The sequence below is a fragment of the Mauremys mutica genome, chromosome 9 (genome assembly GCF_020497125.1).
Source record: "Mauremys mutica isolate MM-2020 ecotype Southern chromosome 9, ASM2049712v1, whole genome shotgun sequence".
NCBI lineage: Eukaryota > Metazoa > Chordata > Testudines > Geoemydidae > Mauremys > Mauremys mutica.
Window position 1 is genome coordinate 3,171,992 of NC_059080.1, and position 246,327 is coordinate 3,418,318.

Consider the following 246,327-nt stretch of genomic DNA (forward strand, 5'->3'; position numbering starts at 1 on the left):
CCGCACCCTGGCAGCCCGGGAGCAAAGTTAATTAACCCCCTGCCCTTCTGAAGGGCTTGTCACTCCCGATCACGCAGGGTGTATGACTCTCCCGGGCCAGGCCTGGCTCTCCCCTGGGTGTTTGTACAGCCCCGCACGCAGAGGAGCCCCACAGAACTAAGCACCAGCCTCTGGGCGCCCCCAGTGCTGCGCCAGGGGCCCCGGCGGCCGCTCTGTGCGGTGTGTTTGTACAGCGCCGAGCACAGCCCAGCCCGAGCGGGGTCGCTAGGCGCCGCGCCAACACCGATCAGCCGCAGGGGCACAGCTCGGAGCCAGGCGGGAGCCCAGCGAGCCCCGAGCCCCGCCCAGGCTCTGCCGGCGGCCCCGCCCCGCCCCGCGCGGGGTACGTCGCGGCGCCCATCGCCATTGGCCGACTCGCAGCGCCCCCCTCCCGCCGGCAGTGGGCGGAGCCTCCGCAGCGGCCGCCCCGCCGCTCCGCTCGCGAGACTTGTGCGGACACCCCCCCCTCCCCGCTGCCACCGCCGCCAGCCCCGCGCCGCCGCTTCGCCTGCTGCCCGCCGGGGCCGCGGCCCGCCCATGGCGTCCGACAGCGACACCGAGGAGTTCTACGACGCGCCCGAGGACGTGCACCCGGGGGGCGCCTCCCCCGCGCCGTGAGTACCGGCCCCCGCCGCGCGCCCCCCCCCGAACACCGCCCCCCCCCCGCGCCGGGAGAGCCGGCCCCGACCCCCCCCCCCCGGTACCGGCCCCTACCCCCAGCTCCCCCCCCGCCCCGTGAGTACCGGCCCCCACCGCGCCCCCCCCCGAACACTGCCCCCCCCGCGCCGGGAGAGCCGGCCCCTACCCCCCCCCCAGGTACCGGCCCCTAGCCCCAGCTCCCCCCCCCCGCGCCGTGAGTACCGGCCCCCGCCGCGCGCCCCCCCAGAAACACTGCCCCTCCCGCGCCGGGAGAGCCGGCCCCTACCCCCCCCTGGTACCGGCCCCTCCCCCCCGCTCCCCCCCCCCGCGCCGTGAGAACCGGCCCCGCCCCCCCCCGCGAGAACCGGCCCCAGCCGAGCGCCCCCCCCGAACCCCTGCCCCCCCCGCGCCGGGAGAGCCGGCCCCCCCGCCCCCAGGTCCCAGCCGGGCGCCCCCTCCCCGAACACCGCCCCCCGCGCCGGGAGTGCCGGCCCCTACCCCCCCCCCGGTACCGGCCCCTACCCCCAACTCCCCCCCCCCCGCGCCGTGAGAACCGGCCCCTACCCCCCAGCCCCCCCAGCGCCGGGAGAGCCGGCCCCTACCCCCCCCGCCCCGCCTCTACCCCCCAGTCCTCCCCCGCGCCGGGAACACCGGCCTCAGCCCCACCCAGGAGTATCGGGCACCCCCAGCCGAGTACGGCCCCATTTCCCCTGGCTTCGTCCCCCCAGCCCCGCCTGCTGCCCCGGCCCTTCAGCTCCCCGTTGCCCCCCACCCGTTGGGCCCTTCCCAAGTGGGGTGCGCCTGGGGCTCCCCCGCCCTGGTGGGGCTGGGGGGGGCGGGCGCTGTGGCGATGCATTCGGAGGGGAAGATGCTCTGTGGGGAAGCGGCGCTTCCCTTTGCAGCGCCCCAGCCTGGCCAGGGCCGGCTCCGTCTCTAGGCAGGAGGCTTCTGCTGGCCAGTGTCAGGTAGTGGGGTGAGGCGATCACCTAGCTGACCTGCGCCGACAGCTGCCGTTGGGGTTAGATGGCTACGGCCTTGGGGCTGTTTCCTCTCTCCCAAAAAAGATCCCTAAGTCTTCTTTTGTCAGTGGGTGGGACACCCCCTCTGGGTGTTGGGGGACTATGTGGTGATTACAGCTGGATGGCATTAGGGTGTTCAATAATTATCTGACCTTACAGACTTAAAAATTTTTTTTTCCTAATTGAGGTTGCTTCCAAACTCTTCTGTCAAAAGGTCCTTTGCTCCTTGAAGAATTATTCATGTTTGCTTTGGTGATTCAGATGTATGCGGTAGTAAAAACTTAAATGCAATAGAAATGGCTTCCTATGAAATAAAAAAATGTGGTGAAATTAGCTATTTAAGAAAAAAAAATTCCCTGCAGTGTTTGCAAGTCAAACTTTGCAGCATGGTGCCAATACATGAGATCATGAAAACGGCACTGATTGGTTTGTATTCACTGTCCAAACTGAGAGAGAATCTGTATGGGAAAAGCAAATTAGATATTTATACAGATCATGGAAGTGTTAATAACCATGGAAGAATTAATAACATGAGTACTAGTTTTTAAATGTATAATTTTTAACTTCATAGTATTCAATTTAAGGCCTTCTTATGAGCTGAGATGCAGAAAGTGAAACAGTTTCATGTTTATAAACACAAAGTTCATACCTTGGAAATACAGCATTCTTGAGGCAATCTACAGGTTTTGTAGACCTGCTTCAATATCATGTTTTATGTTACTTTTCTGTTATGTTGAACTTGGAGTTTAAGAATGCCTGTACAGCTAACACGTCACACAAGACTCTGCAATTTAGATGATGTCATCTTTCATTCTAGAATATTTGTGCTACGTCATCTAGTTACTTATTTCATAGGATATACTCTTGCTAATGCTAGTTCAATGCGTATTGTCTTGAATTAGAGAGGGTAGGGTACCATTATCAATGTTAAAGTTCAAACCATTATTGTTTGGTAAAGCCAGATTGTCTACAGTTGTAACCTATGCTTCTTCATATTGCGGGTTTTTGTTAATTGCTACAGCTGCATACTGTTTGAAAAACTTAGGTCTCATATGTTTTCTGTGCTTCAGAAACAATTCTCTATTACTGAAAACTAATTATAGGTTTTGGTAGAACAAAAATGCTTAAAGTTTTCATTTTTATTTTGAATATAAAAGCTCTTAATTAGCTGCACTTGATTACACAATTGCTGTTGGAGAGAAATATCACACAGATGACAAATGGGAAATCAAAACTCTAACCCTATTCTTAGTATCCATTACATATATTAACATGTATATTGAGAATCATCTTTGTAAAATCATGTTTGTGTGCCCTGGTCAAGTAATGCATTGCCTTATATAAGGACATAAATATTTTTATTACATGCAGTAGAAGTTGGTGGTAGACATTACTTTTATATATAATCTAGGAACCACAGTGAACCATAGAAGTAAGGCAAAATCAATTATGTAGAAAATTAGGCTTTTTTATGAAGTTAATTTTACCCTATGTGAACTACAGTGTGTATGGTGCTTCATACCACTGATGTAGTGCTGTTCAGGTATTATAACCCATCTTATGGGTTAAATAAGAGGTTTTTTTATTTCAATGTAAAATCATAAAATGACCATCTGGAAATTGTGTATTAGCTAAAGCCACAACTACCTCTGCTGCAGATAAGTAAGCTTTTATTATAGTTACCTGTCACAAATGTCTTTCTTTTTAATTGTGTATTTTAAATAGTTATTAGCTGGATCAATTCTGTTTTGCGCATAGTCTGAACCAAAAACCATACATCCTTTGACCTTGCAGTGGAAGACCATATGTAGCTTGTTGAAAGAGCAGTAAGATATGGGATCCATTCCATTTTTAAAACTTTGAGTTAGGGTTTTAGTTTTAACAATCTGTATATCAACAAGCAGCCAGGGTCCAGAGCAAAGCAATAGATACTGAGTCCATGCTGTCTGCACCCCACTCCCTCCCCCCGGCACTTTTGTCAAAGCTAGTGCATTTTGCACCATCAGCTTTTTACATGCACTCTGTCCTGGGCTATCTTAATGTCACAAGGATGTATATTAGGGTTACTAGACCTGGTATTTGATTTTTTTCTAATGTCACTCACCGTAGTCATTCCTAGGCTGGATGTATAATTTAGTGGCCACCTTCAGGAAGCCCCTATAGAATAACCTGGAGACCTAGAGAATTACTGGTCTTACCCCATCTTGCACCTGATCCAGCTAATTTAGTACACAGTTGCTGTATGATTTCCATGTAGAGCTGGTTGGAAAATTTTTGACAAAATGGGTTTTCATTGGAAAATGCTGATTTGTCAGAACTAAGGTTTTTTACAGGAACCTATCAGTTTTGGGAAGGTTTCTCTGGCCCAGATTGGATTCAAGAGAGACTGACCAATGTATAGTCCAGAATAGACTATAGCCTGGTAGTTAGGGCACTTGCATGGAATGTGGTAGATCCAGGTTCAAGACCTTGTCTCCAGTTTTTTGCAAAAAACTTTGAAAGATCTTGGGTTCATCCCAATGCAGAAATATAAATTCCTGGAAAATTTCATGCAATGTAAAAAGTTTCTCACCCAGCTCCAATTCCATCTCTGCCATTAGGTATAGAGCACGCATAACAGTAAAATTAAGCAGAAATATGGTTTCTCACAATTTCAATGATCTTTCATTAAAATTTGTAATTAATACTTGGGCTCAGGAGTACAAAACAGGAACTAATTTACGTGGCGTAATACTCCAAATACATGTGTCAAGGTTCCTCCCCCACTCTGAACTTTAGGGTACAGATGTGGGGACCTGCATAAACACCTCTAAGCTTAACCTACCAGCTTAGATCTGGTCTCGCTGCCACCACTCTCAAGTACTAGCTCCCTTTTCTGGATAGTCTTGAGAGACTTTTTCACCGAGTCCCTGGTGAACACTGATCCCAACGCCTTGGATCTTAACACAAGGAGAATTTAACCATCCCCCCTCCTTTGCCCCACCAGTTCCTGGTGAGTCCAGATCCAATCCCCTTGGATCTTAAAACAAGGAAAAATCAATCAGGTTCTTAAAAAGAAGGCTTTTAATTAAAGAAAAAGATAAAAATCATCTCTGTAAAATCAGGATGGAAAATAACTTTACAGGGTAATCAGATTCAGAGAGCCAGAGGAACCCCCTCTGGCCTTAGGTTCAAAGTTACAGCAAACAGGAACATTTACAAGTTGAGAAAACAAAAATAAAACTAACATGCCTTGCCTGGCTATTACTTACAAGTTTGAAATATGAGAGATTGGTTCAGAAAGATTTGGAGAGCCTGGATTGATGTCTGGTCCCTCTTAGACCCAAGAGCCAACAACTTCCAAAACAAAGAGCACAAACAAGACTTCCCCCTACCAAGATTTGAAAGTATCTTGTCCCCTTATTGGTCCTTTGGGTCAGATGTCAGCCAGGTTTCCTGAGCTTCTTAACCCTTTACAGGTAAAAGGATTTTGGCCTCTCTGGCCATGAGGGATTTTATAGTATTGTACACAGGAGGGCTGTTCCCTTCCCTTTATAGTTATGACAACATGGTTTTTCTTTAGTAGCAGGAAACAAGAGGCATAGCCTAATAAATAGAATATGGGACTGGGTTCTAATCCTCATACTGGTATGGAAACCTCTGGCCTTGGACAAGTCTCACAACCTTTCTGTTTCGCTGTCTGAAAATTAGGAATTATACTGGTTGCCCACGTTACAGGAGTATTGTGAAGACTGTTTTAAATAATTAAGCTTTAAAGTGCTAAGTATTATTACTAGCAAAACCAAGTATCATTTGTTAACTAGCTGTATTTTCAAATATTCCCACTGCATTCAGTCTAAATGCCTGCCATTATGTTTGACCCTCTCTGGGCACAAATCATTTAGAATTAATTGTAACATCTTTTGAAATTGGGCCCACTCCATCTGGCTCTTGTAGCATTTTTTGTTGCTACCTATACAATTCATATGCTTCTGAGGTTGGATAAACATTTTTTGTTTTAGGTTGTGGTCTACTGTCCATGTTGCTCTTGGAGGTTTCTGTGCATGTGGGAGGAACAGTATTTGAGTTGAGATCCACCAAAAGAAATATCCCTTGAGAGAGTAAGAACTGATTAGAGCCTCTTCCCATGCAGGGTATGTCTACGGAGCAGCTGGGTGTTGTGGTTCCCAGTGCAGGTAGATATCCATGCACTAGCTCTGCTTGAGCTAGCACCTGATCATAGAAGTTTGGCCACCGAAGAAGAGGTTAGCAGAATCACTCAATACAAACATACCACACAAAGTGTAGTTCCTCTGACGCTTTGTTGGAGTTCTCTGCTCAGCGTAATGAGTCCTATGACAGCTTCTGAAGACTGGTACTTCAGACTATTTTTCTTGCTAATTTTTGCTAAAAACTTTTTCATGACTTAGTTCATTTGATCCTTGGAAAGAACTTTAACACACTTACACAAAAAATATTCTTCAGTGCATTACAGATCTAAATGTGTATATCCTTCAGCATGGGGTGTGTGTATGTATTTAACAGCTTTAATGTGTCATACCTGAATTTTTTAAATTTGTTACTAATACAACTTTCTGTGCTTATAAAGGTCAAATACAGCATAAAGTTGGGCTTGATGTAAACAACATAAGTGGACAAGTAAACAACAAATGAAATGCTCACTGCTGAATCTGACTTAAGTTGTTAAATTCATGTTTTTGTTTAACAAAACAGAAGTTTAATGGAAGCAGACACTTCACCTGTGTCTATACAAATGGCAATGTTTTAATGCCACTGACTTGTCCACTGGGACAACTGTATTTAAATCATCTTGTGAAGCTGTGCAGAACTTTGATTTTTATTGCCTTTCCAGTGGACCGTATGTCTTGTTTTTTAGCCGCCTTACCAAATAGCACATCAACATGTCATCAATAACATGTCATATCAAGTTGACATATTGACCTTGTTGTATATGACCTAATGTACTTAGTCAGTTTATGAATGCTTTTATTTACATCTTGCTTACATGACTAGGTTTTTAAAAATTGTTTAAAAACCTATGTAAATCTCTTCTATACAACAAGAGAGAGTGGCTGTATACTTTCATGTTCTAGTTTTTAATAGCATATCAGTAGGATTCAGAATATTGGGGCAATATCCTCATGTCGGGGCAAATGACTTAACCTCCCACCCCAAAATAGTCAATTTAGACATTGCAAAACATTCATGGGCACCCATATCATTGCTGGGACAGACCTTTTCGCAGTTCCCTTGTGTTCTGTTTCTGCCAAGAGTAGGAATAGATTTGAAGGGGGCTGGAGTTGTCCTTGGAAAGCATGACTTGGTCTGATTAACTGCATGTTCGTTCATACATGTGCATTCAAAGCCCAGGCTCAAAGTTAGGATGGTATTCCAGTGCTTCTGTGGGGAGATCCATCAGTATCATCAGGATTTATTTAAAAAAAAGTTAGTGTTTTTTGGTTACAGGGATATGTTCTGATAATGAACCAGAGTCATGCTGTCTTGCTGAGACAGCATACAAGTCAAACAGTAGCTCAGATGTGTAGACTACACTACTTATATCAGTTGAATAATGACTCTGAAGTTTAATGGTTTAAATATTGTTAACAATTTCACTTCTGAACATGTCAGCAAAAGACTGACTGACTTTAGAGGTGGAAAAAATGTATTGGGCCACCTACTTCCTTCTCTGAGGCCTGAATAAGATTTTCACAATGTGTATATTCTCAGGGCTTTTTCCAGACTAATTACGGTAGAAATGGCTCAAGCAATGTGGTTTCCATCATAGCTAAGGAGACGGGTCTTTAGAAATTTCCCTAAGCATTGTTCTCTTTTTCTTAATACCATTATTTTTAGTTTGACCCCAGTGCTCAAGGTGAGAGGAATTAGAGGGGTAAAAGCTACCTATGGATGGGGTGTTATAAATTGGGCATTGGTTTTCAGTTTGACACCTGTGTGGACCATACACCACACTACACAGGTGACAGTTCTTGTTGCTGAGTTCTTGCAGAGTAATCTCTCTTCAAAAGTTTGGTTTGGTCATATTGACATAATAGCCGCAGGTTAGGTTTTTCACTGTTAAGGGTGTCCACATGTGTAAGTGTCTAGCTAAAACTTGGAGCTGATGGAAGAAATGTGTAAATCAATAAACTTAATGTTTGATTGTTTCATATAACCAGCTTCTTCCCTCAGTTTCCTGGGCCTTGGGGAGCAGTGGCTTTAGCACAGCTCCCCTACTCGAACTGCACTTTGACATTAATTTCTGTCATTACCAATGAAACTTAGTTGAGTGACAACCATTGGTGTTTGAAAACCCTTTAAGTTTTGATGGTGATGTGGAGAGAAAACACCCCAAGTCCTACTTGTGATTAAATTGTGTTGCTAAGCTAGAATTCTTTACGTCTAATAGCTTGAACTCATCTTTATTAAGTTATTTATTTTTTCACTTGTGAACTTGCTTGGTATGTTAATTTTGTTTTTCAGCTCTAAATCTTAGTATAATGGAAGGGCCCTTGTATTGCCTAGAATACCTCGTGTAGCTTCTTAAAAAATGGTCTGGACTAAGGTATAAACAGAATAGCTTTGAGGAATAGCACACAGTTGCTGTTTTGTTGAAAATATCTGATTAGTTATTTTACAGCTGTTTTTTTTTAAGCAGCTGTCAAGTTTCTTACTGCAGTACTCTGTAGGAGTAGTTTGTATTTTGGAGAATGGAAAACTTGTTTTTCCACATCTAGCAGCACTGTTGGGAAGGCTGGGTTTAAACACCCCATGCTGCTGCTCTTATTGATGGGCCAACTTTTCTGCAGATGTCTTCACATATGAGTTGGGAGGAGCGGTTAACATTCCACAAAAGGCAGTAATTGGGATGTATGACTCTGAAGCACAAAGCCAGCATTTCAGGGAAATCAAAAATACAAGAGGAGTCTAAGTATGCAAGGCTATCATTACACTGTAAAGTCTTCAAAATAGTGACTTGATTTGGTATTTTTATCTGTTGCGTGGTGATATTCATAGTAACAGCATAAATGATTTTAACAGGAATCACAGTTAGCAGTGAGGATTTTGTATGACTACACTATTGTGCTTAGTCAGTTGAATCTCACTTATGGGCTGCATACACTGGTGGCAATGGTACTTGAAAACCCTGCTTGTCCCTCAAAGAATATTGTGACTCCTGTCTTTAAAATCTTGTGGCTGTCATTCTGTTTAACACAACTTCAAGAAAAACCTTCTGATTGCAGCCAAATATTAAGCAATGCCCTTAAAGAATCGTCTACTCCAATATTACTGTGACCCTGTGTGCATAGGAATATCTTTCAAAAATTTCCCACCACTGAATGATAGTGGTTCAGTTTTCTGGTGTTAGCAGCTTTGGGGAATGCAACTGCTGCTGTTTTAAGCACTGTGTTGTCTAACACTCAACTGGGGTCACGTCAAACCTCATTTCTTGCTGTGCATGCAGCCATAAATATCTTAAACAATGTCCACTGTGATTTATGTGGCAGAGTACAGGAACCTAACAGTAGGAATAGACTGGTTTTGATAACTGCAGACTCAGGAAGCCCAACCACTCTAGCAAATAATGAGTTAGAATGGATGTAACATTTCTCATTCTCTGTGTGAGAAATCTATGGAGATGAAAGTGTCTGGTCAGTATATGAAGTGTAATAATTTGTGATTCTTTACGCTCTTCTATGACAAACATCAGTTTTGCCTCCCAACACTACTGTGAAATGTATTATCTCCATTTTACAGACAAGGAGACTGAAGAATAGAGTAAGTGACATGCCCAAAGTTGCTCCCACCTCTCCTGCTGTGTTCTGCCCACTTTTCAGGCCTCATCCCACTCTCGCCTTTGTGCTTCTTGACATGCTGCTCCTTACACTTGCAGATGCCATTCCAGACGTATCAGAATTTGTAATTTGCCCCTTATAAAATTATTCAAATTTTTTCTTTTAACCTTTGTCTCTCCTTTCTCTTGCCCCTCCCTTTGTCTGTCATCTCATGACCTAACGTCTATTGCAAGACTGAACTTTTCAAAGGAGACTTGGGTTCCCAACTCCCACTGCAAGTCAATAAGAGTTGGATGCCCAAGGCTCCTTTGACCATCACAACCTCAACTCCTTCAGGAAGCATCATGCAAAACTATGGTGCTATGTAAATGTTTAGTATGGATAAAAATCCATACAAGTAACTGCATAGAATGCAATTTATCCCGAGGATTAAGGGCTGAGCTTGCCCTTCCAGATTGGGGACTTCAGTAAGATTAAATATGCTAAACCAGATGTTTAGGGAGCCAAGGCATTCCCTCTAGCTGAGCCTATATGCTTCATTGCCAAAGTATATCTTCTTTCATTTTATTTGTAACTATGCTTCTATGACTGGACATATGGAGAGAGTCAGTCTCTCAGATAACTGGGTCCTGGACCATGTCAGCCTTAATTAGTTTTCTGTACATCACTGAGGAAAATAACTTGGGCATTGTTATGGACTGATCAATGAGCACATCTGCTCAGTGTGCAGCTAGGGTCAAAATGCATCCTAGATGACAGGCTGTATTAAATAGAGAATAAAACTGAAAATATTGTAATGACCCTATATAAACAGATGGAATGCCCTTATCTGGACTACTATTTTTAGGTTTGGTCACCCCATTTCAAAAAGGGTATAGTGATAGAAAGGGTTCCAAGAATGGCAATGAAGATTAATAGAGACATGAAGATTTTCAGGAGAGGAAAGTGATTCAGGCTCTTCAGCTCAGAGAAGAGGCAAGTGAGATGGTAGAGATAATGAATTGTATAGATAGAGTAAATAAATGCCTATGAGTGACTTTATCTCATATCACAAGAAAAAGGTGTCACCCAAATGGAAACAGTAGCAGACTTAATATTGATAAGGGGATACTTCTTGTGAACTACACACAGGAAACTTGAAACTTCTCGTTACAGGAGATTGGGGCAGAGAATTGTAGGATTAGAAAAAAGAATTAGACTTCCATGGACTATAAAATATCCTCTGTTACATTAACTAGGTAGGGTAAATATTTGAGGGTTTCAGCGCTCATGCTTTTGGGATGTAAGCCAACCACTAGTTTTTTGGGGATTACGATCTAACTATCCTAAGGCTATTATTATTGGAGTTTTAAACTTTGAAGCATCTCATACTGGCCATTATTAGAGACTAGGTAAAACGCTGATGTGACATGTATGGTAATTCCTTTGTTCCTATACTTATTTTAACCAACATCTAAAACTGCACTTGGAGTGAATCGGTAGCCAGTGCAGTGTATGGTGCATTAATTATATCCTTGAAATGGCTCGCCCCTCCTGAGATAAGCTTCTTTGTTCTCTATCAGCTGACATTTCCAAATGTTTTCCAAGGGTAGCTCAAGTAGAGTACATAGTAGTGATGTATCCTTGTGATTACAAAGGTCTAGACTACTGCAGTAAGATCTGCAGATAGGAATAATTGCAGCCTCTACCAGCCATAGGTCATAGGAAGGAGGAAAACATTACATGTCCTTGGTGTCACATGGAAATCAAAGAGCAGTAATGGATATGACGACTGGACTGGGCTGACTGAGGTCAAACATATACCACCTGTACAAGATGGTCTTGTGGCTTCAGTCCAGTCCTGTTTCCCTCTTCCTGTCAGCCTCATCTTCCTCTTACCTAGGCTGATCCTAAGCCAGTTTGCTCCCCTCTTGTTCCTTCATCCCAGGAAAGCAAGCAGATTACAGTTAAGGGATTTGACAAAAGGTTTGTGTTGTTCATAGACACATTAAAATTTAAGCTCAGAATGGACCATCATGATCATCTAGTCTGACCACTTGCATGTTGCAAGACACAGAATCTCACCCACCCACTCCTGTAATAGACCCCTAACTTCTGCCTGAGTTACTGATGTTCTCAAATCATGGTTTAAAGACTTCAAGTTACAAAGAATCCAGCATTTACACTAGTTTAAACCTGCAAGTGACCCATGCTGCAGAGGAAGGGGAAACCCCCCAGGTTCTTGGCCAATCTGACCTGGGGGAAAATTCCTTCCTGACCTCAAATATGACAATCAGTTAGAACATGAGCATGTGGGCAAGACCTACCAGCCAGACACCTGTAATAACTCAGCCTTTCCCACCTAGTGTTCCATCATCAGCTGTTGGAGAGATTTGCTACTAGCCATCGCAAATCGGCTACACGTCATTGTAGGCAGTCTCATCATATCATCACCTCCATAAACTTATCAAGCTCAGTCTTGAAACCAGTTAGGTTTTTTGCCCCCACTCCTCCCCTTGGAGCTCCAGAACTTCACTCTGACGGTTAGAAACCTTCACCTAATTTCAAGCCTAAACTTGTTGATGGCCAGTTTATATCCCTTGTACTTGTGTCCATATAGCTTTTCTCCCTCCCTGGTATTTATTCCTCTGATGTATTTATAGAGAGCAATCATATCTCCCTCATCCTTCTCTTGGTTAGGCAGAACAAGCCAAGATCTTTTGAGTCTCCTCTCATGAGAGAGGTTTTCCATTTCTCTGGGCATCCTGGTAGCCCTTCTCTGCACCTGTTCCAGTTCAGATTCATCTTTCTTAAACATGGGAGATGAGAACTGCACACAGTGTTCTAGACGAGGTCTCACCAGTGCCTTGTATAATGGTTCTAACACTTCCCAGTCTCTACTGGATGAACCTCACCTGATGTGTCCTAGGACTGCATTAGCCTTTTTCACAGCTAGATCACCTTGGCAGCTCATAGTCCTCCTGTGATCAACCAAAACACCCACGTCTTTCTCCTCCTCCTGTCAATTCCAACTGAATGCCCCCCAGCTAATAGGAAAAAATCTTCTTGTTAGTCCCTAAATGCATGACTTTGCACTATTAAATTTCATCCCATTTCTATTACTCCAGTTTACAAGGTCATCTAGATCTTTTTGTAAGATGTTCCGGTTCTCCTCCGTATTAGCAATACCTCCCAACTTCATGTCATTTGCAAATTTTATTAGTGCATCCCACTTTTTATCAATAATAAAAATGTTAAATAATATTGGTCCCAAGACCAGTCCCTGAGGAACTGCACTAGTAACCTCCCTCCATCCTGACAGTTCACCTTTCAGTATAACCCACTGTAGCCTCCCCTTTAACCAGTCCTTATCCACCTTTCAATTCTCCTTAATCCCCATCTTCTCCAATATAACTAATAATTTCCCATGTAGAATTGTATCAAATGCCTTACTGAAATCCAGGTGGATTAGATCAACTTCTTTTCTTAGACAAAGGAAATGCAGTAATCTTCTCAAAGATGATGTATCATGGACAATGCAGGCCTAAATGTCTCCTGTTTTCACTTGCACTGAATTCGGCAAGAAGCTGTTCAGTGGTGAAGACATTAATCTTCATGAAGTCTCTGCTCTTGCTTGACAGTCTACTAGCATCGAGCTGCCCAATAAGGGGAAACAGGGAGGAGGAGGCCTTTTATAGCCTGGTCAGAGTTAGGATGAATAAGTAGGTTGAATGAATATAAGAGCAAGATCTGCAGGAGGCTGCTGGTATTTTCAGTTTTAGATATTTTAATAAGCTGGTTATGTTTGTGGCTGTTCCACTGGCTATTCTTTGACTCCTGCTTTGCCCATTAAACCCCATTTGTTCAGGTGTAGTGACAATAACCTAAACAAGCTGCTCTCTAAACATTTCATCTGCATTTAACTGAAAATCAGTTTTGTTGGAAAGGATTTTTATGAAATCTGTTATGCAGGGATGATCCTCTAACTGCTAAATGTCAGATAATGGGATTATAGAGCTGATAAATTTCCTGGATGAATATCAATTACATTCAACAGTACTTTCATTACTAATAACAGTATCTAGCATCTTCATTTGCCTTAAGTTTTTGTTTAGTACGTTACATTTCATTGTTCATATAGCATAAAGAGACTTCCTAATTGATTTTTTTCATGCAGGCTCAAACTTCTATAATTGACTAATATTTGTACCAAATAAATTTCCATGTCTTCTGTACATTTATTTATGAAACTGCCACTGTTCAGATACAGTATTTGTAAAATCAGTGTCTGATGAAGTAGATCTGATCATTTTAGGGGGCTGGGAAAGAAAAGGAAACCATTACAGAACAATATTAACAAAAACTCTTATTGGTAAAAGTGCCTACTAACAAGTTGTGTGGGTTGTTTTTTTTGTTTTGTTTGTGATGTACTTGCTATGCTGAGTTATAGAGGGATAAAAATGTGAAGCACTCATGCTTTGGAGGGACAAGTAGTGACATTTATGAATAATTGAAATGAAGTACACACAAGCCTAATGAACAGGGTTTATTTTATTCTTACTGCACCACAGATTGATCTCAGAGAATTATGCCACCACAACCAAGAATAATTATGGCAGATAATCTGAATGCCTTATTCTGGGGTGGCCAGCCTGTGGCTCCGGAGCTGCATGTGGCTCTTCAGAGGTTAATATGTGGCTCCTTACTTAGGCAGTGATTCCAGGGCTGGAGCTATAGATGCCAACTTTCCAACGTGCCGGGGAGTACTCCTCAACCCCTGGCTCTGCCCCAAGCCCTGCCACCACTCCACCACTTCCCCGAAGGCCCCTGCCACTTCCTCTGAGCCTGCCATGCCCTCGCTCCTCCCCTCTCCCCACCATAGCTTCCTGTGTGTGTGAAACGTAATTGCAGTGGGGGGGGGGCGGAGGAGGTGCTGATTGGTGGGGGCTGGGGAGCAGATGGGTGACTGCTGACCTGTTACTGTGGCTCTTTGGCAACGTACATGGTAAATTCTGGCTCCTTCTCGGGCTCAGGTTGGCTTCCCCCCCCCCCCCCCGATTATGTTGAATAGATGCCACAGCAACAAAAAACATTTATCTTTAATGTGACTTTTATTCTACGGCCTTATCAAATATTTGTGTTGTGTTATACCTTGTGATACCTTTGACATTCTTATTGTATTCTCTTTGTAGGCGTTCTGTACACTTCAGTAATACATCAGAAGTGGAAAATAATTAAATGGAAATTGTGTGTGTTTTCCCAAGAAACTGCAATTAATTATTTTGAATCTAAAAAATCTATCCACGGAAGGCGGGAAGAATTAAATTGGTTTACTATACTACTTACTTCATACAATTAGTGAAGGAATGTGAGGGGGTGTTTCCCTGGTGTGTTTCTTTGCTTAGAAATAATCAATTTTAGTTACATACTTATATAACTTTGTTTAGTGTTATTACTTTGTAACAGGGTGTCTGAAATATCTTTGACCACCTTGGTCATTTAGATTAAGTTCTTCAGGGGAAGGACTGTCTGTTTTATTTGTATAGTGTTTAGCATAGTGGGCCCCCATTCTTGGTTGGTCCTTGGGCACTGCCACAATAAACGTGTTTAATAATAATACTAAGGAATAAAATACTTCTAAGATTTATGGCTATAGTGACGTGGTACTGTGTACGTCAGTTCTTCTTTTCAATTTAAAATTAAGGGATTATAGTACAAAGTCCTTCTAACTGGAAATACAAAGTGGTTATGGATAGCTGCTGGGAAGAGAGAGTGGAGGAGGTCATTTTCCCAAGCATTATGTTGAGAATAGCAGTAAAAGGCACATACTGATATTTGAGTTAAATATTGCTTTATTGACCTGAACACATTGGTCAACATTTACTTCCAGTAATTTTACATCATAATCACTGAAATAAGTTACTATCTATATTACTACAAATATTCTGTATATCTCTGGAAATCTCTGTCCAATGCATTGATGAATTTCAAAAGCATATTGTTTTTTTCCTATTAAAGAGATGCTGTCAACCTGAAATCTAGTCAATTTTTAAAAGAGCTGAAAGTAGTTTTGGATACTGCACCTTACTTTTATTAAAAAGCAAAACAAAAACCACAGAAATCTCACTCCATTCTTTGAAGGACCTTCTTGAACAAAAGCAAAAACTTGATGACTGAAGTAAACTGAGTAAATATTTTTCTCTAACATTTCAGTTTATTTTTTTAGTTGTCTCTGGTGTAACAATGGTAGTCTTTTGAAAAACCAAAACAAGATGGTAATTACTTGTTTTTCAAGTTGATATTGTCCCTTGAAACTGTCATTCTGGAAAAAAATGAAGGAAAAAGGTCTGGAAAAAAACTATTCTCTTAGGCCTTGTCTATACTAGAGAGGGTTTGCTGATATGGTTGCACCAGCAAACCCTCCTAATGGAGTTGCAGCTTTTACTGCCAAGAGTTCTTTTGCAAGTATTATGCCAGTTTCTTGAATTAAATAAGCTATTACCAGCAAAAGAACTCTTTTGCAGGCATAACTATGTTCACAATGGGGCTTTTGCTGGCACAGCTATATTGGTTTAGGGATGTGATTATTTTTTTCACACTCCTAACTGACACAACTTTTGGCAAAAAGTTTTAAGTGTGGACTAGGCCTAATCAATTAGGAAGCAAGGATTTGATTATGTATGTGGTTCATCAAAGGTGTGGTCACTGAACTCTGCAGCCAGTTAAAATACTTGAGCAGTTTGTTTAACATAGCTTCAGACTTTGATACTCTCATTGGAGGAAGCAAACTATGGGCAAACAGCCCATAATAGGCAGAGGTTATGGTGTATGTAACTTTAAGGGTCCTGAAGTCAAAAAACTGACACAGCACTATTCAATATAAGAGTATCTTCTGGAACACCAAAAATCAAGAACAGGTCCAGGAATTTGGGTACATTGCAGAAGTAAAATAAACCAGTCAACTTACCCTTGCCGTCAACCTGAGTATCGTTAAACCAGTGACCTGAAGATGAATAGCTCCCTGGTGCCCAATCCTTGGAGGCATCTAGAGCCTTTCTCTGATTAGGTTTATTAGAAGTTGCACTTCAGAGTGGATGCTAATGTAGTTCTCTGGCTCTGAATGTAAACTTCTGAAGGCCAAGTGTCCAAGCTGCTTGTCTCATTCCTGTGACTGATGTGAAGGTGTTCTTATCACAGTCCGTGCTAGTTGGAACTCTTGGTTGCAGCCTTTATGGAGAGGCTGAAGATTGACTGGACATGCCAGATATGACTTGGTCAGTGAGGGCTGAGGCACTTGACTGCTCTTGGAGTTTGCACTGTTCCTTTCAATGAGGGCTTCAGTTTTCAGTGATGCCTCTCTGGCATCTTTCATGGGCAATAACTCTGTTAAAATCTCTCTGATTAGAAATGATCAATGGCCACAGAGATGGATAGCATCGGTTTTATAGAAGGGATGGAGGGCAGGATAATCTTATTATTAGTTTCTTAGAAATTGCTTTTGACTGGAGTTTTCAAAGGAGATTTTGGGAGTTATTTTCCCAGCTCCTGTCAAATTTCAGTGACAATTGAGCATTTAACTCCCTTCAGCGTCTCTGAAAAGTCTTCACTGTAAGTGTTGAGGAACCTGTGGTACAATCACTTGTCTTCATGTAGAAGAGGCAGACATAATATTTTTAAATTGAAAACTCAAAGTAAACCACCAGTTTAGAGAAGACCTTTGTCCTTGTGGTTTTTGTATAGTGAAACTTCCATTAAATAATCAAGGGAAGGATTTATTTTTGGAGCTTTGGGGTTCTTTTGCATACTTTCATCTAAATCTTTTCTCCTTTTTTTTCTAGCAGGTCACCGACAAAAGTTGGGTCCCATGTATTAAAGGTGTGTCTCTCTTTATATAATCTTAAATGTTTGTAATTTGACAATGCTTATGTAACATGCCTGACCTTAAGTCCATAATGATTCATGATATTATATAGCTGCATGCCTAGGCAGAAAATGGCAAACTAAGGATGAAGCTTTTTCCCAAACCAGACTTTCCTTGTTATGGGTTTGTTGGTTGGTTTTTTTATGCTTCTACTTTTTTTTTTTTTAAGTTTAAACTTTGCTTGTTTCCTTTGGCTTAAAAAAAGGAAAAGAAAAATGAACCTTCATGCTTTGACTAAAGAGCTAATAAATGGTATCCTTAAATTTGCAGAGTTTTTAATTACTCAAACAGTATGTAGAGGAACTGGACCCATCTCTTTTGTTTTATATTCAGATACAGGAGTATGTGGGAGTTTTGGTCACCTTGATTATGCTGACTTATTTCAAATCGTTGACTAAAATTTCTATTCGTATTTTGGTGACAGAAGGCAGCAAAGTGTTTATACTTCAAAAGCTACCACTTCAGGTGACATGAAAGCAAAACTCTAAATTTAGCTTATCGAGGCAGCATCACCACTTCCCACGCAGGTAATTAGTATGCTGCTTCTGTGCACAATGACAGTGCAGCTGAACCTCTGGCATTTATTAAGTAGGTCAGGAATTGGTATATGTACAGATACAATTCATTATATGGGTTGGGAGAAGGGCCAAAGGTGGTGATGTGCAATAATCTTTTATGTGGAGTAAAGCAGGGTTGGCCATTTCTGTCCCAGAAGTGCTGGGTAATCAGTAGTGAAAATAGCAATATTTTGATTCATCAACAGTGGTAGAAAATAAGTCATAACACTGTCCCACAGATAACAGCATATCTTTTTGAGATTTACAAGGAGAGATTTAGAAAAGTCAGTAACGTAATGTTGTCAAATTTTATAGGTGTCTCACCTGGTATCCTGCTTTAATTTCAATGTCTCCTTGACAATGTGGTATTAAATGTCTAAACTTTTCAGTAAATGTAGTTCTATTTAATTCTGACAGAAAGTAGTATGTGGTCGTGGATTGAGTTGGATTCCATGTATCACGAGTGTGGACATTTGGCTATAAGCCACATTTTTAAGTATATGCAGTGGCTGGGCACTACTGTTTGTTGCTTATGGGGTCCTCACCATGTTACTAATTTTCATTTTTCATTAAGGAGCATTTTCCTAAATCACGTGACCTTCAAAAATCAGCCTTGTATAAAAACACGCTATCAGCTTCACTGCTTGGTACCATTATCAGTTCATTAAACTTGTGACTAACCATACAGCTGAAGGAGTTTGGGATCTTTCACAAGTCCAGAGTCTACTGTGTTAATGTCAACAAAAGTGGAAATTAATATAGCTGGCTTGTTGAGGCACAGACTATAGTGGGAGGTATTTGTGTCAAAATGTGTTTGCTTCTTGTCACCTTGTCAGTATGCCTTTGAAGAGTAGCCTAAATTAAAGTGTTGTAGGAGTTTATTATATGATGTCATGTCACTAAGAGTAATTAGAAAAAGTACATTAAAATATACAAGTATTTCTGTTATGGGGAAAGTGCCTATATACTCTACTGTTGAGTAATTTTGCTAATTAATTTGTTCTCTGATAGAATAACTGCAGGTGCTTCTCTACTAATGTACATTTCTGGGCCAACACTTAAAAATAAATGTGCCTAAACTTGGCTTTCAAAAGACAGCTGAGTTCCACTGAAGTCACCGATAACTGCTGGGTGCTCTGCCTGGTTAAAAATCAGGCTACTGATTTAGATGCCTGAATATGGATTTGGGTGCTGGAAATCAGGCTCCTACTTTTCAAGAACTTGCCCTTATTTTCTAACTTTTCAATTCTAATCGTTGAAGTGTATTATAGACATTTCTCCCTGTTCCTTCTCAGGCCATAAACATGTTGACTTCTGATTTTTAACTGAGATTAGTTAAGGGGTTTAATTGTAGACTAAACTGGATCCCATTGGACAGGTAAAATTTGGTCTGATATTACAATTTTTTGACAAACTTGATATTACAGTACAAGCTTTGTTATCCGGCATGTTGGAGGAATGGGGGGTGCTGGTTAGTCAAAAACTCCAGTTAACTGAGAGTTATACTTACCAATGGATTACCAATTTTCAAAGAATAGAATACAATAAAATGAATAAACATTAAGAACATAAGAATGGCCATACTGGGTCAGACCGAAGGTCCATCTAGCCCAGTATCTTGTCTACCAACAGTGGCCAATGCCAGGTGCCCCAGAGGGAGTGAACCCAACGGGTAATGATGAAGTGATCTCTCTGACAAACAGAGGCTAGGGACACCATTCCTTACCCATCCTGGCTAATAGTCATTAACAGACTTAACCTCCATGAATTTATCCAGTTCTCTTTTAAATGCTGTTATAGTCCTAGCCTTCACAACCTCCTCAGGCAAGGAGTTCCACAAGTTGATTGTGCACCAGGGCTTTGGCGTGGAGCCCAGAGCTGGAGTGCAAAGCAGCTCCGGAGCAGTGGAGCTGCGGGTTTTTGCCTGGAGCTGGAGCAGAGCCGGAGCACAGCTCCAAAGCCCTGCTGTGCGCTGTGTAAAGAACTTCCTTTTACTTGTTTTAAACCTGCTGCCCATTAATTTCGTTTGGTGGCCCCTAGTTCTTGTATTATGGGAACAAGTAAATAACTATTCCTTATTTACTTTCTTCACATCACTCATGATTTTATATACCTCTATCATATCCCCCCTTAGTCTCCTCTTTTCCAAGCTGAAGAGTCCTAGCCTCTTTAATCTCTTCTTATATGAAACCTGTTCCAAATCCCTAATCATTTTAGTTGCCCTTCTCTGAACCTTTTCTAATGCTAGTAAATCTTTTTTGAGATGAGGAGACCACATTCCTATTCTCGCCCTTTACAAGGCATGTAGAAATATCTATTTATTTTGTGTTTTAATATCAACACAAGTCTTATGCTTCTCTCCTTTGCTTTTCACTGGTATTTTGGATGCCATAATGGTGGTGTGGCACTGATATTTTATGATAAACACAGGACTATACACAGAGTAATGAACCGACCAGTCACAATGGCGGATACAAACAGAACAGCCTTTGGCTCTTCTTGGCTAAATTGAGCGTAGTCTGACTGCTCTCGGAAATACTCGAGTCCTGAATAGCTTTGGCATCAATTCCGGTTAGCTTCAGCATCGGTCCTGGTTACTAGATTGAATATTTGTGTTGGGAGGTATCAAAAATGCTGGTTTCTAGAACTTTCCAGTTGGTAAAGTGCCAGATAACACACCTTTTAACTGTACTAGGTTACTAAAAGATCTAGAAAAAGTAGACTAAATCTGCTAAATTTATACTAAAATGGTTGTCATTTAAAATCTCTATCAAGATACTGTAGTCTGAAAAAAAGGGCCTCTGCCTCTTTCAAGAAAAAATAAATATTGAGGTGCTGTAAAATATAAAGTGCACGTACATATTAATATATATGAAATGTCAGAAATCTTTTCACTTTGGCTATGAATTTGAGATTAAAATTGCTAATAGTTTGAAAGCTTAATGAAATAAGAAGTCTGGATGGGGGTGGGAGGGAGCACCGTTCAACTCGCATGAAAATCACTGCTTCCTGATTTGCTCTATCACCAGACCAGAGGTGTAGAATAGCGTTGGCTGCATCCAAGTTCAGAGAATCAAGTGTGTTCATTTTACATTGCTCTTGTATTGCTTTGACCTCATCACAGGTTAAAATAATGGCTTATCAGCTTACTCCTCTCAGCCAGTTATGCACCAGGATTTGTCTCTTCTGTGTAAGGCTAGCTAATACTGGCCTTTGCCTGTGGGTTTGGGCTCTAAGAGCCACTCTCTTTTCTCCACATCATCGTAGGCCATATAGTATGTGAGTTGCAGAGTATCTAAAAGCTTACGGGTCAGCCTATGATCAGTATTCTGTCCGCTGAAATGAAAACTAGCTTTTTTTGTCTCCTTAGCAGTGTTGAAGAGGAGAAAGTGAATTCCTAATAACTAAATTGCAATAGCAGATGTGTAAGGAGCACTTCCACTGATTAGTAAAATCAATTTTCCAGTGTAACTTTTTTCTATTCCTGAAAAATGCTCATTTTTGCTCCTTGGGTTAAGCTTGAACAAATGGTGGTGGTCTCCTGAAAATACTGCACAGAATGTCATACCAGTACAGCCAGTAACTATTTAGAAATGCTGTTCAAGAAGTAATGGGTATAACTATAACTCGAATAGCATATTTCAATTAAAGAAATACTTTTTCTTTTGGACAGTTTTTTGTCATTGTATGAAAAGTCCACGCTTTTAACATGCAATTGTAGGTCTTTAACCAGTCTCTAAAATGTTCAAAATTAAGTTTAGTTACTTGAGCTAAATAAATGGCTAATGCTTTAGAATTGGGTTCCAAATGTTTGCTTTAGGTCTTAGTGTATTTAATACACTTCATTGTGTCAATTGCACCGTTTTCCTGAAGCTGCTTCTATGCAAACTTGCTAAAATTTATGCTACATTTTACTTTCTTGGCTAAGCGTGACTGGGGGTGAAACAAAGTGCTCTAAGGTTTGCATTGTATGTTTAAGATTTGTTCATAAAGTTAAAATATAATCAGTGGAAATACTATTCAGATGAATGGTACAAGATGCAAACTGCCCTGGATGTGTGAGTATTTTCTAACAACATTTCTTATGTTTGTAACAAGCAAATATCCCATAAGGATCACACTTAATGACTTTCATTTTAGGGTGGAGCAGTTTTGTCTGTCTGAGGAATGGTAAACAACTGCTTAAGTATTTTCTTGTTTGTGTTCATTAAACCTCATAATGAAATGGGTTTAATATATTGTACTGCGGTTTCATTAGATTCCAAAAGCATCTGATTGAACATACCTCAGTATTTAGTTGTATTAACTAGTATTGCTATGCCAGGTGTTAAGCAGTTATAGTTAGGACAGAATACAAGGTTGTGAATTTTCAAGAGCTCAAAGACTTATTTGTGATTGCCAAATGTGACTGTCCTGCCTTAACCTGGCAACTACTAATCACATTACACTTGCTATTGTGGGTGATGGTAGTACTAGGCTTTAAAAATGTGAAAATACTGCAAGTACCTAAAGATCACTTGTACTGAACTAGTTTTGCATACTGGTAATCAAGACAAACTTTATGTAAACTACTATAAATGTAGCTGTGTTGATCCCAGAATATGAGAAACACAAGGAGGTAAGGTAGTGTCTCTTACTGAACCAATTCTACAAATGATTATGTACAAGAAACCCATGTATCACCAAACTTACCTTCACAGATCCAGCAACCACCTCAGACAAACCAAAAAAATCTCTTATCTACAGCCAGGCACTCAGCTACCCCTGAATTTGCGCCAAAGAGAGAGTCAGGGATACACATACCTAAACATACTTAAAACTGCCTTCACCAAGCGAGGACAGTCTACCAGAGAAGTAGATTGCATAATGGAAAGGGCCACCCAGATACCCTGGGAGAACCTATTTCAGTATGTGGGAGGAGGGAAGCCAATCACCGTCACCCCTAGTTGTCACCTACCACCCCACACTGGAGCCCATACAGAGTATCATCATCTAACAGTTACAGTCCATATTTTATGGGGACCATATCCCGAAATAAATCTTTCCTGAGCTCCTTCCTCTGGCTTTCAGATAACTCCCAAACATTAGTAGGCTCCCCGTGGACCAGGACACGCCAAATCAAAATGACACCAGAACCTACCAGAACAATGGCTACAAAACCCCCAGACATTCTCCACCCCATGATGAATACCCCTCACAACGCACCTTTAAAGATTTATGGATCCTATACGTGCCTGTCGCAACATGTAGGGTACCTCATCTGGGGCAACAGATGCCCCAGTAACAGCTGTGGGTGAAACTAGACCATCACTGCACTCTAAATGAACTCTCAGAAAAATAAGACAAAAATGCCATCTCATCCATCAGCAAACACTTCACAAAGCGATTGCTTCATATCTGACCTCTCGTTCCTCATTCTGACACCTGCACAACACCTTCAAAAGCAAGCTTGGGAGCTTAAATTCTTAACACTGCTAGACACTAAAAACCATGGACCTAATGGGGACACTGATTTCATGGCTCATTCCAACAATTTGTAACACACACCTGCCTGCTAACCCTTAGGCCTGGTCTATACTGAGGGGGGGATCAACCTAAGATATGCAATTCCACTACAAGAATAGTGGAGCTGAAGTCAACGTCTCTTAGGTCGACTTACTTTGCATCCTCATGGCGTGGGGTCGACTGCCGCTGCTCCCCCGTCGACTCCGCTTCCGCCTCTCGCTGCAGTGGAGTACAGGAGTCGGATCGATCACTACCCGCCGATCTGGTGGGTAGTGTAGACATACCTTTAATGGTCCACTTCAAACCCCTTTTGCATAACAATCTTATTGCCCACTCATCTCAAGGGACCTGCAGTATGTTACCCACTTATGCTTACTGTCTGTCCCACTCTGATTTCTTTTCCTAAACAACAAAAGAACAACTGTGTGTGGTTCAAAAGCTTGTACCCTCCACCAACAGAAGTTGGTCCAGTAAAAGATATTACCTTACCTACCTTCTCTCTTATAAATGTTTAAGTTTTCCTAATTTTCATTTGTTGCAGATTATTAAAAAATGTGCTTGCATTTATTTCTCATAACTCAACATTACCTTCAATTTGGTCATTTTAGCAGTGAAGTCAGAATATTGGTTTTTGTGAGATTTCAGTGGGAAAACACTGGGTTTCATAAGCACGAGATTCTAATTTCTGTGTAGGATCAAGATGGGATAAGGCAGAGACCTTATCAGGCACTCCTAAATAGCAAGAGAATAGAAAACTACTGATAGAGTTACTTTTTTATTTCTCAGTGTAGTGTATGTTGTCTATTTCTATGATTACCCCAGCGTGACATACGTTTTCCAGTTTGCTCTATGAACTACTACTTAAGCTTCTCAGAATGACAGCAATAAAACCAGTCTTCATATATAGCAGAGTGTTTGTCCCCTTGGGATATTTTTCTGCTTTGCCACTTAATTTGTATCTTTGCTAAATTACCTTAGTGAGGAATTTCTTATTCCTTTCCTTACTTATTATCGATGGTGGTTTTTACAGGAAACAGACAGCAATATACACAGAGTTGCAAATGAGGCCCTGATACAGGAAGTAAAACAAGATGACTCTAAAGAGGTTAGTTAAACATCTGTTTACCAGTACATAAAAATGTCTAAATTTAGATTGAAAATGTTCTTAGCTGAATTAAAATATTTTAATATTTGTAATATTTCTAGCAATATATTGAAATTGGAATCAATACGTTTTAAAATTACCTTAATGCACAGTTTTTAGAAATAGTTATTGTAAACAGCCCAAATGCTGTTTTTTTTGGGGGGGCGGGGGGAAGAAATCAAGCTAAATATGTTCCAAATAAAAATCAAGATTTGTGGCCACTAAATCATTTGGCTAGTTTACAGTATAATAAATAGGGGAAATGAGGGATGATAAATGTCAAAAAAAATTAATCAGATTTGATTTTTGTTTTGTTACAACCTTATCTTTTAAAAAATATAAACTACACTAAAATGCAGTCTACATTTTTCTGAAGTCACTTGCCCCCATTACCACTCAAGTGGGCGTATTTCTGTACTTAGCTTCTAGCCCCCATAACTTTGTTTAAAACATGCTGGAGGATAATATTTACTGGTTGTGTGTCCTTGTTTTCATTATAAAAGTGAGGTGACTTTTCCTTAGAAGCTGAGACTTATCCTATGCTGTGGCATGGACTGCCTGACAAGTGTGCTCTAAGAACTCTGCCTTCCTATATTTGTGTGTCTTGGCAAACATATGTTTTGGGTTTTTTTAGATTATTGACAGTATTATAGAAGAAAGCCAAAAGGTACAACAGCTAGAAGATGATCCTTTGGCTTCCCAAGGAAAAGAACTAACTGATCAAACTTCAGATACAAATACTTGGATTCCTGGAGCAGATATCCTTAGTAATATTCCTGAACTAGTAGCTACAGAATCAGCATTACAAGAAGATACTCAAGAACCTGTGACTCAGAGTACATGTAAGGAGGCAGAAGTGGAATCCAGAGGGCTTTTTTTGCCTTCTGACCATGCTGTTGAGCATCAAGAAGGTGAAACCACTAATAAACTAGCAGAAATAATAAATGCAACTGAAGAGCTTAAAATCACAGAAACTTACTCACCAAAAGAAACATCTAAAAATGAGGAAATAACAGAAGTGAAACAGACAGATATTTTAGAACAGGTGACTTCAGATTTCTTACCTACCAAAGATCTTACAACAGAAGAAATGCCTCCAGCCAAACCCCCAAGGCAACTTAGTGTAGAACCTGATATAGTTGCTAGCACTAAGAAATCTCTTCCGGCACGCCCACCGCCTCCAGCAAATGTTCCTCCTCCTAGACCACCACCACCTGCACGGCCCGCTCCACCACCACGGAAGAAAAAGAGTGAATTGGAGTTCGAGGTGCGAAAGTTATCTGGTTTAGAAGGCAAGTATATGCTTTTCCCTAAGATATTTTGTCCAGGTATTCTGTCAATAGACAGTTGCTATTTTTCTGCTTTTCAGAAATTACTGAGCCTCTTGATTTTCTTTTGACTAGCTATCCTTGAATTAAAGAGATGCAATCAACTGAACAATCACATGAGATTTTCAGATATCTAGGTGAGTTAGGAGCCTAAGGCCCTTTCAGAGTCAATGGGATTTGGGCTGTTAACTCACACTTTCTTTTGAAACTCACTCCATACTTCTGAATAAAAGTGGGTGAAAAATTGACAGAACACCTAAAACAACAGCGCAAGAGAAGGTAATGGAAACATTTTCTCTATTTTCTTTATTTTCTGTGTTTGCACCATTTTGTGATCAGTTTCACTGTTCCTTTCTTTTCCTTGCTTATGTCTCTTCTGCACAGCAACAGGAGACTAAATGTTTTTTAAAAAAATAGAAAGCCACAGATTAGATGTGAGACTCAGTTATGTTTTTGGCTAGATCTTTAGAAGTAGTCTTTCTTTGGTATTCATATCGAACTTCTTAAAAATCTCTACACATGACTTTTAGTTATTGTTGCCCATACTGTAGGTATCTTACTACCTTCTACTAATGGTGGTTGGGTGTGCATTTGTATTGGAGTGTCTGAAGCTAGCACTATGCCACTTTATACTAAGTAATTATATACTGTCCCAGAGAATTGCCCAGCAACAGTGAGGACAGCAGATTAGAAACAGTAATCCGTTCACAAAGGTCAAATTAAACCTTCAGTACTAAATTTCTGATGCAATAACTGTCAAATAATTTTTAGTCAGAACCAAAAGAAGCTTGATCTTCTGGCACTCTGTCAACTATTTCTGCATAGGAGAGAGCTGTCTTTTATGTTGAGAATAGTGTAGGACAGAAAACGGCAAGTTTCATATGCTATAAAATATACTTTGAGTAAAATAGAACTCTTGTGGTGAAAGGTAAAACACCCAGCATAGTACACGCATACATTTTAGTTTTCCAGTGATGGTTTTCCCCATATGTATTGTCTGAAGATTTGGTTTTTAAGCAGGGCACATTCCTAATGAAACTCTTTGAAACGTTCCACTAGGAGGAAAATTAACCTTTGCTCCAACAAATAGAGAGATTGTGTAGTTTCAGTTTGCCAAAAGTCAGCTTAGATAAATTTTTGGATGATTTTTAACCACTGGATGATAAAGAGAGAGTTAGTGAGGTCATATTGTTACTATATCATTTTATATCATTACAGACTATTTAAGTTTTTGTTGATTCTAAAATTATAAATGACCTGTAAAATATTCTATAATAAATATTTAGTTTCAGAGATTACTATAGGGGAAAAATAGTTAGAGAGTGGGCAGTTTTTCAAAGAGACATTATTAAAGTCACAATAAGAGCAAACTATCCCACTGTGTAGGAAAGACAGGAAGTATGGCAAGAGATCACCCTGGCTTAACCAGGAGTTCTTCAATGATCTGAAACTGAAAAAAAGAGTCTTGCAGAAAGTGGAAATAACACAAGCTTAAATTAGCTAGAGACATACAGAGTAACAAGAAAATATTCTACAAATACATTAGAAGCTAGAGGAAGTCCCAGGACAGGGTTGGCCCGTTATTCAATGAGCGGGGTAAAACAACAGAAAATGTGGAAATTGCAGAAGTGCGAGATGAGTTTTTTGTTTCGGTCTTCACCAAAAAGGTTGTTAGTGATTTGATGTTTAACTTAGTGAATGCCAGTGAAAATGAGGTAGGATCAGAGGCCAACATAGGGAAAGAACAAATTAAAAATTACTTAAGTGTCTGCAAGTCACCAGGGCCTGATGAAATGCATCCTAGTATACTCAAGAAGCTGACTGAGGAGGTATCTGAGCCATTAACGATTATCTTTGGAAAGTCATGGAAGATGGGAGAGATTCCAGAGGACTGGAAAAGGGCAAATATAGTGCCAATCTATAAAAAGGAAAATAAGGACAACCCAGGGGAAATTACAGACCAGTCAGCTTAACTTCAGTACCCAGAAAGATAATGGAGCAAATAATTAAGCAATCAATTTGCAAACACTTAGAAGATAAGGTGATAAGTAACAGCATGGATTTGTCAGACCAATCTGGTAGCTTTCTTTGATAGGATAACAAGCCTTGTGGATAGCCAGGAAACAGTAGCTATGGTATATCTTGACTTTACTAAAGTTTCATACTGTCTCGCATGACTTTCCCATAAAGAAAGTAGGGAAATACCTCATAGTGGATCCAACTAGGTTGTATCAGTTCTGGATCTGGTTCTGTTTAATATCTTCTTCAGTGGTTTAGATAATGGCATAGAGAGTACACTTATAAAGTTTGCAGATGATACGAAGCTGGGAGGGGTTGCAAGTGCTTTGGAGGATAGGATTAAAATTCAAAATGATCTGGACAAACTGGAGAAATAACCTGAAGTAAATAGGATGAATTCAATAAGGAAAAATGCAAAGTACTCCACTTCGGAAGGAACAATCAGTTGCACACATACAAAATGGGAAATGACTGCCTAGGAAGGAAAGGGATCTGGGGTGTTGTAAGCAAGACACGAGAAGTAATTCTTCTGCTCTTCTCCATGCTGATTAGGCCTCAACTGGTGTATTGTGTCCAGTTCTGAGTGCTACATTTCAGGAAAGATGTGGGCAAATTGGAGACAGTCTGGAGAAGAGCAACAAAAATGATTAAAGGTCTAGAAAACATGATCTATGAGAGAAGATTGAAAAAATTGGGTTTGTTTAGTCTGGAGACTGAGGGGGGACATAACAGTTTTCAAGTATATAAAAGGTTCCTACAAGGAAAAGGGAGAGAATTGTTCTCTTTTACCTCTAAGGATAGGACAAGAAGCAATGGGCTTACATTGTAGCAATGGCAGTTTAGGTTGGACATGAGGAAAAATTTCCTAACTCTCAAGGTGGTTAAGCACTGGATTAAATTGCCAAGGGAGATTTTGTCATGGGAGATTTTTAAGAGCAGGTTAGACAAACCTGTCAGGCATGGTCTAGATAATACTCAGTCCTGCCATGAGTGCAAGGGTCTGGATTAAATGACCTCTCAATGTCCCTTCCAGTCCTAGGATTCTGTGTTTAAAGAAGCTGCTATATTGTTTCACCAAAGTACAGTATCTGCACTGGTTGGCTGAGCTGCCTGTACTGCTCAGTAGAAATAGTTACCTAACAAAGTCTTGTACAAAGAACAGAACAATGAATAGTGTGTTCAGCAGCTTGGTATACATGGACAGCTTTCCAGAGCTGTGCAAATTGCAGCTGAAGCGTGTATAATCTATATCTTCATGCTAATAAATAGACAGAAGTAAACAAAAACAAGTGCTGCTCAGGCCCTGGGTGGGGGGAAAACCAGTAACATAAACACTTGCTGAATGGAGTAGAGGTTAGTAGCAAAACTTATTTTCAGGCTTAAATGATCCCCTTAAATTGTGTTGGATTTGTGTGCATAAGAAATCTAATCGGCAATACAGATTACTAATAGTATTTATTTCAGTTTGAAAAATGTGGTTTATTAATGTAACTTTGACTAAATATCTATTTGGTATTGCAATTAAATAAAAAAAATTCTAGGGCATATAATAATATCATGGTGTACCTTTTTCTAACCTGCAGTTGCTTTATAGTTCCTAGAGAGAATTTAACAATTGCTGGTCTCTTTGCTTTGAATACAGTGACAGACTGCATGGTCAAAGATTCTCAGCCTTCTTTGGATCTGGCAAGCGCAACCAGTGGAGATAAAATAGTTACTGCACAGGTTAGTGAACTGTTATATTATTCTGCATTGTGGCTATCTGGAATCGCATTCATGTATCCGGGCCCCATTGTGCTAGGCACTACATATGTGTACAACAGACAAAATGAAAAGATAGTCCTTGCCCCAGTGTACAAATAAAGTTAAAATCTTTGGACGACCTTAATAAAGTATTTAGAAATCGCAGCAAATGGGTTTATTTAAATAGGCAATTTCACATCATAACAAACTTGGAGAAATCAAGGGTGTACATACGTGTAGCTAATATTGCATAAAATACAATGCAGCAAAAGGAGAATGAAAATAGTGACGGCATGTTTTTAATTCTTGACAGTCCTTTAATGCAGATGGTGCTTCGCACAAGTGCCTGTCTCCTAGAGATGACTACAAGTAGCAGCTCACTTAAATGCTTTCCCTTTCTTCTCCAGGTTCTCTCTAACCCCACCTACCTGCATCCCAACTAGTCAGGGGGAGAGCCTATTACGATAGAAAATACAGTTACTTTGTCAGTATTTCTTAGTACATCTCTTGCCAGTGAAGGTGTTTTTTGTCTGAATAATATTATTCTATCTCCCAATCCACCTTTTGTTTGATTTGATACAGTAGATTTTGACAAACTTGCAGCTGAAATTGTGGCCAAATTCACCTTAGGGTTAACTCCATTATAGCCAGTGAAGTTGCCCAGGGATTTGTTTGACTCTGAACTTTCACCACAGGACATAGCAAGAGAAAATGAGATAATCGGAAAGTCACTTAAATATAAGCACAATCACCTTTGCTTGGGACAAAGGCAAGGGAAGCTATTAGATCTTGGGACCCAATCTTTCACAAGTTCTCAGCGTTCACAACTCTTTAACAGAAGTCAGTTGGAGCTGCAGGTGCTCAGCACTTGCAGATATCAGGCCTAGATGTTTAAAGTATTGTGTATTTGATAGTCCATCTGTATAGCTATTCATTCAGAGTTTAATTTCAGAATACTTTATTAATAAACAAATATACATTTTTCAGTTGGAAAATGGTTAATATCTCTATTTTTCTGGAAATCTAGTGTAATGTAATTGCCAATTTGTATTTCCGGAATTATAGTGAAACTAATGTACTTAAAGAATGTTTGAAGTAAATACATATATTAATATATTTATATATCTCTGCACACACACAACTGCAGGAAAATGGAAAAGCAGCTGATGGACAAACAATACCAAATGAATTACTTGGACCGCAAAGACCCAGATCTAACTCTGGAAGAGAACTCACAGATGAGGTATTACTAGGACTTCTGCCCAGTTCTTTCTTGTGTGTGCTTTTTCTTTGCAGTTTGAGAGGTGGGTTAGAATAGTCATGTTTCATCACCCCTGCTCGTGCACTGTTGAACCATGGTATAATGAGATGGGGAAAAGGAAGGTGCGGTAGGGAACAGTGTAGAGCAACACTATTTTTCTTCACAAGTTAGGAGTTCAAGTGAATCAAGGGCTGTGAATGCTCACAACGTGTTTAAATGCCTCTGAGCGTACTGGAATTTCAAGAGTGTTTGGCTGCATATTTTATTAGAAGAGAGAATATTTTCTGTCATACTTAAACATACCCTTAGTCATATGTCACGGAATCCATGACTTCCAGAGACCTCCGTGACATTTTCTGCTTCAGCCCCTGGGGCTGCGGGACAGGAGCTGGCAGCCAGCAGGGCCCCAACAGGGTTCCAGCAACAGGCAAAAGCCTCCTCAGGGTCTCCCTGCAGGGTTCCGGCGACAGCATCCTCCGGGGCCCTCCTCAGGGTTCCAGCAACTCAAGGGGAGCCTCCGGGGTGGGGGTGGGGAGGGGAAGAGTACCCTACAGTTCCCAGCCACCATGGTGGCAGGGGAAACCATGGAGCTGCAGCAGCAAAAGTCACGGACAGGTCATGGCTTCCATGAATTTTTGTTTATTGCCCGTCACCATGGTGGCTGGGAACTGTAGGGTATTCTTTGCCTCCCCACCCCTACCCCGGGAGGCTGTCCCCTTGAGTCGCTGGAACCTGGAGGAGGACAAAATCTTAGCCTTACTTATGACATATTCTTATGCGTATTCTTGTCCATTCTGACATTATAGGATTCCCTCCCGTCATAAATAGGCACTAGCTGTCTTGTTGTTGGAATAACACTGTTGGCTTTGTGTTTTCTTTACGCTTTTCCCTTATCTCTTGCTTCATTCCATACCTTAAATTTGTACTAGTTATTTCAGCAAAATTTTAGATTCCGTTCATAAGAGCATAAGAATGTCCATATTGGGTCAGATCAATGGTCCACCTAGCCCAGTATCCTGTCTTCTGACAGTGGCCGGTGCCAAGTGCATCTGAGGAAATGAATAGAATAGGGCAATATATTGAAAGATCCATCCTGTTGTCCAGTCCCAGCTTCTGGTAGTCAAGGTTTAGGGACACCCAGATCATGGGTTTGCATCCCTGACCATCCTGGCTAATAGCGATAGAGGACCTGTCTTTAAAATGATTCTTTCTTGGATTGCTTTACCCCACTCCATTCTCAAACTAAGTAGCATCATGAGTGGGAATTCCAGCAAGTTTAACTTGTCATGCTTCTAAAAAGGATGGAGTAAAACCTTTCTTATCAAATGAACATCTTCCTAGTGTCATTAGGAAACAGAAGGCTTATTAATAAACTAAAAAAAGAATGGAGGCATGAATAAGCCAACCCAGGACTGAATCATTGCTATCATGGGATGGCAGACCACATCTAGGACATCAGTAGGTTAAACTGCCTTTCAAAAGCTGTCCCTGTCTTTCCCTGACTTGGACTCAACTGTTCTAGCCCACAATCCCCCCTGGTGAATAGAGGTTGGCAGTAGGCAGATAATATGGTCCCCTCTCTCTTTCCATTCGGACATAAACCTAAAGTAAAGTTTTAAGAGAAGGATTTCAGAATTTTGGAATCTGCATCTTATCCAATCTGCTCCCTTATCCAGTTTCCTAATTGTAGAGTGGTACAGTTGGCTATTAGGGCAGTGTCAGTTACCAAATATCGATTCAGAAATAGAAGAAAGTTGAGTTTGCATGTTGTAAAACAGAAGACAAGTTAGGTCTGTGTTCTGCAGAGGTCATAGAGAATGTTTCTCTTCACACATCTAAAATGTATAACTCTACCCGTATAATCCAGTTAGTTGTGTCCTTTTTTTTAAAATGCATCATGGGCATTCTACATGTCTAAATCAAGACAATTTATGAAAAAATGGTTCCTATAATGCAGTATTGTAAGGCATATCGTGTACTGCAGAATTTCCCACTAAAAACAAATACTCCAGTATATAAGGTGTCCTTTTTTCTTTAGAATCCTCTAAACTCATTGTTTTAAGTCTCAGGACTTAAGGAAGCCTCATTAATGTCAGATTCTTCATATTTTCTTTACTGCAGGAAATTCTAGCGAGTGTAATGATAAAGAACCTTGATACAGGTGAAGAAATACCATTGAGCTTGGCAGAAGAAAAATTGCCAACAGGCATTAACCCCCTGACGTTACATATCATGAGGAGGACTAAGGAATATGTCAGGTATGAGTGAAAATGGCTTTTAGCTGTTCATCTCTGATAGCTTGTGATATATTGTTGTGGTCCCTTGCTCTAATATTCCTGTTTTGTTTCTGTACTCATTATTTTGTTTAAAGCCTTTTTTAATGGAAGCAAAGAAGTATGTTTCAACCCATCCATCTGTTTGTGGTGTGTATAATTTGAATGTTGTTACCCGGTTCTCTCTGACATTAGCTTATTTAATTAGGTAACAGAGGATATCTATTGAAATACTGTATTTTTAGGATAACTGACTATTGGACAATAAATCTCTGACTGGATGTGCAGGTGCTCAGCATCTCTGAAAATCAGCCCTAACTCCAAACCAAACAGCAGTAAATATGCGTAATGTTGTGTTGCTTCTGACCTGAACTGAATGCATTTTATTGTATCACTATAATGGGTATCTAAGAAGTAGTTAAAATAAATTTATGGGAGAATAAATATTAAGAGGTAATTCATGCTTTGAAAATCTACGGCCACCATTACAGTTGAGTATTTTACAGTCTCCATCCTATTTAAGCAGGTTTATAATTTCTCTTGAGTTCTTGAATAAGTTTGGAGATTGTTGTCAATTGACTTTATGGTAGACTGTTGCAGGTACTTGATGCTGTTAAGTCATATTTTAATGCAGAGATCTCTAAGCCCTTAGCATAAATGTCAGACAAGAATTTGAACATTTGTACTGTTTATAAATACGTATAGTATTGGACAAAATAATGTTCAGACAGCCACATAAATAAACTTCTGTGTGCAAAGTTTTGCTTTGCATTTTCTTCCTTCAGTATTGGCTTTCTTAGATACATATTTGCTCAATATATACAATTGGAAACAAAGTAGCAAGATGGAACAGAAGTATCCGTAACATGTTATGAAACAATAACAAGTTGTTATACATACAAATAATTTGTTAGCCAATTCATGTATTTAGTCTGCTTCAGACATTTTCTCGTCTGTTTTGAAAAATGTGGCCTTTCAAGATACTTGAATGTACAGAAGGTGATAGATAACATGTAGCTTGAGTTGGTCACTCTGGGAGAGATGTATGCAGTTTGCCTTAATCAAGGTACCTAGTGCATTGTATCTGCTGACTAAAACTATTGCTTGCTGAATGTGATGGTGAACGTTATTGGAGGATGTTGAACTTGCTAATGGACTTCTAAATCAAGAGCTATCAAGATGTGTGATATAAGTAGGAATCAGAAGATATGGTTTAATGCTTAATAGAATGATGCTAGCACTTTAATTTGTGTTAAGAGCTGATACGGTATTTTGCATAAAACATATATTTCACAGCAATGATGCCGCACAATCTGACGATGAAGACAAAATGCAGACACAGCAAACTGATTCTGATGGAGGAAGATTAAAACAAAAAACGTAAGACTTTTGTTTTAATGTTTTATGTAAACTACCAGTATCTTTAGAAGTACAAATGTTTTGTTTTTATGTAATCTGCACTCTGGTCACAACTTATCTCCCCTTTGTGTTTAAGAATGATTTCAGAACAAGGGTCTGAAATCAGTTATGCCGACTACTATATATTAAAAATAGGCAGCTATATTTTACCCTAATTAAATTACTGATGCTTACGAGCAAAAAAGCTGAACCAACAGGTTTAAAACAAACAAAAGGAACTACTACTTCACACAACACACAGACAACCTCTGTTACTCGTTGCCAGGGGATGTTGTGAAGGTCAAAAGTATAACTGGGTTCAAAAACTAATTAGGTAAGTTCATGGAGGATAGGTCCATCAGTGGCTGTCAGCCAAGATGGTCAGGGATGCAACTCCATGCTTGGGGTGTCCCTAAGTTTGTGACTGCCAGAAGCTGGGACTGGACAACGGAGGATGGGTCGCTAGATAATTGCCTTGTTCTGTTCATTCCCTTTGACGCATCGGACACCAGCCACTGTTGGAAGACAAGATACTGGGCTAGCTGGGCCATTGGTCTGACCTAGTATGGCCGTTCTTATATTAAGATGTAAAAATACAAATGGAAAGAAATAACACTTTATTTCAAACCCAAAGTGGTTTTGGGTCACAGATGGCAAATACTATGTGATTGGTTTTCTTTGCATGACATGGGTGGTGAAAAAATATTCTTGCTTTTTAAGGACTCAGCTGAAAAAGTTCTTGGGCAAATCAGTAAAGAGGGCAAAGCATCTTGCTGAAGAATACGGTGAACGTGCTGTAAATAAAGTTAAAAGTGTTCGAGATGAAGGTCAGTGAAATAGAATCCTTATCTAATAGAGCCGAGTCTTGTTGTGTATCCCTTGGGACAAAAGCCAGCTGTATAAGGGAATTTGAGATCTTCCTTTGAGGGGAGAATTAAAAATGAATTATGCTCCCACCAAATAGCTTCAGCATAATGCGGGTTCTCAAGACTGAGGTCTGTCTTGCAGTTCTCTGTATGACATGACAGATGAATACTTAGGGATGGTTTTGTTTGCTTCCCTTGAGTTGTTACTGTTTCTTACACAGTACAGACTGCAGGAAAAGCTGTGGGGAGGGTGGTGGGAGCTGAATAACCATTTTAAGTGTAGCATAAAATCTAGTCTATAGATGTACAGGAAATATAGGGGATTGTAAGACATTTAATCGATGTATATACTTAATAAAAACATGAAGAATTATGCTTGGTGGTTCTTCTCGTCCTGGTCCCCATGTGTATTCCACACCTGGGTGTGCATGCACCCGAGACTAGAGATTTGTAGCAGGGAGTGCTCTTTGATCTGCACATGCACAGTTGGTTTCCCCATGCTCCAAACCGTGGGCATAAAGGGCGGCGTAGACCGATGCCACTCCAGTTCCTTCTTACCACCGCATGGCCTGAGTTGGAATTCTGTGTCCGCTGTGATTGTCCTCTACTTTCAGTATCTATAAGTGGCCTCAAACCGTGAGCAGCATCAACCCCGAGTAGAGGCCAAATCAGTTAAGCCTAAGAAACCCTCTCACAAGAGTAAGGAATATGACCACAGGCATAAGGACAGATCCCCATCCACATCTGCCTCTGAGAGAGCATCCCTCCCCATCCTAGTCCAAGTTGGGTGAGTCTTTGTGTGCAGATCATAAGATCAGTATCCCACCCTCTGACTCCACCACCTCAACCAAGCTTCACAATCGTTGCTGTGTACATTATTAAATTGTTTAAAACTTATACTCTGTGTGTGTGTGTAGTCTTGTCTAGCGAAAAAAATTTCCTTGGAACCTAACCCCCTACTCCAGTGGTCCCCAACCTTTTCGTCTGGCAGGCGCCAGACGAAGGACCGTGGCGGCGGTCGAACATCCACCGAAATACTGCCGAATTTCTGCGGCACTTTGGCAGCGACGCCTCTCGATGACGTCGCTTGTCAGTGGCAAGCGGCGTCATCAAGAGGCGTCGCCGCAGAAATTGGGCAGCATTTCGGCGGATGCTCGACCGCTGGCCAGGACGCAGGCACATTTAGATGCCCGTCCACGGGCACCGCGTTTGGGACCCCTGCCCTGCTCTTTACATTAGTTCTTATGGGGAAATTGGATTAGTTTAACATGGTTTCGCTGAAAGTAGCATTTTTCAGGAATATAACTACAGTGTTAAGCGAGGAGTTATTGGACTCTGATCAAGGGAGTCTTCAGCAGTGTAAGCAGAGGGGGGAGGGATAGCTCAGTGGTTTGAGCTTTGGACTGCTAAACCCAGGATTGTGAGTTCAATCCTTGAGGGGGCTATTTAGGGGTTTGGGGCAGAAATCTGTCTGGGGATTGGCCCTGCTTTGAGCAGGGAGTTGGACTAGGTGACTTCCTGAGGTCCCTTCCAACCCTGATATTTTATGATTAGTGTTCTTCCTTTCAGTTCAGATTAGATTTAGACACACTAATGCAGTAACAACCTCAATCAGTTTGTAAGATCATCAGAACTCATTACTAAAAGAATCACAATTAATTCAAAACCAAAATAATCTTCTGTTCCAAGAAAAATGATTGAGAAATGCATATTGTTGGGATCAATGCTATCTAATGTACACAGTTGTGTTGTGTTCTGCTTAGTGTTCCATACTGACCAGGATGATCCCTCTTCAAGTGATGATGAAGGAATGCCATATACAAGGCCAGTTAAATTCAAAGCAGCACATGGCTTCAAGGGACCTTATGACTTTGAACAAATAAAAGTAGTTCAGGATCTCAGTGGTGAACACATGGTAAGTTTATTTTTTATGTCAAATTCCACTTTGATGTAAATTAAGAGAATACTTCTGCTTGCCGAGTGTGGTCAGTGTGAAATCCAAGCGTATCTTCAGATTATGAAACGAGAGTAGGGAGCCATTAAGACTCCTTTCTTCTGTCTTATCTGTGGGTGAGGTTCTGCAAATAAATTTGTCTGGACTCATTCCTACCTCCCCACTCCCCAGGAGCTTTTTGCAGGATGTAGCCGTGTATATGCAGCAGCTAATGCAGTGCCATTCCTTCAGTTAAAGTATTATGCTGCTTTCTCATACTCTTGATTTGAGTGTTCTTGTGGGAACTGGAAGGCAAGAATCTCCCTCCCTCCCTCCCTCCCTTTCCAGCCTTGCTGGAGAGCCTTCATGCCTAAGGTCAATGTTCTATTTGAGTGCCAGTGAATTAAGTCTTCAACCTGGCATTGCAATGCAGTGGTATTGGCCTGGTTCTTCAAGTGTGTATTACAGCATAATGATTGCCCAACTCTTCCCTTTTTAAAGACCGTTTTATTCAGTAGCTTATAACTTTGCCAAACCTTAACTGTTTGAGCTGAAATTTTCTATGCTGGGTGTCTGTATCAGGCTGACTTTTTCTTTAGAAAATTTCAGGCAAAATGGTTGGTAGTTTCCTAGAAAGCTAGGGAAATGTTTTATCCATATTAAAATTTTGGCCATTTTTAATTTTGAGAAGCTTTGGCACCTGTGTTTTGGAGCAGGGACTTTAAATTCAGCTGGGATGGGGAGGTGGCCTTTCTGTCGGGGGGTGTGCCTTTTGCCATCCCTGTGAAAATCCGCCCAAATTTGGCCAGTTACAAGCTTTTGAAAACTTGCAGTTAGCAAATCTCTACTCAACACGTGCAAGCGCTTCTCAGCCAAGTTCCCCAAAGATGTTCTCCGCATTTGGCATGCTCCAGCCAAAGGTTGAGCAGAAATTTCCCCATAATTGCAGCTCTGGGCTGTTGCAGACCAAGGTTGGACCTGGGCACTAGAACTGAGCAGGGAACTTGTCTTGCTCTGCTTTCAGTGATCTCTCACTGTAGACAGACATCCAGGCAGTGTGGAGGAGGAAGCTGCTTGGTTCAAATGCAGAGAAGAGAAAATCTTGACACTGGCAGGGAAGAATAGATTGGGAACAGGTGCAGAGAAGGCTAGTAGGATCTGAGGATTGGAGAAACCTACCTTACGAGAGGAGACTAGAGGAGCTTGGTTTGTTTAGTCTAACAAAATGAAGACTGAGGGGAGAGAGGATTGCTTTCTAAATACATCAGAGGGATAAACACCAGGCAGGCAGAAGAGTTATTTAAATTATGGGCCAGAGTTGGCACAAGGACAAATGATTATAAACTGACCATCAGTAAGTTTAGGTTTGAAATTTAAACGTTTCTATCCATCAGAGGAATGAAGTTCTCGAACAGCCTTCCAAGAGGAGTAGTGGGGACAAATAACTTGTTTTAAGACTGAGCTTGATAATTTTGTGGAGGGGATGGTATGATGACGTTGCCTACAGTGTCATATGGTCCATCCGTGACTGCTATTAGCAAATATGTCCAACAGCTGGAAATGGAACAGTAAATGGGGAGGGCTCTGAGTTACTATAGAGAATTCTTTTCCAGGTGTCTCACCCACATGCTCAGGGTCAAACTGATCACCATATTTGGGATCGGGAAGAAATTTTCCCTTAGGTCAGATTGGCAGAGACCTTGGGCATTTTTCGCCTTCCTCTGAAGCATGGGGAATGGATCACTTGCTGGTTTGAACTAGAGTAAGTGGTGGATTCTTTATAACTTGAAGTATTTAAATCAAGATCTGAGGACTTCAGTAACTGAGCCAGAGGTTATGGGAGTAGATAGGTGAGGTTCTGTGGCCGGTGATGAGCAGGAGGCCTTAAAGACTGAGTCTGAGAGTGGAGGGTGGCAGGAAGGTGAGGGAGACGGGACTGGCAGAGCAAGGAGACTGGGACTGGCAGCAGGGGAAAGTGGGACCCTAGAAATCAGTGGATATGGGGAGCCTGTAACTGGCTGTGTAAAGAGACTGGAGAGAAGGTGCTGGGGGAATGTAGGCAGAACTGGGTATGGCTGAGATGGGGAACAGGGAGTCTGGAGGGGTGAAAGTTTGGATTTACTGGGTAAGGAGCTTGGGACTGGGACAAGAAGCCTCAGGAGTGGAGGCTAGGACTCGCTAGATGAGGAGAATGGGATTGTGATGAGGAGCCTGGGGTGGGGAGGAGGTCGATCTTGAGTGTGGAATGGGCAGAAGAGTTGTCTTCCCACTACAACAGCCCCCTCTCCAGAGTTTGGCATGGAACCCACAAGTCTCACCAGGCCTCTGCTGTCAGCAAATGTCTGTGAACCCCACTGACAAAGTGTGTGTCTGAGTCCCCTGCAGCACTCATTCACCCAAAGGATGAGAACCTACTTTGTTCTCAGTTACTCCATTAGCTCAAATGGCAGAAGTCTGTGCAGTGGATCTAAAGGTTCCAGACCTGCTGATGAGCCATGTGGATGTCAAAAGGTGCCACATGATGGAATTGTTTTCTCAGTTTACTTTTTTAAACCCTAGGAAAATTACATGCAAACTATGTAACAAGAACATTAAGATTGCAAAGTCAAGCCTCAAAAGTTATAAAATGTCAGAATTAAGGTTGCCTCCCCAACCTGAATTCAGACCCCTTGTGCGCATGCATTATGATAGTCATGAATTATATGACTACGTAATATTTTTTGCTCCGCAGGACCCCTGCCTCATGTAGTGCACAGGATGGAACTGCTCTGGAGATGAATCAGGGTTGTGTAGTGAAGGAGGTTGTCATCTTCAAGACCTTTGCTTCATTTGTTAGAGGTGTAGTGCACTCTGCAGGGGTGTGCAGAAAGAGAAAGGAGGGTCTCATAAGGCAGTTAAATGGTGCCCTGGAGAACTGGATTCTATCCCTGCCTCTGCCACAGAGTTCCTGTGTGGTGCAAGTCGAGTCACTTAAACTAGACTTTTCAGAGGATCACTAATTGTGTAATCTGCATTTTCTGGGTGCCTGATTTGAGGCCTGGGTCTGATTCGCAGAAGTGCTGAGCGCTCAGCTGCCACTGAAGTCAATAGGAGCTGTGCTTTGAACATATCAAGTGCAGTGTAACACTAAATATTCTGAAAAATCAAGTGGTAGTTATCTCAAATTGGGCACCCAGAATTGGTGGATACTTTTGACCTTAATCTCTGTCCCTCTGTGAAATGTGTATTATAATAACCACTCATCTCACAAGGGTATAACAGAATTTCACTAATGTTTGTGAAGCACTCTGATAGAATGGTGCGTGCCATAGACAAGCTGATGAGAAGTTGTTAATTCCGTCTTCCTCGCAGGGTTTGAATAGTGTCCAGTAAATAAGGCATGGGGCCACATATTGAATAGCTGCACTTCAAGTGAACACTGTCCATCCTGTGCACTGAATGAAGTAGGGGTCCTTTGTACAAAGCAGTGTGTGATGATGAAATTATCATAGTATCATAATGTATGAGCTCGGGGGGAGGGACGGACAAATTCAGATTGCACAGGCAACCTTAATTCTGGCGTTTCCTAACTTTTTGGTGCTTAACTTCACAATCCTAATAAAATGTTCTTTTAACATGGTGGTGTATGTATATGCCAATTATTATGCTAGTTAATGGTTCTGGAATGGAAAAACGTACTTACTTTGTTTTATTGTGAACTCTTATTTTGACAGGGTGCTGTTTGGACAATGAAATTTTCTCACTGTGGAAGATTACTTGCATCAGCTGGACAGGACAATGTAGTGAGAATATGGGTTTTAAAGAATGCTTTTGACTATTTCAATAACATGCGACTGAAATACAATACAGAAGGTACCTCTCCATATCTCACTGGTACTTTAAGGGCATTAGAAATTCTAGAACAATCTAGAGTTTTTCTCGTATTTTTTAAAAAAAAGTTCTACTTAAATAGTTTCTAACTTTCTGGGTTTTAATCTGTGTTCTAGGTCGTGTCTCTCCTTCCCCTTCTCAAGAGAGCCTGAATTCTTCCAAGTCTGATACTGATGCAGGGGTATGTGTACCAGATAGTGTAGGAGTTTTTTAAGCAATGTATTTCCTGTTTCTGTAATGCTATAGATTTGCACTGCTTTAATCCAGAAAGTATGCCCCAGCTCCGGAGGAGTTCAAACTCTGAAATCTCAATTCTTCAATCTAATTCTACATTGTCTTCTGAGGGAGTTTCCCTCAATAAATGCAGGCTTGGTTCTTGTGTGAATATGACTCAAACATTTATTCACTTAGTCAAAAACTGAGATCTGATTGAAGATGTTTAGTCAATGCATGCATGTGATACAGGCAAAAAAATAAAGTAGAGCAAAACTAGATAACTTGTTAGTCTGCACATCTTCATTTTGATATGTTATTAATTAAAGCTAATCCCTCAGTGGGTCTTTGAGCTGAATGCTGGAAATAATTAAATACAGATAACTTTGAATTTCCTCACCTGGCAATTTCTTTTACAACTTTATTTAAAAATGAGTCTGACACTGTATCGTTAATTCCCGCTAAGATTTAGTCATGGGCATTTTTAGTAATAGTCATGGACAGGTCATAGGCAATACACAAAAACTCATGGCCCGTGACCTGTCCATGATTTGTACTATAAATACCCATGACTAAATCTTAGGTGCTTTGGGGAGGATCCCAGGGCCCCGCTTCTGCTCTGCGGGTGGGCGGCCTGAGCAGCTGACCCCGGGCCCACTCCAGTGCGGCTGGCTCCGGGGGCCGCCCCAGCTCCTCGGGTGGCCCTGGGGTCAGCTGCACCGTCCGCTGCAGAAGTCATGGAGGTACCAGAGAGTCACGGAATCTGTGACCAACTTGCACCCTTCATTCTCACGGATTGGTGTCGGGGTTTGGGGTGGGTGTGTGTGTGTGTGAGTGAGAGAAAGGAACAAAAAACACAAGGGAAGTTTTAAGAGTGGTGTATGTTTATAATAGGTATGTATGTATACATATTCTGTTTCATTTATTTATACAGTTACATAAACTGAGTACTTAGCCAATAAATCAGAGAATTGACCTGTCTTAAACATGCAGTATGTATTTAGACAATGTTATTTTAATCTGTTCAAATCAGTTAAGTACAATAATAAGCATTAAACATTCGAGATGTATGGCAGGACTTAGTGCTTTTAGAACAGTGTAGTTGTAAACTCAGTACATTGCTTTCAGCACCATGTAATTTATTTTGAATGTTCAAGTAACTGACATGAATCACTTATTTCTCTAATACTTGGTACTTAGGTTTTATATCTGTGCTCAGATATCTGTGGCACATCTGCATATCAGAAAGCAGTAACAATGTATTCTGTTACCATGGGTTTTTTTTTCTGTTGCATTGATTTTGATATATTGATAGGTTTGCAGTGGAGCTGATGAAGACCCTGATGATAAAAATGCACCATTTCGGCAGCGGCCATTTTGCAAATACAAAGGTCATACCGCAGATCTCCTTGATCTCTCATGGTCTAAAGTAAGACAGCTTTTGTGCAGACTATACAGAACTTTCCCATTTCCCCCCATGTTTTGCTGTGTTCCTTTTCTTGCACTTGCCATTGGCACTTCATATCTAACCAGTGAAACGACTGATTATTAGTCTGTGGATAGAGGCACAGCCCATCCGTGAATTGGCTGATAAATGTCTAAAACACTTTGTAGCTGGTTTCCTCTTGTCTCTCGTAGAGTATCCAGCATAAGAACATTATCTCTCATTCTAGCTCCGCTGCAGTTTTTAGGGGGCCAGATTCTGAGCTGGTGTAAATGGCATAGTGTCATTGGATTCAGTGAAGCTGTGCTGGTTTACTCTAGATGAGGATCTGATCGCAGAATACTCAGTACCTTCAGATTGGCCATCTGAGTTCAAGCCGTGCTGTCTGTGTTATATCTAAAATGTGATCTTGGCTGCTGTTCTGTGAAGAGCTTATTTTATTGCACCCTTTTAACTATTCTGTTATGGCTCAGTCTGTATTGGCAGGAAGCAGAGTCCATTTGTGGCTTTCCATCTTTCATATGATTACATAATGTTCTGCCACTACTGGCGGCAGTTTGATTATCTGAAAATGTTGCTCTTCTTCCGTCTCCCCTATTTTTAAAAGAACAACAACACTGGTTATTTCACACCTTTTTGCCCATTCACTGAAGACCTTAAGCTACACAGAGAGGAGGCAGGAATGATTGTTACTTTGTTTCAGAGGTTGATTGGCACTGGTTGAATGAGTGTGTGGTTGAATAACAGCTAATTTAAAAAAAAAAGTTTTAAATTCTTGCAGCTAATTGTGCAACCCTACTGACTTGTGTTGATGAGATCTTACTCACCATGAGGCTACTCATGTGTGTAAGGGCTCACCAGCATAAGTAATGGTGTTCCAATACAGTTGTTAATAAATATGGAAACAGGGAAAACTTTTTATTGGATTGTCTGGAAGCTACTTAGATTATAAAGGTTCAGAAATCAAGATTTTAACTTTACCATTATCAAATCAAACACCTTAATTTCTGGAGGCCATTACATTTCCTACTCAGTTAAGGGTCTGTATTAAAATCAAAGTAGTATACATTCAGTACCTGATACAGAACACACCTCAGGGATCTTCCCAAGATACGCAAACAAGGGAACCCAGGCAGACCCACCATGTCTGGCCACAGCACTCTTACTGAAGGAATATCAAGACTCATAGAAACTATCCTCAAACCACTCACCACCCAAAGGGCCAGCTTCCTCCAGGACAAAACTTGACTTCCTCCAAAAACTCTGCAAATTAACAATCTCCCTCAGAATATATTTACAAGATAATGGACAACTCTCAGATATCCACCCAAAACACATCGCCAAATTCATCCATTCATCTTCACCCATAACAATTTCATATTTAACAACAAACTTTATTCAAACCATGTGAAGAGTCATGGTTACTAGGATGACTTCCCAGTACATCAACCTCTTCGTGGCCCACCTTGAAGAATTTCTAGACAAATGCACCATGAAACCAGTAATATACGTGAGATACATCAAAGACGTTTGCATCCTCTGGACAGACGACTTGAGCTCCCTCATGAATTTCCACCACAACTTCAGCCATCACTAGCCATCCATTAAACTTTCTAGAACACACCCACACTAGCATCAGCTTCCTGGATGCTACAATCCACTTCAACAGTGAAATCCTTCAGACAACCATATACAAGGAACCCACAGATTACCACACCTACCTTCACAGATCCAGTAACCACCCCAAACAAACTAAGACATCTGTTACTTACTGCCAGGCACTCAGATCCACAGAATAGTCTTCCAGGAGAAAGTCTGGAATATACACCTTAACACATTTAAAACTGCCTTCACCAAACAAGGACACTCTACCAGAGAAGTGTAGATCATCATGGAACAGGCCACCCAAATGCCCCAAGAGAACCTACTTCAGTACAGAAATAAACCCCGCTCCAACCACACACCCCTAGTTTTCCCCACCACCCTATGCTGGAACCCATATAGGGGGTATCAAACAATGACACCCTCCACTTGATGGGTACTCCATCCAGAAAGAAATCTTTTCTGAATCCCCCTCTTCTGGCCTTTAAACAACCCCCCAGCCTCTCCAAGCTCATAATTACAAGCAGGCTCCCCACAGAGCAGGACACCAACTCAGAGGCACCAGACCCTGCCACAACAGATGCAAAACCTGTAGACATATCTCCACTGCTCTGATGATCAACACCCCTCACAGCACACCTTTCAAGATCCATGGATCCTACCCATGCCTGTCACAACATGTGATGTACTTCATCCAGTGCCCCAATAACACCTGTGTGGGTGAAATTGCTACACTCTCGAATGAGCTGACGCTGAAAAATAAGGTAAAAAACACCATGTTATCTGCGGGTGAACTCTTCATAAAGTAATCCTTCTGTATCTGACTTCTCCGTCCTCATCCTCAAATGTAACTTGCTCAACACCTAAAGGCGACACTGGGAGCTTCAATCCATAACTTTGCTAGATACTAAAAGTCATGGACTGAATAGAGACACTGGATTTATGGCTTATTACAACAATCTCTAACCCACTTAACACCCCCCCACACCTCAGCTTTTTTCCTTTTCCCCCCTTATGAATGGAGAGGTGATAACTAGCCACTTCGCCTTGAATGGTCCATTGAAATGTGTGTTAGCTACTTATGCTAAACAATCTGTTTCACCTTGTACATTTCCCATACTAGAAGAACTCTGTGTAAGCTTGAAAACTTGTCTCCCACCAACAGAAGTTGGTCCAATAAAAAAAATACTCCTTTACTGTCTGTCCTTCACAGAGTGCACAAGTAAGAACTGAAAGATTAAACAGAATTTTCAGCTGAAAAAAAGACCCTAAATAGAACTAAGTGACGTGTACGCAGTACTGAAATACCTGAATTGGAGAGGAGAGGGAAGGGGAATTTCCACTGATGTATTCTGTGGTTTCTAGTTCCTGCATTGCTATTTTTGTCATCAGTATATTCCACTGTTCTCGTGCAAATTGTAGAGTCCTTGAAGCCACTGCTGTATGTCTGCAGTTAAAATGAGAAAATTACCCTACCTTCAGTTTTGTATCACATTTTAAAACCAAATTAACTTTTCTAGAGTTCTCTATACTGAAATAAATAATAGAGCAACCTCTTAGGAATGTTGACATCTGGCCAAAGGAGACCAGACAGTAGCCTCTCTGCCCTCACCCTGGAGTTTTTCTTGTACCCTTGCTTTTTTTTAACTACTTTAAGAACTAATTGTTATAACGATTTCATTGCCACTTTCATTGATATTTTTTCCTATTTTTAAAAATAAATTCTACCTAAATCAGTGCACAATCAATAAGTATTTTGGGTGAAAATGACGTTTTTACGAAAAGATCAAATGTTAAGCATGATAGGAGGAAATGATTAAGTGGTCTGTGGGAGTTTGTAAACAACTTCACTTGGTATCATTTTAATCTTTAAGTGTGAAATTTACAAAGGATGAAACCTTATATGCATGTGCTCAGTAATCTTGTTTATTAAAAAAAAAATCTTAACCTACAGGCTGCACCTTTCAAATGCTGTGAAAATTATTCTTTTGAAGAACTGAAAATATAAAGAGAGAATATTATTTTTCTTCCGTTTTTGTGAAAAGGAAAAGTTTATTCCTGAAGAGTTAATTTGCTCTTGTTGATTATTCCTCTTCTGCAACAGCAACTTTGCAGTTAGTTTCTGTGGAGGTTATTTTGATGTCATAAATGGGAATGGTTCTTGACTTTAAGATGGGGAATAATCAGGAATAGATGAACTCTAAAATTTTCGTTTTGCAGCATGAGCTTTCGTGGGTGAATACCCACTTCTTCAGATGCAAGTGGTGGAAATTTCCTGGGGCAGGTATATATAAGCAAGCAAGAAGCAAGCTAGAGATAACGAGGTTAGATCAATCAGGGTGGATGAGGCCCTGTTCTAGCAGTTGAGGTGTGAAAACCAAGGGAGGAGAAACTGGTTCTGTAATTGGCAAGCCATTCACAGTCTTTGTTTAGTCCTGAGCTGATGGTGTCAAATTTGCAGATGAACTGGAGCTCAGCAGTTTCTCTTTGAAGTCTGGTCCTAAAGTTTTTTTGCTGTAGGATGGCCACCTTAAGATCTGCTATTGTGTGGCCAGGGAGGTTGAAGTGTTCTCCTACAGGTTTTTGTAACCTGCACTTCCACCAACGTAATATATGCCATCATATGCCAGCAATGCCCCTCTGCTATGTACATCGGCCAAACTGGACAGTCTCTAAGGAAAAGGATAAATGGACACAAATCAGACATTAGGAATGGCAATATACAAAAACCTGTAGGAGAACACTTCAACCTCCCTGGCCACACAATAGCAGATCTTAAGGTGGCCATCCTGCAGCAAAAAAACTTCAGGACCAGACTTCAAAGAGAAACTGCTGAGCTCCAGTTCATCTGCAAATTTGACACCATCAGCTCAGGACTAAACAAAGACTGTGAATGGCTTGCCAATTACAGAACCAGTTTCTCCTCCCTTGGTTTTCACACCTCAACTGCTAGAACAGGGCCTCATCCACCCTGATTGATCTAACCTCGTTATCTCTAGCTTGCTTCTTGCTTGCTTATATATACCTGCCCCAGGAAATTTCCACCACTTGCATCTGAAGAAGTGGGTATTCACCCACGAAAGCTCATGCTGCAAAATGTCTGTTAGTCTATAAGGTGCCACAGGATTCTTTGCTGCTTCTACAGAACCAGACTGACACGGCTACCCCTCTGATTCTAAAATTTTCATCCAAATTTTTCTAGTAATAAACAAGGGGAAAGAGTATGATATAGAAATGTTTAAGTGTTTTTCAGAATTCTTCAAGAAATGTTGTAAGATACTTAAGAAAATAATTGTAGTTGGTAGGTGCCTCTGCTAATTACCCCATTTAGTAAGCTAGTTGCTACAACTATTGTCTTTCCAGTCCCCCTCATCCCCCCCCCCCCCAAGGTGGTATATTAAAATAAGTGTTTGAGCCATTAGCATTTTGGGGCGGGGGGTGGGTAAGCTTTTCGTTAATACTTAGTTTCTACTGGAGTGCTGTTACCTGGAAATCCATGTTATAATCTGAGCAGGAAATATTATATACCAAATTGCATTTGTGCTGTGTACCAGTATATTTGATAAACCTTTGAATTATTTCATGCAATTTCTTCCACAGAACTACTTCTTGCTTTCTTCTTCAATGGATAAAACAGTCAGATTATGGCACATATCCCGAAGAGAATGTCTCTGCTGTTTCCAGCATATAGACTTTGTCACTGCGATAGCTTTCCATCCAAGAGTAAGTAGTTGTATACTCTTTAATATGAATAGAGGGGAATATTTTTGAAAGGGGATTTAGGCACTTCCCATTAACTGTCAAACTTAAAAATTGAGTCTCTGTAAAAGTTGGGCATGTAAGTGCTCTTTGTGCCTCTTGAAACTATTCCCTGTGTCCTTAAATTTCTGTCCTAAATACTAGTTATTGCTCAACCCTAGTCCTAGTTGACTGGCTGACATGATATAGAACATGAATTGTTCTTGTCTGCACTGACCACTAATATATGGCTAGTATTGCATTAGCTAACTTGATTGTAAAATAAATCATGTTTCAAAATGATAAAATTTCCCAATGTTGACAACGGAGCAGGAACACAGTGCAGCAATCTCTGAAAATCCACCCAGCTGCTTATGAGCTTCTTCATGGACTCCAGAAGGAGCTGTGTCCAACCAGCCAGAAAAACATCAGTCCTTAGCAGGGTATATCAGAGAGTAAAGAACTCTAACACAGGGGTTGGCAACCTTTCCACAGTGATGTGCCGAGTCTTCATTTATTCACTCTAATTTAAGGTTTCACGTCCCAGTAATACATTTTAATGTTTTTAGAAGGTCTCTTTCTATAAGTCTATAATACAACAGTAAACTATTATTGTCTGTAAAGTAAAGAAGGTTTTTAAAATGGTTGAGAAGCTTCACTTAAAATTAAATTAAAATGCAGAGCCCCTCGGACTGGTGGCCAGGACCTGGGCAGCGTGAGTGCCACTGACAATCAGCTCACGTGCCGCCTTCGGCACACGTGCCATTGGTTGCCTACCCCTGCTCTAACACGTTGCGCCTCTCAGAGGGACTTTTGAACAGTTAGGCCATCTTTGGATAGAAGACATTGATGATTTTGCTAAATTTAAAAACAAAACAAAAAAACTTAGAGGTGTGCATTGTACATTAAATGATATTTCAAATAGTGTCTGGGTCTTAAATCAGTTAGAATTATCAGTGAATTCCTGTTTGGGACAAATGGTGGGGCTGGGAATGGGGTTTCCAGTATGTGTTTCAGTGCATACACATCCTTTTACTCCACAGCTTATGGTATCTGCCCTTTTAGGATGACAGGTACTTTTTAAGTGGCTCACTGGATGGGAAACTCCGACTTTGGAACATTCCTGACAAAAAAGTGGCATTATGGAATGAAGTGGATGGGCAGACAAAATTGATCACAGCAGCAAACTTCTGTCAGAATGGCAAATATGCAGTGATTGGCACATATGATGGCAGATGTATTTTCTATGATACAGAGGTAAAATTTTCTGTTTTGTATACTGAGTTGTTAATTACAGCCACGGCATCCATTTATTGATAGGACAGTTTCATTTCTAACTTACATTATATTAGATAAACAACTTAGTTTAAAACCTTTTATTACTATTCATTTACAGAAATATAATCTTTCTAAACAGTTACTATTTTTCAAGTTCTAGCAGACTTATTTATGCTGCCTGCAGTTTTATCTAATACTTTCCAATAATTAAGAATCAGTGTAATTTCTCTCTAGCACTTGAAGTACCATACACAGATACATGTGCGTTCTACCAGAGGACGGAACAGAGTTGGAAGAAAAATTACTGGCATTGAGCCTTTGCCTGGAGAAAATAAGGTACTGTAATATAGTCCAAGCAATCTTTCACATGCTTGTTCAGCAAGGTGTTGGTCTCAGATACTCAGTATTCTTCCGAGGGCCTGTGCTAATAGTTATTTAAGAGGTCCTGAACACACACACTGCCCCCACTGACTTTTGAATAATAGTTTCTGGGCACTACTGCGATATAAACATTTGCCAAGATGTAGTTCAGTTGATATGGTACCACAAACGCCAAATTTAATATTAATATTGGGAATATTGTAGCAATCTAAAATACTGCAATTGATTGCTGATGGTTACCCCAGGAAGTGCTTACATCTTACCTTTAGTATGTCTCACTTGTTTCCTATTGGGTTTATTTTTGGAAATTTTGCTGAATTTACATGTGATTTCATACGATTTACCTAGAAAAGTTGTTAAACACAACTCAGAAGCTGCTATTTTAGGGAATAAGTTACCTTTGGTGTTTCCATAGTGGGTCCCCTTGATCATCATAAAGGACAAATTATCATGAATCAAAGAACTACACTACAGCATACTCAACTTAAAGTGAGAGAATTCTCAGCTGCCACTAACATCTGCTCTGTCAAGGCTCTGATGTTCTGCTATGTGAACTCCTGGCTCTGGCGTAACTATTTATCACCTGCTGCTCTGTTGCTTCCACGATTGTACTCTAGATGTATACCAATGCAGTAAGCAGCACTGGCCCATCTTAAGGGAGTGCAGAAACCTCAGAAGTCTTTGGATCTGGACTGGGCAATGTTATGCTCTTGTTAATCAACTGGGGTTGGTGGTGAGCTGTGCATGAGCTTCCAAAAGAGCAGGGGATGGGACCTTATCACCTAGAGGAAATAGGTGAAATCCCTCTGCCCATTATGTTAAAAGTGACCTGCTCATGGGAGGTGTTTCTAACCTTTATTTTCTTTTCTCCTTCAACTGGGAAATATCTTCCCCCTGTAGTTTGAAGGATACTGTGTGTAACACCTACTTCAATTGAACTTTATACAATTAAATGAATGCCAAAATGAGGGAACCTGATAAGCATATGATATAGCAAGAAATCATGCCAAGGACTGTCTCAATTTTTGTGCACTGCTTGAATAGTTGACCACTTCTGCTTCACAATGCACCCAAGGAGTCCAGTGGTACCTACTTTTGCAACATCCCATTGGGCTTATTGCTACACAGCAGATACTATTCTATTTCCATCATGATATGAAGGTGCTAGTGAGTGGAAATTTCTTCTGACCTCTTGCGTAGTTGCTTTCCCATGTACCTTTTCTAATGTTCCCTGTTTAAATGTGCACTTAAATCCCTGATCTTAAGAAGTGTGACAATGGAGGTGCAAAAAAAACCTCTGAGCAAAAAAACCAAAACATTAAATTATGTTGTCAATAATGGGCCAGTCTTATTTGGGGTTACGGCTGTTCTTCCAGCTGTGTGGCGTGAATGATATACCTGTGCTCTTCTGCGAGACCGCGATTACTAAACAGCTCTCCCTTTGTCCTTATCATTGTAGAATAACTAACACATTTCCAAAATCTCCCTTACCAAGTGATGCAATGTCCTTTGAGCCTCAGTGCATGTTAAAGCTGTGTGCAGGTGTACTTGCCAACTTTAATGTCCTGTAAAATAATGAGAGCATATCTACATGCACATTCATTTATTTACAGGTTAGTCCCAGTTATTCAGATATTCCAGAATTAACCTTTTGAATAATCTGAATATAAAAAAAAGTGTTTCTACATTAAGATTTGATGTGAAGGACATATCTGAATTTAAACTCCAATTAACCAAATCCGGGTTTTTATCTGTACTTCGCATGAAAGGGATGAGAAAAAATATGAATACTACTAAACAGCCAATAAATCTGACTTAATATCTCCCTCAGTAAGGTGGGAGCCCGGTTTTCTGAAATCAGGAGTCAATGCAAATAGCTCAATATACTGCTCTTGTGCAAAATAATAAAAGAAAAGGTTTTTTAAAAAATTTTCCTTAAACTCTCTAGCCCTATTTATCAATAATTTGGTGTCATTCTCTCCCACACTTTCTTGAGACAGTCAAAGCCTGAATGATTTGTTCAAGAACTCTTGTTGATAGAAGTTGGGTTTTCCAATCAGGTAGCAGAAACAATACCATGTGACTTGAGTGAACAGCATACCTCAGATATCAAAGGGTAGGGAGTAGAATATTCTACTGAGTTACCTATTGATGCCAGTCCGCAAGCAACCGGTTTAAAGATACATCTTGCGCTATCTCCTGAAGGCTCCCAGATCTGGGCATATTACTTGGATGCTTTATAAGCTTGAGAGACAGGGACTAGATGAGCACCCAGTCTCCACCTGAAGTACACGTGGCTTGTTGTGAGAGCTCATGTCATTTCTAACTGCCATGTAGCACAGTGAGAGGAAACTCAGCCTAGACACACCTGCTAAGTTGCTAATGCAGTGGTTAGTACAGAGCGCTGAATCGCCTCCCCCTCTAGGCTCTCCCACTGCCTCCTTTCTTAGTCACTATGGACAGTGGCACCATTCTGCCTGTCTCTCAGACCCGTAACCTGGCTGCCCTCTTTGACTCAGTTCTCTCTGGGTCCTCACATCAAGGCTGTCTAAATCTTGCAGATATTCTTGCATAACATCTCTAAGATACAGCCTTTCCTGTCCCTCTATGGAGCTAAAGCACTTGCTCAGCCTCTCATCTCAATAACCGCAGCATCCTTCTCTCTGGCCTTGACACATGCCATCTTGCCCTCTGTTCATATCCATTCAGAATGCTGTTTAAAGACCATTTTCCTAGCCCGTTGCTTTGGCCATATCACGTCTATCTTTAAATAGCTTCCCTGGCTCCCCTTTCCCTCGCTGATGAAACATAAGTGACTTGTCTTCACTTTCAAGGCTCTTCATGGTCAGTCCTCACCCTTCTTATCTCTCATTCACTACGGATCTGTCGACTCCCATCTCCAGTCAGCCCAGGATGCCAGCCTCCATCTCCCACTTGTTCAAATGGTCAATCAAGCACCTTTGTGCTTTCTCCCATGTTGGCCATCACACTGGGAAGAGCCATTCCTGTAAATATTCTTCTTCCTGTAAACGTCACCCGAGCTACCTCATTAACCACCTACAAATCCCTCCTTAAAACTCTCCTTTGACGTGATCCAACAAAAAATTGACAATAATTATGCCACTGGTATGCTGAGACGGCTGCCTATCATGCTGACCAATATTGTCTCATTGTTTCCTTGTATTCCCAGATCTGTGTCTCTGTTCACCTGTTCTCTTGTTTTATACTACAATTGTAAGCTCCTTGATACAGGGATTGTCTTTCTGTTCTGTGTTCGTACATCACCTAGCGCAGTGGGGTCCATGACTGGGACTCCTAGGTGATGTATTTGATTCAGTCCATAACCAACATGGGTGGGGATGTCCTGCACGTGCCGTTTGACACAAGACCAAAAATATGGAAATGTCATTGTACCAGTTCTTCTGGGATGAATGTAGGTGATGAGAAGGAAAGTGTCAGTTTAAGTACCTGGAAATTCTGCTGCTGTGGTTTGAATCAGCTGTGATGATCTTTTGTGTATGCTGTATTGCTTGTATTAAAGGTTTGTGCTTCGTATAATTTACCTTTTTCCATTAATTTTAAATTGGAAAGCGGTTTCTAAATCTTTGCAACATTTTTGTTTCACTTCTAGATATTAGTGACATCCAATGACTCCAGAATCAGACTGTATGACCTAAGAGATTTGTCCTTGTCCATGAAATACAAAGGTTATGTCAACAGCAGCAGCCAAATTAAAGCCAGCTTCAGGTAAGAAGTGGAAATATGTAGACTGTGTTATAGCAATACACTTTGTAAATCTCCTAGAAATCTGTTCAGGGTAATGTACAAAATCGTCTTGTTGGAGGATATCTGTATGTAACCTAATATGAAACGGAGCAGCTTGAATGCTGGTTTGCTAGAAATCCCAAGTGAGTTGTAGGGGAGGGGAGAACCCAAATCCTCTCTGCAGGCAGGAGTGTCAGAGGTGCTTAGGGATAGAGAACTCATGTAAATAAGCTAATCTCCTTCCCTTATCTGCACCATTACTCCCAATTCTTGAGTCATGTCCCGTAATTGCTTCCACAGCTGGCAAACCACAGGCTCCAGAAGCCTCTCACAGAAGCTAGGAAAACTCTAGGGCTGGAAAAAGTACCGTAGTTCATTGCAGTGGTGAGGAGAAAGAGAGGCTCTCTGAGGTGAAGAAAATCTCTTGGTGGCTGTTGATGTCTTGGTTCTTCCTTCCCCATCTGTCGTAGGGAAGCAAAAGGCTCTTGATCACCTTTATTGGTGACCCCATCAGCAAGGTGCCTGCATTTCTCAGGGGGGGGAAATTCTCCTTTGTCCCCACCTCACACTGCATTGGCTAGGGGAGGGGTATTTGGCCCAACAAGCATAATATTCTGTCCCTGATTAAGCTCCTTTGAGCTTCTGACTCCGCTCAGGCATGCAGGAGTCAGTTTCCTGCTAAAAAACCCGGGGAGCTCGAAGGAAGACGAAAGGGGGCCTTCTTTACACGCACCATACACGGTAGTCAGGCCAGGAAAGTTGCAGAGCCCATCCCAGCCCAAGCCTCTGACTGCCAGATGCTGGGACTAGACTACAAGGGATGGATCACTTGATGGGGTGACCTGGTCTGTTCTTTCCCCTTAAAGCATCTGGCACCAGCCACTGTTGGAAGACAGGATACTGGGCTAGATGGACCATTGGTCTGAGTCAGTCTGGCTTTTCTTATGTTCTTATCCCTGAGAAGGGGGTTGGCTTGAATAGCTGCTTAACCCAAAATCTGTGCTGGGGTTCTTATGTCAAAGGTGCAAATGTATACAAAAATAATAGGTATCGTCTTGTGGTAGTGGCAGCAGGGGGAGGAATGAAGTCCCCAAAGTTGAGATGTTCATGCTAACAAGGCCGTACGTTGTGTGATGTTTAAATACGCTTGTGTTTAAAAACCAAAATTGTACTACAAGATTAGGGGATAGCACAGTTAAGTACTCAGGTTAGGAATTGTATGTACTACCTTGACTGAGCCCGTTTTGTATGTCATAGAATCATAGCAGATTAGGGTTGGAAGAGACCTCAGGAGGTATCTAGTCCAATCCCCTGCTCAAAGCAGGACCAATCCCCAACTAAGTCATCCCAGCCAGGGCTTTGTCAAGCTAGGCTTTAAAAAAGACTGTGTTGTGAGAGTCTGTTATCGTATGAGCACATACTATTTCTCAAATGTCTGTAATTTTTGCAACCTTTCATACACAAAAAATTGTGCCTCTAGATACTGCTCTGTTTGACCATGAATATCTATATTGTATGATAGGCTGCACTGTCACTGTATATCTTGCAAGGTGCTTATTTCAGGTTGGAGCCAGAAGAAGAAAAACAGGACTGTGCTTTTGTATGAGTGATTTTTCTCCCACTGAATGTCGTAAACTAGGATAATGTAATCCCCTCCAGCAGCAGTAGCAGCAGAAGAGTAATTTCTTTGCAGCTGCCATTGTCAGCTGTTGGGGAGCGTTTTGTGCATGAGAGCTTCTCCCATTGCTGTGCTTAATCCACCTCCCCAAGGGGCAGTAGTTGCATCAAGAGGAGAAGCTCTCCCATCAACATAGCGCTGTCTACACCAGGGTTAGGGGGTATAACCATGTTGCTCAGGGTGTGGATTTTTCACACTCTTAAGCGATGTAGTTCTATCAGTTTAAGTTTGTAGGGTAGACCTGGCCTTAGACTCTGGGTTTCTTGTTTTAAGTGGCCGTGGTGCTGCCACTGAAGCAAAGGAGCTACCTTGATTGTAACTTGTTTTTCCACAGTTCCTTACATTAGTTCCTTACTGTTCTAGTGTCCAAACCTAATCACTTGTTACAATTCAGCTGCTGATATGATGTATTTCTTATGATTTGACTGCTAACTAGCTTTATATATGGTATTGGAATAATTTCTGATTTCTGTTCTGTAAGTTTTAAACAATAGGTGTATGCTTTTCTGTGATTTCATGTCCTTTTAAGGAAAGCAATGCAGTGTGCTGAGTGGAAGAGCCAAAGATGAAGGTAATAAGTCTTTCTCTTTTGTATCTTCAGCCATGATTTTACTTACATTGTAAGTGGCTCAGAAGATAAATATGTTTATATCTGGAGCACCTACCATGACTTGAGCAAGTTTACTTCAGTAAGGAGAGATCGTAATGACTTCTGGGAAGGCATTAAAGGTAAGTTACTTGATATATATATATATAATATATATATTTTGTTTTTATCTAAGCTTGTACAGTTTTAGGGATTGAATGTTTTTAATGCCTTTTGGCTTTTACTTTTGCCAGCAACAATTAAAAACTGTAAGGAAAGTCACACAGATTCATTAACCTAATATAACAAGCATTAAGTTTATAGAAGCAAAGTGTAATACATAACTTTTTAGCTTTACTCATAATGAAACTTTTCACTTGAAGAGCTGAAGAATATTTGACTAAGTATAACTGAATAAGTGGCATGATAAGAGATGGATTTAAATTTTTCAAATAATCCATAAGTGTCAATCCAACTTCAGTCAGGGTCTGGACTTAGGTTTCTAGATGCACTATAATAATTCATGCTGGTCAGCAGAGCTATTCGCTCAGTTGTAGAACGGTAGGGTCATCAACATTGAGGAATGTGTTGCTTGGTGTCTAATTTAAAATCCCAGGGGGTTTTGTTGTATGGAAAATAGCAAGTTGACTCTGAAAACAAAATGAATTGCTTAAACTTTAAGCTTTGTAACTTGCCACTCCTTAAAATAAGAAAACATGGCATCAATAGAAAGAGAGAGAGCAGCAAAACGCCCATCTGCTCTCTCCCCCCACTCCCACCCCGACACCTAGGTTGGGAGAGGAGTTAAAGTAAGAGGAGTTTCTTGTATATATTTTATTCTGTCTGGGCAGTCGTTCATATTGTGCATCTTAATTAATGGGATGGGTGCCTACAGAGACATTTTATTTCCTCAGATTTTTAAGATGGCAACAATACTCCCTGCCTAGCTCCAGAATTCCTGGAAAATGCAGGGGATGCCTTAGTTCAGCTTACATTAAGCTACTTTGGGACTCAAATTCTTGGCATTTTTTACTGTATTTACACATCCTGAATTTTAGAAAAATTGATGTTTCTTGAAATGAATTTATCTTAAAATGTGTTTTTCCCTCTTTCTTTAGCACACAATGCCGTTGTCACATCAGCAATTTTTGCCCCAAATCCCAGTTTGATGGTATCATTGGAAACCTCTGAAAAACAGGAAGCTGAAAGCAAGGGAGATGATTCTGAAGCATCAGACACTATACCTTCTGGTAGGTTGCTGATGTCCACCTGTATTTGGTACCAGCCGAAAAGATCAGAGGCAAGATTTGACCCATAGTGTATAAATTACTTGTCAGAATGTTCTTGAGGAAAATGGTAGTTCATCCATTGGTATGGGCATTTTTTTAATGAGGTGCTTTAATGGATGTAAGAATACCCAACTGTTACTCTGTAGAAATTGTTTAGAAATGTGCAAATGGAACATATCACTAACATCCAGTCCCCATTAGGAAGATGCATTTTTTTCCATTCAGACTGAGGACAATGGGGCCTCACTGTAGTAGGTGGTTATACAAACCCATAATAAAAAGACTGTCCCTCACCCAAAGATAGCTTATGATCTTGGCAGATAACAAGAGGCAACTGATGACTATAACAAATGGGAAATATGGAGAGGACAAGTTATGTTGTATCTGGTCTTCAACTGAAAACTGCATCTTTCATTGCAATTGGTAGTTTTGTTTTAATAAGCCGTTCTCTTTTAAAATCAACTCAATACTTTCTTTTCGCTTAAGGTGCTCTGAAGACAGATCACACAGAAGTGCTTTTATCGGCTGACTTTACTGGAGCTATCAAAGTCTTCATTAATAAAAAGAAAAATGTATCTTAATTATTTGGAGCTGATAGCATTAAAATGTGGTACCCTGGAAGTAAAACTCCACAGATGACATGAACAGAAGCAAAGTACCTAATGTAATAGCATCATGGGCTGATTTAGTTTTAAATCATTATTTTAAAGCTACTCAGTTATCAGACCTGTTGAGAAACAGTCTCAACCTATTAACACCTGGGCTTGTAGAATAGAAGGGAATGTGTAATAATAACCTTGCCAAACAAATAGGCTCTACGTTTTCTAAATACCATTGTTTTGCTACATAATTGTGAACATGCACAGATTTCTGCATGAAAATGTTAATATATTCACACATGTGTGTGCCTTTTTGGTTACATGCACTAAATTGAACATATATCAAGAGTTAATTTATTTAGTGGTGCTTATGGCCACTTGATGGGGGAGGGGAAAATAAACTTTAGAAAATGCTAAATGGTCTAGCTTGAAAAGAAAATGCAATCTCTTTGCACAAAGTTCCATTTTGAAGAAAGGTGATCGATTTTGAATTTGTGGTAGTTATGGTTCAGAATATCTAAGTTATGCAAGTTTCTGATGGGTCAGCAACCATGTGTTAAATGTTTTTATAAATTTTGTCAACTTTCAGGACAGGTGAAAATTTTTGTTGTCTTTTAATTGTGGATTAGATTCCTTTATATATGTGTATATATATATATTTTGCACACCGGAGCACAATATTTCTATGTAAAGAATTCTCTCATTCCTTATTCACGAGCACCATGCTATGCTCACTTAAAAAATTTAAGCTGCATTAGAAACAATTCTTATATTTTACAACAATGTAAAATAAACTGTTTACATATTTTTTTTAAGCATTGTAGTTTAAAAAAGTTTTAAGTTCTTTTTGTTCGTTTAGAGCTACTGAATTTGAAAGTCTTTGTAAATATTCATATAATGTACCAATGAAATAACGTTCTGGGCAACATAACCCATGAAATGTTATTGATGGTTAAACCTGTTTCAGAGAACAAAGATGTATCATTAAAATTGGTCACAAATACTTGGAAAATATCATTCATTGTCAGAGATTGTGTGTTTGCCAGGGCCGGTGCAAGGATGTTTCACGCCCTAGGCAAAACTTCCACCTTGTGCCCTTCCCTGTCCCCGAGCCCTGTGGCGGCGCCCCCTTTGTGGCCGCTCCCCATCCCCCCCCCTCCGCCCTGAGGCGCCCCCTCCTGCAGCAGCTCCTTCCCCTGTCCCCCGGCCCAGGGAGCTGTGCAGCAGCTCCCCACCCCAGCTCACCTCTGCTCTGCCCCCTCCCTGAGCCCTGCAGCAGCTTCCCCCCCCGCCCTGAGGCACCCACCCCCAGTGGCAGCTCCCCACCCTGCCCTGAGGCACACCCCCCCATGGTAGCTTTCCTCCCTCCAGCCTGGGGAGCTGTGCGGCAGCACCCCGCTCTAGCTCGCCTCTGCTCCGCCTCCTCTCCGAGCATTCGAGCATTCTGTCGCTGCTCCACTTCTCCCGCCTCCCAGACTTGCAGCACCAATCAGCTGTTTGGCACCGCAAGCCTGGGAGCGGAGCAGCAGAGCAGGGTGGCAAACTCAGGGGAGGAGGCGGAGCAGAAGTGAGCTGGGGCGGGGAGTTCCCCTGCGTGCTGCACCCCCCTTACTTGCTGCAGGCGGCCCTCCCCGCGCCCTCCTGCCCCAGCTCCCTCCGCCTAAATGCTGGTGGCAACCGAGGCGGCCGAAGATCCAGCTGCTGTGGTCGCTGCCGCCGAAGAAAATGCCACCCGCCAAATCCTGGCACCCTAGGTGACCGCCTAGGTCACCTAATAGGTTGCACCGGCCCTGATGTTTGCCTCTTTGCCTTAGTACAGTTTCCACCTGTTTTTTCTCAGATCAAAATCTTTTTGCATACAGTTCTTCATTTGTCCACTCCACTCTCCCTGATTTTTTTTCCCCTCATCTGATTGTAAATGGTAATTTCAATTTTCTTCTTGAAAGAAGCAGTAGGGACTGGAAATGGGTATTAGGCGGAGACTGTGTTAAGAGTTACATGATCCTATACACACACTTCCCTTCTGAGAAATTCATGGAGTCTTGACATTTGTAGTAGCATGGGGAAAGAAATGGGAAAGCCGTAAAGAAAAGGAAACAGCATACTTTAATTGCTCTGATTTCTACTTTGCCACTACTGCTGCTGTGATGAGTATGATCACAGTTTGAGTGAAGGTAATATTGGAGGCAGTATCTTAAGCCAGAAAGCTGATAGTTGAAAAGGACTGTAGTAAAGAAATCACTGCTTCTGACATCCCTGCTTAGTAAATGCTAATATGGGAGACATGCTGTGGAAAATCCGGTTTGCCTTCAAGACGCTGTCACTTGGGATAAGCATGACTTATTATTTTGAAAATAAGTACTTGGGTAATGTAGACCAGCTGAAAGCCATCTTAAGTTGGGATGTTCTTGGGGGGTACTATTTATTCTGTTCTTTTCCACGACAGTTTCTTAGTAATTTGAGGAGAAACCTGAAGAACATGGAGAAAGGCGCAGCTTGTGATTCCTAAAATGAAATGAGGTGCCACTATAATGAAGAGGGTGAATACACACTATGTTCTACTAGACAGTGTTGCTTCCTGTAGCTAGATACTGGACTTAATCTGTGACAACTTAGATTCCAGGAGATTGTTTTCATAGCTTGTATGTTTTGACAGTATATGAATATCAAAAATCCACTTGCTCACTTCTCTAGCTATAGTGCTATATGCCATCAAGCACGTTACCTAGATGTGATCACCATAGGAATGCACCACTGACAGGGTCTCCTCCTTTAGAGAGCCTGTCCTGGCTAATTTGCTACAGCCCTTTAATTCAAGCAACTTTGCTGGATGACCAGGGAAGAGTGGTTCATGTGGAGGGAGCTCCTTCATACATCTTCAGCTGTGGTGCAAGCAAAAGCCATCTAGTTAACGGCTGACCTTGGTCATTACAGGTAAGTAAAATAGGAGGATAAAGGAGCTCCTTTAGTCCCTATGTTTCAGTATTGTTCAAAGAATAGAAATGAGCAGGGAACAGATTCTTGTCCTGCATGAATTTTTGACATTTTGAAAATTGTTCCTGTCCTGAATCAGAGGGAAAAATCAATATATTGAAAACTTTCACAAGCTGATAATCCAAAAAAATTCAGCTTGGGTCAAATGAAATATCTTGTTTCAATTGTGATCTCTTTTTAAAATATAACCTTGTTAATATATGTTAATTAAAATTTCAAAACAGTCTCATCAAATCAAAAGTTTTTTAAAAAAAGTCTAAACATTCCATTTCTACAATTTTAAAATTTTGTAATGTTTTAATTGGGAGATTTGTTGAAACTGACCTTTTCCCACTGCCAGTTTCAGTTTTGACAAATCCACTTTTCTTGACAAAAAAGCATTTCATCGGAAAATTCCCATCCAGCTTTTTTGAACAGCTCATAACTGAAACACTGTTAACTTTATTTTCAACATCTACTTACAACTTCATTTGCTATAATTTGTGAATCACATGCTGCAAACTTAAGGAAGATAGTTGATTTTTCAATCTCCCATCATTCAGCAATTGGAGGTGAATAGTACCTCAGCATCTTGGCTTCTCCTTGCAAATACGTATTGGATATAATCACTGACCTTTGTACATGCAATCCCATTGAACGATATCTAGCAACGAGTGAGGAACTGATTCTTTTCAAGTTACTACTTATGCCTGAGAACCAAAGCTGATCTACACAAACCACCTCAAACCTTCTAATCCTTTGTCTCTTATCTTTCCTTAAAGATCTGGAGGAGGGATTTTAACGTGATTGGGTTGTAGTTAAAACATACCATCCACTTTGGAATTTGATGAATCAAACATTTGTTTTTCTCCTTAGCTGCTGAAGACGCCATTACTTAAGTTCGATGGTGCTCTACGACTCTCTAAAGTATTCAATATCCCTTCATAAAAATCACTGATTACGGCTATCTTTAATTATCCAGCTCCTTTTATAGTATCTGGCAGTAAGCAAAATGCTCTCTCAAACAGACTATTTCTGATTGAGACAGTTTCCTACACCAAACCTGTTTTAGTTTTGCTTTCATTGCTATATATCTACCGTAAGTGAGATTATTACTTTCAGCGCTCATGGTTTCTGAACCATGTTGAGATTCTTTGAATAGTTTAGGTACATCAATTTAAAAGCAGAAAAACCCCACTCCCCCGCCCTTGTTACCAAGCTGTGCCCACAGCCAGTCTGTTTATGGCTGCTGCCTTTGTTTTTCCCCTTGTGCTCTTGCCCCTGCTCCTTCCTACCTCGTACCTGTTGCTGCATCTTAAACAGGGCCGGGCCTCTCCTCCTCTGTACAGTGCTTGGCACGGGGGTGCCCCAATCCTGTGTGTAGGAGCTACAATCAGAGACACAGTAAATATCAAAGCGACTCAGCTTCATGCTGCCTGAAGTTGGTGGATCGCTGAGTACTTGGCTACAACGTACAACAGCAAAACAACCTACAGATTTGTCCATTCAGGCCTCTGCTCTTTGCTTCAGCACCACAGAGCTGTGGAGTGTACCAGCTGTGTTAGGTCAGGCATGATCCACTGGCACCTCAGGCAGAAGGAATCTGACCTCCCTCAGCTACATGAGGGTATCTGAGTCATCTGAGAAGCTTACAAGGAGGCACTTCCTGTCATTCCTGAGGTCTTCCTCCCATGACATACATCTCTTCCAACAGACTAACTCACTTTCTTTGATCAGTAGTGGGATCAGTTGTGCAGGCAAAATCCCACCTAAAAAAAAATGGCAACTCAGCCCCTCCCTGCCATGCCAAACAAATCACAAATGGATGGTGGAGGAGGGGAATCATCCTTGTGGGAAAGAATTCCTACTCAGGAAATCCCTGCAAAGAAAAAATGAGCTCTCCCCTCCCAAGAATCAGTAGAACAAGCCAGCTTGATCACAGATTTTGTAACAATAAATCCCCTTTCCATCTCTGCTGCAACCAGCTCCTACCTTTATACCATGACTTTTGACTACTGACTCCCAACAAGGGGACAGGCTTTATGCAGCAGCTAGAGTCTGTAGTAAAGGCGCATGTTTCTTTGACGCTTCCTCCATCACTCCCAGCAAATATAGTGTCAGAGAAAAGAATTCATGTTGTTTGAGCAGTGTTAAAAGGGCAGCCTGGAGAAGGGTTTGGGTTTTCACAACCTTTGAACTAAGAGGCACTTGTATTTCGCTATGGCTAATTTAGGACCTGCCTAGTGTAGTAGAGAAAGCATGTTATACTATTGAACATTCAGTAGCCATGGCTGCCTCCTCAGCAGCAGAAGGTACCTGTAACCAGGCAATTCCTGGAGAGGAAACTCTGCTGCCACCATCCACTCACTTCCTGGATGGTCACAGCTGGATGGGAATGTGCTGCTCTTGTGCTTTAACCAGAGAGATTTCAAGGGCATGGATGAATATTAGGCTGTTTATGTCAAAGGAAAGAATAAAGAGTTTATATTCACTGGGTGGATGGTAACGCAAAGGAATGCTATTTACACAATATTTGTGTTACATTAGCCCCAGGACCCCATTGTGCTCGGTGCTGTACAACCACAGAATAAAAAGACAGTCCCTGCCCCCAAAGAATTTACAATCTAAGACAGGTGACAACAGATGGGGAGTACAAGGAAACAATGAGACACTAACCAGGAAGCTCTTTCCCCAAAGAAACACATGTACAGAAGAAAATAACTAAATCAATGTAGACAAAGACTTGTCCTAAACTCTGTAAGTAGCTGAGAAACTAAACTCCATCCACAGTGGCACTTACATAACTTTGAGTGTGTTTCAGGTGAGCCTAGTTTGTCCAGTCACTACCCTTCTCCTGATCAAATGTAGGATGGTGCCCCAATTTGGATTGCTGTATGAGTGACAAATAGGAGGATTTCTCCTTCCACAATGCCAGGTCTTTAAAGCGCAAGCCCAGTCTGATCTCTTAAGCTCCACGCCAACGTGTCTGCGTCAGATGCTCTGACTCTGACCTTTCCCGGTCAGTTTAAAGGCTAGCACAATCATGGTGTGTTAACAGGACAGGCTTCCAATATCATCCCTGGCTATGTCCCTGCACTGAATACAATCCAAAAAAGCTACAGCCCCTTAGGACTGAACACAATGCCCTTCGCCTGTATCACAGGTATGTTGTCTGCAAGCCTGCACTGTCTGTTGTTGGCAGCCATGGGACTTCACACATTGCCATGATTTATTATTTACATCCCAATAATAGTCACAATCACTGAGCGCTGTCCCTACGCACATGACAACTAAGTTCCTGCTTACAATCTAAGCAGCAATGTATAAAAAATACAAGGAGAAACATTAAATCGGATACAATGACTAGAGGCACCGTAGACCTGAATATGCATCTTTTGATTTATTGTCTTGCAGGAGGAGGAGAGCAGACTGGCTGTGTGTTTCTAGGGCACCTATTTAAATGACATGCATAGGTGAGGTTCAGAGCCAGACAGAAGTTATTAGTGAATATTCTACTCAACTTGTGTTTGAAATGTGCATATTTTTGTGACTATTGATTAGCTCTACAAGGTGTGAGGGGGATCAATGCATAATTTATTACAGAAACTGTGGAACTTGGCAAATTTGAATAATATTTGACCATCTAGCATTACTGCTGATGGTTGAATAACTAAATTTGGCAAGTTTTCATGAAGTTTTTGTAATAAATGATGCCCTGATTAGGTTTATACAAAAACATAAAAAGAATACTTCAATAGCTGGTGTGCCTAGATAATCTGCATGGATAATCTGTAGATTTTATACGGATGGTAACCAGCGGTAGGGTCTGTGCATGACAATTACTGGAGAAACAAAGCTTGTTTCCAGTAGATGGCACTACGAGCTTAAAATCTATAATACAGATGCCAACCATTCCTCACCCTGAGGGCACAGGCAATGATTAGGTTGTTTGCTAGGGAGAGAAGGAACAAGGAGCTTTATATTTGTTATACACAACTTGGGGCTTCTGAATGCATCCCTTGACTTGCATCCCTGCTCCTCTTGACAGTTGCAGGCCATGCCCTACCTCACTGAAAAGTACTTTCCCCTTAATTTGTGCTAGGCTCTGTGATGTGAATATGATCGTGCTGATAAGGTTTTCATGATTTCCAGACAGCTGCCATACAAATCAATAGGTGCTGGTGTGTTGATTTGGTAGTTTTGTGATTTTTCAGGGATAAATTTTAACAGTGAGTTGTTTAAATTTCCACTGATTCCCCATATTTCTTAGCCAGGTTTAAACCCTTTAAGGCAGTGGTTCCCAAACTGGGGTTTATGAACCCCTGGGGGTTTGCAAAATGTTACAAGGGGTTCTTGGGGAAAAAATTCCCTAATGGCGGACAGAGCTGTCCCTAGGGACCCTGGGCAGCACGGGGCCAGCAGCCCGGAGCCCCTGGACTTCCAAGAGCTAAGCAGATCAAAGCAAGCATCTCTATCACACCGAGGAGATTTAAACTTCAAGACTTCTTATAAGCAATGGAAAGGGAGGTGGATATTTTTTGCTGTTTTTTAAACTAAATAGGTAGCTAGTATTGTTTTTAAAATTATTATGGAGAACAAGTTTAAGCTTTGTTTGTTTGCTGGACTGCTCAAGACCTGAATGCTTGTGTACGAGGAACTCTTTGAGTTGGCTTCTTAAATACCTTCCTGCTCTTTCACATCTGATACTCCTTGATGAAACCTAGGAGCCTTGTCTTATAACAGGCTTATTCACAGTGATACAAGCTATGAAAGTGAGATCTTGGAAGAGTGTTGCTGATTGCATAATGTTGTAATACTGTAATGATCAATAATAGTGTGTCATAATAAGCTTGTCATAAAAAATTACATTTCCAAGATCACTGCTTTTATAATTTATACTCGGGTAAAGGAGAAAATCCCTGGAAATATTCATTTTTAGGAGGAGGTTCATGAGACTTGACATTTTAGTGAAAGGGGTTCACAGGTTGTTAAAATTTGGGAACCACTGCTCTAAGGGGCGGAGTGTTAAGATATAGATACGCAGGCCTGCCATTAAAGGCTATATTTTAAGAATTTACGTACGTTTATCATTTAGCTAGTTATAGAGGTATAAGGGCCTTCTCTCACTGTGACAGTCTGATGCCCTGTTCTTAAGCTAAGGCCTTTGGCTAAGCAGCCGAGGCAGCCATAAGCTGGGAAGTGTGTGGTCACATCCTCACATTCCAAACTAGTCACATTGAAATAAGGTGCTATTGGGATGTTCAAAATAGTCCTGTCCTGATAACGCCGATCACCTCCAGAGAAAGGTGGTTAAAGAAAAGGCAGTTTGACAGCCTCCTGTCTGGCAAGAAATCACTTCTCAATAGCTGTGGTTGCAAAACCCTCATTTCTGTGTGTTTGATCTTTATGGCCCCCACTTTGCTATAGTTTATTTGCATGGTCTGTCTGGTTCTGTAACTGCGTCTGCTGTATAATTAATTTTGTTGGGTGTAAACCAATTAAGGTGATGGGATATAATTGGTTAAATAGCCACGTTACAATATGTTAGGATTGGTTAGTTAAATTTCAGTAAAACGATTGGTTTAGATATAGCTAAGCAGAACTCAAGCTTTACTATCTAGTCTGCAGTCAATCAGGAAGTAAGGAGAGGGGTGGGAATTGGACTCACGTTTTGCTACGGAGGGGAATGGGAATGGGGACAGGGACACAAACAAGGCTCTGTGGCATCAGAGCTGGGCAGGGGGACACTGAGGAAGGAAATTGGAATCACTGGTTGCTAAAAGTTCACCCCAATAAACATCAAATTGTCTGCACCTTCGGACTTCGGGTAGCGTTGCTCTCTGGTCACACGAGAAGGACCAGGGCAGTAAGAGGGTAAAAAAATAATCCCTCTAGCAAGAGACCTGTTTGAAATCTAGATCCATGCTCTTAGAGAAGCAAAGTGAGTAAGAGGCCCCCTGCCTAACTTGCCATGTATGGACCACACGTGCTGTCCAGCCATGGATTATCATTTGCATGGCAGCAGTGCCTGGCAGCCCCGCCCCGGCCCAGGACCCCCTCGCGCTAGGCACTACAGACACAGAACAAAGAGTCGCTCCCTGCCCCCAGGGATGAATTTACCCACAGCACCCGCGGTGAGGGAAAGAAGTACTAACGCACGCACTCACGGAGAGGTGAAGTCCCCAGGGAGCGTGTGGCCAGGCCAGGTACAGACTCAGGAGTCCTGGAGCCCAGCGCTGTGCTGGGGCCATTCATCCATTCCCTCTGGGATTTGTTAAGCAGGAGCACTAAGGGGTGGGTAAGGTGACCAGAGGTCTTGTTTTTAAAGGGACAGTCCTGGTTTTTGGGACTTTTTCTTATCTAGGTGCCTATTACCCTCCACCCCCTGTCCTGTTTTTCCACAGTTGCTATCTGGTCACCGTACTAAGGGGCGGGTAGGATGCAGGGCCTGTTTGTTTCCCAGCTGTGAGGGCCTGGGAGGCCTCTGGTGGGGGATTGTAAATGTCTACGAGAGTTTCAGGGCTGGGTTATTCTGCATGTTAATCACGGGTTAGTGCGACCCCTGCACCCCAGCAGAAATCCAGCGGGACTTGCACCTGTCTTGTACATGATGTAAAGCTCTCGTGGAGCAAATTTTTTGTTGGTGCTCATGAAAGGTGCCTCAAGGACAGTCCACGGGGGAGAGACAGCCCAAGTGGCAGCAGGGCGAGGCTCCTCTCACTGTCTAGTCACTGGGCCTCCATCTGAGGGGACCATCTCTGGGATGGGAACAGGCCTCATAAATCCGTCTCCAGGACCCATTCAGCCCTTGGCTTCTGGGCCAAGGTCGCCAGCAAAGGAGCCAAGTGGGACGGTGGTTTCTGAGAGGCGGATACCACACAGAAGTGGACTAGGATCACCGTGCCCCTTTCTGTTGGTCCCTGAGCAGCCGTCAGGTGGTGACGACGACTTATCAGATATGAAGACTTTTTAATTCCAGTGGCTGCTTTCCTGCACCCTAGCATCACACTGACCAGCGCAAGCTTTAAACACAAGCAAAGAGCTTGGGGGGGCCGTAGCTTTCAGCTAGCGAAGACCCAAACCCAGGATGCAGGGCACAGTGACAAAGTTCTAAAACAAGGGTCACACAAAGATTGTTCCTTCAGGAAACTTCCATGCAGTGGGGCTGATTCCTTCAGTGCAGTGACTCTCTCTATAGACTGAAGTCCATGATGCTTAACTCCTGATGTAAATGGTAACCACCCATAAAAGTGAGGGCACCATTCAGTGTGGAAGGTAGGAAATTTGGTGATGGCAAAGGAGGGACACTTCAGAGCCATTCTTGGGACTAAGTTTCCTCACATCAGCAGGACTGGAGTGGGAGCTGGTTTGAAAAAATGGAAACAAATTTCACAAGGTTTTTTTTTCATATTTTTCATTAAAAGTTTTCCAAACTTTTTCATGAAAATCATTCATCAAAATGTGGTGTTTTTCTTTCAACATTCTGACAACTCTGTGAGCTGGTGTGGGGGGAAAAAAGGCAAAAAATGTCATCAAATTAATTTTGAAAAAAAAATCATTAACATTTTGAAAGTTAAATTTGATCGGCTCCTCTGTATTGTGAAAGCTGTATTTTTAATCCTGCCCTAGGTCAGAATGACACCAATGTGCACAGGTCATCAGAGAAAACTGAGAGGGAAATTTTGAAAAGACTTGAAAATCTTGAGTGTGTGATTTGCCTGGTTGCCCCCAGCAGGCCCGGAGCAGTGGGGTCAATAGTTTCAGAGAGATTTGCCACTTGGGTCTGTGGCGATCTCCTTGCTTACGCTGTTGCTCTCACCAATGGTCAATCTTCCCCATTCCTTTCCCTGTCTCACGTAGGTGTTTGAAAAGTACATCCCCTTTGAGGGGCCCCTCTAGCTCCATGTTGCTCCTGCTGCTCTGCTGTCATTTGTCCACAATGATAATGTTCCCTTATGCTTGTAATTCGCCTCTATTCTGATGCGGATTCCTTCCGAAGGGATCGCTACCTTTGGAACACGTTGCATTAAGACGCCACAGGTGGGAGAATGCACCTCGTCACTTCCCTTTCACTTATTTTTATGTTCATCTCCAAAGTACGGCCCCATTGTTCCCTGTCGCTTCAATGACTATTTAATCCAATTGCATCAGGACCTGGGCTGACACTCAATAACTGGCCTCATGCCCAGCTCATAACTCCACTAGACACCTCACTTTATAGGAACTATGACTGCTGTGGTGCTGATTTCATTTCCTGTCCAGTGATGTGCCGAAGCACAAGGAGTTGTGCTCCTTCTTTTCATTTTTGCAAACAAAGTGACACTAGGTCACCATACTTCAGACCAGGGGTAGGCAACCTATGGCACGCGAGCTGATTTTCAGTGGCACTCCCACTGCCTGGGTCCTGGCCACTGCATTTTAATTTAATTTTAAATGAAGCTTCTTAAACCTTACTTACTTTACATACAACAATAGTTTAGTTATATATTATAGACTTGTAGAAAGAGACCTTCTAAGAACGTTAAAATGTATTTCTGGCACGTGAAACCTTAAATGAGTGAATAAATGAAGACTCGGCCCAGCACTTCGGAAAGGTTGCCGACCCCTGCTTCAGACACTAAAGGGATATGGTACAAAAGCAGTTCTCTGAGCTTTGACATAACAGCTCACCTCTACGTAAGAATGTCCATATACCTGGGAATAAGAGAGTGAGCCCAACTGACACTTCACTGAACACGGGGGCCAGCTTCCTCTTTTCTCCTGGGGGTGCTCAGCCACTGCTCAGCCCCAGGCCCTGCTCCCCTTCCCTCATCCCCACCCTGTCTCTTTCTGCCCAGTTCTGCCCCCTCCCCAGAGTGTGCCCTGCGTCCGCTCCTCCCCTCCCCACCCCGAGCCTCCTGCATGCCGCGGAACAGCTGATTGCAGTAGGCAGGAGGCTGCTGGTGACTGCCAAGCACCTGCTAATTTTTTTTCATGGGTGCTCCAAGGCTGGCACACCCAGGGAGTCAGTGCCTGTGCTACTGGAAACATTTTAAATGCTAAATATTTGTCTGTTATCAGTTCACCATTTTTGCCGCAATAATTTGTACATTTGAGGATGTTGAAAAGAAAAGGCCATTTCTTCTTTGAGACTTCAGGGGTTGGTGCATCCCGGCACTGTCCATCAGAGATTTTCAGTAGCAGTGTCTGTCGAGGCCACGTGTGCACAGTAGTTCTCGCGGTGCTGTTGGCGCCTTGACCAGCGTGTGCACGACTCAACCCCCTCAGTTCTTTCTCAACCATCCTTGCCTGAGACAGAGCTTGGTAGCTGTGTTGGAAGACAACCCAGGAAAAATAATTAGCTAGTTAGAATTCCTTTGTGATAGTTACAGCAAAGAATCCTGTGGCACCTTATAGACTAACAGACGTTTTGCAGCATGAGCTTTCGTGGGTGAATACCCACTTCTTCGGATGCAAGAACCAGACTAACACGGCTACCCCTCTGATACTTTGTGATAGTTAGGTTTTTGTAGGTTACTAGTTTAGATATGTCACATCTTTTTGTTCTCCTCTAAAAAAACCAACCTTTCGTTTATTCCGTTTTAAAAATGACCTCAGCGAGGGGCATTAAAAACATGCCTGGTTCACCAGGTTTCAAAGCTGTTCCTTGTGCAAGGACACTATGCCGATTTCTGATGGCCACTCAGTCTGCGTCCATTGCTTAGGTGAGTTGCACATACCACAGAAGTGCACTCCCTGCAGCAACCTCAAAGCTAAAGCCAGATGCGATAGAGATCTCTGCCTGAAACTTATCCTCATGGAGAAATCCCTTCAGTCAACTTCTGACCCCAGCCAGCAGACCCCCTCAACCGGGGAGACTCTGGGCACATCGTCTTTGGAAACAAGTACTCACTCCTCCAAGAAAACAAGGAGGAGAGACATCATCCCAGCAGAGAGAACTGTTGAAAAGAAAACAGTCTCCTGCAAGGTCGCTATCCTCGGTGCCGGCCATGCCAAGAGTGAATACCTTCGGTGCACCAGGAACCTCCGGCACCGCCCGCACCGGGGCCTCTGCTGGGAAAGTTAGGAAGTCGAGATGCAAACACAAGCCAAACTCCTCCTCTATGGCATGGACAATGCTGGTGAAGACCACAGCACCACAGCCTTCTCCGGTGCTGATGCCCCCACCACCAATGCCTCCAACAGCATCAGAAATGATGGAAAGATCCACATCAGCACCCCCGGTATCGACCAAGGCACCACATAAACAATCGGCACTGATCCCAGTTACTGCACAGGGGGAGTAACCTTCCCTTCTGAAGATGCTGAAAGGCCATCTAATAACCTCCCTCTGCCTAAACTTCATGGACAACATATCTGAGAATCAGTCACTGAGCTTGCGTTTCTTCACTCATTTTTCCTTCCAGAGACTCCAAGCACAGGAAAGCAAAAGCAATATTTCTTATGAACTGGTACTTCCTGCTCATTTAACAAGCCGCTTAAAAGCCAAACAGCAATTGAGGGCACGTTTTAAATGTTACTAATAATGTTTAAAATTATTTCAACTATAATAGCTGCACTTTTGAACCCTACAGATAATCTAAATAATTCCTTTGTACCTTGCATGGTTGGTAATATCAGTACAGTAACAGAGAATATCCTCTTCCACTGTGCTTAAATGACAGTATTGCAGGAAGCATGTGAGCTCTCCTTGAGTGCAAAACTATCCAATTCAGTTTTGATACTTCCCATATACTTAACTGTATATTAATTCTATGTTCTTAGCCCTAGGCCACAGAGCACAATAAACTAAATACAACATAAATATAGATGTTAAAACCAACACAGCTTGGTGAAATAAATACAATTTTTTAAGACACACTCCGTGAAAACACAGGCTCAACCCTTCTCCCAGGCTCTATTACACCTGTGCAGTTCCACCCATCACACAATATACAGCCATAGAGCAATGGTTAGAAATGCATTATTGGCGTGAGCTCCGAAGGAGCCTTTCCTTCACCTCCTTTGTTCTGTTTTGTGGCCTACCAGGAAAACTGGCCCCAGCCCATGTTATCAAAGCAGGAGTGTGGCAGGGCAGCGTGCGCGTTAGCACTACTCCCACGGGCCGCGTGCACCTGCAGCTCTCTAACGTGCACCTGTCCTGAGTGACCCAGGAGAGCTCCCGGCTGCAGAGCGAATAGCGGTTCTGGGGGTGAGACAGAAGCTTTCGAGCCCCGCGAGCTCTTCTTACCCGCCCTGTCTCTGATCCCCTGGCGGGCCGGGCTGCAGCGCCCCTGCCCGTGCACTGGAGCCGGGGGGCAGCTGGGAGCGGGTCGGGGCCGGTCACCGGGGAGGAGGCACCCACCGCCCGCTCCCCCGGGCTCCCCCAGGCGCGCTGCTCGGCGCCGCGTGTCCGGCTTTGCTCTGGGGGTCGGGGCGCTGTGGGGCCGGTCCCCGCTCGCTCTGCCCTGCGGCGCCAGCTGCCGCCTTCCCCCCGGGAGCCCCCCTACTCCTGCCAGCCCCGCTCCGGGGACACGGGCCCCTGCTCCGCCGCGAGCCGGGGACAAAGGACTCGCCGCCCGCAGGGGATGGACAAGGCAGCCGCTGTGCGGGGCAGGGACCAGCCCCGCCGGCCGGGGGAAGGGGGCGGCCCCGCCCGGCTGCGGTGCACCCCCCCCGTGACCCCGCCCCCGCCCGTGCCGGGGAGGGGCCGGCGGGCGGAGGCTGCGGGGCGGGCCCCTGCGAGCGGCCGCCGAGCCGAGCCGAGCCGGGCCGGGCACCATGGCCGAAGTGAGGAAATTCACCAAGCGGCTCAGCAAGCCGGGCACGGCGGCCGAGCTCCGGCAGAGCGTCTCGGAGGCGGTGCGCAGCTCGCTGCTGCTGGTGAGCGCGGGGCGCACGGGCGGGGCGCACGGGCAGGGCGCGCCCAGGGCGCACGGGCAGCGGCTGCCCCGCCTGGCCCGGCGCGGCGCGGCGCGGGAAGGGGGCGCCCTGGCGGGCCGGGGGCCCCAGGCCCTGCCCCTGCCCTGTGCCGCGGGGGCTGTGGGGGGAGCCCCTCCCCGCCCGCTGGGCAGCTCCCCCGGGTGGGGTGGGGCCGCGCCCCGCTCGGCCCCGGGGAGGCGCTGGCGCTTCCTGCTGATCCGCTAAGCGAGCCCCGGGCGGGGCTGCCTGGGTCCCCCTGGCCCCGCTACCCGGGCGTGCCCTGGGCTCGCACAGCACAAGTTAGCCTGGGCCAGCGAGCGCCCGGCTCCGCCCGTGGGCACGAGCAGGTCCCTGGTTCGCGGTGCCCCCAGCCGGTGCCCTCGGCGCTGTGCCCAGTGCCCCGGGGGGAAGGCACCACCCTGCGTGGCAATGGGGCTGCGCTGGGAGGCCTGGGCCGAGCCCAGCCCGTGCCACCCGGTCGGCCCAGCAGCCGGGCAGAGCTGGGTGACGTGCTCTCGGGACGGGGTGCTGCAGGGTGACTCTCCCCAGGGAGCCCGGGGTTCGAGCCGGGCACGGGCACGGGCATGGAAGGACCCGTGTTTCTTCGCCGCCGTCCCCGGGCTGGGCAGGTTTTCTAAAGGTTTGTGTGGCACAGGGGCCAATAGCTCTGCCACGGCCAGCGGGGGCCCACGTTCAGCTCAGCTGAGGGCCCTCCGTCCACTGCCGTGTCCCTTCCCTGAGCCCCACCGCTCGTGCAGGAGCCGCCAGGCTGGGGGAGACCAGTGGTCCGGGCCACTGAGCCCAGCATCTCAGCTGTGAGAATGGCCAGAACCTCTCGTTAGGCAGAGGTGGGACAATCTGCCCCCACATTAGGTTTATAGCGTCTAAGGCCAGAAGGGACGGCTGTGATCTTCTAGTCTTGGCCAGAGGAGTGCCCTGGAATCATTCCTATCTGATCTAGAGCAGATCTTTTAGAAAAACAGCCGGCGTCTATCCACCCACCCACCAGGCACTCACACCCGTCTCCCCCTCACCACCATCCATCCACCCACTGCTGCACCCCTGTCTCACTGCACTTCCCCTCCCTGGTGTTGGCCACGCTCCGACTGGGAGCTCTGTGGGGCAGAGCCTTGTGCAGCGGGGCCCCCACTTCCTGATGGGGGCCCTGGACACTATCTCAGTACACCCAGACATCAACGAGAGGCCACCTCCTCCTGCCCCGCCGGGCACGCATTGTCCGTGGCGCTGGGTCTGTGGGGGTGTCAGGGAGCCTGCCCTGCTCAGCGCAGGGCTGTTTGTGTCCTGCTGTCCACGGTGACTCCTGGGTGGTTGTTGCAGGGCCAGGTGTGAGTTGAGGTGGTTTCTTCCATGGGATGGAGGCTGCTGTGAGGGAGCTGGTTAGGGGTGTTGCCCATTGGAAACAGTGGACTGTGTGTGTTTGTACTTCCAGAGCCACAGGTAGAACCCAGGAATCCCAGCTCCCAACGCTTCCACCAGCCCTAACCCATTACACCCACTCCCCTCCCTGAGCTGGGGACAGAACCCAGGAGTTCTGGCTTCTAGCCTCCCACCCCAGCCCTAACCCATTACACCCGCTCCCCTCCCTGAGCTGGGGACAGAACCCAGGAGTTCTGGCTTCTAGCCTCCCACCCCAGCCCTAACCCATTACACCCGCTCCCCTCCCTGAGCTGGGGACAGAACCCAGGAGTTCTGGCTTCTAGCCTCCCACCCCAGCCCTAACCCATTACACCCGCTCCCCTCCCTGAGCTGGGGACAGAACCCAGGAGTTCTGGCTTCTAGCCTCCCACCCCAGCCCTAACCCATTACACCCGCTCCCCTCCCTGAGCTGGGGACAGAACCCAGGAGTTCTGGCTTCTAGCCTCCCACCCCAGCCCTAACCCATTACACCCGCTCCCCTCCCTGAGCTGGGGACAGACCCTGACTCCCACCCACTCTAAACCACTACACCCCATGCCCCTCCCAGAACTGGGATAGAACCCAGGCGTCCTGACTCCCAACCCCCTGCTCTAACCCACTACACCCCTGTCCTCTCCAGGAGCCCTAATAGTCAGAGAGTGACTTACATCCTCAAGCTCCCTCTCGGGCCTGGTTTGCAGCCCCCCTGCTCTGCTGGGCTCTGTGGAGCAGCCCCAGCTAACGCCCAGTGGCCTGTTAGTCTGTGTGAGGGTCACAGGAATCGGCGCCGCTGTGACCTATTCTCCTCACGGTTCTGGATTGTTATTTCTATGGTGGGAGCTCCAAGCAGTCCCGGCCTCCTTGTCCTGGGCACTGAGCAAACGTTGCACAGAGGTGGTCCCTGCCCCAGGCAGCTCACAGCCTAGGATCGACAACACACAGCAGTGGTACAGAGAGAGGGAGGGGGCTAGAAGCAGAGAAAGATGCCCTGGTATAAGCGAGGAGTCCCCAGAGGTCTCTGTAGTCACAGAAGATCAAGTGTCGAGAGGCGCTGCTTGTTCCTTTTAAGTTTTAGAAAATAACCAGAGGGATATTGTGTTCCTCTTAGACAGCCTGTACTCTAGCCCTGGGGGGCAGGGTGTCCCTGCCAGCCCCGTACTCTGGATATCTCTGTTGTATTCACTTTTTAGTGTGCGTGCAACGTGTCTCAGGTGGCATGTCACCAGGATCCATCACCTAATTTGGTCCGCTGGGTGGATCATTAGCTGCCCTGCCCTGGGCCGGCTACTGAAAGGGAGCGTGTCGTGAACTCTATACCCTACTGAGTGTGTAGGCTACGGACTGAACGTTAACAGCAGGGCTGTGGGTGCTCCAGCATTTGACATTAGGGTCAGATCCAAGCTTCTCTGGGCCGTAATTTGATTTGCTGCGCTGTTCCTCTTTGAATTATGTTAGGAGACAATTACGTGTGACCTTGAACTTGACAGAACGCTATTCGAGCCTATGTACAACAATACAAGTACAGTTTGTGCAGGCACGTCTCAGTACAGATTATTTCTACGAATCCTAACCTGACAGACAACATCTGTGGCATAAATGAAGAATTTTAGACAAATCTTTTAAAAACAAAGCGGCCAAGATTCAGATCTCTGAATTTAACAATATCTCCCCAGACTCCGAGATTTTAAGGCCGGAAGGAAGCATTATAATAATGTAGCCGAACGCGGGCCAGAGAATTTCACCCAGCAATTCCAGCGTCATGTTGAATCTGGGTTTCTCAGCAGGCTCCCGTTCGTTTTGCTCACTGTTTTTCAGGAACAAGTCAGATGTACAAAAGTTTTATTAAAGCTGATGGAACTTTTCTCATTAAAATTGTGATTATCTCCGTGGATAGTCTGCTAGGTACCTGACAGCCCAGTGAGGACACAGTCCCTGCACTCGGGGACGTACCAGCAAAACAGACAATGGATGAGAGAGGAGAAGAGAAAAAACCCAAGTCCCTGAGCCAGTAATGATGTTCAGCACCCATCTGGCATGTTCTTTGTTTGCATCCCCACCCCCTTGGCTCGCACGTACATACACGCGCTCCCTGGGCTCACCTCTCTCTCTCTGTCTTTGACACACACGTGCCCCAGAGCCCATTAATGCATCTTTGGAATTGGTTTGCGTGTTCACAGCCAAGTGTTGGGGGCGCAGAGAGTTCGATTCCACAGGGCGGGGACCTGCTGTCTCTGCAGAGAGCCCAGCTCCTGACAGCTGAGCAGCCGGGATAAACAAAGCCAAGGCTGGAAGTTGGGTCTCCGGTACGGGGGCATGTTGCTCTAACACTAGGTCAGAACCAGAGTCCCAGGCTGACCTTGGGACAGTCCCATGAACTGAAGCCACCTTCACCCTGGGACTTGGCACTCTGCTTCTGGCTGGGAGCAAGGCACTCAGTCACGCGAGGGAAGAGACTCACCTAGCTTGGGAGGGGAGATTGCCCATAGCGATAGGAGGAGGAAGAGAGGCAGAGAGCAGAACCTGGCCGGGAGCAGTGGCGAGGGGAAAGCCTGAAGGGCCTTGGGGTGAGGAGGTGCTGAGAGGGCAGGGGAATCGTCTCACGTTCGGGAGCCATAACATCTCCCGCATGCGTGCTGATGACCCGGCCTCGTGTACAAGCAAAGCACAATGTGGAGCTGCTTGGCTCACGCTGTGCCTGTTGGGAATGGTGTGAACGCACTTACCTGGCCTCCTCCAGCACTACCCGTGTGAACAACTTTCCGAGGAGATTCTCATCACGGGCTCAGAGTGGCGGGTTCTGCATTTGGACTCCGGCACCAGCGACAGTTCATTTTAGCACAGCGAGCCTGAGGGACTGGGACAGCTCGCAGGTCCTGTAAAAGGCACCAGTCCTGAGAGCTGCTATCTTGGAGTACAGAGTAGGTACAGCATGGGCCGGGGCAGTGCCTGCTTCCTTACACAGCCCTCCAACCGTGCCTAGCTCGGCAAACCCGGGGCTGATCCAGCACCTCAGTGACTATAATCCTAGGCCTGTCTGAGGCCGTCAGCCAGGGAGGTGCCAACTAGCCTGAGACCTCACTGTCACATAAACCTTTTTGGATGCTCTGAACCAGGCCAGATTCAGGCTAGTGACCGTGGAGTGTAAAGATCCATCCAGTGCCGTGCAGTTATAATGCAGGAAGTGAGGTTTAGCCAGTCAGAGCTCTCAGCTGAGTTCAATACTCCCACCCAGCACAGAACAGCCGAAGGGATGCCTCTTCCACCAGCTGCTGGGAGAATTTCTGTTTGTGAGCCCTGGAGTAATCCAGTCTCCGAATCACTGCCCTCCCTCGCTGGTCTAAGCAGCTGTGACCGTCTTCAGCTCAGTCTTAGCACTGAACCACTGTATGGGTCCATAAAGGACAGTCATACTCAGGGAGTTGGCCCATTGTCCACCGACGCTGACGGGAGTCTTTCCAGTGAGCATCGATCAGGCCCCAGAATAGAAAATACACAGTGCCTTAGAGTTAAATTTATCCTCCTGGAGGAGCTAACTGCGTGGGTACACCAGGGAGAGCCTAATTCGCCTCCATCACTTGGGGAATGTTTCTTTGTCACATAGCTTCTGCAAATAGGCTTAAAGGCAAACATCTTACTGAGGGTTACAGAGCACCTGGCGCTGGCCGCTGTCGGAAGACAGGATATTGGGAAGTGGATCTGACCCCGTAACGGCCCAGTGTGGCCGTTCTTATGTACAGAGCTTTTAGCAGCAGGAGAATGGTCTGGTTTTATTGTGGAATAGACACTGCTCAAAAGACGACATAACTCCAACTAGACAGGGACTGCTGAGAAATACCCCTGTGTAGGCTAATCTCCATGTGTGTCTCATGTTGTGTAGTGTGTTGGTTAAACAGCACCCGTAGTGTTCCTGCACTGGTGGATTTTAAGGTGGTATTGTTTCTATTTTCACTTCTAGTGAAGCCTAGCTAGTAGGGGGAGAGTTGGAATGAGTGTTGTTCCTTTTGTTGTGTGTGTGAAGCAGGGTGAAATCCTGCCTTAGCGAAGTCAATGGGCATTGTGTCATTCCCTTCAGTGGGGTTGGGCGTTCACCCCAGGCCTGTGAAAGGGAGGAGCTGAATACTGCACTAGCCACCGTCAGGTGTAATTCCAGCTTCCTCCCCCAGCTCCTGCTCCTCCAGTCCTGGGCTCTCACCAGCGCAGTGTGGGAGCAGTTCTGGACTGGGCGAGGCAGGTGGGGGATTTTGCCCTTTTGACTAGGCACTAGGATAAGGCCACCAAAGTTATTTCTACTTGTGCTGTGAAATGGGCTGTAATCCCCATCTCTAGAGGCGAAAGGGCTGCCCACAACACAGCCTGGGACATTCATAATCTTGGTGGCTAGGATAGGAGAGAACAGAACTCTCAGCCCACGTCATTTCACCTCCTCTAACCCTTAGCCAGCATATGGAAGCTGCTTCTCCCCTTCCATAACTCTGGCTTCTCTGTCTCTCTCACACCACACAGCAGAGGAAAACAGTCATCAGGGAGGGGTGAGAAAAATAGTCTGGGGGAACCCCCCCCCCAAGGCAAGCTGGATCCTTAAGAACAAAACCCAAAGAGCCCTGACTACTCTGGGCAGTGCAGACATACGGGAACCCTCGTTCTTTCTGCAGGCCTGAGGTTTTTCACACAGCTGGAGGGTGCGATTGAATCAGTTACAACCTTTAACATTCCCTGGGTTTGCCCGTCTGTAAACGAGTGGCTGGATCACTTCTGAACAAGGTCACCCTTTTCATGCTCTTGCTGTGTTTAGTTAGTGGTCGGGCTGTGGTATAAATGGCATGCGATGGCAGACCGTGCTGCCTAGGGAACAGCAGGGCTAAGATAAAGTGCTCAGTGGTTCAAACCCCTCTTAACCGAATGTTTGGTCGCGAAATAAATCTTGGGGTCCCAGACAGTAACATGTTGCCATCTGGGCTGCAGCCTCACACCCAGGGTGTAAAGTGAGAACACCGGCCGGGGAGGCATTGCGGAAGCCGAGCCAGGACACAGGGACAAGGGGAAGCCTTGGTCTCATGCAGGCAAGGATTGTTCTGGCTGAGCTTATCTGTCCTACAAGTGCTAGTATCATAGTATCTAGGGTCTCTCTTCCCCTCTGTGCTCAGGATGGGGAGTCCCCCAGCCAACAGGGAAGGAGAGACTGTTCTGGCCCAGCCCGGCTCGGTGCTGTGAAGAATTGCACACAGGAAAACCTGCAGACAGCCGTGGGAGCACAGGGTAGAATTTGGGTACTTCTGCTGTAGGAGTTATAGGGAGACGTGGATCAGGCTTGCCAAGCATGGTCTGCAGACAGGTTCTTGCTGACCGTGGCAGTGGCCTCTGTGTGCATCTGCTCCCCGCTTTGGAGCACATGAGTCTTGGCTTCACCACGGGGAATATTGCTGGCCATGGCAAAGAGCCTCCCACTTAGTTTAATAATGTGAAAGTCCCCAGTGGGAATAGGATCCAAAATGCTGCATAGGCAGCAAAGGTACAGAGCTCTGCCTGAGGAAAGCCCATCAGCTACCCCAGGTAATCTCCTTCTCTTTGTGAAAGCGAGACCATCGTGATTTCAGCACCACGCCACAAAGTTCATGCATCTCATTCCCCTTGTGAACTCTAGTGTATTCTAAAGGAGCAGGGCCTCTGCCATAACGTCAGTGCAGGGATGGGGGAGTAGATTTAATGGCTTCCAAAGGTGCTGTCCCGTGTAGGGGAGAGAAGTAAAATATATCACCAGGAAAGCAGGAATTTGGGCAAATATAGACAAACTGTTTCCCTGACAGTGTTGCCAAAAATAGTCATCTGGTGGCAATTTTAACTCTGACAGTGTTACTCCTACTTTTCTTCATATCGTTCTGTCACGGAATGAATTGAAGATCCAGTCAGTACGTCACCTTAAGGATTTATAAAATAAGTCATGGGTGTAATACAGCATCTTAGCTGAAAACCAGCAGCTGCAGCAACACATTCAGAAACATCAGCCAGCCTCATCCTCAGTCTACGGTGCAATGCATTACCTGAGCACGCCTGGGTGGTCATGCACACGCGTGTCTGCACGCACACGCATTTGTGAAAATCTCTGCTGGCAGAGGGCTGCGAGGGTTTTTGCCAGATTAAATAATGCATCTGCTCTCTCAGGTGCTATGTAGATGCCTGAGATGTGCTCCCTGGCCCCTAGCTATTAGGGAACTGGCAGAACGCCAAAGGAAGGTCATTTTCATTTGATCCAGTCTGGGCTCGGTTTGTACATGGGGCTCAGTTTCCAACAGAAACAAAGTAAGAGACAAAAACGGCCCATAATGGTGGTGGTAGAGAGGCTTTGACTAGAGGCAAAAAAGATTTTATTTTTTCTTTGTGCGTCTCTTTCAGTTTAATCTGTATGATTGGCTGCAGGATTTACACTCATTAGACAGTACACGAGAGAGCCTCTCTGCAAAGAAAACAACCTTCCAACGGCATAAACCCTTGTTGTAATAACCTAACCCCCTGTGAACGCCGACAGTGCTGGCTGTGTGCTAGGCTGGTACAGACAGATGTGCGGACGTGGGGTCTGCCCTGAAGGATTTACGGTCTGAGCAGTCACTACACTGGTATAATATTGACAGCAAACAGCTGCATTACAAAGGGTGAAATCCTGGGCCCATTGAAATCAATGGGAGTTTTGCCTGCCACATCAGCGTGGCCAGGATTTCGCCCACCCCCTACACATCAAAATAACTAGGGCCACATTTTGCCACCTTTACTCACTCTGAGTAGCACCTTGCTCCCGGGGTGGTCCCGTTGACCTCCATGGGGTGACTCGTAGGGTAAGGCCGCTCAGAGACCCGGATTCGGGAAAGCACCGAAGCACCTGCTGAAAGTTAATCACATGCTTTCCTGGTTCAGGGCCACGGTGAGCTAGGGTATTGGAGAACAGCTCAGCGTTAGTCACGTGCCGTTCTGTGCTCTCAGGCGATTCACGCAACACAGAGGGGTAGTTTTGCTCTGGCCTCCAGAGCAGCATGGGGCAGAAGGGGTGTAGGAGCACTGCTGAGGTACGAGTGAGCACTGCTAACATCACATCCCCTAGTGCCGTTCAGCGTGGGTCCCACCTAGAAACAGCAAAACACCTCCCCCCACCCCACCTCCGAAATTCGCCAATTGGCAAAACCCCTGGCTACCACCACCACCTTCCCTGGCCTCCTGCTGCCCCCTCACAGCTCTGCCCTGTGTGTGGGATCGAGGCCCCTCTCTGCTACTGCAAGAGGTTCCACCCCCAGGCCGCCGAGGCGGGCAGTAGGCTGGTGGGTGGCCGTGACGGTGCAGGACCCGGTGAATGGACCCTGGGTGGTGTTTTTGGAAGCTGGGGCTGGTTCTCCAAAGGTGCTAAATCTTCTCCCTCACTATCACCGTTTCGACTTGCCCCCGGGAGCTGAGAACCTGACTGTCCTGGCTGAGAAGAGATCTCGCCCCAGCGAGCCCAGAGGGCCTTTCTTCTCTCTGCTGGCTGCATTCACCTGCTGAGTTTTGGGAGGGCGCAAGCCCGCCCACCTCTGAAGGCCCCTCCCCCAGCCTAAGGGGAGGAGCTACCAAACCTGAGGTTCAAGCAACTATGGGGGACAACTAATGAGAAAACAGGGTCAGAAATGAGGGTACAGGTTCAAAATCAGGGATCCGGAAGGGGACACCAACCCCTGGCAGTGCCCGCTGCGGCCTTTTGGTGAACAGCTGAACATACTGCTGCTGACTGATTGCGCTACAGCGAAGAGAAATGGTCGAGACGTACAGCCTGAGTAATGTCCCCAGGTGGGCTTGAACCACCGGCCTTTCAGTTAATAGCAGAGTGTGCGGCCCAGTTGTGCCACAGAGACACCTAAAGGCACCTACCATCCCTGTTTACTAGGCAGGCATGTTAGGCAGCTTAGCCCTGGCTGCGTTCACGTGAGCAAGCAGAGCCCTGAGCCTGACCTGAGTGTCTCACCACAGCTTCTTAGAGAGAAGGATTCGGGTCGGCTGCGGTTCTCTTGCACCTAGGGACAGGAGGGAGGAGGGCATGGGCCCTTCCCACCCCTGCACGTACATGTCCCATCATGTTTTGCCAGCCAGGATGAGATTTCAGCGTTGTTTTGAATGGCTGAAGGCTCTGGAACCCCGATCCCGGCAGTGGGTGCACTCCGGTGAATTGCTACCGAGGGGGTCTGAACAGACTGTTCCTGTTAGTAAAAGGAAGAGGCTAGAGGGCTGACTCTTCTCCTTGGTTCTGGCTAGCGCTGGTGACTGTACCGTGCACTGATGAGAAATTCTGTTCCCGATTGGAAGCGCCCAATAGCCAGGGAGGCGCTTGGATCTGGGGTGTTGGTCCAGGCCATTGTAGAAAGTGGGGCCATTGGTAGAGTCCCCCCCAAGATCGAGGGTGTTCGGACCCCACGTGCTCAGTTCTAATATAAGTCGTGGTGGCTTTTTTGGTATTTCCTTTAAAGCCTAACACGCTGCTTTATTATCTCTAACAGGGTTGCAAAATGATCTCATCATTATTATTATTGGCAAATGTCTTGGCAAAATGGTGAGAATCTTTTAAAATCTCTGTGGTTGGGCAGTGCAATCCCGTCCGATAAATCATTTGGACAGCGACCAGCTTTCAGGTGCAAGTGTTTTCAGATCCCTGGTTAATCCCTCTCCTTGCTCCCATTCTCTCCAGAGCACAGGAGCAAACTCACACGCCTTCCTGTGTCCTGCTGCCTTTCCAGAAATGCTGGGAATTCTCTGTTTCCCTGCAGCTGCCTCCCTCCATGGCCAATCTGGCTTCGTTCTCTCATTACCTTAAAGATACCAATCAACGCTCTCCCTTCCTGGTCCCAGGGTCCTTGCTCACAGCTCAGTCTGCTCTGCCCAGCACTCCCCTGGCTCCTGCTGTTTCTCTAATAGTGTCTAGTCTGTTCTTGCCGGCCCTTTTCTCACCCTCATTGACTCCTCTCCTGATGCCACGTGAAATAGCTTTGTCTCTGGCCCTATTAATTTCCTGCTGATCTAGCGATGATTCAATATCAGAGCTCTGGGGGCTTCTCGGGGGAGCAACGGCAGAGGGGAAAAGATTCTCTCTCTTCCAGGGCAGCTGTTGCACAGAGCTTAGTGCCCCAGCTCTCTCATTCTCTCCTGTTCTCCCAACATACCCGGGCTCCAGCTGCTTCTGGCACCTCTCCCTCAGCCTCCATGCAGCCAGCCCCAGGCGGCGCAGGCTGAGCCAGCAGGTCCTGCCCATAAACCGTGGTGCTCTGCTCCCGAACAAAGGAAACACAAGCAAAGCCCAAGTGAGAGTAAATCCTTGATGTGCTGTGGCCACCACCTCGGGCAGGAGCAAACAGCTGCTGGGCCCCCATGTGACTTTCAGCGTGTCTGAGCCCAGTGGCTTGAGCACTCGGGGGTAGGGGGCAAAGGCCCCCGTTGGCTTTCCTGGGAACTGGAGAGGGCCCCGCCCTGGGTGAGAGGAGGAGTGCTCAGCTGGTTTGTTCAGAAGGGCTGAATTCCCTGGAGAAGGTTGTGATCAGCTGAACAATGAGGTGTCTGTGGAGGGATGGTTTAAAATGGAAGTGACTTACTAGTGACCGGTTTGGGTCCAGTCCTCCACTCCCTGCTATCTCAGTAATCGCTTACCCCAGGCAAAGCGGGCGCAAGCTGCTGCAACATGCACAGCTACTCATGTCGTTTGGGACAGAGATGGGGATTAAATAGCAGCAAAACCAGCCCAGGGGAAGGCCATTTGCTCTCCAGCTGCAGACAGGGTTTTCTTAGCTCAGCCAGAACAGCCGTGGACTCATGCCCGTCTGTGTGGAACTGACTTCATTCGTTTCCAGAAAGGCTCTCTCCCTTTGGCCTGAGCTCCGTCACTGTGTCAGGGGATTGCAAGAGGGGTTCAGAGCAAGCTGGCCCCACGCCTCCTGGGCTCCTGACAAAACCCAGCTTGATCTAATAGTAACATTAGTAACAGTAAATCTTTTAAATTATATGTCTTCAGGAACCAAAGTAGCTAACAATTTTCCAGCCCATTAAAACAAATTCCATTGGAGATTTAAGCACCTGATTTGTTGCCACTGAAGTGAATGAGAAAACTCCCTTAAAATCAGCAGCTGCCGCACTGGGCCAGAAGAAATTGGGAAAATGAGAAGTAACGAGCAATGAGAAAAGGTTTTTGTTGCTGCGCACGGAGGCGAGCTGGCTCTGCTGGACAGACATGACTAAGATATCTGGGAGAGCCGGCCATGGAAGTTAACGAGAATCTAGATTTAAAAAATGGTGATCTGTGTTTAAAAAGAGCAGGTAAAATGTAGTGACCGTAACAGAGCATTACCAGAAGCAAATACAGAATAAAACAGTGTAAACTCCCCTATATTGTAACAGGACTTTCCTTTTTCGCTGTCCCGCACAAGCATCAGTCCTCGCAGCACCCAGATGGAGGAGGGAAGTATTATTATCTCCTCTTAACAGCTGAAGAAACAGAGAGACCAAAGGTCAAACCCTGTTTGCCCATCTCTTCGATTGTCTCCGGGGAGCTGCTCTGGAGAGTAAGATGGTCATGCCTAGGGCCCGGCTCGGAGCTAAGTGCTGTGCAGACGCAGCGCAGGGGGCGGTCGGTGCCCGAGAGCTCACAGACAGATAACGCGGGAGAGGCCTTGGGAGGACGAGAGACTCGCAGAGCAAGCGGAGGCGAGCAGAAGAGCTGCAGTTGCCGGTGGTGCGTGATCCGTCGGGATCAGAGCGGGTTTGACCCAGACAGGGTCGGCGCTAGATTGCGACTGGGCTCTACCCCTACGTGGGAACTCTCTCCCCACCCCAGGGCAGGTCCCTGGCCCCAGGGGCTGCTGTGCAGGGGGAGGCAGTGAGTGGGGCCTTGGCTCCACCCCCCTATGCTCTGCTCCGTGCATCTCCATTGGCTCCACAGAGCTGGGTCCAGCTGTGATTCCACGGGGGAGAACGTGGCCGTTGCGCATTCCTGATAAGCAGAGATTGTGTAAACTGGGGAATTGTCTGGACCTGGAATAAGCCGGCAGCAGGAGCATCCCCATTAGCACTTATTGTAACACAAGCCCTGGCATCCTGCTTCCAAAACCTTTTCTTCATGCCTGCCATGAGGAGGGCATTGACGCCGGGCGGGAACACGTGCCTGGCCGATCCGCATTGCTGACAATACCCAGCGGGGCGGGACATTTGCCATTCACGCTCCAGTTCTGGGCTGCTGTTTTGTTTGGATGTTTTACTCCTGGTGAGCTCTGTGATTTGTTTTGAATGACAACGTGCACTTCCAGTTGTCTCAGCGGGGCGAGGCACAGCGGAGGGGAGGGGCAGGGTAACGGAAGAGAGAATATAGGGTTGGGCGGAGGAAGAGGCAGATGATAAAGAGCCAGGAGAGGAGAGGAGGGGGGGCTGCATTGTACAGGGGGGAGGCAGGAGCTGCAGACGGATCGGAGAGACCAGATGGAGACCAGAACAAGGCGGTGGGGTGGGGGGAACCAAACACCGAGCCAGGCTCTCGGGTCCAGAAACTGCAGTTATTTGTGCTTCTCTGTATTTCCCACGCGTCTACATTCAGGGGACGAGGACGGATTGTCCCTTACGTTAGGGGCCTGTAACAGGATTCACTCACTGCTGTGGCACCTCCTCGTAGCTGGGTCTGTGGATCACCATTCATCCAGACCAGCACCTCCTTCCGTTGCTCACTGGCTCCACATCCCTCTCGCTCCCTGGGACCCAGCCCTCCAGCCAGGTCACTGCAGATTTCCCCTTTCTGGGGGAGCCAAGTGCCACCGGCAATCTACCCCTGTGCCGTCTCAGGTAGTCTTCAGCAATTCCCGCTCTGCGCTACTGTCACCGTGGCTGGTAGGGGAACCCAGGCCTGCCCTCTGCTCTGGGTTCCAGCCCCGGGACCCTGTCAGCAGCCATCACCACTCACTTCTCTTTCCTCGGGCTTCCTCCCACTCCCATGCGTGTGCCCAGAGGCGAAGGCAGGCTCACTCCCGGCAGCCTCTTCCTGCTCTCAATTTCCAGGCTTTCTACACGCCCACCTGCTCCTGCCCCACCGGGCTTCATCTTCAGTTAGTGCTTATGGGTCAGGCCTGACTCTGCCCCATGTCCAGTCATTAAGGTTCATGACCCTTTCGGAGCCACTTTAACTCCACCAGTGCTGGTGTGGGGTGAATACCCCATCACAGGGCCCGACCCCAGCTCCTATTAACAACAATAGAGGGTAATGGAGGCCTGGGTTCCCTGCACAATCCTGCCTCGTGTACTGCCCAGGCTGTGCACCTCCTCCTGCATTGCAATGCGTTTGCTTGAAGGGTGAACGGGCACCTCACACTCGGTCGTTTTCTGACCGAGAGCTTCATTTGGCAGCTTGAATGTTTTTGGTGTCGTTTGTTTGGACGGGAACTTCGTGAACGCTTTTCGCAATCCAGCCCCGGAAGGGTTGTTCGCGTGTGCCTGCAGTAGGCACAGAACAGAAAGGAACGTTGTTGCAGCTAGTATTCAGTCTGCACCTGAATTAATTTGGCCCGCTGAGCAGGCCCAGGAGCAGCTGGCATGAGCAGCTTCCTGTGAAATATTCACTTCTGTGAAACCTTCACTTTTGTGCTGCAGTTTCATGGATGTTAAGCATGTTGTTAAGGCGACCCGTGTGTGTGTGTTTCCTGGCTTCTGCCACAGTCTTGTGTATAACCTTGGGAAGTCACTTAACCACGCGACGCTTCAGTTTGCACAGCTGCCAGGTAGATCTCTATCATTTCACCTACCTCCCAGGGGCATTCAGCTAGTTTGGAGAGCTTCCGGGCCCTTTGGCCAAGCTTCTGAACAGCCCCTTGACGGAGAAATGGGTTTTTCCTGTTAGCAAGCAGAGGGCTGATGTGTCATTGATCGTTTTATGATGTCTGGAGCCCAGGTGCTTTGGAGCTGAACGCTAAATGTAAATTCCAAACCACATCAATCCATGATGAGGCATCATCAATGTCTGTAAAGCCCTTTGGCTCCTGAGATGGAAGGAGCTTTCCTAAGTGCAAAGTAGCAGTGCTGTTGTTGCTGATGATTTCCCTGACACAGCACAGTACAAAAACAGATTGAAAAATCAGCCCTGACAGAGATCCAGGTGTCCAGTGGAAACACAAAGTCTTTTGCCAATTTTTAATCCTGGCCCCACTATTTCCAGAGGAGAAAATCAAAACAGTGTTTTGTTTACATTCCTCTTAACTCGAAATAGCTATGACTCCATTCAAGTCTGTGGAGATGCACTGAACTTCACCAGCTCAGGGGCTGACTCTCTGTCTTTGACGTACACAAGCAGGAAACCCACATTTGGTCTAGCTTAGGGTCAGATTCTACCCTGGGATGTGCACTATTGATTCCTGTGGGAGCCCGACGTGTCCCACAGCAGAAGATGCCATAGCAATTGGTGCCTAATGGTCATTATAATGTGTGATGCAGCAGTGTCCGGTGACTCTGCTTGGGACCAGGAGTGCATTGTGCTGAGTGCAGCACACACACGTAGGTAGGCGTGGGAGAACAAGTGGGTGCGATAAAGAAGAGGGTGAGGGTAACAGGAGTAAGATCATGTGGTTACGTTGCTGAGCTGTTATAGTACCTCTAGCTGTCCATCCTCTCGGATACACATTTAAAACCAAGACCTTTTCTGTGCCAGGGATTTTCCACGATTTCAGTGCTGGGTGGCAGGCACCAGTGTAGTGATGCTGATTTGAGCTTAACCTCGGCCTGGTTCTCCATTCCTCTTGTGTGGTCATTGTCACTGGTGCAAAGTGGGTGTTGAGCATGATGGCGTTTTAACTCACTTTGCCTTGCTCGCAGCGTTACCAGTTCTCACCATTTTATCTTGAGTGTCTCGTTACTTGTTGTTGTTTTTTCTTAAAGCCCCAGCTCCTGGAGTCAAGTGATTGGGTGAGACTCTCTGCATTCATTTGAAAAAAAAGTGAGGTTCCAGCCTTCCTGGTTGTGGAAGAGAGCCCCCAAACCAGAAGGAAAATGAAAAGAACCCCACACTTGTTATTTTTAAATCTCACGACTTTAAGCCAGTCTCAGGATGTTGTGATTTTTGAATTCCTGGGGTTAGCCCCACTTCTGGTGTAAACAGCCACACAAGGTGCAAGGCAACGGAGAGTCTGGCTCCTAGTGTAGATGGGCAAAGAGGTTATTTACAGGGGAGGCACTTAGCCCTGCTTGGAACTAGAGTAAATACACTGATAATGTTCCAGGCTGCACTGGGCAGTTACACAGCGGCTGTAACCAGAGCAGATCCCCAGTGTAGACAAGGCCTGACAACTGGGTCTGCTCCACAGCCTCACCCCCATTGGCTGGTTGGGTTTTTTGAAGGCATCCTGGCAGAAGTGGGTCTTGAGGAGAGTCCTAGGACTGGCCCTTCGTGCCACCCCCTTCTGCCGTTCTGATGGATTTGCTGCTTCTGTGTAGAGCTCTGTTTCTGAAATTAGCAAGAGAGAGAAGTTTGATGGTGAATGACCAAGGCTTCCTCTTGCTCCAGGGCTGTCTGTGTCTGCTCTGTGCTGCTCCTGTGCCCTGGGAAGGAGAAAGTGAGACTCTGACAGCCCTTTTGTGCCATGAGGGCAGCATACAGGGGGCTGGATCAGCCTCTCGGGCTGTCTACACTACAGTTAAAAAACCCACATCTGGCCTGTGCCAGCTGACTCAGGGGCGCAGGGCTCAGGCTAAGGGCTGTTTAATTGCAGTGCAGATGTTCTAGCCCAGCCTGAACATCTGCACTGCTATTAAACAGCCCCCTAGCCCGAGTCAGCTGGCACGGGCCAGCCGCGGTTGTGTTTACACTGCAACTAGACCCTTTCCCACTACCCTTCGAGTGTGATGCTCCCAGCAGCATCTGTGCATACAGAAAAGGGGGTGGGGAATGTTTTTAGGCCTTTAGAAGATGCCCCTGAAAAGAAATATTGTGAATGGCTGGTCTGAGATGGCCACAAGGAGAGCAAGAGTTATCTCCTGTGTTGCAGATTCAGTATTACCAACCCCGAACATGCAGAAATCATGTCAGGCCCCCAGAACATGCATGGTTTTTAAAAAAAAAAAATTCTCCATTTGGGTTCTTCTTATTTGGTTCTTGAGTCCTTAGGTCACACTCTGGTTACATCGTCTGCAAACGTGAGGGCTAGAAACTTACTTTTTTAACTGAAAACGGAGATCCCCACATTCTAGGGGGGTGGTAGTGATGCCACTCTCGTTACCGTTGGGACTAGCTTACGGTTTAACAGCTGATTTTTCTAAGTGCTCCAATATCCACATGTTTAAACAGATTTTCTTGAAAATTGCTCTGGCTCATGGGGATCCAGGACAGTGTTAGTGATCAAAGTTGAGGTCATTCAAGCGAGCGATTCCTGACATACAGCCCTCCTAAAAAACCATGTGGCTTCAACATTTAAGAGTTGTTGCAACTTTCTGTGCACAAGCCTTGGGCTCAAACTATGGCTCTGATCCTCCCCAAACTGATTTCACGTGGCTGCTTGGGATTGATCTTAGCTAGTGTCTGGCCCCCTGTGGGGAAGCAGTGTTTTTAAACATTAATCCACATGAGGAGAGATTACCAAAACTGGGACTTTTCAGCTTGGAAAAGAGACGCCTGAGGGGGGATACGATAGAGGTCTATACAATCATGACTGGTATGGGGAAAGTAAATAAGGAAGTGCTATTTACTCCTTCTCATAACACAAGAACTAGGGGTCACCAAATGAAATTAATTGGCAGCAGGTTTAAAACAAACAAAAGGAAGTATTTCTTCACACAACACACAGTCAGTCTGTGGAACTCCTTGCCAGAGGATGTTGTAAAGGCCAAGACTATAACAGGGTTCAAAAAAGAACTAGTTCTTGGAGGATAGGTCCATCAATGGCTATTAGCCAGGATGGGCAGGAATGTTGTCCCGAGCCTCTGTTTGTCAGAAGCTGGGAATGAGCGACAGGGGATGGATCACTTGGTGATTCCCTGTTCTGTTCATTCCCTCTGCGGCACCTGGCACTGGCCACTGTCAGAAGACAGGCTAGGGGGCTGGATGGACTCAGTATGGCCGTTCTTGTGGGGCAAAAGTTGGATCTAAAATGTGGCTCAACCCAAATTGACAAGCCAGGAAAAATCACTTCCCCATGTGCAGTAGCCCAGGGATTCTGTTGCAAGCCAGAGTACGTACAGGCAGCCTGTGGTCACAAGCAGCGGGTGGTTCCAGGTGACATACTGTGGCTCTTATCCCTGGGGGGCTCTGCCATCCACAGACTCCCCTGGAGCAAGGCGAATGCCCAGCAAGCTGTCCGGTTTTGACTGCTCTGTATCACTGGAGCAATGCAAAGCTTTTGGAGTCGGGGGAGATCATCAGGTCTACAATGGATGCGACCCCGAGTCCTGCTAGCTGCAGCAGGAATCTCTGACACTCTGAGCACACTCACTGCAGTAAAGAAATGCTTTTAGAAAACGACTCCCAGAAAAAACTGTGGCTTGGCCTTAGCTCCAAGGCCCCACGCCTTAGAAACTGCGGTGCCCGTTTCCTGTGGACGCCGTATCACAGTCTCTGCATGGTTCCTAAAGACAGTGACCTAAACTAACACTAACCCCACTCTGCAAGCCCTCGCTGTATAATTAGAGAAGTCAGCACTGTGTTTCAAGAGATGGAAAAGATCCAGGTTCTAGAATCCCCTTTGGGGTGTGGTTCTGAGTGGGGCTTTGTCGGCTGCTTTTCAGTCTGAGTCGGCCAGGGAGTTCCTGCACCGCTCTGCTCTGGCTCTGCCCGCCTGGGACGTATACGCGGGTGTTACCGGTGTAAAACTTCCTTTGTGAAACAAATGCAACGTATGATCACATGCTGTGGGCACATCCTGTCTGGCATGTGCCTCTCTGCGCATGCTGGAAAAGAGGCAGCCGGATGGCTCAGGCTGGGGTGAATCTGCCCCGACTCCCCACCAACCTGAACTTGTGAAAGGTGTTTTCGGAGTGGGTCCCTGGAGAGGATTTCCAGGTGGACTGTGGTATCAGAGGGCATGATCTACTCCTGTTAGTGAGCGTGTGCCGGCTCTGCTCTCAGCCCCGTGTCCCGCACAGGCTGCTTACGCTGGCAGGAATCACCTGGGCAGGGGCGGGAGGTGCCGTGCAGGTATCGTGGCAAGGCAGGACACGGGTGCCCAATTACAGCTGCTTTTGCACCAGTGATGACCTCGTTGGGGATGGTGCTGCTGCTGCAGATGCCAGAATCTAAGCCTGTATTTTCAAATGGAAACTGAGAGTCATTGTCATTGCTCAGATTCTCCGAAGCTGCCCCCCCTCGTCCCAAAGCAGGGACTTTTCCTCCTCCTGGAGGCTCCGGCTTGCATTGTCCGACAGGAACCCTTGGAGGAGAACAGGAAAGCTGTTGTGTTTACTCTGCTTCTCATTAAAGTCCAGGCCTGGGCAGAAGAACACAGCAGCCTGCAAGCATGGGGTGAGGTGGGCTGCATTAGCCAGCTGGTCTCCCGCGGCCCTGGCCACCCAGCTTAGCCCTGTGCTCCCTGTCGGCTCTGTGTGGCGAAGCAGGCAGGGGAGGGCTGCAGGGGGTGACGTGCAGGCAGCAGGGCAGTACAGTCCATCAGGACCCAGCACTGGCTATGGAAGAAGGAGGCAGCGAGTGGTGACAGTCCGGTGTGGGAGAAATGGGCTGGGGGGATGCTGCTACTTGAGCCCCAGCCTGGGGGAGTTTTTTTTGTTCAAAGCCTTGGGAGAAATCCTGCCGATGGGAAAGCGGTGCCCAGATCGGATACCACAGTGATGGGCATGGTGTAAGGTCGGGAAGAGAGGGGAATATTTGCCATGTTACTGTGCCCCGCCAAAGGGAGGACTTGATTTGTATGGTGCTTGGTAGAGAGAGTCTCCCATGGTGACAGAGGTGAGAGACACTTTCCCAAACTTTAGGCAGCAGAAAGTCCGGTCCCCAGAGCCAAGTTTTGCTGCCCTGTGGATGGGCTGCCAGAGGGATCACAGGTGGCTGCTATGAAAGCAAAATGAACATGTGCCTGAGTTCCAAGCTGTCTGCAGTCCCTTGCACACCCCTTCCCCGCCCCCCTGTAGACCACTCTGCCCAGGACACGTCATCTCTGTAAGGACCCTGGGCAGGGTCCTGGGAGTCTGTGTATAACTACGGGCCCCTAGCTCTGCTCCGCTTTGTCCCGATTTGGGGGAGCCTGTGCTCTGGCCTCTCTGCAGGTTTGGGGGGAGATGGGACAGGAGCGAAAAGCAGGGGGTGCACCCACATTTTATAGCTGGCCCCAATGGTCATTGCTTCTGAGGCCCTGCTCTGTACAGCTGTGTGGATGCTTGTCTCACGTCCTTAGGATCCTTTGGTGCCAATAAGTGCTGTTAAATGACAGTGGGACAAGGCGAGGGAGGGAATATCTGTTATTGGACCAACATCTGCTGGTGAGGGAGACAAGCTTTTGAGCCACACACAGCTCTTGCCCAGGCCTGGGAAAGGAACTCCCAGATCACAGCAAAATGCCGGGTGGAGCAGAGTGTTGAGCGTAAGGGGTTAGCACATATGGTAAGGGACCATTCAAGGTACAGTGGCCGGTTAACACCTCTGCAGTCAAGAGGACAAAAAGAGGGGGTTAGTGGGTTACAGATTGTTGTAATAAGCCATGAATGCAGCACCTCTGTTCAGTCCATGATTTTTATGTCTAGCCCAGTAACCAATCTAAGCTCGCAGGCTTGTCTTTTGAAAGTGTTGTGCATTTTCGGGATTTCCTTTCGGGATGAGGACTGAGAGGTCAGCTATAGAGTGATCACTTTGGGAAAAGTGTGCACCCACAGGTGACAAAGTGTTTATGTCTTTTATAATTTTCCTGTGCTTCAGGGAGTCCATTGAAACACCTGGAGCATACAAAGGATGGGGTTATGCCTATTTCAAGTGGATCACTACTTCTGATTCCCAGTTTCCTCTTCTAGGATGTATAATCCCTTTGTAGGAAGAATGACGCTGCCCTCCATGCATTGCATAGATGAATGGGTGTTGCCAGCTTGCATGAGGGTTGATGTTTTTCTTTAAGTCCCAGCTCCTGGAGTCAGGAATTATGTAAGAATCTCAGTTTGGTGATGGTGGGTTTGGTTTTTTGGTAATGAAAGTTTTAGCTCTAATGGCTGCAGTGAAAAGTTTGAAAATGTGACTAGAGTGACGCAAAGATGGCTCCGGAAGCAGAAGGCAAATAAAAAGAACCCAAAACTTAGTACTTTTGTAAAACAAAACAAAACAAAAAAAACAACTTCATGATTTTTAATCCAATCCCATGAAGTTTGGGGAGCCTGATTCGTGATTTCTAAGTGTTTGGTGCTGGAGATACTTTTCTTCTGTTATGGTTATTTACTGGTAAAAATTCCTCACTTTTCCATAGTGTACTTGTTTAAAGTTAGATTTCCCCAGTTCTCGATTCAATGTAAACTCTTTCACAAACAAAGTGTGTGAACAAAAGCTGAGATGTGATGTCTGTGGTTTTTATATGCTTATGTATCCAGGTTAGTTACCTCTCTCGGAAGTTGTTCCCCTTCTGAAATTAGAGGTTGCAAGTTTCAAAACCAGTGTGAGTATATTACACATGCACACGCCTCTTCTTTTTTGAGCATCACTGACTGGGCCACTGCGGTTAGCCTGTCCAAAATGTTAAATTATATGTTGTCATTTTAAATTTTATATATATATATATATATATATATATATATATAAATGCACCTTTTTCAATCAGTTCCTCAGCTTAACTTTTGCCTCATGTTTTCTATATTTTTCATCTAGTTGGTCCTTTAGGACCTATTTTAAAATATAGTTTGTACTGGGTTTTATGAGATGCATCCTAGAAATGATTTCATACATAAATCAATGCATTACGGAGTTACAATAGAGAAAATAGAAAGTGGATATACTGTAAAAAGCTGACCAAGATTTTTGTGAGCAACAGTTACATAGCCTGATGCGTATTTTTAGATTTGTATGTGATCTGTGTTATTTCCCCTCTTTTGTCCAGTGCACTTGACAGCTGTCACTCTTACTATTCAGATTATTGGTGTCCCTGTTCAGGATGCCGTCTCTCTCTCTCTCTCTCTCTCTCTCTTTTTTTTTTGGTGTGATGAATGGATGTGTTTAGTTGAGTCTCAGATATTTCTCCATCAAGTCACAGTGAGAAAACATGACATCTCTTGTTCACAGGCTCATCCACAAACAAAAGGTTTTTAGTGCAAGGTTAAATGACAGTGACGAAGCTGCAGTGAAGGTTGACTTTAGCAGGGGAAGGATCATCTACTGAAAAATAATGTCAGTGTTAACGGGTTGGCATTTGTGCATCAAGAAGTGAAAGTCTAATCTAGTCTAGTTCCTACACTGGGGCTGTGGGTTAAATAATGACCAACTTCCGTTCTGGAGCAGGAAATGTGAGCTGATGGTTACTGATGAGTCTTTCACATGCTGTCTAAACAGACTGCGTGAAGTGATTAATGGCAAAGTAAAAACAGCTTTTTGGTCTGTGTGTTACTGCTGCAAGCGGATGATGGACAATTACTCTTCTGGGTTGGTTTGTTTTAAATGCGAGCCCCCCGACATGACTAATGATATGAAATAACTTGTTATATTTGTTCCCTTAAGGTACTATTTTGAAAACCCTCAAATCTTTGTGAAACAATCTTTTCTGCAAATTATGTACAATGCGTAACTTTATTCACCATCTGGGGTGATTTGGAAGAAAAGGGATACTGAGAAAGAGGCCATTGGAGTATATTTCGATTAATAAACGTGTTTGTAAGAAATTCAGCAGGTGCAGAAAGGAGGCCATTGAAGAGAGATTGTTGTACTGGCCTGGAAAGTTTGAAATGGAACTCTCCTGTCCTGTCCTCAATCCCATGAACATCCCAATTGTCATTATAGGGCGGCTCATGAAAGTTGGGCTAGTGGCATTTAAAAAAATACTATTTCCTTTTTAGAAAAAGTGTGCCCAAGACCTCGTTCTGAAACGAAATGTAAAGAATTCCATCGATTTTGCAAATGGATACAGGACAGATCTTTGTCTGACTCCTCGTCTGCCTCCGGAGTCCCTCAGTCTGTCTCCTTGATGCATCAATCATTCACTTACCCGTTCCTTGTGTCCTCTGTGGCTGTTTCCCGTGGCTGTACGCACCCTGGTGCCCAAAAGCTGCATGTTCGGGGGCGCCTGTACGTGGCTCTCGCTGAACAGGGTTTGGGCAGCCGTACAGGTGACGGCAGGTTCCACACAGAGACAAAGCAGCTTTGCCTTGGGGTTAGTTTCTGAGCTTTCTCACTCTTTGTATCCGCACCCAACCAATGGCAGAGCCTTGTGCCTGCGTGGCTGGGCAAAAAGAGTTTGTCTCAATGGAGTAATGCAGCTGAAGGCCCTGTCAAGATGCTGGCTGGCGTGTTTGAAGCCATGTTGTTCCCTAGGAGGCTTCCTAGGCTATATTATGGTGGCCACCATCTTGGACGACACACCGAGGGCCTCCTTGGCTCGGCACAGAGAGGGACCCAGAACGCAACCAGACCACATGGCTTCAGCCGTGCTGGCCTGGATTCAGTGCGGCTCTCAGGAGTGTTAAGCTAACTTGACTGAGAAACACACCCGCTGTCTGTCCAGACACATCCCTGGAGACCATCTCCCTGCTGCCTCCCACGTGTTACCTCTCGCCCCGTGTCTGGAAGCATGATGCTCACACTCCTTCTAGCTGGCCAAAGAAGCTACCCTGGGAGGTACTAATGCAGCATGCCTCTGAGCTGACCTTCCCCTCGCGAGCTCCAGCATGTGGCCTCCGGGTGAAGGTGAGGAGAGACGTGTGAACCCAAAGCAGCCCTGTCAACCCTGCTGTAGTAAGGGGACACAGGCCCTTGTCCTTTTCAGCTGAGCTTAAAAATATCCTCTGTTGGTGCATGTTAGCCAGGAGCAATTTGCTCAGCGTTGTGCAAAAGGACAGTGACCAGAGGCTGCTTCATCATCTCCTACAGAGAAGCTCCAGATTTCTGCTGCTGCCCTAGCCTGGCACTATCCCCGTGGGCAGCCCTGATTCCTCACGTGGCAAAGACAGATCAGCACAGAATTTCTTTGCCACCCACGGGGTCACTGATGTAGAAAATTGCTGAGCTTTATGGTTTGCTTTGCTGTGCCTGGCGGAGGCTCTGGGGTGGAACCAGACCCTCACGAGCTGTACAGAACGAGTGTTGTAACCGGGTTGGGAAATGTTCCTCCATGGAGCAATGTGTGCAAGCTTGTCAGTTTAATGCAGCCCAGTGTCGACACCTGCCATGTCTTTGACTGTGACCCCCCCCCCCTCTCTTTCCGTGGGCCGGTCTTGATTCTCCCTGGAGGGAGATAGTGGTTTTGTTGCTGAGGTAGCCAAGCTCCCTTGTGCTCCAATGTCAGCTGACCCCGTAGAGTCGGCTTCTAGTTGTATAATTGCTTAATGCAATGGCTTCTCCTCTACTGTCACGATTCGGTTGGAGCCATCTGCTGATGTAATAGCAAGAGGCTGAATCATTTACACCAGTAGGTGTCTGTGGTTTGCAGTTGAACAGAACTCAGCAAAAAAACCGAAGACTTTTGACATCTTCTTTCAGGGCTTAAAAAGCTTCATCTCCCGCCCTGTTAGATCTGCAACCTTTGATACGTGCCGGAGAGCAAAGATATATTTGTGATGCCTGTCTTGCCATCCTCCCAGTCTGCAGTTATAATTTGCATCAGGCACATAAAAATACTTCTCTCTAACTGGGTGACAAGCTGTACCCGAGGAATTCAGGGTCTCCTGGCTCATAGCTGTGCTGTGGGCTAACAGGCAAGTTTGTTTACAAAGACTTGACCTGCACCTTTCGGTTTCACTTTGAAGGCGTTGCTCCAACTCATCTTCTGGCTTGTGGCAGTTGGGTTGTGTTTTGGTGATAAGTAAAACGAATGTGATGTGACTCTGCCATTAACCCAGCAGAGTTATTCAGCAATATGGGTTCCTGGGCCAATGAGGGCTGCAGCTGATTGATACAGGGAGGACTAGATGGAGAATGATTTGATGCCCTTGAAAATGGTGTGGTGCAATCCTTCACTGAAAACGTGTCAGCTGACCTCAAACCCTGTGATTTCGTGTCTGTTTCATGCATGTGGGTGGGCAGCTTCCATTCAGGCTTTAGGTGATGCTGTTCAGGGATGCTTGAGAGCAAACTAGAAAGCCCTAACCCCCTCTCTGACCTCCCTGCCTGGCTGGGCATTGCAGAGTCTGCTGGTTAAGGGGTCGCACTTCTCACATCTTTGAAAAAAGGCAACGTAAAACACCCTTGGCTCTTGATACCCAAAGGCCCAGCCTTGCAAACCCTTGTGAGTATTTTGCACTTGTGCCGGTGGCTGGACGAGATGGCTAAGAGCTCAGATCTGTAGGTCTGTGAAGTTTCCCCACATACAGCTGAAGGTCTGTTCCTGAAGGGTGCTGGGTTTCCTCAGCTCTCCCTGAGCCCTCCTGGCAGGCTGGAGCCTCGTGGGAACCCTGCCATCCGGGTGCTATACATAAGAGGGGGGGTATTACGTCAGATGCTTTGTTGAATGTCATTAAAATCAGAAGAGGCCCCTTAGAGCAGAAGAGATGAGGAAATGCTGGGCTATTTTTTGGAGCTCAATAACACCAATTGCTAGTGCTCTCGTAAGGAGGGCTTGGGTTCATGCTTAGACCTTGAAGTCTTTATAATTCAATTGACACCAGTTCCTTTAAAGACGCCTGTGCCGGGATGTGCTCTAGAATCTCTCCTTGCTAACTGGTCGTCAGCCACCTAACAAGGAGAGAAGAATTTGGCTCTTGTCAAAGGGGGGTGGGGGGTGGAAATAGTTTTGGCATCCCCAGGCTCATTTCCAGGATTTTTTCCCTTTTGACACAAAGTGAATCCCTGCAGCCCTGTTACGCTGCTTCTGCAGTATAAAAGACTCTTAAGGTAGGCAGGAATGACCGTCATCCCTGCGCCAGAGCTGGAGAAAGGGGTCTCAGTGTGAAGGAGAATGCAGGCTCAAGACTTGAGTTTGCCATCAGATTTACTGGTTTTCCTTAATTGGCACGGCAGCAAATGCTGGTGCATGTTCAGAGCAACGTGTTAAGGGCTGGTTTGTTCAGGAAGCAGCTTGGCTCAGAGAAAGTCAGACTCTATTTTTGTGCATGCAGGATATAAGAAAAGCCAAGAAAGTGACTTTTAGGATGTTTCTGCCCATCACTAGCGAGTCTTTGGCACGTTGTCACAGTGCATCTGTTAGACTGAAATCAGAGAGCTGTCCGGGGACGCTAACCAGCAGCTACATTCAGGGCCACTTCCTGCCATCAGTGCTCAGTCCCAGCTCGGGCAGTGACGTCTGAGTAGAGGCTGCGGGCTCTAGCCATAAGTACATGAAGTCAAATTTCAGCTGCCGTCCCATCACACTGCTGTGAGTGTGGAAGGCCATGAAAGCATGGGACTGCCGACGCTGGGGGGGGTGAGAATGGAGAGGTGGGAGGTGGGGTTGGCTTTCATCCCTTCAGTGTTGCTGTGGTATCAGCATTGTCAAATCCAAGCATTCAGAAATCATGAGATTGGCTTGAAAACGGTGAGACATTAACAGCAATGAATATCAGGTTCTTTTTATTTGCTTTCTTGTTTTTGAGCTTTTGGGGGTTCCATTTTCAATCTCTTCTTTGCAATCGTGAAAGCTAGTAACTTCCTTTTCTTAAAAAAAACAGTGTTAACTGAGATTCTCACATAATCAGATGACTCCAGGAGCAAGGGTCTTATGAAAAGCTATCACAAGACTTGTAATAAAATAAACACAAGAACATAACACAAGAAGTAGAGGCCATCAAATAAAATTAATAGGCAACATGTTTAAAACAAAGAAAAGGAAGTATTTCTTCATACAACGCACAGTCAACTTGTGGAACTCTTTACCAGAGGATGTTGTGAAAACCAAGACTATAACAGGGTTCAGAAAAAGCTAGATAAGTTCATGGAGGATAGGTCCATCAATGGCTATTAGCCAGGATGTTCAAGGATGGTGTCCCTAGCCTCTGTTTGTCAAGCTGGGAATGGGCAACAGGATGGATCACTTGGTGATTCCCTGTTCTGTTCATTCCCTCTGGGGCACCTGGCACTGGCCACTGTCAGAAGACAGGACACTGGGCTGGATGGACCTTAGGTCTGACCCAGTAGGGCCGTTCTTATGCTCTAAAATCAGAGGCGTTGGCAGCACTTTGACCGGCCACTGGAGCTTCACAGATCCCTGCCTAGTTAGGGGAAACTGCACAGAACTCCCTGCTACAGTCCACAGACGCTGTTGAGCGTCTGTGCTGGAGCTCCTTGTCCTGTGGTGGTTCACCAGACCATTTACGCTGACGGGGCCTCATCCTGGGAAGTCTCCCGAATTAGGTCTTCCACGTGGTTGTGATTCATGCAGTGTAACACATCCTGTGTAATTCTCAGACGCTACCCACTTGTGAGAGTGCAGAGTCTCTCTGGCAAACACCTCTTGTTTTTCCAAGTTGCTAGTTTGTCTGGTGGGCTCATCATGTCTACGTCTAAAGGGTTTTGCTGGCCTCAGCACACTGCTGGAGCTTGGCGGAGTTTGTTGAAGGTTGTGTGAGGGGTGACACACACATTTCCAGAGAGCGATTTTGGTGGCACCGTTTCAGCTGTTTGAGCTAATCCATACCGGCATTACTGCACTACGCTGCATGAAAAGAACTCGGAATGGAAAATCAGGTGGGGCAGTTAGACACCGACTTTTCACAAGGCCTCTCCATTGCCAAGCCAAAGCTCGCCGAGGCGGCGGCTCAAAGCGTGTACGTGAAAAGCTTTGTGCACTATTCACACGACATGGAATTAATTCCCTGCTTGCTGACGAGCCACATGAGGCCAGGCACCACTTACGGCAGGAAACTAGGGCCTAACCAGCCTGTAGCCCCTGTGCTAGCCTCCTGCAGGGATGCGGCTGGCAAGCCTGGCTCAGTAGGTTGCAGAACGGGGCCTGAGGTTGCCGGAGGGGTGCTTTTCCGTTGGCGCACATGCCAGGTCGAGGAAACTTGAAGTGAAAGGTGGATATTGTTTAAGTGCTGTGGAAAACTGTTAAGATCTCATTGTTTGTTACTTATCACATTAGAAATTAACCTCAAATGACTTCCCGACTGAGCCTTCCCCAGACCTTGGGACAGCCTATGCAATGGGCGTTGTTCATCCTCCCACAGCCGTCCAGCCAACTTGGCCCCACACGTCCAATTTGTGAAAACCAATCGGAGACGGGTTTAGTTTTGTTTTTAAAAGTGAGCGGCAACAGTTGTGTTTGGTCAAATGGAAAACCTCCTGGGGATATTGCAGGCCTTGCAAATGAAACGCCTTTAAACCAGTGTGAAAAGCTCTTAATTGATTTCAGTTGCCCACTGTGGGGAAAAATGCAAAAAAGTAAATAAGGAGCAATAAATGGTCAGATTCACGCTGGATATTTAAATTTCTTTCATTTTAATAATCAGACGTGTTAGGAATAGGTCAGCTCATTTATATTTACAACACGTGATATAACTTAGCAGCAGCCCATTCATAAACTTGAAAAACGGGGAAAAGAGCAATATAAACCAGTATTTTATAGCCTTGTTTGATATACATAATAAAGCAAGATTTTACAGTGTAAAATGTACCTTACCAGGTAGTGCCACTTGAGATAAATTGATACCACTGCCCTCACCTACTGAATTGATCGAGTGTTCTTTTGGACCCCCATCCTAAAAGAACAAATTGAAGGATCCGTTTAATCTTATTGGACACATGGACCTTCCAGTAATGTAAATTGGAGTTATTTGCAGGTGTTAAAAGGAAATATCATCTCCTTATATTCGAACTGATGAGATGTTATTGATAGAAGTTAGTTAAAAATGAGTAAACAAAAAACATAAATAGCAGCAATTTTATCCTTAGAATAGCATAATCAGAGGTATTTAATTTGTGAGCGCATAGAGGAATGTTAAAGAAAAGAAGTTTCTAATATTTCTCTTTTTATAAAGGGAATGGTGTGCTCATTTTCTAGTGCCACAGCTGGCAAAATAGTTTTCCACAACATATTGCATTGTTGGAGCACATGCAAATTGTATCGAATGTATTTCAGTTTTAATCATATGACACCACTTCCGTTTTCTGTGCTTAGGCAGCCCGGCCGCAGCACTCTTCTTTCACAAAATGGCATTTCTGCCTCTTTGGTTGCAGTTTTTGGGAAGTATCCTTTGCTTGCTAACTGATCAGGTGTATATACTGAAACAAAACTCTGCTCTAAGGCATAAAGCCAAATTCCTTCATACTGTCAGCAGGTGCAACTCCATGAGATGCCAGAGAAGAAAATACTCAGGGGTCGCAGGCCAAATGAAAATGGGATCTCAGAAACCATGGAGATGGGTGCAGTATGAGAACCAAAAGAGACACCCAGATAGGCAGCCTCTCCTTCCGCCGTAGAGGGAGGCCAGAAACAACTGTTGAGCTGGTCAGGAGAGGAGGAGGAGGGAATTGTGGCCCAAATTCATCAGTTCGTAACCCGACTAAATTCCCCTTGACCTCAGTAGGAGTTTTGCTTGAGTAAAGATGGCAGAAGTTGGTCTTTTGTTACTAATGTGGCTACTGCCTTATGGACATGGGGACAAAACCCTGCATAGACCCGAGGGCAGCGTTTGGCCTGATCACTCGCTCAGGGATAATGCTATGGGATACGTCAGTGCAGTCTCCTTACAGTCTTGGATGTTTGCTTTAGCTGTGTATCTTCCTGTGTCGTGGCATCACTCTCTGTCTTTTTAACACCCCCAGCCCTCAATCTTAATATGAGCATGTTTAGTTTAAAGAATAAATAATGGCATGTAACAATGATGTTCACCCACTATTACATTGCATTAGCTCTGTCTGCCAAGTGGAATCAGAATGCCGTGGTTTACAGTGATGACAGAATACGTAACGTGACTCTGTCTTGGCAATTGCTTGTAATGACTTTGTATCTAGAGCAATGCAGGGTTTGAATTTACAAGCAAATCCTTGAATTTCTGCAGATTAATTCTCCGTAAGACTTTGGAGAATGCCAAACCCTGCGCAAGTGAGAAATGCTGCACTAGGAAGCACAAGTAACGGTCCAGAATACCAGGCGCCTATCAATGTCCTCCTGCCACAGCGTGTGTGAGATTGGGAGAGTCAAACGGCAGGTGAAGGGCGAGTGTTTGGGGATGTGACGTGTTGAGGTCTCCACCATCCCAAGGGCTGAGTGCCCTCTGGCAAGGGTGCAGCTCCTGAGGGAGTGCAGCAAATGTCAGGAGGCGCTCAGGGTCTCCCGGGATCAGGCCCAAACGGGTGTGAGGAGAGAATTAAAGTTCCCGTCCTTCAGGCTGCTCTGGCTCATGCTGCACAGAATGGGGGAAAATTCACAGCCTGATAGTTAAGCCAACCTAAGGCCTGGTATAGACGCTGCTAGGCGGATGGAAGAATTATTCTGGCGACCCACGAAGGGGGTGGATTACCTGCGTCGAATGACAAAACCCTTCCGTCGCTGCAGCTAGTGGCCTCACTTTGGCACTGCAGTGGTGCAGCTGCTGCAGTGTAGCTGTGCTGCTGTCGTGCCTGTAACATAGGCAAGCCCGTGTTCTGAGAGCAAAATCAGGCCCAGAGACTTTACAATCGCTCTTGCCATAAATTGTCACCTCACAGTGCGTCTGGAGGTGTGATTTATTGCTAGGCGTTTGCGTTTCAAGTGTTGAAAGGGATTATTGTGTTGATCTTCCTTTCCATCCTGCAAGATTCCTGGTTAGAGCTCGGAACAGCTGGGTTGCTTTCATCTTGCCAAATGGCAGGCTTCCAGAGGCCGCGTAAATCTTGTCAGCCCGCATCAAGTAACAAGCCTCAAACAGAGACGGCTCAAGCGACACGGCGTGTCGGAGTGTCAGTCCAGCAGGATTGTTTTAGACTAGTGCAGATGAACTACTACTATGGTAAATACCTTTAAAACCACAGCAGCTAACCTGTCCAAGCAGCTTGTCTTCCACGCTAAAGGGAGAGAGGGTGTGTGGACTGTGGCGGCTGGTGCTTAGCAGTCAGGATGATCCCGTTGTTTCTGTAGGCTGTTGTGTGACCATGGGCATGTCGCTGAGCCTCTGCTTCACCCGTAGGACGTGCGTAGTAATGTTCACCTACACGGCAGGAGGATTGTAAGGTTGATGTAATGAGTAATTCATTGGTACTGTGCTTTGAAATCCTCAGGTGAACATTGCTGTGGAAGGGCAGAGTGCTGTGAGTCACGAATGTGATTTGTTAAGGGCTCCCAGCATAACCTGGATTCAGTAGCAGCCAACTTCAGGGCAGAAGTGGAACTGATGACTATTGTTGGGGAAGTGAATCTCAGTTCTTGGCTGGGTGCCTCAGATGCAACATTTGCAATTGTTTTTCACTATCTGTTTTGTTCTGCTTTTATTTTCCTTCAGGAAAAAACCAAAGTGGTAGAACCCCTGGACTACGAGAATGTGGTCCTGCAAAGGAAAGCCCAGATCTACAGCGATCCTCTCCGCGACCTGCTCATGTTTCCGATGGAGGATGTGTCTGTGAGTTTGTGCTGGCTCCTTCTCACGTACAAGGCCTAATCCACCCCTCCACTAACCCACGCTCACGCTGGGGAACCCCCTTCAATTTCAGTGTCCACTTCTACACTGATTTCAAAGGCGTTACAGCCAGGTCGAATGGGAGTGACCAGGCCTTGAATCAGGCCCAGAGTATTGATTATTTTCACTGACAATTTATATGGGCCCAATTAACCATGACATCTCTTTTACTGCCCCCACTCCCCGCAGATCTCGGTGATCGGTCGCCAGCAGAGGACTGTCCAGTCTACGGTGCCAGAAGACGCTCACAGGAAGGCTCAGAGTCTCTTTGTCAAAGAGGTAGTGTGCACTGGCCTTTGACATGCAGCGTTGTAGCACCTCGTCCTTCAGGGGAAATGCTCTCCAGGCGGCTCTGCAGCTAATGGCAGATAAGGCTGCAAGTTGCTTTGCTGGCCTCATCTGTGACCCAGGGGAGCTGCAACTTCAGGCCTGGAGGAACAACTCTTTTTCTCTCTGGCAGATGCAGTTTATGAGCCACCTGCTGCCCCCAGCTGTGTGGGGTGCAGTATGAACCCCCAAGGCCTTTAATGGGAACGGGGAAGGCAGAGGCTTCGCTGCTTCTGCCTGTCGTGCCTCAGAGCCGCTGGAGAGGCTCCTGTGTGTGCGTCGGCAGGAACGAGACTGGGGAAGGGAGACGCCCGAGAGCAGCTGCTCTGAGCAGCACCAAATGGAAAATGACTCCTGGGTTGCTCTTGACCCAGCAGCAACTCCTCTTGGCAGTTGCAGCTGTGCCCTTGAGTCGTTCCTGTGCAGCTGCGGGTGGGGACTGGTGGGGAGCCCAGCTCCCGTGTGGCCAAAGTGGGGGGAATGGGGGACCCCGGCAGAGGTGCCATTGGTGGATGACTGTTTTGAGACACCGTTAAAGGAGCCTGACTCTCGGAGGCAGGTGCCCGGCGCCATCAGGCTGGGCACTCAGCAGCACTAGTCAGGGCTGAAAGCCGCGGCCGAGGTGAGCGCAGATTCCAGCGCCCGTGCAGCTGGCGAGAGGCTAGGTGTGCGTTGTAACTGGGCAGCTCTCCTGCCCAGCCCAGGGGCTCCTCGTTTGGTGTAATGAGGAGGGTGGGGCTGCCCTTGGGAGTATGAAATGGGAGAGGGCCCGGAGGTGAGGGAGAGTCTCGGGATGGAGAGCTCAAAGGAGCCAAGCGGGATGGAGCGCCTCGGGGAGGGAGCGGCGAGAGGTCCCTCATCGAGCTGGGGAGCCAGAGCCAGCTGGTGACAGGAGGAGGCAGTCGCGGGTCACCCACAAACCTCCCCTGGCCAGAAAGGGCTGGAGGCTTAGAGCAGCAGAGGGAGATGCCGGCTGGCTCTCCGAGCGGGAGAGCTGAAGCCAGAGGGCCAGAGAGGGCTGAACCTGCCAATGTCTCCGGGCAAAAGCTAGGAGCAAACCCGGGAGTCGGGACAGAAACAGGGCAGAGGAACCCCCCAGCTAGAGGGGCTGGGCTGAGGCATAGCGCGGTAGCTGCCAGCACCAGTCATGCCATGGCCTGCCACAGGAGGGCAGCCCAGGAAGGGCCTGTGACATGGTGGAGAAATTGTGCAGGTGACCGGCCCCTTGGAAGAGAGAAATTGAGGCGGGGACCTCTTGCAGAGTCACCCTGAGGCCAGGAGGAGGCGCTCTGAAAGCGGCCATCCTATCACATGGGTATCTAGGTCTCAAAGGAGTTCTGTGGTGTTTCATTTATCCTGGACTGCGGAAACTAAACAACTTCACAAGCCTTTGTCCAACCTATTGTGTATGTTTGTTACCTTAATGCCAGCCTCAGCATCTCACTAACTGCGCTTCATTCTTAAGAGTTGTGGATGTTTTTGCTTAACATGCTGTGATTTCAAAGAACATGCCTCATTTTCCTTACAGTGCATTAAAACATACCACTCGGACTGGCACGTGGTGAACTATAAATATGAAGAATACTCGGGTGACTTCCGGATGTTACCGTGGTAAGAGTCTCTCTCCTCTGGGATGCTAGGAACGCTTAATAACCTTGCTAGACTGTGGTTTGATCAGGTCTAAGTTTCAGCTTAGAAAAGAGACAACTCAAGGGGAAATGATAGAGGTCTATAAAATCGTGACTGGTGTGGAGAAAGTGAATAGGGAAATGTTGTTTACCCCTTCACATATCACAAGAGCCAGGGGTCACCCACTGAAATTACTAGGCAGCAGGTTTAAAACAAACGGAAGAAAGTATTTTGTCACACAATGCACGGTTAACCTGTGGAACTCATTGCCAAGGGATGTTGTGAAGGACAAAAAGTATAACTGGGTTCAGAAAAGAACTAGATCAGTTCATGGAGGATAGGTCCATGAATGGCTATTGGCCAAGATGGTCAAGGACGCAAACCCATGCTCTGGGTGTCGCTAGTCTCTGACTGCCAGAAGCTGCAACTGGACATCATTATGGATCACTCCATAATTGCCCTGTTCTGTTCATTCCCTCTGAAGCACCTGGCATTGGCCACTGTTAGAAGACAGGATACTGGACTGAATGGACCATTGGTCTGACCCAGTCTGGCCGTTCTTATGACATATTGTTATTGATCCAACAATCCACTAATATTTCCTGTTCCCTGATGTTTGCCCCACCCCTGTATCTTCTCATGAGATTTACTTGCCCTTTATTTAGGGTTTGCAAGCCAGAGGTCTGTGTCACTCAGACTGTATCAAGGAACTGCAGGAGACGTTACAGGGGTTCGGTCACTGTCAATGTGCAAACATCCTCCTTCCATCAGCTGTTCTGACAGGAAGAGCCTAAATTCAGGAATGTGGCAGAATAAGCAGCTTCAGTGCAGTCTGCTCATCCCGAATCAGGAATCCCATTGTCTCTGAATGCCGACTGTCACAGGGCGCGATACACCATGGTCCTTGCTCAAGTCAATCCTGCTTGTGCCTAACATGGTGGGGAAATACAGTCCTGGGGAATAAGAATATCGCCATCAACACTGGCAATGCTGAAGAGAGCTTTGTGCATTCAAATGCCAGCCCTGTGCATTATTCCAGCCAAAGGCTAATCTCGTTTAGTGCCTCCATCTTCAGACAAGCACATGCATGCCTGATTGATGGGTGGTTATGTGCTGGGTGGAGCCAGTTTTGACCCCCTCCCCTCTCAAACCGCTCCTGGTATGCTGACAGCCTCTTCTTGCTAATTGACTCCTCTGAGGAGGCAGACCACAAGAGCTAGGGGACAGCTGGCTTTGCCTGCGCTGGGAGCGGTTTTGAGTTTGAAAAGTTTTGCTGTCCTGAATTGAGATGAAAAGTCAAAATCTGGAAATTTTTGTGAACCAAAAAAACTGGAAAAAATAAGTGGCTCGGGTGGATAAAAATGTTTTAGTTCTGGAATTGTGAACATTTTGTTTCAGTTTCAACCTTTTTCCTTTTAACTCCTTTCAGTCTAATTGGCTTATATTTTGAAACAGAGAGTCATTCTGAACCGGAAAACTGGAATTTTTCACTTTGAAAATGTCTAAAAGAGATGGCTTGACAATTTCAGTACCTTTCCCCAAACATGATTCTGGTCAGGAGGTTCGTCAGAAAGGGCCTTGTCTTGCAGACAGTTTTCGTTTCCACAATATGGCATTTTTCAATGAAAAAAAGTTATGTCAAAAAATTCCCGACCAGCTCGACGTGCAAGAGGCCTGCTCCATGCAGGTGGCGTGAAAGCCGTGCACAAAAGGATGCCATTGGTGCTTGAATTACATTCAGTTTGCACATGTTCTTGCTATCTGATCTTTGTTGGGTTTTGCTAAATAAATGATGGGCCAGCCCCTTGACTCGGTCCTGCTCATGTGAACCAGAAATAACTGCACTGAAGTTGGCGAAGTTATCTTTTAGGCAGCCACCCGCTCTTGACACATCATGGCGATGTGCACAAATGTATGGCCTTCCATTGTCCTCCCCCTCCCTACTCATCCGCATCAATTTTTGCAGATAATATCTGTTGTTGAGCCTACTCATCCCATTGCATGCATGTACGTTCCCAGCAGTGACAAGAGGACTGGTACCCATTCTTTACTATTGTCCTGAATTCTTCCCTTTTGTGTGGCTGTCTTACATACCGTGTTATATTTTCAGCAAATCCTTTAGACCGGAGAAGATTCCAACCCATATGTTTGAGATTGATGAAGACATTGAGAAGGATGAGGTATGTCTGTGTGGCACTGTGCGTTGAGGCTGGAACAATTCACACCAGGCAAAGCACCAGTCTGGAATGCTCTTGCTGGGTAATCATACACTGACGGCCCATTCCCTTTTCTGAGCAGTTGGGACAAGCCTGCGGACAATTATCTATCTGCAGGTGTTACACGATAATCTCTTAGAGCCAAGAAGCGTATGAATTAGTAGGCATGTGCCTCCTTTCAATTAACTGGGATGTTTTCCCTGGATGCTTTCTTTGGCTCTCCATCTGGTATCTTGCAGCAGTATGAAACGGAGAGGCCAAGAACATTACTAAGCAATTCTTTGTGTGAAGGTTTTAATTCAATCTACTCCAATCAAAAGTGAACAGGTAAGTGTCCATGTGTAAAGTAATCTTGCAAAACGGCGCTGCTGCTCGTTCAAAGGCACAGGGTCTGACTCTCTTCTGCCTTGCGATTTGTGTAGTCACTTACACCTGCTCACAGGGTGTAAAACACCGCCACTCCGAGGTCCAGATCCTGCAATCAGATCCCAAATATTCGAAAGTGTCCATTGCTTCTGGGAGCCAGCATCTGTGTGCTCACCTCATTCCAGGGGCTCTGCGTCCTCTCAGTGCTTTTCCACAGACATCACTTGGAGTTGAGACTGCTTCTCCCCTCTGAAAATCAGGCCCGAGGGGTTTCGAGATGGGCACCCAGTATTAGTGATTACTTTTGAACATGTGCACCTTAGCAACTCTGCCTTGCATTGCCCACATCTGCAACATAGCAATAACGTCTGCCTCTCTGGAGAAACACCGGGAGAGCCGCAGGTGGAAGTTGTTAATAAGTTTTAGTCTAAAATTGTTGAACATTGTAGCCTAAATGTGTTTAAATGTGATGGGGCGATGAGGCACCATGGCTGATGAATTTATTAAAGGAAAAAGGCAGCTTGTGTTTTACCAAGGCTGAAATTTGAAAGTGATGTTTCGTTTGCATTTTTAATGACTATTGTGCATGTCCTGGAGCGGCTCTTTATAGTCGGGAATTGATTGTTGGGCCCAACCTTGAATTTCCTGATTGTTTTGTTGGCTTGTGTCATAGCTTTAACATTAGCTGTGTGTAGTTCTTTCCTTTAATAGCATCCCACTCTGTCTAGCTGCAGTATTGTGCAGTAAGTTACACAATGTGCTTTCCCAAAAGAAAAGGACAAAAGTAAACCCTCAAAATATAATAGAATTGTCTTCTTTGAAGCAGTTCCCCAAATAAAATACTGAAGTAATTTGAGAGAGTGCGTCCGTACCCCTTCTTAGCTGAACTTCCTGATCGTGGCTTGTGTCTGACCGAATGTGGACTGTGCTCTTTGTAATTTTCCAGTAGAGCTTTTGCATCAGGATTAGGTTAAAGAACTTCAGTGAAAAGCAGTGTGGTAAGGGGAAAGGGTGAACTGCCAGCAAGGAGAAATCTGGGACGTTAGTCACAGACGTAACGCACTGTGAATATTTCCATTGTCACTGTAGAGTCTTGAATTGTGAGGCTTGGAAGTTGCTCTTTTAGGGGCCAGGAGGCCTAGGTTCTATCCCCCGCTATGCTACTGACTGGCTGTGAGACTTCCCTGCCTGTGAAATGGCGTAGAGCACTGAGAGATCTACGCATGGGAAAAGGCCGAGTATGACGAGCTGGGCAGATGCTAAGGCCCAGCTTTTACCGGTATAAGTGGTTTAGGTAGGGGGGTGGGTTTTTTTTGTTTTTTGGGTTTTTTTAAACTGCAGTATTATACCAGTAAAAGCTCTCGAGTGGATGCAGTTATACAGGTATAAGGGTGACTGAACCAGTATGGATATTCCCCTTTCTGTACAGGAATAGCGGTGCCATTACAAAACTGTATATCGCTAGAACTGCATCCCATGTTGGGAGGTAATACCACTCAAACGATTAATTCGGTGCTACTTCCTAGTGTGAATGAGACTTAAAGTTCCCCTCAACTTCCATGGGACTTTTTGCATGTGACACAGTGGCAGGGTCAGGACCTGGTTAGCACTGACATCACCTCTTTCTAATCTCCTGTTTTGTTCCAGGACTCCTCCTCGTTGTGCTCTCAGAAAGGTGGAATCATCAAACAAGGCTGGCTGTACAAAGCAAATGTCAATAGTACAATCACTGTTACCATGAAGGTGAGCTTAATTCCACACGCTGTTGTGCCAGAGCAGTGACGGGATGGGGGGTGTCTCGCTTACATGTAGCCAAGTGTCTCAGTTCCGATCCAAGCTTCCAAGACTGGCTGTTGGGTTCTGGTTTGGGCCCCTCTGTAACTGTCTTACAGAGCCTCCCTCTGCCCGAGTCCCTTTCTGCAGTGGGGTCTGTGCTGAACCCTACCAAGCAGTGCGCAGGACTAGTCGCTTTGAATCACAAGGGGCAGGCTAAGCAAAGAGGTGTGTTAAAGCAAACCCACGATTGCTTTCTGAGTCAGCGCCCGAGGCCCAGAAAAGGAGGACAATTGAATTAAGCAAAACAGCTGGCCTAAAAAACCCAGTGCTGGTTCTCCTGTATGCACATGGTCAAACTTGTAGAACCGAAATAACAAGTATCTGTGCTTAAAGCAGGGATGGTGTCAGTGAGCTGCTACCGTAGGACTGACCTTCAGTGCAGCAGCTAAGTCGTCAGCTCTTCTTTTTATCGGATACTGTGCAGCACTCCACAGCTCGGACTTCGCTACAGAAGCTCCAACTAATTGTATAATTGATTTTGCTCAGCCAATGATCTATTTGTTGTTTCAGCAAACAGCTGCTTTGTTACTTGCTAAAAGAGACTGATCTGGTGATAGGACTCGGATGGGTATTCAAATTACAGCGAGACTCAGGAGAAAAAACATGACGTTCTTTTGCTCCCGTTAGGATGCTAAAAACTCTCCAAAGCATTCCATGATTTTGAGTTTCTCAGTCGGATGCCTCGATTCAGCGAAGTGCAGAAGCACATGCATGACTTGAAGCCCGAGCTGTGATGGTCTAATCTGACCTCCTGCATCATACAGGCCAGAGGACTGGTAGTTTCTGCACTAAGCCCATAACTTCTGTTTGCGCTAGAGCATCTCAATGTACAGCTGCAATCCCATTGACTTAGCTGGAGTTGTGGGGGTGCAACACTTCTACAAATCAGGCTCATGTTATCTATAGGGTGACTCAAAAATCAAGGGACCCCAAATTAGTGCCCATTGGTGCAAACGGTTCTGAGCACTGCTCTTCCGTGCAGAAGACTTCTCTAATGCCGGTTGCTAGAGTTCTGAGACAGCAGTAGCACCTTGAAGGTCTGAAGCCATCCATACTGGCACATTGCAGCATCATTAGAGCGCTGCAGAAGGAGATTTGCCAGGATCTCAGTTCCGAGTTCTTTCATTACAGTGATGTGCTAGGCAACGAATGGTGCTGGCAGTTGCTAAGCATGTACAGAATGTTTTTCGTGGTGAGCCAGCTTATGAGCAAAACTTAATTAGGCTTACAGTTGACTGCGTTTGCTTCAGAGTAACCTTTTTTCTTGCAGACATGTTCTCTAGCTTGACTCTGGTTAGCTTGGATTCGGTTGCACACCAGTCCAGTTTAACCCATGGCAATCACTATATCAGGACCTTTTCTTTTTCTGGATCTCCTCAATTCTCTGGCTAACCCCACGCAATTGTCTAGCAGCATTTTTGTTGTTGTTCTTTTTGCTTCATCTGAAGCTTTCACAACTCTCCGCTGCCAAAGGTGGGATACTGAGCTGGCTGTACCGGTGGTCTGATCTGATATGGCATTCACTCTCTTCCTAGGTTCCTGCGATTCATTCCAAAAGCGGTACAGCTTCCTCACAATTCTTTGTAACAGCAGGCCTGCAAAGGAAAAATCCATATAAATAATGCAGCGTATTTGTGTGTGCTGCTTGCTTCTGCACTTTCCATTGGAAGGATGTTAAATGTTTCAAATGTTTTGCATGAAATCAAACATCCCATGAGAGACTTATTCACCTGTCTTCTGAACATTAGTTTAATACACCTCTATTTAATCTAAGATTTTCCGTAGCACGCAGCACTGAAGTATCTAAGGCCCCAGTTCAGCAAAGTGCTGAAGCAGTGCTTAACTTTGAGCTCCTGCTTAAGTCCACACATGCTGAATCAGGGCCAACGTGCTTACACTATCCTCTAAACTTAAAATTCATCAGCATCACATCCTCGGAGCTCACTTACGGGACCCGTCTAAACACTGACTCCGTGTTACATTTGAATGGATTAGATTTAATTCACTTTTCCGATTCTGTGCAGTAAGTGAATGGCCTGATCAAATATGTGATGGATTCACTATTCATGGAGGCATGAAATTACTGGTAGAACCTGATCTGTGTTGTTCAAATGCTGCATTGATCCATATTTGTTCCAGGCACTCATTACAATGAGAATATTTTCAGAGTCTCAAAATGGGAGTACAAATGCTGTTTCTCGTCTCCCTGTCCTGACCTCCCGTGCCCACCTTTTAATCGTGATCTCTAACAGGAAGGAAATACATTTCTGATTCATAGCAAACCTGAGAATAGCTGAGGCGACTTTTCCAACGGCTGAAATTGCAAAATGTTCCCCGGCATTATGTGCCTGTATTGACTGCTAAGCAGTCTCCAGGAAAGGTGGGGTTTGTGACTACTGCCTAGGGCAAGAGCACATTTGTCTCATCTTTGTTGTGTCTCTGTAGCTCCCAGCGTAGAGTAGTTGGATCACAAACATCCTGGCCTTAATTTGGCCTCCAGTGCGGTAGGAGCAAGAAGTTGCAGATGCAGCTAAGTGTGCGCGTGGTCGTATGCGCCCATTGACTTGCAGCACAAGATTACATGTGGCGCACTGGAGGGCACAGTCCACTTTGTATGTCTGTGTTCGTAACTCAGCGATGGAGACACTGAAGTCAAACTTAGTACATCTAGGGGTGAGTGAATGGGTCAGGAAACTAAGCCAAGACTGGTCCATAAAAGTTACTCTGTGTTCTCCAAAAAGAAACACAACCAGTTGCGTGGAGCCCGTTCAGATTGTGTCACTGGACTGTTTGCCAAGCTGTCGTTACAACATCTGCCTGACAATTGGATTGCAACTATTGCTGAGGCCTTTATCAGGAAGGGTTCTGCAAGTGCCTTGTGTGTGGTGGAACGAATCCCTGGGTGCTTGCTCAGCTGAATGGCCCAGACCCTCATGGAACCACTTGGCTTTTCTCTTTCGCGCTGACGGGGACAGGAGCCAGCGGAGGGGAGGGTGTGCAGGCAGCATGAAGCCTCTGCACTGGGGGGACGGGGGACCCAGCCTGTAATCATGCACATCCTCCCCTCCCCCCCAAAGATATTAACTCAGGGCTTGCTCCTGCGACGTGCTGAGCACTTTGATCCTGATCCAGCAAAACACTTCAGCAGATGAGTGATCCCATTGATTTCAGCGGGGCTGTGGACAGACGCGAGTGCTTTGCCTGATCGGCGCTGCTCAGCTCCTGGCAGAAGTGAGCCATGCCAGGAGGGGGTGCGGAGGGACAGAACTAGGTGCCAGCTCAGATTCAGACTCAGGCTTTAAGCTCAGACGGGACCATCACAACAATCTAATCTGACCTCCTGCCCATCGCAGGCCTCAGAACCTCACTCTTGTAATAGACCCCTAACCTCTGGCTGGGTTACTGACGCCTCAGATCATGGTTTAAAGACTTCAAGTTGTAGGAAATCCATCATTTACACTGGTTTAAACCTGCAAGTGACCCCTGCCCCAGGCTGCAGAGGAAGACGAACTCCCCCCCACCCCGCAGGGTCTCTGCCCATCTAACCTGGGGGGGAAATTCCTCAGCTTGCCAGCGTGAGAGGGACTTCTTTAGTTGTGGAATCCAACCCTGCTAAGGAGTTTTCAATTACTCCATTGAGTGAACAGTCTCAAACTGCAGGAGGTGAATGGAGGGTCTAGGAAACTAGGTGTGTGAGATGCAGGAGCTCTGGGGGGTTGTATTTCAGCCCTGGCTTTGAGTGTGCTGACCTGTGCAACATGCTTCCTGTCCTTTCCTCCTTCCAAAGCCTGAGCGTGAGAACATCTTTAGGTTTAATAATAAAACCTGGTAGATGTGTAGCACTGAGAGACCATCTGTTTTCCCTAGCGAGGTATCGTACAGTGACCGAGAAGCCAAATGCTGAAAACGTGTGCCTCGCTGGCTACGGATGGCACAGAGTGACCCTTGTATGAGAATGGCGTTTTGCTCTTGCAGGTATTCAAGAGACGGTATTTTTACCTCACACAACTGCCGGATGGTTCCTATATTCTGAATTCCTATAAAGATGAGAAAATTTCAAAAGAATCCAAAGGCTGCATCTTCTTGGACGCTTGCATTGACGTTGTTCAGGTAGGTTGACAAGGGGTGAGTCCTACCTGCTTTCGTCCCTGTACGTGTGCTTCATCAATCTCATTCATGCGCTCTGCCTGTTCCATCTGCCTACCCACCAGCCTGACCAGCAATGCCATCGCTGCCGCTAGCAGTGGCGGGCAGAGGCTACTGCTGACAGTGTAAAACCTGGGCTTCACTGCCACTGCGCCTTCCGCCTGCTCCCCAGCCGGCTGTGTCGTCCCTGCCGAGATTGGATGAGCTCTTTTTCTTTATGGCTGTACAGTGTCCACCACCAAGGGGACCTCTTGGCACCTCCATTGACTTCAGTAGGACTACAGGTGCTTGAAGTACATGAAAGATTGAGGCCAGTAACTACTCTGTGCAGTCAGCTGTTCATCCCAGTGTTACCTTCATCTGCCTTTCTCTCTCTCTGTCTGCACCCACTGGTTGTCTCTTGGCTTAAATCAGGTCTGGATCCTGTACATGCAGAATTCAGTGGGAGTACTCACACATGTAAAGTAACTCACACGTGCAAGGGGTTACGGAAACAGGGCCTTAAATTGTAAGAGTCTCTTACTATGTATTTGAATACTGTGGTTTGCTGGAGAACTACTATAATACAAATAATAAGAGAATGCAAATGAGCTGTGTTTGCTTCCTGTAGCTCTTGTTAAAGAGGAGGAGGAGGAGGAGGAGTGGTGAATGGTAAAGAGTGGTAGTGGGAAATGACCCCATGATGTTGCAATTTGGGGACCTCTGCAGAAAGCTGTTGATCACGTGAAAACCCTTGCTTTGGAAAGGCCCGTCAGGCCTGAGTCGTATGCACTAGCAGTAGTGTATGGAAAAACACAGCTTCTGAAGCCTGAGAGAGTTTTTATTCCTGACCTTGTGCTGTCTCTTGCATAGCTCTCCCAGGGCGCACTGTTTTCATGGGGGTTTGGGCGAACTCTCGGGTGAGTAGAGCAGGCTCCACGCAGGTTCCAAAGTGAGTTTCCGTAGATTTCTTTGTAGCCATCGTGACTCTGGGCGGCGTAGACTGTACTTTACATGTTGCATCAAGGGACTTGCCTGGACTTCTCACTGGAATATGCTGCTGTTAGACCAGCAGCGGTTGGAAAAGTGAGCTACCATGAAACTATGTTAGTTTAGTTTTTGATTAATGCTTCTTACTATAGCGCCGGGCAGAAGTTCTACTTGGTGGGTTGGACGAGTCTTTAAAATCCAGCTCCTGGGTGGCCTGTAAAGGCTCCATGGCACTTTTTTAATAAGGGAAGGAATTTGCTCTTGTGACTTTGGCTCACGTTTCCCTTCGCACTAGTGTACAACCGGCAGCACCTTGGCTGCTTGCTACTTTCCACCCCAGAGCTAGCCACATGTCAGTGGGGCTGAGCAGTGCAGGAATGCCCCAGAATGAAAGGTGCATCTGTAACATTGTTATTTGTGCACAGTGGGTTTCGCCAGGGAGAAGCTTGGTACCAGGCCTGCGCTGAGCTGAGCTCTAAAGTGAAGACGATATCAACGAGGTGTAACGCGAAGCCCGCTCTCTGTTTGTGTGTGCAGTGCCCCAAGATGCGCCGCTATGCGTTTGAACTCAAGATGCTAGATAAGTACAGCCACTATCTGGCAGCCGAAAGTGAACAGGAAATGGAGGAGTGGCTGGTGACTCTGAGAAAGATTATTCAGATCAATACGGAGAGTTTGGTGCAAGAGAGGAAAGACACCGTGGAGTCTGCACAAGGTCAGTCTTTAAATCCCTGGATCTTTCATTCCCACCGTTGCGGCGCTGACGTCGTCGTTAGCAGCATGGAGGCGAGGACGCCCGTACCAGAGTTTACATTCTTTCCTGCATTAAAAATCGGCATCGTAGCAAGTAAATGCTGATGCTGAGATTTGGCTGGTAGCACATAAACTATAGTCTGTAGAAAAAAAGTGGATTTGAAACTTGACTCTCCTGCTGGATGGAAACCCATGGCAGCGTCTCAAGAGCCCTGATAAATTGTCCCTGTGCTATTGTAAGTGAGCGGCTCAGGAGCGGAGCCCGGGGGCCCAGTGGGATTAGAAGGTGCTGTTGCTGTCATTTGGAACATCTGCTTTTCATGACTTGACAGATGATGACTCGAGCAGCCAAGGGAAATCGGAAAACATCCTGGAGAGCTTGGAGAGAAGCATGCATCCTGAGCTGATGAAGGTATTGTGTCCACAGTGGTCATTTCCTCAGCTCCCACAGCTAACTTGCAGCTGCCACTGGAAAGGGACTTCCTGCTGGACACTATTCAGTGACAGAGGTTAAGGTCCCTACAGCAGAGGTCCCTAAGCTGTGCTCTGGGGAGAGCTGGGCAGCCACGGGATGCTGCTGGCGCCAGCTTCGCCTCCTGGTGTACAGATCCCATCAGCACAGAGCTGGAGCTGCTCCCAGGTCTGCTGCTGAGGCTACCGCATAAAGAGCTGCCTGTATTCTCATCCAAACTCAGGCACACCACCGGCAGGAGCCGGACCCAGCACTGCCACTGCTGCTGCCCAGAGCCAGCTGCTGGGACGGAATAGGAGAAAGAACCGTGGGTGGGGGAGCTGAAGCCAGGAGAGGGCAGGGAGAGTCGCACTAGGGGGAGTGTCCGTGTCTCTGGGAGTGGCAGGGGAGAAGGAGGCTGGAGCAGGAACCTGGAAGGAGCTGCAGACAGGAGGAAGACAGGGCCACAGTCTGAGGATGTGTGTTGAGCTGGTGCTCTTGTTCCTTTCGCGGAGCTATTCGTGGGAGGGAGCTGCAGGAGACTCTGCCAGCGCTGGTTCCTACCGACCCACGTGTGTGCCCGGCCCCGTGGCACAGCGCTGGAAAGGGCTGGAGGCCTCCGAAAGGTGGGAGGGAGGGAGTGGGAGTGCACTAGGAGATGAGGGGTACGTGCATCCCAGAGCAGCGCTGGGCGAGAGCCTTCACAGTCAGGGTGAGGAGTCTGAAACCCGGTGGGGACTTGGCAGGCCGTGGGGAGCAGGGTGAGAGCAGCCGCCAGGAAAGGCCGCTTTGGCTGCAGCCCGTGGAATATATTGGAGTGGATGAGATGAGAGGCCGGGGAGGCTGCAGAAGGTCTGGGGAGAGGTAGCGAGGGCTTGCAGAGAAGAGTTCTGTGGTTGGGGATGGGGCGGATCTCGGAGGGAGAGGCCGTGGAGGGAGCCGAGGCTGGATTTGGTAAGAGAGGGGGACAGGGAGGGGAAGAGTCACACAGCCACAGGGTTGTAGACAGGAGTGACTCAGAGGGTGAGAATGTTGCCCACGGCGATGGAGAAAGGCAGGGAGGGAAGTGATTTGGGGAGCAAGGTTTGGACGCGTCGAACATCCCAGAAGAGGTGAGAGAATGGAAGGGGGGGTACTGACCTGAGTCATCGACGTAAAAGGTGCCACCCAAGCCACAAAAGAGGATAACTCAGCTGGGGGAGAGGGCGTCAAGCAAGGGACAGTGGATGCATCTGGGGATGGGGCGGGAGAAGAGGTCGCCAAATCTACCGCAGGGACATGCAGTGCAGACGGGGGCAGGAGAGCTTGGCCTCCAAAATGGTGCAATATTGACAGCTTCACTCCTGTTTGGCAGGGCGGGGATGGCTGTCACAGCTCTCCGGGCCTGCGCTGGGTCGGCCAGGTGCAGGTGTCTGGTAGCCAGCTGGCTGTGTCACTCAGAGTGACCCTGTCACAGGGCCAGGCCACAGGACCCCGAGTCCTCCTGTTTCCCGGTGCGGCGTTCGTTGGGGCGGCTGGGCGGTATTGTGTAATCTCTCCGGTCATCAGTCAGCGCTGAACAATATTGACTGCTTTATTTTTATTACATTTTGTGTCCATTCCTCCCGAAGACAAACACTTGCTTCTCTTGTGGCTTGGTCTCCTCAGTAATGTCAGTGTTTTCCTTGTCCTAGTATGGAAGAGAAACTGAACAGCTGAATAAACTAAGCAGAAATGATGGACGACAAAACCTCTTTTCCTTTGACGCGGAGGTCCAGGTAATTCCACCCCCCCACACCCTTTAGAGTCTTCCAGGGTTCACCCATTCTGAAAAGTCCATTTGGTGTCTCCTGCTTCCTTCCTTCCTTGGGTGGCCATAGTCACCTACACCAGCAATGGGACTCGTAGGAAGACGGTGAAATGACTGGTAGTCAAGTTACCTCTTCAGCTAAGGCCGATGAGATAAGCAGCAAGCTCGTGTCTGTGCGGAGTCCTTGCGAGATATGCCAGCCATGCAGGTTCTGGGTTTTGGAGATGCCAGAGCTCAGAACAGCTTTCACGTAAAGGAAGTCTTCATGGCTGCTGGCACGTGGAAGCTCTCAAACCACAGAGGCTGTTCCTTGTTCAGACTCCTGTCTGACAGCTGCAGAATGCCGAATTTGGTCTTTCCCCACTGCTCCTTTCCAGGGACTTAGTCTAATTCCATGATAGCCCTTAATTTGACCATGTAGACAGCTGACCCTTCTTTAAGTAGGCTGTTTTTATAGGTAACACATCTGTTTGTCTCTATATTTATTCTTTACGAACTTTCAAGCTTTGGCCTTGGAAAAGTGGCAAAAATTAATTTCTATTCACACAGATAGGAAAGAGTTAATAGAAATGTTGATACAAGCACAATGATAATGTGGCTTGAGCTCAGTACCTTTGGAATATGAAGGCCTGACTTTATTCACTGCACAGTCATGGGAATAGAGAGAGAGAGAGACTGCCCCGGCTCCAGCAGAGCTGCCATGTGGGATGATGAGGGCCCGAGGTTCTCCCCAGGATGGCAAAGGAAGGTTCGGCATGCACGCTAGCATTTCTTCTCCGTTCCTGAGAGCAGCGGTACGGATCTGAAGGCACCTGTGACATTTAAAGGGAAAAAGCTGCTGCTGTTAACACGACTTTAGAAAACTGCTCCATTTATTTCCTAGTTTCTGATTTTCTCTAGCTTCAAATCAATATGAGCGGTTAGAGCCCGGGAGGGTGACAATTCTGATTTAACGGGAAAAATGCAGAGTCTCCCAAGGGTCTTTCTTGTACCAAACCAAACTTTCCTCTTGGGCCTTCTTTAGGATGATTGCACCAGGGTCTCTACATCCCTGTGGCAGCCACGAGGTTTGTTTTTAAAAAGGGACTGTTGGCAACTCCCCAAAATACTAGTCATGTGATTCAGAAGGGGAACATCCTTGAAAGTACAAAACATCTTTATTGGCTGGGCTGTCACTGAACTCACAGTGCCCTGTCCCTGGGCACAAAGAAGCCTGTTGATTCTGGTTCAGAGCAGACCCCGTGTGTTCTGCGGCTTGGTACGTCTGCGATCGTGGACACAAGTTCAGTTTTGTGGCATGTTTGCACGCTTGTCAGGCTGATGTTGAAGCAATTGTGTGATCGTAGCCATGGGCCTGAGAGCGGGCAGGGTTTTCTGTCTGCTTGAAAGTGACTCGGAAATAGTTTTCTAAAATGGGTTAATATTTGCTTAGATTACTCAGAGGGGGGAAATAGCCCCCAGAGAGTAATAACACGGGTCTCCTCAGTAACTGGGGGAGAATGATAGTGGGCACATCCGCCCTTCAACACACTGTGATTTTGATGTTCTGGATGCAGTCCTGCATCCTTGGCACGCAGCAAGGTGGGTCTGGTGAAGGGAGGGAGTTATCTGGCTAAGGGTCGTGCCTAAAGGTCGTCTCGTCTCTTTCTTCCTGTTCGGCACTCTCTGTGAAAGGTCGCTGTGGGCACAAACCAGCCACAGGACCAGTTGGGCCTTAAGGGCCATGGAGGAGGTGACTGGATTCAAGGTGGTTTGAGTTTTATTACAGCCAATCTAAATCAATTGCCCATCTGGACTGTTTATAACCAGACTGGTCATTGCTGCCTGTCAAAAATGTCTTCCCGTTTGTGAGCTGTTGCTGGTTCTGGCAGCGCTGTCTATTAACTATGTGAACGATCTCTTCAACCAACAGAATCCTGCAAAGTGGTAGAAACTCTTTAAGCATTCCTGCTGCACATACGCTGTTTTCACCTCCAAGCTCCCTGTGATCGGACATTTGGGGTGGATCCTCAAGGTTACAACTAAAAGGCAGAGGGCAGAACTGAAATCTTATGGTGATTTAGTTCTCTGTACTGTACAAACAGCTCAAAGCAGACTGCTAAAACCCAGTACAAAGTTATGAATTCCTGTCCTTAGTGCATGTGCCTAACAGGCACCAAATGGGCTCTCAGTTTGTGAATGTGCTGCACTTTTTAGACCATGTTTTTAAGCATGGTAAAATACCATTAGCTATAATGTAATCCCTTAACTTTTTTGTGAGGTTCCTGTTTTAAAGGCTGTGTCTCATTTGTTTTCTAGAGGCTGGACTTCTCTGGAATTGAGCCTGACATAAAGCCCTTTGAGGAAAAGTGCAGCAGGCGCTTTTTGGTGAACTGTCATGATTTAACTTTCAACCTCCAGACTCACGTCGGTGACCGAGCCGAGGGCTCCCCCACAAACGTATGCATTTTCATTGGAAAGTTCTGTTTCTTCTCTTGGAGCTGTGCTTAGACATAGACAGTTACCATCCCGTTTCTTCTGATCGGCAACAGAAACCGACTGGGGGTGGAGCTGGGAAAAGAAATTAGGCCCCAATTCTGCTCCTAGTGGCCTATGGGCTGACACAGGGGGTCGACTGGCACAGAGCTCATTGCAGGCCTGGGGCCTGAATTTGCATCCATCCCTGTTCCAATATTTCACCAATATGTCGGAGAGGGATGGAGGCACTGCTAACAGAGACCTCAGTCCTGATGCACCCAGGGCCAGTGGGGACTTTAGATTTTAGCCTGCAGAATCAGGCCTGGAGATAGCACATACGTACATCACTGCTCTGGTCAGGCACGCTGCGGTCTGACCTTCACATGGTAGCTTTGTCCTCTACAATCTTTCTGAACCAAAAACATCTGGAATTGTTGCTACTTGTCAAGGCCTGGAGCTACAAAGCCCAGCCTGAGATCTGATGTAGTCACCCCATTGTGGAACTCACTTCAGACAGTTCACGTGCAAGGTGAAAACAGCTAGGAAAAGGTGGTTAGTTTATGCTGGAAGCTTTCTCTGTGTGACCCTGCCTGATGTGACCAAGAAATATGTAGAACTCTCTTGCTAGAACACAACTGAAGTCAGGCAACTGAGAACTGAGTTATTTGGGACTTTGTGAGATATGCTAAAAATACACATTCCTAGGCTCTGTGTACACTGCAGACCTTACCGCAGCACAGCTGCAGAGCTGTCAGGACTCCCGTGAGACGGCGCTGTGCTGAGGGGAGAGAGCTCTCCCGCCGGCATCATTAACCCTCCCATGAGAAGTGGTAGCTATGTCGGCGCGAGAGCGTCTCCCACCAGCATAGCACTGTCCACACCAGTGCTTCTGTCGGTGAAACTTGTGTTCTTTTCACACCTCTGACCGACAAATGTTATACTGACAAAAGGGCTAGGATAGACATAGCCTTATCCTGAATGTACAGCCTTTAAACAGCTCTTACAGACTGATCAGCGTTTTCATCTCTTCCTGACATTCGTGTTCCATCATTTGTGTAAATTACCCGCTCCTCTTTCTGTATGTCAGTGATTTTAAAATGGCCCTCATCTTTATGCTCATCTTCACTAGATACAAATGCAAGAAGACCCAGCAAAGCTGTGGTCTTAGAGTGCTTTTCCGGATAGTCAGAAGCAAATAAACTATTGGTTACTTATATAATTCTTTTACAGTGAAATTCACCCCGCATAGATGGCCCCCACAGATTGTAAGTGGTGCACAGTCCTTGTGGAAGGGCGAATTTCATCGTAAGAGTTGAACTGAGACTCAAAGAAACAGAGATCACACTTGTGTATCTGGCAGTGAATTTCAAGTACACCTCGAGGTTAGAACTCGTACCATGCTTTTTAACAAGAACATTCATTCAAATTCCCAGGTTGAGCCTTTTTTCATCAGCCTGGCATTATTTGACGTAAAAAACAATTGCAAGATTTCAGCTGACTTCCACGTGGACTTGAATCCTCCCTCAGTACGTGAAATGCTGCTGGGAAGCTCCACCCAAGCAGCTGGTGACAGTCACCCCAAGGGGACTCCGACCAATGAGCACCTCGTTCATGGAATTGCTGAATCTCACCTGCGCTACATAAAGCAGGTGAGGAACTGACTTCCTGTTTTCTTTCCTTGTTGTCACTGTACGTGCAAGGAAAAAGCTTTGATGTGGTTGCAGCTCTTCAGAAAATGTCCAGCATGCGATTGATTATGTGGAGTGCTGTAGCATCTAAGAGCCTTCGTCAGGGACCAGGACCTCACTGTGGTAGGTGCTGTACAGAGACAGCACAAAAAGATGGTCCGTACTCCCAAGAGCACAACCCTGATTATCCAGCCCTCATTCGCTCATAACGCTCTGTACCTGAATGATCACTCATAAAACATGCAAACAAAATTAGTTGACATTTTTCCTGATTTTATCAACATTTTGAAATTCAAAAAAAATCACCAATTCTGCCTGAAACGTATCCACCTGGGATTCGCGAAGGAGCCAGTGAAAGTGCCTGAAAGCTGGTCATCTCCCTCCCCAAGGCACCTTTGACACTCCCAGCCCGTAGTTCAAGCATACACGCTGCAGCTTTTCTTTGAGTGGGAGGGAGGTTTCGTTATCAAATCCCCTCCACCCAGCTCCTCATTCTACTGGGAACCCAAACGGTTCTGACTTTTACCATGTTTGGGGCTCATAGAAAGAGCTGATGAGCCATTTAACCCTCCAAGTCCCACAGCTAGCGCCAATTCTGAGAAGTACTGAGTGCCTGCACCGTCCCAGTAGCCCCTCTCAGGCTTTGGCCTCCCTCAGACCATGAAAACCTGCTGGAACCTGGCACGTGCCATGAATCTGCATAGCGCCAAAGTGGGGAGTCTACCAGGCTCCATTCTGATTGGAGCCGGAGGAGAGCGTGGCCGTGGGAGGAGTAATTGCCTCTGACTCTCTGCTGTTTGTTCACTTTCAGGGAGTTTTCTCTGTGGCAACCCCCCATGTGGAGATCTTTCTTGTCGCCCGTGTGGAGAAAGTGTTGCAAGGCAGCATCACACACTGTGTGGACCCGTACATCAAGAACTCCGACCCGGGGAAGGTACTGGATAAGGTTATGTATGGCAGGGTCTCCGAAAGGGCACTGCAGGCCACTCCTGTGATAATCTGGAGCTGGCTAGTCTCCGTTGGCTTGTGATACTCTGAGAAGCATGAAAATACGCATGGTTTGTTATTTCTTGTCCTTTCTGGCAAACCTTGGGCTTTCCCTATGCAGTTAAGATGGCCGCGGCTCTTGGCATTTCTGGCCTTGCTCTGGGTACTGGCCTCACGGCAGATGTCAGCTCGTCTCTCAGAACAGAGCTTGGCTGTTCAGAAACGTGATTGATTTTTAAGATGAGATAATTATTTCCCCAGCACATTAGAACGGTGCGGGGCCTGATGCCGCATCGGCCTAAGCTGGGTGTGGAACTGCTATGCACACGAGAGATTCAGCCCTGCTCACAACCAGCTGCCTCAGGTTGCCTCTGCGTTTGCTCCTGCAGGTGGGAAGAGCTATTTTTTTAATGAAAATGGTTCCTGCACCACAGTTGGCGGGGCTCAGAACCAGGCAGAATATGGCCCTCCCTGTAGCCACGCCCACTCTGCACACAGCTCCGCCTCCTTCTCCTCTGCTTGGGTGCACAGGGCTGATGGCCAGCGTGTGCAAATGGGAGCAGGATCTGGGGGCCCTCTAGTGGTAGCTGCCATGAATTGTGTGTACCCCAGCTGGGACCTCAACCCTCCACTGAATTCAATGAAAAGATTCCCCTTGACTTCAGGGTGAGTGGGGTGAGGCCCAGGGTGGGTAAAGGCTCTGTACTCCCCTTGCAAACAGCATAGGTTAGTTGGTAACACAGCTGGACCCTAAAAGGCATGCTGGTCACATACAGCAGTGAAATAGACATGGTGTGAAGTCACAATGATTGTCGGCTTGGTCCTTGGTGTCAGCTTAGATGCTCTAACTTGCTACCTGGCTGTATGTTGCTAGAAGGCTGAGAGCTTTCCTTTCCCACAGCTGTCACATTTTAATTCTTGTCCTATGAAGGTGTGACCCCACTGTCACCTTGTTGATCCTTTCTCTTGTTTTTCCAGACTGCCCAGAAGGTTCATAAGTTGGCTAAGCAGGTGTGTAGTCGGCTTGGGCAGTACAGGATGCCCTTTGCTTGGGCCGCCAGGTCAGTTGTCTTGAAATCCTCACGTGTCCTCCTGAAGTTGTTGTTGTCTATGTTGTTTGTAAATCCGGCCAAATTCCTCAAGTCAGGGAGGCTGCACAAGTGTAACTGAGGGCAGAATTTGGCCCTGCAAATTTGGATTGGCTGGAGTCCTAGATCTGGAGAGAGATTATAAAATAAACAAGAGTTCTGGGGAGGGCTATAAATAGAGCTGGTTGAAACGTGGAACTTCCATTTTGTGGGAAATGTCAACATTTTGAAAAAAAATTGTTCCATATGGGAACAAAAACATTTGAAATTTCCCAGGAAAAAGAAATTTTATGGGAATTCCAGTTTTGGAAAATTTTCATTTTGGAATTCTGAAATTCCATTTTGAATTTTATTATAATATAAAACTGAAAAAAATTCAAAATGGAATTTCAGAATTCCAAAATGAAAATTTTCCAAAACAGAAATTTTATGGGAATTCCATTTTCTTTCATACCATGATAATAATAGTAGGGTCAGACTGTTCACTGGAACACAAACAGGAGATGCTTTGATCAGGAAAAGAAAATGTTTCATTCACTGCAATGTAGTGTCTTCCTTAATGATTTTTAAAATAAAATAGAGTATTTCAGCTCTTAGATTAGATCAGATTGTGCACCGCTACTGCTGACATGTTAAGAAATAATGTGAAAATATTTTAAACATGAAAAACATAACGTGAAATAAAATCTGAAACGAAACTTCCCCCAAAATGAAAATTTCAAAACAAAAAAAATGCATTTTCCCTCCCACAGGAATTTTCATCACAAGCAACACATTTGTTGAGCTGTCTAGATTTCAACAGCAATGGCATTTTTCACCAAAACCATGTGGGTGAAAAATTTCCAACCAGTTGTAGCTATAAACCCTCCTGCTTCAGGGTGTGAGCTGAGCTCTGCCTATTGGGGTCAGGAGGGAACTTCCTTGGGGACAGGTTATCCCATAACTGCTGGTGCCAAGGTCCTGCAGCTGCCTGTGAAGCAGCTAGTGCATTACACTGTCTGCCTCAGGGCAGGATGGTCCACTGGTCTGATCCCGTCTGATAGCCTCTGTGGTTCTTTTTCAAAGAAAGGACTGAAGGGACTGCATGCACGTCCTCTCAGCTTCAGTGACACTGCCCAGGAGACAAGGGCTGCAGGACTGGACCTTTAGTTAGTGGGTTTTTGGGATGGAGGTTAACTAGTTCAGTATGGAACTCTGGAGAGTCCCAAGAGATGCCACCTAGCCGCAGCTCCTCCCTTTGTCTCTTGGATGACTGAAGACCATGATCTGATTCCCCTAATATTCTTTTGTTGAGGGTGAATGTATACCGAGCCAAACTGACCCGAATGCAGCGCCCTTGAAGACACTGATGTAAATTCATCCCACTGTCTCCTATTCCTACCACTAGGTTGCTATTTGGTCCTAAACCAAGATGGTGATGACTCTTGAATGTCAGCTTGGACTGTGGCTTGGTACATACATGTAGGTTCCTGAGCAGTGTTTTCATATTGCAAGGACATGCCAAAGAGCTTCCATAGGATGCCGTTCATTCCTGTGCAGAGAGCCAGCACAAAGCCTATGCACCACCTGTGTGCGGGTTTGAGTATTTGTGTTGCATAGACCTTGTGTGTGTTGCCTGCACAGGAGTGAATCACCCTTTGAGCTTCTCCCAGACTGGCATGGGTAGCCACACATGGGTAGCCCTGTTACTAATGCTTGGGAAATGTGTCCACTTTTGTTTTTTGCAGGCCAGTTTTCAAAGACTCTCAAGGTACTCTGGATGTCGACGGGAAATTCTCTCCTCTCTATAAACAAGATAGTGGCAAACTCTCTAGTGAGGATCTGCTGAAGCTGCTAGCAGAGTTTAGGAAGTGAGTGCAAGGAACTGGTGTAGCGGCTGAGTGGGCATTTGAATATTCTTTAAAATAGTATGTGTGGATGCAAGAGTGTTTCTAAACTACCTGGAGAGATCAAATATTTGGAGCTAATTTGTTCATGCTTGAATTTTCAAGATTGATGAGTTTGTTCTTGCTTTCTAATACAGGCCAGAGAAGACAAAACTCCAGGTTATCCCAGGCCACTTAAATATCACCATCGAGTGCATCCCTCTGGAATTATCAAGTAAGAAACACAAATCAGAAAGTAATATTAACTCTGCTAACCATCCTGGTAACATCTATAGCATGCTTCTCTATAATATGAATGAGAAATATCTAGAATTTACAATGATAGATAATGAGCAACTAACTTAGTGAAACTGATATTTTAAAATCTTTTTTTATGAATGGCTGGCGCTTAGCAGCAAAGGTTTCTCTTAAGGAACACGTCTTGCACTTTTGTTTTCAAGCTTTAGGAAATCTGCAGCTCTGGCTGCATTAGTCAATGATCCATTGAAGGAGTTGCTGTCCTGTGATTGACAGGAGAAGTTGGCCCAGTAGCATGGAATAGAGAGGAGCCAAATTCTACCCTGGGGCACATACCCCTGGCTCTCTGGCTGCAGTGAGTGCGTGGATGTGATGGCAAAGGCAGAATGTCAAATGTAAAGTGGCACGTTGCATTTGCTTTCTTTCCCGTGTCTGACAGACACCTGCTTATCTCAGCTTATCCTTCCTCTTTAGATTGTGTTACTGCCTCTTACATCCCTATAACGCCTTTTGAAAAGGGCCATGAGAACATCACCATTGAGGTGGAGGAGTTTGTCCCAGAAGTGGTGAAATACCGTTATCCCTTCACCATTTACAAAAATCATCTCTATGTGTATCCCTTGCATTTAAAATACGACAGCCAGAAAACATTTGCAAAGGTGAGTCACACGGAACACGGGCCGGACAGATGCTCACAACAACCCCGATCTAAAACTGGGAGCTTACTCTCCCATTCTTCTTCATTCCAGGCAAGGAATATCGTGGTCTGCATGGAATTCAAGGACTCAGATGAAGCTGATGCCCAAGCTTTGAAGGTTGGTTCATAATCCATTTTTGAAACCGTAAACAAATGTATATAGAATTGGGCACTTCATTAGGTTAATATGGCGTAGTACTGAGTGTCTCCAAAAGAACACAAGAACGGCCAAATTAGGTCAGACCAAAGGTCCATCTAGCCCAGTATCCTGCCTTCCGACAGTGGCCAATGCCAGGTGCCCCAGAGGGAATGAACAGAACAGGGAATCACCAAGTGATCCATCCCCTGTCGCCCATTCCCAGCTTCTGGCAAACAGAGGCTAGGGACACCATCCCTGCCCTTCCTGGCTAATAGCCATTGATGGACCGATCCTCCAGTCAAATGGTCTCTCCAAGCTGGAGAAAAGAATCTAGAAAAATGTCAGTATTTTCTTTTTCCAATGTATTTCATTATTCTGGTTGGCAAATTTGAGTGACAGATGCCTTTGATCCAACATGTCACTTGCCTTCATTGCAGTGTATCTATGGCAAACCTGGAGGACCCCTCCTGACAGCAAATGCCTGTGCCATCGTGTTGCATCATAACCAGAGTCCAGAGTTCTATGATGAGGTAAACACTCAACTCTAGAACAGCTGCGGGAAGTAATAGTCCTTCATGGGTACACCAAAACCGTAGAGAGCTCCAGCACCTCTTTCTGTACAGCTGGAGATGGAATAAGCCTCAGCCCATCTGCTCAGTGATTTTCAGTGTTTAATGTCAGTTTGTTTTCTGGTTCTTGCTTTCCTAGCATGTGGTGTCACTACTGGGAGGTTATGGTCACAATGTATAAATAATACACAGTTATGATGAAACTGTTACACAGTCGAGTTCAAAGATGAGCAGAAATATCTGCAACACAATGTGTGATTCTGAAAACTTCAGTAAATAAGAGAGCTTACAACATAACTTGCCAATTACAAATCCAGTATTATCTGTCATGGTATCATTTTAGATTAAAATTGAGCTTCCAATTCATCTCCATCAAAAGCATCATTTGCTTTTCACCTTCTATCATGTCAGCTGTGAAATTAACACCAAGGCATCAGTGAAAAAACAGGACTCCATTGAAACTCCAGGTATGTTTGCTGCTTAAATTACAGCCCTTAAAATCTAATACTCAGCGATGGGAATAAATGTAAATAGCTGAATAAAAAGAAAACACTATTTGTGATTTAAGGTACTATTCTGTTTTAATCTTCTTATGAACAAATGAATCATGTATGCCCTGCTACAGGAAGCAACACAACCGGTTAGTGTCTCCTTAAATATAAACTACTGCCTCCATCCTGCAAACTCTTCTGCATAGTCTTACCTTTACTTGCTTAAGAAGTCCCATTGACTGCAACAGGACCACCCATGGGAGTAAAGTGGCAGGTTGGTGCAGGATCAGGGTGTATGTGTAACTTTCCACATTGAAGTCCTATTGACCTGGGCATCTGTGCCTGCAGTCCTCCCTCAGGCAATGCTCGCTGGGGGAAGTTCACCCCTGTGCATTAAGCCAGCACAAAGGCTATTTGCCACGCAGCCCCACTGAGGGTCGCAGTTGGTGCCCTGTGAATTTCAGCCGTTGACTCTGCAGAAGGGAATTTGTCAGAGTAAGGCGGGTGGAGGCCAGTTCCCAGTTGCTGGGTTAGCTTCCCTGGGGGGGTGAGTCGTGGCCGCGGCTCCAAGTCTCCTGAGAACTGTGCTGAACGCACACTCCTGAAGGTGCGTTAATCTCTCCTCATTGGCTGTTTCCGCAGTGGGATTTGCCTGGCTCCCTTTGCTGAAGGATGGTCGAATTATCACCTTTGAGCAGCATTTACCCGTTTCAGCCAATCTTCCGCCTGGCTACCTGAGCCCTGGGGACGCGGAGTCACGCAGGGTAGGAAGAGCATTTAAAATACACTTAACTGTAGAGAGAAGAAAGCTACGACTGTTACCGTGTCAAGCCTTGGGTTGCCCCCCAGATCTTCTTAGCCACGCCTGTCCGTCCAGAAAGTCCTGCCCCCACTTCACCCACCATCAGCAACACTGGAGGCTGTAAAAGACTCCGGTCCCAGTGTGTCTGGACAGTTGTGTGTGGTACGGGGGCCTGGCTAGTGAGCACGTGTATTATGTGGATTCAGTGGCTGATGAAGTGCAGCAGGCCACGTTCCCTGCTGCAGGGTGCACTGAGGGTTGAAGGAGGGTGCCATTCTCTTGTGCCACGCAAAGCCCTTTTCTTCAGACTTTGTGCAGGCATTGAGCATTTACGTACAGGACTGAATAAAGATCCAGCTGCATAAAGCCTTGTTCTCATCTGCAAATGTCTGCAACCAGGTAGCTGAATATTTTCTGTTCACAGCAGCAGAGCGTTGATATTAAATGGGTCGATGGAGCAAAGCCACTGTTGAAGATCAAAATCCACTTGGAGTCAACCATTTACACCCAGGTAAGCTGACTGTCTCCTTCCTAGCCGTTAGCATAAAAGTAGCAAAACCTTGTCACGATGGACTTGGAGGGAGTGTTGTAATAAAATGATTTGAACTACTCTGTTGCTGCTGGGTTTAGGGTATTAAGAAAGGGATTAGCGCTCTGCAGAATAAAGCAGAGAGAGTCTATGTAATAGCAGGTTACGGCTTGTTCACTCTCCCTTCTGATTGGGAGCATAACGAGCAGTCGGAGCTGCGAGAGAGCCCCGAGACGTGCTGGCATTCATTCCCTTTGCTGCTCACACTCCGACCTGCAGGCGCTGTGGAAGCCTGAGTTGCTGAGCTGGTTGGAAAATGGGGTTTTCCTGTAGATCATTTTGACTTTTCATCCCCAAAAGAAAAGGGTTTGGGTTTTGACAAAGAGTCACACTTCGCCCCAGACAGCACCTTCCACAGCAACCTTCATTGAGTCCCAAGGCAAATGTTCACCTGAGTAGGTCAGACTCGTGATGACAGATTTCATCTCCCCAGCGCCATCGATCTGACTGTGTGAGTGTCACGGGAGCCGCAGTGTGTGTGCAGCAATGCTGAGGTGTCGTGGGCCGTGTTCAAGGCCATGTCGACACTAGGGGGACTATAGCACCAGAGCTATGCCAGCATAACCCTATAGTGTAGCTGCAGAGCGCAGCCTTGGAAGGGGTTTTCCACCTCCCCCCTTAGTGACAGCAGCATTCTTCCATCGACCAAGCTGTGTCTACACCGGACGTTAGGACAGCAGAGCTTGGCGCTTAGGGGTGGGGATTTTTCACACCCCTGAGTGCCGGAGCTAGGCCAGTGTGGGATTTGTAAATGTAGACCAGGCCTCGGTGTGCAGCTGCCTCATTTTACCTTGCGCTTTTTATCCTTTTTTTCCTCTTAACTGTGTAGTACTGTCAGTAGCAACAGCACAAGCCCACGTACACTGCACCCTTTGTGCAAACTGTGCCCCCAAATCTTTCCAGAGGCAAATACCCCACTAATAAACTGTAAGCTGCAAGGGAGAGAGAAATGAAGGGACGTAGGCAGGGGAGAAAGGAGGGGATTTCAGAGGGGATCAGTGAAGCAGATGGACACAGCGAGGCTGTTTCAAATATCAGGAGCTAGAGGAGAAAGCTTTTGCCCCACCAGTGGTGGGACTGGAAGAAGGGGCAGGAGGAGGCTGGCACTGAGCAGACTGTGTGGGGAGGGCTAGCCGGAAAGACACAATGTGATGCAGATTGGTACAAGCCTACTGAGGCCGCTGTTTTGTGTTAATGCTGAAAAGAACAGGGAGCCAGAGGAGCCGTTTGAAGAGGGTGGTTATGTGGCCATGCGTCTGGGTGCATCTGAAAAGGCCGGGAGCAGTGTGCCGCCCAGGCTGTGGTCTAGGGAACTGGGATTTGGGGCAGGCAGTTGAGGAGTTCCTGGCAGGGCTGAGATCAGGCTATGCCACATGCCGGGCACTGTTGCAGAGGCAGATAGATTTGGTAGGTTTGCAGACCTGGGAAATGTGGGGTAGGAAAGACTGACCAGGGTTGAGGTTGATTCATTGAATTTTGTTTGTTTTCATCTTTCTTTCAGGACTTGCACCTGCACAAATTCTTCCAGTACTGCCAGCTGGTCCAGGCAGGAGCTAAAGAAGTTCCAGGAGAGCTTGTTAAATATCTAAAGGTGAACAGTGTCTTTCCCTGACCCTTTTTACAGTCCATCGGTGAACACCCAGCTGGCTTTTCGAGTCACTCAGTCGCCACTAAGTATTCCATGTGGAGTATGCAAATAGGGCTTTAAAGGCGAGTGTGGGACAGTAACAGAGTTATCGATCTCAATAATGCTTTCTAGTATGTGCATCGGTACCTCTGGACACCTACGAGTCAGCAGCCCCGTAGCCTAGAAAGTAAATGGCTTATCCCTGGAGTTAACAGTGAGATCTATACAAGCCCTAGTTACTATCACACATGATGCAGTGATTCTGCGCTATACGCTCCATACGGTGCGGGCAGCGTGTGTCGCTTCGGTAGCCCTGTGTGGCGGGTGTCCTGCAAACCCCTTGTCTTACCCTTCGCTTCCCTGCAGGGACCTGCCACTTCATGTTGTTCTTAAACTAAGTATCAAGACGCTAGAGAGAGACCAGTCACCAAACGCAACGGTGCGCGGTGTTAGGAGCCACTCCAGCCCTTCCCCGATGTCATGGAAGCCCCGCCCCTTTTCTGATGTCATTTCTTGCTCTGCCCTATCTCGTCATACTGCAGACGCCTTGAGGCGGGGACGCCGAGCGGTAAAGTGCCACGTGTCTTGCGCTGCAGCACAGAGAATTGGTTGCTCAGTTGTCTGGCGCACACTGCAGCAGGGTCCGTTTTTAGGCTTTTGTGGGAACGGCGGAGCCCCTGTGAGAAAGGACCCTCCTCTCTCTACCCATTCGGGTCTGACCCAGCTCCCACTGATGTTGCCAAGAGTTTTCCATTGACGGCATTGGAAATTGGGTCAGACCCGCAGAAACTAGAACGAGGCCAGGGTCACTGTCCTTGTGTGATCCTGAACAGCGCATGTTGAGATCTAAGGCCCTTCTTCCCCCGAGTTAACGTTCCCGGTGTTCTGCTCGTTCAGAAGTGTGCTCTCCTCTGCTTACGTGAATCGCTCAGGAATTCTCGCTGCTGTTTTCACTTTCGTTCTGATTTTTATGAGGGTGTGAGCGTAGTGGCATTTGTGCAGCTTCCAAGCACCCTCTAGTGGCAAAGGACCAAATCGTGCCTATTCATACCAGCAGTTTCCTGTAAACAAGGGAGTAATTCTCTTGACTGGCAGATGTCACAGGCACATAAGTCACAGAATGTTTCCTGATATCACAGATGGATTTGCTACATTGAACCTAGCTGGCATCAATGATTTCCCAAAGCTGTAATGATATTTTATATTGCACCTATACTTCCATGCTGCTGTAGTTACTGAAGATGCCCTCGGATTAGCATAATCTCTTATTTGCAGCAATTTCTAATCAGTGTGGAGCATTTTTTGTTTTTTGGATTTTTTTGCCAGCTTGAAATTTGGCCCATGTGGCTGATAGCTCAGAATTGAATTTTAGTTTTAAAGGGACTCCAATCCTGACGCAGGTGAGTCATCCCACTGAAATTTGAAGGTGGGTTGTAGGATCAGGCCCAAGTTTTTATAAACAGTAACTTCTGAACAGGACAAAAACTTTCTGTTCACCGTTTCTGATAACTTTATGCTAAGAACTTGTCTTCAAGTGTGATTCTATAGCAAAGAGGTAGATCACTTCGTGTTAAAAATCATTGGCTATATTTCATAGATCTAAATTTTGTTTTAAGGAATAAAAATAATCACACCTTTAATAATAATGGTGAGCACTTAAATAATAGTTTCCATGTTCAAAACACTTTACAAAGATAATCTAATGAAGCCTCAGCCCCTGAGATAGGCAAGTAGCAATTGTTAGTCCTCTTTCACAGATGGGGAAACTGAGGCAGAGATGTTGTCACATTGCCACGGTCGTAGAGGGAGTCCATGTCAGAGTCAGGGCTTAGCTCCTCTGAAAACGAGGCCACTTTTCTTTAGGTCCCTAAATAAGGACGTGGGCCTGGGGAATGGCCGAGTGACAGTGAGTTTAAATATTAACTCACAGGGTCAAACTTTCAAAAGCTCCTAAATCCCATGTTCAAAAGTGGACCCAGGCACTTGGGAGCCTGAGTATCATTGCACATCAGTGGGAGTTAGGCACCAAAGTGCCAGAGTTGCTTTTGAAAGTTTTCCCCCAATCACAAAAAGAGAGTTGGGATCAAAACTTTAGCTTGAATCTTTGGGATATATGAGGCCCTCCGGAGCGAGCATGTGACTTCTCATAAAGGCAACTGAGTCATTCCAAGACAGCGCTGGCTGTTGGGGCACATGTGAGGGCAGTATTTATGAGCCCTGGGAATTATCTGCTTTTACTGGTGTGAGGAGCTGGCCGGGTAATTCTAACCTCTCCTCCTTTCTTTCCAACTGGGAAGCCCTCGCCTTTATTTATGCCTGCACTGGTGCAAAAATTTCTGTGCAAAGTAAACACAGGGCAACATCTGTAACATATCAGGCTAAAAGCCATGTGTTTTGAACCTTTGTTCTAGTGTTTGCACGCCATGGAGAGCCAAGTGATGATACAGTTTCTACCGGTAATTCTTATGCAACTGTTCAGAGTCCTCACAAATGTGAGCCAGGAGGATGAAGTAGCTGTCAACTGCACCATGTAAGAGTCTGCTAACTAGTGCGGCTTTCTTCCACTATAAATATAAAGCTGTAATTCAGATTTTTTTCGAAGGAATTCTGACATTCCATCACCAAAAAAAGAAAAAAACATAGCATTCCTGCAACTGATATTTCTATTAAAGGTCTTGCTAACCTCCACAAACAGAGTTGGAAGTCAGCTTGCTTTAGCAAAAGATCTTGCCTTTTTTATTTAAAAGTATTTGGAGATGAAATCAGAGATCAGGGAATTGGATTTTCCCTCTCTTTTTGTTATTTTACTTCTTGGCTTCAAAACTTTATTTTTTGGGGGCCAGGTTCTTCCTGAGCTGTGCTGGGTAGAATTTGCTCTTATGAGTGGTCCTGTTGGGGGCAGGAGTAAATGTTACTCAACATGAGTAAAGGTTGCAGAATCTGACCTTAATTGTCTTGAGGATCCTGACGTTGTTTGAGTGAGACTGGAGTCACTGGTCTACTCTGAACTGTCACTTCCCACCAGATCCTAGAGCCTGAATTAGAATTGGTTCATTGTCTAGTATTATTATTAAAAATCACTTATCTAGCACTGCCTGTTACAGGCTGGGACATGGGCGGTCAGGCCTAGAGGTCCGAGTAGGAGTCAGGAGCTGGAGCTGAGGGTGAGAACCAGAATCAAATGCTGGATGCCAAAGCCCAGAATCCGAGCTGAGGGTCCGAGCTGGAGCTGGAGCCAGAAGAACGGGGACAGGAACCGGGAGCTGGTCAGGGAAGCAGGAACGAGGCAGGGAAGCAGGCAAGACTGGAAGGCAGCTCCAATGTAGCAGCCAACCAGGAGCTCACCAATTGCACAGCCAACTTCCTGTGCCTCTTTCTGGCTTAAATAGTGCAGCTGGGCCAACTGGTGGGGTCAGGCGCTCCTGTGGGCGGGGCCTCTGGCGGGGCTGGGATTCCATTACCTGCTTAGCCCACCCCCTGCTAACAAGCTGCTGGATGGTTGCTGGGATATGATGGTTGCCTGGTGACCCAGGAGCCCCAGGTTCAAGACCTCGTGCTGAATATGCACCGCCATGTATGAAGTCTCATTCCCCTTAGTGCACAGCTCTGGGAGGGGGTTGGGGTGCAGGGGATGGGCTCTGGGAGGGAGTTTGGGTGCGGGCTGGGGCAGGGGGTTGGGGTGCAGTAGAGGGTGCAGGGGGTGGGCTCTGGGCTGGGGCAGGGGGTTGGGGTGCAGGTGGTGGGCTCTGGGAGGGAGTTTGGGTGTGGGGTCTGGGCTGAGGCAGGGGGTTGGGGTGCAGGGGATGGGCTCTGGGAGGGGGTTTGGGTGCGGGCTGGGGCAGGGGGTTGGGGTGCAGTAGAGGGTGCAGGGGGTGGGCTCTGGGCTGGGGCAGGGGGTTGGGGTGCAGTAGAGGGTGCAGGGGGTGGGCTCTGGGCTGGAGCAGGGGGTTGGGGTGCAGGCGGTGGGCTCTGGGAGGGGGTTTGGGTGCGGGCTCTGGGCTGGGGCAGGGGGTTGGGGTGCAGTAGAGGGTGCAGGGGGTGGGCTCTGGGCTGTGGGCAGGGGGTTGGGGTGCAGGCGGCGGGCTCTGGGAGGGGGTTTGGGTGTGGGCTCTGGGCTGAGGCAGGCGGTTGGGGTGTGGGGATGCAGTGTTTACCTCGGGCAGCTCCCGAAAGTGACCCGCACCCGCCACTGGCAGCAGCTTCTAGGCAGGGGGCCGGAGGGGTCTCCATGCGCTGCTGCCCACAGGCACTGCCCCTGCAGCTCCAATTGGCCGCAGCTCGGGGTGGGGGCAGCGCTCAGAGACATGCGCCCCTCCCCCCACCCAGGACCCACTGGGACGTGAAGTGCAGCAGGCAGGAAGTCACCTTAGCACCGTTGTGCTGGTGGGAGGGGCCCTTTTAAATTGCCCGGGGCAGCAGGCGGGGCCGGGGGAGAGACCCGGCTCCAAACGTGAGTGGAGCCAGGCCCCCACGCTCTCATATCGGTGGAGCCCGGGCACCACGGGCCCATACGACTCCCCGCCCCTTGCAGAAGCGTCGTTCAGGAGGAAAGGGTCTGGGGGGGTTGCTGGGAGCAGAGACGTGGAGCATTCCTGGCGGAAGGATTTGGATGAGAAGACGCAGTGCAAGGAGGAATGCGGGTGGGTGTGATCAGCTGGCCCTTTCCAAGGACTCTGCTGGGTTGATTTAGATTTTGAAGAAATAGGCTTGAGAAACCCCAGCATCGGTGGGAAGGTTTCCACATTTCTTGGATCTCCAGTGAAAACTGGCTTGTGTTGGAATTAGAAAATTCCCCTGCAGTGTTTGGAAGCCGAGTGCTGTAGCTCTGGGCCAGGGGGTGCAAGCCAGAGGGCAGCTGGCTGGGCTGCAGGTCTCCCTGGCCCCAGCTGAGAGAGCTGTAGAGAGGAAACCCCAGGCGTAGCAGTGAGTAGTCAAGTTGCTTTTTAAAACACCTTTTGCTCCTGGCAATCTAAGAGACAGTCAAAATGCAGGTAAACAAAGTGATGAGTGAAACATCTCTGGGGCCTGGTTCACTTGTCACAGGGTTACACACTGGTGCAGCTCCACTGCAGAGCCTCATGACTTCCACCAGTCGGAGAGGAGAATCGGGCCCCTAGATTTAACCAAACACTGCAGGCTTGCGCACACTGGGAGTAGAGGGGCAGGGGGCTTCTGTCCTGCCCTAGCCCCCTCTCTCTCACCCCCACAGAGTTTGAGGGCATTCAGTCGGGCTAGAATGTCTCTGGGGTGAACCTCCTCCACGGCCCAAGGGCTCACACTTGGGAAGTGTGTCTGATCACACCAGCCGCAGGGACTCTGGCTGTTACGCTACTGTTGCAGTAGGACGAAGCCCGAATGCTCTGTTCGCGAGCTGGATGAGCTCACCCTTGCATGTCACGGAGTGCTCTGTAGTGAGCAGAAACCCCATGGTTTGTTTTTGTAGGGTTCTTCTCCACATCGTGTCCAAGTGCCATGAGGAAGGATTAGATCATTACTTACGGTCCTTCATAAAGGTCAGTCAGGACAATGCTCTGGTCTGGAAAATTCCTCACCACGAGCAAGCACCTCACTGGCCTGACGATGTCCCTGTTTCTTTGTAGTACGGTTTCCGTGCAGAGAAACCCAGCACCTCGCAGGCAAAGACGACCCATGAAATCCTGGCCGCCGCAATGGCCACAGTGCTGAAGCAGTCAGCAGATTTCCTAGCCATCAATAAGCTGCTGAAGGTAAAGGGGTAGCTGGCCATTTACTGTAAACTGCCAGAGAAGAAAGGGGGAAAGGTCCGGGGCTCCGTGTTACAAAGCCACTTCTGTCCGCTCAAACCCATCCCTAGGATCAGAGCCTCATTGTGCCCGGGCGAGCCTTTGTAATCTGTTCCCAGGTCCCGCTCCCAGCAGACACCGATCCCTGCTCTCCCTGCAGGAGATACAGCTGTGACTGATTCCTACTCTGATGCACCTCCTGGATTTCTCTGTGTGCAATCGTATTCATTCATTTGACATACAATCTCGCTCCTTTCCAGACTGCACTCAGGGGGAGTGTTCCTTACAGTGCTGATTTTGCATTTCTGCCTCCTGTAGCCTAGGAACGTGTCCCTTTCTGTGCCCTCCCTCTGCCCAGGCATAATGTTCTTTGGGCCCCGTAATGCGCTGCCTTACCCCCCATTCCAGCCCCAGTGACGTCAGCTGGCCCTTCCTATGTGCCTTTGCATGACGACATAGCCCCTGATCCTGCAAGTGGATCTTCTCCAGGCAGACTCTTGCACCTGAGGGAGACCCATTGATTTCAGTGAGACTCTGTCCAAGTGTCAGGGTTGACCTGCTCGGCTCCGAGTGCAATGGGGGGTGATAGTTGCAAGCATTTTGAAGTTGTAATCTACTTACGAGGAGCACCTTGCATCTGTGTCTCAGATTCAGTTTAAAAGGCTTATTTAAGACATGCATGAAGGGATGCGCGTGGTTTAAACTGTCATCCGTATTACTCCTCCAGTCATTACAAGACTGCATTTTTTGATTCAGACCAATGAGCTCAATCTTGCTGGGAGAGCGAACTGATCTCCATTTGTTTGTTCTAGTACTCCTGGTTTTTCTTTGAAGCACTGGCAAAGTCGATGGCAATGCACCTGTTAGAGGAAAACAAAATCAAGGTAAGCTTGACTGCCCATGACCCATACCAAAGAGAGATGTCACAACGCAATATTCATTCAGACAGCTATTCTGCAAACTTGATCCTCAAACAAAATGTGTAAACCTTTCAAAACAAACCAAAAAAAAAACCCCAGCCAGATAGTTTTTTCTTCCCTCTCCCCACTTCCCCTCCATTGTAATTTTATGTCACTATAAACATTTGTGATCTTTTTCTTATGGTCAGTGCAGCACAGACCTCCTGTACTTGAGCTAAAGGAGTAGCTCCGTTAGTTGGTAGCAGTAGTAGGCTGTTCTCCTCTAGTGTCCCAGTCACTTGACGGGCACATGATGCACCATTTTCTGGTGTCTGTCTAAACATTTCTTTACGTGAATGCTTAAAGGGAGCTTTCACATGGACTCCCATCTCTCAGACCTGATTGTACGCTGTGGTGTTTGATTTCAGCTTCCCAGAGCCCAGCGGTTTCCTGACTCCTACCATCATGTTTTACATTCACTACTTCTTGCCATAATTCCCCATGTGACTATTCGCTACAGTGAAATCCCCGAGGAGTCAAGGAATGTCAACTTTAGCTTGGCCAACTTCCTGAAGGTCAGTCATTTCCTGCTCTCTCCCAGGCTTAATAAATAAAAAGCAGCTAGCACTGAACAGGCTGTGAATTCACAAGCCGGGCAGACGTGGCTTTGCTGCGTCATCTCTGCACGTCCCGTGACTCAGACTCTTTCTGTCATGGTTAGCTTTTGTAGCAGGTAAGGAGCAATGGGGACTCTCCACTTTTAATGTAGGGCCTGCCATCATGCCTAGCAGCTGTGCCACGGCTGTGATTAAATGTGTGCACTCTCATTTGAATGTTTCTCATGTCTCTTGGAGACTGAAGTGAGATCATCCAGTACATTTCAGAGAAAAAAGTCTTATAGATCACATGGGACTTGAGTAGCCCTGCAGAAGGACACGGCTTGACTCTTGGCAGGACTCTTGGTGAATTGACTCTTGGGGTGTAGAGAAGATTTAGGATGGTGACGTTCTTTTCTAATGATTGCTGACATGCTTCACTGTGCTTTCTGCAGCGCTGCTTGACATTTATGGACAGAGGGTTTATTTTTAACTTGATAAATGACTACGTTTCTGGATTCAGCCGCAAAGACCCTAAGGTGAGCGTCGGATTTATTGAAATAGCATAGTGTGTGCGGGGGGGGGAGGTTATTTGTCAGCATCAAACAGAGCTTTGCAGTAATTATTTTGCACTGTAATTGGCTGCCAGATGGACACAATTGCTGCAATATCAGTGAAGTGTAGCAGCATCTCCGTGTGCTCCAAAAGTGCCAATACCATTCTAAATTTTAAAACAACCTGAGAGAATTGGAGCAACCAAACTCAAGAGATGCTAGGGAGTATCAGGCCCAGAGTATCAAGAGCGGGATACCGGAGGAGACAAAGAGCGGGGTAGCGGAGGACAGGAGGTCACGGTGGCTTATAATGACTGGAGAGAAGAGGCAGGAAGCAGGACATAAACCAGCCCTAATCAGTCACTGATACTATTGAGACCAAGCTGGTATCGTGCAAATCCCGTTCCTGTGCTAACTCCACAAGTGGAGACCAAGAAGTACATTGAGTGCCAACTGGCAAGGAGCTACTCAAACTAAAATCTTACGTCTTTTATCCAGATACTGGTTGAATTCAAGTTTGAATTTCTGCAAACAATTTGCAATCATGAGCATTACATTCCTTTAAATTTACCGATGACCTTTGCCAAACCGAAACTTCAGAGAGTTCAAGGTACGTCCTTTTCCTGTTGAACTGGTGCGAGAGCCCTACTTTATCAGCTGTGGTGGGTTCCCTCGGTGGCCTTGATGGGTTCCCTCGGTGGTTAAGTTTATGTAACGCCCCTCGGTGAGCCCCATTTTAATTTGAATGGTTCTGTGTTCCTGGGCCCATGTAACTATAGACAATACTTGGTCAGCACTTTCCTATGTTTAAATAAACCCGTTGAGTTTTCTGGACAGGGTTCAGTGACTACGTTGTATGTAGTGTATCTAACTGCCCTTTCCCACAACCTCCGAGCTCCGTCCCCAAAGAGGATGGCTGTTCCCAGGGGCAGGGCACTAGCCTGTGACACAGGAGACCTGGTTTAATTCCCCGCTGTACTGCTGGTTCAATGGGTGACCGGGTCTCTGTGCCTCGGGGTATGTCTACACTGGAGAAAAACAAAACAAAAACAAACCCGTGGTGGTAAGTCTCAGAGCTCAGATCTACAGACTCGGGCTCACGGGGCTGGCGCTACGGCACTAAAAATAGCTGTGTAAACGTGCCTGCCCAGGCTCCGAGCCCTACCCCCATTGCTGGGTTTCAGAGCAGAGCGGGAATGGCTGCATGGCTATTGTTAGTGCTGTCATTTGAGCTCTGCAAGCCCAAGTCTGCAGGCTCTGAGACTCGCCATCATGGGATTTTCTGCAGCGTAGATGTCTCCTCAGTCCCCCATCTGTCCCATGGGGATAACAGCACTGCCCTGCCTCCAAGGGAGCGCCAAGGCGAACTGTGTTCAGTTGGAGCGCCTGCGGACAGATCAGCATCTTCCTGTCTGTTTTCTCACATTACTTACTTCTCTGAGCTGCCTGGCCCAGACTAATCTCCATCACACTCACGTAAAGCTGGCCTTTTGTCCGTCTGGCCCAGTGTAACAGCATGCACTGCTGGAAGTGGCTGGGAAAGAGAGGAGACATTACACACTGGGCTGGGATGTCTGCTGACTGCTTACGGTTAACGCAATAGGACAGGGATGCTCTGACTTGGTTAACATACGTCTGTGTACTTGCAGCATTCAGACTGAAAAACTAAAAGCCACTGAGCTCCTGCCCTGTAGTTCACTGCTGCCAGTGTCTGCCATTTAAGTCGTTTTCCTTCCTTTAAAAAAAAAGTGCATATGTTAATGAGCGTGAATCGGTTCACCACGGTCACTAGGATCTGGCTGACGTGAGAAAGTGGCACAGCCCCCTCCTCAAATGTGCACACGATAGAAGTGGCATTGACATGTCCATTCTGCCTGCCTTTGCAGAGGAGCATACTGGGGCGTGTCCGTGGTGAAGTGGGCAGGTCTGTAGGTGTAGTTCATGGCGTATGGAGTTATCTGAACCAAGGGAAGAACCTTTCACGCCACCCCTTTAGTACTGTGTTCACGCTAGAAAAGGACTAGTATGCATAGGGCTGGGAACAGGGGATGTGGCGTGAACAGACAGATTGCATGCAGACCATGCCCGCCTCAGTCACACTCCATTATCTCTGAGGCATCTCAGAGCAGTTTGTCTGTGGCTTTCCAGGGCAGGGATAATGAGAAGTCAGTTTTCACATCCCCTCCCTCCCCCTGTAGGTTTCCTGAAAGACATCTGTGTTTCATCAGCAGCTAGAATTTGGCACTGCTTTTGTAAACAGAACTAACACTGGCCAGGTTTTGCAGGTCGCTGTCAGCCAGCGAAACAACAGATTAGTAAAAACGCAAGTTACAATGTGTGAAGAAGTGGGTTCTTTACCCACGAAAGCTTATGCCCAAAGTTGGTTCTTTACCCACGAAAGCTTATGCCCAAAGTGGGTTTTTTACCCACAAAAGCTTATGCCGAAATAAATCTGTTAGTCTTTAAGGTGCCACCGGACTCTTCGTTGTTAATGTGCTAACAGTGTGTAATAACACCATCAAGACTGTCCCCTGCCCAAGGCTGAGGGCAGGATTACTTAATACTGTTCAGTTTTGCTGTATTTTTATTTGTTCCTTTTCTTTTTACATATTAATTAGATTTTTTTTCATTTGCTGTGGAACGGTTCACTTCAGTAGGTAGGTTCGACTGGGATCGTTGAATCAGCTAATGTCAAATTAAATACACAGCTTCAAATCAACTAGCTTGCTTGCACCCAACTAACTGAAATAACCATATTGTGTAATAGATGTAGACTTTTACTAAAACAGTTAACAATCAATGCTAGATAGCTTCTCCAGCTTGCTTTCTGTTTTCTCCTAATCAAGAATTCACAGTTCAATTAACGTTGTATTGGATGATATGGATCAGCAGAATTTAAAATATCTATTGTTTCTGTAAGCAGCATGACACAACTGTTGGAAAACTTAGTGTGGGATTTTCAAAGCTGTCTAGACACCCCAGGTCTAACCAGGTGTATCAGGGGAGCCTTCCACACTTGTGGGAGTTTCCAAAAGGCATCTGAGCCAAGAACAAGGTGGCTGTCCGTTCTGGGGAAAGGCCACGCAACTTGTGTCATGTCCACGAGACTGGGAGCTTGCGGGCTGTGCAGACTCTGTGTGGGTGTGCATTAGGGGAGAGCACAACAGGAGCTGGCCGTGGTGAAGTTAAACCACCCTCAGCAGTGAAATGCTGGGCTGCATTGCTCCTTGGTGTCCGTGCTGCAGAGGCTGTGTCGGGAATAGCAAAAGGTGTCTGCTGGCAGAGGTGAAGCCATCACAGCTCCTGGCAAGCAGGGCATTAAACCCCCTCCCGGTTAGCTCCCCGGGCCCTCGGGGGCGTGTTATAACGCAGCAGCAGGGACAGGGCTGGGCAGTGAGGTGTGGCCTTATGTGCCTCCCGTATGTTTTAGCTCTTCCTGCAGCTTGATCTTGTACGGTAATTGCAAGAAGCTGTCGCCTGCGTATTGGGACTCTGGAGTATTATAACCCTTTCCTTTGCGGTCTGACCTGGGCTGAAGGAGGCAGTGCTGCCACTGTGGATGCAAAATAAACCAGCGTCCTGACTCGGTGTGCAGATCCCTTCCCAAGCCGCTGCGCCAAGTGGCCTATTGAAACTAGGCATCACTGCCATGATGTGTCTCGTTCCACCACCCATTCACCATCCCCCGCCGAGTGTCGCACTCACTCCAGGGCGTGAGCTTCTCGCTTGCTTGTTAGTTCGCAGTTGCATAAACAGCCCCAGAAAGATGCTGTGTCGTTATTATAACCCCGCGAGTGGGCTAGTCCCCAGGTGCTAAATATTGTTGGGTCTTGGCAAATCTCTTCCGTCTCTGTTCTCTGTGATTCTAGGACTTCAGTAAAACTCCGCTGAGCTGGGCCCTAGAGAGGTAAATTTAACAAGGATCTCTGAGGACCTTTAGCTCCAGCGCTGCCAAAACATTGTCATGAAAGAGAGAAGCAAATATCAGTGTTGAACCTAAACCGGAGGAGCTAGTGGGTGTCTGTGTCCTTTAATGTGATTGAAGTCGGTGGGCAAAACCCCTGGTCAGTTCAGTCTTAATCAAAACGTTGCTGCCTTGAATAATGGTTACAAAAGCTACAGGGCTGTTCATAGTCACTGAATCACACCAACATGAGAGTGCTTTACAGAGGAGGCGGTATCTGTATTACAAATATGTCATGATTGTGTTTTCTTTCCCTAAAACAAAATATGGCGAGCACAGTTCAGTGTGTTTCTGTTTTGTTGCAGATGTAAATCTTGAATACAATTTAACCGATGAGTATTGCAGGCATCACTTCTTGGTGGGGATGCTACTGAGGGAAACAGCTCTTGCTCTGCAGGACAATTATGATATCAGATTTACAGCCATCACTGTGTTAAAGAATCTGTTAATAAAGCATGCGTTTGACAATAGATACCAGCACAAGGTAAGGCATGACTTTACTGACGAGTCAGCGCGTCTTTGGGTTCGATGCAAAGACGCACAACAAACTTTTGGTTTTGAACAGTTCATTCGTATTTTATCACTGTTTAAAGACCGGTTCTGAATAACTGACACTGTGTTATGGGGAAAGTTCAAGATGGAAATAGCTTAATCTTCAGTTAGTTATTCCCATTGGTTTTAGCCATATTGAGCACTAAGGTGATAAGGCCCTGATCCAACCAGGTACTTAAGCATGTGATTAGCCATGGGCTACCTGAAGTTAAGCATGTGCTTTGCTGGACTAGGACTTAATTTAGCATCCTTGTATTAAATATGCAGCAATCTGGAGAGAGAACTAATCTCTGTTACTCTAAGGCAGCTTGATGTTTTTCTGACTAGTCGAGCTCACACTATGGTAAAAGGATTTGGGTGAGGTTTGGTTTGAAACCAAAAGAAGGCTGAGGGGGGATATGATTGCTCTTTATAAATATATCAGAGGGATAAATATGAGGGAGGGAGAGGAATTATTTAAGCCTAGTACCAATGTGGACACAAGAACAAATGGATATAAACTGGACACTAGGAAGTTTAGACTTGAAATTAGACGAAGGTTTCTAACCATTAGAGGAGTGAAGTTCTGGAACAGCCTTCCAAGGGGAGCATTGGAGGCAAGAGACATATCTGGCTTCAAGACTGAGCTTGATAAGTTTATGGAGGGGATGGTATCATGGGATAGCCTAATTTTGGCAATTAATTGATCTTTGATTATCAGCAGGTAAATATGCCCAATGGCCAGTGATGGGATGTTAGATGGGTTGGGATCTGAGTTACTACAGAGAATTCTTTCCTGGGTGCTGGCTGGTGAGTCTTGCCCACATGCTCAGGGTTTAGCTGATCGCCATATTGGTGTCGGGAAGGAATTTTCCTCCAGGGCAGATTGGCAGAGACCCTGGAGGTTTTTCGCCTTCCTCTGCAGCATGGTGCACGGGTCACTTGCTGGAGGATTCTCTGCACCTTGAGGTCTTTAAACCACGATTTGAGGACTTCAGTAACTCAGACATAGGTTAGGGGTTTGTTACAGAAGTGGGTGGATGAGATTCTGTGGCCTGCGTTGTGCAGGTGGTCAGACTAGATGACCGTAATGGTCCCTTCTGACCTTAAGTCTATGAATCTATGAAATGCCCACATTGTGTTTAGGATGCCTCTCTTACTCCAGCAGTTTTATGGTAAATCATTTTTAAATGTTGGAACTGTTCTGCTTCCCCATGACTTTCCCGCCAGTGACTTCTGAGATGCGGGATTTCTGCCAGCGTAACTCCTCTCTTTTGGGGGAATTAGGCAGTCAGCATTTGGTATCAGTTTGTTTTGCTTCTTGCTGATCTCTGTTGACTTCTGTAGCTTAGAAACTCTTCGCCGCAATGCTCAGCGGTTGGCAAGTCATGTTGTAAGAATCAGTGAGATCAAGGAAAAGCTCCCTGTCCCTTCTCAGTGCAAGATAAGGGAACAAAAGCCACAACTCGTTAATTCAGTGGCACTTACTGGGTACTCCGTGTTCTTGCAAATCAGGCCTCTCTTGTTTAGAAGAAGGATGGTCTAGTGCTTAAGGTGCAGCCGGAGACTCAGGTTCAATTGCTTGTTCTGACCCATACTTCCTGTGTGATGTTGGGCATGTCACTTATCCCTGCTGTTCCTCATCTGTAAAAGAGGGATATTAATATTTCCTGTCTCCCAGAGGTGTTGTGTGAATAAACGTATTAAAGATAGTGATGGAGCAGGAGCTAACTCTTTCTAGGCTATAGCAATCAGCAGGGATCATCATGGAGAAGCTGAGGAGCTTAACTGTGTCACCCACATTTGAAGAGATTGGTGGTTATCTTAACAGTTTGTGCCATTGATTGTCTTTCAGAACCAGCAGGCGAAAATAGCCCAGCTGTATCTGCCACTGGTTGCGCTGCTCTTAGAGAATATCCAGCGAGTGGCTGGCCGGGACACCCTATACTCCTGCACGGCCATGTCTAATTCTGTGAGTAACGCTACGTGCACTGAGGATTGGCAGTTCTCTTCCTCAGGATTTCTAGCTTAACTAGAGCGGCCGCCATCCAAGTGCCCATTTTCCCTTCTTCACTGGGCACCAAAGATCCACCTCGCTCTCCCCTTGTCTCGGGGCCCATCGAGGCGCCCCCATTCTCCACCATACATGACAGAGCAGGGCTTCTCCCTAGCTTAAGCTCTCGCTGCCAGACCCAGCCTCCTTGAAGTAGGTTTATTTGTTTGAACATAAGCACACTCCACACACAGACAGTTCCTCGGCTCGCCCTTCGTCCTAGTGTTTCACAGCCTTCCCTCCCAGGGGTCTGTGGTAATCCTGCTCTTTCAGCCTCACGGCCAGTTCTCTGTTCTCAGCCACCTGTGGTTCCCTTCTGGAACACTGGCCCCAGAGCTACCTTCTTGGGCACCTGGTCTCTTGTTCCAGGAACCCACCATCAGAGTTAGCTCCACTCCTCTCCCCCAGCACAACCTGCCCCAGCCACTCTTCCTCCTCTTGGCCTCCGGCAGGCCTTTCTAGTCCCAGGGGTAGCCCTGCCCCCTTGAATTGGCTCCATTAGACCTGATCTTCCCGCGGGGACCAACCCCCCATTCCGTTAGCTCTATCACCCTACCTGAAGTTTTTAGTATGTACTGCCAGTAGCCTGCTCAGTTTTGCTTTATAAACAAATAACTGTGTTCTCTTTTCCATAGCCCAGTTTGATCTCGCTTGTTTCATTCATTTCACATTCCTTTTCTCCTCTGACATAAATCTCTCTGCACTGCTAGGTGAGATTGCTTTGCCCTTTCATTTGCAGTTTATAACACATTCTTTTGAGATCTACCCTATGTAAGTGTCATTATTTGAGGAAAGTGGGTTGTCGTAATGTGTTAATGTAAAACCAAGTCCCGCTCTCGCACAGACGTGGATTTACAATGGGAGTTGCATATTCATATCTGAGCTTGGCCGCGGAGTGAGCTCAGCCTTGCAAATTGTCCCTGCCCATTTATTCAGGGCAAGTAAATTTTTTAGACTGGCAAGTAAAATATCAAATTTTTAGAGCTGGTCAACATTTCAACAGAAATCTTGGGGAGAAAAAAATGTAACAAAACATTTGTAAAAATGCTTTACTATTCCTTGAACAACTCTGCTAGTGTATTCATCCTCATCCTGGCAGAAGTGAGTGAGGAGATATTTTTTTTTCTTTGTAGTCACACTAAATATTTTTCATCCCAAATTTGCAACGCTGATCTAGTTGGTAGTTGCTGTTATACTTTGACACCGCTTTTCCGTCACACACATCTCCTGTTGTTTTGCAGGCATCAAGAGATGAGTTTTTATGTAATTTTACATCCCCTTCAAACAGATCAAGTCTGATTGTGGAGAAAGATACAGGTAAATGAGTTATTTAAAATGTAATTAAAGTATCACTAGTGCAAACTAAAAGCAGCTGGTAGAACCAAACAGCACTTCCCTTGTATTATTCCAAATGCACAGCAAGAGAAGGAAGGAGACAGGAGAACAATACACCCAATGTGGGCTTGTCTTAGTCTTCAATGGGCCAGAGTTTTAAGTGATTAAAAATGGCAGAAGTCTGCTCCCTTCCTTGCCCAGCACAATAGTATGCCCACCCTTTGTGAGGGACTTTGTGTCCTTAAGGTTACAAGGCTAGATTCGGCCATGCTTCGACTGAGTAGCTCTGTTGAAATCAGTAGCCAGGGTAGTCGGAGGTGTGAGTGCAGCTCCTGGACGCATACCCACCCTAAATTCAGTCTAGTTAGCACAGCTAAAAGCAGCAGTGAAGAGGCGGTGACACAGGCAGACAACGTGTGTGTTTCTGCGCTTAGGGTCCCAGCGGGTTTGTACAGCCCTCCCTGAAGGCCTGAAGTATTGCCAAGGCTTCACATGCCCTTTTCAGCTGTTCTAGCGAGATTAGCGCGAGTGCAGGTCTGCCTCTCGGGGCTGGGATCGCCTCTCGAGTTGCAGTGTAGACCTACCCGCAGTGGCCTAAGCATCAATATCGGACCCAATGAGATTACTCATTCCAAGGGGTGATTATTGCTAGATGGAAACTCTCCTTAAATGTTTATAAAGGACTTTGCTCTTGGGGGAAGCCACGAGACGTATTAGGAGACTAGATTTCCCTCCTTATGCTCAGGAGATAGGTGGCCTGCCAAACTCTGCCGTCCTCCTTCCCCAGCTCAGTTCAGTGGGAGCTGAGAAAGGGCTGGCGGAACTGATCCATTGTTAATATTCAACAGTTATCAAATCAATTGTCAAAAGGAGTAAGTGGAACAGAATCTGGGCCAGAACATAGAATCATAGAATATTAGGCTTGGAAGAGACCTCATTATTACACTACTAGTCTGTTAAACAACCTCTTAAAGGTTTGTACGTCTTTGTCGAAACTCTGCATGACCCTGTCAGTTCTTTCTGGATTGGTCGTGGCTCCAGCAGTACTTGTACACTTGCCATTTGTTCTCTGCAAGTCATGTACCATCTCTGCAGGCATCTTTCATGAAGCCCCTTCCCAGTGGTAGGTAGTCGCTAACTGTGCCTTCCTGGGTTTGTTCTTTTCCCTTAGGCTACAGTACAGCACTTCCGAATGGCCACAGTATGAAAAGAGACGACTCGAAAGGATCTCTGAGTTCAGAAGGGGCAACGGGTTCTCCTGATCAGTACAACACCGGGGAAAACGTAATGCATGTGGGATGACAGAAAGCAATAGCACATTTGGGCTGTTCAAAAAAAAAAATCACCATGTTGATCGTTCTCTTGCAAACCAGTTTTAAAGCAAACAGAAAATGATAGTTGTGTTTTATAGACGTCCGACTAGATGATCTAATTGTGCCTTAATCTATTGATCTAAAACACTGTGAATGATTTATAGAAGGTCAAAGTCAGAATTCATAGGGAATGTTTCTACTCCGGTATGCACATGTGCTGTGACTGACACGCACGCGCACAGATCCCCAGTGGTTTCCATGGGTCACTGCACGTTTGACCAAGGCCTGGTGAGTTCTCTAGGTGGACTGAAAGCAGAGCACCATGGTGTTTGTCTGCCAGTGCTCATCACTTTCAGGGGAGAAGATGCGGAGAGGACACAGCTGTAGGAAAAGCAGCTCTGTTTAAAAAGCAGCCACCACCTCGCTTCGCAGGAAATAACGTTGGTCAAATGACCCAGGGAAGAATTTGGCCCCAAATTTTAAGAATGCAAGTTCCCTGCCTGAGCCCAAGTTGCGTGCACAGAGACTGGGGATTTGCCCCGGCTTTCCTGTGACCAGCAGGCATTTGCACATGTAACTGGGGCGGACGCGGAATTGCTACATGCTCTTTTAAAAAAGTTGGCCTCTGTGACTAAAAAGGCAACAGGAGCGAGCTCTCGGAGCTGCCACTGGTTCTGCCAGTGCATCCTCAGAAGGGAGTCTGCAGAGCTTCTCCGTGGGAGAGGCGGGGCCTGGTGAAGGTCCAGTATCCCCACCAAGAGCCCTGAAGTCCCAGTTCTGCCAAGTGCTTGAGCACTGAACCATTCCTATTCAGCCAAGTGTTACGCATGTTACACATGTGCATAAGAGAACATCCAGCTCTGCTTTGCAGCAAGTAGTGTTGTTTTGGCACAATTCTTGTCCAGGGACCCTGGTTAGCCAGGAGTCCTCCTCCAAGTAGTAGAAGGTTTGTTTTTCAGAGTACCCAAAAAATAGTTCTGTTAATAGACGTGATGTGCCAGGGTTCAGTTTTACAGCAACAGAGGTGCAGGTCTTTAGAGCTGCATGGTGTAGTATGTGCACTGTTCTCCGATGCCGTCTGTGCACCTCCTGTTTTCCAGCATTGAGAGGCGTGTGGATTTAATAGGTAGAATTTGGCACATACAAACAGCGTGATGCTCATTCTGTGTGTGCAGTGACTCATGCCCCTAGCCTGTTCCAGAATAAATCAGAAACTGAAAATGTCTGTCTATTCTGCATGGTCCTGGGGCCCAGCTAAAAAAAACAAACCAAAAAAAACCCCGCGTGGGGCTTCAGCCAGAACTGACCAGCCCAGGGAGCAAAGAGGGTGCGTGCGGTTTCATTCTGCTCGCTCCATGGCGGAGATCGTTCATTCCGCATTCCCCTTCTGTCAGCCGAGACCCCGGCAAGGGCCAGCTCCTGCCCGATCTCACGGTGGCTTGGGTGACATGGGAACATCCCGCCCCAACACGCAGATTGCAGCCACCAGCATATTTCACCTAAGCCACCAGTTAGCCATCAGGTGGAAGCAGCCTAGGCTCCATTCAAAGCAGGGACCCGGCTCTCTGTGCTTCGGGATGGTTTTCTAACACGTATCTTTGTGGTGGTTAGAGCCGGAGAAGTTCCACGAGGAGTAACGTGTCCCATCACAGTAGGCTGGACCAGTATGAGATCAGGAGTCTCCTAATGTGCTACCTCTACGTCATTAAAATGGTCTCTGAAGGTTAGTGACGCTCACCGTACTGTGTGCTTAGGGAGATGGTCTGGTCCCCACCACAGCCCCTGTGTGCCGTGGCGTGTAGCAGCTGTAAAGGAGAGGGGATCTACCCCCGGACAGGAATAATGCGGGGCCACCAGAAGCAGCCATACACTTCCTCACCTGACAGGCCCAGTGCGAGGGGCAGGAGGGGGCATCCCCAGTGCTACAAGGACCCTGGAGAGGCTGCTGGGAGTTAGACACCCTCTTCGTCCCCCACCCCAGGCTGTGCCAGTCAGACACCAGCATGGGCCCAGGGTCTGGTAAAGCACCATTGCTCAGGTGGTCTCTGTACCGTATATTGCAGCAGGGTGTGTTGGGGCATCACAGAAGTGGGGGTGCCGGTTGTGCGCCCTCGGTTTTCATCGTGTTACCAGAAATGTACAGTAAGTGAACTCATTTCTGGCGGGAGGGCTGCACCTCCCCTCGCTAAGCCCAGCTGTCTCCCACAGCCAGCTGGGGCTGCCAAGGCCTAAGACTGGAATCAACGGCTGCGAACCCCGGCCCTTCCCATGCTGCTGAGTTGAGGGGGGAGCGAAGGGATCCCAGCTGGAGCCTGGTTAGGTAGAGGAGCTCCCATCACAGGAAAGAGGGCGAGCCCACGGGTACCACATCCATCACTGGGGGGACAGGCAGATCCCGGACTTGCTCAGCTCTGTCTTGTTTCATCATTTTCAAACATGCGTTAGTGGGGAAGGGGAGCGTCTGACCCTGACTGCTGGAGGAGGGCAGCTTTGGGGCTGTTCCCCTCCGTGGCTGGAAACACGTTCACTGCAGCTCCCTGCACCATTTCATTGGATGAGCAGGCTTGGCAAAGGCCTCCAGGGAGGTGAAGAATCAAATGGCCAGTACGAAAAGACACATGCTTGTGTGGCTGCAAAGATAGATTTCCACGGGCCAGTGGTCACAGGCTGATTTAGCCTGCAAAGACCCTCTGTGATGGTCTTAAATGTTGTTATATATTCTTAGCGGGTTTGTTTCATTTTCAGATACACTTCTCACCTATTGGAACAAAATATCCCCCCCTGAGCTGATAAATGTCCTTGTACTTCTGGAGTAAGTATCAGGAGATTGTATCTATGCTTCGAATTGCACGTGATACGTTCGTTATATAACGTATGTAGGTAAAATGAAACCATCCCTCCATGCACTGTACATGGTACATGCTGCTCCGTTCCACACAAGATGCAGGCTACCAGGAGGTAGAAAAGTAGTTTGTATAATATTGCTTCACATGAGGAATGATCTAGGGTCAGCCATTGCAGACTGTAGGGTCACAGCCTGAGAGGAGCAGTGTTAGATACGTGAGGCTGGGCTGCCAAGCTGACGGTGATGGGCACTGATTCTGTGCAAAGAGCGTTCCATTGCATAACAAGAGAAGGTGATCACATCAAAGGCTCTGGAAGTACCAGCGCAGTCTCACTTTCTGTTGTGTCTGGCAGCACAGATGGGGGAGTAGATAGGAGTGTGTTTGGGGGGGCTGAGGGCCTACACGCTGAGCACAGGGTTAAAATACAGACACCCAAACCCACACACCCAGACGTGTACTGGTTAAAGTGAAACAGCTGAGTCTCCTTCCTGACATTTACAATGTTTTTCTTTCTAGAGTCTGTTTATTCCACTTCAGATACGCGGGGAAGAGAAATATAGCCAGGTATTGTACTCTTTTTGCTAGTGGTTTCTTCCCACACGCCACCTGCCCCATGGAGTCTACATGAGAAGGAGCAGGGGAGCACTCGGATCCCGTGCGGGGAGAGGGAGCTGTTGGGGAGCCAGGGAGAGGAAGTGGGGAGCTCCCTTCTGCCTTTAACAGGGGAGGGAAGCGACACGTCTCCCAGTGCTCTCTCTTTTCCTCCGGCTCAGCAGAGGGCAACTTCAGCTCTCGCTGGTAAAGCTCAGCTTCCCAGCCGTTTCTCTGACCCCGCCGGCCCTTCACTGAGATTTATTTTTATAGCTTTCTGCTAGCGTGAAGCCGCAGGTTTTGAAAGACAAGTGGTGGGTCTCCGTTCACAAGTCTGGCTCGGGGCCTGAGTCTCAGAGGTGCTGCAAAGCAGCCCCTTCGCTGCTGGCTATGCTGGAGTTTGAGGGACAGACCCGCCGCTGGGGCTAATTGGCACCGTGCTCCGTTGGGCCAGCAGGGACACGCTGTCCTTGCGGCTTTTTGTTGCCTGCTCCAGGTACCACATTGAGCCCTGCTTGGTATTGGCATGAGCTTGACAAGCAGTTTGGACTCAGGTCTCCCTGCTTCACGCTCCAGTGGTGATGCCAGCCCAGTGCCACAGGCCCATCCTAGTCTGCATCTTGGGTTCTCCTTTCAGGGTTCACGATGCCTGGCTATCAAAGCACGTCGGAGTGGACAGGAAATCGCAGACAATGCCTGCCCTTCGCAGCAGAGCCGGCCTGATGCAGGCCCGGCTGCAGCACCTGAGCAGCTTGGAAAGTTCATTTACGCTCAATCACAGTACGTACGGAGACGGGGCTGGTAACGTCATTTTATCGACCACTGCGTGTTGCCACTTGTGACGACACTTCCCTTTGGTTGCATCAGGCTGCTCGGCTTTGCATCTTTACACCGATCCCCTCTCTTCCCTGCAGCCCCCTGAACTGCGGGGCGTGGTGGGGCTTCATGCCAAAGGGTGTGTTAAAAATCACCCGTTTCGTCTGTAGATGGAATTTTCCTCTTCCGATCTCGCTTCCAATTCCTGGTTGCCGGTAGGGACAGATGGTGCCCTGCTGTTAGTGAGAGAGCAGAGCAGAGCAGACAGGAATGCTGCGTTCGCCCTGTGCAGAGTCCCAGCACGAGGGCAATGCCAACGGGGCTTCAGTGGGATTTAAGTGGGGTATTGGCCCTTCTTCCCCTGGGTGAATGTCACCCCTCCCCCATGAGAGAGCCTGCCCCGCGTCTGCTCCAGGAAGCCAGCTTGGAGAAGGCAGCTGATGGGTGGGGATGTCGTGTTGCATCTGATTTGGGGGCCAAGGGAGGTGGCAAGAGGCCACTCACAAGCTTCCCTCTGTGTGGTGACGCTGCTGCCCTTGTCTGCCGTGGGTAAGGAGAGTATCTGCTGCACTTAGGTCTCAGGAGAGCAGGCGTTATAACCCCGTGCGTGCCTGAGCACCACACTTGCACATTGTTCTGGAGGGTTCCATCACTTTTCTTTACTTCCTGCTCCCAGATGCTGGCACCTCCGAAGCAGACATTGTGCACCAGGCCTTACTGGAAGGCAATACGGCCACAGAAGTTTCCCTAACGGTCCTGGACACCATTTCTTTCTTCACCCACTGTTTCAAGGTGAGCATTGAAATCACCATTGTCCTTTGGTGTATTGCAGATCCCCAAAACAGTGTCGATTTGCAAACCCTGTGTTAGACTGAACGCTCTCCCGTGTTCATGTGCTTTTCCTTTGTGCTCACTATCATAAAGATGTACCACACGGAAGTATATTGCAAAAAAAGAAAACCCGAGCTGAGTCTTAGGCATTTATACTTTTATTGATAGAGTTAGTTCAATAAAATAAGTAAGTGTATCCTGCTAGTAGGCGTGTTTAGGAATTCAAACAAATAGTAAAAGCCAAAAACTCACAGACAGTATTGCCCGTGCTTTGTGTAGTCAGTCAAATGAGAGCACCTACTTCTCTGGGGCCAGATCCCAGCCTGTGTAAAAAGTACTACACAACTGTAACAGGGTGTCTGTGATATAAGCTTGTTATGTTTTTAAGAGCTGCGGTGAGAGAGGTAACAGATAAGTGGCTCAGCTTTTGAAGTTACTTCTGCAAATGTGGTAATATCGTTTGACTTTTTATCTAGTGTAGAAAATAAAATCTCTGACCAAATAGTATAGCTCTGGGATGACTTCCCATTTTTCTACCATCGTTTGTCTGTACTTATTTACCCAAGTCGCTGTAGAACTATTATTTGTCAGCCTTAAGAAATGGTATGTTCTGTTATGCATGGGTATCCTAGTCACTTACAGTTCTTCTTTGAGTGCTTGCTTATGTCGATTCCATTCTAGGTGTGCACGCACCCATGCACGCCTTTGGAGATTTTTGCCGTAGTGGTATCTGTAGGGTCAGCTGTGGCGCCCTCTCGAATGCTGCGCTCAGGTGTTGGTATATTAGGCACCGCCGACCCTACACCCTCTCGATTCCTTCTTACCACCCGTGGTGGTTAGTCGGAGCACCTTTCCCTTGCCAGCAAGGGTTAGCAGTTCTTCTACTTTAGTGGCCTGTGTCCAACTGATGTTGTTGGGTAGCAGAAAGCTCTCCACCAGAGTGACCTACCTGGCCAAGTGGAAAAAGTTCACATGCTGGACCTTGGACCAGGGTATCCGAGCAGGCCTCGCTGCAGGTGATCCTGGATTATCTTCTGCACCTCAAGCTCTGGGGGTTGTCCCTGTCTTTAATCAAAGTCCACTTGGCTGCTATTTTGGCCTTCCACCCTCTGCTCTAGGGCAGGTCAGTCTTCGCTCATGACATGATGGTTTTTGAAAGGTCTGGAGAGTCTCTACCTGCACGTCAGGGATCTCGTCCCTTCCCTCGGACCTCAACCTTGTGCTGTCGCGGCTCACAGGTCCCCCCGCTTCAAACCTCTGGCTTCCTGCTCTCTTCTTCTTCTCTCCTGGAAGGTTTTGTTCCTGGTTGCGATAATGTCTTCCCGCAGGGCCTCTGAGATCAGGGTGCTTACTTCTGAGCCACCCAATACGGTGCTCTACAAGGACAAGGTCCAGCTGTGGCCACATCCAGCGTTCCTGCCCAAGGTAGTTTCACAGTTTCATACCGGCCAGGACATATGCTTACCTGCCATCTTTCTGAAGCCTCGTAAATCGGAAGAGGAGTGCAAGTTGCATGCCATGGACGTCAGGAGGGCACTTTGCCTTCTACATGGACAATACTAAGCTATTTCACAAGTCAACATTGTTCATTGTGGTGGCAGACAGGATGAAAGGCACTGGGCCCAGGTGCTGATTCAGGATATCTGCGGGACCGCTGCCTGGTTGTCCATCCACACCTTTACATCTTATTACGTGCTTATCCAGCAAGCTTGAGAGGATGCTGGCTTTGGCAGAGCAGTGCTGCAAGCTGCAAGACCGTGAACTCCGAGCCCACCTCCGTAGAAACTGCTTGTGAGTCACCTAGAATGGAATTGACATGAGCAAGCACTCGAAGAAGAAAAAACGGTTACCTAACTTCTGTAACTGTTGTTCTTCGACTTGTGTTGCTCATGTCCATTCCATTACCCGCCCTCCTGCCCCTCTGTTGGAGTTTCCGGCAAGAAGGAACTGAGAGGATGTAGGGCTGGTGGTGCCTGATATACTGACGGATGAGCACGGCACTCCAGAGGGCGCAACGGCCTACCCTATGGATACCACTAAGGCAAAAATCTCTGACGGCCACGCATGTGGGTGCGCACACACCTAGAATGGAATGGACGTGAGCAACACATCTCGAAGAATAACCATTACGAAAGGCAGGGAACTGGTTTTTGAGGCGCACACGCTGGGTATTTCTGCAGAATGAATTCTCTCCTTGCTTTCTAGAACCAACTCTTAAACAACGACGGCCATAATCCACTCATGAAAAAGGTTTTTGATATTCATCTCGCCTTTCTCAAAAACGGGCAGTCGGAAGCAGCTCTGAAGCACGTCTTCGCTTCCCTGAGAGCTTTCATTAGCAAGGTAGGTGCAGAGGTGACACATGAGGCCGTCCTGTGCCCCCAAACCTTTAAACTGTGCTCCTGCCCCTACTGACAGTTACGAGAGATCTCTGGGTAGGTGGGACAGCTTTAAAGGTTCCGGTTAGAATTTGTACAGGCAGTGGGGGGGCCGGATGGATGGACAGCCCTAGCCTAACTTTCACTGCCGGCCTGCGCTGCTTGGAGGTAATGGATCAGCAGGGCCAGACGAAGTTGTCTAACTTTAAACAGCGGTCAGCAATGTACTGACACTCATCGCGGCTGGGTAAAATACCCGGGGACATCACCAGGAGCTAAAGAGGCTGTCCTGACTCTGGCGGTGGACAAGTGTGACTCTGAAGTCAGTCCATTGACCTCCGCGGTTTTCCCTGGATCCTGTAAGAGCTCAGTATCAGTCCCACCAAAATGTTGCTCTTTGTTGAAGCATTTGTGCCAACAGGCAGTGTTAAAATGAGTTAGCCGCCGGGGTGGGACTAGCACTCAGGACGTGCTGCATCTATGGGAGGTAGCAACGCGCTCACTTTCTCCAGCAGCTTTTTCAACATTCCGATAGTTCCGTTTTGCACAAAAGCAGCCCAAGGTTGTGTTTGAACACAGCAACTTTGTTATGCAGTTCAAATGAACAGGCAAATCCACACCCGCCCTGCTGGATCTCCTTACGAGATTCCAAGACCCCGAGCTCCCGGAGACTTACCCCGGAGCTAAGGCCTTATGCCCATGAGTTCCAAAGCAAAGTGAAAACTACGGTGGGCCAAGTTCCCTGCTGGTGTCCATGAGGGCAACTCGTTGACTTCAGTGGAGTCTTGACCATCTACAGCTGCGCTGAATTTGGCTGATCTATTTTCAAAGACTTGCAATATTATTTTAGTGAAGTTTTCTCATTTCCCCTGTGATATGTTGCTTCTGTAAAATGAGATACAGACCCAGTAGATAGTATCTGCAAGGAAGTGTTTTCTCTGCTAGCTGTAACCACATGGGTTCCAAGCATCCTTGTCCTACCTGTGCTAGACTTTAAAGGTCATTTCTAACTGCAGAGTGACTCTAAAGTGGCCATGGCAATTGTCTCTAAAAGGCAGGTACAAGGCTGGCTTTTCTGTTTGCAAACTTGTTATGGGATCTGAAAGTCCCAGCATGCTGATTTTGGTTTGCGCACCATCACCAGTAACTGTGTTACCGCTACGGTGTATTCTGGTTGTAGCTCTGATGCAACTTGTAGGCGTATGTTACCTCCTACTTTAACACACCTCCTTTAGCGCAGAGATAATGGTAATGAAGCAGGAAAGAGCCTCCTGTCATGGTGAGTTTGTAACGGTAGTAGTTAGGGAAAAAATCTTTTTAATCCCCCCACACACACTAAATACATTTTATCGCTTGTTGTCTCAAAAGTCTTCCCTTCTATACTAAACTCAAATTGGCAACACGACCGGGAAGAGACAGAGAACAGAACTGGCACAAGAAAACGGAGCTCACGCTGTGCTTAGTTGTTTAAAAAAAAAAGAGGAAGAAAAAGCTCTGGCGTTTCTTTCCTTAATGGAAACTCAATAAAAATCCATTATTCTTAATTGTTTATGCTCTTGGTTGCTGCCAGCCCCCAGTTGCTGGGGAGAATGCTGACATAAAACACACATCTCCTATTCGGGAGTGGTCCCAGAAAGAAGGATTATGAAGGAAATGTGTATTTTAAGGGGCTAATTCACTTGATCCACATCAGGCTTGATTCTCTACTATGTCCAAGTGGAGCTGAAAGTGGGGATAAGGGGAGCTGGTTGCAAATCCCTAATCTTTGTCCACTGGCCTTGCTGCAACTTGAAGCTGCAGGGGAGCAGCTTTAACTTTTGTCGCTGGCAAAGGTCCCTGAGAACTTCCTGCCAGTGGAGTCAGGAGTAGCAGAGCCCTGCTCCACCATGCCCAAGCTCTGTCTCACCCCTCTGGCCTGGCATGCTTCCTCCCTCTCCTTATGCCAGGTGGGGCCTGGCACAGGAGGCTTTTCCCACAGCACAGGGGAAATTCTCTGGCTTCTTTAAGGGCACCTTGGGCTACTTGTCTATTCAGGCCCAGCATGGAGATACTTTCTCCATGGATGTTGCTCAGATGTCCCTTTGTGGTCCCTCTGTGGGGCATCAGGGATGCCGTGGGCTGTGTGCTGCAAGGCAGAACCCCAGTGGGCCCAAAGCATGCTGAGCTGGGGGCCCTCGGCACTTCTTCAGCACTTCCAGATATGAGGATCTAGATGTCCCTCTGCCGACGGGCACTCAGAACTCATTGGGGCGGCACCTCTGAAGTCAGTGGCTCTAGGACAATTTACACCCACTGAGGATCTGCCCCATAGATGGGAACAGCCAAGTTCCCCCCTTTTGGGGGGAATGGCTTCTCTTTGTCTGTCTGAGAGCTGCCTTCCCACAGCTGACACACTCAAGGAGTGACTGGGGAGTATTATAGACATGGAAAAGAATCTCTGAACTTTCTGTGGCAGCCAAAGACTACACATTCCTGCAGGTCTCAAGGTTGTGTGTGGAATCGGGCCAGAAACAATACCTAATATAAATACATCACCCACTAATCCTCTCAGCCAATTGTTGACTAAACTTGATCATAGGGGAGCTGCCTAGTAGAAATGCCTGAACTGTGGTTGATCTCCTGCCTTTGCTAGTGGAAGAGGGCAATGCTACAGTAAGCAGCAGTTAATCTTTAATCTTTAATCCGATGAAGTGGGCTGTAGCCCACGAAAGCTTATGCTCAAATAAATCTGTTAGTCTCTAAGGTGCCACAAGTCCTCCTAATCTTTAATCAGTCGTTTCTTGTGTACACACTTTGTTAGCTCTTTACTATTACACTGGTGTTTATTTTCCCTTTTTCCCAATTTTTTTCCTTAAAATGTTGATTTTGGCCAAAGACAATGAATGTAAGGCTTATCTGCTGTCTCACTCACTATAAGCTGCTATAATTACTATTTGCATTACCAACTCAACTAAGAGACCTGCCCTGGGCATAGGAGGAGATCAGAGCTCCCCTACCAATGGTTCAGTCTGTCCCTAGCGTGATCTTTCAGCTGTTGACTCTTCTTTGACAAATAATACCGTGATGCAGTCACAGTCCCTGGTGGTGCTGAGATTACCATTTACTTAATCAAATTAAAAAATAAACCAAACAGCCTCCTGTAAGCTGAGCAAGTTGCTCAGAAATCATGTGGCGGCAGAAAGCCTAGAGCTCCACAGTGACATCCCCACAGTTCATTTCCTTATGGACATTTTTTAAATGTCTGCCCAATATTCTGGCCACTGAATACAACCTTTAACGGCGCTCACAAGTCCCCATCCCCTCAGCAAATTACTCCGCTCGGATCCACCCGCACACCGCAGGGTGCCCCTTCCTCCTCTGCTAGGAAGAGCAAGAGAAGAGACGACTCCGTGGCATTCCCCTGAATTGGGGTGAGACGGGGCATTTGGCTCGCTATGCTTAGCTGAAGTGGCCGAGGCCTCAGGTGGTGGATCAGCTGCTGAAAATGCTCATGCCGATGGCAACACAGGGTGCATCTACATAACAGCCGGGCAGGTGCGACACAACGCGGGTAGATGGACACGCACTAGCTCGGTAGAAGTAGCACTGTGGCTGTAGTGGCATGGGTGGTGGGTCAGGCTACCCACCCGAGTACAGCCTGGCCTGACTCTTGGGGAGTGGACTCAGATGGTTAGCCCGGGCTGCTGCAGCCGCCCTGGGAATTGCACTGCCCAGCTGCTGCATAGACGCACCCTCGCTGGGCGAGACCCCTGACACTTTGTCACCTAGTACTGCAGCGTTTAACATCTCTGTGGTGTCTGGGGGAACGACGCCCCCGAGAACATGGCTACGCTGCAGTGAAAACCATCCAGCCCCGAGTCTCGGAGCCCAGGCTGAGGGGCTAAGAATTGCAGAGTAGACGTTTGGGCTCAGGCTGGAGCCCAGGCTCTGGGAGCCTCCCCTCTCACGGGGTCGCCAGGCCGAGCCTGAACATCTACACTGCAAGTTTTAGCCCTGCAGCTGAGCCCAAGTCAGCTGACCCAGGCCAGCTGCGGCTGTGAGGCTGGTTTTTGACTGCAGGGCAGGCATACTCTGAGCACTTGTGTGTGTTCCAGGCCCACGGACAAATCCTGCCCACTCTTCAGTGACTATGTAGCCCTCACCATTTCCACGAGGAAGGTCCTTGTGCCACCCCTGAGCTCGCCTCATCGCTGAAGCTTTCCTGCTGAGGCTTCCTTGTGGCGGGCTGGAAGGTAGCATGCCTCCCCCTTCCCCCTGTCCTCCTTCCAGGTCATTTCCCTGCTCTGACCCCTGCTCCCACCATCCGGCCCAGTGAGTTGGGGGAAGAAGCAGATTGCAACTCCAGGCAGCCAGCAGTGAAGGCTTCAGCCACAATTCACTCTTATTTAGAGATTTGCTTGGATTACAAATTTCCTAGCTGCTGCTCCGATATACTTCCTCCTCCTCCTCAGGATAACAGTCTGTGTTTGTTTTAACCCTCATCCTTCCCTGGCCTATGGCTTCCTTTGTCTGCTAGCTCCATTTGGGGGGATCTGATGGAGATTTCAAGCTCCCTAGGACAGGATGTGTCTCATTGGTGTGTCTTCAGAGTTACACAGTTCGGTCATTCTATAAACATTCAGCAATTAAAAATAAGACCCTGAAATTCATTCCCATGAGTATTTATAGGAGCCAAAGACCAGTCTAGGCCCGTTTGCATTCAGACGTGAAGACAAAGCATGGCCCTGCTTGCGCGCGTGTCTGTGTGTGTACTGGGTGTGTTTTTAACATTGGCAAACTTCTTGTTAAGTTTCCCTCAGCATTTTTCAAAGGAAGGATGACCATGTGTGCAGCCTTGTGCTATGAGGTCCTGAAGTGCTGCACCTCGAAGCTAGCCTCCACCAGGAACGAGGCATCGGCACTCCTGTATCTTTTGATGAGGAACAACTTTGAGTTCACTAAAAGGAAAACCTTTCTGAGAACACACCTGCAGGTCAGTGAAAGATGAACTGCTGCGCAGTGGTGCACCTCAGTGCTTAAATCTCCAGGTATGAGTCCTGCAAAGACAGAGAATGTGTCCTGCGTGACTCTGATCTTCAGCATGAGAGATTAAAATATTAACTCTAGGACCTAGCTGTCATCCAGCGCTTGTCATCAGCAGATCTCAAAGCACTTTACAAAGGCGGTCAGTGTCGTCCCTCCCCATTTTATTGCTGGAGAAAGTGAGGAACCAAGCATGGCAGCGACTTGCCCATGGTCGCTCAAAAGGTAGGGCCAGGAATAGAACCCAGAACTCCTGGGTATCACGGGGATTTATCAACCTCAGCCTGTCCTATTCATCAGGGAGTCTGAGAAGGAGTTTGACTTTTTTTAAAAAGGCTAAATCTTGCAGTCCTTATCTGGTCAGAAATCCCATTGATTCCAGTGATTTCCCTGGGAGTTTGTTCTAAATCGTGATTTCAGAATTTGGCCCAGGGTCCTTATGGATGAGATTATGGATTTTCAGAATATGCTTGCAAGGCTCGCCTCTTTGCCAAGAGACCGGTGAAGAGAACTGGGGTGATTGTCCATGGTCAGGTGGGAAAAGTCCTGCCTGTTGGATTGGGGGAGGAATTCTTCCGGGGAGTTGGTTCTGGCTTGTGTTGTATTGTTGTTTTCAGTCATGATAAAAACAGCCAGAGTAGCAGATGGGCTACAAGCTGTGATAAACCACAAAAGAGATAAAATATAACATAGCATCTAATAACTCCTGCCTAGGATTTGTAGTCTGCTTGTTCTAGTCCTAGTCCTAAAATGCGCTGTTCTGACAGCGGGACTACGTCCTGTGGTTTAATAATCCTCAGATTTTGAAGAGTAAACAAGAAAATGAGACCGGTTATGGTTAAGGCTACAATGTAATCATGGGTATTTTTAATTAAACTCATGGACAAGTCACAGGCAAGAAACAAAGAATCACTTATACCACAAATACCCCTGACTGAATCTTGGAGGGCGGGGAGGAGCCCTGGTGGCACCAGCTGCGGAAGGCCCACAGCACCAGCTGCCAGGGGGACCTGCTGCCACTCAGGCCACTGCCGGTGAGGGGGAAGCCACAGGGGGCCAGCTGCTGCTCCGGCCGCCCCAGGACCTCTGCCAGGAGCCACCGAGCTGCGGCTGCTCCGGCCGCCCCAGGACCTCTGCCAGGAGCCACCGAGCTGCGGCTGCTCCGGCCGCCCCAGGACCTCTGCCAGGAGCCACCGAGCTGTGGCTGCTCCGGCCGCCCCAGGACCTCTGCCAGGAGCCACCGAGCTGTGGCTGCTCCGGCCACCCCAGGACCTCTGCCAGGAGCCACCGAGCTGCGGCTGCTCCCGCCGCCCCCAGGACCACTGCTCAGGTGGTCCCCTGGGCCATCCACATTGGCCGCTGCTCATGCAGTCCCCGGGGCCAGCTGCCCAGAGCCGCCAGAGAAGCAGCCAGTGCAGCTGGTCCCAGGCCTCTCCAGCAGCAGCTGGTGCGGCTGGCTCCAGGGCAGCTGCTTGGGCAGCCCTGGGGTCAGCCACGCTGGCCGCTGCAGAAGTCACAGCAGTCGCACACGTGGATTAATTGTATTCATTCTGTTTGAAAGAGTTTTGACCCACAAATGTCTTTTTATACAATTGTGACAACAAAGCACATGGATGAGAACCTGTCCCTTTTCCAACAGATAATAATTGCAGTGAGCCAGTTAATAGCAGATGTGGCACTAAATGGAGGATCAAGGTTCCAGGAGTCGCTATCCATTATTAATAACTTTGCAAACAGTGACAGGCCCATGAAGGTAAGTTTGATGAATTAAAACAAACAATAAGTTTGCACTACCACCACCAAGTACATGGTCTGGGAAATGTACACAGAGATCGTATTTAAAGATTGAATGTTATGTATTTATACTATTTACTCCTGTAACCCTCTGCCGGTGAGTGGGGGATCCCTTCCCCCAAGCCCCCTCCCCTGAGCGACATGGCTGGGGCCGGGGCGAGGAAAGTGGAGCAGGCTGCTACTGACCCCCGGCTAATCTCCAGGGCCACTCTGGGCCTGTGGGGCCTTCAAAAGTGGCCCCCCACAGCTCCTGCCACCCAGGCCCTGGGGGAGGGAGGCCTGGGGCCCCACATAGCCCCCTCCCCCCCGCAGGGGGGCTGCGTAGGGCACCCAAATGGCTAGGGGTGGCCCTGCATGTGGACCTTAAGTAATACACTTTACAGGGAAGGGAGTATGTCTCTTTATTTCTAGTTTTTACTTCGCATTGTTTTCATACTGCGCACACTTTTAGTACAATAGACCACACTAGACAGCGAACAAGTGAGGCAGGCGTTGACGGAAGTGAAAAATACTTCAGGAATGATTGAAGGCCCAATTCTGTAGCCTGTACTCACGTTGAGTAGCACTTGCTCACCCACATGCCAATCCAGTAGGGTACGTAAGCATAAGTAGTCCTACTGAAGTCCATTTGGCTACTGTTAAATGAGCAACTCAAGTAAGAGGTGCAAACTTTGACCCTGAACAAGAGGATTTGCAGGCCCAAGGTGAAATGCATTGATTGCATAACAAAATGACACAGTATAGGATTAATGTATCAAAAGTCCAGTCAGCATCATCTCCTGTATCTTGCATGTGAAAATTGCTACGTGCAGTCTACATAGTAATTAAATCCATTACACGCTGAGTGACTTGAAGGGTTGACATCTGTCTTTCTGTGACAAAACCTCGAACATCTTTATTTCTGTGTTTGCTTCTAATTAGATTTGTTTTGTGCCAGGCAACTGCTTTCCCCTCAGAAGTCAAAGATTTGACCAAGAGAATCCGTACCGTGCTTATGGCTACTGCTCAAATGAAAGAACATGAAAAGGACCCTGAAATGTTGATCGATTTACAGTACAGCTTAGCCAAGTCCTATGCTAGTACCCCAGAGCTCAGGAAAACATGGCTGGACAGCATGGCAAAGATCCATGTCAAAAATGGAGACTTTTCTGAGGTAATCTGTCAGATTCCACTGAAAACAGGTGGTGTGGGAGAGGCAGAGAGTCCAACTGACACTATAACTGCTCCTGTTTTGTATTTTGCAGGCTGCCATGTGTTATGTCCATGTAGCAGCCCTTGTTGCAGAGTTTCTTCACAGAAAAAGTAAGAGTTTACTATTGGAGTGGGGAATGCGGCAGCCTTTTCTTTGTGTCTATCTTTGAATTTACAGGTTATCAAAATGTTTTCAAGATCAAATTCACTTGATTTGGTAAACAACTGTTTTCAGGTTATACTGGGTTCTTCTAAAATAGTGAACTCTGTGGCATAGGAATTTACACATGTAAATACCAGTCTAGGTATTCGAACACAGGACTGAAATGTCCTAATCAGTGTAAAAACTGGCTCCCCGATATTTTGCTCATGCCACAGGTGTCGTTGCATAGAGGTCAGAGTAGTGGGTTCCTTCACAGCGGGCGTACAGGCTAAGTGCAGTGAAAGCGGAATTGTTCTACGCCCTGTACAACTAGATAAAGAGCCAGCGGTGACAGAGGACATTGTGGCTTAGTGCAGAACAGGAAGTGGCGGGCAGACTGGTTGGTTTTAAAATATCACCATTTTGCATGTAAAAAGTTTTTCTTTCGAATAACTCCGTACATTGACAGTTAATGTACTGCACTCCACCGGTCGGCTCCCTCTGATCTTTTCATCTAAAGGGCGTCATTGAAACTGTAGCTTGAATATCTCTGGCTGCAGTTGATCTGTAAACACTAGGAAGAAGGGAGCAGAGACCAGGAAACGCTGATTTTCAGCTGTAGTTTGCAAAGATGATTGATGGCTCCTTGTTGGCATACATTTCTGGTTACATATACAAAACTTACATGATTGCAAATGGAAGGGTCATTGCAAATCTGGATATTCTCCATTCATGTGACTGGAGAGAAAGGGAGACTGAAGCCAGCAGAAAAAGAGGAACAGTTCCAAAGGATGTGAGAGTTAGTATTGCTACTGAACTACATTGCTCATCCATCACATGTGCAGGAAAGTGACACTTTTGCCATGCCCAACAAGTATTCTCAATTTCAGAATCCAGCCCTGCGCATTCATTACCCTGTGCTGCAGCACACAGCACCGCCCATCACTCATCATGCATATTCAGAACACAAACACACCTCACTCCTTCTCTCGTCTCCTGTACAGTGCAGCCCCCATCAGGGGTTCACAGCTGACTCTGTGCAGTAGTTGCTAAGTGAGACATGTGTTCATTGCTTTGTGGTAGAGGAAGCCAAGGCTATTGGTGGAGGAGGGGGTACTTCTGAGAAGTGGGGCCCTTACCAGATGGAACAGGCTGGCCAGGTCATGGCTGGTGTCCATCAGAAGGAGCAGGCCAGCTGGCTCTGCCATCAGACAGATCCAGGCTGCTGGAATAAGCCACTGTCTCAGAGGACATGCAGGCTGACAGTTTGTTGAACCAGTGTGGCTGACACAAGGGGCAATATGTATCCATGCCTCAGTGATTAGTTAATACTCCCCCAAATTCCTTGCAGCTGCAGAGGGGTCAGCTGGAGGCCACACTCTCTAATGTGCTGATTCATCTGTTTTGGTTCTATTCCTCCCTTTATGGTACAAAGGCAGAGCAGCCTTGAGACCTTTCTTGTCCCTCTTACTTTGCAATCGACCCTTTCACTGAAGTGCTTTTGGACGTTATTATTTTTACTGCAATAGCACCTAGAGACCCCAACTGAGATCTGAGCTCCGTTGTGCCAGGTGCAGTACATGCCCAGGCAGTCTGGGCCCAAACAATCTAACAATCCAAAGAGACAAGACAGACAAAGGTTGGGAGGGGAAAGAGAGGTTCAGAGAGGGGAAGTGACTTCAACAAGGTCACCCAGTTGGGAACCCAGGTCTCCTGACATGCATATAAGTGCCCTGTTTGCTAGCCCACACTGCCTCCTATGCTGAGGCATGATGGTGCGTATTAACAATGCAAAAACATAAGCCACTGTATAACAGATAACATGAAAGTAAGTTTAGCTTTTCATGCACAAATGCACCAAATACAATGGGAATCTGCATGACAAAGATGTAGCATGGGTAACCATGGCACGGTATTCCATACACTACATTAGACTGTTCGATAATATTTTAATTTTAACTTTATTTTTCTTTTTGCCTTCCACAGAATTGTTCCCTAATGGATGCTCAGCCTTCAGGAAAATTACGTCCAATATTGATGAAGAGGGAGCCATGAAAGATGATGCTGGGATGATGGATGTTCACTACAGCGAGGTGGGATTCCAAGTCGCAGAACCTTAGATTGAATGAGAATAATTCTTTAAGAATGAATCACCCACCCTTGTGCTGCTGAACTGTTCTGATGTCTTTCATGGTACCTCTCCCTAAGATTACTTAGCTATGAACAGCCTCCTTTTTGTGCTTCATACAGGAAGTCCTAGTGGAGCTGTTGGAACAATGCGTAGATGGCCTGTGGAAGGCAGAACGTTACGAAACGATTTCAGAGGTTTCCAAACTGATCATTCCGATTTATGAAAAGCGCCGTGAGTTTGAGGTAGCTATTTGGACCTTGGCTTTGTGTTAATGAGAATTCCCCAGGCTGCTAGTAAAAAAATTCTTAGTTTGTGAGTGATGAGCCAATGTGATGGATGTATTATTTCTTTTGTACGCTCTGTATTATTGATGAATATTAAACAAAATAAGTTAAAGCAAGAATCTGGAGGCTAATAGTTCCTATGAGATGCCGCAGACACAGAGATCTCTTAAATAGGGTCCCAATTCAACAAAGATTATAGCTACCATCCACACCACACGTGCCCATAGAAGCCCTTGTTTCTGGGTGCCCTTAGACTTGGGAAGGCTTCGAAGCTTTGAGGATTTTTTAAAACTTGAATGAGTCCCTTCCTTTGACTTGGGGGTAATTGACACTAAATGGGACCCAGAGCCACCAAAGCTCCAAGGCAAACATTTCCTCCTGTTCCCAGATGGAAACTTGTTTCTCCCGTGATCCTCGAGCTTTCTTCCAAGAGGCAATGCAGCCCAACGTGTCCAAACCCACCTCAGCAGGACACCATCCTGGAGAAATTAGTAGTGCCCTATACATAAGAACATAAGAACGGCCGTACTGGGTCAGAACAAAGGTCCATCTAGCCCAGTATCCTGTCTACCGACAGTGGCCAATGCCAGGTGCCCCAGAGGGAGTGAACCTAACAGGCAATGATCAAGTGATCTCTCTCCTGCCATCCATCTCCATCCTCTGACAAACAGAGTCTACAATCGCCTGCTGCTCTGCTGTAGACCATGGAATTGAGTCACTGAAAGCAGATGAGAAACCAGACATTAAAACTGTACCTCCAGCATGCCTTGACTTGCTTAATGCGCAGTGCTTGCCTATCTTAGTGGTTCACAACCCAAAGTACTGTGCAGGCACATTCCTAAATCCGTGTCATTTCTGGCTGCTAACGAGACAGAAGAAATGTGAGCTATGCTCCAGCATGCAGCTGTATATGTTACTTTCCCTCAGAACAGGTTCAATGCACAATCAAATCCGCAGGGAAGGCATTCTTGAGGACAGGCTTTCAGTGATGCCAGGAGATTTTCTGTACCCCATGGGCCACATGCTGTCATTGGATGATCCCATTGACCCCACTGAGAGCAATGCCTATATGTCTGAGGGCTGAATTTGGCCCTGTGTGTGAGTCACAGGGGACACTCAGGGACGTCTTTCATTTCCTATGGCTTTAGGAAAGGTGGGGGAATGAAAGAATGCGCCGAGTAGAGTGGGTCAAAAAATGTTTCTCAGGGGACTTCAAAGCTCTGTTTCGCAGGCTTTGAAATGGACCCATTTTCTGCTTTTCCTGGAAGATTCCACAGCATTTTGTCACCATTTTCAAATCAGAATTTTTACAGAAATCTTGTTAGCAATAGTTCTCCAGCGTTTTTGTTTACTGGAATCTTGGTCTTTGGTAAACAAAAATGTTGGATAAAGATTTTGCGTATTGTTTCAATAAATATTCTGATTTAAAACATAACAATAAAAATGTCACCACAAGTTTCAGGAAAAACAAAGTTTCAAATACGTCAGCAGTTTTTCACAAAAAGTTCAGTTTTTAGAAAAGGTCAGTTTTCATTGGAAAAACTTTGAGTGAAATATTTCAAGCAGCTCTGCTTTCAAAGGCTCAGTCCCGCAATGTGCTGAGCTCTTAACCTAGCAGAGCACTTAGGCGTGTGCTAAAGTTGAATAGGAGCAGCCCTCCTGAAATGAGTGGGACTACTCTTGTGCTTAACATTAGGCACATGTTTCAGTCTGGCATTTTCAAAGGAGCTTCTGTGCTAGGCTTAATCAGGACAAGAGTGCTCAGCACTTTGCAGGATCGGCTCTGACTTCCTGCTCACATAATTCTACTGGAATAATGTTGAAACACACCTGGCTTTTTCTGCTTTCCAGAAACTTACTCAGTTGTACAGAACACTTCATGGTGCTTACACTAAAATATTGGAGGTGATGCACACAAGAAAAAGACTTCTAGGAACCTTTTTCCGAGTGGCCTTTTATGGACAAGTAAGTACATAGATCAGCCTGTCAACTAACCTGCCCCAAGCACCCTGTCTTTGCTCAGCCGCCTCATTCAGGAAGCATTCCCGTTGCATTGACCACTAGCTTCTTTAAGATGGTTCTATATTTTGCTCACTTGTGCTCTTTTATATAGTAAACTCTTCAGTACAGGGCTTCTGTACCTTGTTAATGTGTTATTACAAAGCTTTATGACACTGGGTGGGATGTTCAAAAGCAGCTGACTGATTTAAGATACAAGTCTCATTGATTTTTAACAAGACTTCTCCTCTTAAGTGACTTAGACGCTTTTGAAAATCCTAGCCTGTATAAATATTACTGTAATGAGTTAACCAAGTTTAAAAAACACTTTGGATTACACAAGCAATACAGAACCAATAGCGACAGTGGATATTTCCCTCCGCAGAAAATCATTGTGACTTTTTTCAGAATATTAGCATGGGTGTGTTCAGGGGGAAAGCCTGCTTAAAAACTGGTGGCACAATATGGTCCATTGTTGTTACAGGTTTGACATACTCAGACAGTGGCTGTCTCTGCAGTGCACATAGTCTGATGTCTCTCACTTTGGACTTCTATAAAACCAAAGACAGAATCCCTTTTAATAAAATGTACAAGGAGCAACAACTGGCTTTAATTTTCTGTATGCTGGGATCAGGGGCGGCTCTATGTATTTTGCTGCCCCAAGCATGGCAGTCAGGTGGCTTTCGGCGGCACGCCTGTGGGAGGTCTTCTGGTAACATGGATTTGGCGGCATGGTCATGGCGACCGGCAGGACACCCCCCACGGCTTGCCGCCCCAGGCACGCGCTTGGTGTGCTGGTGCCTGGAGCCGCCCCTGGCTGGGATCATTCTAACTACATTTATAATAATGTGACTAAATGATATTCAGCCTTATTCCCAATACAGGTTCCAGATTTTCACTTTGAAAGTTTCACCAACTTTTTAGATATTACTATACAGAGATTGTTTTAACATATAAACCTAACTTATCTGAGAAGTTTTTTAAAACCCATTTTAAAATAAGTTTTAAATTAAATGTTTAATGTCACGAAATCTCTCCATTCACCGCCTACGCCTTTCTGATTAATGCTAGACTTTCTTTGAAGAAGAGGATGGCAAGGAATACATTTACAAGGAACCCAAGCTGACGGGCCTGTCGGAGATCTCCCTAAGACTTCTTAAACTTTATGGAGAAAAATTCGGAGCAGAGAATGTAAAAATTATCCAGGATTCAAATAAGGTGGAGTTAAACGGCATGTGGTGTCACTGAATCTAGACAGCCCTGCTAACAAAATGCTTGGAAGAGTTAGCTCTGGGCTGTAGAGTAGAGAGGTTCTGTGTGAAGGCGCTGGGAACTCCTCGCATAAGCAACCTGACACTGTCTGGCAGAGGTCCTAAGGAATTCTTGTGGGTGAAATTCACCTGAGGCAGCAGGGTCAGTCCAAGGCCTGTGTGCCACTTAAGCCCATGAAATAGCATGTAAGTGGAACTAAAGTGATGTATAGGATTCATACAGGTCCTCTGCATGGGGTGAATTACACCCATGATGGATAAATACGTGAATATCTAAACTGGTCGTTAATGTAGTTTGTGCCTGTTTCCTCTTCTAGTAAATAACTCTCTTCTATCATAGGTCAATGTCAAAGATCTTGATCCCAAATATGCTCATATTCAAGTGACTTATGTGAAGCCCTACTTTGAAGACAAAGAGCTCTCTGAAAGAAAGACTGAGTTTGAAAGAAATCACAACATTCGCAGATTTGTGTTTGAATCTCCTTATACCTTATCTGGGAAAAAACATGGCTCTGTGGAAGAGCAGTGCAAAAGACGGATCATTCTAACTAGTGAGTAGGACCTTCTAAATATTAGGGAATAGGAATCAGCAAATATTGTTTTAACACACAAATCACAGCTGATTAACCTCCAAAAAATGGCAGGAATACTCTCTGTAACTTAGAATCATGCAGAATTGTTCATTTTGGTTTGTTCATTTTATTCCCACATATAGAATGTTTAAAGTGTCAGCTAATTACAGTATTAACCTCTGGATCTCAAATTACTCCTGTGGGAATTCTGCACCACTATGTGGGCACAGAATTCTTGACCCCCACAGATTTCTTTACTTCCCGGCAGAAAAATGACTTTCTGACGGGAAAGCAAAGGGAAGCTGCAAGAATGGTCACCTGCCTCTCCCCAGCAGCATGGGCGTATCCTTTCAGACTCCCGGAGCAGCCAGTAGAGAAGTAAATCACTGTGGGGGCAGAGGTGGAGGAGTCCCCTAGAATTGAACTCCCACCCTGCCGAGCCCCACCCCTCCTCAGCCCTACTCTGTGCAGGGCTCAGCTGCTAGTCCAGGCTGGGCTGGGGATGGGGGAGGAGTGCACTTCCCCTGCACAAAGCGGCTGGGTCAGACCCACCCACGGAAACCTCCCCTGGCTCCACCCCCCTGCCCCGCTTCCTGTCCCTATCACTCCTCAGCTATGGGGAGCAGGGTCACTGTATGGGGAACTGCTGCCCTGTCCTCCAAACCCTCTTGCATCTGGACACTCCATATACCCAGTACCCCCACCAAGCCTCACTCCCCACACCTACAACCCCCTGCCCCAGAACCCCCACCCTGCCAAGCCCCAGCCCCCTCCACAAGGCCCTCCCTGCTGAGCCCAACCCCCATGCATCTGGAACCCTGCCGAGTCCCTACCCCCCTGCACTCAGACCCCCCACCCCTGCACTCAGACTCCCCCCCACCAAGCCCCACCCCCTGCATCCAGCCTTCCCATTTCTGCACCCAGTCCAACCCCTGCACTCAAAGCCCCACCTCCTGTGCACCTGGACCACCCCAATGAGCCACCCGCACATGAACTCCCCCCCACTCCACTGAGCCCCAACCATCTGCTGGATCCTCACCCCACCAAGCTCCCTCCCCCAGCACCCGCACTCCCCATGCTGAGCCCCAACCACCTTCACCTGGGACTTCCCTGCAGAGTCCCACTGCCCCTGCATCCAGACCCTCCTCCCCCACAGATCCCCCTGGCACCCCACCCCACTGAGCCATTAGCACCCAGACTGCCCCATAAAGAACCCTCTTACCCCACACCTGGATCCCCCCCACACTAAGCCCCTCCACACTTGGATCCTGCCAGGCTGAGTCTGCCTGCCCACACCTGGTGCACCTGGCACAGAGGGGTGGGTCCCCGAGGTGTTTCTGGGGCAGGCCCAGCCCTGGCGCTGTGTCAGGATTGGGTGCAGCCTCACCATAGAGTCCCTGTCCTGGAGTCCCTGTCCCACCTCTGTGCAGCCAGTGGTCTGTGCTCCCCAATGCCACGCTGGAGCCTCCACATTTATTTAGTGACAAAATTTGCAGAATTTTAAACTATTTTTACATTTTTAATATTCTGTGCAGAATTTTTCATTTTAATTGGACATGGACTGAGCCTCCATACTGTTTTAGATCTGATTTATTCAACCTCACCACTTCCTCCCCTTCTTGTTTGTGATCGTGTCATGCCTAAACTCTATGGATGAAATCCTGACTCCTCTTGAAACTGAGTGGCAAAACTACTACTGACTTCAGCACAGCCAGGATTTTACCTTCGCTTTGTGAGATCCTCAGGATAGGGACCTGTCTGTATCTGTTCTGTGAGCCTTTGGGAAGGGGTCTACTGAGAAGATTTTCAGACTGTACATTCTGTTTGATATGTTTAATAGCTTCAAACTCGTTTCCATATGTGAAGAAGAGAATTCCAGTAAATAACAAACAACAGGTTGATCTCAAGCCAATTGATGTTGCTACTGATGAGATAAAAGACAAGACAGCAGAGCTGCAAAAACTCTGCTCCTCCAATGAGGTTGACATGATCCAGCTGCAGCTGAAGTTGCAGGGTTGTGTTTCCGTACAGGTAAGGCCCGTCATTAGCACAACATCTTGAAATCATTACGCTGTTGACAGAACAGCTTATTTACTTTCCAGAAATCATTAACTAGCTCATTGGAGCACTGCTGGCCAGATCTTGCCAACAATACTGACTGTAATACTTGCCACTGTAAGTCAATGGGACTACTCATGGGAGTAAACACTATGCCCAGTTGTGTTCGCAGAATCAGGCCCATATGTATTTGCCCATTATTTGTTTATGGCAGGTGTTGGTTATATTTAACAGCTCTGAAAGATTGACCTGGAAAATACAGACAGAAACAGGTTCATGAATCCTGACCTGTCCCCAGTCTGAGACGTGGCCCATGTGTCTCAAGAGGTCACTCCCTAAAAAGGAAATGAAGGAATGTCAATTTCTTCATTTTTCTTTTTGTATGTAAAGATCATAAATAGAAAAGTAAAGTCTAGCACAACCCTTAAAGCAAACCGTTGTAGCTGATAAACTCCTATCGTGCATTCTTTTTAGTGTATCTAGATTGCTGAAACTTCAAACCCGTGTGTAAAATTTTCTAATACAGATAGCTTTGTTGGTGCTTTTCTTCTCTGAAAGAGATTTTTAATAAAGTAAGCATCAATCAAGATTATGTCTAGAATGTGTAATTTCATTAGACTGTAAATGTGAAATAACAGCAAAATAATGGGATGAGATGATGCAGACAATGGATATTAAATCTACTATTAACGTAGTGCAAGTTCAGTAATTTTTAGTTTACAGGGTGTATGTTTCTCCATGTCAATATAATAAAATACATAATATGGCCCCAGATATCTGTATGAAATGCAAGACAGCCAGGCCCTCTTTCATGCACATGATATGGGACTGGTGGTAATAAATAAAAAATTGGAAAAACATCCTGAAGGAAATAAAACAAATATTAGTAATAGAATTTGAACAGGACTGAAAGGTTTATATTAGGAGCTGGCCTCTTAAAGAGATTCAAACCAGGAATATATCGAATATAATGTCTTTAAACATTTTCTGGGAAAAAAGGGAAATGTTAATAATATCATATGATGTCAAGATTCAATATGTTGCTTAATATTGTTAATTCTGTATGAAGATATACTTTTCAAGACAATATCATCACAATGTCTTATTGAAAATGACTCAGAATATCAGTAAAGAAATTTTTTCCATTCCAAAAAGCCTGACATTTTGAACTACAGGTGCCTTCTGTTCCGTTACATAAACAGTACTATAGTATTGTTATCCCATGACCATATAGAAATGCACATCTTGTGGCATGAAGTAATAGCTTAAGTAATATTTCTAATAAAACAAACTTATTACCCTCTGAAATTAACCTAAAAGCTGCAGCATAAATGAGTTCTCACATTTTGGGTTTTAGGTTAATGCTGGTCCGCTGGCCTATGCTAGAGCTTTCCTGAATGACAATCAGTCCAGCAAATATCCCGCGAAGAAGGTGAATGAGTTAAAAGAAATGTTCAGGTAGGTTACTAAGTAATTGAATTAGCCTGCTGGCCATAATGGGATATATGGTTTTTCTTATATTTTTAATTATTAAAGTTAAGATTTGAAATACTAATTCAAAGATTTGGTACTGTCCTTCTGATTTTGGAAGGAGACTGGTTTCCACTTTCCTGGCCCAAAAGTATCCTGACCATGATGAGTTTACCAAATCCTAGTCAGAACATCTTGGCTCCTTCTAACCCTGAGACCACTGCCCGTCACGCTGACTCAGACTGTCTCATTAGTTTTTATACTCCCCCATGATTGGTCTGTCTGTATCCATCCATGTGTCTCTTGTCTTAGATGGTAAGCTCTTTGGAGCAGGGACTCTCTCTTCATTCTGTGTTTGTACAGCGTGTAGCACAATGGAATCCTGGTTCATGACTAGAGCACTTGGGGCTACAATAAATAACATAAAACAATAATAATGGTAATAATAAATAATACACCAGCAGTTGCTGCACACTGAAGCTGACTCAGCACATGAAAGCTCTAGCTTTAAAAACAATCAGGTGCCCAGTCTCAACACCTAGACAAAACTGTTTTTTAAAAGGGGAAATGTCTTGCTAAAAACCAAAGACTGTGTGTGTGTGTGTGTTTGTGTGTTTGTTATTTTTTTTAAATTATGGTTCATGTCCTGATCTTTCAAGAGAGACTTTTCTAGGGGGGCTGTCAAACTGGAAAGAACTTTTAAAATATTTAAATAAATCCATTTACTGTCCATGTGGTTCCATTATTCTCGCTTCCATTGCTACTTTTGCAAAGATATTTGATTTCAAACAAGAATTTGTCTTGCATCTGTCTGTCTATCAATCTATCTACCTACCTGCCAATCTATCCTGTCATTCTCTCTGTGGTCTTAGAATTGTGCCCAACTCTGTGCCTCCCAAGAGATAACTAAATATATTAACTAGCTAACTTCCCGTCCTCCATTCAGTTAGGGCCATTGTAGGTTTCCCCCACTTTTGTCCTTCCCTCTCTCCTCCTTCCTACTAGTCTGCCTTTGGTATCCAGAATTCCTCCGGGAGCAATGAGGCACACCCAGCCTGCTCGCCTGCTGCTGCTGCCCCCTTTGCTGGGTGCAGCTGCCTCTCACCCCACACAGCTGACCAATGCACAGGGGGAGCAGGCTGTGGACTCTGCTTTCCTGTCCCCTTTGGGGCACTGGGCACCCCTGGGAAGTAGTGCCGGACACTTATGGTTGCCACGAAAGAAGGAGGGAAGACATCTTGTACCCCTAACCCTGCTGCGCAATCTTGCGGTCCCAGCAGCTCTATCCTTTTCATAACAGCCTTTGAAAGTCAGACGCACACAGTTATTTCACCACAGCCTCAGACAGGGGAGAAGTGGTTATGTGAAAGAGAACTTAATCCAAGAGTAACAGTAACAGAGAGGAATAGACTACAAACATCCTTTTTTGCTCAGGGCCACCCAAGAGAGAACCTGTGGGCTGCTTTTTTTATTAGATGTTGCCTTGTGCTTGCTCATGGGGCGAATTTGTAAACAAAGTCGCACATAGAATCATAGAATCTCAGGGTTGGAAGGGACCTCAGGAGGTCATCTAGTCCAACCCCCCTGGACCCACATCCGTTTGTTTTTTTGGCTCCAATCTGCAAATGTGAATGAGAAACAATAATGCCCAGGGCCTATTTCTTTCATCCCCAGGAATTTTATACAGGCCTGTGGACTTGCTCTGGAACTCAATGAGCAGCTCATTAAGGAGGACCAAGTAGAGTACCATGAAGGACTAAAATCAAACTTCAGAGACATGGTGAAAGAGCTTTCCGACATCATCCATGAACAGGCATGTATTAAAGAGATTCCAAAAACTATGCTGAAATATTATCTCTAGTCTGCGAGCACAATGTAGTGAAATCACATTCCATGGGCAACTTAGTGATAGGAAGGTAAGAGAGGGGTCATCTGACTCTCAAAATTCTACAGAATCATTTCAGTGGAGGGACTCACTCCCGCCTTTTCCTCCTCCCCCCCAGTGGCCAGCTCCAGGTCCTCTAGTTGGTGGGAATTTTGATAATACAATATCTTCAGAAATGGGTCAAGCTGGGTATCATTTGCAAACCCTTTCTTCCACGCACACAGTTGTACCAAACATGGCAAACCTAGAACTATTATATTCTGTAAGCGTGGGACGACTCACTCCTGTGGCGCCTCCTGCTGGTCGTCTCAGGAAATTAGCTCTACAGCCCTCGGAGCACCTCTGCAGGTTGGTGTCCCGCTGCCGCTGGCCCCCGTGTCCCTCCCGGACCCAGTGTCCCTTTACCCGGGGGCTGCCCCCTGGCAATACCCCCACCAGTCTCTATGGGTCTCCCCTCTCTGGGAAACCCCCAACCCTCTAATCCCCACCTTGCCTCAGTCTGGGCTCCTGCCAGTCATCACCTAGCCCCTGCTCCCTGGGGCAGACTGCAGTGTAAAAGCCACTCATCATAGGCAAGGGGATTCAGACCTGCTGCCTTCCTCTGCCTCCCAGTACCTCCGTGGGCCTTGGACCAGGCCCTGCAGCCTGGGGAGTTGCCAGCCTGGAGCTCCCCTGCTCCTCTGGCCTGTCCCCAGCCCTGCCTCACTCCCAGTGCCCTTCCTGCAGGAAGCCAGGCCATGCTCTCTCCCAGTCTGGAGAGAGACTCCCCTTGGGCCTCTGGCTTACAACCTTCTTATACAGGCATCACTGCTAGACCCATTGTCACACTGATTCTCGTCCACATCACACTTGGACTTCTCTGTACGAGGAAGGCTGCTAGCTAAACATTTGCATGGTGGTGAGCACCTGGTCTTTGCACACGAGCATTTGATTAGCTGAAGGATTGATTGGGCAGCACATGGTATTTCACACATGACTAGTGTGATCAGTCCATCCTCCAACACCTCTTCATGCTTGATAGGATTTGGATATTTTTGATCATCCCAGAGCCATTCCATTGCTTGATAATTTGTCCTCTAGACAGCACCCCTTCTCAGTGGCAGTTTTGCTTTGTCTGCCTGCCTCTTGGAAAACGTCTACCAATGTAATGTTGGCAAGTGTCATAATGTTGGTCTTCAAATGGCAATCTTGGCATGTAAACACCTCCAGTGTACTTATGACGTCATCAGTGACTGTCTCAGCTCTTCCAAGCACCTCCAGAGCCAGGATAGAGTCTTTGGAGGCTGAAACAAAAGCCTTCCAGTAAGATAATTTGGTCTTTCCAGCCAACCTCCAGTAGTGTCACATTCTGAAAGGGCGTGGAGACCTGGCAGAGTGGCAGCTTTTAATGGTCAGAGTGATAGGAACAGGTCTCTGAGGGATACCCTGCAATTCTGCTCCTCAGCAGCAGGCACAAAAACAGAATCTTCTGAAAGTCTTGGGTAGCATCTCTGTGACATACCACGGTGCAATCCGATCAGTGAGGGGCTGTCTCATCATTGCCCTGTAACCTTCGGTGCCTTCCCGTGTCTTGCTGCTGTAGCTCCCACCTGGGCTGCTCACAGCCTTCCAGCCACCCCTTGTGTGTCTGTGTGTGACTGCAAACTTCCACCACACTTCGGTTACTTCTGCCACGTGACCCCATCATATTCCCAATCGCAGATTTCCCCTCATAAATGTATGTCCTATGCCGCCCAGCCCTCTCCTGGACAGTTCAAATGTATTAAGTCCATTATTCCTTTAAGGGAATAATATACACTAGCTTATTATCTTAAATAGTTACTCAGACACTTTAAGATAAACACAGTGGATTAGGTAAAACAGTAAAACAAGTTTATTAACTATAAAGAGAGAGATTTTAAGTGAGTACAAGGAATGAGGCATAAAAGTCAAAATGATTACTAGAAAAATAAAGATAACACTTTATAGTGCCTAGCTTAACAAACTATATTAGATTCAAAGCAAAATTTCTTATCACATGCTTCCAAGAGTGTTACTGACCGTCAGGGCCCCTTCCCCAGAGACCAACGGCTGCTTCTTTTGTCTTCTCAGGTGCAAAGAGTGAAATGGATGGGAGGGAGAGAGGAAGAGGTCTCTTGGGGTGTTTGCTCCTCCTTTTTATAATTTCAGTACCCCCCCCTTGAAAAACATTTCCAGCTGAGAACCAGGAGATGGAGGTCTGATGGAGGAAGGAGACCTCCAGCTGTTTTTTGCTAAGATGCAGATCTCTATGTCCAAGTCCCTTTTTCTTGACAAAGAATGGTCACTGGATACATGAGGTCCCATCAGCTTTCTTGACATCTGGCTGGGGCATCGGCTTGCCCGTTGTTTTAGAGAAACAGGGTTAGCCCCTCCTCAGACTTAGCTGGGAAACACACTTCAGTCATGATGTCAGCTTATGTTCATAACTTTACACCTAATGGTGCTACACGCATTTTACCATGATATTAGTGATCAGCAAGTTATGAGTATGGCGTGCATTCCGTCTCAATTGCACAGAGAGCACTAGAACATCTGAGTCTTGTGCAAACACATGGAGTTCAGTTGCACCTCTCTTTGTGGCATTGATGGCATGCAAGATAATTTTAGTGTCAGCCTCTTCATGAGAGCTACGAAGAAACTTCACTGAACCATGCATGGCAACAGCTTCATAATGCCATGTCTCACATGTTGAAACTGTGAATAATGAATGCCTTTGGGCTAACCACAGAAGAAGCAGGTGTTCTTATCTAAACACATACCTTGGGACTTAGTATAAGGCAATTCTTGCCCACAGCTGGCACTTATCCCATCAATTTTCCTGTTGCTTGATGTACTTTCTCTCCAACCTTGCCATATTCACTTTGTGTGCATTTCTTAGAGCATGTAAGGTGCCGCAAGCGTTATGTGTAATCAGATCCTCAGTGGTGGTATCCTCCAAAGATTCGGCTCTAGTTGTTGCTCTTTGTCTCCCCATTGATACCTAAAAATGATCAAGACCAAAGTAAAAACAAGGATTTTCTAATAAATTACTTTGGGATTGTATGTAATGTATGTTATATAACTATATGCATACTGTTTGCAGATGGATTCTGATGTCTTAATCAGTGCCTCATTACAACTCTTTTGGCAAAATAAGCAAAGCTGATAATACCACTGAACTGCTTTTTTTTCCCCAATGATGGCAAATCAACTTGATGCAATCCGTCTATTTACAGTAATCTGTAACATTAAAAAAATGATTCAGGTGTCATGTTTGAACATTAACTGGTAACACGGTACTGTCAGTCAAGGGCCACAGTATAACGTTGTGAGGGCTGCATGTTTCCCATGCCTGTGGTAAAGTATAATTACAAAAACATTGATTTTTTTGAAAACATTTTGTCAAATATACAGCTCGATAATTGTTCTAGTTTTGTCATGTTTGGTACCATTGTGTTGGTGGCAGCAGGGGAATCATACCCAACTTGACCCACTTCTGATGACATTCTATTACTAAAATTCCCACCAACCAGAGGCCTTCAAGCTGGAAGTGGGGGGTGGGCAGGGCTGCATTAACCAGTAAGCTAATAAGGCGGTAGCCTTAGGCCCTCCTATTTTTAGGCTCTACTGGTCAGGCAGGGGGCAGAGCCGGGGCCAGGTGAGGGGGAGCGAGCTTGCAAAGGAAAGGCAAAGCAGCCCCCTGTGGCTTGGAAGGAGCTCAGCTGGGCTGGTAGGAACACGCTGCCAGGGATCTGGTTAACACTGATGACTGGACACTAAAAATCCGGTTACCATGGGAACCTGTGCCAGCCATGGGTGTCGTTTGAGCAGGCATTGCCTCCCCACCCATGATTTCTCTGGAGCTCTGCTTAGCTGTCAGGGAGGGAAGAGTCTCCCTCTGACCCTCTCCTTGGCTGAGGCTGGCAGGCAGCTCCAGAATGCTGCATCCTGGGTCCTAGTGCCCATCACCATCACCTTCTGTGTCTGCTGGATCCCGTTTCTGGACAATGGTGAGTGCCTGTGGGGGGCAGGGGAAGAGGCAGTACCAGAGCGGTAGGGTGGGAAGCTTGCACAGAACCTGCCCACACTCTATCCAGCTCCAGCCTGAACTATTGCCCCTCCCAGGTATAAAGAACAAACTCCCACACATTTGTAGGAAAACAAAACAAAACATCCCATTCTGGATACCAGTCCTTTAACTTTTACAGTACTTTCCATCGAGGGGCTGCAGCTGTATGATGCACTGTGTTCAATACTGCATTGAACTGTACTAAAAAAATCAAAGAAATCCAATGTTTTTCTTTGGTGTATTTTTCTGTACTGGGATGCACAGGGAACCGAGTTCTTTCCTTATGCTCAGCCTAGTTCCACAGGCCAACGCAGCTTTGTACTTTTAAGGGCTTGCAAAAACACTAAAGGAAGCTCAACCCACAATGTTGTAGGTTTCTCCCTCCCGGCTCCCTCAAGGATTTTAAATCCACTTCTTAGCAGGCTGTGATAGAAAGACTGGCTGAATACGCTAAAGGCAGGTTCTGTCCATTTGCTGGTTCTCTAGCCTTCCAATCCATCATAAAAGTACCTCATATTGGATTTCTTTTGAGTTTCATTCCAAAAACTTAAAGCTAAATAAACCTGAAGTTAGTCCTCATTTTTCTGCCCCAACTCAATCTAACTTCTTTCCCAACTGGAAAATGTGATTTGAGAAGGGAATGAGAACACAGACCAGTTCCTGCTGATAGTTACACCTGTGTAGCCTTATTGACTTCAGGGAGGACAGATTTTTGCACAAGAATAGATTTTGGTTCCTTCTGCTTTTTCACACCTGGTATAAGCAGAATCTCATTCACTTTCCTCCCCTAAACTCTGAGCACTTAGGGGGGAAAAATAAGCAAGGTCTGCTTGATTTACACCTGCAAATGAAACAGCAAGCTCTCCCTTCATTCTACACCAGCCTTAAACACCAGACCTGATGTAACAAAGGTGTCACTACAGCAGCCTTGGTTGGACTGTTCTTTTGAAAGATCCTTACTGTTTTTTTTAAGATGCTGATTTTCAATTAAGTCTTTTTGTTCAGGGAGGCAGAGAACACAACAGGGAATAGCTCTGTTTTGTCAACTCCAAGTCATTCAAAAGCTGAAAGGCTTTAGATTAAGTTTGTTTAATGTTTGTACAGTGATTTTGAAGAGCTAACATAGTACAGAAGTGCTAAATATTATGACTGGACAACCATCTAAAGATCTGTCACTTCTAGCTGTTACCTTTTTCTTACAGAAAGCTTAAAACGAACAAATGCAAACCATAGGGGGCTGATGCACACAGAACTCATGCTTAAAAAACCTCGTGTTAGAGCTGCTGATCACACATTCTAGAATAGATAATACTTAGTCCTGCCATGAGTGCAGGGGACTGGACTAGATGACCTCTCAAGGTCCCTTCCAGTCCTATGATTCTAATTGTGGAAGAGCTTGGTGACAGAATGGCCTGATATGGTGAATCACTGGAGATTAACTATGCAAACTGGGTATCATCCCACAAATAACATTTGGGTTCAATGTGAAAACTGTAATTCATTGTCCTCAGCCAGTGCAACACTGGGAGGCAGCTTCCAGACCAAGACAGCCTAAAATACAATGCCACCCAATGTAATTTTCCCACTACTACTTCCTCTACTTCAGTGGATTTTACACCTAAGTGGTTTTCTTTTACATAATAAAAGCTGGCTGCCTCCCATGCTGCAGTCAGAGTGAGATAGGGTATGTGGTGTGCTTGGAGGAAACACCTGCAGGGCTTGGCTTTGCACTGTGGAGAGCTGAGGGTAGACGCACCAGGTTGAAAGAGGTGAGCAGGATGGGAATGTTGCAGTGTTCATCCTCATACAGACAAGCACTCCACTACCTAGGAGGAAGGAGGCCCAGGAGAAGGACAGCGTAGCATCCCTCGTGCTACCTCTTACTCAGAAGTATCTGTTTGAAGAATTGCGTGTCGTGAGAGTAGAATAAACTTGTTAATTTTACATAAATAAATAATATGTAAATATGTATGTAGAAGAATGTTTGATGACTTTGTAATTCATACTTAGGCCCCTCATAACCTTAATCTGGCCCTGGGGGTGGGGGGTAGCAAGTCCTCCCTGTCATGCTGTAGAGGGTGACACTTTTGAAATTATGATCCTGTAGACTTTTACAAATGAAATGACACCTCCCATACTTTCCTATCATTAATTTGCCCACAGAATTACACATGCTCCCAGTCTGCTACCCAAACATGGCTATATTGTGTGTCAGGGACTTAAATGGGATTTTTTCTTTGTGCTTGAAAACAGGCTCAAATTTTTCTTTCATTATTTAACTGCATATGAAAACCCAAGCCCCTGAATATGGAAGCGTGGATGATTCAGTAGGTGGAACTCTAACCTCTGAGTTTGTTTTGAGCCTGTGCCTCATTGTGGAGTTGCCACATACCGTGCTTTAGGGTGAAGCCTTCACAGATGCAAATAACTAGGATCCTAGCCATGTATAGGCATGAAGAACTCCGGCAGTTTTTGCAAGAGTACAGTAATAAGTCTTGGCTTGCTGGCAACTTGATTAGTTACATCTTGCCTATATAAATTCCTTCCCTCATGTTTCTGATGGTTTCTGCTTCCTGGCCTAAACAGCAGTGTATGTGTTAAACAGCATGTAAAACCAAGGAGGGAATAAAGTGGGTGTTATACCATTAGATATACGTGCACTATAATCACACTTTGGGAATCTTCTGGGTGAAAGGTGTTGTACAGATGTAATCTATGATCAATAATAGCATAGGGTTAACAGATGCAGAAAAATAACTTGTACCATCCATTAACATGGTATGAAATCAGAGGTCAGTTGGCTCTTCAAACTGATCTCTCTACTTTTGGGATCATATCTTTAATTTATAAAAGAAAGTTAATATAACAAAGCTACAGTACCAGGTGTCTAAAATGAATAGTTGTGTTTGTACTATGTGTTTCCAAGTGTTCGTAACTTCTGATTGAACAAGATGTTCTCAGAATTTCCTAGTCATGTTATGCACACTAATTTCATCTCTCACAGGTTAGAATACTATATACAGTATAATTTTAAATGAACATGTGAAATCGAAATTATTTTACATTAAAATACTCTGGGGGGAGGGTCTGCACACAATTAAACAGTTCCCTTCATTTCTATAACTGTACCATTTTACTCTTGAAAAATATTTCATCAAATTCAGTGGTGACACAAACAGTTGTGTAAATTGATAGGAAAATGTATGTAAGTGGCAAAGTATAACTTGCATCCATTTGGCATTTGCAAACCAAGTGGATGTAATGTTGGTTGTTTTTTTGGTTGGTTGGTTCGAGTCAGTGGGAGTTTCCCTCTCTTGTGCTGCGGCTGAATTTGGCCCAGGGAGTGTTGGGAAAGAGGAAGGTATTAAGGAGGGGGGGTGTCTGCTTTATCTTACATCTTCTAGTCAGTTGCTTTTTCTGCTACCTGCCCCCTGCTGTGTTTTCGCCACATATTATAACCCTGTTTACTTCACTGCTAAATTTTGGCCAGAAAAGTTCACAGGAGTTGCACCTGCTTACTTCCACTCCTTTTGCAAGTAAGCCTGACTAAGCTATTGAATTTACATGCAGCTGCCAGAATTTGAGGTTTTTTTAATTCTGCAATATTCAAATTGAAAACAAATCAGCCAGTACCACGCCTTAGCATCACAGCGGGTAAGGGGCTCTTAGAACAGAGACGCATTGTTAATATACTCCCTATTATCTGAACACATTTAAAAATCCACCATCTTGTTCTCTTTGAAGAATGGGACAACATATTAATGCAGGGGTCGGCAACCTTTCAGAAGTGCTGTGCCGAGTCTTCATTTATTCACTCTAATTTAAGGTTTCGTGTGCCAGTAATATATTTTAACGTTCTCAGAAGGTCTCTTTCCATATGTCTATAATATATAACTAAACTATTGTTGTATGTAAAGTAAATAAGGTTTTTAAAACGTTTAAGAAGTTTCATTTAAAATTAAATTAAAATGCAGAGTCCTCTGGACCGGTGGCCAGGACCCAGGCAGTGTGAGTGCCACTGAAAATCAGCTTGCGTGCCGCCTTCAGCACGCGTGCCAGAGGTTGCCTACCCCTGTATTAATGCATTATCTACTGTTTTCAGGTTAAGTGCTAGCTAAGAATATTAGTTTTCATTAATGAAGGGTCCACATTTTGCATTGTATAGAATGAATAGCCCAAGACTTCATATATACAAAACTGATCTTCATGTTTGTCTTACTTATTAGATGTAGATAATGGTCGGCTTTGAATCTTCTGTGCATTTAATAGCAATAAAACATCTTTACCAGTTTTACCATAATGAACTCTTCTGCAAAGTTCCTTGGTTAAACACAGAGGAGAAAATTGGGTTAGTTTAGAGGCCCAATTTAAATTTAAAAAAATTGGTTGCTATATGTTTTTAAAAATCAGCCAACAAACAAATATTGTATGCTATTTTGATATGGGAGGGAGAAGGGCAACCCACTAGATGCCCCCCTGAGACCCACTTTCAGGTTACTCAAGATAGTGAAGGGACGGGAAGCTGCAAGAGAGAGAGATGGGGAAGAGAAGGGTAGAAGCAAAAGTAGATGGGGAACTGCAATTGGAGGACACAGGGCACCACAGAAAGAAGCACGGTGCTAGATGGCCCGAAATGGGCCAGATTCTGAGCTCAGTTCCATCAGTGTAAATCCAGAGTAATTCCTTTGTCTTACCAGTGCCCCACAGAAGGTACACTAAGCCCCCAGTAACCTACCCCAGGAGGAGCTTGTTGAAATCAGGGTACAGCAGATAGGTAGTATGTTGTAGTTCCCACCGGGCCCTGACTTTTCTGGCAATAAATGCAAGATTGATGGCACAAACATTTATGAATTGGTGTTGATTTTGCCAAACTGTTTTTTAGTGGGGGAAAGGAGTTTTATTTTTTTGGTTTGAAACAGACTTTTCATTCAGAATCTTCCTTTAATTATATTTTTAAAATTCAAAAAATTGCTCACAATCTAAACAAAACATTTTATTCAACTCTAAACAAATTTTTACTATTGAATCCTCTGAAAATTTTCATTTTCACTCTAAACAATTTTTTTGACTTTTTTCAAAATTGCCAGTAAATCCATTATTGACCCAGCTCTACAGCCATGCTCTCTGAGAGTACCAAAACCAGTCTCTTCATCTCTATACCTGCAACTATGCTATATTCACCACCCTGCACTGACATCCATTGTCAGCAAAGGGTCAATTTGCTTCTGTAGGGAAGGCTCAGAACTCCCACCTATTTAAATGGGATCTGAGCACCTAGAATCTTTCTACCATCAGGTTGTACAAGCAAGTGGGTTCCTATCTGTATTTGTATTTACCGCTCAGCCTGACATTTGCGTCACAGAATTTAGGTTTATTTTCTAAACTAGAGAAGTCTGCAAGGCTATAAAGCTAAATCTACTGAAATCAGACTGAGAAATATCAGTTTCTGGAGCTGTGTGTGTGTTTCATTTTGTACATTTTAAAGTAAATGCTGCAGTATAATGAAGATTGATTTCTAGGTCATGTGTATAGGTCATCAGATCATACTATACAATATTGATTTTGGTTGAACAACATCTTTCACAAGCAGCTTTCTGTTCTTTGGTAATACATTCCTGATTGCCACTAAAATAACATTTGTTCTGCGCTATTGTTAAAATATACAAGTATAGCAGTAAGGAATTCTTAGAAAGAGTCTTGCCTGTCTTTAAGTTGAACAGTCTCGTCTCCTGAAATCTACCTAATAATATATACGTATCATGCTGTAGTTACTGAATAACCATTCTTTCTCATTTCTTTGTTATGCTGCCTTTGCAACCCAGCTTTGAAGACAAAATTGGGTAATGCTATGCCACTTTTGCTTTGTGTATCTTTTAAAATAGTGATATCATGAGTGAATAATGAGTTGAAACGTGACTTAATTACTACCTTGTTTTTGTTTAGATGTACCAAGAAGATACTATGCATTCTCCCTGGATGCACGACTCCTTACACGTTTTTTGCGCAATCAGCGGAACATCTGGTGACGGAGGTTATGGTTCGCTTAGATCCACTGCCGAAATATAAAGAGATTTACAAGTAAAAGTGACACTTTACAGATATGTCTCAGGAATACTTGGAGCTGTGCAAAGGATGTTAAAATTCAAATGAGTGACTAGTATACATTCAGTATTTTTTTCCCCAAAAAATTAACAAGCTTTCAAACAGGGTTCTCGCTTATTTTGCTGAGCAACATTGAAAGTGCCCGGACACTGTGCTTGTTTTGTACTTTTTTAGTTAAATATATACAGTACACTGAAAGGCATTTATCAAAGTATGTATTGAATTGCGTAAGTATGAGTTGAAATTGTAATGGTAGTCTGTAAAGTTGTAAAATGGAATATAATAAAGTGTAAAACTGCTTTGTAAGTAGAAAGTGGAGTACAGTGTATAGAGATTACCCCTGTGCAATATTTGCTGCTAAATTCCCAGTCTCTCGTGGGCATGGGGTATGCAGGTCGGTGTGGAAGTCAATCTGCCCTCAGAGCACTTATGAACAGGAGTGGCCCTAACTGTTTTGCCAGCCATGGTGGAAAACGTTTTCACTGCCCCATCCTGCAGCAGTCAAGCCTGAAATGTATTTTTAAAAGGCTGAGTGGTGCAGTGGTACAGCACTTCCTAGAAACTGTCACCCAGGGCCACAGCCCTGCTCGCCCAGCCGTAGAACTGTCCCTGCTCACTAGAGATCCGGCCTCCTAGAAAGCGATTTAGGCTGTATATGCTACCTATGCACCAAGAGGCATTACTATACAATAGGTAGACTGACTTAGTTTGAATCCTGCATATATCACAATTAACACCTAATGCAGACACCACATAGTCCACAAATAGACACTCTTGTCAGGTGAATCGAAAGGAATCCTTGTTGAGCCTCTAGGGGACTTACCTCTGCTGGCTTTTGCCTCTCTTACACTGTCTGATTGAGGAACAGTCATTATGACTAAGCAAGATCTCTGATAATATAATCCTTTGTTTATATACTCTTCCTCTTCATCATTCATGGGCTAGAAGCTGAATAAACCTTGAAAGATCATGTGTGATGGAATTATTACATTTTATGTATGAGATAGATAAATAATTAGAGACCTTCTTAAAGTGGGTCTGGGAGTCTAAAGTGCTTTAGCGCTTTTCAGAAAATTCTAATGTTGTGCAAGATCCATTTTAAAGAAAGATGGGTTTTTCACTGGAATTTTCTCGCACTGAAATAACTTTTATTAACTAGACTTTTTACACCTTGTGACAAACCTCATGCTAAACCTCTAATCTCCATAATAAAAGTGGTCATTAAATAGCAAATAGTCCACACGCTATGTATGGTAGCTGTCCTTTATGGGGAGCTAGGTCCTAGTCTTCCCATAACTGGTCCAGGTGGCTGATTAGTTAATAACAGTTACCTAAACTCAGTTAGAAGGGAATGCTCCAAGGGGTGACAGGAAGCTCTTGTGAGGAGGAGCTCCCAGGAGAAACTGAGCCTAGAGGATGAGCTCTCTGGGGAACCCACCGAAATATTGAATCTATAAGAGGTGCTCCTAGAAAGGGGAGCCTCCTATATGGAGGACTTCAGTCAGCCAGCACCCAACGGTATCTGGTGTCAGCCAGGAGTCTCTTTGACAGTGGCCAGAAGCCTGACCTGGAAAGTATCACCTGCTGTCCCTGGAGAAGAGTCGCTGTGGGTGGACCTCTGACTTCAGAGAGGGATCTTACTCCAGTGAGGTAAGAGGCCTAACATCAGGTGCAGAGACTGGAACCAAGAGACCCCCAGAGGGAAGTGCCTGGGTAGCGAGAGCACTGGGCTCAGGTGTGGGGATAGGTAGACCAGGGATGACCTAGTCTCCCATCTGAGATGTTGAAGTGAAAGTTTTGTTCATGTCCTCTGTTGGCTTTTCTGTTAACCTTATGGTCTGTTTGGCCTTGTTGATACCCTGGGTGAGGGCAAAATCAACTAATGGCTCACCTGCAACTCCATGTCTGCCTGCAAGGGAGCATGGCAGGTAGCCTGGAATGATGACAGTGGAAAATTAATAGTGTGTTCTGGGAAGGAGATTATGAGAGTTCCATTACTTTTAGTAGTAAGCAAAATATAGATACTCCTGTTTCACAAACAGATCATGTTTCTGCTTGTACGTGCTTGTGTTCCAGCCAGGATCCAAATTTAGTTTCACAGAAAGAGGAAGAGAGATTAGTACATTTAGTTATAGTCATTACCATCTTGGTCATCAGCTTTCTTTGAAGAATGTTTAAGGACAGATAGTGGGCCCATTCCAAATTATGCTTTGAAAAGATAGATATTTATCAGTGACTGCAATAAATGGCCTTATCTGTCCATTAAAAGCAACCAGCAGTACTGAAAACATGTTCTGGGTACACAGGGACAGAAAGCAATGTAGCAAGGAAGTTTCCAAGCTATATGCACTGATGCTATCTCAAATGCCATAGCCACACTAATAGTTATTGCTGATGCTGTTCCTGGTGATGACAATGTGATTGTTCCTGGTCGCTTTATACTCCCTAGTGTTCCCAGCTGACATTCTGGAGAGAGTTTTCAACAATATATATTATGCCAGCAACATACACATGTGCAGGAACAAACGGGTAATTATGCAAACACTCAACTGTTTGCAGGCAAACAATATTTTGTGCCCAGCTCCGTATTCTGCAGACACAACCAGGGGCGGCTCTAGGGATTTTGCCGCCCCAAGCACGGCAGGCAGGCTGCCTCTGGCGGTTTGCCTGCGGAGGGTCCGCTGGTCCCGCGGCTTTGGCAGACCTCCCGCAGGCGTTCCTGCGCCCTCGCGGCACTGGCAGAGTGCCCCCCGCGGCGTGCCGCCCCAAGCACGCACTTGGCGTGCTGGGGCCTGGAGCCACCCCTGGACACAACACGCACTTAGGGTCAGAATGAGCAGGATGTAGAATGCTGTCAATGGGCATTGAGGGCACTCAGCTTCTCACAATATCGGGAGCCGTTTTGATGTTTTGTGTTGTGGGCCAGATAAATAAGGAAAAGGAGATGTAGGAAGATAACATATCTGTCAGCACTTCTGTTTGAGAGTGTATCTATATGCCTGCATGGAACAGAATTATTATGCTTATGAAACAAATATCAATATGTTTCCCTCTGAAACATACCACTGGCTTCTATCTATTTCTAAGGATAGCTTAGAAGCTAATGCTTTCAAGCCAACTAACTTCAGAAATACACTTTTCAGCAAGAGGTATTTGATCTGGATTCAAGCAATGCAAAATTTCTTCTCATACATTGCTCAGTTTCCTAAATTTCCACTTGAAGTGTAGGAGAGATGTTTATTGGACATGTAGGCAGATGGAAAAGGGTGAACATTGAGGACGTTTATACTCTGATGTGTTTGACATGTTCTAGAAGCCTGAGCATAAACAGTACAGTTTCAGATGTACAGTAACTCCACACTTAATGTTGCAGTTATGTTCCTGAAAAATGCTACTGTAAGCAAAATGATGTTAATCCAATTTCCCCATAAGAATTAATGTAAATAGCAGGGGTTAGGTTCCAGGGAAATTTTTTTCACCAGACAAAAGACATTTATATATATGTTCCCCCCCCCACACACACAAAATAAGTTTTAAAGAAACAATACTGTACACAGCGATAATAATTGTGAAGTCTGGTTGAGGTGGTGGCATCAGAGGGTGGGATATTTCCCAGGGAATGCCTTGCAGCTGATGAAGTGGGGTCTAGCCCATGAAAGCTTATGCCCAAATAAATGTGTTAGTCTCTAAGGTGCCACAAATCTCTGTTAGTCTCTAAGGTGTTGTTTTTGCTGCTAAATGATGAACTAGCACTCGGCTGAGCCCTCAAGGGTTAACCCATTGTTGTTAATGTAGCCTCGCACTTTACAAGGCAGCACGAATGGAGGGAGGAGACACAACAGAGGCATGGCAGTGGCTGCAAACGTTCCCTGCAGAAACGAACAGTGATGAACCCATGCTATCTAGGGTGACCAGATCACCACACTAATATAGCAGGACACATTGGGGAGCCATCAGTCCCACCCACAGTCCATCCCTGCTCCTCCCAGGCTCTGCCCCAGGTTCCGCACACTCCCCCCGCCCCTCCCCACCGTGCCCTTCCTCATCCCCTGGCCTGCCACTGGCTTGCTGCGTCCCTCCTCAGTCCCCCGGCTTGCTGCATCCCTCCTCAGTCCCCCACCCACTGCTCGCCTCCCCACCCGCTCGCTCACCCACCTACTGCTCACCTCTTCACCCTGCCACTCACCCCTATGGCACCACCTTCTCCTCTGCCGAGTGGGTGCTCGCCCCCCCACCTCTTCCCACCCTGCACCGCTCTCGCTCTGCCCCCATTCCACCCTCTTCCCCCAAGTCCCCATCCCTGCCCTGCCTCTTCTCCGCCTCCTCCCCTGAGCGTGCCACATACCCACTCCTCCCCCTCCCTCCTGGAAAGCGCTAAGTGCCGTCAAACAGCTGTTAGGCGGGGGAAGCACTGGTGGAAGCTAGCCTGCTGGGTGGCTGCCGCACAGGGAACTTAGCGGAGTGGGGAGCTGATAGGGGGGCTTCCAGCCCACCCTGGTTCCAAGCCCCCACCAGCTAGCTCCAATGGGCTGCTCTTCCTGCAAGCAGTGGACAAAGCAGGCGGCTGCCAAACAACTTTACAAGGGAGCATTGCGCAACTTTAAACAAGCGTGTTCCCTAATTGATCAGCAACATAACAACGAAACAACGTTAACCGGGACGACGTTAAGTGAGGAGTAACTGTATTTTATAATCTACATAGCACCTTTAATCTCAAAGAATCCCAAAGCACATTGCAAACTGGGGCCCTATCTCTTGTAGCCCTTATACGTGCAAATAGTCCCACTGGTAAGACGACAACCCACATGAGAAAGGGCCTTCTCCTGTGACCCTATCATAAGAACGGCCATACTGAGTCAGACCAAAAGTCCATGTTAGCCCAGTAACTTGTCTTCCAACAGTGGCCAATGCCAGGTGCCCCAGAGGGAATTAACAGGGAATCATCAAGTGATCCAACCCGTTGTCTATTCCCAGCTTCTGGCAAACAGAGGCTAGGGACACCATCCCTGCACATCCTGGCTAATAGCCATTGACAGACTTATCCTCCATGAACTTATCTAGTTCTTTTTTGAACCCTATTATAGTCTTGGCCTTCACAACATCCTCTGGCAAAGAATTACACAAGCTGACTTCGTGTTGTGTGAAGAAATACTTCCTTTTGTTTGTTTTAAATCTGCAGCCTATTAATTACATTTGGTAACCCCTAGTTCTTCTGTTATACGGAGTAAATAACACTTCCTTATTTACTTTCTCCACACCAGTCATGATTTTATAGACCTCTATCGTATCCCCCCTTAGTCGTCACTTTTCCAAGCTGAAAAGTCCCAGTCTTATTAATCTCTCCTCATACGGAAGCTGTACCATAACCCTAATAATTTTTGTTACCCTTTTCTGAACCAGTATTTAAAATGTGGGTGTACCTTGGATTTATATAAAGGCAATATGATATTTTCAGTCTTATTATCTATTCCTTTCTTAATGATTCCCAAAATTCTGTTCGGTTTTTTGATTGCCACTACATATTGAGTGGATGTTTTCAGAGAACTATCCACAATGACTCCAAGATCTCTTTCTTGAGTGGTAACAGTTAATTTAGACCCCATCATTTTATATTTATAGTTGGGATTATGTTTTCTAAGGTGCATTACTTTGCATTTATCAACATTGAATTTCATCTGCTATTTTGTTGCCCAGTCACCCAGTTTTGAGAGATCCTTTTGTAGCTCTTCACAGTCTGTTTGAAACATAACGGTCTTGAGTAGTTTTGCATCATCTGCAAATTTTGCCACCTCACTGTTTACACCTTTTCCCAGATCATTTATGAATATGTTGAATAGTACTGGACCCAGTACAGACCCCTGGGGGAAACCACTATTTACCTCTCCATTCTGAAAACTGAAACTGAAAGCATTTATTTCTATCCTGTTTCCTATCTTTTAACCAGTTATGGCACCACTGAAATGCAGTCACCTCAGAGGTGGAAGGTGATAATTAGCTGGCAAAAAAAAAAAAAGGCTCAAGAGAGAAGAGGAAAAAGTTGGTGATGGACAAGGGGTAGACAGTACCCATACACAGTAAACTGCATGATGTTCAGTTTGTCCATTTTGGAAGGCTACCTTATAGAGTCAAGCATGCTGGGTTTGAAATTTGTGGTCTTGGATGTCTATCTTCTTTAACACCTGCTGCTACTTACTCCTTGATAAAAGTCCTCCTGACATCTGATCTTGCTGTTCAGTAATATATTGTGTAACTCCCAGTCAATCTCAGCATGACCAGGAACCAAAAAAAAATATGGTAGTAATTGGAGATATACTAATCTCCTAGAACTGGAAGGGACCTTTGAAAGGTCATTGAGTCCAGCCCCCTGCCTTCACTAGCAGGACCAATTTTTGCCCCAGATCCCTAAGTGGCCTCCTCAAGGATTGAACTCACAACCCTGGGGGTTTAGCAGGCCAATGCTCAAACCACTGAGCTATCCCTCCCCAAATTATTAAACAATCAATTTGTGCACAACTAGAGGATAACAGGGGTATGAGGCCTAGCCAACATAGATTTGTGCAAAACAAATCGTGCCAAACCAACTTAATAATCTTCTTTGATAGGGTTACTATGCCAACCCAACCACCCCCCCCCCCACATGTCTAGGTACTCCAAAAGCAGCAAAGAGTCCTGTGGCACCTTGTAGACTAACAGATGTTTTGGAGCATAAGCTTCCGTGGGTGAATACCCACTTAGTCGGATGCATGCATGTGAATGATAAATAATACTAAGTCATTTACTGAGGGGTGCAGGCTGAGGTATCTGACACGAATTCAGGCAGCTCCAGAGGATCATGCATGCCATACAGTGTTACTAGTCCTACACTCACCAGGGAATCTCCTGAGTAAAACCAGGCAGTAGCCCAGAATAACTGGAAATATGGTATGGTTCCCCTAGGAGATGATGACAGCAAATTGACCTCCCTCCTTGCCTGGAGAAGATTCAGTACAGTAGTGATCTAATTTTTGCTGCATCTTGCAGTTACAGATTCTGAGCCCCAAAGTCTGTTGTCTTGGAATATATTTACCCTGATTGCCCACTTCAGGTATCTAAAATTAAGGGGCTTGATGCTGATCTCAGCTACTTCAGGGTAAATCTGAAATATATGTAGTTATCCTGGCTTTACAATTGGTGTATCTGAGATCAGAATGAAATCCAATGCTTATTGGATACTTGCAAGCTTGTAACAGCTGATAAAAGTTAGACATCGCTTTTTCTGTGCTGCGTGGCTGGGGAAATGGATCCAGCTCCCATGGGGTTAAGAAAGAAAGCCTGACATTGAAAGGGCTTGCTGAGTATGGACAGCATGCAGCCATTGGAGCAACTTTCTGGCAATGCTTCTGCTGGCAGTAATTGCTGGAATTATTTATGCAAGGAATTATCAGAACACTAATTTAACCATACATGTATTTACTAAAGCCAAAAGCCATGTATACAATCATTCTAAATATATCTTAAAAAGCCTAAATAATAAGCAATTTCCTACAGCCAAACAGTAACAAAACATTTATAACCATTTGATCAAGATGCTTACAAGTGGGCTAACCCCAGGGGTATTTAGACCCACCGTAGTCTGCTCCACCTTGTTCAGACATGTATTAGCAATTAACAAGTGGTATTATTGCCTGTTACTAATTTAGCTAAAAAACAGGTTTGGGGGCAGTTTAGGGTCATTGCTGGTTCAAATGCACCATTCTTATTATTAACTATCCCTGTTAATTGGAGCCTCTACTTCAGTCTCTTATCAGTTACCTTTCAGGTCCAGTTTTTCTAATTAAGCTACTTCTTTCAAGGCCTTCCCACAAAGGCTAACAAACCTGCACTTTACATAACCTACATAAATGTGTATTTTTCCTGTTTAAACAAATTTAACCTTTTATGTCCTACAGTAACCCTTTCTTTCACCCCTCACTCAGGTGGCACATTGCCTCTTCTGGGCCCTCCAGCTGCAGTGGAGCATTCGTCAGCTAGGTCACTTTGTGGTGACAGTGCTGCACCCAAGACCTGTATTCCCTCAATTAAGTGCCACTGAACCTCCAGGCCTCAACAGTACACCACACAGGTCCCCAGATGCCATCCCTCTGTATAAAGCTCCTCGAGTTCTGTTTAACCAGTGGGGGAGGTGGAGATGATTATCTTTTGTCACCTTTCTTTCCCTCACTGTCTAGTCTCCTGCTGCCCACAGAGAAGAGAAAGAGACTGTAACTGGCTCCACGGAGATATCTCCAAGTCTTGCAAGATCCCTATGTAAGCAACCTCTTCAGGGAGGAGACTACAATTGTTTATATGGTTTATGGTCATGGACATTAACAAGCCACCAGCTATTTGTAGCAAATAAAATCTATCAAGCATTACTGCAAAATGAATTCAATGGTACTGACTTCTCATCTGGAAACCATACATATATAGGAAAGATGTTGTCTAAGCCCTCCCCCTGCCCCTATCCTGCAAAGACAGGTGCTTAAAGGATCAGGTCCTAAACTAGTAATTAATAGCAAGTCATTCTATGTCTTGTTTCATTCTATGTCAAATTCAGCTGCTTTCTACCAGAATACATCTTAAATTGTAAAACTGGTATATTTTAAAATATAATTTACTCAGAGAGACTAGCTTTTTTGGTCATTTTACATTTTATAAGATTGTACACCCCAATGTGTATTCTTGTCATTGAATTAAATTGTACAATCTATTCCATGTGAATTAAAACTTTGTAACAGGGCGGTATGTCTACACTGTGTGTAGACAACCACAGCTGGCCCAAGCCAGCTGACTTGGGCTAAGGGGTTGCTTAATTGAGGTGTAGAAATTCCCCAACCCCCCCTCACAAGGTCCTAGAGCCCAGGCCTGAATGTCAACCCCTTAGCTTGAGCCCAAGTCAGCTGGCATGGGCCAGCCACCAGTTTTAAATTGCAGGGTAGACATACCCTTAAGGGTCAGGGACCTCTCAGCCAGCCCTGCTCTGGAGAGAAGCCCAGCAAGCAGGTGCTGAGAATCTGCCAATTCAGCCATACAGAATCTAGTGATTGGGACTGATTTCCAGCTAAAAGATACAAAGGAGAGCCCTTAGAGAGTTGATAAGCTCCCTAAGAGAGCTGATAAGATGCTTGCTTGTGGTTGCAGTAGAAGAAGGCTGGGAGAAGGTAAGTTAAATCTGCCCCTATGAACCCATTAGGCTGGGTGAAGGTGAGACCATTGAGCTATTAAAGCACACCACAATCTCATTCAGGAACAGGACTGTTGCTTTTTGTTTGTTTGTGTGGCAAGGAATAAAGTGAGCTACAAACTGAACTGTGTATGGCTGATTGCTTGTTTGTCCCAGGCTAGTGATTGGGTCTACTGGCCTAAACTTCAACAAAGCACAGGAGTATAGTCATAATGACTACTTCCATGCAAGCAAGCATAGCTCATAACTTGTAAGCCACAACAGAAAAAACTACACAATGCATTGCTTAGATTGGAGATTTGATCTATGAATTTACACCCTTGAAATCCACTGGAGTTTTGCTGTTGAATTGCATGGCAACAGAATAAGACCCACATGCTATCATTTTGTACGTGTGCAAAACTCCTATTTCGTCAAGTAAAGAGAACAAGATGGAGTCTCTAGAAAGGTGATCAATGGGTAAAATGTTTGGCTCATACAAAATTGTTCAATCTGCCTCATGGACTGCTTTGTTTTGTTTAAGGAAAACAACATGGCCCAATCTTGTTACCTTTATTCACCCTGATGAAGTACTTTGCTATGCATGTTAAAAAATTGTTTTCAGTGGAACTCTTCATGCAGTAAGGCACTACTCAGCATGAGTAAGAATGGTGGAATTTGGTTTTACAGAAACTCAAACTATTACTTTTATGAGGGTATTTAAGCCAATCCAAAATATTTTTATATTCTGAATTCTTCTTTTCAGGATGTATGCTGCTTTTGATGTGCCTGGCACTCCTGCTGGGATTTACACATGTACAATAAGGAAAAACATTAGAGGTGAGGCTGGTAGTACCACCTATTAAGGCTACTCAACACTCACCTTTATAAAAGCCTAGTTTGGGCTGCTTATAGCTTTGCCAAACTTATAGGAAAGATCCTATGGAAGCTAGAGTATGTGATCACTTAACTAAAGATTGTATCAAAGTGTGTGTGTGTGTGTGTGTGTGTATACAAGGGAGCTGAATTAAGCCTGCACGGTCAATCTTTCCTTAACATTTCCTCGCTTTTGGGTGCTTGACTTTGCAACCTTAATAGTATTCTTTTAAAGTAGGGTGGCAGTTCCCTCTCCCTCTCCCCCATGTAATACACATTCTATCCTCCAAACTGCAAGAACAGGCTGAATTTAAAATCATACAATAACTGTACAATTAAATACACTGGCGTCACATCATAGGCACATTTAACTTGTGTGATTTTTAACTATATGCGCTCGGCAAAACAAAGAAATTACAATTTAAATACTGTACCCGTAGTGCAGGCGATTCCACCTGCCATTCCACTCAAAGAGCATTTGATTATATGCGATTTTTGCCTTACATGCTGACTTCAGAACCTAACCCCCACGTAAGATGCGACTCCCCTGTATAGCAATTTACCTTGGTCTGAAACACCTAGTGGCCTTTTTTGCCCTGGAGGGAGGGAGAACATAAAGAATATATGGAGCCAAATTCATTGCTAATGTAACTCTAATTCATCCCATGTTACTGTATTGTCCTCAGTAAAGTCAGTGTGCCTGGGAAGCGACAACAAGAGGAAAAATGAGATAAATTAGAATCAAAACTGAGCGGGGGGGAGGAAGAGCTAAAGAAGAAAAGCGCTATTCCTGGCAGACTGTTTCATGGTATTCCTGCAAAAGCACCTCTGACTCCAGCAGAGCTTTGAAATGTGTCCAAGAAGACTGTCGGCAGTGAGAGGAAAGAGGCTGGGACAGGAACTGAAGAGATCTTTTATTCCAGGAATTGGAACCACAAGAGGCAGGACAGGAGTCAACACCAAGGAGACCCAGGAATCTGAAGTCTCAGATTAGAGAGTAATGAACATGGGAGAGTGGGAAAGCATGGTATGTTGGAGCAGAGAGGAATGCACCATGCTGGGAGCTGGATTGAGAAAATAAATCCAACAAAGATCTGGGAGGCAGGACAGAGAGTCAAGGACTGGAGTAATCTGTGAAGCTGTTGCTCTGAGAGTGAGTGGATAGAAAAAGAAAGCAGAAGTGAGACACTGTACAGTGTAGTATTTAGTAAGGGTGGAGATTGGGAGGATGCCATATAGCTCAGGATTAAGCCCTTGTGCTGTAGTTCCAGAAGCCCTGCACTAGCAGGCAGTGCCTTGTCACAAACCTAGCAGTGAAAGCCTGACACATATTCCAGCATGTGTAAATTAAACTACAACGTTCTTATTTAGCTTGTCTTGGATACTATTTTACAGAGATTGGGAGGTTCCCTGCACCTGCTTCTTTTCTTGTCCTACAACAATTTAAAAAAAAACTCAGGAAAAATGCAATATTAAAACAGGATATTCCACACCCTAGAAGAAAAGGGTCAGCTTCCCTTTTCCCAAAATGGTTATTTATGCTAATGAACACTTACTCACTCAACTCCCTGGCTGAAGACTTTTGCAAGTCAGACTACAGAATATCAGTTTTACAGGTTTAGAAACAAGGAGAATTTTAACTAATTCACTCTTTGGTCCATCAGCAGTTTAAAATTATTACCCAAAGTTCTCTATGGCTAGACTTTTATCATTATTTGTATTGTGGTAGCACCTAGCACATTGGGATGTTAGTTACTGTACAAACAGCACAAAAAATGTTTTTTGTCCCACAGAGTTTACAATCTCCTTTAGTTCTAATCTCCTGTATGTTCAAGGTGTAAACGACGAATAACTATTGAAGTCAGTGGAATTATACTGAGGCAGTACTGGTGTAAGTAGGGCCTGGCTCAGAGGTGAAAGTAAGCCGGTACAGCGTACTGGCTTCTGCGGCCGGGATTAAAAGGGCTCTAGGCGGAGGGCCGAGCCCTTTAAATCCCTCCCACAGCTGCTGGGGCTGGGATTTAAAGGGCTCGGAGCTCCCCGCAGCCGTGGAGAGCCCAGAGCCTTTTAAATCCCGCCCGCAGCTCCAGCGGCCGGGCTGGGGCCAGGATTTAAAGGGCTCAGAGCTCCCCACCGCTACGGACAGCCCAGAGCCCGCAGCTCCAGCCCCAGCCCAGCAAGGCTCGGGGCTCATGCGGCTGCCTTTAAATCCCAACTGGAGCTGTGGTGGGAATTTAAAGGGCCTGGAGCTTCATGGCAGCCCGGGCCCTTTAATTTGCCCATGAGCCCCGGAGGCACCCAGTCACCTCTGCTGCTGGGAGTACCAGGTTGATTTAAAGGCCCTGGGGCTCTCAGCCACAGCCGGTGCCCCAGGGCCTTTAAATCTTGAGAGGCCACACACCCCCAGGGCTCCAGCAGTACCGGTAAATCCTGTAAATTACTTTCACCCCTGCCTGGGCTACTCCTAAAAGTTAGGTTGACCTAGCTACATGACTCAGGGCTGTGAAATGTGTTGTGACCTGAGCGCCACAGTTAGGTTGACCTAACCCCCAGTGTAGACATTCCTAGGTCCACAGAAGGATTCTTCTGTCAACCTAGCTACTGCCTCTTGGAGAGATGGATTACCTGCATTGATAGACAAACCCCTGCCATCAATATAGGAAGCACCTGCAGTATGGTGGCACAGCTGTGGGATGGTAGCTATGTGGCTGTGCATAAGAATAGAATCAGGCCCTCTTACAGCAAGGGGCTTGTGACGTCTATACTTTAAAATTTCATGCCTTCAGTGCTGCAGTTAAACCAACCTAACACTGGGTGTAGATGTGGCTAAGTCAATGGAATTCTTCTGTCATTCCTAGGAACCATCTCTCTGAAAGGTAGATAACTACATTGATGATGTCAGAAGAATCTACACTGTGGTGCTACAGCTGCAGGGCTGGAGCTGTAGTATTGGGTCTGAACTCTGAAGCAGAGGATAGGTATCTGTGGACGGTTAGAAAGTCTGCCTAACATCTTGCCTGTACAGGAACTCTCAAGAAGGTTAATGTGAATCAGCTACAGGTGTGAAGTCATACAGTATAGGGATTAACTAGTTTATTCCTGAATGAGATTATCCACATGGTCAGTATGAGGAAAAATGTTTGCAGTACAAGGTGAGTAGTAAAATGGGGGTGGAAAATACATGAATTTGCAGTAGTGGGTGGACAAGATAAATCCTGGGGGGGGATGTTTTGGGCCTGAGGGCCACATTGGGTTTTGTAAATTGTATGGAGGGCTGGTTAGGGGAGGGGGTTGTGACCTGGCCCCCACCTCCTATCTGCCTCCCTGGGACCCCTGCCCCATTCTCACACACCCACTCCCTGTCCCCTGACTGCCCCTGGATCCCTGCTGCCCCATCCAACCCCTCCTCTCATTCCTGATAGGCCCTCCTGGGACCCCTGCCCCATCCTACCACCCCTTCTCCTGGAACGCCTGCCCCTGCCTGCCCCCTGGAGAGGGGGGTTATCGTACCGCTGAGGCGGGGGCCGACGGGTGTGGGATGGGGGCAGTGGATGGGCTCGGGGCGGGAGCCCGGAGAGGGCCAGAATGTGTGGGGCAGGCGGGGGCACTGAGAGGGCTGAGGGGCCGGGGGGGTGTAGGGCCGGGGGGTTTCGGGGTGACGGCCCGGGGGGGATGAGGCGGGGGCGCGGAGAGGGCTGAGGGGCCGGGGGGGGCGGGGGGAGGGTTGGGGGCGGCGGCCGGGGGGGCCCTGAGGGGACCGGGGTGGGGGAGGGGGCGGCTCCGTGGGGGGGCGCTGAGGGGCCGGGGGGGGTGTAGGGGCGGGCTCGGGCCGGGGGTTTCGGGGTGGCGGCCCCGGGGGGATGAGGCGGGGGCGCGGAGAGGGCTGAGGGATGTGTAGGGCCGGGGCTGGGGGCTGCGGCCGGGGGGGATGTTGGGGGGGGGGCCCTGAGGGGACCGGGGTGTGTGAGGGGGCGGCTCCGTGCGGGGGCGCTGAGGGGCCGGGGGGTGTGTAGGGGCGGGCTCGGGCCGGGGGTTTCGGGTGGCGGCCCGGGGGGGATGAGGCGGGGGCGCTGAGGGGCCGGGGGTGTAGGGCCGGGGCAGGGGCAGGCTCGGGCCGGCGGCCCCGAGGCGGCCAGTGGGGTGCGAGACGGGGGCGCGGAGAGGGCTGAGGGGCCCAGGGGGTGTGTAGGGCTGGGGGCGGCGGCCGGGGGGGACCGGGGAGTGCGAGGCGGCGGCCCCGTGCGGGGGCGCTGAGATGCCGGGGGGGGGGGGCGTGTAGGGCCGGGGACGGGGCGGGCTCGGGCCCCGAGAGGGGTGTGAGGGGGCGGGCCAGCCGGGACGGAGGCCGCTCCCTTCCCGGCTCGGGTTACCTGGGCGGGCCGCCGAGCGCCTCTTCCCGTCTGGCCCGTCCCCGCAGCGCCGGGAAGCGGGTCGGAGCGGCGGCGGCGGCGCTGCCGGACGCGGACATGGGCGCTGCTGTCCCCGCCGGAGCCCGGCTCTTCCTCGCCCTGACGCTCTGCCTCGCGGCCGGGGCCGCGGAGCCCGACGGGCGGCCAGCAGGTGCGGAGCTCGCCTAGGGGCCGGGGGGAGCCGGGCTCGGCTGGGGGCGGGGGGGCGCTGAGCACCCGGCTCCCTTGGCTCCGGCGGCCGGGGCGGGGGGGACACGGCGGGCGAGGGGGCGGCCGGGGCGTGGGGCGGCCGGGGTGAGGGGCCGCTGACCCCCTGCGCTGGGCACCGCTGTTCATGTTTAACAGGCTCCCGGCCGGCCCGGGCTCGCTCCCCGCCGGGACCCGCCCGCTCCCGGGCGCTGTGTGCGTGTGTTTGCCCCACACGCCTCCCTCCGGCGCGGCGTCACCCCGGGTGCTTCGGGGCTGCGGCCAAGGTTTACCCCAGGACTGATCCCTCCCAGCGCGGGGGGGTTATCCCAGGGCGTACATCCAAATCAAGCGCGCGCCCATGGGCAGGATCAGGGCCATGATTCTCCCTCTTTTAAAATAAATACAGATCTTACCACCTGGCCAACCGTTCCTAATCCCGCCAGCTCCAAGTGTGTGGTCACTGCAGACATTTACTACCGCAAGTCTTTTGGCTCCTGTACAACCCTTTGTAAAGACAGGAGGTAGTTGCTGTTCGCAGGATTAGTCACAATAGTTCTCTAAATGTGTGATCATTGGCTTGCACGTTCCGTTCAAATAACTTTGACTTTTCAGCCCAAACTGCCTATAGATCGTGCAAATTTTGAAAGTGATGTGCAATCCAGATTAGGACTTCAGATCCACTGCTTCCTAGATCATAAAGTAGTGAGGAGAAATTTAAGATTCTGATCGTCCTTCCTTTATGATGGCATTTGAAAAGAACCCTTAGTATCTGGTGGCTTTAAACCAGGGGTCAGTAACCTTTCAGAAGTGCTGTGCCCAGTCTTCATTTATTCACTTTAATTTAAGGTTTTGCGTGACAGTAATACATTTTAACATTTTTAGAAGGTCTCTTTCTATAAATCTGTAATATATAACGAAACTATTGTTGTATGGAAAGTAAACAAGGTTTTTTAAATGTTTAAAAAGCTTCATTTAAAATTAAATTAAAATGCAGAGCCCCCCCCCCCACCCCCAGACCTAGGCAGTGTGAGTGCCACTGAAAATCAGTTTGCGTGCTGCTTTTGGCACACGTGCCATAGGTTAAACTATATCTCAAATTCCTGTGGCTGCAGCCACAACCACCTTAAAATAAAATCATACTTTTCTAAAAATTTCATACCTGCTTCTCCTGCAAGTAGCATCAAAGTTGACTAAAATTGAAAGAATTAAAGAAAAAAACTTTCATCGGTTGTGCATTTGAAAACTGTATTCAGCACTCCGTTCTTTACTTTATGCATTTGATACTACTTTCTGTATAGTCAGTTTCCCATTGCTTTTTCTGAAGCAGAGGGGCTCACACAGTGACAGGGAAGACAAGTTGTTTTTTTTCATTTTAGTTTTTTCAGATAAATAGGATAATACATCTGTAAAGCCACAAAATCAGCAAAGAAAGATTTGAGAACAAGTGTCTGAATCTACCTCTCATTGGGGGATTTTTTTAAAGTATCTAGAATTTCATGTTGACTGTCACTTTAACTAAAGAAATTCAGTGGAAAAACGTTGTTAATATAATGTGACTGAAAATTTAAATGAAAATTAAACAATCGAAATTTTAAAGGATTCTCTATTTACATAGGATGAGTGTAAATACTGATTCAAAAGACCACATGCTTAAATGTATGTAGAGGCTACATTCGATCCCAGTGATGTTCCCTGTGTTTACTTTTCCATCAGCATTTTATTCTTGTTCTTATTAACAATCTGAAAAGTGTGTGTGTGGTAAGTACAAAGGAATACAATTCAGAAGTAAATTCCACCATATAATTTAGTTCTAAATAACTTAATTAGTTCTCATCTTCCATGTGGGATGTTAGCCTTATATGTAGATTATTTTCTATACTAACTCATCTGAGTTCTGCAAATTGTTTGTAAGTATGGACCTGTATGCCAAGGTGGAACCCAGATGAAGTCATTAAAGCCTCAGATGTAGAGAAGGATAATTTTGGTGGAGTGCAGAGGGAGGGGAGGCAGAGGTTCAATATTTAATCAAATTGTATTTCGTATAAATGGTGGTATTTCTGATATTGGGGAGTTAAGTATTGGAAACAAGAGTACATCAGTGAATCAATCTGTTCTGCAGTTAATCTTCCTGGAGGTCTTACTGATGATATATCTTGGGCAAAAATAAAATACTTCTCTTTTCAGGCTTTTGAAATGAAAAAATCTTGGTCTTTGAACTGAGCTATTGATTTTCTTTTCCTATTATTGTAAAGTTTTTCAGCTCAAAAGGGTGCCATTTTAATTGTCACTAAATCATTGTGCACATCTTTGGAAGAGTGGAAATAATGAATAATTATATATTTTTTAAATGTAATGTATTGTTCTCCTTGAGAGAAAGTTGGAATCCCCTCACGACTATTGATAAGTACTATCTTTGATCTACTTCTTCTTTCACTTTCATAATTACTATTGGGCTGCCATTACCAGCTCATCTAATATTATCGGTCAAACTTTGTAAAGCTATAGTAATTTCTTTAAATTAGATATCTTAATTTTATCATCAAGGAGTCCGGTGGCTCCTTAAAGACTAACAGATTTATTTGGGCATAAGCTTTCGTGGGTTAAAAAAAACACACACTTTTTCAGATGCATGGAGTGAAAATTGTAGATGCAGGCATTATATAATGACACATGAAGAGAAGGGAGTTACCTCATAAGTGAAGAACCAGCGTTGACAGGGCCAATTCGATCAGGGTGGATGTAGTCCACTCCCAATAATAGATGAGGAGGTGTCAATTCCAGGAGAGTATCAGAGGGGTAGCCGTGTTAGTCTGGATCTGTAAAAGCAACAAAAAAGAGTCCTGTGGCACCTTATAGACTAACAGACGTTTTGGAGCATGAACTTTCATGGGTGAATACCCACTTCGTCGGATGCACCCACGAAAGCTCATGCTCCAGAACTTCTGTTAGTCTATAAGGTGCCACAGGACTCTTTGCTGCAATTCCAGGAGAGGCAAAGCTGCTTCTTTAATGAGCCAGCCACTCCCAGTCCCCTTCAAGCCCAAATTAATGGTGTTAAGTTTGCAAATGAATTTTAGTTTTGCTGTTTCTCTTTGTTTCTGAAGGTTTTTTTTTTTTGTTCAAGTATAGCTACTTTTAAATCTGTAGTAGAATGTCCAGGGAGATTGAAGTGTTCTCCTACTGGCTTTTGTGTGTTACCATGTCCGTTTACATAGGGACTGTCTGGTTTGGCCAATGTACATGGAAGAGGGGCATTTCTGGCACATGATGGCATATATCACATTAGTAGATGTGCAGGTGAATGAGCCCCTGATGGTGTGGCTGATGTGGTTAGGTCCTCTGATGTGGTTGGGTTGCTAGAGTAGATATGGGGACAGAGTAAGCAAGGAGGTTTGCTACAGGAATTGGTTCCTGGAACTAATATTAAAATAGAAAATTGGGTGCTAACTATATGTTGGCTGCCAACTATATGTATTTAATAGTATGTATTAATATATAATCAGGTTGGTTATTGTCTACTTGATTTTTAAGGCTTTAGTGTGGAGTGAAGTAAAATCAGATTGAATCATTAAGTTGCTAAATGAAGAAAAATTTGAGTAGAAACAGACTGTTTTGCAGAGATTGTGATTACTTTTACTTTGTATTATGGTGTTTAGCCAGAGAGAGCTATAGGGAAAGAGAGGCCATGAAAAAGGGATGGAGATCCCAGGCATGTATTTATATGTATTTTATAATTTAGATCCTTTCAGGTATAGCTGATCTGCATATCAAACTGAGGATGGTAATTGGGATGATGCAGAAATAAAACACCACAATGGTACTGAATTTAAAAGCAGAGGTTTCTATTGAGTAAACCATCCTGCTGTGTTATCCAACAGCTCTGGGGTTCTAAACAATCTTGCACCCATCACATGTCCTGAGATGTGGCTCCAAAATGGAAGCTTCCAAACCATACTAGTATTCGAGAGGAACGTGTTTGCTTGCCCAATTCCAGTGTTTGATCATAAAGCTGTCACACATCCCTGTGTCCTTCCCCCGACTGCCCTAACCATACCTGATCCCAAACAAGCATCCAGATTTTGGGAAAGGAACATGTACTGCTCAGCTTTTACCAGAAATTAAATGCACATACAAATGTAACATAGAATTTTTTGACTATTAATGCAAGTTTTTTTGCATCAGAATTTAACTATGCTTTATGTGGAATAGGTCCAAATTCATGAAAGCTGAAAAGATTGTGGTAATTGCTGTTCAAACCACTGTCTGTCTGATAATTTAATAATAAAAGTATTGAGGGGGACTTCAGTAATCACTGAAGGTGTATTCTATACATGCTTTTTACATCTAAGCCATTTTCCCCCCAGAGGTTGACATAAAAGTATGAGACCTGAAAATTACTTTTGAAGTTTATTAGGTTAAATTTGTTATGCTAATAAGACTTACTCAAAGTTTATTTCTTGCAAACACAATTTCAGCTTCATGCAGTGTGAAATAGTTGTGTGTGAACCTAAAATACCTAAAATTAAGCTTTATTAAAAGGAAAGCTGTAGAATTTTAAAAGGAGTGTCTATTAAAGTTCTTAGCTTGGAATTTTTTTAAGACACTTGGGTTGCCCCACAAAAAAACATTTTATGCCTCCTGTGCTGGTTGCAGTTAATTAGGGGATTAATTCTGCAAATACTTCAAGATGTAATACTACTGCAGAAAGTCATATCGAAAGACTTAACTAGGGCTTCTAATGTATTTAGTGAGATCACACTCAGTAGTGAATGTTTTTAGAATAGGGCCCAACAGGGTATGTCTGCTATCTTCTTGTGGCATCCCCCCTAAGCAGTGCAAAGGGAAAAGAAAGCAAACAAAATGTGGAACAGGTTCACGTTTTAAGCAATAATCAGCCTGAAAGAGCCATTTTCTAATGCGGCTCCTTTCAGGGCCAGCACAGCAAACCCTAGTGCTAGGGCCGGTTCTCAAGATGAGATCCCCTTGATATTGAAAGACAGCAAGAGCAAAGTTACAGACTCCACCTACATACAAACTTTGAAGCACGTGTAATCTTGCTTCAGGAGATGCACTCTACCACTGATATGCAAGTTTCAGTTCCAGGCTATGCTGTCATTGCTCATCACCATTGCAGTCAGTATGGGATGACATCTTATGTTAGAGAAGAGCTGTCCTCTGTCACAGTATTGACATCTGGTCCAAATGCCATTGTAGGCAATCAAGGTGAATGAGTTTGCATTAATTATTTACAAGCCTCCATCAGCCAACTGGCCAGTCTCTACTCCACCCACCTTTCCAGATCTTTCCATTTACTGTGGTGACTTCAGTTCCCATCAAGTCTGTTGGGGTTACCTTGAAAACAACACAGATGGGGAGAATCTAATGGAGTGGGCATCAGTCACTGACCTATAACTCCTCTATGACCCAAGGCAACCTCTCCTCCCCCCCCCCCCAGCTTTCACGGTAGGAGATGGGCCACAGGTACTTCACCCAACATCACCTTTTCATCTTCCAGGCAACTGCCTCCAGTGGTCAAAGAGCAGAAAGTGCTTGAAGCTTTTCTGAAATCTCAGCATCTGCTTTCTTTGACCACCACAGGCGTGCAGATATTAATAACAAACAGTTTATAGAAGGCCTGGCGGAATTTTCAGAAAGCTTGGTGGGAGGTCTTTCAAGCAGAACTAGATACATTTATAAGCAAACTGGCTGAGGTTGGATAAGTATGCGGAAGTTATCTGTCTTGCTGACATGGATAACTCTACATCAGTGGTTCCAAACTTTAACAACCCGCAAACCAAATCTCGCAAACCCCCTCCTAAAAATGAATATTTCCAGGGATTTTCTCCCTTACCTGAGCATAAATTACAGAAGCAGTGATCTTGGAAATAATTTGGGGTTTTTTTAATGACACGCTTATGATTTTTTTTTTAAATCAAAACAGATTTTTTTTTATTTAAATAGGTTTTTTTCCCCCACAAAAAACATTTTATCAAAAAAATCCTATCTAAAGATACATTATAGCTCAAAGAGATCTCATCATGGAATAGGGATTATAAATTCTAATTCTATAGTATGAGACAATGTGTTCATGTAATGTTTAAGAAAAGTTTTGTAAATGAGTTCCAATAGTTCATGGATTAGGGACCCAATTTGATGAAGTTCTAGAGGCTTCTGTATAGATTATTTAGGTTAATTTTTCTATCTACCCAATGGGACTCAGTGCTCAGTCTAGAAGACACCATGAGAGATGTTTAGTTTTGCAGTTCTCAAACTGTGGATTTGTGTCTCCAGAGATAACATGCTTGTTAACAGCAAACATGTTTTTAAATAAATAATATATAGAGGTGAGAAATAACAGACCTCAACCCTATTGTCCCTCTGCAAATTAGTGTACACAGAGTCACTCCTTTACCTCTCTCTAAAAGTGCAAAGTTTCAAAAAGTTCAATGAATAGAAGATTGCTGGGGGTGGAATAGATCTGGACAAGGAGAAGAAGTCTGGAGATAAATGTGAGAAGGGAGAGACAGGCAGTAGAAACAAAAGTGAAACTGTTTGAGTAGCATATTCCAGAAGTCTTCCTGAGTGTAGCCTTCATTGACTTGAGATCTATCATACCATTTTCTCACTAGAAGGGAAAACCCTATAATGGCAGCAGGCTGTAAAAGAGACCCAGTTTGGGAATAAGAAATATATAATAAATTAAAGAAATATGTTTGCTGCTGATGTTTTAAAGAAAGTCACACCATTGAACTGGTAGAAGTCTCTTAAGCACTTGGATTCAGAGACTGTTGAAGTGATAATCTCACTTTTAACAGCAGTAGCTTCTTCTGCCGGTGTAGAAGGAATATTTTCTTCCTTTGGACTAATTCATTCCAAATTGAGAAATTGTTTGGGACCTGAAAAAGCAGGAAATCTGGAAAAGAAAAACAAGCTTATGAACAAACAGGAAAATGAAGGTGAAGATGACTGAGTTAGCTGCAGAAGCCAATATTTTAAGTTTCTCATGTTGACCTATCTGACATAGTTGATTTGATTTTTTTTTAATATTTCATTTAACTATTTTAGTTAAAAACAATTTTAACAAAAACAAACCTGATTTTAAAAAAACTTGAATGTTTAACTAAATTCAAAATTCATATGCTTGTTTTGTTAAAATAGTATATGTTTGCTGTTGAAGAAAAAAATCCAGAATACATAATGTTGTTTTAGTTAAATAAAACCATTTAAATGTCTGTCTGGTGATGTTTTCTTCCTCGTACAGCATGGCAAGAAATCCTCCAAATATTAATGATTAACCTGTTGAATTGGAGATATTTATGAAGTCATTGGGAGGTGAACTATGTGCTTCAATTACCTTTGGTAAATGAAATAACCAAACAATCATTCATTTTCTCATATAGCTGTAAAACTAATCTGAAAAGTTTTCAGAATGAATCACTGTTTAAAAATGTATAGTGTGTACCTTCTAAAAATGAAACCTACATCTATCTCTGAGTTGTGAAGAATATGTATTAAGGTTATAACAATCAACAAGAATGCACTTTTATGTAGAAATCCATGATTAAATCGAGTCTTCCTGACTAGTGACTTAAATCAAATCCATCCTGCTTATTACATACTATTTATTATTACATTATCATTTATCATTACATTATTTTATTACATTATGAAAACGGAAACAGTCTTCCAAGATTTCACTTCTGTAGCTCATATCACTTGGATTAAGCCTCCTACATGTTTCATCAAGGAGTACCAGATGTGGAACAGCATGAAGGTATTTAAGAAGCCAACTCAAATGAAGAGTTCCTCCCACAAGCATTTGGGTCTTGAGCTGTCCAGGCAAACAATGCATGACTACAACAAAGCTTAAACTTGTTCTGCCAGGAAGTCATGGTCATGGGAATCCTAGGGACAGCTCTGTCCACAGTTACAGAATTTTTTTCTGAGAACCCCCTGATACATTTCATGAACCCCCAAGGATTCAGAAACCCCAGTTTAGGAACCACTGCTCTACATAATATCGAAGGGTCACTCAGCCAGGACACACATGCTCTGGCCACTTCCCTTGGTCAGTGGAGACTTCCAGTAAATGAGTAAGATGGCAGCCATGACCTTCCAGCTGAACAATCGCCTGACTAATCAACCCCTTGCAGTCTGTGGTGAGGATCACCCACTCCCTCTCCAGCCAGTTGACCCTTATTTAGGGGTCAGACTGTATTGCACTTTAGCATACTAGTCCCATCTAGAATACTTAAAGAAAAAGATCACTTGCCACACTGCCTTGACCCAGAAGCTAGCAGAAACCTGCTAGGGGCAGAGGCAAATGTTTTTACAAACCTCAATCTTGGTGCTGGTATTCATTGCAGCAGAATATTGTGCAGCAGTTTGGGGCAGAAGTCAGCATATATATCATTCAGTTAGAGCTGAATACAGCCACCTGTATCATTGGTGGTCGCTTTAGGCACACATTAACATCTAATTTATACGTGTTGGCTTGTATAGCTCCCCTGAAACTTCAGCAAGATGCCTTTACCCTTAAAACTGCATGCAGGATTATGATGGATGAAAACAACCTTTTGCACACAAAGTTGGCAGTGGTTCCAATAAGTGCAAATAAGCAATACAAACTTCTTACAAGAAGATCTGCCCACATTCAAAAGAAAACACCCACACTTGCAGTTCCTGCTGACTATCACAACTGACTTTATAACATCCTTTTGCAGTGGCCATTCATGCACTCATGTCCAGTGCCAGCCTCAGATGAACAGAGGGCTATCAGGGCTGACAGTTGATTAGGGCCATACCAATTTCACAGTTGTGAAAAATGTGTCAGAGACCATGAAATAAGCCCTTCCCCATGAAATCTGTTCCCTGTGCTGCTGGGAGCATCCCAGCTAGGGGCTCCTAGCTGCGAGTCCCGGCTGGGTTGGGAAGGGACAAGATTTGTCCTTCCCCTATACAGCCACTCTTGAGGCGGAGATCAGACCCACCTTCAAGTGCCTTCCCCTGCTGCAGGAACCTCCAGGTCTGCTGCCCAGACCCGGAGCTTCCTGCAGTTTGGGGTGGGGGGCGGGCACCCAGAGGTGGGTCTGATTTCCCCCGGCCAGTGGCCATGCAGGAGAAGGACAAGCCCTGTCTCTCCCCAGCCTGGCTGGGACTAGCAGGTAGGAGGCCTTGGCTGGGGTGCTCCTAGCAGCAGAGGGGAGATCAGAACCACCTCTGCCTCTGGGAACCTCCTGCAGCTGCAGGAAGCTCTGTGGATGCTGCCTTCTGAGGCCAGGTCTGAAGGCAGCACAGAAGTGAGAGTGGCAACCCCTTGACCCTCTTACAGCAGTTTTGCAACAATCCCCCCACCACCACAACCTCTTTTCGGGTCAGGACCCCCATGGTTACAATACTGTGAAATTTCAGATTTAAACATCTGAAAACATGAAATTTACCAATTTTCAAATCCTATGGCTGTGAAATTGACAAGAATGGACCATGAATTTAGTAGAGCCTTAATTATGATACCAGTTTATCTCTCCCCAGTGAGCCCTCTTGGTGGTGGTATTGCTTATACAGCGGACATCATGAGGGCTAACTCTCACGTGGAAACCAATCTCATTTGGCCCTCTTTAGCGCCTGTTCCATTAGATATAATAAACAGTAGCCTTAAACAAAAAGACCTCCCTGCCCCTTGAGAATCAGTAGCCCTTGAGTTGGTAATGAGAATGGGAGTCTGGTATAGTTTGTGCTCTTTACCTTCCTACCAAGCCATTTTTCTTGATGAACCTGGTTTTCTTCTCTTGGTCCTTGCTTCCTTTCTTCCCTCCCAATGTATTCTTTTGGCTGCGAGAATAGATATTCGGGATTAGACTGTGCCTGTGCACACTCACAGACCAGAGGTGTGTAAGCTGCTTCATTCCAGGAGAGACCTTTGAGTCACCGTTCTTCTGAGGGGGAGTAGTGTGATACTGACCTATTACTGCTTATCGCACTCTGGTCCTGCCTATTGTGCACTTGAGTTAAAGATCAGGTTAATCCATGGAAGGGAAAGTTTTTAATGCCCTCTCACTCACTTAAGTGTGTGAAGTCCAAGCCACAATCTACCCCAAAGGTTGTAGTTTGAAAGACTAATTCTTTTAAATAAAAAAAATACTAGATTATGCCTCTAAATGCAAAATTGGTATCTGTTAATACACACACCTTTGTTGTGAAGCAGTTAGGGTTGCTACAAACTCACAAAAGTCCACAATTAAAAACTTAAGCCACCTGCCAGGACACATTCTCTGCTCCTCCACCTACAATCACACCCCTTGTTATCATAACTACTGTATGCCACACACTGCAGCCTTAACTTCATCTCCCCTTTTGCTTTTGTACACACAACGCTTTCCCAGATTACTTTGTCCCATACTAGTAATTGTGGATGTTTGGTGTAGTAGTTGGTTATGTTGGGAGACAGTGATTTGGCAAAGGGTTGTTTGTAGAAGAGCATTTAAAGGGGGTGATAATAGACTAGTATCTCTAAGGGGTAGAATTAAGGTAGCTGTGCCTAGGCTGGGGTATATGGTGGTTGTAGATGAAGGAGTAGAGGGTATGTACTGTTAGGTAGCATAACTTTTGTTTCTTTGCTTTTGTAGAGTTGTTAGGCATGTGTTTGTAGCAACTGTAATCGCTTCACAATGAAGACTTTGTGTAATTGCCTATGTTTTTGTTTAATAGGCAGCAGGTTTAAAACAAATAAAAGGAAGTATATCTTCACACAACGCACAGTCAACCTGTGGGACTCCTTGCCAGAGGGGGTTGTGAAGGCCAAAACCATAACAGGGTTCAAAAAAGAACTAGATAGATTCATGGAGGATAGGTCTATCAATGGCAATTAGCCAGGATGGGCAGGAATGGTGTCTCTAGCCTCTGTTTGCCTGAAGCTGGGAACGGGTGACGGGATGGATCACTTGGTGATTCCCTGTTCTGTTCATTCCCTCTGGGGCACCTGGCACTGGCCACTATCGGCAGACTGGATACTGGGCTAGACAGACCTTTGGTTTGACCCAGTAGGGCTGTTCTTATGTTCTTATTTAGGTATCTGGCTGTGGGATGGGCAGACGTATGAGGGTGATGACACTCTCGCATCACCCTTTGCTGATGCTGAATAAAATCTGACCAAAAAATGTAGTTCCTAATGGAGAACGTTTTGTGTGTGCCTGCCCACCCAATCGGTCAGGCTTGTGCAATACCTCACTCCCAGCCCCTCAACTTCAGACTTAGGTATGATTGGGGGAAGTAAGAGGAAGCATTGATTGGGCAAATATTTCAGTTGTGTTGCTTTAGAGTCAGGTCTAAACCATTGTAATGGCAGGATTTTTTTATCAAACGACTGTTTAAAAATAAATACAAAAATATACTGGGTTTTATTTATTTATCCTTTATTTAAGTAGAGTTGTGAAACTGAAGCAGATTATATTACAATGATTTAAAATTTTAGGATTTCAGCTTCATTACATGAAACTTAAAACATTTTCTGACCAGCTTTAATTTTTATTTTCCACAGACTTTTTTTTTTTGGTTGTGGGGGGGTCAAAATGTGAAAGTTTCCAGCTGAAAACTTGATTTTAATTTTTTGGCCAGAAAGGGTGGGTTCTTTTTCAAGAAAACTGTCGGCTTTCGGTGGAAAATTTCATTTAATTAAAATGAAATTTCTGTCAAAATAGTCTTGATGGAAAATTTTTGGCCAGCACTAATTAAATTACTTACAGCACCCATGAAGTATTTATTTAAAACTTTTTCCTTTGCTTTTATAGGAAGAAAAGTTCTCCCACCTCCATCCAATCTGCATTATTCATTTGGCCAGCTCTGTAAACTGAAATGGACATGGAATCCTGCAGAGGGCATTAGCAGTGGCTGTGATCTAAAATATTGCAGTGAAATTTTGATTAATGGCATCCCGCAAGATAACCGAGTATGTTCCCCTACCCCCAGCTCTTTGAATTCCACAATGTTCCAGTAAATGTTTATTCTTACAATGAAAGGAAATAAAATTACCTGTAACTGTTCTCAGATGTTATACACTTATAATGGATTTATATACTGGGGGGTCATGTGCAGGGCTGTGTGAATAACTAGTTTAGGTTTGGTGGCCAAACAAGGGGGTAAAAATAATCTTGAGTTGACCAGAAACAAGCAGACAAAAATTTCGACAAAACAATTTTAAAAAATTATTGATGGATTTTTACCTTTTTTAATAAAATGGAAGTAAATTTTGAAATGAAAAGTTTAATTTGAAAATGTTACTTTTTTTAATTCGAAACAACATATTGACTTTTTGGAGTCTTTTTCACTGAAATAATTTGGTGAAATCAACACAATTATAAAATATTTTGGTTGACCCAAGTATGCACTTTTTGGTCCGGGGAGGAGGGAAAGGAGGTTTGGGCCTGAAAAAATCTCACCTGCTGCAGTTAAGATATCATGATGGGTTATGGAATATTCAGCACTCAAAAGCAGCAGCCAGCCTCATTCTTGAGCAGGGGACTTAGTGATAATTCACAAAGAGCATAATAGAAAAGACTCATGTTTCCATTATATTAAGTATTCATTTTAAAGGTACTTTAACAAATACATACCACACTGTCTTCATCTTCAAGCTACAGAAAACTGAGTTTCCTGCAAGGGCCCTGTACCCTGACTTTGAACCCCTCAAAGTAGGCTCCCAGTCCAGAAGAGACATCTGTGGTCAACCTAGTTTAGAAAGTCATAAACTTCCAAATTTTAACAAACTTTACTTTTTTCCTGAACTGCCCCCAAGTCATTGTGTCTTGGATGCAGTCAAGCCTGATGTGATGCAAGTCCTCCAGGCCCTGAGAGGATGCCTCATGGAGACACGCTGTGATTACTGAACACTATTGTGGCCATAAGGCCTGATGTTTACAGCACCATCCCAGCTGTGACTGCTGTATTCTTTCTGCCAAATCCAGGATATCCTGGTCCTTTTAAGGGAAAGCCGTTCATAAGTTTGTTTTGTGGCTGCAGTTTTTGCATTCTGATCTGCTGTATTTGGAATGTTAATGGCTGTTTGACTCCCTACCTGTTCAATGATTGTTTGCTTATGTGCACATTTTTTACTGTTGTTGCTCTGACATGGGCTTTAAATGCTTTTTCTTCTATTAATGTTTTGTGTGACTATGGAATGGTGAAAGGTGCGCGACTGACATCCCTATCTTTTTGAAGTCCTCTATTTAGACAGAGGCAGTATAAAATTCCGGACTGCCTTATCAGATCTGGAAGGCTGCCTGTAGGAAGAAAACTCTCCTCCATACTCCATTCTGGATCTCTGTAGGTTGCCAGTAAGGCCCTGTCCATGGGGAATTGGATTTAGACTATGACCCTCTCTTCTTGAGTGGTATGTTTAAGTACGCCTGCCGAGAGATCATCACCTTTTGTTTTTGCTGAATGGCTGTTCATTGCTTTTGGTTTGGATTTTTAAGAATCCTCGTTGTTCCTTTAGTTCTAGAACTGGCTGTGAGCCTCTTGATTTGTTCTAATATGTTTTTACATTAACTATGGTTTCCTTGTAGCTTGTGTTTACTATATTTGGTCATTTAAACGTTTTCTTTTTCTTTAAATTTAGGAATGGTCTAAGAATCTTTTTCGTGAGGAAGATGTATCCTTGAATGAGGAGGTTCATTTCAGAGTGAGAAGTGAATGCAAATTTGATAATACAAGTGAACTAAGCAACTGGGTGGAGATTTTTACTACACCAAAAGGTACTCACTCTAAAACCTAGCCTTGAACATGTTGTCTTCTTTATATCTGACTAAATACACATCATCTTGCTTTCTGGGATGTAGTACAAGAAAGCTGAATCTTAAGAAAAATAAAACTCTGTTAAAATCTTAAATTAACTGAAAGTATCTGTATCTTTGCACAGCCCAATACACTTTAAAAGTAAACTGTACAGTTCTCACCTGCCAGGAACTTAGTTCAGGATTGTTTGTTTATATTATTAGCTCTTACAGGAGAAATGGAAAATCCTGAACGCCAATCCTGGCAGGTAAGTAAGATAGCAAATTAGAGGGACAAGGTGGGTGAGGGAATATCTTTTATTGGAACCACTTCTGTTGGTGAGAGAGACAAGCTTTCAGGTTTACACAGGCATTACTCAAAAGCATGTCTAAACTTGAAAGCTTGTCTCACCAACAGAAGTGGATCCAATAGACTATATTCCCTCACCTCCTTGTCCCACTAATATCCTGGGACCAACACAGGTACAACAATACTGCATACAAGTGGGAAATAACTGTCACATGTTTGGTTCTCAAAGTGTGTGCGCCTCTGTAATGGTGAAACCTACTCTGTGTGCCCTGCTAACAAATTTGGTTTTTAAACTTCTCATCTCTGAATTCATCTTTTTAAAAACGAGGAGAATATAAGTGATTGGGCCAGGGGAGAATGGCTAAGGGAAACACATTTTCTGGGTAATGTCAGGGACGAGACCGGTGTATCAAGGACTGATTAGTAATAGGTCACAGGGCAGAGTCCAGTAGCTTGGGAGTAGAGAGAGCTACAGGGAGAAGTGGGCAGGAAAGCAAGTGACAGTAATGGAAGCAAAAAAAACAGGTGACTGCTGTTGGCAGGTTACCTGCAAAGAAAAGTAAAGTTTCAGCGAGCCGCTGAGACCTGGAAGCTTTCATTGATGAAAGGGATTCAGTGTCCTAGGAGTACTGTGTATCCTTTGGTCTAAGGACTGTTCTGATGCACCACAGAAGTGGGACTGAGTGGGCTAAACAGACTTTTGTTTTTAAAAAGCTCTCTGCATAGGCATCTGTCACCTTAGTGTCTAAGCACAGGTTTAATTTTCCTGTAATAAACCCTCAAGTAGTCGCTGCCGCAGAATTAACAAATTCAGGAACAGAAGTGAGTTTCCAGGCTTGGCACCAGTTGGAGGCTGGGCTCTTTATGGAAATAACATGTATGTGCAGTGCCTGAGGATTATTGTGGCGTTACCAGATATACTTATTTCTTCTTTAAGATGAAATCAGTTAATGCAGTGTGAGACAGCAGAGGATGGAAGGAAATGAAGAAATTAAATTTAAAAAAAGAAACTCTTCAACCTATGCAATTTTGCCACTTTGCATGTGTGTGACATGAAATTAAATATGAAGAAGAACCTGATTCTATAGCTGCTCTACCCACCATGGGATATCCCGTTAACATCCCATCTCATGGTGGCTATGTAATCGTTTGTTTTTACCATTCTGTCGCTTGTTTCCTAGTGTTTTGAATACAGTAGCGGTATCTTAGAGGTACAGTAGTCATGATTAAAACTCGACTTTGACTCATGTTGCCACTGAATAGTATTTTAGAGCCAGTTATTTCCATATTCAAAGTACATGAAAATAACTATGATATCCCAGTAACCATGGGTCGGTATTGATAGTTTCTAATGGCGGCAGCTATTCATGGCTTTGCAACAATATTCCCTTAACTGCCAAGGATTTTAACTCGTTCTAAAGCACCTACATTTTACTGGAATACTACTACCTGTTTCACCATCTCATTCTATATGTAAAATTATTGTTCGGACTAGTTCAGATTCAATGAAAGCAACAGTTTAGGCTTTTCTGGGTCACTTGTGTTTAGAAGGGGCCTTGCACAGGTTCAGGCATGCCAGGCTGTACAAGTGAGTGACGTTCACTTGCTGGCTAATGAAGGCATTCACTGTAGTCTGAGAAGCCCGCACTCTGCCTTTCAGGTGGGATAGTGGAAAGTGAACAATGGCAACTGCTAAGGTATTCACTAAACAAAGGGAGAGTGCTCTGATATTTGGGAAAGAAAGGCACTTACTGGAAAAAATCTTTCTAAGAAGTCCTTAAACTTGCATTCCAGGTGCTGCAGGCACTGCTGCTGTTGGCATAAATTGCACTTGGTACGACTTAGAGTACATGATCTGTACATGGCTTCCTGGACAGAATGCAAGTGCAAGTACCAACTACACTCTGTACTACTGGTTTGTATAGATTGATTTTTTTCCCCCCCTTGCTTTAAAAGTACTCGGTATACCTCTGATTTATTTTTTTTATTATCCATTGCCTTGAAGGATCCCAAAGCTCTAATATAGAGACTATAACTGAGAGTCCCATCTAGCATGCTGGCTCTTTGAGAGCTGATTTGCTTATATGAAGCATTTGGCCTGCCCCAGAAACTCATTTTTTAAAAATCTATCTGTTGGTTTTATCTTCCATCTTTAAGAAACTGATTTATTCCTGGAAGTTATGGAATAGGATGCCACCTTAACATCTCCAGCTCACTTGCCAACTGTCTTCCATAAATAGCCTTTGTTACAAGACAACAGAGTTGTGGAGAGAGGAAGAATTTGGCATGGATATTTATATACACTAACCAGTGCATACTCCCCAATATTGATGTCTTTCCTGAAATTTTAGACTGCATTAGCTTCTGCAGAGATGTAAAGAGAGATTTTTGAAAGCTTTCAAAGTTCTTTTCAGTTTTAAATTTCTTACTTTCTGTTGACTACATTAAAAATGTCATCTTTCTCACTCCAATGGTAGATATTAAGTTTTCTGCAAATGTATTTGGAGAGCAAATACTAGGATGTTTGTGGTACTTGTTAAGCTAAACACAGGGAGAAATGACCTTTTCACTGTCCAAAACTATTCACTTCAACCCCTTCTTACATGTCGCAATGGTAACCTAGCCCTGGGCCTGATTGGAAAAAAGAATTTAAATTTCTAGGGGACTTTGTTCTTGGGGGAGCACTTTACACCCTTCTCCCGCAATCCTTTCCTGCACAACCCATGTTTCGATAATGGATGAATGTGAATATAAGGCCTCTCAGCTGCTTAGGTTGTTGCCATTAGCTGGCAACAAATTCACACCAGTCCAGAGTGGTGATTAGCTGGACTAGAGTCCAGCTGGAAGGAAGGAGTACAGTATTAATATATCTTTGTACTCTGATTTTCCTGAAAATTCAGGGGTGGTTGAAGGTGGTAGGCACTCAACAGGGAGGTGGATAGTGTGGGGTGGGACAGTGTGGGGGGCTGAAGGTACATATGTGAGAGAAACTGCAACAACTTCCCCACCTCATACGCATGGGAGCAGGCAGCACAGAAACTGCACTCCTGTTGTGGGGCCGGAGGCAGTGAGAGTTTTCCTTCACTGTTGGGGTGCGGGGGGACAGGAGGGAGGGCATCTACAGCAGCAGTACCCCAGCTCCTGTGGAGGAGCCAGGAAGTCCCTGCTGTGATTGCTTCCATAGGGTAAGGTGGAGAAACGAGGAGGATGGTGTGCGGGTGGTGGCAAGTCGCTTGGGCAGCTGGGGAAGGTGGGTAATTAGTAAAGTGGGTATCAGGGGAGGGACTCTTGACTGGATTAAGGAAACACTGGGTGACTCTACAACAGTGGACCTGCCCCGCTCCCAGCCCCTGACCACAGTCTCTGCTCCTGTCCATGGCTCCAGGGGGCATGGGCAGATAATATTAGGAGTAAGGGGGTTGCGACTGAAAAAGCTTGGGGACCTCTGCTCTATAACGGCGAGTAAATTACAGGAGTAGGGCTAGCCACCTCCCATCATAGAGTGGACTAACTTCCCTTTTCAGGGTGGGGGAATGTCAAAAGGAATCAGTCGGAGGTGGAATTCTTTTTCCCTGGGGATGTTTGCCCTCCTGGAACAAACTATTTTGAACAAATATTTTTGTAAAACATTTAAAATATAGACTAGAGGTAGCAGAGTTGTCTGTAATGATTTGAGTTAAAGGGCCCAAGACTTGCTTCTGTTTTGCTGCAGCTTTGTACAGAAAAATCAGTATGTTTCATGCTTTGGCGTTCCTTGAAGTAAGGGTGAAATGACACAGTGTTTATTCAGTCTAATCCCATCTCTTATTGCTGTAACCCAACCTTTGTGCAATGCCAACTTTGACAATCTTGTAAAGCCGGTTTAAAAGCAAATGTAACCATCATTGCCCTGGCGTCTGAAGTTAAAACATAGTATGTTTACATTTTATTCTTGTAGGTATGAAGGCCTGGGACATCGCCAGCAGTGCCAGAATTATATCTATGGCGATAACTTTGGATGTAATTTCAGTCTTTCAATCCCAAATTGCACAAATGTCTATCCAACTATCAGTATTTTGATCAGAGGCAACTCGGAGGAAATTAGGCCTGTCTGTGCAAACAAAAATCCAACAACAATTGGTAGGTTTAAAAGGTAGATTATGTAATTTTGCAAAGAGTGTTAGGTTTAAATATCAGTCAAAGAAAAGGGAATGGAATTTATTTTGATCATGTATTGTTCAGTGCAAAAAGGAACAGCTGGTTTAACCTGATAAGAATACACCCAGGATAAATATCTGTATTTTTTCCAATAAGAACGTTATGTAATGTTCATAAATTGTGCATGAACACACAAGATTCTCTTGTAATAGGCTGATCATCTTATCCAGATTCAGTTGCATCGGTGATGCCTCTGGATGAAACTCAGCACTAAACCATTTTACATTAGCCAAAGATCTGGCCCTTCATCTACAGGAATGGTCCCCTGTATTCCGTGCATCTTCGGCCGATCGCGGCTCCCACTGGCCGTGGTTTGCCACCCCAGGCCAATGGGCTGCAGGAAGGGCGGCCAGCACATCCCTCAGCCCGCGCCGCTTCCCGCAGCTCCCACCGGCCTGGAGTGGCGAACCGTGGCCAGTGGGAGCCATGATTGGCCGAACCTGCGGACGCAGCAGGTAGACAAACCAGCCCGGCCCACCAGGGGCTTTCTCTGAACAAGGGGCAGACTGGCTTTAAGAACCACTGTCCTAGATGTGTCAGGTCTTCTGGGAGTTGGGGATAGGAGAGTGGAACTGGATAGCACTGGAGCCATTTAAATCCATTCTCTTCCATCTTGAATCCAAAGTTTTGGATTCCCCAGGGTATGAGTCCCTTGCACTTAGTGAGAACAGCAGATGCATCTGATCAGCTATCAGCTTGCAATTGAGACTCATTGCAGGTACCAAATTTTTGCAGTAATAGTGGGAGATTTTAGGGTATTTTTGCCCTTGTGTGTGTTATCATTCACCTAAACTACACAGCCCCTTGTCGTTAAGGATCCTGGTCTTTCAACCTTCTTGCCAGTCTGTGGCATTTGAAAATTGTCAGGGACCTAGGATTTGTTCATAGCTTCCTATAAATTTTATTGTAAAGTAGCCAATTATTTTTGACAAATGAAGAGCACTCTTTGGTGTATCTTAGGCCACACTCTCTAATGTTGGAACTCTGTGGCTAATCATAGTTCTTTGTGGTGTGATGACTAGTTTTTGAGAGGCTGTATCCTACTGCAAGGCAAATGAGTTCATTCAGCATGTTGCTTCTTGGCAGAATATTCTCATTAGTTTGACTTCCTGGTGTGAGAAATTGCACTGTATTTTGAAATACCAGGACCTGACATTACTGAGTAGTTTAACTTACGCAATTTTTGAGCCTGCCATCTCACAGTTATGTTCAGATTTCCTAAAAATTAAAGCATCATTTTAGTGGGTGACTTGTCTTTGACATGTTAGCAAATGCTTCCATGAAAATGGAACTTCCACTCTATGCTCCAGACAATATGACTAGTGCAGAATGATACCGTGATTGCATCTTATCTGCTACTTCCTTTTCACGAGATTTGATTTGGGAATTCATCAGAAGTATTGCTGATCCTGATAAAGGGTGACCAGACAGCAAAGTGTGAAAAATCAGGACAAGGTTAGAGGTAATAGGTGCCTACGTAAGAGACAGCCTGAAATCTTTGACTCTCCCTATAAAATTGGGACATCTGGGCACCCTGTCCTGATATTGAATCTGTCACGCTCGTCCCTCACTTTTCGGTGTCCTAATTGCTGTGTGTGTATTATGCCTTGTACTGCTGTATCTAATGACTCTCTTTTTAACCTGTATGTACTTTAATCATATTATAAATGTCAAAATAAACTTAGTCCAAAAATTTAGATTTTTTTTCTATTTCAGTAAAACCTGGACCTCCAAGGATTCTAACAGTATCTATGATCAAAGATGAAATACGTTTAGAATGGCAAAAGCCAGGCACCTTTCCAGCACATTGCTTAGTTTACCAAGTAGAACTTAAAGACAGCAAATCGGACTCCGGTCAGCCATATAATGTAACTTTTTTTTCGTTAATTATTTACAATGGAACTGAAATTTGTTGTGTGTTTTTTTTTTATATCTTCTTCAAACTGTTAATAGCAACTCAAGTGTTGCCATTGAAGAACTATAATTGTATGCGGAGCAGAAATGTGTAGGTTTATTAACTTACTTGAAACTGCATATGTGGACATAACTGGTTTTCCTCTCATGAAATGGGGTTCAGTAATATGACCATGCATTGAAACTAATGCCAGTTTTCTGAGTCTCTCACATTAGCTACCCGTTTACCGTATCTGTGTCTTGATAGCTACGTAATGTACTCTGCAAAACAGGGACACCTCTGAACGGGGCAATAGCTCTTCAGAAACATACAGCGCAACTACATTACCCTATGGTCTGTCTGTCTCCCAGTCAGATCCTCATATTCATCTACTTTGGTTTCACGACTTTGATTATCACAAAGAAAAGGAACGTGCTGATTTGTGGTTCTGTGCATGTAGCAGGCAAGGAGATTTGAGGGTAAGGGAAAGGGGGAAATAATCACGCCCGGAAAGCACTACAGCTGCACTTCTATCAATGTGTGGATGTGGACTTGCTTGTGCATGCCTATATCTGAGTAACTGAACTAGGTGTGCCATTAAATCAGTAAGGAAAACAGCTTAGTATGCTATATACTGCTTTCAATGCTTTATAACTTGGCAAAGCAAGAGTCCTTTCCTGAGGACTGTGTACACAATAAGTTATAAACAAAACTGAGTGGTCCACGCACCAAAAAAGGCACTAGATTAATTTGTTCAGTCCTCCCTTTAGTTCTCCCATAGGAAAAATGAGAGAAATAGATGCGGTTCTCAAACTTCATTGTACCGCAACCCGCTTCTGACCACAAAAATTACGACGCGACCCCAGAACGGGGACTGAAGCCTGATCCCACGGGGGAGGGGGAGACAAAGCCCAAGCCTCACTGCCCCAGGTGGGGGGCCATGGGCTTCAGCCCCAGGCAGTAGACCTGTAACCTACCTGAGCCTCACCCAGGGTGCAAGTCAAAGCCTGAGCCCTGCCAGCCTGGCCTGAAGCCCTCGGGCTTCAGCGTCAGTCCCGGGCCGGGGGGCCCCAGCAAATCTAATACCAGCCCTGGCCACCCCATTAAATCGGGGTCACAATCCCCTTTGGGGTCCTGACCCACGGTTTGAGAACCGCTGAGGTAGGACAAATGCCCAAACTGCATTTTATCAAACTTCCCCAGAGAACGTGGTCCTTTGGGCTCTGAATAAACATGAAGGTTCTCAGGCATCTCACTTCTCCCAGGGATAGGGGTAGGCTCCGGTGTAGGGAAAGCTCGAGCAGCAGTTCTGCCCTCCTGATAGATGGAGGGGAAGGCAGTAGAACTCAGGCAGGCATTTGGAGGAGCTTGTAGACCACCACTCCAGGCCATTCAGCCTCAGTTTAACCTTTGCGGCTGAGTGTTGTAGCAGAAACACTGGGGTCAGCTAGTTTGAACCTTGAGTTCTGAACGACCTTGCTCCGGCAGGTTGGGTCGTTGTTTAGTTAAAGGCCAACACATACTGTGAAAATCTGAATTCCTCATCTTTTACTCCTTTATTTCATGGAGTTCAAAAATACAAAAGTCAAAAGGAGCTTCAGTCAAAACATTCAGTCTGATTATATTAAAGCTACACAATGAAACCAAGTTTGTAAATGTCATGTATCCTGATACAGGAAAAAAGTAAATATCTTTCATTTCTTTATTTTAAGTTTAAAGAGTTCACTAAAGCTCGGTTGCCCAGTGTTCATCCTAACACTGTGTACATCGTCAAAGTGAGAGCAGGGTTTGAAGGAACATGTTACAGCAGCAGTCAATGGAGTGACTGGAGTGAGGAGAAGAGCATTGGTAAGAACAATCTTTCATTGTTTCACTGATCTGAATTTTTTTCTAACTTCAACTTCTAGCCATTAGACCGCTTATGCTTTTGTGTCCTAGATTTGTCAGATTCTTTCTTCCTGTGTAGGTACTTATAGCTATGACTAAGTTCCTTCTTAACCCTCTCTTTGAATATAGAACAGGAGTACTTGTGGCACCTTAAAGACTAACACATTTATTTTAGCATGCGCTTTCGTGAGCTGCACTCACTTCTTCGGATGCATAGAATGGAACACACAGACAGGAGATATTTATACATACAGAGAACATGAAAAGGTGGAAGTATGCATACCAACAGGCAGAGTCTAATCAATTGAGATGAGCTATCATCAGCAGGAGAAAAAAAACTTTTTGAAGTGATAATTAAGATGGCCCATAGAAGGTGTGAGGAGAACTTAACATAGGGAAATAGATTCAGTTAGTGTAATGACCCAACCATTCCCAGTCTCTGTTTAGGCCACAGTTAATTGTATCTAGTTTGCATATTAATTCAAGTTCAGCAGTTTCTCTTTGGAGTCTGTTTTTGAAGTTTTTTTGTTGCAAAATTGCCACCTTCAAGTCTGTCACTGAGTGGTTAGAGAGGTTGAAGTGTTCTCCCACTGGTTTTTGAATGTTATGTCAGACATCAGGAATCATAACATTTGTGAATTTGTAAGTTGAATGTTCTTAGGAGTCTATCATGTAGCCAGAAAAGAAGCATTGCATTAAATGTTGTTTTCATTATTCCTGAAGCACTTCACTCTCTAAATCCTTTTTTTTCCAGGTGAAAACACAGACTTCACATTCTATATTGTTTTAATACTCACTATTCCATTAACAGTAGCAGTAGCTACTATAATTCTACTAGTGTACCTGAAAAGGTAAATAACCGTACCGCTTTTATATTAAAATCTGTCACTTACTGACTTATCTTTTAGAGCAGGAGTGGCCAACCTGAGCCTGAGAAGGAGCCAGAATGTACCAATGTACATTGCCAAAGAGCCACAGTAATACGTCAGCAGCCCCCCATCAGCTTCCCCCTTGCTCCCACCGCCTCCCACCCACCGGCAGCCCCGCTGATCAGCGCCTTCCCACACCTCCTGATCAGCTGTTTCCTGGCATGCAGGAGGCTGGGGGCAGGAGGGAGCAAGGGCAGCGCAAGCTCAGGGAAGGGGGCAGGAAGGGGTGGAGTGGGGGCAGGGCCTGGGGCAGAGCCAGGGGTTGAGCAGTGAGCATCCCTTGGCGCGTTGGAAAGTTGGCGCCTGTAGCTCCAGCCCTGGAGTCGGTGCCTATACAAGGAGCCGCATATTAACTTCTGAAGAGCCGCGTGTGGCTCCGGAGCCACAGGTTGGCCACCTCTGTTTGAGTTACATTGCAGTCTGTCTCTGCTTTAGTTTACCTTTCATGTGTAGTATGTATGTTTTTGACAGTGGTTATCTTCCCTTTATACCTCTGCATACAAAATTAATATGGAGGTGCCAATCGGAGCTCTAGAGTTGAGTTTGAGTTGAGGTTTTTTTATGGAACAAATACGTTCTGGTTGCACGAACGCTGTGTAGTTTACCTGCCTAAGAAAAAGGCAGTTCCTCTCACTCAGTGGTTGCATATGCATTAGGTGCATGCTTACAGCTCCCATTGACTTCCGTGGGAGTTGCTCAGAGATATCCAAAGACAAAATTGGGCCTTTTCCATTCGTTGTTGGGAGTGGAGGTGGAGAGAAGGGGGCATGATCTGGGAGGACAGAAGATGGTCAGAGAAGACAGAGTCCAGCTGACTTTCACCATAACATCCTAAATGCAACTTTGAAATGTTCTTCCTTTTGGTTAATAAACTGTTTTCATCGAACACTTTTTTATTTCTCTGTTCTAAAGGCTCAAGATACTAATTTATCCACAAATTCCTGACCCTAGAAAAATTATTAAACGCATGTTTGGAGAGCAAATTGAGGACTTCCAGGTTAGTATCTGCCTGTTGGCTGTCAAGTGATCTCTCAGAATTAGAAGTTGTCTCTACAGTCCCACCTCCTATATTAGTATTTTGCCTTTACATAATCTAAGAGAATTTTCACTATACGTAGACCAAGTATTTAAGACAATGAGAATGATACAAAAACAAGTACAGTCTAAAACCAAGTGTTTTATGTCCTCAGTTAAGTTTTTCTTAAGCAGTGTAAACTTTTTCTGACTCACTAGTTTACTAAATGCCATTATGCTATTCAACAAAGCTTGCGCTTTCTCTTCCAGTTCCATGAAATGGTTCTCTTTGCAACCCAATTAATCCTCTTTTCAGGGACATTCCAATCTCCCAGTCTTGAGGAGCCTTACAGACACACACAGTGAATTGGTGCATGGGGTTAATTACGTGCTACTGTGAAGTCACAGGCACTTTGCACCTTTGTAATTGTTATCCTGGTTATGCTACATTTAATTGTGTTTAAATCCCTTTTTCTCTCCTCAAATCTCGAGCCAATCCAGACACAGCTGGTAGTTCCTTCCTTCCAGCAGTTGGAGACAGCTCACAGAACCTTTCTGGTGCGGCCATTCCCAGTTTATAGAGAAGCTGTTGGCTCACCACAGTGAATTGTCTCTGTCTTCTGCCTCTGGAAAATACACTGTCCTTGACAGCTTTATAGAGGACTAAAGAACGATTAAGGGTGTCTCTTCCTGGAGCTCTTGTAGGACTAGGACACCCTGGGCTGAACAGCTTCCACTGAGGGAAGTCCTGGTGGGCTCTGGCTCCCAAGGGGTCAGATGACTCTCTACAGAAAAGACAGGATCAAGTAGAGGAGAGAGCTTCTTCCTCCTGCAACCTCTCAAGTGGGAGGGAGTTGGGCAGCGTGAACCCAGAAGCCCCACTCCCCATGGTGAGGGGCAGGCTAGATACTCCCGTTGTAACTCAGCCCAGTGTGGAAGGCTAGGTTCAGGCTCTACGCCAGCTCCCCCTGAGTTCAGACTGCAGCATCCAGTGATCACTGAGGCTCTTCTAATGGTGGTTCTAGTTCCAGCAGGGTTAGAACTACTGCAATATTCCTCCCTGCCACTATTCCCCTGCCGCCTTCTTCCCTATCTGATCCCAGCAACAACAGCCTCTCACCTGTATAAGCTCAATGTCCATGTGCAGCTTGGCAGCATTGTGGGACCCAGTCCTGACATCTGGAATGTCCCACTCGCATGCCTGCCCCTCTCAGATAAGCAGCTGCGGCAAGGGGAGCTCTCTTGAGACTCTGGCCAACCCTTGGCACCAACCGAGGCCCCATCACTTTCCTAGGAGGAGCAGCTGTGCCTCCACATATCCCTCCGTAAGACATGCTCTTGGTCCTGAGCTGCCTCTGAACTGTACACTGCACGCCCTGTAAAACTGACGGTTACTGCCAGCTAAAAGAGAGACCAAGCCCTGAGGACACTGAAGATTTTCTGTAAAATAATGTATTGTATTCTCTTTCAGGGCGGTCTGGGGGATGACTTTTTGAATGTCAATAAACCAGCAGTAGAAGAGGAAATCTCCTCTTTAGTTTGGCTAGAGAATCCAGAGAGCTCCACATCTGAAAATGAGGACCGAGAAAGACCTGCTTTACAAGTGAAAGCCTTGTGAGGAAGACTTCTTTGTTGCAGTTTGTTTACCTCAGAGGATTTCTGAATATTGACAGTGACTGGTCTGCAAGGCAGACACCTACATTCCATTCAGCAAACCCCTACTGAAAACTCACCTCTCTGGTGACACTCGCAAGATAAAATGTTGACCGTTGCCACCTTCCATCTCTGCTAAAAATGCTCCCAGAGCCACCACGATATGCATGTACATAAACCATGGGACTGGCCCCACCGCAGTGCCCCTCCTCCTGCCTAAGCTCAGCTCTTCTGACTACTTGCCTTTCTTTCTTCTGCTCACACCTCACATTTGGACTGTAGGTGGTTTGAAGCAAGAACTGGTTCTTCTGTGAAGCACCTTGCTCAGCTTGGTGAGAAGTAAAACAATAAACAACTTGTTTACAGCTTGTCACTGCTGGAACATAGGAACTGCCTGCCAGGAGATGGGCTGGACCATTTAGTCTGGCATCCTGTCTCTAACAGTGGCCGATTCCAGACGCTTCAGAGGAAGGTGCAATAAATCTTCAAGAGTATTTATGGAATAACTACCTGGCTATAAAGGAAGTTTCTCCTAACGCCCCCAGTTAGTGGCGGCCAAAACCAAAGAGGAGGATTTATATCCTTTCTTTAAAATATATGTATGTACACAAGTCTCCTAGCATAACAGTGGATGTTGTCACTAACCACACAAGTGTTTAATCCTTTTTGAATTCTACAAAGCTCTTGGCCGCTAATATCTTTTCGATGGTGAGTTTCGTCAGTTAATTATGCTCTGTTTAAAAACCACTGCAGTCTCTCACTTTAAATGTGTAGCCTTTCAGCTGCTGCTGCCGGGACTGGTTCTCTCCATGTAGCCCAGCATAACGTCCCAGGCTGGAGAGAAGGTGAAAGCCCGCTTCTTGGGACTAAGCGTCGCTCTTCCCCCTGGTTAACACAGTGATGCTATTTTGTTCTTGGTTTTCTCCTCTGAGAACTCGAAAGCTATTTAAAAGAAGTAGGGGCTGACTTTATTTCACGCTGTCTCTGCTGATGGTATTTAACTTTAGTGATTGTACTTCCATAGACTTTAAGATCAGAAGGGACCATCGTGATCACTAGCTGATTGTTCATAATATTCTCCTTAGCTATGTCTGAGGTTGTTTTCGCCATGCTTTCCTGCTGTAAATTCTAAGCATAACCTAATATGTGCTTTTCTGCTTCAAGCAGGGTTACTTTCTGGCCATTCTTATGCCTCCTAAAGATGGAGAGAAAGAACTGCAGAAAAAAATCATATCAGCCAGCTTTACGTGGTGGATTAGGGATTTTCTTTCTCTTCTTATCCCCTTGGCAGCCTCCGCTAGGAAGTGCAGTGCAGTTAGCTGAGAAGAGACCTAGCTCTAAACAAATTGGAACAGGCCACCTCACAAGTTTCATTGGAAGCCATTAGGACTGGAAGGGACCATCCTCTTCATACATGTATCAATCCCCAACACGAGGATGCACTCTCAGGGATTTTAATAAAAGGTACAGCAAAACGCTCAAAAACATCAGCTAATAATAGGTTGATCCAGAGGGAGAAGAGTTTTAAAGAATATCCTGCCTGTTAAATTCCCTTTCCAAACTTCAGCCCCCCCCCAAACATTCATTGTATATATTCTAAAGATATTCCATTTACTTCTCAGATCTTACCATAGTTAAAATGATCTACCTCAACTAGAATGGTATTAGCTCTGGCATCACAGTGTGACCAGGAACGTAAAATGACAGTATAAGGAAGGGCAATGGATTTTTTTCTTACCAATCAAGGAAGAAAATTATTGGCGCTTTGCCACAAATTCTTTTTGAGTTAGCTTCTGTGGTGTTTCTGGCAAAACTGAAGCTTATTAAAGAGAACATTCTGTTTGGTTTTGTGTGTTTAAGAAGTAGGGTAGTGCTAGGCCAAAACGAAGAGATAAATGTAGGTCCTGATGAGGATGTTGTGAATAATTTTTTGTTTCCTGACTATGAATAGTGAAGACACTTCCCGGTAAATGAATTTCTTGTGTCTATTACGTTACATACCACAATGCAATGTGAGTACACTTGAATTGCTATTTTTTCTTTTTGTCCATATGCCATTTTTAGTAGACTTCTTGACAAATTTGGGATTTTTTTTCAGCTTTTGTAATGATGTGAATCTTCTAATGTATGTTTTCTTTTATTACAGTTACTTGATTGTAATTTTGTTAAAAGGATGAATAAAAATATATTTGAATAACTGTTGCCTTTCAATTGAATAGCTTCCTTGTATTTTAACGAGAGGGTAAATCGAGAGACAAAAAATGGGAGCTGTTTAGTTTAGAGAGAAGATAAGTAAAAGGGGGTATGCTGGAGGAATACAGAGGCAAAACGGCCATTCCTATTTACTATTTCTGGTGTAAACAAGCTAATTCCATACAGTAAACTAAGATAATGCAGAAACTGGCATTTTTCACTTGGGTGTTCAGGCAAAAAGACAGGGTGTACATAGAGCCTTAGCTTTCATCGTGTGTGTTTCCATTTAAATAGTCTGTAACTACGTCAGCATGTACTGCTTCTCAGTAATACAATAGAATATCATACAGACATCTTCAAACTTAAATGTGTGTCACATTGTTGAGAAGATCCAGTAGAGTTTAAGATGTTGTTTTAAATCTCAGGGTTTTTTAATTACTGCCCCATATTAGCAGCAATTTGGGTCTCACATTTTGTTACCAGGAACTTGTTAAAGTTTGATCATGTTTCTTATTTAGGCAAAAAAGCAAGTATGCAGTAGAGGTGAGAGGGAGAGAAAAGAATGAAAAGTAGGAAAATGCAGTTTCTCTCTGATGTTTGCAGTTCAATAACTAGAAAATCACAGACACGTGATCCACAACTGGGGCCTGGCAAATTTCTACCAGAAAATCAGGCTGTTTAGGGATTGAAAAACAAACGTCACAGCAAAATGTTGCAAGGTTAGATTTGTCCTCGCTGGCCAAGTTTCAGACAAGAGGTGTTAATAGGAATATTAGCATCACCGTTTGGAATTCAGCCACCTTTTTCTAAACTAGCAAAGGAAAAGTTTCTGAAAGTTAGGAGTGACTTAAACCAAGGATTAGAAAGAAAGACACTAGTTTAAATGTAGCAGTTGTTGAAAGCTTTATGCTAACAAAAGTGACAGACGCTGGGTATTGCAGGCTGGAAAGAAATTGGTACATAAAAGGTGCATCCTTTATAAGAAGTATCATTAGAGATTAAATAGATATCAACCTTTGTTACCTTTAGAGCTCTGTGCACATGTGGCAACAGAATCCTGTACAGCTTGAAATGTCATAATCTGACGCTCCCGCAGGAATCTACCCATGTAAATGCTACTTCCTGTCACTGTGACTTGAGATCAAATGGGTCACTTCTTGACACTAGCACCAGGTGGCAGTGCAGTTACTTTTCATTCACATTCCACCCACTTTCTAGTGCAGCTGACACCCCTTTTCTCCTTGTATAAAATGTTCAAATGTGCCAAGAACTTTTAGAAAATGCCATTTAGGCAGCCTTTAGAAGTGCACAGCTCCCTAGCTCTTTAAATGACAGGACTGTTGTGGACCCTGTTAATAAAAGTGCCTTATTGTGTTACTGTGGAATCGCTATCCTACTTTAGATTCACACCCTCTTTTACACCGTCTAACGTTCATGTAGAGACATTCCCCCAGAATAAAGGGAATTTGAAAAGCACGGAGCTGCTAGTCAATGCTTACTCATGACTAAGGAGATGACTAGGTCATGGAAGTCACAGATTCCATGACTTTACCGGAGCTATGTGACTTCTTTGGCTTCAACTGTCAGTGACTGGAGCTGGGGCTGGGTCAGAGCTGTTCCTCCCCACCCCCGCAGGGCAGCATGGCTCAGGTTGTCATTCCTTCTCTGACCCCCTCCCTTCCCGCTTATTTTTAGTCACAGTCACAGACCAGTCACTTCTCCCATGAATTTTTGTTGTTGTCTGTGACTGTGACTAAAAATAACCCTGACAAAATCGTAACCGTCCTCATAACTGGGTTTCCATGTGCTTTTATTCCATAGAAGATCTTATCTCTGTCACTCAGTAAGTAGAAAACGGAGACCCTACTATATGTCACTTATGCTCTAGACTTTAAAGGGTTACGTTCATCTTAGCTTGAGTCCAAAATCTTGATGGTTTGTTGGTGTTTTTTTTAAATTAACCCTGACCTGAGTAGCACAGGTTTAACGACTTATTTACAGATTCTTTGCAGTGTTGTGAGCTCAACCATACCTGGGATGTGTTAGACAACCACAGGCCAATGGCTACAATGCAGGGCTAGAAGCCAGGAGACCAGACTGCCGGGGGCTTCCTACGTCACCTGGGCAAGTCATAGACTCATAGACTTTAAGGTCAGAAGGGATCATTATGATCATCTAGTCTGACCTCCTGCACAAGGCAGGCCACAGAACCTCTCCCATCCACTCCTGTAACAAACCCCTAACCTGTGTCTGAGTTATTGAAGTCCTCAAATTGTGGTTTGAAGACCTCAAGGTTCAGAGAATCCTCCAGCAAGTGACCCGTGCCCCATGCTGCAGAGGAAGGCGAAAAACCTCCAGGATCTCTGCCAATCTGCCCTGGAGGAAAATTCCTTCCCGACCCCAAATATGGCGATCAGCTAAACCCTGAGCATGTGGGCAAGACTCACCAGCCAGCACCCAGGAAAGAATTCTCTGTAGTAACTCAGATCCCACCCCATCTAACATCCCGTCACAGACCACTGGGTTTACTTACCTGCTGATAATCAAAGAACAATTGCCAAATTAATTGCCAAAATTAGGCTATCCCATCATACCATCCCCTCCATAAACTTATCAAGCTTAGTCTTAAAGCCAGATATGTCTTTGGCCCCCACTACTCCCCTTGGAAGGCTGTTCCAGAACTTCACTCCTCTAATGGTTAGAAACCTTCATCTAATTTCAAGTCTAAACTTCCTAGTGTCCAGTTTATATCCATTTGTTCTTGTGTCCACATTGGTACTAAGCTTAAATAATTCCTCTCCCTCCCTAATATTAATCCTTCTGATATATTTATAAAGAGCAATCATATCCCCCCTCAACCTTCTTTTGGTTAGGCTAAACAAGCCAAGCTCTGAGTCTCCTTTCATAAGACAGGTTTTCCATTCCTCGGATCATCCTAGTAGCCCGTCTCTGAACCTGTTCCAGTTTGAATTCATCCTTCTTGAACATGGGAGACCAGAACTGCACACAGTATTCCAGATGAGGTCTCACCAGTGCCTTGTATAACGGTACTAACACCTCCTTATCTTTGCTGGAAATACCTCGCCTGATGCATCCTAAAACTGCATTAGCTTTTTTAATGGCCATATCACATTGGCGGCTCATAGTCATCCTGTAATCAACCAATACTCCGAGGTCCTTCTCCTCCTCTGTTACTTCCAACTGATGTGTCCCCAATTTATAACTAAAATTCTTGTTATTAATCCCTAAATGCATGACCTTGCACTTTTCACTATTAAATTTAATCTTATTACTATTACTCCAGTTTACAAGGTCATCCAGATCTTCCTGTATGATATCCCGGTCCTTCCCTGTGTTAGCAATACCTCCCAGCTTTGTGTCATCTGCAAACTTTATTAGCACATTCCCGCTTTTTGTGCCAAGGTCAGTAATAAAAAGGTTAAATAAGATTGGTCCCAAAACCGATCCCTGAGGAACTCCACTAGTAACCTCCTTCCAGCCTGACAGTTGACCTTTCAGTACGACCCGTTGTAGTCTCCCCTTTAACCAGTTCCTTATCCACCTTTCAATTTTCCTATCGATCCCCATCTTTTCCAATTTAACTAATAATTCCCCATGTGGAACCGTGTCAAATGCCTTACTGAAATCGAGGTAAATTAGATCCACTGCGTTTCCTTTGTCTCAAAGAAGGAGATCAGGTTGGTTTGGCACGATCTACCTTTTGTAAAACCATGTTGTATTTTGTCCCAATTACCATTGACCTCAATGTCCTTAACTGCTTTCTCCTTCAAATTTTTTTCCAAGACCTTACATACTACAGATGTCAAACTAACAGGCCTATAGTTACTCGCTTTTTTTCCCTTTCTTAAAAATAGGAACTATGTTAGCAATTCTCCAGTCGTACGGTACAACCCCTGAGTTTACTGATTCATTAAAAATTCTTGCTAATGGCCTTGCAATTTCATGTGCCAGTTCCTTTAATATTCTTGGATGAAGATTAAGTCCCTTATTCTGAAGTCAATGGGAGCGTCAGGGGCTCGGTACCTGGAGAAATGTTATTTTGGAATCTGACTTTAAGCACTCCAGTCTCTAACCTTTTGGGTGAGGAGCTTAAAATACAGTATTGATTTTTCCCTTTATTAGTATTTAGTGCGATTCCATTCTGAGATGATGTGTGCGCCTTCGTCTGTCTCACTTTGGATGCTATTTTTCCCCCCCAAAAAACCTATGCAGCAGAAAAGGCAAAATGTAATTTCAGAGTCTGTTAAATGTGAGAACGAACTCCTAACATGTTTGATTTTAGATGACTCCAGAATGTAAGGCATTAACCTGCTGACATTAGTTTACATAGACCTAGGTTAAATCACTCCTCTCCCCGTTAGCTGCCCAGTGCTGTAGTGACTGTTGGGCATGTGGGGCGGCTGCATAACGTAAGTACTGATCTGTAACACTGTGTGAGACCTGCTTAGAGAAGCAAAGTTACTATGGGTTGTTACTACCCCATCTGAATGTATTGATCTAGCACAGTGGTTCCCAAACTTTAACAACCTGTGAACCCCTTTCACTAAAATGTCAAGTCTCGCGAACCCCTCCTAAAAATGAATATTTCCAGGGATTTTCTCCTTCACCTGAGTATAAATTATAAAAGCAGTGATCTTGGAAATATAAAATTTGTTTTTATGACATGCTTATTACACACTATTATTAATTATTATTTAGCAATACAGTATTTTTATTACATTATGAAAACGGCAACACTCTTCCAAGATCTGACACTTTGAATAAGCCTGTTATAAGACAAGGCTCCTAGGTTTCATCAAGGAGTATCAGATGTGAAACAGCATAAAGGTATTTAAGAAGCCAACTCAAAGAGTTCCTCATACACAAGCATTCAGGTCTTGAGCAGTCAAGGCAAACAACGCACGTTACAACAAAGCTTCAACTTGTTCTTCATAATAATTTTAAAAACAATCCTAGCTGCCTATTTAATTTAAAAAACAGCAAAAAATATCCACCTTCCTTTCCATTGCTTATAAGAAGTCTTGAAGTTTAAATCTCCTCGGTGCGATAGAGATGCTTGCTTTGATCTGCTTAGCTCTTGGAAGTCCAGGGGCTCCGGGCTGCTGGCCCCGTGCTGCCTACGGTCCCTAGGGACAGCTCTGTCCGCCATTAGGGAATTTTTTCCTGAGAACCCCGTGTAACATTTTGCGAACCCCAGTTTGGGAACCACTGATCTAGCATAATAGGGGGCTGGAGGGAAAACAAGCAGGAAGGCAACACAATGATAAGAATACCCCAGCACACACTTGAAAGACAATGGGAAAAGCTGTTAGCTTTGAGGATCCTACATCCTGCCTCTGATGAAGTGACAAGCCCTGTTTTGCCAAGATTGGGAGCTGAGAGATGAAAAGGGCAGCACACAGTTGAAAAGCCCCTCTCAGGAGAGGTAAGGGGGCTGTCCTGAGGAATAGGCTGTGTGAAGAGGTTGGGCCTACAAGGCTGACATCAGGAGCTGGTGAGCTCTACACAGATAGGCCTGGGTAGAGGCTGGTTTATTGTTTAGGTCTGTTTTCTCTGAATGCTGTTGTGCTAATAACTACACTTGGCTTTAAGGAAGCTGTCTGGTCACTCGATACCAGTGACACTGCTCCTGGAGAGACCAGAACTGCAGATATTGCATATAAGTCAGGCCTGCTGAGGTAATCTTGGTAGGTCTCAGGAGACTTCCTTCCAGGGCCTGATCTGAGAGTGGCATGATTTCATCCCTAGTGAGGTGACAGTGTGAGACCAAGAGGGAAGTGGCCTCAGACACAGAGCCCTGGTAACTGACCGGTGACCACAAATAAGTCACTGCAAAACCAGGCATTATTTTCATTTGGTTGCTAAGCCAAGATTTTTGTCTCTGTTTTCAGTCCAAATTACTCTACCAAATATGGTAATGGGGCAGCATAAGCTTGTGCTTAGGAACAAGAATATATGGAGCGAGGTAAGACAGGGCACTGTGTACATATACACCAGATAGGACTGGAACGTTATTTATCACTGTTTAGCGTTCTCTCAAGGATGTTTTAAAGGCCTTGTCTGAAGAGTTAGCACATTACAGAATGCTGTAAACGTGTGGCAAAAGTAAACATCATAATTTAAAAGATGCTTCTGTCTATGTAATACTTAAAAGTGCACATGGCAAACAAAAGGAAGTATTTTTTCACACAACGCACAGTCAACCTGTGAAACTCTGCCAGAGGATGTTGCGAAGGCCAAGACTATAACAGGGTTCAAAAAAGAACTAGATACGTTCCTGGAGGCTAGGTCCATCAATGGCTATTAGCCAGGTTGGGCAGGGATGGTGTCCCTAGCCTCTGTTTGCCAGAAGCTGGGAATGGGTGACAGGGGATGGATCACTTGATGATTCCCTGTTCTGTTCATTCCCTCTGGGGCACCTGGCACTGGCCACGTCGGCAGACAGGACACTGGGCTGGATGGACCTTTGGTCTGACCCAGTCTGGCAGCCAGAGGTGAAAGTAAGCTGGTCTCATCCCGTGTACCAGTAAGAGCCCGTACACAGCCGACCGCACCGGCAGGGCTGCTGCTGAGGGGCCAAAAGGGGCAGCTTCCCCAGGCTCGGCAATTTAAAAGGGCCTGGGGCTCCCAGCAGCCCTGCATACCGGTAAGTCCCTGAAGTTACTTTCACCCCGGATGGTGGCTCTTATGCCCTCTCTGTTCAAGCATATGAATGACAATGGGGGGTGTATACGAAGAGAGAAAACAGCGACTGGGCTAATGCCAGTTAATGGGGTGTAAGGGACCTACAGAACTGAGCTCAGGTTCTCAGATTAATGTCCGTGACCGGTGTTTGGATATTGTAAAACACCACGGACCTGTCCCAAATTAATAACAGTGGGTGTCTAAAATCCATTAAAACCTAAAATGAAGGGCACAGCAAAACAGGAGTATAGAAGGTATACGCTGCATATAAAATCATCTTAACCCCCAAACACTTTTTTACCCTTTTTTCCCCCACAACTAAGCATCTTCAGTGCTGCTAATTTCCTATAATAGAGCCGTCTGAGCAGGTGTGAGGGTGTCCGGGATTTGGGCTCTAGAGTGAATGGTGTCTCCCTAGAGAGTAGCTCAGAGGGGACTTCTGTGATCCTGAGTTAGTTAGGGAGTAAACTTCACTTCCTCTTGAGGAGACCCTGCCCAGAGCCATTATAAAAGAGAAGTGTTTCTAGAAATGAACTCTCTCCCTTTCCATGTTCTGCTAGCAGCTTGGAAAGAGAAATGTCCGAGGCCGCAGGCCCCAGGCATTGTGGGCTGGGATATCTGGAAAGCGTGAAAGAGATGAACCCCAGGCACTAGGGGGCCTGTACAGGAGAGCAGAGCAGAAGGGGGCAGAGTAAAGGAGAGAAGTCATGGGAGGGAGATGGAAAGTAGCCAGCGTAACTGAAACGCCTATTTGTCTCCTGCTCAGCCATAGGGGGCGCTATCCCCACCCAAATGTTCGCCTGGTTTGTTTTGCCCTGACAGTGACACCCTGTCTCTTGTAAGAGGAGGGGTGAGGGGAGACATTTGGTTGCTGGCTCTGCCTGTCTGGCATCGTAGCCAGTTACTGCCTTGGCCCTTATGGTCCCCGGCAAGTGGGATGTTGCCTTGGGCTTTTGCCAGCTTGGTGGGCGAAAGAGAATTTCATGTTACCTCAGGGCTGAATCCTCCTCTGGTGTAAATGGGTGCAGTGCCATTGACTGCGGGGGAATTTTGCTAACTCACCCAGCGGAGAATTTGGCCCTGAGTTGCCATATTTTCACAGCTAACAAGGCAAATCTCTCTCCTGGAATGCTGGGTTTCTAGCTCCGCCATCCTTCGCCAGATTGACTTGGCGAGCCTGAATAATGGGAGCTGTGAAATTGGCAAGCTAATTGGTGAGTTGCTTATCCCACATCTCTGCTCTTGACTGATTTTGTATCTGTTCACAGAAAGGAAGCATGTACCTGGAAAGGACCGAATAGACAGTGAATGTTTTTGTGTGTGCTCCATTCTCCTCCACACAGCTGGTAGGTAAACAAGGCTGGGTATGTATCATGGATGTCCAGAAATTCTCCTGGGTTAGTCTTAGGGTGACCAGATGTCCCGATTTTATAGGGACAGTCCCGATTTTTGGGTCTTTTTCTTCTATAGACTCCTATTACCCCCCACCCCCTGTCCCGATTTTTCACAGTTGCTGTCTGGTCACCCTAGTTAGTCTCAGACCAGCTCCTTGTATCGTTTCAGCTGCGCCTGCACTAGCAATGATTGAAGTACTAGTGAACCCATGACATCAGCATTTGAACCACCGTGGCATTGAGCGGTGAGAGCTTCTGAAAAGATACAGGCCAGACAAGACCGTTGTAAACAATTCTATCATAGGGTGAAAGTGAAACAGAACAGGCCAGCTCCTCACTGACACCTGAGTTTAATTTTAAAAGGGAGAGAGAATTCCTCTGCTCAGTGCAATCCAGGAAACATCAGGGCAGTGACACAGAGAGGAGCTGCCAAGAATTTGAGATGACTATGAAAGTACCTCTCAGAGGATGAACTGTGACTCTTCCCTCTGCAGGTGAAGCAAGAGTTCTGTAAGACCTGTCTCCTGCAGGCTGTTGTACCGGTTTCTCACCGTTGCTAGCCTCAGTTAAACTTGTCTTTATAGTTAACATCTTCAGTCCTGCCAACCCCAAGCATTCAGAAATCACGAGATGTTTAAAAAAGTCACCGTCGGATTCTTTTTCTTTGCCTTCAGGTTTCTGAGCCTTTCTCATGCACTCAGGCTGTGTTTCCATGTTTCTCCACAGCCAGGTGGGCTAAAAGCATTTTTTTCCCCAAGGAAAACTAAGATTCTCAAGTCATCACCTGCCTTCAGGAGCTGGAACTTTCAGAAAAACACCAGCTACTGCAAGGCGAACAGTAAAATGCAGGAGTTGGCAACACTGCGGTGCTGCATTTATACCTGCTCTGTGTGTGAGCTAATGCTGGCGGCTCTTGGAACCTGGCCTGTCCACTGCCTGTAGCTAACCCAGCCCAACTGTGAGCTTGGAATCCTTCTGTTTGCATCTCTTCGGCTAGGGGGTCACATAAAAAAATCAATTGGGAATTGAAATCTGAGGACATGGTTCTAAGAAACCTGATGCACAGCAAGATTCTGGGCAGGTGCTCGAGGGAAATCGAAGGGATCAGGTGTTACAAAGTAATAGGAAAAATAATTAGCATTCTCCTGACCTCTGGAGGCAGCAGGAGGACGTTGCTGTGGGACATGGAGGTCTTGAATCCCTGCATTCACCTGGGCATTATTGCCTGAAGTGTACACATTTGGGGATCATACAGGGGGATTTTTTAAAGTTCTAGGCCAACTATCTGTGTGTGTTTTGACTCTCTTTTCTGTGTGTTATCTGCACAACCAGCAGTTCTCCAGAGGTTCTGGGACCATTAACGATAGTATTAGAGGCTGTGTTAATAGCTTTGAAAGCCATGTCTGCAGTGTAATTAAATTGTGTACTGATCATCACCTTGCCTTGATTCATGCAGGTAATTACCAGGCTACTTAGCTCGTCAGAACAAGCCGCTGCAGCCAGAAGCAATTAATGGATTTGCACAGTAATAGTTGCTCATGTCTAGAGGAGACATTAGGGGGCAGGATTCTCCCACCAAGCGAGGGCTCTGGTTTAGTGCACTGAGTTGTTACTTCCCTTGCTGAGGAGTTCATCTCCAATGCACACTGATAGTAATTTGCATGATGCCTTGAGTTACCATTGTTTGCATGTCCAGTAAATGCACCCCCTGTAGCTCCATCAGCCCTCGGGCTCGGCACGCCTGGCTGGGTGAAGACTCCTTTGACCAAGCTGTGGTATTTGGCCTTCAGACCTATGGATGGGCTCAGTTGCCCAGCAGCTGTTTCTTTAAACGAGGGGGTTGCACACCTCATGGCTTCTGCCGGACAAGCTCATTGCATGCACCGCGGGCCCTTCCATTCCCCCCACAAGCTCCTGGAGCACCCCCCTCCCAGCAACTCCTCCCAATCTCCCCCTGCTGCGGGCTCTGCCTGCAGGGTTTCACACTCTCCCCCTGTGATGGGGTTGTGTGTGCCCCATTCTCTTCCCTCTCCTTAGGGTCCCTTCTTCCCCCGTGCCAGGGGCGTCATGCACCCCTTCCTCTCTTCCTGGCCCTTCCTCGCATGACAGGACCTCGGCCGGTCCCCCCCACCCCCCGCTAAGGGTTCTGCGTCCCACCTATATCAGGGTATCCCAGTTCCCCCTGCCAGGGGTCGTGTGTGTCCCCCATTCCCCCCCACCCCCCCGCTAAGGGTTCTGCGTCCCACCTATATCAGGGTATCCCAGTTCCCCCTGCCAGGGGTCGTGTGTGTCCCCCATTCCCCCCCACCCCCCCCGCTAAGGGTTCTGCGTCCCACCTATATCAGGGTATCCCAGTTCCCCCTGCCAGGGGTCGTGTGTGTCCCCCATTCCCCCCCACCCCCCCGCTAAGGGTTCTGCGTCCCACCTATATCAGGGTATCCCAGTTCCCCCTGCCAGGGGTCGTGTGTGTCCCCCATTCCCCCCCACCCCCCCCCGCTAAGGGTTCTGCGTCCCACCTATATCAGGGTATCCCAGTTCCCCCTGCCAGGGGTCGTGTGTGTCCCCCATTCCCCCCCACCCCCCCGCTAAGGGTTCTGCATCCCACCTATATCAGGGTATCCCAGTTCCCCCTGCCAGGGGTCGCGTGTGTCCCCCATTTGCCCCATGTCCCCGCTTTCTGCCCCCACTCCCCATTGGTATTTAGCTGGGAGACAGGGTCGTTCAGCGTGTTGCGCTCTGCTGGGAGGATGGGCAGCGTTGAGATAGCAGCACTGTTTGAGTGCCAGCAGCCCGTTGTTTGGTCTGTCAGTGCTGTGCTAATCTGACGGCAGGGGCTCCATGTGTCTTCCCTCCCCCACCCCCTTTCATTTTTCTGATTCCCCCCAAATCAGGAGGCCCTGAACGTTGCCTTTTGCTGTGACACTGGACGTGCCTTCTCCTGCCCCGAAGAAAAGCTCTGTGTGGCTTGAAAGACCGTCTCTCTCGCCGGCAGACATTGGTCCAGTATGAGATATTCCCTCCCCCACCTTGTCTCTTGACCATTCCCCGAGGTTGGTGTTGATCAGATGCAGCATTGCAGATTATTGCATTACGGACAGAAAGGCCATCATGGTGAGTGGCTGGCCCTGTGAGCTCGGCCAGCTATCGGGAAGCAGCTGTAGGGCCTCTTCCCCCTAGCAAAGGGATGTGGGGGCGATGGTCCTGCCTCCCCGGTTCCTGACGGGAGCTAGGGATGGGATGATCCTGCTCGTAAGTGCCCAGGCATTGTTGCCTCCCCTAGATGTCTTACTCTTGCTCCCACTGTCTCCTGCAGCTCCTCTCTCCTGTCCAGCGTGCCCTTTTGCTGAGTTCTTATTTCTTCTAGTGGCCTCAGCTGGGTGCTGCGAGAGAGCCGGCGAGTTTAGGGTCTAAGCATCACAGACAGAGGGCAGGGAGAGAAGCCGAGACACAAAAAGGGGAAACGACTTGCTGGAAGTCACTCAGCAGGTCAGTGGCAGAGCTGGGAACAGACCCTGAGTCGCCTGATTCTATTGCCCTGACCGCAGGGAGCTGCCTTTCATTGTGGTGTGAGGGTTGTTAAAAGCAAAGCAAGTGGCTTTGCTGGCTACTAGCCGCTGAACTACCCAAAGCAGGTGCAGCACATTTGGCAGGCACCTCTGGAGGGGAAATCCCCCAAGAACTTTCATCAGAATTACTCCAGTTACTGTTCATCCCTCTGCACATCTGGCTTTTGCAATCTCCCTGGATTTCCACCCTGCTGCTGCCACCCCCTAGTTGTTCCTCATTTCCTATGCAGAGCTGAAGCTCCAGCACCAGCTGACTTTGACTATTTGATTTAAATATGGAAATTATTTTTTCATTAAATCTGATGGCCAAGGGTGAGACGTGAAATTCAACTGGGTGCTGAAATTCGACTGGGCAGCTGCCCTCTTAGGGAGGATGTGGTGGGTAAATATGGACAGAACCATGTTTAGAACAGAACTTTGGGTGTAAATGCAGGAATGCGAGTGCCTAGTGTCCACTTGTAAGCCCCTTTCAGCAAGGAGCAGCTGCATTTTATTAATAAACCTTACATGCACAAACCACGCTTCCTGCAGAGCTAACCCGTTGCTTTCTGTTGTCTTTTGTTCAGTGCAAGCTCTGATGTCAGTATCCAGAAATCCTGCCAAACCTGCCTATCATGCAAACAGAAGGAAGCCAATCTGCCCTGACAGTTTCTCTTTCTTTCCTTTTGTCCACTTCAGACATTAGCAGAAAGGCAAGTGATTGTTCAGTTCCCTGCTAGCATTTCAACTCATTCGATAACTCTGTTATACTGGCAAACCAAGCTGAGAGAAAGTAAGTAGCAAGGCGGTTAAAAAGCCGGTGCTTATCCAATAGCTCCCTTGCTATAGGAGCATGAGACAGGGCGGGTAAGGTTATATTTTTTATTGTAGGATTCGTATCTGTTAAGCTAACTAGGGCAAATGCCTCAATTCACCAACTACTTGAATCTCTTTTGAAAAGTCCTGTCTTCTAATTATTTCACTCCATTGCTTCTAATGGTACAGCTAGACACTTGGAAGAACTCTATAGTTCACACTTCATCTCCCTTGCTTCCTTCACAGTACCAGACTAGAGAGAAGTCAGTCAGGGATTCCCAAACTTTTTGCCTGCATGACGCCATTTTGCAACTTACTGTTTCCTATGACCCCAGACAGCAACAAAGTATGACAGGCTGCCCCCCTTTAAGGTGGCACCTGATGTACTGGGATACTCTGAGCCTGCAGGTTCTGCCAGCCTGGGCTCCCTGTACCCTGTCTTGCAGAGCCAGATTCTTAAGGCTCCTCTACCACACACACTGGCAGAGCCACACCCAGCTGCAGCAAGACACAGACTCTGAGATCAGCTCTGGGAAGACTCAGCTTAAGGGACTTGCCCCAGCACTCAGGTGCCCACCTCCCTTGGAGTGCAGCCCCAACGGTACATTGTCTTAGGCGGTACAGAAAGATCTGCACAGCTCAAGCTCAGAAATATTCACCCTCTCCCTCTATGTGAGGAGAGAGATGCACAACGTCTTGCCCTCACCCCCAGTTAGAAATTGCACAGACTGGGTTTAATAATAAATGAAACAAATGTATTGACTATAAAAGGCAGATTTTAAGTGATTCTAGGGGCTAGCAAACAGAACAAAGCAGATTACTGAGCAAATAAAGCATAACATGACTGCTAAGCTTAAGGTTTTAAAGAGACTGGTTTCAAGAAATAATTTCTCACCCTAAATGTTAGTTTAGGCAAGTTGCAGAGTTTCTGTAGCTCTGAGTTCCAGTTATTTCTTCTTACAGACTGGACACGTCTCAGTCTGGACTTACCTCTGCCTTTTGCTTCAGGTACTTTCAGCAGTCTTTCTTCTTGGGTAGGCAGTGGAGGAGAGGCCAGATTAACCCCCTCCCCAGCCTTAAAAAGGATTTACTTAAGGCAGGAAACCTTTGTTTGATCCACATCCCCCTACTGAAGAAAAGTACCAGCAGTGTCCAAGGTGGTATTTTGCATCAGGACTACCTGACCTGGTAGTGTCAAAGCAGCTTCCCAAGAAACTCCTCAGGAAGGTGGGAGATTGGTATGTTCAGAGTTCTATTGGCCTTCTTAAATGGCTCATTCCGGATGATTGCCTGCTGCCTGGTGGGCATTTCCCCAAGTACACACACAGTTGTAATTGCTACATAGTCAATATTCCTAACTTCAGATACAGAAATGATACATGCATACAACTTGGATAGTCACATTCAGTAAATCATAACCTTTCTAATTATATCTTACATGAGCCATCTTGGCTAAAATATATCTTAGTCATGCCATATTCCTATCATAACCATATTTCTATGAAGAATATGGGGTGTAACATTACATAGCGACCACGGAATCCAAGGATTTTACACATCAAGTACATTATTTAATGTTCTATAATGTGACCCATGGGCTTGCGTGTTGTGACACAGCATCTCAAAGTCTGGCGGCATGGTAGAAATTGCACATCTCATCTCCAAGTGACATCTAGGGTAGATCAATACTGAGATTTGATGGACACAAGTGTGCTGAATCCAGCTTCACACAAATACATCTCACAAATGGCACCATCCGTTTCAAGGCGTGGGTTGAGAAGTGCAGGATATTCATTCTTGACAGAGACCCAGAACTCCGGGAGAAAAAGCTGAGCATATGTTCCTTATAAGAAACAATCACAGGACATTTCGATGAGCTGTTCGATTTCAGCTGCTAGCATCAGGTTTGCACAGAAAGGGGTTTCACTCCCAATCATACTTTGTCATGTCCACATGGGGAAAGGATACAGACGCTTCATCCAGTCAGCTGAGATGTTCAACCATCACCTGTGTGGGAGACTGAATAATTTCATTGTCAGAGGAAATTACAGAACGGTGGGAAGGATTTGTAGTTCGTCTTCAATTGATTAGTCTTCCAGAAAACAATTTCCTTCATGACTCCTGTGATTCAATCACTCAGCTGAAGGAACAGGTGTCCTTTCCTTGCAGACCTGTATTCAATTCATTCAGTTTCCCAGATATGCCTGTGGCACAGGCAAGAAGGCACCGCCTCCTTTGGTCACATTGAAAACCAATGAATTCATTCTTTTTGCTGTCCATTGCATCGGCTTGTCTCTCAGTCCAAAACACCCTGCCAGTGCTTTTGCTATCAAGAGCCAACGATCTGCAGTGTGGAACAGCAACGTGTCCTGATTGGATCCCCCATTCCTTCACGCCGTTTTGCAAACAGACATGCGTGGAGAGGCTGATTCTTGATGTAGTTCACAACAGATGAGACCTGCTGCAAAACTTCACCTTGCTCTGGTCTCAGAGCTCAGTTGTTCTCTGGGAATCATGCAGTGAGTCCACACAGCAGATGGAGCAACTTTCTTTACCAAGACACACAGACCTGCTTTGCAGCCTGCCATAGACGGAGCTCCATCTGTGCAAAAGCCCACCAGGCAATCACATGGGATATTTTTGTCGGCACGGCTTTGAGCTTGTTTGCCTCGTTTCCCCCCGCACGTTATGTTCACCGTATCGATTTCAGCTGGCAAAAACAAAGTCTTTCCAATGATGTAGGCTGCTTGGTCTGTGGGAGGCGGTAACTCACCTCAGATGATGCCTTTTGAGCATGCTCAGAGACGGTCAATTGCAATTGTTGATGCACAAGTTCTTCCCAGTGCTGAGAAAATAACCGTTGTTTTCCTCTGTGTCCTGGAGAAGGATTTCCAAGTGTCATTTCAGTTCATTAGGCTTCGTGCTTTCGCTAGATAACACCGTGTGATATAGCTGGCATTTTGGCCTTTCTTCACTCGAGTCTTGACCAAAATGCCAGTGAAGCCATAGTCAAAGGAACCCTTGTCATATTTGCAAGCATGTTTCTTGCATTCTTGTTTTTTGTTCATAACTTCATCACTAGACTTGCTGCTGGAGGTGGAACCAGACACTGTGCGTAAAGATGGGGCCATTGGGCTCTTATCACACAACCAGAAAGAGGAATTCAGTGTTAAGCAAATGTGGCCAGGACAGAGGAAGGCCCTGTGTGGTGAAACTAGGGCATCCTGGAGACCCTGGCTTCCAATGATAGCCAATAGCATACTCAGGGTGGCATTGACGAAGATACAGCCCTGCCTCAAGGAGCTTACAAGCCACTGCAGGTTCCCATCTCAGAAAAGGCCAGCGCAGGCTCCTACCAGCTCCAGCAGAGAGGATGCTCTGTTGGCGAGGCTGCTGCCCACACAGGAGGATCTTCTGCCTTTGATCCCTCAGCTGGATGCTTGCACATCAGGATGGTGCAAATTGCCAAACTGGCCTCCGCACAGCCGCCTCCGCACATCCGACTTGCCCAGACCAGCTCCATAAACGCCGCACCAGGAGGCTGCTGTTTTGATCGGGCAGATGGCGGCCTCTGCACAATGTGACCTCACATGCACTGTATGTGCGAGGTCGTGCCATGAGGAGGCCACTAGTTTGTAGGTCAAAATGGCACCCTCCCAGTGTGGTGTTTGTGGAGCAGGTCTGGACACGTTTGGAGGTGGATGGCATCATCTCATGGGCCAAATCTGGCCTATTGGACCCATGCCCAGTCGGCTGATGGCACAACCCCATTTGGGATCGCGACCCCCAGTTTGGGAGCTGCTGCAGTAAGGAATCTCTGCTTTCAATAGGAGCATGTCACTCTGATTCATGTCAGCTCAGTCTATCAAAGGGACCAACTACAATGGTTTGACCACATTGCTAGAATGCCCCCAGATTGACTGCTTAAAATTGTTCTCTCTGGAAGAGTGCAAGGTGAGAGAGGCCATGGATGTCCCAGGAGACCATGATATAACCTGATACATAAAACCATCCAGGCACCGCCTGCCCCCTGCAGGCTTAAATGGAGGCTCAGAGCAGACGTGGATGGAATCTGTTCATAACATGGACCCTACCCAACCTTGGCATTGGAAAAAGGAGATAGAGGAGATGATGATGATGAAGAACAGCACCACCAGTGAGATTCAAACACCCCCATGCAGTGCTCTCTAAGGGTAGCTAACAAGGCAGGGTGTTCTGCGCCAGGGAATGCTTGATCAAGAAAATCCTGCCTCAGGTCCAGTTCATGGCCTGACCCCAGGTTGCAAGGTGAAGGGCCCAAGATTATGCTGGGCTGTGCATACTCAGAGCTTTGAACTGTGTATACCCTTTGGTGTACCAGCAGTCAAGGCAGTTTGCAAATGAGCAGTTGCATTTCACAACTGCTGCAGAAGCACATTTGGGGCTCGTTGACATAAGCAAATTTAGTGGCATAATTTTCTCCTATAATTATACCGCTATCGTTATACCAGTACAACTCCCCATCTGGACCATCTTAGTCCAGAATAGAAACTCCTCTTTCCAGTTCAGCTGGTGTTGCTTTGGAAGGGAGTTGTACCAGTCTAACGATAGTAGTACAACTACTCACTACATCCCCTCACGTAGCCAACGCTTGAGAAGCGCGTTGCTTCAGTCTTGCCCAGCTGTGACAAAGGCTTGGTCTACACTTTTAAGGTTATATTGGCATAGCTATGCTGGTCAAGGGGATGAAAAACTCCCACACACCCCGACCAGCATAGCTATGCCGACAAAACTCCCAGTGTAGATGTAGCTATGGCAAGGGAAGCATGCTCCCATTGAGGAGATGCTGTTGCTACAGTGATGGAAAATCCCCTTCAGTCGGTGTAGGCTGTGGCTGCACAACAGGGGTATGCTGCCGTCATCGCCGTAGTGTAGACATCCCCAAAGGCATGGGTGACTCTCTTGAGGTCTGTGTCTGCAGCAGAACAGATGGTGGAAGCAAGAGAGAACAATAGGAGACCACAAAGTCCTGCCTTCCCCTTTGGTGCTCCAGGCAGGGGCGGCTCCAGGCCCCAGCACGCCAAGCGTGTGCTTGGGGCAGCATGCTGCGGGGGGTGCTCTGCTGGTCGCCGGGAGGGCGGCAGGCAGGCAGCCTTCAGCGGCATGCCTGCGGAGGGTCGGCTGGTCCCATGGCTCCAGTAGACCTCCCGCAGGCGTGCCTGTGGAGGGTCCGCTGGTCCTGCGGCTTCGGTGGAGCCACGGGATCAGCAGACCCTCCGCAGGCACGCCTGCGGGAGGCCCACCGGAGCCGCGGGACCGGCGACCGGCAGAGCGCCCCCCGCGGCATACCGCCATGCTTGGGGTGGC

The 246,327-nt window shown here is 45.7% G+C and overlaps 3 protein-coding genes and 2 long non-coding RNA genes across 11 annotated transcripts; 4 read left to right on the forward strand and 1 right to left on the reverse strand.

Annotated features, from left to right (window-relative positions):
• Window positions 1-516: 516 nt before the first annotated feature.
• On the forward strand, window positions 517-58,880 carry WDR44 (WD repeat domain 44). Of its 2 annotated transcripts, none has more exons than XM_045030572.1 (20): window positions 517-653; window positions 17,311-17,347; window positions 24,486-24,560; window positions 25,234-25,891; window positions 29,589-29,671; window positions 30,837-30,932; window positions 33,072-33,208; window positions 34,520-34,603; window positions 35,342-35,448; window positions 37,251-37,402; window positions 41,134-41,272; window positions 41,407-41,471; window positions 42,819-42,932; window positions 48,150-48,272; window positions 49,353-49,544; window positions 49,800-49,901; window positions 53,578-53,693; window positions 55,991-56,118; window positions 57,094-57,225; window positions 57,751-58,880. In XM_045030572.1, the coding sequence occupies exons 1-20, from the start codon at window positions 577-579 to the stop codon at window positions 57,843-57,845; spliced, it is 2,712 nt and encodes a 903-aa protein (XP_044886507.1). In that variant the 5' UTR covers window positions 517-576; the 3' UTR covers window positions 57,846-58,880. The 2 variants fall into 2 exon arrangements, with proteins under 2 accessions (XP_044886507.1, XP_044886508.1); XM_045030573.1 differs by having other exon boundaries at window positions 17,314-17,347.
• Window positions 58,881-72,572: 13,692 nt separating this feature from the next.
• DOCK11 (dedicator of cytokinesis 11) lies at window positions 72,573-186,991 on the forward strand. Of its 4 annotated transcripts, XM_045029547.1 has the most exons (55): window positions 72,573-72,698; window positions 103,653-103,769; window positions 104,016-104,105; window positions 105,682-105,764; window positions 107,893-107,962; window positions 110,012-110,107; window positions 114,176-114,310; window positions 115,853-116,030; window positions 116,401-116,480; window positions 118,193-118,276; window positions 120,607-120,747; window positions 122,199-122,414; window positions 123,265-123,387; window positions 124,419-124,501; window positions 126,256-126,378; window positions 126,552-126,628; window positions 127,126-127,310; window positions 127,401-127,466; window positions 127,925-128,017; window positions 128,400-128,523; window positions 129,190-129,311; window positions 129,774-129,860; window positions 131,440-131,529; window positions 133,977-134,095; window positions 137,009-137,078; window positions 137,166-137,291; window positions 138,140-138,211; window positions 138,655-138,801; window positions 139,278-139,361; window positions 139,875-139,986; window positions 141,995-142,033; window positions 143,646-143,824; window positions 145,727-145,843; window positions 147,166-147,241; window positions 148,431-148,543; window positions 150,184-150,295; window positions 151,318-151,384; window positions 151,935-151,982; window positions 152,647-152,789; window positions 153,502-153,617; window positions 155,862-155,999; window positions 160,824-161,006; window positions 162,696-162,809; window positions 163,788-164,003; window positions 164,095-164,152; window positions 166,170-166,276; window positions 166,434-166,556; window positions 168,450-168,563; window positions 169,668-169,814; window positions 170,208-170,418; window positions 172,280-172,470; window positions 173,855-173,955; window positions 175,642-175,780; window positions 185,744-185,761; window positions 185,865-186,004. In XM_045029547.1, exons 1-54 carry the CDS (start codon window positions 72,597-72,599, stop codon window positions 185,747-185,749), a joined length of 6,153 nt encoding a protein of 2,050 aa, XP_044885482.1. In that variant the 5' UTR covers window positions 72,573-72,596; the 3' UTR covers window positions 185,750-185,761; window positions 185,865-186,004. The 4 variants fall into 4 exon arrangements, with proteins under 4 accessions (XP_044885482.1, XP_044885479.1, XP_044885480.1 ...); XM_045029544.1 differs by lacking the exon at window positions 185,744-185,761 and having other exon boundaries at window positions 185,865-186,991; XM_045029545.1 differs by lacking the exon at window positions 185,744-185,761 and having other exon boundaries at window positions 129,777-129,860; window positions 185,865-186,991.
• LOC123377105 lies at window positions 172,899-185,990 on the reverse strand. Its single transcript, XR_006582085.1, has 3 exons — window positions 185,850-185,990; window positions 178,633-178,853; window positions 172,899-174,375 (listed from the first exon to the last, which is right to left on the reverse strand). It is a non-coding gene; the product is annotated as an uncharacterized LOC123377105 (long non-coding RNA).
• Window positions 186,992-194,913: 7,922 nt separating the features above from the next.
• On the forward strand, window positions 194,914-197,980 carry LOC123377866. The gene is made up of 3 exons (XR_006582369.1): window positions 194,914-195,202; window positions 195,971-196,044; window positions 196,767-197,980. It is a non-coding gene; the product is annotated as an uncharacterized LOC123377866 (long non-coding RNA).
• Window positions 197,981-199,035: 1,055 nt separating this feature from the next.
• On the forward strand, window positions 199,036-228,525 carry IL13RA1 (interleukin 13 receptor subunit alpha 1). Of its 3 annotated transcripts, none has more exons than XM_045030980.1 (10): window positions 199,036-199,232; window positions 212,465-212,622; window positions 214,291-214,426; window positions 216,549-216,669; window positions 218,692-218,873; window positions 220,668-220,819; window positions 222,558-222,693; window positions 223,487-223,583; window positions 224,574-224,658; window positions 226,147-228,525. In XM_045030980.1, the coding sequence occupies exons 1-10, from the start codon at window positions 199,217-199,219 to the stop codon at window positions 226,291-226,293; spliced, it is 1,230 nt and encodes a 409-aa protein (XP_044886915.1). In that variant the 5' UTR covers window positions 199,036-199,216; the 3' UTR covers window positions 226,294-228,525. The 3 variants fall into 3 exon arrangements, with proteins under 3 accessions (XP_044886915.1, XP_044886913.1, XP_044886914.1); XM_045030978.1 differs by lacking the exon at window positions 199,036-199,232 and adding an exon at window positions 200,457-200,640; XM_045030979.1 differs by lacking the exon at window positions 199,036-199,232 and adding an exon at window positions 207,983-208,037.
• Window positions 228,526-246,327: the final 17,802 nt, after the last annotated feature.

Bases quoted from the DNA above. Each gene is read 5' to 3' on its own strand.
- WDR44 (XM_045030572.1), top strand. From the start codon at position 577: ATGGCGTCCGACAGCGACACCGAGGAGTTCTACGACGCGCCCGAGGAC. The intron at 30,933-33,071 runs GTATTACTAGGA...TCTTTACTGCAG, and splicing joins GAAGAGAACTCACAGATGAG to GAAATTCTAGCGAGTGTAAT. The intron at 37,403-41,133 runs GTAAGTTTATTT...TTATTTTGACAG, and splicing joins ATCTCAGTGGTGAACACATG to GGTGCTGTTTGGACAATGAA.
- IL13RA1 (XM_045030978.1), top strand. From the start codon at position 200,547: ATGGGCGCTGCTGTCCCCGCCGGAGCCCGGCTCTTCCTCGCCCTGACG. The intron at 222,694-223,486 runs GTAAGAACAATC...TTTTTTTTCCAG, and splicing joins GAGTGAGGAGAAGAGCATTG to GTGAAAACACAGACTTCACA. The intron at 224,659-226,146 runs GTTAGTATCTGC...ATTCTCTTTCAG, and splicing joins AGCAAATTGAGGACTTCCAG to GGCGGTCTGGGGGATGACTT.
- DOCK11 (XM_045029544.1), top strand. From the start codon at position 72,597: ATGGCCGAAGTGAGGAAATTCACCAAGCGGCTCAGCAAGCCGGGCACG. The intron at 72,699-103,652 runs GTGAGCGCGGGG...ATTTTCCTTCAG, and splicing joins TGCGCAGCTCGCTGCTGCTG to GAAAAAACCAAAGTGGTAGA. The intron at 131,530-133,976 runs GTGAACAGTGTC...CCTTTGTTCTAG, and splicing joins AGCTTGTTAAATATCTAAAG to TGTTTGCACGCCATGGAGAG.